The 266,272-nt window shown below is 53.8% G+C and overlaps 21 protein-coding genes, 3 long non-coding RNA genes, 3 other non-coding genes and 1 pseudogene across 96 annotated transcripts in view; 19 read left to right on the plus strand and 9 right to left on the minus strand.

Moving 5' to 3' along the window:
* Nucleotides 1-2,205, plus strand: part of Fgf22 (fibroblast growth factor 22) — a 2,745-nt gene extending 540 nt beyond the window's left edge. Inside the window, exons 2-3 of one of the 3 annotated variants that reach the window (NM_023304.2) lie at nucleotides 990-1,093; nucleotides 1,174-1,932. In NM_023304.2, coding sequence (NP_075793.1) covers nucleotides 990-1,093; nucleotides 1,174-1,371 — 302 coding nt within the window. In that variant the 3' untranslated portion in view covers nucleotides 1,372-1,932. Of the gene's footprint in view, nucleotides 1-989 lie in introns of all 3 variants that reach the window. The other 2 variants (NM_001368662.1, XM_030245228.1) reach the window with 2 other exon arrangements.
* Nucleotides 2,206-2,924: 719 nt separating this feature from the next.
* Nucleotides 2,925-15,858, minus strand: Rnf126 (ring finger protein 126). Of its 6 annotated transcripts, none has more exons than NM_144528.3 (9): nucleotides 11,163-11,362; nucleotides 7,057-7,115; nucleotides 6,892-6,955; nucleotides 6,495-6,739; nucleotides 5,975-6,043; nucleotides 5,840-5,909; nucleotides 5,399-5,492; nucleotides 5,201-5,316; nucleotides 2,925-3,646 (listed from the first exon to the last, which is right to left on the minus strand). In NM_144528.3, the coding sequence occupies exons 1-9, from the start codon at nucleotides 11,235-11,237 to the stop codon at nucleotides 3,497-3,499; spliced, it is 942 nt and encodes a 313-aa protein (NP_653111.1). In that variant the 5' UTR covers nucleotides 11,238-11,362; the 3' UTR covers nucleotides 2,925-3,496. The 6 variants fall into 6 exon arrangements, 3 of the variants coding, with proteins under 3 accessions (NP_653111.1, XP_017169570.1, XP_006514138.1); XM_017314081.2 differs by having other exon boundaries at nucleotides 2,949-3,646; nucleotides 5,403-5,492; nucleotides 11,163-15,858; NR_027505.2 differs by lacking the exon at nucleotides 5,840-5,909 and having other exon boundaries at nucleotides 11,286-11,362.
* Nucleotides 15,859-21,683: 5,825 nt separating this feature from the next.
* On the plus strand, nucleotides 21,684-27,040 carry Fstl3 (follistatin-like 3). The gene is made up of 5 exons (NM_031380.2): nucleotides 21,684-21,807; nucleotides 22,973-23,158; nucleotides 24,375-24,590; nucleotides 25,534-25,761; nucleotides 25,842-27,040. Exons 1-5 carry the CDS (start codon nucleotides 21,711-21,713, stop codon nucleotides 25,883-25,885), a joined length of 771 nt encoding a protein of 256 aa, NP_113557.1. The 5' UTR covers nucleotides 21,684-21,710; the 3' UTR covers nucleotides 25,886-27,040.
* On the minus strand, nucleotides 25,884-39,094 carry Prss57 (protease, serine 57). Of its 6 annotated transcripts, none has more exons than XM_006514199.4 (6): nucleotides 38,449-39,094; nucleotides 33,253-33,452; nucleotides 31,768-31,921; nucleotides 30,165-30,309; nucleotides 28,756-29,019; nucleotides 26,230-27,870 (listed from the first exon to the last, which is right to left on the minus strand). In XM_006514199.4, the coding sequence occupies exons 2-6, from the start codon at nucleotides 33,350-33,352 to the stop codon at nucleotides 27,679-27,681; spliced, it is 855 nt and encodes a 284-aa protein (XP_006514262.1). In that variant the 5' UTR covers nucleotides 33,353-33,452; nucleotides 38,449-39,094; the 3' UTR covers nucleotides 26,230-27,678. The 6 variants fall into 6 exon arrangements, with proteins under 6 accessions (NP_001036175.1, XP_006514262.1, XP_011241886.1 ...); XM_011243584.3 differs by lacking the exon at nucleotides 38,449-39,094 and adding an exon at nucleotides 34,640-34,685; XM_006514200.4 differs by having other exon boundaries at nucleotides 26,607-27,870; nucleotides 28,864-29,019.
* Palm (paralemmin) lies at nucleotides 37,982-65,325 on the plus strand. Of its 4 annotated transcripts, none has more exons than NM_023128.4 (9): nucleotides 37,982-38,150; nucleotides 51,050-51,101; nucleotides 51,444-51,524; nucleotides 51,988-52,118; nucleotides 53,880-54,030; nucleotides 56,753-56,774; nucleotides 59,595-59,651; nucleotides 61,202-61,333; nucleotides 63,451-65,306. In NM_023128.4, exons 1-9 carry the CDS (start codon nucleotides 38,146-38,148, stop codon nucleotides 63,969-63,971), a joined length of 1,152 nt encoding a protein of 383 aa, NP_075617.3. In that variant the 5' UTR covers nucleotides 37,982-38,145; the 3' UTR covers nucleotides 63,972-65,306. The 4 variants fall into 4 exon arrangements, with proteins under 4 accessions (NP_075617.3, NP_001155219.1, XP_017169319.1 ...); XM_017313830.2 differs by lacking the exon at nucleotides 37,982-38,150 and adding an exon at nucleotides 50,404-50,487 and having other exon boundaries at nucleotides 63,451-65,325; NM_001161747.1 differs by lacking the exon at nucleotides 61,202-61,333.
* Gm40713 lies at nucleotides 42,248-51,450 on the minus strand. Of its 4 annotated transcripts, XR_003949015.1 has the most exons (6): nucleotides 51,344-51,450; nucleotides 50,247-50,565; nucleotides 46,781-46,892; nucleotides 46,334-46,526; nucleotides 44,987-45,217; nucleotides 42,248-42,645 (listed from the first exon to the last, which is right to left on the minus strand). It is a non-coding gene; the product is annotated as a predicted gene, 40713 (long non-coding RNA). The 4 variants fall into 4 exon arrangements; XR_003949016.1 differs by lacking the exon at nucleotides 46,334-46,526; XR_003949014.1 differs by having other exon boundaries at nucleotides 46,334-46,892.
* A 103-nt stretch (nucleotides 65,326-65,428) lies between the features above and the next one.
* Misp (mitotic spindle positioning) lies at nucleotides 65,429-74,862 on the plus strand. Of its 7 annotated transcripts, none has more exons than XM_006514328.1 (6): nucleotides 65,429-65,503; nucleotides 66,945-67,150; nucleotides 70,106-71,844; nucleotides 72,288-72,421; nucleotides 73,803-73,841; nucleotides 74,421-74,862. In XM_006514328.1, exons 3-6 carry the CDS (start codon nucleotides 70,161-70,163, stop codon nucleotides 74,508-74,510), a joined length of 1,947 nt encoding a protein of 648 aa, XP_006514391.1. In that variant the 5' UTR covers nucleotides 65,429-65,503; nucleotides 66,945-67,150; nucleotides 70,106-70,160; the 3' UTR covers nucleotides 74,511-74,862. The 7 variants fall into 7 exon arrangements, with proteins under 7 accessions (XP_006514391.1, XP_006514393.1, XP_006514392.1 ...); XM_006514330.1 differs by having other exon boundaries at nucleotides 66,945-67,145; XM_006514329.1 differs by having other exon boundaries at nucleotides 66,945-67,096.
* A 20,924-nt stretch (nucleotides 74,863-95,786) lies between these two features.
* Nucleotides 95,787-99,381, minus strand: E130317F20Rik (RIKEN cDNA E130317F20 gene). The gene has a single exon (NR_029447.1). It is a non-coding gene; the product is annotated as an RIKEN cDNA E130317F20 gene (long non-coding RNA).
* On the plus strand, nucleotides 98,842-108,845 carry Ptbp1 (polypyrimidine tract binding protein 1). Of its 5 annotated transcripts, NM_001077363.2 has the most exons (14): nucleotides 98,842-99,131; nucleotides 100,914-100,944; nucleotides 103,162-103,234; nucleotides 103,362-103,681; nucleotides 103,762-103,932; nucleotides 104,012-104,122; nucleotides 104,191-104,365; nucleotides 104,527-104,604; nucleotides 105,234-105,379; nucleotides 106,424-106,457; nucleotides 106,859-106,951; nucleotides 107,063-107,279; nucleotides 107,388-107,465; nucleotides 107,555-108,845. In NM_001077363.2, exons 1-14 carry the CDS (start codon nucleotides 99,124-99,126, stop codon nucleotides 107,685-107,687), a joined length of 1,668 nt encoding a protein of 555 aa, NP_001070831.1. In that variant the 5' UTR covers nucleotides 98,842-99,123; the 3' UTR covers nucleotides 107,688-108,845. The 5 variants fall into 5 exon arrangements, 3 of the variants coding, with proteins under 3 accessions (NP_001070831.1, NP_032982.2, NP_001269942.1); NM_008956.3 differs by lacking the exon at nucleotides 104,527-104,604; NM_001283013.1 differs by lacking the exon at nucleotides 104,527-104,604 and having other exon boundaries at nucleotides 103,482-103,681.
* Plppr3 (phospholipid phosphatase related 3) lies at nucleotides 104,885-119,368 on the minus strand. Of its 5 annotated transcripts, NM_001170935.1 has the most exons (9): nucleotides 118,430-119,044; nucleotides 111,798-111,983; nucleotides 111,582-111,717; nucleotides 111,245-111,440; nucleotides 111,078-111,135; nucleotides 110,822-110,995; nucleotides 110,198-110,591; nucleotides 106,845-106,890; nucleotides 104,885-106,206 (listed from the first exon to the last, which is right to left on the minus strand). In NM_001170935.1, exons 1-9 carry the CDS (start codon nucleotides 118,502-118,504, stop codon nucleotides 106,107-106,109), a joined length of 1,365 nt encoding a protein of 454 aa, NP_001164406.1. In that variant the 5' UTR covers nucleotides 118,505-119,044; the 3' UTR covers nucleotides 104,885-106,106. The 5 variants fall into 5 exon arrangements, 4 of the variants coding, with proteins under 4 accessions (NP_001164406.1, XP_030100879.1, XP_006513549.1 ...); XM_030245019.1 differs by lacking the exons at nucleotides 104,885-106,206; nucleotides 106,845-106,890 and adding an exon at nucleotides 119,266-119,368 and having other exon boundaries at nucleotides 109,191-110,591; nucleotides 118,430-119,148; XM_006513486.4 differs by lacking the exons at nucleotides 104,885-106,206; nucleotides 106,845-106,890 and having other exon boundaries at nucleotides 109,191-110,591; nucleotides 118,430-118,517; nucleotides 118,699-119,123.
* Mir6910 (microRNA 6910) lies at nucleotides 106,997-107,062 on the plus strand. The gene has a single exon (NR_105875.1). It is a non-coding gene; the product is annotated as a microRNA 6910 (primary transcript).
* Nucleotides 119,369-124,076: 4,708 nt separating the features above from the next.
* Prtn3 (proteinase 3) lies at nucleotides 124,077-127,584 on the plus strand. Its single transcript, NM_011178.2, has 5 exons — nucleotides 124,077-124,152; nucleotides 124,838-125,003; nucleotides 125,446-125,587; nucleotides 126,345-126,575; nucleotides 127,228-127,584. The coding sequence occupies exons 1-5, from the start codon at nucleotides 124,086-124,088 to the stop codon at nucleotides 127,384-127,386; spliced, it is 765 nt and encodes a 254-aa protein (NP_035308.2). The 5' UTR covers nucleotides 124,077-124,085; the 3' UTR covers nucleotides 127,387-127,584.
* Nucleotides 127,585-130,721: 3,137 nt separating this feature from the next.
* Nucleotides 130,722-132,626, plus strand: Elane (elastase, neutrophil expressed). The gene is made up of 5 exons (NM_015779.2): nucleotides 130,722-130,808; nucleotides 131,124-131,280; nucleotides 131,393-131,534; nucleotides 131,976-132,209; nucleotides 132,327-132,626. The coding sequence occupies exons 1-5, from the start codon at nucleotides 130,745-130,747 to the stop codon at nucleotides 132,525-132,527; spliced, it is 798 nt and encodes a 265-aa protein (NP_056594.2). The 5' UTR covers nucleotides 130,722-130,744; the 3' UTR covers nucleotides 132,528-132,626.
* A 450-nt stretch (nucleotides 132,627-133,076) lies between these two features.
* Gm19810 lies at nucleotides 133,077-133,424 on the plus strand (annotated as a pseudogene).
* A 1,838-nt stretch (nucleotides 133,425-135,262) lies between these two features.
* Cfd (complement factor D (adipsin)) lies at nucleotides 135,263-137,065 on the plus strand. 3 transcript variants are annotated; one of them, NM_013459.4, is made up of 5 exons: nucleotides 135,263-135,390; nucleotides 135,866-136,022; nucleotides 136,113-136,260; nucleotides 136,402-136,659; nucleotides 136,835-137,065. In NM_013459.4, the coding sequence occupies exons 1-5, from the start codon at nucleotides 135,336-135,338 to the stop codon at nucleotides 136,994-136,996; spliced, it is 780 nt and encodes a 259-aa protein (NP_038487.1). In that variant the 5' UTR covers nucleotides 135,263-135,335; the 3' UTR covers nucleotides 136,997-137,065. The 3 variants fall into 3 exon arrangements, with proteins under 3 accessions (NP_038487.1, NP_001278844.1, NP_001316470.1); NM_001291915.2 differs by having other exon boundaries at nucleotides 135,869-136,022; NM_001329541.1 differs by lacking the exon at nucleotides 135,866-136,022.
* Nucleotides 137,066-139,115: 2,050 nt separating this feature from the next.
* Nucleotides 139,116-153,348, minus strand: Med16 (mediator complex subunit 16). Of its 5 annotated transcripts, none has more exons than NM_001359629.1 (15): nucleotides 153,228-153,348; nucleotides 151,901-152,066; nucleotides 151,449-151,556; nucleotides 151,175-151,344; nucleotides 147,407-147,838; nucleotides 146,833-146,938; nucleotides 144,507-144,662; nucleotides 143,611-143,819; nucleotides 143,307-143,513; nucleotides 142,646-142,856; nucleotides 141,975-142,108; nucleotides 141,164-141,361; nucleotides 140,758-140,974; nucleotides 140,037-140,120; nucleotides 139,116-139,820 (listed from the first exon to the last, which is right to left on the minus strand). In NM_001359629.1, exons 1-15 carry the CDS (start codon nucleotides 153,303-153,305, stop codon nucleotides 139,798-139,800), a joined length of 2,499 nt encoding a protein of 832 aa, NP_001346558.1. In that variant the 5' UTR covers nucleotides 153,306-153,348; the 3' UTR covers nucleotides 139,116-139,797. The 5 variants fall into 5 exon arrangements, with proteins under 5 accessions (NP_001346558.1, NP_001156748.1, NP_932775.2 ...); NM_001163276.1 differs by having other exon boundaries at nucleotides 139,117-139,820; nucleotides 141,169-141,361; nucleotides 151,901-152,063; NM_198107.2 differs by having other exon boundaries at nucleotides 139,117-139,820; nucleotides 141,169-141,361.
* A 256-nt stretch (nucleotides 153,349-153,604) lies between these two features.
* Nucleotides 153,605-153,711, plus strand: Gm24019. Its single transcript, XR_003949141.1, has one exon. It is a non-coding gene; the product is annotated as a U6 spliceosomal RNA (small nuclear RNA).
* A 750-nt stretch (nucleotides 153,712-154,461) lies between these two features.
* On the minus strand, nucleotides 154,462-161,340 carry R3hdm4 (R3H domain containing 4). 2 transcript variants are annotated; one of them, NM_177994.5, is made up of 8 exons: nucleotides 161,233-161,340; nucleotides 157,967-158,121; nucleotides 157,635-157,756; nucleotides 157,059-157,179; nucleotides 156,806-156,891; nucleotides 156,485-156,570; nucleotides 156,352-156,407; nucleotides 154,462-155,549 (listed from the first exon to the last, which is right to left on the minus strand). In NM_177994.5, exons 1-8 carry the CDS (start codon nucleotides 161,292-161,294, stop codon nucleotides 155,449-155,451), a joined length of 789 nt encoding a protein of 262 aa, NP_818775.2. In that variant the 5' UTR covers nucleotides 161,295-161,340; the 3' UTR covers nucleotides 154,462-155,448. The 2 variants fall into 2 exon arrangements, with proteins under 2 accessions (NP_818775.2, NP_001365926.1); NM_001378997.1 differs by having other exon boundaries at nucleotides 156,485-156,588.
* A 21-nt stretch (nucleotides 161,341-161,361) lies between these two features.
* Nucleotides 161,362-168,498, plus strand: Kiss1r (KISS1 receptor). 7 transcript variants are annotated; one of them, XM_006513076.4, is made up of 6 exons: nucleotides 161,362-163,327; nucleotides 163,837-163,961; nucleotides 165,105-165,240; nucleotides 165,425-165,657; nucleotides 165,962-166,459; nucleotides 166,623-168,498. In XM_006513076.4, exons 1-5 carry the CDS (start codon nucleotides 163,084-163,086, stop codon nucleotides 166,412-166,414), a joined length of 1,191 nt encoding a protein of 396 aa, XP_006513139.1. In that variant the 5' UTR covers nucleotides 161,362-163,083; the 3' UTR covers nucleotides 166,415-166,459; nucleotides 166,623-168,498. The 7 variants fall into 7 exon arrangements, 6 of the variants coding, with proteins under 6 accessions (XP_006513139.1, NP_001345939.1, NP_444474.1 ...); NM_001359010.1 differs by having other exon boundaries at nucleotides 161,381-163,327; nucleotides 165,105-165,236; nucleotides 166,623-166,683; XM_006513077.4 differs by having other exon boundaries at nucleotides 162,795-163,327; nucleotides 165,962-166,432.
* Nucleotides 168,499-169,102: 604 nt separating this feature from the next.
* Gm40715 lies at nucleotides 169,103-171,401 on the minus strand. The gene is made up of 2 exons (XR_001779822.2): nucleotides 170,872-171,401; nucleotides 169,103-169,999 (listed from the first exon to the last, which is right to left on the minus strand). It is a non-coding gene; the product is annotated as a predicted gene, 40715 (long non-coding RNA).
* A 51-nt stretch (nucleotides 171,402-171,452) lies between these two features.
* Arid3a (AT rich interactive domain 3A (BRIGHT-like)) lies at nucleotides 171,453-199,428 on the plus strand. 5 transcript variants are annotated; one of them, NM_007880.4, is made up of 9 exons: nucleotides 171,453-171,666; nucleotides 175,045-175,698; nucleotides 176,176-176,488; nucleotides 190,895-190,967; nucleotides 193,270-193,453; nucleotides 193,775-194,022; nucleotides 195,038-195,334; nucleotides 195,658-195,756; nucleotides 196,150-199,428. In NM_007880.4, the coding sequence occupies exons 2-9, from the start codon at nucleotides 175,304-175,306 to the stop codon at nucleotides 196,344-196,346; spliced, it is 1,806 nt and encodes a 601-aa protein (NP_031906.1). In that variant the 5' UTR covers nucleotides 171,453-171,666; nucleotides 175,045-175,303; the 3' UTR covers nucleotides 196,347-199,428. The 5 variants fall into 5 exon arrangements, with proteins under 5 accessions (NP_031906.1, NP_001275555.1, NP_001275554.1 ...); NM_001288626.1 differs by having other exon boundaries at nucleotides 195,044-195,334; NM_001288625.1 differs by lacking the exon at nucleotides 171,453-171,666 and adding an exon at nucleotides 171,751-171,810.
* A 5,133-nt stretch (nucleotides 199,429-204,561) lies between these two features.
* Wdr18 (WD repeat domain 18) lies at nucleotides 204,562-213,657 on the plus strand. 2 transcript variants are annotated; one of them, XM_030245020.1, is made up of 10 exons: nucleotides 204,562-204,782; nucleotides 205,412-205,522; nucleotides 209,336-209,469; nucleotides 209,620-209,761; nucleotides 210,367-210,533; nucleotides 210,616-210,680; nucleotides 210,755-210,879; nucleotides 210,970-211,136; nucleotides 211,730-211,798; nucleotides 211,881-213,657. In XM_030245020.1, the coding sequence occupies exons 5-10, from the start codon at nucleotides 210,438-210,440 to the stop codon at nucleotides 212,007-212,009; spliced, it is 651 nt and encodes a 216-aa protein (XP_030100880.1). In that variant the 5' UTR covers nucleotides 204,562-204,782; nucleotides 205,412-205,522; nucleotides 209,336-209,469; nucleotides 209,620-209,761; nucleotides 210,367-210,437; the 3' UTR covers nucleotides 212,010-213,657. The 2 variants fall into 2 exon arrangements, with proteins under 2 accessions (XP_030100880.1, NP_780659.2); NM_175450.4 differs by having other exon boundaries at nucleotides 210,390-210,533; nucleotides 211,881-213,656.
* Nucleotides 213,658-214,806: 1,149 nt separating this feature from the next.
* Nucleotides 214,807-221,600, plus strand: Grin3b (glutamate receptor, ionotropic, NMDA3B). 4 transcript variants are annotated; one of them, NM_130455.2, is made up of 9 exons: nucleotides 215,134-215,735; nucleotides 217,254-217,846; nucleotides 218,091-219,123; nucleotides 220,044-220,189; nucleotides 220,271-220,386; nucleotides 220,464-220,615; nucleotides 220,804-220,968; nucleotides 221,045-221,112; nucleotides 221,202-221,600. In NM_130455.2, the coding sequence occupies exons 1-9, from the start codon at nucleotides 215,310-215,312 to the stop codon at nucleotides 221,512-221,514; spliced, it is 3,012 nt and encodes a 1,003-aa protein (NP_569722.1). In that variant the 5' UTR covers nucleotides 215,134-215,309; the 3' UTR covers nucleotides 221,515-221,600. The 4 variants fall into 4 exon arrangements, with proteins under 4 accessions (XP_030100784.1, XP_006513350.1, XP_006513352.1 ...); XM_030244924.1 differs by having other exon boundaries at nucleotides 214,807-215,735; nucleotides 220,464-220,527; nucleotides 221,045-221,269; XM_006513287.4 differs by having other exon boundaries at nucleotides 214,807-215,735; nucleotides 220,804-221,600.
* Nucleotides 221,530-228,735, minus strand: Tmem259 (transmembrane protein 259). Of its 3 annotated transcripts, none has more exons than XM_006513491.1 (11): nucleotides 228,320-228,735; nucleotides 223,906-224,163; nucleotides 223,701-223,800; nucleotides 223,508-223,618; nucleotides 223,278-223,400; nucleotides 223,103-223,203; nucleotides 222,958-223,015; nucleotides 222,802-222,834; nucleotides 222,598-222,730; nucleotides 222,373-222,472; nucleotides 221,530-222,263 (listed from the first exon to the last, which is right to left on the minus strand). In XM_006513491.1, the coding sequence occupies exons 1-11, from the start codon at nucleotides 228,539-228,541 to the stop codon at nucleotides 221,829-221,831; spliced, it is 1,674 nt and encodes a 557-aa protein (XP_006513554.1). In that variant the 5' UTR covers nucleotides 228,542-228,735; the 3' UTR covers nucleotides 221,530-221,828. The 3 variants fall into 3 exon arrangements, with proteins under 3 accessions (XP_006513554.1, NP_001003949.2, NP_001346561.1); NM_001003949.4 differs by having other exon boundaries at nucleotides 222,802-222,885; nucleotides 228,320-228,670; NM_001359632.1 differs by having other exon boundaries at nucleotides 222,802-223,015; nucleotides 228,320-228,670.
* A 1,180-nt stretch (nucleotides 228,736-229,915) lies between these two features.
* On the plus strand, nucleotides 229,916-230,022 carry Gm26243. The gene has a single exon (XR_003949142.1). It is a non-coding gene; the product is annotated as a U6 spliceosomal RNA (small nuclear RNA).
* Nucleotides 230,023-233,009: 2,987 nt separating this feature from the next.
* Cnn2 (calponin 2) lies at nucleotides 233,010-239,810 on the plus strand. Its single transcript, NM_007725.2, has 7 exons — nucleotides 233,010-233,150; nucleotides 235,770-235,891; nucleotides 236,683-236,749; nucleotides 236,853-236,990; nucleotides 237,624-237,740; nucleotides 237,838-237,984; nucleotides 238,761-239,810. The coding sequence occupies exons 1-7, from the start codon at nucleotides 233,088-233,090 to the stop codon at nucleotides 239,022-239,024; spliced, it is 918 nt and encodes a 305-aa protein (NP_031751.1). The 5' UTR covers nucleotides 233,010-233,087; the 3' UTR covers nucleotides 239,025-239,810.
* Nucleotides 239,811-240,862: 1,052 nt separating this feature from the next.
* Abca7 (ATP-binding cassette, sub-family A (ABC1), member 7) lies at nucleotides 240,863-259,982 on the plus strand. Of its 9 annotated transcripts, none has more exons than XR_001779531.2 (47): nucleotides 240,863-240,998; nucleotides 242,018-242,090; nucleotides 242,179-242,272; nucleotides 242,424-242,565; nucleotides 242,654-242,766; nucleotides 242,861-242,934; nucleotides 243,167-243,247; nucleotides 243,791-244,001; nucleotides 244,091-244,230; nucleotides 245,122-245,238; nucleotides 245,333-245,500; nucleotides 245,900-246,129; nucleotides 246,445-246,621; nucleotides 246,917-247,139; nucleotides 247,241-247,462; nucleotides 247,542-247,743; nucleotides 248,207-248,317; nucleotides 248,791-248,962; nucleotides 249,129-249,260; nucleotides 249,364-249,503; nucleotides 250,053-250,190; nucleotides 250,398-250,585; nucleotides 250,662-250,719; nucleotides 250,843-251,120; nucleotides 251,296-251,332; nucleotides 251,546-251,638; nucleotides 251,710-251,861; nucleotides 252,064-252,188; nucleotides 252,273-252,371; nucleotides 252,555-252,842; nucleotides 252,949-252,981; nucleotides 253,073-253,250; nucleotides 253,338-253,507; nucleotides 254,268-254,445; nucleotides 254,561-254,676; nucleotides 255,446-255,590; nucleotides 255,685-255,808; nucleotides 256,123-256,252; nucleotides 256,325-256,445; nucleotides 256,534-256,596; nucleotides 257,722-257,828; nucleotides 258,029-258,170; nucleotides 258,256-258,390; nucleotides 258,639-258,742; nucleotides 258,878-258,966; nucleotides 259,357-259,597; nucleotides 259,716-259,982. XR_001779531.2 is itself a non-coding variant. In NM_001347081.2 (47 exons), the coding sequence occupies exons 2-47, from the start codon at nucleotides 242,025-242,027 to the stop codon at nucleotides 259,866-259,868; spliced, it is 6,504 nt and encodes a 2,167-aa protein (NP_001334010.1). In that variant the 5' UTR covers nucleotides 240,904-240,998; nucleotides 242,018-242,024; the 3' UTR covers nucleotides 259,869-259,982. The 9 variants fall into 9 exon arrangements, 6 of the variants coding, with proteins under 6 accessions (XP_006513774.1, XP_006513775.1, XP_006513777.1 ...); NM_001347081.2 differs by having other exon boundaries at nucleotides 240,904-240,998; nucleotides 258,878-258,970; NM_013850.2 differs by having other exon boundaries at nucleotides 240,904-240,998; nucleotides 251,734-251,861; nucleotides 258,878-258,970.
* Nucleotides 259,983-261,081: 1,099 nt separating this feature from the next.
* Nucleotides 261,082-266,272, plus strand: part of Arhgap45 (Rho GTPase activating protein 45) — a 14,800-nt gene continuing 9,609 nt past the window's right edge. The window contains exons 1-8 of one of the 7 annotated variants that reach the window (NM_001142701.1): nucleotides 261,082-261,328; nucleotides 262,190-262,514; nucleotides 265,100-265,243; nucleotides 265,361-265,445; nucleotides 265,532-265,604; nucleotides 265,799-265,865; nucleotides 265,956-266,093; nucleotides 266,205-266,269. In NM_001142701.1, the coding sequence (NP_001136173.1) occupies nucleotides 261,236-261,328; nucleotides 262,190-262,514; nucleotides 265,100-265,243; nucleotides 265,361-265,445; nucleotides 265,532-265,604; nucleotides 265,799-265,865; nucleotides 265,956-266,093; nucleotides 266,205-266,269 (990 nt within the window). In that variant the 5' untranslated portion in view covers nucleotides 261,082-261,235. Of the gene's footprint in view, nucleotides 261,514-262,018; nucleotides 262,063-262,189; nucleotides 262,515-264,084; nucleotides 264,209-265,099; nucleotides 265,244-265,360; nucleotides 265,446-265,531; nucleotides 265,637-265,798; nucleotides 265,866-265,955; nucleotides 266,270-266,272 lie in introns of those variants that run through there. The other 6 variants (XR_001779599.2, NM_001347074.1, XM_006514109.1 and 3 more) reach the window with 6 other exon arrangements.

Genomic DNA, 266,272 nt, shown 5'->3' on the forward strand with positions numbered 1-266,272 from the left:
CATGTATGTGGCAAAAAGAGAGGCCATTGTGAGGAGGAAGCTGGGGGTGATGGGGAGGCCACAGCCAGCTTCTCTGGTGCTAAACTCTGGCAGAGTTACTGGGAGGGTTTGAGCTCAGCCCTGAGCAGGTGACAGGGCACTGCCCATCCCAGTGGCTTTCATCTGGGTTCCAAGGCCCTCATTAGGCCACAGAGGACAAGGGCTATGACAGGGGACTGGCTGGGCAGGTCCATCCATGGTAGCACAGCCAGGCGGGGTGGCCCCAGGCTGAGGAAGAGGCCCAGCTGAGTGACCTGGCCCTTCGGTATGTCTGAAATTTAGATCCCACCTGGATAGGGACGGGGGTGACAGATGAAAGGCTCTGTGGGGATGGGGCTCTTCCCTCCTTAACTTGGTAGTTCCTGTGTGGTACTGGCCAAGAGCATGCATTGTGAACCAAGATGGCAGGTGCAGACGGTCCCCCCTGGGGTGAAGCAAATGTACTTCTTTCAGAGCAGGAAGGGATGGTGGAAGAATGGTGTGGCTGATGTCCCCAGCATGAGGCCTCAAGTTTCCAAAGACAGTCTGGGCCCAGAGGCCTGTGGTGGGATTCAAGCCTTCCCTGAACCCCCTTCCTAGAGGAAAGCTCAGACTCCCAGCCAGCTAGGGCTTGCCAGAGATGGTCACAGGGGGTTGAGCAGACAGATGAAGTCCAAAGCTGGCTCTTCCAATCCCAGGCCTCAGTTTCCCTTCTGGAAGTAGGTACAGTTGGCACCCCGTCCCCTGGGTTGTGTAGGCTCCATGAAACAGAGGGCATACAGCCGGTGCTTAAGCTCCATGAAACAGAGGGCATACAGCCGGTGCTTAAGCATGGCCTGGTCTTTTCTGGCCAGCCTGTGCTCCTTAGTCTCCAGGCTCCATGCCAGCTGGGCTTGGAGACCCAGTGGTGATGGGAACTGAAGAGCCCACATGTGGCTGCTGCCTGACCATCTACTCCTGTCTCCACTCAGGTATAGTGGAGATCCGTTCTGTCCGTGTGGGCACTGTGGTGATCAAAGCTGTGTACTCAGGCTTCTATGTGGCCATGAATCGCAGGGGCCGCCTCTATGGGTCGGTGAGTGACTGGCGGTGGGCAGCTACTGGGTGGCAATGGTCAGTGGTGCAGACAGCCAGTCTCACGCACCCGCCCTGCAGCGGGTCTACTCTGTGGACTGTAGGTTCCGGGAGCGCATCGAGGAGAACGGCTACAACACATACGCCTCGCGACGTTGGAGGCACCGCGGCCGACCCATGTTCCTGGCACTTGACAGCCAAGGCATTCCCAGGCAAGGCAGACGGACACGACGGCACCAACTGTCCACACACTTCCTGCCAGTCTTGGTCTCGTCTTGAAGGGCCTGCCAATGGTTCAGGAGGCATGGGCGGCACACAGGGCCTGGAAGATCCGGAGCTGAACAACCAAGGGCCAGGCCAGAGACCCTGGGCCAACACGAGTCTTTATGTCACAAGCCGGGCGCCCGCTGGCTGCCGGGCATGGAGACATGGCAGGGTCCCTGCAAGTGAAGCCAGCGCTCAGGGGGATACACAGAACTGGCAGTTTGCATCCATCTAGTTTGGAGATGAGAACACTCTGGGCACAGCACGGAGAGGTTTGGAGGTGGGAACACACACCAGGTGGATGAGGAAAGCAGGCAGGGAGGACCGGGGAGGGTGGACATGTCACGGAGGGCAGGGCCCGCGTCAGTGGGGACAGAGACATGTTCGCCCATGTGGCCGAAGCTTGGGGCTGGAGTTAAGAGCACTTCTTGCTCTTCCAAGGGGCCTGAGTTTAGTTCTCCCACATCAGGCTGCTCTTAATTATCCATATCTCCCACCCCAGAGGATCTGACTCCCTTTTCTGTTCTCTGCAGGCACTTGCACTCGTGTGCACATACCCTGCACCTATACACATTTAAAAAAAAAAAAAAAAAAGTTTTTTCTTGAGACAAGGTCTCTACATAACCCTGCTGTCCTGGAATTCACTAAGTAGACTATGCTGGCCTGGAACTTAGAGATCTGCCTGTCTCTGCTCCCTAAGTATCAGGACTAAAGATGTGCACCACCAGGCTGATGTGGGGCCTCTGAACACTATGTGTTCAATGCCTGAGTTCCCTGGAGTCACTGGAAGGGACAGCCTGAGGAGGCTAGTGTCAGGTGGCCATCAACAATAAATGTTTTGAGCCTGGGTGTGCATGGTTGCTTGTTGGAGGCAGGACACACACCCTGTGCTAAGAGCTTTCAGAATGGATGCTCTGGTCCTTGCCAGGGAAGGCCAAGGCTATCACTCCAGCATCTCCAGGGAACGGCAGTCTGCACAGCACCTGTGGGTAGCATCCTTTCTGCTACAGACTTTCAGGGTGGGATGTGGCTGGCAGCCTTTGTCATTTAAGCACCACTGACCTGCGGAAGCCAAGACTTACACCCCAGACTATGACAGGGTAGGAGGCAGCGATCCCAGCACAGGGCTGAAGTAAGATGATCCTCTAGGCTCTTCATGTCCTAAACTTGAGGACAGGATGGGCAGGTCATAGCATTGCTGAAAGCAGTGACCACTTTAGGCCGTAGGGGTGTTCTGGGTCTTCTCCATGAAGCTTGGGAACAGGAGGGCTAGGGACTTGCTCAGCCATGGTAATACTGGCGTGGCGTATGTAGGCCTGCCGTCATACATGCTGCAAGTCCATCACTTGAACCAAAGACAAGTGTGTGGGATGAGACTACAGGCCCACTGCCTGGTCACCCGCTGCAGGGCTGCACCAGGCAGCTTCCCACCCCAGCAGCTCTGGATGAAGTCTTCCGGTCTTGCCTCCTACCAACCACTGCAGAGGGCTGGGTTCCATCAGGCCTTTGCCAGAAGCTCCAACCCACCCTGTGCACTGCCCCACCATGCAGTCATGGACACCCTGGCTGAAGGAAGACGCCAAGCCATGGGCTCTGCTTTTTTGAGTAGGTGTATTTTAAATAGCTTTCCAGATAACACACATTTCCCTTAAAAAAAAAAAATTGTCTGCTGGAGCAGTTTGTTCCTGGGTCTGCTGGTCACCCTTGTGGTCCCGAGGCCGGCGCTGGTTGGGTGCTGGGCCCGGCCTCCCAGGGCGTGTGGCGGGCTGGGCCTGGCGACAGTTCTGCTGACTCTCCACAGACCATGCATGGCCGCACGTGGCTCAAACGTCCATTTATTTCAAAGCAGTAATAATTTAAAATCATAAAAACCCTTCTGCCGTTGAACATTTGGAGGGTGAGGTTAAGACGGACTGAAGGTGCCTGCCTGCTGGGGACATGGGACCCACGTGCACACCTCCAAACAGGAGCGGCCATGGCCAAGTCCAAGCCTGCCCGCAGCCTGGGGCCCGCCAGGTACTGCCGGCCGCCACGGGCAGCACCTCTAGTCCACAGCCATGGCGGGCGGGCAGGCGGGCGGTGCTGGGGCACCTGGGGTGGGTGGGATGACCAAACCCCGGGGGGGATGGCCAGGTGGGACTCAGGAGTTGCTTGTGGCGTTCTCATTGCTGGGCGAGCTGGAGGAGGATGAGGACGAGGACGAGGAGAAACCTACACCGGTCAAGCCTGGGGGATTGGTGGCTGTGTTCTGTCCAGTGAGGCTCTTACGGCAGACCGGGCAGCTGTCATGCTGGAGAGGAGAGAGGAGGAGTTAGGGGGAGGCAGAGAGCAGGGCCAAGGATACAATTAGGTTTGGAGTCGGGGTAATGGTTCAAGCAAGGGTCAGGGTCTAGACTAAAATCAAGGTCACAGGCAGTCTGGCTCAGCCATGATTATGGTTTCTTAGAGTTGGGGCAGTCTGGGTCCAGGTTGAGGATCCAAGTAAGATGGCTGTATGGCTGCGGCTCAAGGTGCAGACAGGCACATCAGCAAGGGCAAGGTCAGAGAAAAGCCAGGGAGGGCCACAGTGAAGGAGGTTCAGGTGTACGTCAGAGGCCATAGCTGGAGACAGGCATGGTAAAGGTAGGCTCAGAGCTAAGGGGAAGAACGTCCAGTTAAAAGAGCTGTGGCTAGTGTTAGGTTTTCAGTTAAGAGTTTCTGATTGCAGGCAATGGTGGCGTACGCCTTTAGTCCCAGCACTTGGGAGGCAGAGGCAGGCAGATTTCTGAATTCGAGGCCAGCCTAGTCTACAGATTGAGTTCCAGGACAGCCAGGGCTACAGAGAGAAACCCTGTCCCCCCCAAAAAAAAAAAAAAAAAAAAAAAAAAAAAAAAAAAAAAAAAAAAAACCAAAAAAGAAAAAAGAAAAAAAGGAAAGAAAAGAAAGAGTTTCTGATTGTTTTAGATGGGAGAACAAGCAGAGGTCCTAAATTCAATTCCCAACAACCACATATAAGCTCACCACCATCTGTACAGCTACAGTGTACCCATATACATAAAATAAACAAATCTTAAAAAAAGGAGGGAGGGACACAAAATACCCATGGAAGGAGCTACAGAGACAAAGTTTGGAGCAAAGACTGAAGGAATGACCATCCAGAGACTGCCCCACCTGGGGATCCACCCCATAAACCACCAACCCCAGACACTATTGCAGATGCCAACAAGAGCTTGCTGACAGGAGCCTGATATAGCTGTCTCCTGAGAGGCTCTGCCAGTGCCTGGCAAACACAGAAGCGGATGCCCACAGTTATCCACTGGACAGAGCACAGGGTCCCCAATGAAGGAGCTAGAGAAAGGACCCAAGGGGCTGAAGGGGTTTGCAGCCCATAGGAGGACAATATGCACTCACTAACCAGTATCCCCAGAGCTCCCTGAGACTAAGCCATCAAAGAAAACATATGGTGGGACTCATGGATCTAGCTGCATATGTAGCAGAGGATGGCCTAGTTGGTCATCAGTGGGAGGAGAAACCCTTAGTCCTATGAAGGTTCTATGCCCATAGTATAGAGGAATGCCAGGGCCAGGAAGCAGGAGTGGGTGGGTTGGGGACCAGGGGGAGAGGGGAGGAGATAGGGGATTTTTGGAGGGGAAACTGGGAAAGGGGTAACATTTGAAATGTAAATAAAGAAAATATCTAATTAAAAAAAAGTTTCTGACTGGTAGTCAGGCTGGCTAGGTTAAGGTGGGAGTTGTGTCTGTCAGGCTTAGGGTCAGAGGGAGCTTGGCATGCAAGCAGGACGGATGTCTGGGCCTGCGCTGGACAGGCCCATGTGTGCAGGCTGCCTCAGCTGTAGGGCAGTCACCTGCTCCAGCCAGGGCACGATGCAGCTGTCGTGGAACAGGTGGTTGCAGGGCAACTGCCGCACACTCTCACCCAGTGCATAGTCTTCTTTACACACTGGGCACTCAAGCCCTGAGCCTGCAGAGGAAGCAAGTTCGTGAGAGGCATGCCAACACGGGGAGGTCCCCGGGGACTCTGTCCACCAACCCAGTGAGCATACCCACGTGTTCCTCTGTGACTGGGACCGTGGGGAGAGCCTGAATCTTCTCCTTGTCTGCAGGTGGGGGGCCGGTGTTCTCAAACTGATTGAGGAGCTGAAAGACAAGAAGGAAGAAGGACCTGAGGTGGGGAGGGCATGGTTCCCAATGGGGTGGTAGGGTGGGGAGTCTCCACCTGCCCAGCTCTGCAGAGTTGCAAATCAGCAAGACCAGGCCCATTAAACCTCAGGGGTATCAGGGGTGTGCAGCTCTGGTACAGGCCACTGTGCACCCTAGGACAGCAGGCATTCTTCAGGAGGTGAGGGGAAGAAGGGCTTGGCCAGAGCTGTGTGACACCAGAGAACGAGATAGCTGCAGAGGCCTCTGGTGCTACAGAGCAGCACCCCATCTGCTTTACTAGGCCAGCCTCTCGGCCCCCCACAGATGTTGAGCGGCCGCTGTACCTGCGTGATGATGGTGTCCAGGCCGTTGGCCCCCCAGGCGTAGTCCATTGGGTTCGAGTGCAGGACGCCCCTGGGGGGAGAGGCCGGGTCAGGGGGCGCAGGGTAGGAGGGGCCGGGCACCCGCCCCCCACTCACCAGGGACCAAGGCCCAGGCTGGGCACAGCAGCCGGAGAGATGATGCCATTCACGAGCTGCTGGATGATCCTGTGGAAGAGACAGTGTCACGGGCCTGCAGACCACCTCACAAGATAGGCTTGCTCTGCAGCCCACACTGGCCTCCAATGCAGTAACCAGACCAAGCTGACCTTCCACTGGCAGTGATTGTTCTGTTTCCACCACCCACGTGCTCTTCTACCAATGGTGAGGAAGCCATTGGGTACAACTATTTCACAGGGATTCCTGGTAGGCAGAGGCCATGGAGCATGCATGACCCAAGGGTGTGGAGCCTAAACTATCCAACTTCCATTCGGAATTGGGAGTGCTACACTCAGTTCTGTGGGTGACCCGGGCTCCCTGGGAGAGAGGTGGCTGGATGGCTCCCATGTGAGGCTCTTAAGGGAGCACGGAGATTCAGGATGAGTGGAGTGTGCTTGCCTCCCATGTCTGTGTGTCCCAGTGGTAGCGAAGCCCTCACCAGCTACCGCAGAGCACTCACCCTTCCAGCGTAGGGACACCTTCATGCCGGCCAGTGGCCCGGCGGGCAGTGAGGCGGGCACGGGGCTGCCGGGCCCCGTACCGATGCCGAGACTGGTGCTCTCTCTCCCGTCGGCTCTCAGGGTCCCTGCCATCATCGGCCTGGGCTCCAGGAGGGAACGTGGGAATCTCAAAGCTATCGTCGAAGATGCCAAAGGCAAACTGGCTGTATCCCTGTGGCAGCGTGAACAGGTGCTGGTCCACATTCTGTGGAGAGAATGCAGTGAGCCTGCCGCTCCCACAGACAGCAGAGGCAGAGTCCTTGACCACCCCACAGACAGGAGACAACAGTGGGACCAGTAAGAAGCCACCAACCTGCAGGCTGGGAAGGTGGGCCTGGGCCAGAGACCCTGACTCACCTCAAATGGCTGCCGGTTCTGGTCGGTGGGGGCTGTGGAGGGGGCTGAGCCATTCTCTGTGTTCCTGCAGAGGAAGAAAGAGCCTGTCAGCTGCTGCTGAAGCCCCTACTGGGTCCTCAGGACAGGAAATGCCCAGGTCCCTCAGCCCCCAGCCCCAGGCACTACCTGGTCTCTTCTGGAAGCTCCTCAATGAAGCCAGACTCGCACCTTGGGCAGATGTAATCCTGTGGGAACAGCAGGGTCAGTCTGGCCACCCATTCCAAGTCACAGTGGCAGTTCTGTGTAGTCAGGGTCTAAAGCACTCAGGGCAGCAAGGGGAGTAATGGCCTCCTCCCATAGCCTAGGTTATTCCAGTGGCTTCCCAATACTGGCTTAGACAAGACCTAGTGTGCACCCCACAATGACAGGACCTGCAGTCCCTTCTTCAGACACACAATGGTAGGACGTGGACAGCTAGGGACCCATGTAGGGACAGCAAGAGGAAAAGCCTGAAAACCAGGCACTGCCTTCCTGAGACCAATCACCTGCCACATTTGTGCTTCTGGGCTGAGTCACATCTGGGGACACCACCACACACAGGAAGTCCCAACAAGAGCAGAGCATGCTTCCCACAAGGACACAGCTGTCAAGTGTCAAGGCACTGGTACAGGCAAGCAGCCATGACCATAGGTCTCATATTGACACAATGGATCCTAGACCAAGAGTGGCCACGGGCCTGACCACTGAGCCTCACACAGCACAGGCCACGCTGTCCTGCTTCCACCAAAGGCAGCTTGTAAGTGTTGGACAAGAGTAGAGCAGGCAGGGAGGGTAGCCCACTCGGCACTCTGACACGTGAAGCCTGCTCAGCACCCCTGCAGACACACCCCCACAGCTGACCTGCCATGAACATGTGAAGGGGCACGCCATTAGTCACCAGGGCAACTCCAGAGTGACTGAGATGACCTGAGACAGCAAGCAGGCCCAGGGCAGGCATCATGACAACTGGGTGGTCCCACTATAGGTGGGGCTGATGTCAGACCAGTGTCACCCTCCCTGGCACAGTAAAACATCAGCATACACATGATTAGGCATCTCTGTTCATATCCAGCCACCCTTCACTGGCTGCAGCCCAGGGACATGTTTGGGGTCAGCTTGTATCCATTGCCAAATGTCTCTATCAGGTTGCTACCTGTTCTCACCCCTTACAGCAGCTAATGCCAAGGGTCACCATGCCCTGCCTGACTCTGGTTACTCTGTTCCTGAGAGCAGCTGTCTCCATGGTCCCAGTGACATCCTGCCCAGACAAGACCCCCAATCCCAGCCCCTACAGTCTCAGACCTGACTGTAGGATATCACAGGACATAGGGTCCCCTACACTCAGATGACCTTTGTAACACATACTGAAGGACTATTCTGAGTGCTTACAGGACGGGTGGGGGGCTGAGTGGGCTGGAGAGGGCCTCTGGCCACAGCGTTACTGTCTGCAGACCTCTGCTCTGCCCTACTCTACTCTGTACAGGATCAGTAGCTTCTGGAACTGATGGGTTGTGAGACACAGGGAGCCAAAGACCCAGCTCCCTGCCCAAGGCTCCTAGTGTAAAATCGTCATCCTTGGTCATGTTTGTGTGACATATCTCCAGAAGCCAGCCACTACCCGTCTCGCCAGCCTATGTATCACTTTGCTCGGCACATGGCCTTGCCCTCTGAACACCTCCACTATGCCGGGGACCCTGTCTGTGGAGTGTCTCTGCCCAGGACCCAGGCCAGGACCTCTCATGCTTGATCCCATGCCAGGCACTGTGCTCACACAAGCAGCAGGCATCGGCTTCCCTTATCTGCTTCCCTGGACCCATGAGCAGGTAAAACAAGGAGGCAGGCTGCAGGTGCCTGCCCATGGACACCCCGAGTCCACACCTGTACATCACATGGCCTCCACCAACACACCCAGCAGACGATCAAGTCTAGGCTCGCATTGCCCACACCTCTCGCCAACTCATCTGTTTCCTGCTGACACGTTCCCAGACAAGCCATCTTCCCAACACCCTGAAGCTCTGAAGCTCTGCCACTGCTGCAGCCATAGCCGCACAGGCACAAGCTACCTATTAGAACAGCTGTTCTCAACCTGTGGACCACAACCTCTCTGGGGTTGAAGGATTTTTTCACAGGGGTTCCGTATCAGATAATCTGCTAGTAAGATATATTTACATTACAATTTATAACAGTATCGTAATTATAGATACGACGTAGCAACAAAATAATTGTATAGTTGGGGTCACCACATGAGGAACTGTATTAAAGTGTCCCAGCACTAGGAAAGTTGTGAGCCACTGCATTAGAACCCTGCTCACTTGTCTGGGGAGAGCAGCACAATGGGCAGCTGATACACCAAGGTTGTGCTCGGGCTACAGCTGACAATCGACCCTGTGCTGAGACCCATCTGACCTTAGAGCAAAGCAGCAAGAGGTAGCACAGGGCCTGCGAAGATGCCACCACTGGAACTGGGTGTCTCTGGCGGTTAACTCAGGTGTCTGAGAGGCAGCTGAAACTAACACCGCATAGGACGGCCTATTCTGGAGTGTGGGCCATGGCAAGTCTCACTGAACCCACAGACCTGCCCCTGCTCCCTGTCCCACACTAGCTGCTCATACAAAAACCACCCATGCCGGTCAGGTGGTGGCGGAACACGCCTTTAATCTCAGTACTTGAGAGGCAGAGGCAAGCAGATCTCTGTGAATTCAAGGCCAGCCTGGTCTACAGAGTGAGTCCCAGGACAGCCAGAGCTGTTACACAGAGAAACCCTGTCTGGAGAAACAAAACAAAACATCCCCCATGCTCTGTTTAAACACTTGTCACTCCCTGACTGGCTGGCCTATACAAACCCTGTAAGAACAAAGACCATGCTGGGTCACTGGGGCTTACAGGTAGGCTCGTGCCAGGCACAGTGGCAGTTGAGAGGTCAGGGTCCTCCTTATTCAAGGGCACTGAGCCAGAACCTGGTGCTGCTCTGGTCCCAGTAAGGAAACCTGACAGCTAGGTGTACACCTGGGTCTGGCCATCTCCTTACAGAAAACAGTTCCCAGAGCTCACAATGGTGCCAAGGGGCAGCATAGTCCCCAGTCCAGGGGCGTCAAGGCAGATCTGGGGAGGCAAGGCTGAGGCACAGGAAACACAAGTAGAAATAACAATCAATTCCTATGTTCCAGGTTCACCTGGCACCCCACATACCACTCTCTCCAAGCTGCCCCCCTTCCTAGACAGGGTTCCTGTCTGTCCTGGAACTAACAGTTGGCCTCAAACTCAGACATCGGCCTGCCTCTGCCTCCCAAGTGCTGAAATAAAAGGTGTATGCCACCACCTGAATTCTTGGAGTTAATCGCCCTGAAGAATGTCATGGTGTCACCATCCAGAGGGAGAGTGCAGAGACCAGAAGGAACTACAGCACCTCTTACCACCCACCCCGTCGTCACCCTGACAGACTCTGGCTAATTACTCCACCACCTTCTCCGCAATGGTAGATTGGCTTACACCAAACTAGCTACTACTTCTTCAAGGACCCACCCAGGCTTCCACCTCGAAGGGCAGGAGCAGGCTCCACGCTTGGCCTGGAAAGGCCACGGTAGGTTGCAAGTACTGAGCGATCACCTTTCCAGGAGCGAGCCTCAAACCTGGGTATGAAACAAGGGATGCCTGGAAGGTGGGAGGTTCTGTCCTGGGAGAGGAGGCCTGGGGATACCAGCCTAGTCAAAGTCACTCTCAAGAAACTTGCAGGATCCCTGGCATGCACCTGGACAAAACCACCTTGAACCGGAAAAGATGCAGGACACCCAAGCAGGGTCCTCAGGATAGATATGTCCAAAGCTACGAGGAAGAAGCAGGAGGCCAGGGGACAACCAGGTGGGGACCGGGGGATGCAACTGGTCAAAGCCACACTGAAGCCTTAGCACAAGGCCTGTAACAGGCAAGGAGGTGCAGGTACGACCTTCCCAGACCCTCCAGCTCCGCCGTCGGATTCGCAGCTCCTCTGGGCGCAGCAGCGAGGCCCGGGGCGGCGCTCGAGGCCGCGCCGCGCGCCCCCGCGTCCTGGCCACGCGCTCGGCGGCCGTCCCCAGCGCGGAGCTCAGCTTCCGAGCCCCACCGGGTCCGACCAAGCCTGCGTCCCTCGGGCGACCCCGCCGCCGCCCTAGGTTCTTGGACCTGCCCGCCACGCTGCTCGCACCCCGCCGGGTCTCAATTTCCCCTCTAGCCAGCTTCGCGCGCACAGCTCCACGGCCCTCCCGCCCAGGTCTCACCGGCAGGCGCGGCACGATCTCTACCGAGCAGCAGTGGCAGAAGTACCGTCCGGGCTGCGGCGACGCCTCGGCCATGGCCACCGCCGCCTCCGCGCCGCCCGCCCCCCGCGCGGCGCCTGCCGCCGGCCGTTTGCTGCTCCCTCGCCGGCCGACGCGCCCGCGCACGCTCACGCATGGCACGCACGGCACGCACGGCAGGCGTGGGGCTCGCGGAGAAACGCGGGCAACGCGCTGCGGGGGGCTGACTCGTGGAGAACGGTGGCCGCACTAGGACAAAATAAGTATTTCCGGAAGCCAGAGACCTGGGTCCAGTGTGTGGGGCGGAGCCTGGGGGCGAAGCGGCGGAGCCTAGTCTCCTTAGTAACCGGGACGGAGGTGAGGGTCAAGACTGCAGAGCATCTTGGGGGCGTGGCCTATCTGGTGTGGGCGGAGTCTAGAGGGCTTGGCACTTGGGGGTGGAAGGGCGGAGTCACGCTTGAAGAGTGCGGAAGTCCAGGGACAGCGCGAAGGCGGGTCGCCTTGGCGATGACTTTAGGAGGTGAAGTCAGACATGGAAGCAGAAGAAGTCAGAGATGGGGGGCCAGCGAGCGGCGGGGCTACGTGGGGGAGAAGACTTTTTGGCAACCTGCGTGGGACAGGGCCTCGGGGAAGCCTCCGCGACCAAAGGGCGGGGCCTTCGTGGGGGCCCGGGATGTCTCTTTGGCAACCTGGGGTAGGTTATAACCTGTAGGCAACTGGAAAGCTTTAGGGTCCGCAGGCTGAGCCTGCGCAGGGCGGGGCCGGGTTTCCATGGTGACGAGACAGCGACGGGACCAATCCTGGAATCCGCCTAGGAATTTGGCGTGAGCCTGGAGGCGGAGCTCCAAGCTTGCGGGGGCCGTCTCCTTGGCAACGAGGATGGGCAAGCCTGAAGGCGGGTGACTATCTCCAGAGCGGGGATGTAGTCGACAGGGCTGAGTTTCTCCGGCATACGGGATTGGATGTAGAGGCCTCGGAAAGCCAAGTACAGTCGCGAAGTTGGAGTCCTTGAGGGGCGGGACTTGGTTGCCTTGCCAATGGCTTAAGTTGTTAGGGCTATCCCTAAAAAAAAAAAAAAAAAAAAAGTGAGGGACGGGGCCTAAGAGACTCCTCCTCTTCTTCGAACCATCAAGCCCTCATTTCCCAGCTTCCTTCCCCTCATTTAGCCTTCCAGACAAGCTTGCCTGTGGATATTTGCTTGCACTGCACTGCCTGTGCCTCCAAGTGCTTGGTCCCCCAAACTCCGGAGTCTCGGCTGCAATGTTGCCTTTTCACGCGGTCTCTACAGCCCTCCTACATACACTTATGTACACCTGATAATCTGTAAAAACAGTGCCGGGCAGAAGGGAGTATCATGTCTGGACGATACACATCAGGTGTTCCACAAACACCCGAGATAAGGATGAAGAAGGGATGCATTCTCTGGTAGAAGGAGGATCCTCTAGCCCGCAGGCACCCCGTGTGACTCTTCAGGAGTGAATGAAGCCTGCGTCGTCTTCTAGGCTAGGCCCAGAATGTTTCTGAGGTTAGTTCCTGTATTTATTTACTTATTCGTTCAACATTCATCTAGCGTCTATGAAATGCACACAAACACTCCAGCACCATAAGGCAGGGGGGAGGCTTGGACTCTAAACTGACCTTGGATATCTCTGATGACACAAGAATGACTTCCTGGGGGTGAGGAGGGTACATTGCAAGCAGAGTTTTGAAGAAAGAATAGGAGTTACTCAGAGTTAGGATTCCTGCAAGAAGGGGAGGGACAGTCAACCTTCACACCTGGCCTGCTTTCTGTCCCCATTCCCACCCATTCCGGCATTGACCACCAGAGGGCACATGGCCCCCATCAATCGGAACTAGTTATCCCACTAGAGCCAAGTCTACTGTGGTGAGGCAGCCCCTCAGTCGTTTAAACACGCCAATATTCAATGGAGAGACCTTCCTCTGAGCAGCTCAGGGTAGTTGAAAAGTTATGGGGCAGTGGGCGTGGGTTGACTTCCCAATCAAGCCATTGCTGTGTCATTGGGCAAATAGCTTAACCTCTCTCTCTGAACCATGGCAGAGCTTGCATCCTGGGAGCCTTCTCATACACACACACACACACACACACACACACACACACACACACACACAGTCGGGGTCTAGCCTCAACACAGGATCGGAGTTTTCAACTGGAAGCAGTGATATCTGGAAGACCCATAATAAACTCACACAGTCAACTTTTCGGGTACAAACTGACAGGCTTAAAGTTGAGCTCTCCCCCCCCCCCCCACTTTCTCTCTTTCAGCTTGACGCAGTATGTACTCTTGAGGCTGCGGTTGTGCTCTTTCGTTTGCTCCCTTTCTCACACACTCTCCTCTCACTCTCTCCTCTCACTCTCTCCTCATACTCTCTTTCCCACACACACCCCTCATATTCTCTCTCCTTTCACCCTACACTCGCCTCACACCTTGCACGCCTCATGAGTACCTCATTCTCACCTTTCTCTTGCCCCAGTCTTTTATTGGTATTCCAAAAGCAGGTAGAAAAAGACATTGTATAATCATTACCAAATCAAATTCAAAAGAATAATCATGTCCCACAAAGAACCAGGAATTACACTTTTTCCCCAAAGTTTCAAGCTTCCCCTATTCCCAGGCCTGTGGCTAAAATAATAATAACTGCAAACTTACCATCATTTAAACTTTAACTTTTGACTTATTGTACTTCAGAGGTCAGAGCTCCGAGATCAGCTACACGTGCTTTCCCGTGACGCTCTAATGACAAATGACATGGGCAGAGCTGCCAGGCAGTGGCCAGAAAGAGTCAGGTTAACCCTTAACTCAGTAATTCTGCTAGCTTTCTGCTTCTGCACATTGCACACAATGACTCTCCTAAGAGTCCCAATGTCTTGACTTAGTTTTACTAGTATATAACTTTATGTATCCTATACTTGCTTATCCATACATATCCAAAGGAGACCAGGAACCTCTCTCAAATGTGCAAAACTCATTTCATAACTTAAATAGTTTTTTCCTTTCTGATTTAAAGTATCCCGTGTTTGTGTTCCCTTATTCCATGACTTTGTCTCTCATATGAATGCCTTTTCATAATCCTAGTCAATTCCTTCACTTTCTGATAATGGACTCTGTATGGCTCTGTTTCATTTTCTAATATTTCTATTCTTTCCTAATAATTCTATTCTTTTTTTTTTTTTTTTTGGTTTTTCGAGACGGGTTTCTCTGTATAGCCCTGGCTGTCCTGGAACTCACTTTGTAGACCAGACTGGCCTCGAACTCAGAAATCCGCCTGCCTCTGCCTCCTGAGTGCTGAGATTAAAGGTGTGTGTGACCACACCCAGCTACTAATATTTCTAAACATGATTTCTTCAAACTTTTTTTGCAAGTCAAGCATTATTCTAGAATTAGTCTAGCATTGTGCAGTTATTACATTGTTTCCAAGATGAGAGCTCGCAGCTTGCACCTGGGCCATTAGGACTGTGCTGTGCTGTGCTGTGCTGTGCTGTGCCCTATGCCTCAATTTTTAATTGTTTAAAAATCATTACATCAAGGAACATCTAGTTTCACAGAATTCACCAAAGCAGGAGAAAGAAATAGGAAAGTCAGATATAATAGAATAATTGTGCACACCAAGGCCAACTGAAAAGCAGTCACTCACAAATGAAATCTATACAGCCGTTGTCCAGGGATAAGGTTAGGAGAAATGGGAACAACTGTTTTTACAAGGAGCTGCCACAGGCCACTAAGATGTCTCCATCCTGGCCTGCTGTGGGCAGTCCCCAGCACACACACACACACACACACACACACACACACACACACACCACTCTCTGTACCTTGCTGCTTGCCAGTGGCCACCCAGGTTCACATCCACTATTGCTCTGCAGGGTGGGGTTAAGTGACCAGGCACAGGGGACCCAGCAGCCTGCAGGGGTCCACTTCCTGTTAATCTGGTGGCTTTGTGAATTCTGTCGTGGGTAAAACAGACCATGGGGTAGGGGATAATGCATACCCAGGCCTCACAAGGCTTTCAAAGCCGGTGCTCAACAAGAGATCCGGGTGCCTGCCTTGGTCTTTGACGCCTACTGGGGAAGACTTCAAGAGTTCTATGGTGGGGAACAGAGGCTGGACCTGTGAACCTCAGTGCAAGGCTCTCTTCCTTCTTCAGACCAAGGGCTTGCCAGCCTCCTACCTCACAAGAGGCAAGCTCTACCTTCCTCAGCCCTCATTTGCAGAGGGACACGTTCTCACTAGGCTTCTCTTACCTGTGTGATGAGCATCCTGTTCCCAGAAGGACTAAGTGTTCTCTGAGAGAAGCTCTATCTGGTGCAGTGGCTCTGACTCCTCACCCTGCTCTCCCTAACCTCTGGCCTCAGTCTCTGCACAGTGAACTGGGCTGCTCCACACACCACCCTACAGTTTCTGCATTAAGCAGGCAACCAGCTTCACATGACATCTGGAGTTCCTGTCTAGTTACTTCACTAGGGAAACAAGCCATCCTGGCCATAGGAGTCACTGGGACAGAAGCATCACAAGTTCAGGGCAGTCTGTGCGACTTAGTGAAACTGTCTTAAAAAGCAGAGTCGAGGCCATAGCCCCTGCTTAGAAACCCCAGTGAGAAGCCGGGCTGTGGTAGCACACACCTTTAATCCCAGCACTTGGGAGGCAGAGGCAGGTGGATTTCTGAGTTCTAGGCCAGCCTGGTCTACAAAGTGAGTTCCAGGACAGCCAGAGCTACACAGAGAAACCCTGTCTGGAAAAACCAAAAAAAAAAAAGAAGAAGAAGAAGAAGAAAAGGAGGAGGAGGAGGGGGGGGAGGGGGAGGGGGAGGGGGAGGAGGAGGAGGAGGAGGAGGAGGAGGAGGAGGAGGAGGAGGAGAAGGAGAAGGAGAAGGAGAAGGAGAAGGAGAAGGAGAAGAAGAAGAAGAAGAAGAAGAAGAAGAAGAAGAAGAAGAAGAAGAAGAAGAAGAAGAAGAAGAAGAAGAAGAAGAAAAGAAGAGAAGAAGAAGAAGAAAGCTCAGGCTGAGGGAAGCACTGTTTAGGGGTGGAGCACTGGCCTAGGACCCCTAAGTGAGGGGGTGTGGTCAGGGTAGAGCATACATCACATGGGTTCAAGTCTGAGTGCTAGGAAACAGAAACTGACAAAATTGGAGCCTGTAAAAGGACTCCGTGAATGAAGTGCTGCAGAAATCCCCGATGGCTGAGAACCCTCGGTGAAAAGAAAGATGTCCACAGGTACACTCTGACCGACCTACCTGTATACATACAGACCCAAGGAAATGCAGTAAAAGTTACTCTCAGAACCCGAACAAACTGGGTTTCAGTGCAGCAAGACTGCGATCTGTCCCCAGGACTGTCAAGGAATAAAATGGAAAATAAAGTTTGCAAGTTTGTTGCTTCAACAAACAGAATCCATGCTTGTGGCTTTACTCAACCCTTTGCAGACACTCCGTCTCCAGGGAGCCACCCACTGTGTCACTGGCCAGAGCCCAGCCACATGGCCATGCTGTCTAGTGACTAGCAAGAGAGATGACTGCTGGGACGGTGGTCCGAGGGAATAAGGACTCACCTCTGTCCCTGCTGCAGGGACGGACTCTAACAGATGGCTGCCCGATTCCCTCAGGCTGGAGAGGTGGCTCACTGTTAACAACACAAGCACTTTTACAGAGGACCTGAATTTTATTGGCTCTCACTTCAAGTGGCTCACAGCTGCCTACAAGCCCAGCTCCAGCTCCAGGAGCTCTGGCACCCTCTTCTGGCCTCTGTGGGCATCTGCACCCACATGTACATATCCACACACAGACATACACTTTGGGGGTGGGATACTTTTTACAGATGATTTTAAATAGACCTGTTTCTCTTGTAAGATTGGGTTCCCTATGGGCACAGGAGAGTTGCTGTGGGAAGAGGCTGTTATGAGGATGCACACAGGAAGGGCCTGGAACTTCGGTAGGGAAACCTAGACTTTGCGCTATGTCTGTAGGGAGCTGTGGGTGGTGTAGAGCCATGGTGTTGCCAACAAGGAGAGGCACTGTAGACTCTTTAGGCTGTGCCTTGGTTTTGAATACCACTTCTTCCTTGAAGGGGGAAGGCCTCAAGTTCTCGTTTCCATGGTGTGGGGCCTGACACGTCCTGCAGAGACCCACAGCCCACAGCCTGGAGAGTGCACCCTAGGCACTGCTCTCTAGAATCTAAGAACCTTCTGCTCTGTGCCCTTAAGACTCCATTAGAGAGCTGGAGAGATGGCTCAGTGGTTAAGAGCACTGATGGCTCTTCCAAAGGTCCTGAGCTCAATTCCCAGCACAACCATCTCTTCTGGTGTGTCTGAAGATAGCTGCAGTGTACTCACATATATAAAATAAATAAATCTTTAAAAAAAGAGAGACTCCATTTGAATAAAACGCAGAGCAATTCTTTGGAAATGCTACAGAAACTTGCCATGTACTAACACCAGCTTACTGGGAGGAGCTCAGGACTTGAGATGCCACAGCGGGTGACTCTGTGTCTTGCCTGGCTGGCTTCTGGCCATCGGCAGGAGCAACCTGCAGCTGTGCACTCAGCCTTTCAACCCAGAAAGCTAGAGAGAGATAGGCCAGCCTCAATCTGAAACAGAAACTGAGAGGCCAGGTCTTGTAGGCTAGCCTGGCCTTGAACTCAAACCCAGCCAAGGCTGACCTTGGGCTGCTGTGCTCCCTGCTTCTGTTTTCTGAATGTTGTGTGCATGGCAGGTGTGCAGGGGTGGAGCCCAGGGCTTCCTGCCAGTCCACCCTGAGCTGTAGCCACAGCTCTGTTTGTTTGTTTTGAGGCAGGATCTCACTATGTAATTCTGGCTGACCTAGAACTCTCTCAGTAGACCAGGTTGGCCTTGAACTCACAGCAATTAAAGGTGTGAGCCACCACACCCGACTGGCCCTATTTGTTTTTTGAGTTACAGTCTTCCGAGGCAGCCCAGGCTAGCCAAAACTTGTCATTCTCCTGCCTCAGCCTAGTATGGTTACGTGCATGCCATCAAACCCAAGACTTTGAAGGTCCAACTTGCAGGTTCTTAGCCTGATAGTTTCTTGTAACTAGAGAAAGGGACAGATCCTCCAGGCTCTGGACCAGGGACCTGGATAACCAGAGGTCACTGTCCTGTTTGCCCCACTTAAACTGTCATATGTCCACCCCAAGGCACAAACATTCAGACTTTCAAACTGCATCATTTCAAACTGCGCCTCATTGTAGCAGAATGATCTTGAGTCCCAGACCCACTTGAGCTACAAGACGTTTACATCATAAAGAGATGAAGGCTGGGGATGTGGATAAAGACCAGCACCCTTGTTACCCATGGCAAAAGCTGGCTGTGTAGCTATAACCCAGTGCTGGGGATTCCTGGCCAACAGTATAGCTAAGTTAATGACTTGCAGCGCCAGTGAGAAACCCCATTTCAAAACATAAGATAGAAAGCAGTTGGGTGTGGGCCTGGCCCCGGCCTCCACGAAAACAAACACATCAAGTTGTCAACAGGTCTCCAGTCAGTCAGAGATGACCTCTTCCGTTGGTCCTAAGGGTGGCTTCATGGTCTAGGAGCCTCTGGCTGTCAGGGGTCATGGCCTATCACTTCCTCTGTGCTCTTGAGTCTGGGTGAGAGGGACTCTTAGGAAGCTGAGAAGACGTCCTGAGGCGTGGCCAGAACACCTGACTCTGAGAGCTTTGCCTTAGGAAGTGGGCAGCAGGGGAGAGGAGAGAGAAGGCTGAGCTGGGACAGTTGTGCCAAGGGTGTCCCTGGGGAACTCATGGGTTCCTAGTACGTGGGAGCAGGACAAAGAGGGGACTTGAACCCATGCCAACCACACAATGGTTCTTTGATTCACCCAGCCCAGGCCACGGCAGTCCAGTGTGAGGGGTCAGGCCTTGGCCAAGGTCAGCGCTGTCCACCCCCTCCACCCTCTCCTGCAAGCTCCTGGTGAGAACATAGGGTTCTGTGCCCTGCCCCAACCTAGGAGCATCCTTGGGGGACTGCCAGGGACCAGGGCCAGGTCAGTATCCTCCCTCACTGGCACTGGATAGTGAGGGGAAAAAATGGTTTCTGCAGACTGTAGATCTGCTGGGTCTCCACTGTGTGGTGCCAAGACAGGGAAGATGTCACCTGAAGGGGTCTGGAGTGGATAGAAGGATGGGGGGAGGGTGATCTCAGAAAACCCAGTGCACCATCACTCATATTTTCCAGTTATAAATTAATTTATCTGTGTGTTTTTAAAATAGACTTATTTTATATGTGTGGGTGCATATCTGCGCACCATGTGTATGCAGTACCTGAGGAGGCCAGAAGAGGGCGGCAGATTCCCTGCAACTGGAGTTATAGACAGTTCCATGGGTGCTAGGAACTGAACCCCAGCTATCTGGAAGAGCAGAAACTACTCTTAACTCCTGAGCCACCTCTCCAGGCCTTTATATATTGTTGTCTAAATCATGAGCTGTGTGAGGACAGGAATAGGTCAGCCTTGGTCACTGGGATTTCCCAACCCTGTGATTTGTCAACTAAATATCTCAAATCCATGAGAGAACCCATAGACCTAAGGGTGATGAAGGCATGGTGACCTAGCTACTTTGGAGACCTGCATAGGAGGTTCTGGGTCTAAGAGACAAGTCCCCAGCCAGACGCGTGCCAGTGTTACCCTCATGGGCTGTGGGATATGCTGCCTCAGACATGGAAGTCCCATGGTACCTAAGGTCTATCTATGATGTCAGAAGGTGGGTCTCCTAGCAGAAAGGAAGAAAAGAAAAAGTCTTTCAAGTCTGCATGTGTCACAGCTAGCTGTGGGGTTAGAGGGGACAACCTGCAGGAGTCAGGTCTCCTACCTACCACATGAGTATCAAACTCAAGTTGTTAGGCTTGGCTGCAAATGCCTTTACCCTCCAAGACATCTTTTTGTTTTGATGGTTATTTTGAGGCAGGGCCTCACCGTATAACTCTGGATGGCCTTGAACCCACAGAGCTTGCCTCTGCCTCCCAAGATCTGGGAGTAGAGGTGTAGTCCACCAAGCCAGACCACTGAGCTATCCTATCCTGTTTCTTCAAAGTATTTTTTTTTTTTGAGACAGGGTTTCTCTGTATAGCCCTGGCTGTCCTGGAACTCACTCTGTAGACCAGGCTGGACTTGAACTCAGAAATTCGCCTGCCTCTGCCTCCCGAGTGCTGGAATTAGTATTTCTTCTTCTTTTTTTTTTTAAAGATTATTTATTTTATGTATGTGAGTACAATGCTGCTGTTTTCAGACACACCAGAAGAGGACATTACAGATGGTTGTGAGCCACCATGTGTGAATTGAACTCAGGACCTCTAGAACACCAGTCAGTGCTCTTTAAGTGAGCCATCTCTCCAGCTCCCATCCTGTTTCTTAGATAGAGTCTTTCTGGCCTGTGCTCTCTTTGTAAACCAGATTGAACTTGAATTTGTGGCCCCCATAAGTGCTGGGATTCTGGGGTACAACTCCTGCCGGATGATTTTTTTTTCCTATGTGCACATATCCATTCACAGAGGCCAGAAGACATCAGGTGTCCCCTCTCTCACATCTGGCCTTATTCCTTTGAGACAAGAGTCTCTCACTGAAGTTGCAGGTATGGTGACCAGCAAGCCCCAGCAATCCTCCTGTCTCCACCCCCACATACCTGGGATTACAGGCGTCCTTGCCCCACATTGGCTTTTTACATGGATGCTGGAGATTTGAACTCAGGTCTTCCTGTCTCTGAAGCAATCAGTCTTAACCCCTGAGCCATCCTCTAAACTCTGGGTTTGGCTTCGTTTTCCCTTTTTGAGTCAGGGTCTCAGGTAGCCCAGGCTAGCCTTGAATTCCCTGTGTAGCTGAGAATGTCCTTGAACTCTTGATCCACCAGCCGTTACCTCCTGAGAGCTGGAATGGCAGGTGTGCACCATCCCTTTTGTGCCGGTGGACTCCAGGGCCTGTGTGAGCTGGGGGAGCACTCTAGCTCCCACGGAGCTAGCTACAGACAACCTCAACTTTAGTTTGATGCACTCTGAAGCCCTAGCTGGCCTCAAACTCACAGCAATCCTCCTGCTTCAGCCTCCAAAGGCTAGAATGGTAGGTATGAGTCTTTAAATAGTTTGGAACAGCATGGGGACACCCTTTGCAACCGTGGGTACTGTCATGGTGAAGGTTAGGCAAGAGGCTAAAGAGACCAGATGGTAACCTCAATACCCGCTTAGCCCAGGTGGGGCTTCTCACCTGCACCCCAGAGATCCCCAAAGGAACACTGGACACCTGGAGGTGTCCACCTCCCAGGACATGCCCTCCGGGCCACACTTTGTGACCTGACCCCATTGTGGACTGTTCTTCCTAGACAACTGTCTGGTTCCCAGATGGGACACGGCCTGCCCCCGGTGGCCACCCCCGCGCAGGCCCGGGCCCTGCGCCTCGGGGACACGTCCGTCCCGCTGCGCCCCGCCCCGCCCGCCGCCGGCCCCGCCCGCCCTGGGCTTTTATAGGCCGAGGCGTCTGCACTCGCTGAGTCCCCGCTGCTGCCCAACACTCGCCATGCGTTCTGGGGCACTGTGGCCGCTGCTTTGGGGAGCCCTGGTCTGGACAGTGGGATCCGTGGGCGCCGTGATGGGCTCCGAGGATTCTGTGCCCGGTGAGTGGGGCTGGGCGGAAGGGGCGGGCGAGCGGGCCACCCACGTGGCCTGAGGAATGCGGCAGGGGGATGTCTGGGGTGTGCTCTGGCTGGGTGGGCGAATGCGGGACTCCACGCCTCCAGCCTCAAAAGAGGACTGACATTTATTTATTGAGCTCTTACTGTTTACATGCTTTCCCATGAGTCCACAGAACAGCCGAAACTTGTGGGTACTTTTTCCTCCCCGTTTTCAGGATAGGTAAACTGAGGCCCAGGGTCATGAACCTTTTAAGTGACGTGGTAGGTGGCTCTGTAGGCCCTAGAGAGACATCTCTGGGTGGCTGGCCCTGCTAATGCCACTTAGGCAGAGGGTTTCAGGAGTCTCTGGATGAGATGCCTCAGGTAGAATGGTATACCTGCATCTGGCCAGGAGAGCTCCAGCCTCAGTCTCCCTTTTTGTAAAGCCTTTGCAGAGGTGCTGGGGCCCAGTTCATGGAAGGCGTTCGGCAGTGTCTCTTGAGCAAGAATGAGTTCTGATGGGGGCGGGGGGGGGGGGGGAGGTGTGCGGCTGTCTTCACTTAAGGGTGAAGAAAGCCAAAGGTTCTGTGTTCTAGCCCCTACCAGCCCTGCAAGGCTGCTGCCCTCCAAGGGAGCCAAGCCCCCTCCCCTAGGGCCGCGTCCCCCGTCCCTGTCCCAGGGGAGTGAGCTCACGCAGAGGGAATGTTCCCCAGTTGGAGTGAGTAAGAGGCGGGTCAGGCGAGGGGGGGCTGCAAGCCGGGGGCTCGGCTGTCCTGGGCACTGTCTAGACAGAGGGCAGAGGCGGGAAGCCAGTGCAGGCCCACAGACCCTCACATGCCGAGCGCCTGGCATTTGAAGGGGCTGGGCAGGGTGCCAGTTCTCAGGCCTGGAGGCCAGGCGGGAGTTGGTGGTGGAGCACTCGGGTGCGGCTCAGAGGAGAAGGGTTCCCTCCACAGAAGAGCTCGAGCCACAGCTGTGGCTTTCTGCCCTTTCTTCCTGTACAGGGCATTTAGGATAGCTATGGACATCTCTGAATTGGCTGGGGGAATTAGATCTGAGGTGTTGGGGGTTAGTTGGGAGTTTGTTCCACAAAGATCATGTATAGGGATAATTCTTAGGTAGAGATGGGGTCTGGAGCTTCCCCATTCCTCCTCCTCCTTCCAAATAGGTGGCGTGTGCTGGCTCCAGCAGGGCAGAGAGGCCACCTGCAGTCTGGTGCTGAAGACTCGTGTCAGCCGGGAGGAGTGCTGTGCTTCCGGCAACATCAACACCGCCTGGTCCAACTTCACCCACCCAGGCAATAAAATCAGCCTGCTAGGGTTCCTGGGCCTCGTCCACTGCCTCCCCTGCAAAGGTGAAGCCGTGGGGGGCTCCTGATGGCAGACAAGACCCAGAGTGAATGGGGAACTGGGGAGGGGACCCTGGGGCCCACGACTTGCGGAGGCTTTGAGAAGCCCCCTGGTTTCATCATGTAAAGCCCCTAACCTGCATCCTACCTCACCTGGTGGGGAGGAACTTAGCCTTAAATCCTGACCAGGCATTCAGGCTATGTCCGTCCGTACTGCTACCCTCATGGGACCCTGAGCACCACACATTTTACATAGCTAATATGCCTGGAGTATCTGCCTGTGCTTTATTCTGAGCACGCCCGCCACCCGCGTCCCTGCTGAGGTGAATGAATAACAGTCCAGGTGACAGAGGGCACCCCTGGCCTCTCTGTGCTTGGGGCTGAACCAGTAGAAAGTGATGGGAAGGATTTGGAGGAAGCAGGCATAAGATCTAGGGTCGGGGTGATGATTAGGAGTTTGTTGAGTGAAGCCCATATGGAAGAGTGCACTGGGTCTAGGGTTAGTCTCTAGAGGTAGGAGCAACATCAGGCAGCTCATCCAGGAGGAAGCTGGGCAGGGCTGCAGACCCTCAGGGATAGGAGGATAGGGAAGGAGCCTGCATTGGCCTCAGGGGTAGGATTAATCTCCCATCAGCCTGGCTGTGTGGTCCAGAGCCCATTGCCACACTCCCCTCCTCCTCTAGCTTCTGAGAAGAGGAGGGATTTCAAGAAAAGCCTTTCCGGGGCTTGAGGGCCTGACTGTCCTCCCAGCCTCCTCTGGTCCTCGGGACTGGGGATGGAAATTTGCCCCCTCCCTTTTCTTTCTTTGATTTCCTAAAGCTGGCTAGAGGGTCAGTTCCAGATGTATGGTGGGTGGGCCCTCTGGGGGGGGGTACCCAGGTGTAACCCTGAAATGTAGGTCTCTCCAGATCCTGGATAATCAAGAGTTCAAGGCCAGCCCTGGCTACAAAGCAAGTTTGAGTAGCCTAGGCTACTTGAGGCCAACTCAAAAAAACAGAGTATGTGGCTAGGTGTAAATGCCAACACAAGAATGTCTAGGCGAACCTCAGTTTCCCCACCTGAGACATAAAGATGTGCAGAGTGAACGAACCTCTCCCCCATGCCTCTTTGGGGAGGTCCTAGTAGAAACCAGTAATGGATGCATCCAGTAATTGTGCATCACGGTGCACCTGGACTCCAGTGACATGTGGGAACCGCACTCGTGTGTGCTCTGTGTCCTCAGATTCCTGCGACGGAGTGGAGTGCGGCCCCGGCAAGGCGTGCCGCATGCTGGGGGGCCGTCCACACTGCGAGTGCGTGCCCAACTGCGAGGGGCTTCCCGCGGGCTTCCAGGTCTGCGGCTCTGATGGCGCCACCTACCGGGACGAATGCGAACTGCGCACCGCGCGCTGTCGCGGACACCCAGACTTGCGCGTCATGTACCGCGGCCGCTGTCAAAGTAAGAGCTGTGACCGTGGAGGGGCGGGGACGCGGGGCGGGGCCAAGGAATCAGGCAGGACCTGGGGGTGGGGCTAGGGAGGGGAGGACAGGGAGGCACCTCAGGCCTGGGAAAGGCGAAGCCTGGGAAAAGATAGGGCTGGCTGAGGGGCGGAGTCTAGAGAGGGCGGGGCCTGGCAAACGGCAAGACCAAGGTAAGGCCGGCTGAGGGGCGGGGCCTAGGGGAAGGTGTGATTATGCAGGGGCGGAGCCTATCCGGTTGTTGCCCAAGTCCACACCTAGCGAGAAGAAGGGGCAGAGCCTCGCTGATTGCACTTTACGGAAATCACTGGTTGCTGATGCTAGGGGGGCGGGGCCTGAGGGAGGGGCAGAGCTATGCAAAACTGTGGGTCGGGTCAAGTGCGAACCAAAGAAGGCAGGCTGCAAAGATCGAGCTCCAGCCCCTGTGTAGCGCCAACTCTCGGGCGTGTCCAGGAGCAGGGCTGTGAGCTGCAGGGTGTGCCCTGCGGGCCAGCGTGCCCTTACAAGTGCTGACGCGCGGGGAAGGTGAGCAGCCACGGGAAGAGGCTTGTGATGGACTGGGGAGGGAGAAAATGTGGGTGTGGCCATGAAGGCAAGCTGATGGGTAGAGCTTGGTAGACTGGGGCAGGGATTGACAACTGGGTGAGGCTGTCATTCTGGGGGCGGGATTTCTCTGAGGGGCGGGGCTTAACAGTTGAAGGGGCTTGTGTTCTGGGGCGGGGCTTAACAGAGGAGTGGCGCTTGCAATCTAGTAGATCTTGACAGCAGGGTGGGGCTAGTGTCCCAGGGCAGGGCTCGAAGAGTGGCGGTGCGTTTTTGTCCTAGGAGTGGGATTTTCGGGTGGAGTCCTTGTCTGAGGGTAGGTGGACTCACAGGGAGGAGACACCATCCTGCACCTGACCCACCCTTTCTCGGGCTTTCAGAGTCTTGCGCTCAGGTAGTGTGCCCGCGTCCCCAGTCGTGCCTTGTGGATCAGACCGGCAGCGCACACTGCGTGGTGTGTCGCGCTGCGCCCTGCCCAGTACCTTCCAACCCCGGCCAAGAACTCTGTGGCAACAACAACGTTACCTACATCTCGTCGTGTCACCTGCGCCAGGCCACTTGCTTCCTGGGCCGCTCCATTGGGGTTCGGCACCCAGGCATCTGCACAGGTGAGAGATGTGAGTGGGTCTGGGCATCTGGTCCACCAAGGGGCAGTGCGCCATGCTTACTGTCGCCTCCATACTTGTAGGTGGCCCCAAAGTACCAGCAGAGGAGGAAGAGAACTTCGTGTGAGCTGCAGCCACTGGGCCTGGCATTTGACGCCATCCCGATTTTATTTATTGTTATAGAAAATATTCTAATTTATGTCACATGGACATTTCCCAAACCTGGCCTGGAACCACTTGGGGATCCCCCTGGGATCCTGAGCACGTATCACAAGGACTGAAGGGAGATTTTTATAATAGTTGGTATGTGCCATCACCCAGGTACTGGGATCAAAGTTAGAACCCAAGACCCCTGCTGCCCAGGGATGGCAGCTGCATGGAGATCCCCCTGCTATGATCTCCCCACCTGCTTTCTAGGCTGGAGCTGTCGCAGGGCACAGCCGATGAGTTGGTGTTTGCATATGGCTGGCCTCAGACCAGAGCGGGCAACATCAGGTCAGAGAAACACTGGGCTCATTCCTGTTTGGTCCACTCAGGGTGAAACCTGGTAGAAACATTGGACCCTGGCTGACTCACAGGCCCAGGACAGCCAGTGGACACTAGGATTCACTGTGCCCAGAGCACCCAGAGTCACTCTAGCACCCACTGCCCTGTACCCTGCACACCCACATTAGTTTTTACGCAGTTCCCCACCAGCCCCACTCGTCCCCAAGCCCAGCTGCAGGTGGTGACACCAGCCAGATGCTGTTTGGGGCCAGACTGAATTACTGCCTTCACTCTGACAGCTGCTGCTGCAACTTGCCCACACCCACAAGTGCCTTCAAGGAAGCCAAAAGGGGGAGCTGCAATGCATTTAGGTAGAGAGTGCTTTTCTAGTGTTCACCGAGCCCGGGCTCCATCCCCAGCACCGCATAAACAGACATGTTGGCTCAGGCCCCTCATCCCAGTACTTAGAAAGTAGAGGCAAGGGCATCAGGAGTTTAAGTTCATCCTTGGCCACATTATGAGTTCAAGGCCAGCCTGGGCTATATAAGATCTTATCTTTGAAAAAAGAAAAAAAAAAAACTTAAAAGGTGTCAGACCACAACAGAAGACTATGGGAAGGTGCCCAACCCTCCAGTTTGGGGGCAAGGAGTTCCCAGGGTCTTTCTCACCACCCTCCAGTTCTCAGCTGTGCCTTTCTTGTAATATCCCCAAAAGTGTCCTTAGCAGGGGAGCTATGGTAGCCTCCCCTACCCTGGAGTTCTGCCTCACCAAGGAAATAAAAGACAATAGAAACCACCGTGTATTTTCTGCCTCCTTCCTTTGAACCTGGGACTAGAATGGAGCGTGGAATGATCCACGAAAGCTTTCAGAGACACGTGGCACGTGTTCAAGAATCCCTGGGAAGCTTGGAGCTGAGTGGGTGGGAGGGAAAGGAAGTGCACCCTCTGGGGTCCCAGAGGTACAGGGGCGAGAGGGCCTTAAATGGCACCTTGTCTGGGGCTCCCGAGTGAAGGGTTCAACTCAAACCAGGAGGAATGATAGACGATAAGACAACTGTTATACTGAGGCTAGGATGGCAAGAGTGGAGTTATAACTGTTTGGATTTTTGTCCTCACTACATATATCAGTCCCTGTCTGTGTTAATGGAGTTTGTCACGATCCATAGGGGATGGAGCAGGTGCCACCCCGAAGCGACGAGTTCAGGAGGGGGCAGCATAGTGGGTCTTGGTTACAAGGGTGACTGTGGATTAAGGGCGGCGGCTGGAGTTGACCATATATCAAACCATAAACCATGTATCTAGGTAGTCAACCCTCAGTACAATTGTTCATTTAGGATGAATGCCTGTAGCCCAAGTCTCAAGCCATGGAATATTCCAGATGTGAGCCAGTGGGCACAGGTTGCTATTCATGTCTGCCCCAGTAGAGGGCTGAAATTCAAACAGCCCTCACAGAGCGTCCAGTAGAACCAGGGGATGAACTTGCCCGAACCACATCCCAGATCCAGGTCACAAACGCTGACACTTGAGTGTAGACATCCGGAGTCTTGGGGTCACCACACCAGAGGCCTGAGAAAGATACAAGACCATGGGCCCGTCTTCCACAGACCAAGGGTCCCCCAGAATCTGCCTGGAGTGAAAAAAAGTTTGAGGTTAAGAGTTATTCCTGGGGTCTTGTGTCCTTGTCCCCCTAAAGGAGTCTCTTATAAGCAGACAGGTAAGTGGTCTTTGAGCAATGCAAAGCCTACATAGCTGTGTGCAATAGCCTTCTGATGCATCTCCCCAAGAAGCTGAAGTTTTCCTTAATTCTCTAGGTGGTACTTTTAGTGTTCCTCGGTATTTAGCCTAAAAAACCCCAACTCACTGACTGGCATCACTGTCATAATTGCTATGTAGAAATTGCTATGTTGGGGGCTTGCAAGATGGCTTTGACTGCTCTTCCTAAGGTCCTGAGTTCAAATCCCAGCAACCACATGGTGGCTTACAGCCCTCTTCTGGCGCGTCTGAAGACAGCTACAGTGTACTTATGTATAATAATAAATAAATAAGAAAGAAGGAAAGAAAGGAAGGAAGGAAGGAAGAAAGAAAGAAAGAAAGAGGAAGGGAGAGAGAGAGAGAGAGAGAGAGAGAGAGAGAGAGAAAGAAAGAAAGAAAGAAAGAAAGAAAGAAAGAAAGAAAGAAAGAAAGAAAGAAAGAAAGAAAGAAAGAAAGAAATTGCTGTCATCTTTTAGGACCCCAGGCCTGGGGAGATATCTGTTGCGCCCCCTACTGGACGTGCCTCGTATGTTTAGACATACATCTCCTGGGCATTTTTGTGCAGGATACATAGAGGCTGCGGAAATGACAGTAACTCTGTATGATTCTCAATCACCCGTCACTTCCCTGGGCCTCAATTTCTCCATCCAATCAAACATTAATGGGACTCAGTTCTCAAAGGTAGCCTGCTTCCAACTCTGACCCCTTTTGGGTGCCTCGGTTTTCCCATATGGCAAGCAAGCGGGATGTAGAATCATACCGAGCAGAAACCACGCCGCCGGCGGTCCCCACTGTGAGTGCAGAGCATGGCAGGATTCAGCTGGCCCTGCCAGGAGCTGTTGCAGACACTCAGATCCAGTATGCGCACCTCGACTTCCATCAGTCCAGGCGGAGGCTCCTCAAAGTCAGACACGAAGCCCCAGCCGGATACATGGCAACGCGTGCCCGCAGCAGGTGGCTTAGCATTTCTCCGAGGCAATCGTAATAGCCTCACAGCGGGGCCCAGGACAGCAGAGCCGTTCAACTGCAGGAAGAATGCTAGATTCAGTGCCACCCACTCTCACACCCGACTCAGTGTCCCTATGGTGTCTAGAATCAGTAACAGATGTGGTCCACCCTCCATCAGACACTGCCTCCAACTATACCAGGCAGCTCCATCATGGACCAAGGATATTACCTTCCACCTCATCTCGCAGAGTCCTCCTCGCTTCTCAGCCCTCCATAACTCCCCTTGTCCTTGGGGTGAAGGCTCCTGGCCCCACCGGTGATTCCAACCCCCTTGCGAGTTTCCCAGCTGGAGTACCTTCCCATTGAGCCTCAGTTTAGACATCACTTCCTTCAGGAGGCCTCTGAAACTCTGCAGTGCAAACAGGCACCTCGGGACCCCTGTGCACCCAGTTAGCTGTGTAGCTTTGCCAGGTGGCTGCCTGGGGCCTCGGCCGGGTCTCCTGCCACACAGCTGAAGGGTGTGGAAAAAATGACCAGACCCAGGCACATCTCGATACACTTCTACCTAAGTTTCCCCATTTTCCAGCCTCAGTTTCTTCACTTGTACTGGGGGTCAGGTGACTCTAAGGGGTCCTAACCCCAGCCTCTGGCTGTGGAAACCCTCATTCACTCCTGTTTTGTCCTAAAATACAAAAACAAAACCAAAAAAACCTCACCACCACACCCTGAAGCCCACAGTCCATGGAGGGCTTGCAAAGGTACCTCCTGTAGGCCAGCTCTGAGACAGACACACCCTCGAGAAACAGAACCCAAGGGGTTCTTGGCTTTGGTTCTTTTGTTCTGACAGATGGAAGCATGGAGGGCTTAAGGCAGTTCAGATGGATGACAGGATTCAGAGACCCAGGCCTGAGCTCATAGCAGAGCCTTTTCCTAGCGTGAAAGAAAAGGGTCCAGGCTGGTTGTGGTGGTACTGGGGAGGCAAAGGCAGGCAGATCTCTGTGAGTTTGAGTCCAACCTGGTCTATATAGTGCTTCAGGATAGCCAGAGCTGTATAGCAAGACCCTGTCTCAAAAAGAAAAGAAAAAAAAAAAAAAAAAAAAAAGGAAAGGAAAGGGAAGAAAAGAAAGAGTTCATCCCCAGCCCCACAAGTAAATTAAATGAATAAACTCAGAAATCAGATGAGCCCTGACCTGCCAATCACCCTGCTGCAGCCCAGCTCACCCTTAGCAGGCAGATATCGTTGGCCTGTGTGGCAGGCTGGAAATCAGGATGGCTGACAGCAGCTGCAATGCTAAATGTCTGCTGTGTGGGCTCTGGGGCGAGCAGTGCGTGGGCCCCCAGCACCACCAGCCCCATGGAGGGGTCCCTGCAGGCCAACAAGAGGAACAAAGTCACCAAGACTGCCCTGAAGTCATGAGGTCATACAACCCCACCCTCTCCAGGCAGCCTCCAGTCCTTGCAGTATTAACTTCCAGAGTTATAAAAATAAGCTTAAATGGAATACAATAAACCTTATTTGTTATAATTCTTAATTCCATAATACTATTTTTTTTTTCGAGACAGGGTTTCTCTGTATAGCCCTGGCTGTCCTGGAACTCAGTTTGTAGACCAGGCTGGCCTCGAACTCAGAAATCCGCCTGCCTCTGCCTCCCGAGTGCTGGGATTAAAGGCGTACGCCACTGCGCCCAGCCATAATACTATTTTGTAGCACTGAGTATAAAACTCAAAAACCTCCCAGGCTGGAGAGATGACTCAGCAGTTAAGACCACTGACTGCTCTTCTGGAGGTCCTGAGTTCAATTCCCAGCAACCACACATCTGTAATGGGATCCAGGGCCCTCTTCTAGTGTGTCTGAAGAGAGCAGCGGTGTACTCATGTACATAAAAATAAATAAACAGCCAGGCAGTGGTGGCACAACCCTTTAATCCCAGCACTTGGGAGGCAGAGGCAGGCGGATTTCTGAGTTCAAGGCCAGCCTGGTCTACAGAGTGAGTTCCAGGACAGCCAGGGCTACACAGAGAAACCCTGTCTCGAAAACCCAAAATAAATAAATAAATAAATAAATAAAATACATCTTTTAAAAAAAAAGAATTTAAGGGGCTAGAGAGATGGCTCAGTGGTTAAAAGCACTGACTGCTCTTCCAGAGGTCCTGAGTTCAATTCCCAGCAACCACATGGTGGCTCACAGCCATCTGTAATGGGATCTGATGCCCTCTTCTGGTGTGTCTGAAGACAGCTCCAGTGTACTCACGTGCATAAGATAAATAATAAATCTTTAAAAAAGAAAAGTGAATTTAAAATAAATAAATCTTAAAAAAAACCAAACAACCCTAAAAACCTCATGCTTCTCACTGAGCAAGCACTCTACCTGACCCCATCCCCACCCCTCACTGAGGGTTCTAGGCAAGGGCTCCACAAATGGGCAACACCCCCAGACTCTCACTTGGGGATTCTATGCGGGGCTCCATCCCTGAGCCACACTCCAGTTAAGACCTCTACTATTTAACTACTATCCTATAACTGTCTGTCTGTCTGCCTATGGAGACATGGTTCCAGACTGTAGCTAACACTGAGCTTCATTTTTCCATCCCCCTGAGCCAGCCTCTGGGTAGCTGGAGTCCCCGGACTGTGCTGCTCTCCCCACAGTTAATGTGAGTCCAAACAGTAGCACATGTCGCTTGTGTCGAAGATGATCATAGTTATTATGTTTGATTGTTATCACCAGAAGTGCCCGGGCGTGGGGGTAGAGAGTTGGTCCTGTCTGTGTCACATCCTGGCTTCCTGATGGCCTTAAGTTTATCCCTCAGTGGCCCCAGCATGTCACCTGTCACTGAAGCAATGGGCAGCTGACACCACCCAATGGGTATGAATCAGGAAGCCTCCACAGTAGTGATGGCCCTCGAAGCTCACAGAGGCCATATAGGGCCGGGAATGTGGCGTTACCTCATGGCCTCCAACAATGTAGGACCCACAGCAACCTGGAAGAGGTGGGGCAATGTGAGAGACAAGGACAGGACAGGTAAATCAAGGGCAATGGAGCACAGCCCTGGCAGGGAGTAGGGGTGGAGGCTGGGCTGAGAGGAAGGGGCAAACCTAGAGGGAGGCATCCAGGAAGCAAAGGCAGGAGGATCTCTGTGGGTTCAGAGTCAGCCTGGTCTACATGGAGAGTTACAGGCCAGCCAGGGCTACATGATGAGACCTCGCCTAAGAGTGAGTGTGTGTGTGTGTGTGAGAGAGAGAGAGACAGACAGACAGACAGACAGAGACAGAGACAGAGACAGAGACAGAGACAGAGACAGAGACAGAGACAGAGACAGAGATGAGACAGACAGACAAAGCCAGTCCCAGGCACCCTCAGCACCACATAAGCATGGTGTAGCAGTGCAGGCCTGCTGTTTCAGAACTCTGGAAGTGGAGGCAGGAGGATCAGGAATTCAAGGTGATTCCCTTTTCAGCTGCCCAGCTATTTCAAGGTGCCTGGACCACGAGAAACCCACTTTACTTAAGAGAAATAGAGGGGACCAAGTGGTGGGGCACACCTTTAATCCCAGTGCTTGGGAGGCAAAGGCAGGCAGATTTCTGAGTTCGAGACCAGCCTGGTCTACAAAGTGAGTTCCAGTACAGCCAGGGCTACACAGAGAAACCCTGTCTTGAAAGCAAACAGATAGACAGACATGGATGGATGGATGGATGGATGGATGGATAGATAGATAGATAGATAGATAATTAAAGACTGAGGCTAGGAGACCTTTTGGGCCTGTGATAGGTTCAGCAGGCAAAGGCACATGCTACCAAGCTTGACAATCTGAGTTTAATCCCAGGAACCCCTATGGTAGAAGGACAGAATCGACCCCTGCAAGTTTTCCACTGGTTGTGACAAGCACTATCTACATGTACTCTCTCAAAATAAATAAATGTAATTTTTAAAAAATAGGAGGCTTGGAGAAATGGCTCGTTATTTAAAACCCCTGGCTGGTCTTACTGAGGACTTAGATTCTAATGCCAGCATCTACATGATTGTTGGAACCGACTGTAAATTCCAGGGGATCTGATGCCACCTTCTGGTTCCTCCAGGTACTGCAGGCATGCAAACATACAGGCAAAACACTAATACACACAAAAATAAAAACAAAACAAAACAAAAGCTAGGAAGCCCAGTCTCCACGATCTTGTACCTGAGGTGGCTGAAGTCCCTACTGGCTGCCCCACCCCCACCCCATAGCCTCCTGCCTGAGCAAGAGTACACGTGCATCCTGTGTGGGAGCCTGGTCACCTTGGGTAGGGTCTAATGGCCATTTGGAGTTCTCACCAGGGAGCCACATGAGCTGGGTCAGGGCAGCTGCTGTAGTCAGCACCAGACAGTGCCAGCCTCCTCTTGTCCCAGGCACCATAGCTGTAGAGGATGGCATCTTTCTGGTGAGGTCTGCAGGTGCAGGAGGCACCCAACGGTTCAGTCCAGAAAGTTGTTCCGGGTCTGTGGTCTGTGGTCAGAAGGTGGAGCAGGCACTTCTGGAAATCAGGGGAGGCCACGTTACTGTTTCTTGTCTCCAACTGTGCTGCTCATGAAAACCCAGAAGTTTAGAAACAAGATTGGTTTGTGAGCTCAAACTCCCCTTGTACCTTCCTACTAGATTATCTGGCCACTGAACGCATTCAGACCTTCTCAGGGGACAGTCATCCTGGAAGCACCAACTCTGCTTATCTGTCTGTCCCCAGCCAGGTAGCCCAGGAGCAAGCACCTTGACCCTTGACCTCAGTTTCCCCATCATGAACCTGAGGTCAGTGAGGACCATAAAGCTAGTTCTTTGGGGAGGGCTCTGAGTTGGGCTGACTTTATTGCTTTTACTGAGGTCCTACTGTATACCATACTTCCTTGGAAGAACTGGGGACATAGCAGAGAGTGACCCTAAGGTCTGGAGTCCAGAGACCACCCATCAGGATATGTGCTGGGCTTGGGTTTCCTCGTGGTGGGGACCTTTGGGAGAGAAAGTTCAGTTATCTGGCCTCTAATTCAATACGCTCTTGAACTAGCTATCCAGCTGAGAATAGCCCTGAACGCCTGCCTGCCTCTCCCTCCTCTATCCTCCAAGTGCTAAGGCCACAGGTGTTGTCTACCATGGACCCACGTAAGGTGGGAACATAAGCTTCCCCTAGGTTGTGAGATGGAGCCCAGAGCACACACTGGCTGGGCTTGTACTGGTCCATGCTTGTTAGCAGATGCTGCAGCTTTAATTAAGTCTGCTACAGGCTATGCCCTAGTTGGCCTGTAGGACCCACCCCAGGGCTGATGCAAATGGTAGGTACCTAAGAGCAGAGAGGGGCTTGGGTGAACTCAGGGTGCACAGTGGTCCCAGACAGCTCAGGAAGGGGAGAGGGCTCAGGGTCAGCAAGGGCATCCTGCAGGAGAAGGCACTGTTGTCTTAGCAACAACCTCCCAAAAGGGTCACTCCATCCCCCACTGAGGATGCAGGGGGAAGCTCTGCACCATTGGCCTTTGAGGGAGCCAGGGCTCAGGAAGGTAGTAGTGACCAGACACAGAGCAGGAGGGGAAGGAGGGAGAGACCCCAGAGAGCCAGGGCCAGAGGAACATAAGAGAGTAACAGAAACAGGTGAAGGTGGAATGAGACAGAGAGGGAGGGGAAGACAAAGACAGAGATAAGGACAGAAAGAAAGCCAAGCCTGAAGAGGATGCATACCTTTAACTCCAGCTCTCTGGAGACACTGGCAGATGGGTCTCTGAGATTAAAGCCAGCCTGTTTTACAGAGTGAGTCCTTGCCAAACAAAAAGCAAGCAAGCAAGCAAACAAACAAACAGAAAGCAGGTCTGGGGAGAAGGCTTAGCAGTTTAGAGCACTGGCTACTCTTCCAAAGGACCTGGGTTTGGTTGATAGCACTCACATAGTGGCAGTGGATCTGTCCCCACTTCTGGCTCCTGTGGGTACTGCATGCATGTGGTATATACACACAGAAAAACACTCAGAAAATAACAAATAAAATAAATGAGAGGGAGACAGAAACAGAGATGAAGACAGCGATATAAAGAGAAATCAGCGGGGATGACGACAGAGAGTGGGAAGGTGTGTGATGCAGGGTGGGCGCGTGCCTTTAGTCCTAGCTCTAAGGCAGAGGCAGGCAGATCTCTGTGAGTTCAAGGCCAATCAGGTCTATAGAGTGAGTTCCAGGACAGCCAGGGCTACACAGAGAAACTGTGTCTCAGGGGGGAAAAAAATCGCACAGCAAGTGCAGGAAAAGTTCAGGCTGCAGACGCAGGAGCCCTGTTGCTTCTCTGTTTCCTTCTGCTTTGATGAATGGTTGTGAAACCATCTTGCACTCACCTCAACTGCCAACTGCCAAGCTCCCAGCAGCCATCTGGACCCTGGCCTGGCCTGAGAAACCCAGGAAGGGCTCCCATCTCCGTTCTGGGGCATCTGGGAACCCTTTGAGATATTAATTAATTTATTTATTTATTTATTCACTGCCTGATTTTTGTGTTTTTGAGACACTATGTGTATATAGAGACCCAGTGAAGATCTGTCAGTGGCTTTGACAATGAGAGACGAATGGTGTGCAAGGCTCAGACATGCCCCCAGCTCACCAACCAGGACGTTGGCTCTCCATTTCCTCCGACTCTCCTGGAAGTGGCTCTCTTTTTCTTAGACAAGGACTCAGGTAGCCAGGTTGCCCCCAAACTCACTATGTAGCCAAGGATAACCTGGGACTTTTATCCTCTACTTCCCAGGTGCTGAGGTGACAGATTTGTATAGCCACATCAGCTCACTTCGGGCTTTTTTCTTTTTAAGATTTATTTATTTATTTATTTAATATATGTGGTGAGTACACTATTGCTCTCTTCAGACACACCAGAAGAGGGCATCATATCCCATTACAGATGGTTGTGAGCCACCATGTGGTTGCTGGGATTTGAACTCAGGACCTCTGGAAGAGCAGCCAGTGCTCTTAACCATTGAGCTATCTCTCCAGCCCATAACTTTAAAAATACATATCAATACATACACACATACACATTGGTCTCCCTAGGTAGCCCAGGTGGGCCTGGCACTTGTGGTCAGGGAGACTCGGCATGTGTCACCATGCCCAACTCCAGCATCCCTTACTTTTTAATACTTGATTTTGCTTGTATGCATGTTCTGTGTGCAGTGTAAGCACATGCGAGTGGGGCATGGAGAGCAGCCCCAGCTCTCCTTCCTTACCATCTATCTGATTTTCTAGGGCAGGATCTCTCCCTGGCCTCAAACTTGCCTTGTGCTATGACGGATGGCCAGGGAACCCCAGAATGCTTGTGTCTCCCCTTCCCCAGTGTTGAGCTTACCACCATGTTGAGCATGCCACCATGTGGGTAGGGATTAAACACAGACCACTGCTTGCACAGAAAACGCTTCAAATCTTCTTTTTAAAATAAATAATTCTTTAAATATTTTTTTAAAGATTTATTTATTTTACCTATGTGAGTACATTGTCACTGTCTTCAGACACACCAGAAGAGGGCGTCAGATCCCATTACAGATAGTTGTGAGCCACCATGTGGTTGCTGGGAATTGAACTCAAGACCTCTGGAAGAGCAGTTTTAACTACTGAGCCATTGCTCCAGCCCAGCACTTCAAATCTTTTTTTTTTTTTAAAGATTTATTTATTTATTATATGTAAGTACACTGTAGCTGTCCTCAGACACTCCAGAAGAGGGAGTCAGATCTTGTTTCGGATGGTTGTAAGCCACCATGTGGTTGCTGGGATTTGAACTCCTGACCTTCAGAAGAGCAGTCGGGTGCTCTTACCCACTGAGCCATCTCACCAGCCCTAAATCTTAACTCACTTGCTTAGGAGACAAAGATAGTGTCCTGAATCCCCAGAGCATACAGTAAGAACTCAGTCATTCTCTTTTGACTGAAAAGACAGTGGTCCAGGAACATGGAAGATACCAGCTGTCAGTCTGAGCATCTAATAATGCAGGCTCAGCAAAATATAGCATTCAGCCTGTCTTTGTCAGTAAAGTTTTATTGACACACAGCATAGAGCCCATCAATGTTGATAAAGTTTTATTGACACAGAACCACTTCACAGATCTCCTCCAGCTCCTCTGGTGTTCATGATAAGTGTACTGTCCTTGCAACACAAACCACCTGGCCAACAATGCTGGCAGTGTTTACTATCTGGCCTTTTATCTGAAAAGTTCGCCTGACCCTCAGTGTGTCCAGGTGAGACGACACCGTTAGCCCTCTAGCATCTGAGGAGGTGGGATGGGCAGAGAGGTGAAAAGGCTGAGAAACAGACACAGAATCACACACCACTATACCGGTGAGCCCAGATCCAAACCCAGGGAAGATAGGTGTGGTGGTGCAGGCCTGGCTAAGGCAGTGGGTACTTTCAGGACAGCCTAGTCTACATATTAGTCTACATAATTTCAAAAGAAGTCCAAGGGAAAGTGGGTGGCTTGGCAGGAAGGCAGTGGAAGATGTCCTGGGACCTCCACGTGCACACAAAGTGAGCATACAGTCTCCAAAACCAAACCAAAGGACAACGACTCTATCAGAGAAGCGAATTTTGTGACTCACTCTCCCTGCGCTGCCCCAAGGCCCAGTGAGTGTCTAAGGCCAAGGAGCTGCAGTCCAGGCAGAAAGTCACATGGTGCACTCTCTGAGGGAGACAGGCCCTATGTCTTTCTTACTGTGGCTCTCCAGTGCCCTGGGAACAAAGTCTAAGTTCACCCAATACCCCTTTGCTCAGTCTGGCAGCATCACAGGGCTGACTAAACTCCTGAGTTCAGTAAACCATATCCAGCCATTGGCCCAGGCTGGGCCTCGTGCAGGAACTGAACCCCCTCAAGAGCTGCTGCTGTGGCTCTCTCGCGGGTCGGGGGTCCGACTTGGGGCCCTAAACTATATCAGGACTCCTTTCATTCCATGGAGAACTCAGGGTGACTGGGTCCGGGATCTCTGCGACGTTTTGGGGTGCAGCTGCGCGGTGCGGAGCGTCTGCGGCCAGCAGGAGGCGCGCGCGGGCGCGAGGGATACAGGGAACGCGCAGAGGCGGCGCGCACACGAGCCCACCCGGCCGCGCCCGGACAATACCCGGCGCGCTGGGGACGATGCCCGCCCCGGTGCCGCCCCCGCGCCGCACAGCCCCGGCCGCCAGGCCCTAGAGTCGGCCCTGCCCCGCGCTGCACCGCCCACGGACCTCGCGGGAGATGGAGTGAGTACCCGGCCGCGCGCGCTCTGACGCCCCAGGCCCCCAACGGGGAACCTAGAGGCGACGCGGGGAGACCGTGCCCAGCTGCAAAAGGGAAGGATCGAGCTGGGCCGCGCACTCCAGGCCTGGTCCCCAATCAAGCTGGAGGGGGGGGCACCTGGGTTGCACCACACATCTCTTGCAGGATGCAAAGGAGAGAGGCCCACGCGCGCGCAAGACCCTTTATCCAAGCTGGGCCACCTGTGGGTGGGCGCCCCCCCCCCAAGAGGCTGCGGGACTTCGGAAGTAATGGGACCCTTACTCAAGAGGCTGGGTGCTCCCCGCTTCCCCTCCCCCAGCTTCGGCTTGCTGCTCCTGGCGCTTCTGTCGGTCCTTCCTGCGCTCTGCCCTCCTCGTGGCCTCTTCTGGGTCCGCAGCCTCTTGGCCAAACCAATTCCGACCCCTTAGATGTCCTGAGTTGCCACTGGCTGGAGAGGTAGATTTCTGTGGAGAGCTAGGCGGGCGGTTCCCTGACAGAAGCTTTAATCAGATTTCCCCCTTTCCCTCTAAGAGTATCCCCTCCCCCTTCCCAGAAAAAGCGGGGACCAGATGGTGTGACTCAAAGGAGTGGCTGACTGAGGTTGAAAATGATGGTGGAACCCAGTCCCCAAACCTAGTCTGAGTGAGCTGGGGTCTGTTTGTGTGGGTTTGCGAAGCGATGGGCAGTGGAAGATTTCATACGCACCGGGGCCCGTTCAGGCATGCAGCCCGCTCTGGGCAACGTGAGGGTGTCCCCCAAGCCCCTTACTCCCACAGGTGGGAAAGATAGGTGGTCTAGGGGTGCTTGACAAGCCTGGTGGTAGGAAAACATCTTCTAGGTCACAAATCTGCCTGCTTGGTGTCTTGGGGCATCCCACACAGGGAGCCTGTCCTTACCGAAGCCAGGGCTGGGACAGAGCAGTCTGGCCAGCCCGACTTGGCTGGTGACCGCTCCCCCTGCCCTTCCCTCTCTGGGTGTGTTTTGTGCAAGACAACTTTCCTCTTGGGATTAACCCGTGACCCGCCACACCCTCCGATGGGTGGGAGCTGTCACATCCTTCCCTGGCCAAGAAGGCTGACACCCAGCCCTGGCGTCCTTTACTTCAGAAAGCCCAGACAAAGGCCTGGCTGCTCCTCCGCCCTGCCCCGGGAGCCCAGCCAGGGGCTCAGGGGAGCCAGGGCCTGCACTTGCCTGCCCCACATCCCCTGGCTTGTTTATCTGTTCTGCTGGCCTGGCCCAAGAGAGCCTCTGACAGTGGGGGGCCAGGCCCGGGTGTGGGGTGTGGCTGTGGTCAGTGGGCAGGTGACAGAACCTCCCACCCAGAACAGCAGATGAAAGGGTTGTTTCTGGTTAGGCCCCCTATTGTTTCCTGTTCTTCTAGCCTTTTTTCCCACTGGGGATCCTAAGGCTCAGAGGGGACTAGATGATAGCCCAGAGCCACACAGCATACCCAGAGGCCCTTAGCACCTGCTGAAAGGCTCTCCCTGGGTGGCAGTCTATCTCTTACAGTAGCTGAGAATGAGAGAAAACCTCTCTTAGGTTTCCAGTTGACACCAGGTGGGGTGAATGCCATCTGGACCGACCAGGCCAGTCTTGGACACCTGACTTCCACCACAATCCTTTTCCACAAGGGCTAAACTCACTGCAACTCATTCCTTTGATGAACTTCATGGCCCAGAACATGAGATGGTTGCAAAGGCTAGCAGAAAGAGGATGCTCGTGCTGCATTTTAAAGGTCGTCTGTGTGTGTGTGTGTGTGTGTGTGGTCTCTGTGCGTTCCAGGTCAGCCAGGGTTACATAGAAAAACCCTAGCTAAACAACAGCAAAAAGCATTTTAAATTTTAAGAAAGTAATGCTGGGCGTGGTGGCGCACGCCTTTAATCCTAGCAGAGGCCAGCGGATTTCTGAGTTCGAGGCCAGCCTGGTCTACAAAGTGAGTTCCAGGACAGCCAGGGCTATACAGAGAAACCTTGTCTCGAAAAACCAAAAAAAAAAAAAAAAAAGAGAGAGAGAGAGAAAGAAAAAAAAAGAAAGTAAATATATGCATTAAAGAATTAAAGGAGGTAGCTGGAGAGATGGCTCAGTGTGTAAGAAAGCTTACTGCTACAGACATGGTAGCACACACCTTTAGTCCCAGGAGGCAGACGCAGGCAGATCTCTGAGTTCAAGGCCAGCCTGGTCTGTAGAGTGAGTTTCAGAACAGCCAGGGATACATAGAGAAACCCTGTGTGTCAGGTGAGAGGTGGGGACAGGGAGAGGACCCCAGTTTGATTCTTGGCACCCCCAAGGTGGCTCACAACTTCCTGTAACTCTAGATATAAAGGATCTGATGCCCTCTTCTGACCTCCACAGGCATTGCGCGCATATACACAAACCCACACACAGGCTCTAAAAATGAAATAAAGCTTTGAAAAATTTAAAGACCTAATAAAAAAATACTTTTGAAGAGAGGTGGCGGATATGGTGACCAGGAAACTGTGGCAATCCTCCTGCCTCAGCCCCCTGGAGTCCTGGGGCAACAAGTTTGAACTAACAGAATGGAGGAATGGGGATGATCAGAAGTGAAACCTTCACCAGGTTCTCTCTGGATCCTAACCCCACCCACCTACCCCGCCCCCACCTCCCCCTCCCCCTCCCTCTGCCCGTCAGTCTCTTGGTGCCAGGTCTGCACTGATAGTTCAATTTCAGAGCAAGCTTTGGTTCTATTTGTATCTATTTGGTCCCTGCACCTTCATACTCTAGCTGAGCATGTCCGCCTGGGCAACTCTGTAATGTTTTTCTACAGTATAAGGGAATTTAGTTTGAAATGTGAGGTGGTTTTTTTTGTTTTTGTTTTTTGTTTTTTAATTATTTGTGTGTAGTGTGGGAGAGTGTGTGGGCAAGTAAGCAAGTTGGAGGGAGTCTGACTTTCAGAAGTCAGTTCTCTCCTTCCACCACGTGGGTTCTGGGGATTGAACGCAGGTGGGCAGGCTTGACAGCAAGCCCTTCTACAGCCATCTCGCTGGCCCCCTAAATGTGGGTTTTTAAGGAAGGAGTTAGCAGACTGGCCGACCAGCCTCAGAACAGGGAAGGTGGCTGGAGAAATGTTGAGTATAGTTTCTTTATTTAGAGATTTTTGTTGTTGTGTTTTTAGTTTGTTATTATTGTGAGGACATGACACATGTGGGGGGGGGTGGTCAAAGGACTTGCAGGTCAACCTGTCTGTCCAACCCATGGGTTCTAGGAATTGAACCCAGGTCCTGCAGCTTCGTGGGAAACACCTTCTTCGCTTGATCCATCTTGCCAGCCTTGTCCTTGCTGTTTTATGGTCTTTGTTTTATGTTTTATGCTCTTTGGTTTTTTTTTGAGACATGAAGCCCAGAGTGGCATCAATCTCAATTTCTTAATCCTCCTGCCTCAGCTTTCTGACTTTTTTTTTTAAGATGCTCCCCTCCCCAAGGCAGGCTTTTACTGTGTAGCACAGGCTAACTTCAAATTCTCCACCCTCCTGCCTCAGTCTCCTAGTCTAAGAAATGTTTTTGTTTTGTTTCCGTCTATCCCATCTGAGCCTTTTCTGTAAAGGATTCTCCAGGACCTGCCACTCAGACAGACTGGCGCACCTGCTGGCTAGACTGGCGTGTGCGCTTAGGTCCCAACGCCTGCAGGCTGTGTAGCCACCGTTGGTGTCTGAGCAGCAAAGGCGCGGTGGGGCGAGGGGGGGCAGGCTGGGCCCCGGGAGCCAGAACGTGCGAGCGTGCCTGACCCTGGGTCAGACTGGTGATAGTGGAGCCCAAGCCCCAGCTTGGATTTCTGGGAGGAAGCAGCCCGGTGGAACCAGATGTGAGAAACAGCTGTGGAGGGTGTGGCCAGGCCTTTGGCACCCAGCAAGGAGGCAGAGGCTAGATGGAGATGTGGGGAATCGGGGAGCACAGAGGCTGGAGTCTGACACCTACCACGGGAAGATGAGACCACATCCTTTGTCTTTTTTCTTTTTCTCATTTGTTTGTGGGTTTGTTTGTAATCACTGTTGTTTGGTTGGTGGTTTTGTTTTGAGACAAGTTCCCTCTATGCTCTGGCTGTCCTAGTACTTGATAAACAGACCAGGCTGGCCTCAAACTTACAGAGATCAGCATGTCTCTGCTTCTCAAGTGCTGGGATCAAGGCGTGAGCCACCACCTTACATTTTGAAACAGCGTCTCTCGTTGGGCTGGAACTTATTAGTTAAGGTGTGTTGACTGGCCAATGGGCTCCAGGGATTCTTCTGTTTCTGCCTTTTCAGGGCTGGGATGACAAGCCCATACCACCATACTTTGTCTTTTTTATGTGGGTGCTGGGGGTTTGAACTCGGGTCCTCATGCTGTGCAGCAAGCCCTTTTCACACCACTTTGTCCATTTGTGTTCAAATCCTCCATTTGTAGAAGTCTCAGGGCAGTACTAGGAGATGGATGGGGACCCACGCCTGTTCTTGCTCGGGCCTTGGAGGAAGGGATGACTTTGTACCTGTAAATATGAGTTGATAAGCCATTGTTACATTAGTGTCCTGTCTCACGTCTGGGAAAAGCAGCTTAAGGGAGGGTTAGCTCTGACCACAGTTCCTACTGTCCATCATGTGGGAAAGGGCGTGGCGGCAGGCGTGGCGGGGGCGGAGTCCACAGTCAGGAAGCAGAGAGAGGTGATCTCTGATCATCCAGGCTCAGCTCCTGGTCTCCTTCCTCCTTGGTTGAGGAACCTAACCTGTGATGGCACCACCACAGTCAGGGTGGGCCTTCCCACTCTGTTAACCAAGTGTAGAGACTTTTGCTTAGTCAGCCGGAAGCCTGTCTCCTTGTTGATTCTAGATACTGTTGGGCTGACAGTATTAACCGTCACAGTCACCGTCAGCCCCTTCTCCACAACCGCTTATTCAAAGGAGTTGTTCAAATTTTGTTTGTGTGGGTTTTGGCTTTTGTTTTTTTGAGGGAAAGTCTTACTGTGTATCTATCCTTGGCTGAGCTGGAACTCCCAGAGATCTGCCTGCTACTGCCTCCCAAGTGCTGGGATTAAAGAAGTGCACCACTATGCAGACTTTAAAAAAATGATTTATTTGAGCTGGGTGTGGTGGCGCACGCCTTTAATCCCAGCACTCAGGAGGCAGAGGTAGGCAGAGTTCGAGGCCAGCCTGGTCTACAGAGTGAGTTCCAGGACAGCCAAGGCTGCACAGAGAAACCCTGTCTCAAAAAAACAAAAAAACAACAACAAAATGATTTGTTTGTTTTTATTTTATGTGCATTGGTGTTTTGCCTGCATGTATGTCTGGTCTGCCTGGAACTGGAGTTACAGGCAGGTGTGGCCATGTGGTTGCTGGGAATTGAACTTGGATCCTCTGGAAGAACAGCCAGTGCTCTTAACTGCAGAACTGAATATCCCGCCCACGTGGATTTATTTACTTATTTATGGGTCTGGAGAGGCGGCTCAGCGGTTAGAGCACTGGCTGCTCCTGCAGAGGACCCAGCTCCCACATGGTTGGCTCACAGCTGTCTGCAACTCCAGTTCCAGGGGACTTGACACCCTCTCTGACCTCTGAGGGTGCTGTATGGACATGGTGCACAAACAGAGTCGCAAGCAAAACACTCATATGAATAAAACAATAAATGTATGTGTGTGTGTGTCTGTGTGTCTGTGTCTGTGTGTGTGTCTGTGTGTATGTCTCTGTGTGTGTCTGTATGTGTGTCTGTATGTGTGTCTGTGTCTCTGTATATATGTGTGTGTGTGTGTGTGTATGTCTATGTGTGTCTATATGTATGTGTGTGTCTCTGTATGTACGTGTGTCTGTATGTATGTCTGTATGTCTCTGTATGTACGTGTGACTGAATGTATGTCTCTGTGTCTGTCTGTGTGTGTGTCTCTGTGTGTCTGTGTGTGTGTCTCTCTGTGTGTGTGTATGTGTCTGTATGTGTGTGTGTGTCTTTATGTGTGTCTTTGTGTGTCTCTCTCTCTCTGTGCATGTACATGAGTGCTGTGCACATGACACCACTGCCAGAAGCCAGAAGATGGCATTGGCTCTTCTAGGGCTGGAGTTACCCATGCTGTGAGCTGCCATGTGGGTGCTGAGAACTGAGCCTGGGTCCTCTGGAAAAGCAGCTGGTGCTCTAATCACAGAACCTTCTCCTGGCTTCCTAAAAGTATTTTTTAGTTACATTTTATTTGTGTGTATGGAATGGGCATGCATGACACAGAAGACATGAGCAGAAGAAGTTAGAGGACAATTTTCACAAGTCTGTTTTCTGTGGGTCCTGGGGCTCGAACTTATGTTGCCAGGCTTGACAGCAAACTCCTTTATCCACTGAGCCCTTCTCCTTGGTCCCAAAAGTGGTTTTTAGTCTGAAATGAACTTCTGGACTGGAAGTCTAAAAATCTCTAAATCTGAATCTCTTTTTCTCCCCACCCTCCTTGAGATGGGCTAGCCTGGGGCACACACATACACCGCCTCCTGCTGCCTCAGCCTCCTGAGTGCTAGGGAACCAGGGTGTGCATCAAAGCTGGATTAAAATCCGAAACCTGGGTCCTGCAGGGATGGCTCAGGGGTTAAGAGCAAGTACTCTTCTCCCAGAGGACTTGGGTTTTGTTCCCAGCCTCTACCTTAGGCAGCTCACAGGTCCCTGCAACCTTGGTCCCACAGGCAACTCACAGGTCCCTGCAACCTTGGTCCCACAGGCAGCTCACAGGTCCCTGCAACCTTGGTCCCACAAGATCTAGTGCCTCAGCCAGCCAGCAGCTGCACACACGTGGTGCACATACGCTCATACAAGCACACACAGAAACGTAAGAAACCGCGCTGCATTTTAAATGGAACATTTTGCACCTGGCCCTGCGGTGGTCCCTCCTGAAGCAGGTCGAGTATGCAGCATGCAGTGCTTCTGGGGCTGAGGTCCCTTGGAGAGGCCACTCTCCTGGCATCGCATGAACCCTGGGCTCCATTCCCAGCATCACAGAAAGCAGGCATGGATGGGACACAGGCAGGAGGGTCAGGAATTCCCGGTCATCCTTGGCTTCGTACAAAGTCCAGCTGTGCCCTGGGTTACCCGAGACCCTGCTGCAGAGAAAAGATGGCGTTCTGTGTATACCTGAATCAACTGCATTTTGTGTTAAGTTGGTCCCTTTCCATTTCCTGTAAAGGGACATTAACCTACATATTGATGCAACGTATTTGACCATAACGTATCTGCTCTCCAGCGGTGGTTCTCCACCCACGGGTCACAGCCCCACAAGCCTCTCACAGGAGTCACCTAAGACCATGGGAAAACGCAGATGCCCACATTCCTAACAGTACTGAAATTACAGTTATGAAGTAACTATGAAATAAGTTTATGATTGGGGTCACCCAACCCCCACCCAACATGCGGGACCGTATGAAAGTGTTGCAGTAGCAGGAAGGTTGAGACCCACCGCGCCACAACACCCCACTACCCCAAAATGAAGCTCCCACCGGCAGCAGTCACTCCACCCTAGGTCTTCAGCTTCCAGTCTCCGGATGGAGCCCCACACTGTGCAGGGGTGCGGCCGCTCCTGTCGTTCCGTCACTCCGTGCCGTGACATATGCTGAAGCTTTGCGCTTTTTGTTCTTTTTTTTTTTTTAAGATTTATTTATTTTATGTATGTGAGTACACTGTAGCTGAACAGATGGTTGTGAACCTTCATGTGGTTGTTGGGAATTGAATTTTTAGGACCCCTGCTCACTCCTCACTCCAGTCAACTCCGTTCGCTCCAGCCCAAAGATTTATTTATTATTATACATTGTAGCTGTCTTCAGACACGTCAGAAAAGGGCGTCAGATCTCATTACGGTTGGTTGTGAGCCACCATGTAGTTGCTGGGATTTGAACTCAGGACCTTCAGAAGAGCAGTCAGTGCTCTTACCCGCTGAGCCATTTTGCCAGCCTGCTCTTTTTGTTCTTATGGGACACAAAAAATGATGAAGTGTCATGAGTCATGGAGGTTAGGGCTAAGGAGTGTTTGAGCTGAGAATTAAGATGGTCAGGGGTGGCCTGGGTGAGATCTGGGGGAGGCAGAATGGCAAGCACCAAGGTTCAGGGGACACAGCAGGCTCCAGATGTTTGAGGATCGCTCCTGGAAGTGTTGGGGGGGGGGGGGAACGACGTGTCTGTGGAAACTGATCTCTGCATTAGAATATGCCTGAGTTTTCATTTCACCTGTGAGGATCCAGGGCAGGGTCCAGCTTCTCATCCAACCACAGGTTAGTGGCCAAAGTCTCCATTCCCCTGGCATGGGCCTGCCCTGCTGGGAGATGACTGAGTCTCCCCTCCAGCCTGAGGAGACTCCCTGCAGAGCTCCCTGGGGGAAGAGGCTGTGCCCAGCTTATCTTGGGGGATGGAAAGGCTGGAGCTGATGAAAAGAAGGGAAAGCCAGCCTAAGGGATAGGGTTAGGTTAGGGTTTAGAGCCTGGGGTGGTGGTGGTGGTGGTTTGCGTGTTTCTAAATGTGTCAAATAGTAAGAGCCCAGGAGACACGGGGTGCTCCGAGGGGAGGGGGTGCCAGACAGGTGGATTGGGCAACCCCACACTGGAGGCTTCAGTGGGGGAAGGGCTGCCCTGTCAGTCCCCACTCATCACCGCCCCCTCCCCTCCCGGCCAAGGTTACCATCAGCGCTTTCCTTTCATTTAGCTTCAGGAATGTTCTGGGCACTGGGCTCCATGCCTGACCAGCTTGATCCCTCTCATTGCTGCCCTGCCGGACACTGGAGCTGCCCAGGCTGTGGAAGGAGAAGCATGGTCAACACCCCCTGTGCCCCTCCCCCACCCCATCCCTGCCTGAGCCGCCCTGGCCGCTGGGTGACCTTGGGCCTGTTGCATAACCTCTCTGGGCCTTGCAAAAACAAAACTGGAAGCCAAGGCTTGGGCTGGGCTGTCACTGGCTTCCCATTATCTCATCTGGAGCTGAATTATCTCAGGAGCTGGGAGATGAGGCCCTCCCTGGTCCTCAACCGCCCACACAAAGCAGCAAAGGAGCCCAGATCCCCCACTGGGTGCCCGAAAATAATCCCCAGAAGGTGCGACTCCTTGAGTGGCAGGCTGAATGGGCATGGGGTGCTCCGAGCTGGTGCCCACTGTCTCCATCTCCAGAGGCACCAGGACAGGCTCAGCAGAGACCACAAGTCACCTGGCTGGGGACACACAGCTGGCAGCACGCCATCTGTCTCACTAAAACTAAATGTCAGCTTCTCCATGCTTATACAAGACCTTTGTAGATATGGCCTCTATTTGGTGTTTCCCAGCCCCTACCCCAATCCAAAGGTCATCCCACGGGGGTTTCTCGCAGGGTGTGTGTAGCCCAGGCTGGCCTCAAGCTTACTGAAAGTTCCCTTGCTTAGCCTCCCAAGCACAGGGATGGTAGACATCCGCCACTGTGCCCCGCTCTATTTGCACACACACACACATATAAAATAAAACCTTTTTTGTTTTGGTTTGGTTTGTTTTTTGAGACATTGTTTCTCTTTCCCAGAACTTGCTCTGTAGACCAAGCTGGTCTCGAACTCAGAGATTTGCCTGCCTCTGGGGTGCTGGGATTAAAGGCTTTTGCCACTATGTCCCTGCTTATTTTTATTTTTATTTTTGGAGATAAGAGTCCCACATAGCCCAGGCTGCTTCCCAGCTCTCTGTGTAACTAGGGATGACCTTGAACTGACTCCCGGAACCCCATCCTCCTGAATGCGGGGATGACCTGGGCCTCTTACATGTTTGGAGCAACTCCCACCATCTCTACCTCAGCCCCAAAGTCTCTTTTCACTCTGTATTTTGATACCGGGTCACACCAAGTTTTTCAGGCTGGCTTTGAACTCACTATCCTCCTGCCTCAGTGTGTCTATTGCTGAAATCACAGGCTGCGCCTGTAGATATGATTTGGGCTTAATGATTTGCATATTTCTTCCCTCTTAACCTTCATTGCCTTGTCCGGACCCTTTCTAGGGAGATGTGTGGGCACGCCAAAACCAAAATAGGAGTAAAACGCCCTCTCCCCGCACCCCTTAAAGCTACTGGATGTCTCGCAGCCCCCTAGCACTGGGCCGGGGGTGGATGCTCAGCGCAGGCTCCACCTCCACACTCGGGGCCTCGCGTTGCCATGGGGACAGCGAGGTTGCCAGGGCGACCGCCTCCCGCGGGCCCGCCATCCACCGTGGCAGTGGCGCCTGGGGGTGGGGAGGGGTGCGCAGGGAGGGCTCAGCTGCGCGCACTGTACTTGTGACCAAGCAGCGACAATATGGAAAAGGAAGGGACTGAGGGATGGAAGTTGTCTTCTTGGGACATTGCCTCTATGTCGGCTGGCTGTGTCCGCTTGACTTTCATCAGGCCCTGGACTGGGGACAGGCCGTCCAGCTGAGGACACTGACGGCTTTGTTGTCTCACCCGCCCACAGCTGTCCCTATGTCCCGCCTGTGGCCACCTGATTCTTTGATGGGGGGAGTTAGACACTGGGTGGGTAGTTCAGCGTGGCCCTTCTTCCCGAGGGTCTTTAATCTTTTCAATTTTATATTATATGTAAGTACACTGTAGCTGTCTTCAGACACTCCAGAAGAGGCCGTTAGATCTCACTACAGATGCTTAGGAACCACCATGTGGTTGCTGAGAATTGAACTCCGGACCTCTGGAAGAGCAGTCAGTGCTCTTAACTGCTGAGCCATCTCTTTAGCCCCTGGATTTTATTTTTAAACAGTCTCACTATGTAGCTCTAGGAACTCACTATGTAGCCGCCTGCTGCCTCCCAGGTCCTGGGGTTAAGAGATGGCCTTGGGGCCGGGCGTGGTGGCGCACGCCTTTAATCCCAGCACTCGGGAGGCAGAGGCAGGCGAATTTCTGAGTTCGAGGCCAGCCTGGTCTACAGAGTGAGTTCCAGGACAGCCAGGGCTATAAAGAGAAACCCTGTCTCGAAAAAAAAAAAAGAGATGGCCTTGGAGAAGGCCTTCTCACCTCTGCGCTCTTCCTAGAAGGACAAAGGAGGGAGTGCTGAGTGACCTCTGCCTGCACAGCAGCCCCTCTGTGTCTAGCCCCTCTGCACACAGCATTCCACCTTGAGAGAACTCAGCAGGCGGCTCCCAGGAGATGCAAAGGCCTGGGTGTAGGGAGGTAGGGAGACCCGGGACCCAGGCAAGTTGGCCACACCAGACCCAGACTTCTCACTGGATGATGTGAGTGAAGGAGAGAGGCAGGGTTGGGTTGTTGTTATGAGAAGGTAGTTTGGGTTGTTGGGTATAGAGCGGTTGCAGGGAGGCAGAGAAGTGGGAGGGGACAGTAAAAGTCTGGCTTGGTCAGGGACATTTGGGGCTGTAAGGAAATAAGAAGTGGGCCTCATAGGAAGAAAGTAGCCAAGAAAGACTGCTCCCATGGACCCTGTAAGGTCCCCAAAGCCAAGCTGAGACCAGCCTCTCCCGAAACCCACTGTGGAAGCCAGCCTCGCTGAGGCTGAGGCAGGAGGATTGCATGTTTCAGACTAGCATGGGCAGCTCCCTGAGACCCTATCTCACTATACCAGTGAGAGGCAGTGGAGGTTCTTCAGTTGGTAGTGTTGCCTATGCACTAGGACCTGAGGTCAATCTTGGCTCCCATGTTAAAGCCAGGTATGGCCGTGTGGTGGCCTGTGCTTGGAACCCCAGTAATTGGGGTGTGGGTGACAGTTGGCTAGCCAACCTAACCTCACCAGGGAGCTCCTCGCCAGTGACAAACTGTCTTATAAACCAAGCTGGGTAGTGACGGAGGAATAACACCAGAGATCGGCCTCTGATTTCCACACCCATGTGTCTATGTGTGTACAAATGTGCATGCACACAAAGTGGTCAGAGATTGGGTCCCCGCCTAGAATCCCTCAGTGAGGGGGCTGGAGGTGTGGTCAGAGATGGACACCCCCCACCCCACGCCTAGAATCCCCCAATGATGAGCTGGGGGGCGGGGTCAGGTGTAGAGACCCTGCTTATCAGGTAAAAAAAGTTCCTGGATTCCATTCCCAGGCCTGTAAAAATAGATAAATCAGTGTGGGCTCGCTCTACCAGGCCCCCAGGGAGGCACTGAGGGGAAGGTGCTTCCTGCCAGGAAGGGAGCAGGCTGTCCAGGGTCACCTGTCAGGGCGTGGGAGCCGGTCACTTCACAGGCCTTAGTGAGGTCAGGAAACTAAACCCGAGGGTTGGGGGTGGGGAGATGTCGCTGGCTCCAGGTTGTCTGGGTGGACTTGGGTGGAGGCAGCTCTCCGGTGGGGGTTGCAGGACCGACCGCCTCCCTGCTGTGGTCCTAGGCCAGCTCAGAGTTACATGCGTCTCCTGCTCCTGAGTCGCACAGATGGGGAAACTGAGGCCCCGAGAGGTACAGAGAAGCCTTAAGCGGGCGTTCTGGGAAGCTTCACCCCAGGCCAAGGGTGTTGTGCATCGCTGTAATTTCAGTCTGTGGAGATAAGGAAGGCATCAGGAAAGTCGGGGAGCTGGGGCGGTGTCTGAGCCTAACCCTTTTGGCCAGCTGTCTCAAGAACAAGGTGGAGATGATCTTGGCTTTGCGGGGGCTTTGCTGCGTGTCCAATCTTCGGCTGCTTTGAGATTCTACCATTCTGTCATCTACTTTGCAGGGTCAAGTGGCCGATGGGGGTCCCTGATCCTTCCTAAGCTTGACCTGGTTGAGGGAGGGTCCCTGAGGGTCATTTCGACATGAACTCTAGTCTGTCCTCGGAGGTGACACCCCTCTTTAATTTTGCTGCCTGGTGATGTATTCTTCATGGCCCAAACCTAATGCCCCCTTTTCCTATATCCATCCCAGGTCTCTAGACAGAGCCTCTGAGAGAGCCCGGGAGAGGCCCACTTGATAGGGAATCTAGGGTTAAGGGTGGCCCTTCATCGGCTACAGTAAAGGACCTGACTCTGTCTCCTATATGCAGGGTCCTGGCAACAGACACGGCGTCCCAGCAGGAGCGGCTTCAAGCCATCGCTGTGAGTTCTTCCCATTTGGGTCCTGGGGTCACAAGCAGGGTGGGCAGGATCCTAGATGCACAGTCTAGGCTTCAGAACTTGGATGCAGCTACTAGCGTTATCTAGGGTTCCCAGAAATGAAAATAGGGGTCCTTTGTTTTCATGTGACCTTTGGCCCCCTTGGGGGACAGGTGGGGAAACTGAGACTGGCATTTGTCACAACCCAGGCTTACAATCTGCAAATGTTCCCATGTCTGGGTCACCTGGCAGTGCTGGTTCGCAGGGGTGCTGAGTCTTCTGGGTAACACCGGGGTGGTTGTGGTCCCGGGACCGGGGTTGTCCTGACCTGGTCTGCACCCACAGGAGAAGCGTAGGAAGCAGGCAGAGATTGAGAGCAAGCGGAGACAACTGGAGGATGACCGAAGACAGCTGCAGTACCTGAAGGTAGTAGGGTTGTAGTGGAGGGGGTGAAGCAGGTGGGGCCTTGGGTGGGGTCTGTGTGCAGGGCCTTGGGTGGAGCATGTGGGCGGGGTCTTGGGCAGACCTATGGGCGTGGCCTTGTGTGGAGCCTGTGGGCGGGGCCTGTGGGTGAGGCGTGGGCCAGGGCCTGGAGGAACACTTTGGCCTCCAGATCTATTTGAGCACTGATCTTTGGGATGGACTCAGACCTATGGGGGCTGTTTGTCTAAGGTGGGTCTGTGAAGTTCTATGTGGAGCCTGCATGGGACTACTGGCATATGTGACCTGGGGATGGGGCTAAAGTCACTGTAATCTCAGTTATGTCCTCCAGTCTAACCCGGACAGTGAGTGACCCACGTTCATAATTCTGACCTGAGTCCCGATTCTAACTTTGCCCTACCCAACCATAACTCTACCTCAATTCTGAGCCGCTTCCCTGCCACCTTAGTCCAAGGCACTGAGGGAACGCTGGCTGCTGGAGGGGACACCATCCTCAGCCTCAGAGGGCGACGAGGACATGAGGAAACAGATGCAGGAGGATGAGCAGAAAGCCCGGGGCCTGGAGGAATCCATCACCAGGTGAGCATTAGGGAAGGGGGCCTGTCCAGGTGACATGATGGGGGAGTCCAGATGGATGGGTCAGAAATGGGCAGGTGTCACAGTGTGGAGCTTTCCATGTGTCTCAGAAAGAATCACACGGTGCACAGCCTCCAGCTACAACCTAGCGTTCCTCCCCTGTGACATCCCTACACAGGAGCAGGTGTGAGGAGGCCTGGGCAAGCAGAAGTCTCGAAGGAAGGGAAGGACCGTCACCAGCCTCCCTGAGGGCTTCCTGGCGCCAGCCCAGCTGGCCTTTACAGCTCTAATAGAGACCACAGAGGCAGATGGTCTCACAGGAAGCCGTAGAGGGGACAGGACGGGGAGAATAGCCTTTCCCTGCAGCCTGGAACAAAACGCAAGTGTTTCCGCAGGCTGGTAGGGGTCTGGCTTGGAGAAGAGGGGTCAGCCTAGCAGGAAATGACTCACTCACGTCTACAGTACCTGCAAGCAAGGAAAGGACTCCCATGTGAGAGTCCTTTCAGCCTGGCCGTGAGAGGCCCCGAGGCCCTGCCTATGGGGTTAGCCAGGATTTCCTTGTCCAGGAGGAGCAGTCAAAGATAGCATTTGGGGTTCTCTTGAATGTGAAAGCTAAGTGCAGCCTGCCCGCAGGCTCGGGGCTTCAGTTTCCCTCCCTATGGAGCTCAGGGGTCCCACTGAGTGTTTTCTGAGGTTTTGGTTTGGGTTTTGCCCTGCTGATAGAACTAAGGACTAAAACCAGCCTAGGCCTAGGCTCACCGCTGGCCAGGTCCCCAGTCCCTCATTGGAGGATTCTAGAGAGGGGCTCCACCCTCACCACACCCACAGTCTATCAGGGGCTCCATCCTGACCACACTCATAGCCCCCTCACTGCCTCCATCTTTTAAAATTCATATATTTTACTTTATGTGAGTACACTGTAGCTGTCTTCAGACACACCAGAAGAGGGCATCAGATTCCATTAAAGATGGTTGTGAGCCACTATGTGGCTGCTGGGATTTGAACTCAGGACCTCTGGCAGGGCAGTCAGTGCTCTTAACCAATGAGCCATCTCTCCAGCCCTATATTTTTTTGGCTTGCTTTTTTGAACCAGGATCTCAGACTGCCTTAAGACTGTCTGCTTCCCCTCCTGCAGCGTCCTGCCGCGCACGGGACACACGCTACCATTGCCCGGCTCTGTCCTAGTTATTTGTTTGTACTGAAGTCTTCTGATGCTTGTGACAGTGACACATATTTTTCCATTGTCCCTACAACGCTAACACTTCCTGTCAGGTTTGAATGGGAAAACAGAGAGGGGAGTTTATTTGAAGCAGACTCAGCCCTGGGTGGATCCCAGCCCCGCTGTTTGACCAGGGCTGCACGTGCGGTAAAACACCCAAATGGAGGCTGGGCAGGATGGTTCAGTGGCCAGAGTGCTTGCGGCCTAGCTTGACAACCTGAGTTTGGTCCCCAGAACTCACACGGCACCCTGCACACTGGTGACACCGTGGCATGTGTACACACACAGACACTATGTGGTAATAAGTAAATGTAAGAAGAAAGATGAAGTTAGGTTTGAGCTGGGCATCGTGGGGCCCACCTGTCACCCCAGCACTCGGGAGGCAGAGGCAGGCAAATATCTCAGGTCAAGGCCAGCCTGGTCTACATAGTGAGTTCCAGGACAGCCAGGGCTACACAGAGAAACCCTGTCCTCGGGAGAGAAAAGAACAAAAACAAACACAGACTGAGTTTGTGGGGCTCTGTGTGTGTTCTCTCACCCTCCAGGCTCGAGAAAGAGATCGATGTTCTGGAGTTTGGAGAGTCAGCCCCAGCTGCCTCAAAGGAGAATTCAGCAGCCCCCAGCCCAGGCCGGCCCCAGTCTGCAAGCCCAGCCAAGGAGGAGCAAAAGTCAGAAACCTTGGTGAACGCTCAGCAGGTGAGAGACTCCTGAGGAGGCGGGGTCCTGAGCAAAACCAACCCCTTCCTCAGTGCATGGGTGTGGAGGCTGTGCAACCTGAGAGGAACTGCTTGACCTCTCTGAGCTTCAGTTTCCTGTATGTGGAGGCAACTTCTTTTTTTGTTTTGTTTTGTTTTTTTTTAGATTTGTTTGTTTGTTTGTTTGTTTTTGAGACAGGGTTTCTCTGTGTAGCCCTGGCTGTCCTGGAACTCACTCTGGAGACCAGGCTGGCCTCGAACTCAGAAATTCGCCTGCCTCTGCCTCCCAAGTGCTGGGATTAAAGGCGTGTGCCACTATGCCCGGCTGTGGAGGCAACTTCTATGCCTGTCTGTTGGCCATTACAGTCAGGCCTTGGCCCCAGATGAACCCCACCCTCAGACTTTCCTGCGCTTTTTTTAATTTAATTAATTTATTTTTTAATTAATTAATTTATTTATTATATGTGTATACACTATAGCTGTCTTCAGACACTCCAGAAGAGGCATCAGATTTTTGTTACGGATGGTTGTGAGCCACCACCATGTGGTTGCTGGGATTTGAACTCAGGGCCTTTGGAAGAGCAGTCAGTGCTCTTAACCACTGAGCCATCTCACCAGCCCAATTTTATTATTTTTTTTATTCTCAGTTCTTTTCTTGTTTTCTTTTTTTTGGGGGGAAGTATTGTTCATTGAACCTAGGGCCTGAGACATGTTAGTCAACCCCCTAATTACTGATCTGCATCTTAGCCTAATAAAAAAATTAGCCTAATATTCTTTTTTTTTTTTCTTTTTCTGTCTTTTGAGACAGGTTTTCTCTGTGTCTAGCCCTGGATGCCTAGCACTTGCTCTGTAGACCAGGCTGATCTCGAAGTATCCTTACTTTTAATCACGTGGGGTACATACACATGTCACATGGGCCAGAGAACCCCTCTGGTGGTCAGTTCTACCTTCTCAACCTTGACGTGAGTCCCAGGGATTGAACTCCGGTCTTCAGGATTGGTGGCAGGTGCCTTTTCCCCATGAGCCACCATCTTGCTGACCGAAGTTTTGGCTCTTTTGAGATGGGATCTCACTGTATACATGCCAGCTTGGGCTGGCATAGAACTCAGGCTCTCCCTTTACCAACCTCAGCAAGCCTGCGCTGCCATATCCAGTTGTGCATGCTGCTTTTTATGTGTAGCCCTGGCTGTCCTAGAACTCTCTCTGTAGAGCAGGGTGGCCTTGAACTCAACAGATCTCTGCCTGCCTCTCCCTCTTGATTAAAGGCATGTACTACCATACCTGACTTTAAAAGATTTATTTTAAATTATGTGTTTATACATGTGTCTTTGTGTGTGCACATGAGTGCAGTGACCACGGAGGCCGGAAGGGGGCGTCAGACCCCCTGGAACTGGAGTTTCAGGTGATTGAGAGCTGCCCAGTGTGGGTGCTGGGAACCGGAATTGAGTCTTCTGTGGAAGCAGCCAGTGCTCTTAGGCTGTGAGCCATCTCTCCAGCCTCACCCAACTTCTTTCATTTATTATTTATCTATTATTTTATTTTTGAGACAAGTTCTCCCATTAAGCCTGTTCACCGGTTCAGCGGGGAGCTCTGAGGCTCCTCCTGTCTCTGCCTTCCTTTGTGCGTTTTGCAGGCAGGGTGCAGGGACCAGAACTCAGACCCTGCTGCTTGTCTAGCATGGTTTTGTTTTGTTTGTTTGTTTGTTTAGGGTTTTTTTTGAGACAGGGTTTCTCTGTATAGTCCTGGCTGTCCTGGTACTCTCTTTGTAGACCAGGCTGGCCTCGAACTCAGAAATCCGCCTGCCTCTGCCTCTCAAGTGCTGGGATTAAAGGCGTGTGCCACCACTGCATGGCTGGCATGGTTTTATGAACTGGGTTATCTCCTGGCCCTGTTGATGCTGTGTTTTATTGAACATGTACTGTGTGTATGCCCATGAACTAAATAACCATAATGTTCATACCTTTCTGGTAGGAATAACTTCCCCATCTGTAGCCAGGACACCGCTTCTCCAATCATAATTATAATAAGCAATCTGGTTTGTATTTAGTTTTGTTTTTTGAGACAGCATCTCACTACTTAGACGAGGCTGGCCTCAAACCCGAAGAGATCCTGCTGCCTCTGCCTCCTGAGCATTGGGATTAAAGGTTTAAGACACCACACCTGCCCATAAAAGTTTTAAACACCTCTGTGTGATGGAGAAAGGACCAAGCCCAAGGCCAGAGAGGTTAAAGGTTTCTCTCCAGGCCACACAGCTGACAGGAGATCTGTAGGGGCGGGACTGGGGATGAACTCAAGGCGCTGTGCATACTGGGAAACTGCTCTGCTACTGTTAAGGAGAGCTAGCCCAGCCCTTGCCTGTTGTCCTACCCTGGGTTGGGGAGACCAAAATGTCCTTCTGAGTGCTGACCCCAGCCGCTTGGCACATGAGCACTGTCAGCTGGGAAAAGGACCAGACCTAGTCTCAGGGAATCCCTGGGCACTGGGCGGCCCACCCTTCCCCCAAAGCATCTAGGGCCATGAGGAGGGTGGGCGGGCTTCCCAGAGGGTGTGAGTTTTGAAGATTGAACAGGAGTTCTCCAAGCACAAATTGACAGCTTTTGCTGGAGACCCCATTAGAGGTTAAGGCTGTCAGACCGACGGCCTCATTCTCCAGCCGAGAATGAAGCTTAGGGCTGTGGAGGAGGCTGAGTGGACAGTTCTAATCCTTTCCCTCTTTCTTGCAGACTCCGTTGGGTACCCCAAAAGGTAAGCTTCCAGCCAGGACATGCGGCCTCTGGTGCCCTCTGGTGGTGAGATGTGGGATGGTGGGTGAGGGTGAAGAACTCTCAATCAGCACACTTTATGGATCAGGCTGCGGTGGAGGAGACCAGAGGAGTGCCCTGGCCACATCCACTCTCTGTGTCATAGTCCCCAGCCGGCTGGCCTCTGGCCTAACATCTGTAAACTGTCACCGCTGTCATCCCGGTGCTGAGTGGGCCACGGTGGGAGGAACCTGGGCTTCACTGACAGACCAGCTCAGCCTAATCAGTAAACTTCAGGCTCCACGAGAAACAGGCAGGATTGGGAGGTTGCTCAATGGTCAAGCTGCGCCTCCAGGGACCTGAGTACAGTTCCCAGCACCCATGTCAGGCAGCTCCAGGGGACCCGATTCCATGAGCATCTGCATACTCATGTACACACCTACGCACCTAAGATATAATACACTTAGGAAATACCCTGCCTGAGAGGTAGAAAGCAATTGACAAAGACACAGACTGTCAACTTTGGGCTTCTGTGTGCACACGCACATTTGTATACACGTCCTCATGAATAAGTACACATACCACACACACATTTTTTTTTTAAAGATTTATTTATTATATGTAAGTACACTGTAGCTATCCTCAGATACTCCAGAAGAGAGCATCAGATTTCATTACGGATGGTTGTGAGCCACCATGTGGTTGCTGGGATTTGAACTTAGGACCTTTGGAAGAGCAGTCGGAGCTCTTAACAACTGAGCCATCTCGCCAGCCCCACACACACATTTTTAAAAAAGAGAGATGGCCAGGCGGTGGTGGCACACACCTAATCCCAGCACTTGGAGGTAGAGGCAGGTGGATCTCTGATTTCAAGACCAGCCTGGTCTACATAACGAGTTCTAGGACAGCCAGGGCTACACAGAGGGAAAAAAAAAAAAAGAGTATCCAGGGAGCTGAAGGGGTTTGCAGCCCTATAGGAGGAACAACAATATGAACTAACCAGTACTCCCAGAGCTCCCTGGGACTAAACCACCAACCAAAGAAAACACATGATGGGACTCATGGCTCTAGCTGCATATGTAGCAGAGGATGGCCTTGTTGGTCATCAATGGGAGGAGAGGCCCTTGGTCCTGTGAAGGTTCTGTGTTCCAGTATAGGGAATGCCTGGGCCAGGAAGCAGAAGTGGGTGGGTTGGGGAGCGGGGGAAGTGGGGAGGGGATAGGGGATTTTCAGAGGGGAAACTAGGAAAGGGAATAATATTTGAAATGTAAATAAAGAAAATACTAATTAAAAAAATATATATGTATATGTAAGACATGTCTATGTCTTGTGTTTAAATACACTTTAGAAATATCTTCCCTAGGTTTATCTTTATTATTTTTATGTGTATGACTGTTTTGCCTTCATGTGTGTCCGTACCATGTGTGCTGGTGGAACCTCTGTGCGGGTGCTGGAAACCAAACCCAGGTCCTGGGCAACAAGTGCTCTTACCCACGAGCCCCATAAATACAGTTTTTAAAATCAGAGTCTCAGCCATGCAGTGTGGCATACACCTTTAATCCCAGGATTTCGGAGAGAGATGGATCTCTAAGTCTAAGTCTAGCCTGATCTATATAGGGCTATACAGAGAAACCCCGTCTTGAAAAAAACAAAAACAAACAAACAAAAAAGTCCCAGGCTAGCCTCAAATTCACTGTGGCTGATAAGGACCCTGAAGTCCTGATCCTCCTGCCCCGCCTCCCAATTACTGGGGCTGGCAGTGCCAGTGTGCGGGTCTGTGTGGTGCTGGGGATGGGACCAGGGATTCCTACATGCCAAGCAAGCTCTGTCCACTGAGCCCAAGCCCAACCCTCTTTCTCTCTCTCTCTCTCTCTCTCTCTCTCTCTCTCTCTCTCTCTATCTATCTATCTATCTATTTTTGAGGCAAGGTTTTTACATAGTCCTGGTTGTCAGGAAGTCCCTCTGAGGACCAGGCGGCCTTGAACTCAGAGCCACCTGCCTGTCTCCTGAGTGCTGGGATCAAAGGTGTGTGCCACCACACCCGTCTCAGCTCTCTGATTTTTGAGCATGTGTTTCTGCCCAGGGCAGCAGACATGGCTGTCAGTGCAGCCCTAGGACTCTCTGACCTGATTTGCTGTTAATTATTCATAGGGAGTGTCCCCTAGTCTTGCTGTAGAATTAAAAATTAATAATTAAAAGAAAATCTACACAGGCCTCTCAGGGATTCTGTGAAAGCCAATTTTGGGCTGAATAATGAGGAGTCTGAGGCTGAGCTGGGCTGGCTGTGGGGTGAGGGGCCCTGGGCATGCACAGTGCTGGAGGATGTAGCTGTGGTCTCTGGAGGACAGTCGTGTGTTGGGGTCTGGGACCCAGGCAATGTCAGAAGTCTGAAGGGTTTGAGGTGCAGATGGCGTGTTGGGGGTCTGAAGGTGTGGGTGCACGTATTGAAGGTCTGAGGGTACAGTTCTGTGTACTGAGGCCCTGCGGGTATAGGAGAAAGTGTTGGGGGGGTCTAAAGGTGCGGTGCAGTTGCATGTGTTGGGATCTGGGGTACAGATGAATGTGTTGGAAATCTAGGGGTGTAGATGCATTTTTGGGGTTTGAGGTGCATTGTATTGGGGTCCTGGGGGTACAGGTATAAATGTTGAGGGCCTGGGATCCAGGTGCATGTGTTGGAGGTCTGGGGTCCCAGTACATGTTCTGGTTGTTTAGGCCATATGCAGATCTGGCCATGTCTGGATTCATGTTCTTGTAGAGATGTTTGTGAGAATCCTGTAATCTTGTCTCTGACTCCATCTCTTTCTCCACCCTGTGTCCCATGCAGAGAATCGCACGTCCACACCGGTGCGGAGTCCAGGGGGATCCACAATGATGAAAGCAGGTGTGTCACCCCCATCCCTACCTGGTGTCTAGCTTACCACCTGAGGCTCTGTCTGGATCCTGCAGAGTGGGGTTCACCTGGACGTGCCCTTGGCAGGGTGTCCAGTGACCTCAGAGCCCATTTGCTTTGCTGTGACTGGCCCAGGCTTCTCTGAGAAGACGGGCCCAGCATGGGGGCTCTAACCCAGTGCCCTAACCTCATCCCTAACCTCAGCCTGGGGACCTGGGGGGTGGGTGGCGCACAGGCTGAACATGCTCCCACATGCCTGACCATGCTTGCATCACATCCTGCCTGCTCCAGGGGTCCCAGCATCACATTGACCTCACGTAGGAGGACCTGACATGTTCTGTACCCAAAACCCAGAAAAACAAGGGATTAGTGAGTACTCTATTATAGCATCCCAGGGAGAGGAAGACAGCAGGAGGCCTAGAATTTCTTGCATAGTTCAGGAGGACTAGGGGATGTTCCATAATTCAGAAGGTGCCTTCAGAATCTCTGTTGTAATAACACCAGGTGTGGCTCCCATCCCCCATCTCTTCAAGCCGGTGACTTTGTAGAGAGTGCACACATCCTGCCCAATGGAGCAGGCAGCCTTGTAAGTAGGTATGTAGTTACAGAGTCAAATGATTAACTTACAATCAGTTATTCATTCAACAAATGCTTATGAAGACAGACACAAAAGAGGAGGAGTTGGTATTCTGGCGGGTGTGAGTGGCTGATCAATTAACTGTGCCAGAAAAGGAGAGAGGGCATCGGGAAGGAGTGAGCGGTTCTCAGGGCCCCAGAGCTGCCAGGAGGACAGCCTTGGGAAGAGCGGGGATACTCACTCAGCCGCGTGCTTACAAGTTACCCCTCATAGCTGCACAGAGAACACACCAGGACTGAAGAGACCACTGGGCCAGGGAGCCATGCTGGGTCCCAGCCTTGGTGGTGGGGTAATGTGTGGGTCAGCAGCAGAAAGTTCTAGACGTTTCTGGAGGTGACCGCGAGAGGGCCCAGCCTATGGGGATGGACAGCAGGCTGAGATGGAGTGCTGGGAGCTCAGTTGGCTCAGTGTGAGGTCTGATGTGGCCCCTAGGGTTTGGCATCTCTCAGAGTACCATGAAGAGGTTTCTGGGCAGGAACATGGGCAGCTGCTGTTAAAATTCATCTCACTGAGCATGGTGGCCACGCCTTTAATTCCAGCATGCAGGAGGCAGAGACTGGTAGACCTCTGTGAGTTCAAGACCAGGAAGAGTCTAGTGGCTCAGCGGGACACAGTGGGCATAGATGGAAGGACATGGGGTCCTGGGGTGGGACATTAGCATGGGCTCTAGGTTCTGAGCAGAATGCATACTTGAACCCTTGTCATCCAGAGCTATGGAAGGATCTGGAGTGGGAAGGGCTGCATCTGGGGTGTGCTCAGCATCCCAGTGTGCTCAGCATCCCTGGCGTGACTGCCATCGCTGCTTGGCTCTGCCGCTATCTTTCTTCCCTGGCTTGGCCGTAGCCCGGCGGGGGGCACCTGAGGGCAGATGGGTCGTGGGGTAACCCCGTGCCTCTCGTATCAGCCATGTACTCGGTGGAGATCACGGTCGAGAAGGACAAGGTGACCGGGGAGACCAGGGTGCTGTCCAGCACCACAGTGCTCCCCCGGGACCCACTCCCTCAGGGCGTGAAAGTCTACGAGGACGAAACAAAAGGTATGAGAAGCCTGTGCCTGCTGCAGAGCCTAGGTTGCCCTGCCCAGCCCTTTCTCCTGGCCTGGTTAGTCACTCAGAACCTGGGCTGTATGCTGAGCACTGAGGTGAAATCTAGAGGCAGGTTCAGCCATTCATTGTAAAGCTCTTAACTGCCACTCAAAGTTGAAGCAAGGAGGGAGCTTCCCAGAGGCCCCCAGTTGCATAGCCAAGGGAAGGAAACAGCACCTGGCAGGAGCCACAGATTGTGCAAAGGCCCTGAGGTGAGCAGACGGTGAATACTGAAAGAAGGGCTGTGGGGACTGCAGAGATGGTTGGTTCAGAGGTTAAGAGCACTGGCTGCTTTTCCAAAGATCCTGAGTTCAATTCCTAGCAACCACATGGTGGCTGTATGATGAGATCTAGTGCCCTCTTCTGGCCTGCAGGCATACATGCAAGCAGAATGCTGTATACATAATAAATAAATTTTAAAAACAAAACAAAACAAGAAGAAGAAGGGCTTTGAGCTACAAGGGAGAAGGGACTGTGGCCTGAAATCGATGGGTGGCCTGGGTGGAGGGATATTGGTATAGAAGTGATCTAATTTTATGTGTCTGGATGCTAAGGATAAAAGTCAGAGCCTCCAGAGTGCTAGGCAAAGGCTAACAACTAATGCCCCAGCCCCTCACTGGGGGATTCTAGGCAGGGCTCCACCCTTAACCACACCCCAGCCCCTCACCGGGGGATTCTAGGCAAGGCTCCACCCCTGATCATGCCCCCAGCCCCTCACTGGGGGATTCTAGGTGGGGGCTCCACCCCTAAGCCTTCACCTCCATCCTACCCCCTGTGGAATTCTAAGTTGGTCTTTCTGGCTTTCCTGACTGGCATTATAGGTGTTTAATGGACGGATCTGTGGGGAAGTGATGTTGAGGAAACTAGATACATCTAATCCGGGACATTTTTTAGCAGGAACCATAAAGTCAAATTGGTCCCCACCCCATCCCTTTTTTAAAGAAATAAATACATACCATATAATTCTCCTTTTTACAGTTTGTGATTTAGGAGGTTTGGCCCCTGGTGTACAGTAATTTTATATACTTTCAGAACATTGCATTACCCCAAAGGAAGTCCCCACCCCAACAAGCTATCGCCCGTTCCATTACACCCATGAACACACACACACACACACACACACACACACACACAGAGTCTCAGGATTGCACTTTCACACAGTTCCTATCACGGAGATCCCCACTATGTGGCCTTTTGTGTCTGGGTTTCTCACTGAGCAAACGCGGTGTCCTTAAGGTCCCTCCATGCTATGTGTGTGTCAGAGAGTGTGGAAGGACTGTGCTGTGTATGTTTAGTACTGGGCATGTTTCTGTGTGCACACATGCTTTATCTCGGGTGTAACTGACGTGGGACTTGCTGGCCCCAGTGGATGTGACTGTTTATGAAGGACAGCAAGGCTGATGATATCCATTGCCACTCCCAGAGTGACTCCACAGGGCTCCACCCTGGGCCATTCCACCCACCTCTGCACAGTCTCTCTGGGGACCCAGAACCAGCTAGACTGGACCCTGGTTGCTTGGTAACAGCAGGAGATCTGTTTCCGTGGAGACTGATGGCTTGAATTCTCATCTTAGAGGCCCAGGCCCATGGGAGAGATTCGACCCCACCTTCTGCACCTCCAGTGTCACCAAGAGACCAGGCACAGGGACTCTTCTCCAGGGGTTGGGAAGCTAACATCTGAGGGTGGTAGCCCTGACCCTTCATTAGATTCCTGGAACCACCCTATCTGCGCCTCCTGAAGTCTAGGATCCCAGAGGAGTTTGCAGAGCTGAGGTTCAGGTGTGCTCTGGGGCTGTAGACAGCTGTTCCCGTCGGTGAGGAGACATTGTCCTTATTTAGATCCTCATAACTCAGAAAGTGACAGCCAGGCCTGATAGTGCATACCTGTTGTCCCAGCACCCAGGAAGCTGGGGCAGGAGAGCGTGGTAATCCTCCTACCTCAGTCTCCTTGAGCGCTGGAATGACAGATGTTTACCACCAGAGCTGGCTGTCAAGGCTGGTATTTGCCTCAGCCTCCGGGCTCTGCCCCAGCGCCGGCCTGCTAACACTCTCTCTGTGTCCCCACGCAGTGGTCCATGCCGTGGACGGCATCGCTGAGAACGGGATCCAGCCTCTAAGTTCCTCCGAGGTGGACGAACTCATTCACAAGGCCGATGAGGTCACACTGAGCGAGGCAGGGTCCACAGCTGGGCCAGCGGAGCCTCGGGGACTCGCAGAGGATGTCACCAGGACCACGCCGTCCAGAAGGGAGATCACAGGAGTTGAGGCTCAACCAGGAGAGGCCACATCAGGCCCACCAGGCATCCAGCCCGGTCAGGAGCCCCCGGTCACCATGGTCTTCATGGGTTATCAGAACGTGGAAGATGAAGCAGAAACCAAGAAGGTACTGGGCCTGCAGGACACCATCAAGGCTGAACTGGTGGTGATTGAAGACGCGGCCACGCCCAGGGAGCCCGCACCTCTCAATGGCAGCGCTGCTGAGCTCCCGGCCACCAAGGAGGAGAACCAGACGGGGCCCACGACCACGCCCAGCGACACCCAGGATCTTGACATGAAGAAGCCTCGCTGTAGATGTTGTTCTGTCATGTGAGCCGTCGGGGCACCCTAGTCCCCGGTCCCCGTCCTATGCTCCACACTCAAACCCAGCAGCCCGGCCCTCCCCGGCGCCTGCCCACCCTCACCCTCCGCCTCACAGGCCCCAGACACGTGTGTGATCCCTATGCACCTCGAGTCTCGGGTGGGGGGTGCTCTGCCCGTCACCACACTCCACACTCACCCCGAACCTCTGAGCCGTGGGTCACCCCTTGGTGAGAGACAGGCCAGCCCATATCAGCCCCTCTAAGAATGGGGACCCCTCAGTCCAGGTCACAGCAGGTTTACACAGGCGGCTTATGCCCACCGTGGTCCCAGCCTGGTGTCCCCTTGCCGCCCCAGGCCAGCCTGTCTGTGCCTTATCGTTACTTTTGGGGAGTCTTCGAGGGGACCAGAAAGGGTCTCCCTGGCCAAGGCGCCAGCGACCTAATGTGGGCAGGTGGAGTGAGGCCACAGTTCTTTGGGGACTCAAAGTCTTGAAGTTCTAGGGAGGAGGATGGGCACCTGTGGATCCCCTCCCATAGGTAGCAGAGCTCAAAGCAGGGGAAACTCTTCACCGGGGATAGAACAATCACCCGCAGGATGGAGTCATTGTTGGCCAGCCAAGCCACTCCCTGTCCTGAGTCCCACCCCCACCCCCACCATGCACACACTGGGCCCTTCTTCCTGGTGCTAATTTTGGGAGCTTTGGGGTCACCTCTGCCCTCTTCTCTAGTTGGTTTGGACCAGGGTCCTGGGTTTCCCACATACCCCCATACCCTAGAAGTCAGTGGGTATGTCTGCCAGCGCCACAAAACCTAGCATATCCAGGCAGGTTTAGGCTGCTCCACACACACTTTGGGTGGGAGTAAGGGACCCCCCCCCATCTGCCACCTGGCCTGACGGGAGCCTGGCAGAGGGTCACCAACCTTCGGGCAGGCAGCAGTAGCCACTTTGGTCCCCAGAGGCACAACCCTGCACACAGGAGCTGACTCAACTTCAAAGGACCACGCCTGGTCTAGGTCCCTTTCCTTGGGACCCCAGCCTGGTGTGCAGCAGGGTGCAGGGCCTCCTGCGGGCCCCGTCACTACCCGCAGCTACAGTAGGGGCTCAAGCAGAGGCCACGGGGTCTGTGTCCTGTCCTTCCCGTGGCCTGGAGGAGAGGCGCACTTTCCTGAGGGTGAGCTATGGCCGTGGTCATGGCACCCCCGTCTTCCTCCTCCTTTGAGTCTGCCTGAGTTCCTCAAGCCCTGAGCCTCGGCTGAAGTGCCCTTGCTGCCCCCTTCTGCTTTTGACGTGTGGCAAGGCCCCGCCCTTCACCCCCATGTTCTTGACTTTCCCAGAGAAACAAATTAAAAAAAAAAAAAAAAAAAGTGTGTAGAGCCAGGTTGCTGAAGTTCTTGGGTTTCACCTGGGCGGGAAGGGGTGCGGCCTCCTAGTGGTGGAGCCATAAAAAGGCTGGGTCCTGTAGAGCACAGGAGAAACTTCTCCCCTGCGGCTGCTGCAGCCCTCACTGGGCATTTTCGCCAGGACTCTGCGGCACCTGGTCAGGTAAGCGACAGCTGTGGCCAGCCACCCCCACGGGCCTCGGTCTCCACATCTTCCACACCCATGTCCTTGGGCTGTGATGTTGAGAGTAGAGAGGTCCTCACAGATAGCCCACAAGTTCTGAGCCAGGTTCTGCATAGTAGAGGAGTACCCCCCTTTTTTTTCATGTTTTTTTTTTTTGGAGAATTTTTTTTCCTTTGGCCTCAGTTGCCCTATCTGTATAAAATAGATGTCTAGGAGTCCTGTGTTCCCAACACACTGGGTATTCCAGACTTGAGTAAAAGGCCTATAACCAAGCTGACCTCAAACTCTTTAAGTAATCCTCCTGCATTAGTTTCCTGAGTACTGAGATGTCAGGTGTGTGGGCTCAATCAGAGGCCCTTTCAGGACTCAGTTTCCCCATGAAAGGTGGTTGGTATGGTGGAGTACCTACGATGTACGGAGGGAGGTGCTAATTCAAATCCATCCGACCTGTGGGACTGGATATGCACTGCACTTCAATGCCCACTTCTGCTAAATAGGGATGAAGGGGCCCAAGGGGGCTTTGGGAAAACTGCTGTCTCAACCCTGGCTTTGACTGTCTCCTCGATGGTAGGTGATGGGCACCACATCTGTCAAGGGCCCCTGGAGTCCAGCTGGGGGACCACGGACTGGAGGGAAGAAGGGAAGACAAGAGATTCAGAGGGACCTCACAAGCCCGCCCACGGGAGGCCAGGAACCCCAGCACTATGCCCAGGCCCCACACACAGGCCGTGGGCTGCCAGAGGGGTATGGTGGGGTCTGACCTGTTCGGTCCGTGTTCCTGGGCGTTTTACATGATTACCTTTGAGTTTTTGAGAGAGGTCTCACTCTGTAGCCAAAGTTGACCTCAAACGAATAGCAATCCCACTGCCTCAGCCTCCTGAGTACTGGGGTGTAGGCCTCTTTCTCTGTACCTGGCTTCGCGCTGGGTGTTTCTGAAGGCGTCATCGTTTCATATGAAATTTTCTGTGAATGTGACAGGGAGAATTCCCATTTCCTGGATGAGTAAGGGAGGGTCAGAGGGTTGGGGAGGAACCAGCCGGAAGCCCCACAGACCCCCTTCTAGAGAGCAGCAATTCGAGACCCAGGCCCTGAGTTTCCTAATCCTGCCGTGGTATCTGCTAGTCTGGAAACATCGTGCACATCTGTCCTTCAGCCTGCCTGGATCAAATAGGGCATTGATCGAAAGAAGAGACAGAGATTCAAAGGGGTCCCACAAGCTAGCCCAGGCTTGGGATTCAGTCTCCTCGTTCCGCAGGGATGCACCCCGCCTCAGTCAGCAGGACTTGGGAAGGTGGGAAGCCGGGAAACCAGGCAGAGGCTCAGTTCCGGCTTTGTAGGGCCAAGGCCTGCAGCGGGCACGGTGCCCGCCCTCGTCAGCCTGAGTATCGTTTTTCTGTCTTCTCTGGACTTTGTTTCCCAGGTCCGGGTGGGGACTGAGAGGAGGGGCCCACCTGCTCCTGGGTGGGGCCTCTGTCCCCTTAGCAACATGTGGCCGGGGCGGAGCCCGGGGGCCTTTCCTGCAGAGGACAGAGCCTGAGGCTGGGAGGTGGCCTGGGCACCTGGAGCTGGCAGGTGAGGCGGGGGACGCTGGGAGTCCCGGAAGCTGGGAGTCTGGAGCCGGGTAAGGTGAGGCACGTGCAGAAGGAGAAGGGGTCTGTTTGTGGTGTGCCTACTGGCAGGGTTGGTAGGCCTCCAGGGGGCCACAGGAATCCCTTTCCTCGTCTGTATTTCGCCACTCTTGGCCCCGGCTGGGCCCCCCCCCCCCCGTTGTCCCCCTGGATATCAGAGCCTGCTCTGTCATCCACTAACCCAAAAGAAAACCTGAGCCTGCTGTGGATAAGGCTTCCATTCGTACCTAAATGCCAGAACACCAAAACCTAGTTCACTGAGAAAGAGGCTGGAACCAAAGACCCTGGGCTGGTCTGTGAGGCCCCATGGATTCAGGGCCTGATTTGAAGAAACCAGCGGTGCCATGCCTGGCTGTTCAGGCTTGGGCTTGTCCAGGGTCCAGGGTCAGAGATAAGCCTTGACAGGTTTCTCCAGGGCCAGCTATGTAGGCAACAAAGAGGCCCTAAGGGACAGGAGAGAGGACACCTAAGGGCGCCATCCTACTAGGTGGTGGCCCTCACCAAGGAGCCTTTGCCCCGCGGGTAGGAGGAAGCAGGTGCACCCACGGGGACCATAAACCCAGTTTCAATAGGGAGTCACAGTTCCAGGGTGCGGCTGGGTGGGGCAGGCTGCCTGGAGCCTTCCCTAGTGGTAACTGGGAAGAAATGGGCTTTGGAAACCACCACCCCCATCATCTCTGTGAACTAGCTTCAATTGTCTGTGCCCAAGTTCCTTCAGGGCAGAGACAAAATTGGCCTCTTGTCCCTGGTTCTCACGAACCCTGAAAAGGACATTAATGTTTGAGGTGATTGATCGACCCAGGACTAACAAACGACCCTTGTCGGGAGATGGAGGCCTTGAAGGGACCCTTTGTAGCCCACAGGGCTTCTTCGGACTGGCTGGTAGGAGACCTTGAGACCCCTGCTGGATTTGGAGTGTCAGATCTACAGCCAGTGGGAAGCATCTATAGAATGCTTGCTGTATGACCAGGCTCCTAGAGCTGAGTTAGGTTTTATCGTTGTTTTCGTTATTATTGTTTTTGGTTTTTGGAGTCAGGGTCTCCCTATGTAGCCATGGCTGGCCTAGAACTCACAGATATCCTCCTGCCTCTGCATCCCACTGGGGCAAAAAGAGTGGGCCATTATATCCAGCAGAAGTCAGTTTTATAGATCCTTGGCAAGGTTGTCTTGCCAGCGGAGCCCATATCAGAGAGGGGCCCAGTGGCCTTGAATTCCGACCCAGAACTCCACCCTCTGACCTGAATCACAGGAGAAGAATGGGAACCCCACCTATGGAGGGGAGACACCCTTTCTCCAGAGGTCATGTCTGACTGTTGGACAACAAGGGCCATAAAATACTGCATATGTATCAGTCAGCCAGGAAACATGGGTGCATAGCAGCTCTGGGCCGGCGGATGGGAGTCAGCTGGAAGGCCAGTGACTGAGCACCCAGGAACAGCAGGGTTCAATGAGCCAGTCTTGACTAATACTTGCTGTATATCTTAGGACTGCCTATCCACACAGAATGAAATCCTCCCAATTTCAGAAGAGCTGTGGAAGGGAAAAGGGATTACCCTCCACAACACTGCTAGGAGTGCTGGGAAAGCCCAGCCACTTAACATACTCTGCTTCAAAATACAAAGAGGAATGGATAGGGGACAGGGCTCAAGGGTGGAGACCCGCCTAGAATCCCTTGGTGGGGAGCTGGGGTTGCATGCTTGCTGAGATTGGTGACTCTCTGGACTGCAGAATCGGTTGTTTCCTTGAGCACTATCTGAGTGGGGCTCCAGAACTGCCCTTCAGAGTCAGGAGACTGAAGAAACAAAAGTGAAAGGAAATGCGAGTGTCTGGGAAGGAGCTGCGGGAAATGTTGAGTTCCAGATAACAAGTCAGTGTGTCATCTATGGCTCTGAGCCCCGCCTAGGACCAGGGACAAGGTCCAAGGCACTCCCAGCTCTTGGCTTTATGGAGCTGAGGCAGGTGCTGTTGAGATGGGGCCAGGTGCTGTCTGAAGCAGAGAACCAAGGTGTGAGAACTGGGAGACAAGCTTTGCTACACGTTCTGAGCCTCAGTTTCCCCACTCGGCATCATCCATTGCCAAGAACCAGAGCCCAATGACTGTCTGTGAAGGTCAGGTGCAAAGACCTGGGAGTTAGTGTGAGGAACAGGGCTGTGCCCTGGAGAGGGGGAAGGGCCCTGGTGGGACCCCTACAGTCTCAGGTGTAAGGCTGACCTTGATTGGCATTGCTGAAGAGAGGGTAAGGGCTGCCAGGATGAAGCAGGGACAGGCGCTCAGCCTGCAGGAGATGAGTTGGGGGCTGTGTCTGCAAGTCAGAGGGTAGGTAGCTGGGTGTGATGGCGATTGCCTGTTACCCCAGCAGTGGGGTGGCTGAGGGAGGAGGATTGGTACAGCCTGGGCTACAGAGTGAGAGCATGTCTCAGAAGGAAGGAAAGAAAGACAGGAGGGATAGATAGAAAGAAAGGAGGGAAGGAAGGAAGGAAGGAAGGAAGGAAGGAAGGAAGGAAGGAAGGAAGGAAGGAAGGAAGGAAGGAAGGGAGAAAATAATAAAGAAATTAAATAAGAAAATAGAGCCGGGTGTGGTGGTGCACGCCTTTAATCCCAGCACTTGGGAGGCAGAGGCAGGCAGATCTCTGAGTTCGAGGCCAGCCTGGTCTACAGAATGAGTTCCAGGACAGCCAGGGCTACACAGAGAAACCCTGTCTCGAAAAACCAAAAAAAAAAAAAAAAAAAAAAAAAAAAAAAAACCAAAAAAAAAAACAGAAGTTTGTTGTGTGATCTGCAGTCAGGTATAGTTGGATCCAGGAGCTTTGATGTTTTTGGAAGATTCCATGTTGGGTTTGGGATTGATGTCAAGAAGCCTTGCTTGTCCCCAGGGCTCCTGCAGCTCCTGCAGCCCCCTGACAATGTCCCTGTCCCCAGGTGGCCTGACACGGTCTCTTTCTCCTCCTTAAGTGAGCCTGGAGGCCTCCAACCCACAGAAGGAAGGTCACACACAAGACCCTTTGAGATGGATCGAGTGACCAGATACCCCATCTTCAGCAACCCCCGCTCAGCACGTGTCACCAGCTTGGTACTGGATGAAGATACCAGCTACACCGTTGAGCTAGTGGGCGTGGGGCCTGAGGCTGGTTGGAGCCAGGGTGATCTGCAGGCCTGGTCCACTGAGTACCAGACCAGACCAGATGTAAAGAGAACAAACGTGTCTTCCAACAGACGCGTCTTCCTTGGCCAGCAGTCCCCGAGGTCACTGTACTTGGAAGATGAGGATGAGGAGATAAAGTCTTATCACCTGGACGACAGCAGTGACACCCTCTGCAGGCAGCGGAGGGAGCTGGAGGCTGAGCGCTGGGCAGTCATCCAGAGCCAGGCAGTCAGGAAAGGTGGCACAGTGGCCACACTCCAGGCTGCATCAGACCATGGGGACCTCAGGATTGCCAGACAACCTCAGTCCACAGTCACAGAGGAGATCTTGGTGGACACGGAGCAAATTGATTTCCTGGCTGCTCGACAGCAATTCCTGAGCTTAGAAAAGGCAAACACAAACCCGGTCCCCTGCGGCCTCACAGCCAGGGAGACCTTCCCACGAACCCCACCAGGCATCAACCAAGCCCCCAAGGCTTCCACTGGGCCCCACCTAGCCAATGGCTATACCACTGCCGTCACGTCACCAATGAAGGAAGTGACCCTGGAGAAGTCTTTCCATGTTTCCCCAGCTAGATCCATCCATATAGTCAATGATCCTGGCAGTCAGACCCAGGCAGAATCCCCTGAGACCCCCAAAGAGACGCCCATCGAGAGAGAGATCAGGCTGGCCCAGGAGCGAGAGGCAGAGCTGAGGGAGCAGAGAGGGCTTGGGCGAGCTGCCGGGCATCAAGAGCTGGTACAGATCCCCAGCAGGCCACTGCTCAGCAAGATGAGCTTGACAGAGACACCTCCACGAAGAGACAGGGGCCGCCCATCCCTCTATGTGCAAAGGGACATGGTGCAAGAGACACAGCGGGAAGAAGATCATCGACGAGAGGGGCTGCAGGTGGGCAGGGCATCCACACCTGACTGGCCTTCCCAGGACCCTCAGCCTGGGCTCCAGAGAAGCCTGAGCTCCGATTGCATCCTCAGCCCAGATGCCCGAGCCACAGACCCGGCTCCAGAGGCAAGGAAAGTCAACCGGATCCCACTGGATGCCTACCAGCCATATCTAGGCCCTGGGACCCCTAAACTAGAATTCTCAGCCTTTGGAGTATACAGCAAGCCAAGTGGTGTCTCCACCGAAGACACCAAAGCCACAGTCTTCCAGAAGGCCACGGAGTCTCCAAGGCATGTCTCAGAATCCTCCGGCAGATCGCTGAGCTCAAAGCAAGAGTGGTCCAAGCCTCCTGGAAAAGCTACCAACGTGGGTGTGGTGAGATTAGGGAATTTCCACCTGCGTCCACTGCGATTCAAGGTCCCAGATGTCCCCCAGGGGACTGAGACCCCCCATACCTGGGGCTGGGAAGTGGCTGGAGGCCCCATATTGAGGCTACAAAAGTCACAGTCATCTGACCTGCTGGAGAGGGAAATGGAGAGTGTCCTGCGGAGGGAGCGGGAGGTGGCTGAAGAGCGGAGGAATGCTTTCTTCCCAGAGGTGTTCTCCCCAGTGCCAGCCGAGGATGAGAGCCATGAGCAAGACTCCCGGAGTTCCTCCCGGGCATCTGGTGAGCGAGGATTCGGAGGGAGGGTGGCTATGCTGTCCCGAGGGCCCCAGGGTTGGAGAAGGAGAAGGGGAAGGGGCAAACACCCATTTCTCCCAGAGAGTAGATTTTGGAAAGAAAAACACCAACTTTGCCTTAGAGTTTTTGAATGTCCTGTTATTGGGCGCATAGGATTTTGCTCTATAGCTCTGAATGTTCTGTTATTGGATTAGAAATCTGCAAGTCTTTGTCCTCGGGAACGATTGCCCCTCTTTCTAATGGCATATTCTCCATCACTTGGTGATATTTTTTGGCCCATAGTCTACAGTCTTTCCTGAGTGGCTGTTTTAGTCAGTCTGTCAAGAGTTGCCTGTCAGCCTGTCTGTTCCCCTGTCTCCATAAGCCCTCCAGACTCTTGCCCAGAGACCTCAAGTTTCCAATGCCACCTCCTTTTGCCCCCACCGCAGGCATCACTGGCAGCTATTCAGTGTCAGAATCACCACTCTTCACCCCCGTCCACCTGAATTCGGGGCTGGTGTGGAAGGTGGAGGCCCCTGAGGACAGTGCTCCCCCAGGGCAGAAGACTAGGAAGGAGATGTGGGTGAGTTGGGTCGACTGAGGTATAATTGGTTGCTACCCATGGGGTCAGGCAAGGCCATTACACTGACTGGGTGTCTTATCATCTCTGCTGAGAGAGAGAGAGGACACACCAGCAGGAGACATTGTCCTTATTTGTGGGGTCACCCTCAGGGTCAAAAGAGGAAGACTGATGAAGAAAGAAAGAAACAGATACTGACTGGTCATTATCATTTTGGGTTTTTTTTTGTTTTTTTTTTTTTGAGATAAAATTTCACTATGTAGCCCTGGCTGTCCTGGTACTCATTCTGTAAACCAGGCTAGTCTTGAACTTACAAAGATCCACCTACCTCTGCCTCCCGAGTGCTAGGGTTAATGATGTACACCACTAACCCAGGTCTACCAGATTTTTTTAAGTGTGCGTGTAAGAGAGAGAGAGGCGGGGGGGAGAGAGAGAGAGAGAGAGAGAATGAATGAGAATGTGCCATTATGCATGTATGAAGATCATATAACCACCTTGGGCCTTGGTTCTCAGCTTCCTTCTTTGAGATAGTCCTTCTGCTCGCCAGTGTCTGCAGCAGGCTCATTGGCCCACCACTTGTGGGCACTCTCTTGTCTCAGTCTTCCACCCCTACAGAACAATGGACTCACAGACACAGACACACTCTGTCACTCTCCTTCTCACACTGATTCCAAAGGTTTGAACTCAGGTCCCCACACTCGCAAGGCAAGCATCTTAGGTCCTGAATCATCTCCTGGGGCCCCATAGTCATGGTACGAGCCCCACCCCAGCACTGGGCTGTACAGAAGTCACACCTTCCGCATCTTTGGGTTCACACATCCCCAGGGCCCCTGAACTCACAAACTAGCCTGATTTCAAGTGTAGTGACCCAGACCATGCTGGGAGAGTCCAGGGACCCCTCAGAAAATAACACACATCCCAGCCTAGCCTCCCAATCACAGCCTGACACCGTGATGACTCTGAATGACCCAGATCCAAGTGCAGGCGAGCGAGAGCTCCATACCCTTTGTCTCCTCCTCTGATAACCATGAGTGTTCTGCGGATGGAGCCATCTCTGTGTGCTAGGGCCAGTGTTGGCCACAAGAGATGCTTGGTACACATCTTGGTACAGATGCCTGCAGTCCTCACTGCGTTACACTAAGACTGTGACGGGCACTGTCAGCCAGAGGTTCCAACAAGTGGAATGCCAGCTCAGTGTGGCAAATAGCCTTGAGTTTGGTGAACATGAGACTCTGGGAAGGTGCCGCCAGCGGGGGTGGGGGGTGGGGGGTTGGTCTCGTCTCATCTGTCACTGCAGTGTGATTCAGCTATGTAAGGACTTTCAGGTGGGTTCTGGGGCTGGGCAGGAAGGATAAGCACTGATTTTCTTTTTTTTTCCACTCAGTATGCAGGTATCAACCCCTCAGACAGTGTCAACTCAGAGGTAAGTGAGCCCCAGAGGGAAAGGACTTGAGTCTGTCCCTTCTTGGCCATACCCCGACCATAGCACTGGTCACTGAAGGCCTTTCACTGGGATGTAGGACTGCACTAGCTATTTGCTCTGTTGGTAGAGTCATCCTGGGGTAGATTGTGCTATCATCTGCTTATGATGCCTACCATGGGCACAGATTATGGCAAAAATGTCTGTATGAGGCTTTTTTACTGGAAGACAAAGCTTTCAATAGATTGAGCCACAGTAAGAGCCCTATTATTATTGTTGTTGTTGTTGTTGTTATTGTTATTATTCCTGGCTGGCCACGTGGAACTTGCTAAGTAAACTAAGCTGGCCTCCAACTCGCAGTCTTCCTGCCTCAGCCTCCCGAGTGCTGAGATTATAGCTGTAACCTTTTCTGGGCTGAAGCTGGGCACAATTTTTTTTGCTGTGGAGCTTAGCAGAAGTTAGCAGTTTCATACTGTTAAGAGGAGAAGGGAGGTTCCCACCTCAGCTCTGCACATTGGTGATGGGGAGCCAGCTGGGGGTGGTCCATCTCTTCATGGGGACCCCATGCCTCCTTGTATACAGGTCCTGGGAGCCACAAGGGTAAAGCGGCACAAGAATCTCTTGGCGGAACGCTGGGAAGCACACATCTATGCCAGCGAGGATGAAAACTGAGACTGGAAGCAGGGGGCCATTCTCCTGCCTCACTGCAGTCCTGTGGAGGCCGCTAGACCTGCCCCCAGTCTCTGCTGTCCCTATTTAAACATACAGCCCAGGCTGATGTTTGTGGCCTGCAGTTGATTTGGTTTTCCCTGGGGTGGGCGAGTGATTCGTGCTTAGGGGTGGTTCTCAGCTAAGGCTGAAATGATAATCCACCGATCCCCCTCACATCCCTCAGCCCTCCGCACAGCCCAGAGCTTGGATCTGTCACTGCAGAAAGAAGGCTCTGTTTGGGGACCTGCCATTCCACTCTTGCCAACCCCAAACGTATGCCTGTTGCTATGAAATAAACCTGTCCTGAACTGCCTGCCTGGAGCAGAGGATGTGTCGCAGGCAGCCCCCGCCCTCTGTCTGGCCCATTCATCTTGATGACTTCGGCCCTTAGGTCCTGGGACCTCGTATGTGGAGAGCTAGGCACACAGGGTTGGGAGGCTACTGTAGTGCAGGTGGCAGGGATGTGTTGTTGGACAGAGAAGGGGGGCTTGGGCAAGATGACAGGGTGGATACCAACAGCTGCTAAAGACACCGAGCCTTGGCCAAGTCCCCTCTGCAGTGGGCAACCTGTGTACCTGTCCCAGGTGGCAACGGGTGAATAATGAGGGTGGGCCTCCTTCCCCAAGGCCTGCTAGGAGCAGCTGGAGACAGTTAACTCTGTCAGTCCCTCTGGGTCACTGAGCCTTGCTACAGGTAGCTGTCTATGGCAGATATTTGGAGATATATATATTTAAGGTTCCCACATGAACGCCTTTAACCCCGGCACTCAGGAGGCAGAGGCAGGTGGATCTCTGTGAGTTTGTTTGAGGCTAGCCTGGTCTACAGATAGGACAGCACTTTACCCACTGCCTGAGATGGTCTCAGTGGGTAAGGGTAGGCTGGGAGTGGTGAGAGGGTGGGACACCTTACAGCCTGGGCAAGGAGGTCTTTGTCCTGGAAATTCTGACCTGGAGAAGGAAAAGCCTTCCCACAGGAACAGTGTCTAGAGGCTGTGGCCTCTTCCGCCCTCTCCTGATTCAGCGGCCTCTCCTAGTCTCTTTGCCTCTCTGACTCTCCTGCCTCCTTCTGGCCACCCTTTGGAGACCTTGAACCAAGAATGCCCCAGGATGGTCCCCAAGTCAGGATCTTCAGTTTGAGCCCATCTGCAGGGTTCCTTCTACCGCAGAAGGTCATATGGCCCCAGCAGCCAAGGCTTCTGTGGTGGGAACTCTGGAGCCTTCTGCCTGACTTTGCTAGGGTGTCAATCAACAACTGCTTTCTCTTAAGACTGTCTGAGAGGGGCACAGTGGGTAAAGTGCTTGATACACAAGTGTGGGGACCTATATGTGGATACCCAGAACCTGGGTAAATACCAGATGGGCATGTCAACTCACGGAGGGTAAGCTGGCAGGGTACACGACTCAGGACTGGGAGCCTTGGGACCTTGCCTCAGTATACAAGGTGGCCTGCCATCATCGAGGAAGACGTCTGGCTTCCACATGTACCTGCACACACATGTCACCCACACACATGAGAAGCATGCATGCACACACACACACACACACACACACACACAGGTGCACACACTGGTGCACAGAAAACAGCTCTCCCTAGATCATGTGCCCCTGCACAGGGCACTTGGCCAAGCCTGTGGTGTTGGCTCCACATATGGCTGGTGTTTCCTTAAAAGCCTCTCATTGGGGCTGGAGAGAGATGGCTCAGCAGTTAAGAGCACTGACTGCTCTTCCAGAGGGCCTGAGTTCAATTCCTAGTACCTGCATAGTGGCTCACAACCATCTGCAATAGCATCTCTCTTCCAGAGAAAGAGAAGGGGAAAAAAAGCGTCATACTGGCACATGCACTCAGGAAGCAAAGGTAAGCAGATGTTTCGGAGTTTGAGGCCAGCCTGATCTACAGCTAGTCCCAGGACAGCCAGGGCTACAGAGAAACCCTGACTCACAAAAACAAAACAAACAAACAATCTTTTACAAACATTCTCCCTCTACCCTGGTGCCACTTTCTGTCTGGAGGAGTCGCAAGCCTGGTTCAGGCCACAGCTTCTTCACCCTCAGAGACTACAGAGCTGGCTCCCTGCCATGCTGTAGCCCAGGGGAGGCTGTGCCCCCAGCCCACATCCTCTCTCTCTGCCACTGGTCTCTCACTTCTGTCTCCCAGTCTCTTTCTACATCTCTACCTCAATTTCCACCCTGGCCCTGGGACATCATCTCTCTTCTCTTGTGCCTGTGGCTTGGACCTGAACCTGCCTCCACCTATCCAGGGTCTTTGGGCCAGGATCAACATCTGTAGGCATACATTTTTTGCAGCCTATTTTAATAAACATGTAACCTCTCCTCTAGCCCACCACCCAGCAGGGGTAGTGGAAGAGAAGCGTTATTAGGCTATGGGGGAAGTGAACCTGTTTAGCTGTAGTTCTTTGGGGCGAGCTCGACCTTCTTTGGCAGCAGTCCAGGCCTTTCGGCAGGCCGACACCACCTATGAACCAGCAGCTGAAGAAACCTCAAGGCTCACCAACTAGCCTGAGGCCACTGAAGGGGCAAGATGTCACAGGAACCTCATGAGCAGTTCTTTGACAAGTTTCTCTCAATGGCAGCGTTACCACAAGCAGAGACCCCCAAAACACTATGTAAGGTGAACCAATACATGCATGTTTTTATCAAAGAGGTAGAGCAAACCAAACCAAAGCTCGGTGCTTGTCTCTCAGTGTCTGTGGGGTCAGATTTATACTCCTCCATCAAGAGTCCTCTCATAGATTCAAATCGACCGCTCTGGGGTGTGGGGAGGCAAGTGGCCTGTCAGTCTGAGGTGAACCACCCTCAGATCTCGGTAGCCAGGGCTGAGGGAAGTACAGCTGCCTGGGAAACTGGCACTCTCTGCCACAGTCTATAGGCGGATAAAGCGCAAGGCACTTCCTCAAGCATACCTTCAAGCAGAAGAAGCCATGTCCCCTAGACCAGACGTGCTGTGACCTTTGACCTGTGATGTTTGAATTGCCAATGCTTTGTACATCGATTGGCAGAAGAGTCCGGGACAAATGCTTGAGAAAGTCAATCTGGAGCTATCAAAAAGGATCGTGTGCTGGGCGGTGGCGGTGCACGCCTTTAATCCCAGCACTCGGGAGGCAGAGGCAGGCAGATTTCTGAGTTCGAGGCCTGCCTGGTCTTCAGAGTGAGTTCCAGGACAGCCAGGGCTACACAGAGAAACCCTGTCTCAAAAAAAAAAAAAAAAAAAGGATCATGTATGCACTGTCATGTACTGGCTGCACAAAGGCAGTTCTGATTCTGAGGAGGAGCAAAGGCCAGGTCTCAACAAGTGCTTAAGCATTATATGATGTGTTAGCTTAGGGCGGGCGTAACAGATCATAAAAACACTTTGTATGTATCAGTTTATGTTGTGGTCCTTTCACATGTCTGCTCCAGAAAGCATCCTTTCCCCTGTGTCTTCTTCAGGAAAACTTTCTTCCACGTGTCTGCTTTAGCAGACTTTCACCGTGTGCCCCAGCAAACCATCATTTGACATAACTGATTTTCCAAAGAAACTAGAAGTCTCCACTTCAAACATCAGCATGGCAGGTGTCTGACCCCACCCTGTTGCCATTTATAACTGAGGCTTCTCCCAGGCTTAAGGCTCTACAAGACGACCACAACCCAGCCTCTCTGGGAAGACTGAGCACAACAGGAAACAGGCCTTGGGTTCCCTCTGCGACAAGCTTAGGTCTTGGGGCTGAGACTGGAGTATTTTCTCATCTCCAGTTATGTGTAGACTGCGTGTGACATATCATATCTACTAACAGCAGGAAAGTCCACTGACACCAAGGAAACTCCTCCCATGGTTGTCACAGACTAGCCTCAGGAGAAGCCTTCACTGTGGGAAGTGTGTCCCAACCGAGGTGGGCTTGGGGATCAGAGAGGTTGTGTACTTTTGTTAGTGTCACAGAACCAATCGGTGGCTGGACCCCTGAGAACCAAAGTTGGGTGTGGGAACAGCCAAAGGTCTTTTTAAAAGAAGATAACTCAACCAAAACAACTCAAACTGGCTTTGGTGACACTAGAATGTATTGGTTCTTGTTTGTCTGTTTGCTTGCTTGCTTGCTTGCTTGCTTGCTTGCTTGGCTTTGGTCTTTCAAGGCAGGGTCTGCTTTAGTTAGGGTTTCCACTGCTGTGAAGAGACACCATGACCAAGGCAACTCTTATAAAGGCAAACATTTAATTCGGGCTGACTCACAATTGTAGTGGTTAGGCCCATTACCATCATCTGCCTGCAGCAGACATGATGCAGGAGAAGAAGCGGAGGGTTCTACATCTTGATCCGAAGGCAGCAGACTGCTTCTGAAGGTTGCCAAGAAGAGGGTCTCTTCTGCACTGGGCGGAGCTTGATCTCAAAGCCCAACCCTACATTGACACACCTACCCTAACAAGGCCACAGGTCCTACTAGTGCCACTCCCCATGGGCCATGAATTCACAGAGAGCCATCTGTCTCTACCTCCCCAAGCGCTGGAATTAAAGGTGAGCACCACCACCTCTTAGAGGTAACCAAAAAGTTAACTGCAGCTTCAGGCTAAGCTGGAAAGAGCCTTCCCACCTCTTCCTCCCTATCTGAAAGCTCAGGCTGAGCCCAGGACACAATCCCAGTTCTGCCTCTCTTTCACCTAGTCTCAGTTTCTTCTTCTGAACGAAAGAGTGACTCTGTTAGCAACACTCCACCCACCCCACCCTACCCCAGCATGTATCGCCGAGGCTACCCTGCACAGGGGAACACAGCAGAGCAGAATTAATGACATGTCTCTGGAGCAGGGTTAAGTCAAAACCTCCCAGTTAGAAGCAGCATTTGAACTGCGCCACCAGAGGGAGCCAAAACACCAGCCCCAGACGATGCTGCTGGGCAGCGGAAGAGCTGACTGTTGGGGTGGGGATGGGAGTAGGGTCCCCACTGTAGCTACTAAAAGGTTTTCCCTCCAAACCCCAAGGATGAGGAACAGTTGTGGCAGGTTCCTGGAACAGCCCTGGGCTGAGAGGGCAGCAGGAATGTTGGCCACTCAGCACAAAGCTGGTGTGAATTCCAGGGATGTCTCCTGCACAGCGTTTAACGTTCTGACCTAGGAGGGATTCATGCAGGGTAGATGTGTTTGGATCTATTAAATTTTATTCACTTTTGTTATGGGATGGTGTGAGGTCAAATGGTATGGGATGTGGAGGTCAGAGGATACCTTTGTGGACTCGGCTCTCTGCCTCCACCTTGACATAGGTTCTGTTTCTGTTTTTGAAGACAGGGTTTCTCTGTGTAGCCCTGGCTGTCCTGGAACTTACTCTGTAGACCAGGCTGGCCTCGAACTCAGAAATCTGCCTGCCTCTGCCTCCCAAGTGCTGGGATTAAAGGCGTGCGCCATTAACATATGCCTGATAACTTCTAAGGGTAGGACTCAGGTCCGGCTTGCTCAGCTAGCTTGCCAGCCTGGACTTTGCTTGTCTGGACTTCTTTTTCTCATGTTGGGAATTAAAGCCACAGCCTCCTGCACACTATCCAAGAACTCTGACACAGCTATAAACATAGATTTTAATTTGTATTTTATTTATTTTAAGATTTTAAGATATTTTTATGTCTATGGGTGTTTTGTTTGCATGTATACCTGTTCATCACATGTGTGACTGGTGCCAGGGGTGAGAAGAGGGTATTGGCTTTGAGCTGCCATGTGGCTCTTAGGAATAGAACCCATTTTCTATTTTTTGTTTTGTTTGGAGGGGAGATCGAGACAGGGTTTCTCTGCATAACCCTGGCTATCCTGGAACTCGCTCTGTAGACCAGGCTGGCCTTGAACTCAGAAATCCTCCTGCTTCTGCCTGCCAACTGCAGGCAAGAAAGCCATGGGCCACCACAACCCCAGCAACTATAAAAATTTTAAGTCAGACACAATGACACACATCTCTAAAGTCAAACCTCAAGAGGTTGGAAGATTGAAGCGAATTCATGACCAGCCTTGGCTGCACAGGGAGATATATAGAGAGACGATGCATATAAAGGGTGGAGCTCAGTGAGCTGAGCTCTCATCTAATGTGGAGGAGGCCTTAGACTCCACACCCAGCACCATAAGCTATGTCAGCTAGTCACACAGGAGCTGAGAGTTCTACATCTTAATCCAAAGGCAGCAGAAGGGACCGTCTTCCAAAGGCAGCCAGGAGGAAGGTCTCTTCTGCACTAGGCAGGGTTTGAGCATTAAGAGACCCCAAAACCCACCCCTGCCGGGCGTGGTGGCACATGCCTTTAATCCCAGCACTCGGGAGGCAGAGGCAGGTGGATCTCAGAGTTCGAGGCCAGCCTGGTCTACAGAGTGAGTTCCAGGACAGCCAGGGCTACACAGAGAAACCCTGTCTAGAAAAAAAAATGTGGGGCTGGGGGCTGGCAAGATGGCTCAGCAGTTAAGGGCACTGACTGCTCTTCTAGAGGTCATGAGTTTAAATCCCAGCAACCACATGATGGCTCCATGCCCTCTTCTGGTGTGTCTGAAGACAGCCACAGTGTACTTATATTTAATAAATAAATAAATAAATAAATAAATAAATAAATAAATAAATAAATAAATCGATCTTCTTTTAAAATGTGGGGCTGGAGGAGGGACATTACATAATCCTCCACCCCCTAACCATCCCCCACCATCTCCACCATCCCCCCCTACCCCCCCACCCCCCACCCCCCCACCATCCTCCATCTTTTCCACTAACCTCCCATCTCTCTTTCTTCTCTCGTGGTCCCCAGGTCTGTTCTGGTTTCCACCTATGTGTTCCAAGCAGTAGAAAGAGCATCCTACAGCAACATGTGACAATCTCTCCTCTCTCATCCCACCTTATGAATGTCAAAAGTTAAATCCTCTCCATAAAGGCTCAGATGTTAAGAGAACGTATTGCTCTTAAATGGGACCCAAGATCGATTCCCACTCAGCAGTGCACATCCATTTATAACTCCAGTTCCTGGGGTCTGGTGCCCTCTTCTGGCCTCTGTGGTAACTACACACACACACACACATACACACTGTACACTCATACATGCAGGCTAACACTCATGCATATAAGATACAAAGAAATAAAAATTTTAAAGATTGAAATAATAAATTCTCGCAGTAGCCCAGAGCCCCATCCTGTTGTTCTTCTCTCCCTCTCTTCTGCTGCCTGGGTTTTCTTCCCACATGCCTGGCATGATGGTACCATTTGAATCTGGAGTGGCTGTGCTTCCTGCCTGGATCCTACACAGGGACAGAGGCTTTCAGGTTCCCACAGTATTGTAGATTTGGGGACCACCCCTTGTGAGGATGGAAACCATGGCTATGTCAGCCCTTTGCTCTTGGTCATCCACAGTTTTTTCTCTTGAGACAGGGTCTCACAGACACTAGGCTAAGCTGGCTTTGAACTAACTCCATAGCCCAGGATGGTCCCACTCTCCTATCCCTTGCTCCTTAGAGCTGAGGCTGCCGTGTGATGGGCAGGGGCCACTTTGTCCTTTCTCTGAGAACAGTTATACCATTGATTTTGTGGAAGGTTTTGTATATTTTGCACATGAGTTCTCTGTTGACCACACTCTGCCAAGTGTCTTCTCCCCAAGTGTCATTTGCAACTTGTTTAAAATAAAACAGTCACTTTTTTAAAAGATTTTCTTATTTATTATATGTAAGTACACAGTTGCTCTCTTCAGACACACCAGAAGAGGGCATCAGATCTCATTACGTAGGGATGGTGATGAGCCACCATGTGGCTGCTGGGATTTGAACTCAGGACCTCTGGAAGCGCAGTCAGTGCTCTTAACCACTGAGCCATCTCTCCAGCCCCCAGTAAGTGTTTTAACTGGAAATAAAATGCAGATGCAAAGGCTGAGTGAGTCATGGGTGGGAATTGACCACCAACTGCGGAATCAACTTCACACAGACAACAAAAGAAATTCTGCTCTGTCCACTGAGGAAGAGGCTGATACTCAGATGCCCTCTGGCACAGCAGCACTGGAGCCGAAGTTAGACGCCTGCTCTCTGTACAATGGTCCTTGGTTTAGTGACCACACAGTCAGGATGATTCTGGAAGGTTCAGCCCTTGAGCCATATTTGGACCTTTCTGAGGAAGTCTGCTTGTCTGGCATGAAACCCATAATTGCAAGTCCCCAAGTCCCCTTTCCTGCCAGGAAGTGGCCCTCTCTGTGCTGTCCATTCTGGTCGGCAGCCTCAACAGGCCAGTGGCTTGCATGGAATAAGGCTGCTATCCCTACTCTTGCAGTGTGACAGCTTTGGGCCAGGGACCCTGGGTGATCTGAGGTCATTTCTAAGCAGTTTGTAGTAAATGCAGTGGGCAGTCCACAAGCCAGAACCGGTTTCAGTGTTGTGTACTTTGTGGTGGGTGTGGTGAATAACCCTCATCCCAGTATTCAGGAGACTGAGGTAGGAGAATTGTCCTGAGTTCAAGACCAGTCTGGGGTACATTACTTCCAGTCTCAAGAAAGAAAATCATTCCTAGCTCATTCAGGAGGCAGAGGCAAGCAGATCTCTGTGAGTTTAAGGTCAGCCTGGCTTACAAACCAAGGGCCAGGCCAGCCAGAGCTACACAGAGAGAAGATAGATAGATAGATAGATAGATAGATAGATAAATAGATAGATAGATAGATAGATAGATAGATAGATAGATAGATAGATAGATAGATAGAGAGAAAGGAAGAAAGAAAGAAAGAAAGAAAGGAAGGAAGAAAGAAAAAAATAGATAGGTTGGGCAGTGGTGGCATGTGACTTTAACCCCAGCAGAGGGGTGGATTTCTGTGAGTTTGAGGGTAAGCTACTCTACAGAGCAAGTTCCAAGACAGCCAGGGCTACACAGAGAAACCTTGTCTAGAAAATAAGTAAATAAATAAACAAACAAACGGAATAGAGAAACGTCCCATGGGTTAAGGACTCTGGCTGCTTCTCCAGAGGACTCCATTTGATGTCTAGCACCCATGTAGTAGCTTACCACTGTATTTAACTCCAGTTCTAGGGAATCCAACACCTTCTGACCTCTACACACACCAAGCATGAGCACGGTACACAAACATATGTGCAGGCAAAACACCCAAACAAATAAAAAAGAAGAAATAAGGGGCTGGCGAGATGGCTCAGTGGTTAAGAGCGCCAACTGCTCATCTGAAGGTCCTGAGTTCAAATCCCAGCAACCATATGGTGGCTCACAACCATCCGTAACAAAATCTGATGCCCTCTTCTGGAGTATCTGAGGACAGCTGTACTTACATATAATAAATAAATAAATCTAAAAAGAAGAATAAGAGGAGGAAGAGGAAGAGGAGGAGGAGGAGGAGGAGGAGGAGAAATAAAATTTTAAATAAGTAAATAAATAGGATTTAAAAAAAAGATTTATTAGCTGGGCGTGGTGGCACACGCCTTTAATCCCAGCATTTGGGAGGCAGAGGCAGGTGGATTTCTGAGTTTGAGGCCATCCTGGTCTACAGAATGAGTTCCAGGACAGCCAGGGCTATACAGAGAAACTCTGTCTCGAAAGAAAAAAAAAGATTTATTTGTTTATTATATGTAAATACACTGTAGCTGTCTTCAGACACACCAGAAGAGGGCATCAGATCTCATTACAGATGGTTGTGAGCCACCATGTGGTTGCTAGGATTTGAACTCAGGACCTATGGAAGAGCAGTCAGTGCTCTTAACTGCTGAGCCATCTCTCCAGCCCATAAATAGGATTGAAAAAAGAAAAAAGAAAAAAAGAAATAAACCATGGAATGAAGTTAGGTTCCCTTTTAGTCTCTCTATCTTTTGTTTTTGGCTTTTTTTGTTTTTGTTTTTGTTTTTCGAGACAGGGTTTTTCTGTATAGCCCTGGCTGTCCTGGAACTCACTCTGTAGACCAGGCTGGCCTCGAACTCAGAAATCTGCCTGCCTCTGCCTCCCAAATGCTAGGACTAAAGGCGTGGGCCACCACCACCCGGCACATCTCTCTATCTTTTGAGTCAAGCTTCCACTGTGTCGCCCAGTAGGGCCTCAAATTCCTGATGCTCCCGCCTGGCTATGGCTTGGCTACCAGGAGTGACCCACTGGGTTCCATCTCCTGCACCACACAAACAGAACTTGGTGGCACGTGACCATCATCTCAGCAATCAGGAAATAGAGGCAGAAGGACCAGGTCATCTTCAGCTACATGTCCAGTTTGAGCTAGCCTTGGCTACATGAGACCATGTTCAAAAAGGCAAAAATCAATGCAGGCAGCAGGCACCCTGCATAGCCCTTCCTTGCCCTGTAGTCCTTCAAGCTTGGCAATGTCTAAGGAGCCACTAGGGCATCACCAGAGACAGATGGGAGATCACATCTAAACCTCCAAACTCAGAAAATTGGGCCAAAGACATCCCTAGCAGGTTTTTCCAGCCCTCAGAGGCAGTAACGTGCACCTGAATTGCTTGAACTTGCTGGAATTTCTTCCATGGTACAGCAAGCAGACTCATGGCTGTGTGGGACGTAGACAGGAGGAGTGTAAAGGGGGACAGGGATGTTGAGGGATATGCTAGTGTTTGGATACTGGGTTCCAGCCCAGCCTGTAGGTGGCAGGAACCCCTTCTTCCTACCTTGATGCTCTCTGGTGGTATAGCCCCTGCCTAGAACCCACACAGCGAAGGGCTGGAGGTGTGACCACAAGGATCCTAAGGACCCTCCCTGCCTAGAATCCTCCAGTTAGAGCCCTGTGTGTGCTCAGGGGTGGAGCCCTGCCTAGAACCCCGCAGTGAGAGGCTGGGAGCAGACTCAGTCCTTAGCTCGACTCTAGCCAAGTACGCAGCTCGGGGTTTATGATAATATATGGAAGAGTGGAAGAAAATCACCCGCTGTGGAAGTCTGAGGAAGTGGGAGGGACTTTGCCGCGGAATGTCTGTGCCCACGCCTGGGCTGTAGTGGTAGTCTAACTCCTCACACCCCATCCCCCAGGCTCCTTCCAAGTCCAGACAGAGAAAGGAATTCCTGGCTGAGTCTAATTTAAAACAAACAAATAAACAATGTTTGCAGGGAGGAGAATGAGAGGAATGCGGGCGGGGCTCTTCCCTGCGGGAGAACCGGAGAACTGGGGCCTCGGACTGCAAGAACAGAGGTCACCACGACCCCAGCAAACTCCCACCCCATCTCTGCAAAGAGCTGGAAAGCACTGTTAAGCCCACCCCGACCGGCCTTCCAGGGTTATTCTGTTGTTTTATGGCCTTTTTGCTCCGCTGGCTGCAAATTGGGGGAGGGGAGAAAAAAAAAAAAAAAAAAAAAACACGGGAGGCGGGGTAACGACAGATTCCGGATCCCTGGTCCCGGAAACCTTTGTTTCTTAAGGCTGGGCAGCTGCTCCTCAGAGACAGTTAGGGCTCTGGACTTGGAGCACCGGTCAGTGTTTTTACTTCAAGGAAAGCTCTAACCTAGAGCAAGAGCCCAAAATTTCTCAGGTAGTTTGAAAAACAGTGAGGTGGTTTTGTGTGTGTGTGTGTGTGTGTGTGTGTGTGTGTGTGTGTGTGTTTCTTTCTGAGGTGGTTGTGTGTGTGTGTGTGTGTGTGTGTGTGTGTGTGTGTGTGTGTGTGTGTGTGTTTCTTTCTTAGTACTTGGTAAGCTGAAGCAGGAGGATTGCGGCAATTTTAATGACAACTGGGCTACATGAGACCTTGATTGTCTCCAAACATTGTTGGTGCCCACCTGTCATGCCAGCATTCAGGAGGTGGAGGCAGGCGGATCAAATGCAAAAGACTATCCTGGGCTATGTGAGACCCTGTCTCAAACCCTCTTTCTCAGATTAAAAAAAAATATATATATATATATATATATATATATATATATATATATATATATATATATATATATATATATATTCATATTCCAAGGTTGAGAGCACGCCTTGGTGGTGAGGCCCTAATATCAAATTCCCAGTGCTGAACAATAAAATGAAGTGTTACTCAGCCCTTTCCTGATGCATCTCTGAATTCCACACACTATCTGAAATCCACAAAAAATACCATCTTAGAGGCCCAGGTTTGCAGGTAACAGGAAAGCTACCCCATGCTTGTTTTTCTAGCAGGGAATTATTTTATCTGGATTTAGAAAGCAGCCTGCTCAGAGTATAGAGCAGTGAGGGAAGCCCTGTGGGCCTGTCTGATTCTAGAATTCTCCAGGATAAAGTCTGGGAACTTTAACCCTGTTGGAACCACAGGGAAGTTGGGGAAGCAGGCAGAATGAGTCTCGGCAAGGATCTCTCTTTAATATTTCTATTTTATGTGTGTGAGTGTCTTCCCTGCATGCATGCCTGTGCACCTCCTGCATACTGGTAACCACAGAGTCCAGGATCCCTTGAGACTTACAGACTGCTGTGAGCCACTACATTAGTGCAGAACATCACCCTGGGTCTGTCAGAGGAGCAGTCAGTGCTCACTGCCCATGAGTCACCTCATCAGCCTCAGCATCTGTTCAAAACCAAGGAAGCGACAGCAATAGGTTATGCTGTTTGGGAGTCACTTGGACTACCAAGACTGACCCCTGGGAAGGCCATGTCGGTGCCTGGGGTTTGTTAGCCTATGGCTCTCATTGGGAGCATTGCCAACCTAAGGGGTTTACTTAATATAGGATAAATATATATGTATTGTGTATAATTTTAGGTACATATAAAGTAATGTGATTCATTGAGGCTTTATCCAACACCCTTGGGGTTATCTGTTCCTCCTCCCTCCGCCTTGACCTCCCTTCGTCCTCCCTAGGTGGAGCCCTCTCCTCATTTTGTTTCCCACGTTATGTCATCCGAATCATACTATTCCCACCACAAGCCCCTCCCCCTCCCTTTTACACGTTCCCGGCTTCTGTACTACAGTCTACATACAACGGAAGATTGGAATATTTGAGCCTCCAGTAAGAGAGTACATTGGATGTTTGTCTTTCTGGGTCTGCGCTCCCGTGCTCAATGCCATCTTTTGGAGTTCTAGTCACTGAACCTACAAGTGTCATGATTGTTTTTCCCGACAGATGAATAATATCCCACAGTATATATAGACAACATTTTTCAGTATCTATTTATTGGTTGAAGAGCATTTGGGTTGTTTCTGATGGGTTCTTTTTCCACTGCCAGTGAAGTGAGCCAATTTACACCAGATTAGATTATATTAAAGGCAGGCTTATTGGAGCTGTCCCCAGGTGAGTTCCCTGGCCTCACTGAGGTCAGTGCAGTTGCCATGGGGAAAGGGGGAGGGAGAGAAAAAGAAGAAAAAGAAGAGAGCAAGAGACCAAAATGTCTGGATTCTGTAGAGAGGAGCCTCTGGGGTAAGGGCAGCCCCGGGGTTGGGGCAGGGCATGCCAGGCAGGCACTGAGGGATGTTGGGAGAACCTGGAGGGCAGGTCTGCTTTGGTGTGTAAAATGGGCATCTCAGCCCCCTGTCCAGGGGTCTGAAATCAGTTTCCATTTCTTAGCCCTTATGCATAGAGCAGTAAAGACAGACAGGGCTGAGCAGTCTCTGTGCAGCTGGATACTGCGGCCTTTGGACACATGCCAAGAAGTGGTTTCGCGGGATCATACCGGAGCCTCCATCTTAGGTTTTGGGAATTCTCCATGCTGGTTTCTGTAGTAGCTCCGGCCATTTGCAACCTCCCATTGCTTCCAGCAAATTTTGGTGACCTTTGTCTTTCTGACTTGGGTCAGATGTTGAATGTAAATCCGTCTTGCTGAAGTCACATTTAGGACAAGGGACTTGACCTTCCCTGAAGGCTTCATCCCTGCCATCCAGGTTCCGAGGTGCAAGGAAATACCATGTCAGCTAACAAGCAAGTGAGGGAGGCAGTTAAACAGCTCCTGCTGGCTGAGACACGGATGACCGGATGACCACCATGGTACACTGTCCTTGAAGCTGTAGAGAGCGGCACTCTTCCTATCTGTAGCAACCTACTGTTAGGGTTCAGACCTGGGACAAGAAGCTGAAGTGCCTGTTGTACACACCACAGCAGACCTGGCCTCCAGGTCCTCCCAGCATCCCTCAGTCCTTACCTGGGGTTCCCTATCCTTAACCATGAACTTTCCAGCCCAGGGGCTGGGCTGCCTGTCCCTCAACGGCTCCTCCCTGCATAATCCAGATAGTTTTGTCTCTCTGCCCCTTCCTTCTCTCTTGCTCTCTGCCTGACCCAGAGCGATTTCCCAATAAACCTGCATTCATATACATTTTAATCTGGCTTGAACTGGCACATTAATCCAGCAGAGAGACAACTTACCGTCAACAGCTGTCTAATTGGATGTAAGGCCCACTCAACAGGGGAAAAACCAGGCCTGATACTGGGTCCTGCATTTTTGCATTTTAGAAGGGTCTGCCACCCTTGGTGCAGACCAATGCAATTCTCCTGGAACTCACTATGTAGACCAGGCTGGCCTCAAACTCAGAAATCCACCAGCCTCTGCCTCCCAAGTGCTGGGATTAAAGGCGTGTGCCACCACTGCTGACCAATGCAATTCTTGACTACATTCTAGATCTTATCCTTACACCCTTAGATAAGAGCAGCCACCACCCTCATTCATCAAAGAAGACCTCCTTACACAGAGGGAAATTCCAGCTCCAAGAGGGACTTTACAGCTCCTGCGTCTACCTCTCAGTAGACTTAGTCAAAGGTGGGACAGAGAGACTGTAAGAGGCAGACTACCAGGAAATGGACTGTGAAACCATTCTAGAAACGACTGCATGAACGAGACTGGGACATTGGAAATACCAATCGACAGGTTAACTCGGTCAGAGGGAATGCCATGTGGTCCCATCCCTGACAAAGAACTACAGGAGGCATATAGGAGGTAGCTAATGGTTGCTGGGAGAGGGAACTAACCCCTGCCAGGGGTCAGCCCCCTTATCAAGTGTCCAGTGCAGAGTAGTCAGCTCCCAAACTACAGGTACAGAAACTACAAAAACAGACAGACAGACAGACAGACAGACACACACACACACACACACACAAACAATAAAAGGAAAGAGACTGTCAATGTGAGAGTGAGGACAGCAGGGGAGAGGGGATGAGGGAGGAAAGGGAGGTGGGAAGTGATGGAATTCCAAGTTAAAACTGTGTTAGCCCGCTGGGTGGTGGGGGTGCACATCTTTAACCCAAGCTCTCCAGAGGCAGAGGCTAGTGGATTTCCAGGCCACCTGGTCTACAGAGTGAGTTCCCGGACAGCCAGGGCTACACAGAGAAACTCTGTCTCTGAAAGAAAGGGAAAAGAAAGAAAGGAAGAAAGAGGAAAGAAAAGACTTGGAACCCACAAGCCAGACAGGGCTCTACCATGGAGAGGGAGACGTGGAAACGGCCCACACCTAACCAAGACGGATGGCAATTGATACCTGTCGGCAAGAGGAGGAAATCAGGTTTGTTCCAGTGAAACCTCACTGGGTATATAAACCACACTCAAGAGTAGGTATCACATTCAGTGGATGGCACACACAGTGTTTGCATGTCTCTGTGTGTGTGTGTGTGTGTGTGTGTGTGTGTGTGTGTGTGTGTTTTGGTTGGTTGGTTGGTTGGTTGGTTTTTGTTTTTTTAACACAGGGTTTCTGTCTTTTCCAAGTGCTGGGATTATTGCCTGGCTTTTAGTATTTTTGACATACTGGGTTTTTGTTTGATTTTATTTTGTTTTGTTTGCTTAAGAGAAAGAGAAAAAAGATAAAGTTGGTTGTGTAGGGAGGTGGAAAGGATCTGGGAGGGGTTGGGAGATGGGAAAAACACAATCAAAATATATTGTATGAAAAAATATTAATAAAAAAATAAGAATGCAAATCCAGCCTTAGCTACAGGGTAAGACACAGCCCCTTCCCCCCCCCCCCAAAAAAAACAAAACAAAACAAAAACAAAAAACAAACCCCAGGCCAGGCCGAATGGGTCAGTGGCTGAGCGTGTCGCTCCTGAGGCAGATGACCCAAGGTAGCTCAGGTCCCAGAACTGACAGTGTGGAAAGGGAGAAGCAACTGCCATTAAGTTGTCCTCTGACTTCTTTTTTTTTTTTAAAGACTTATTTATTTATTATTATATGTAAGTACACTGTAGCTGTCTTTAGATGCACCAGAAGAGGGTATCAGATCTCATCATGGGTGGTTGTGTGCCACCATATGGTTGCTGGGAATTGAACTCAGGACCTTCAGAAGAGCAGTCAGTGCTCTTACCCGCTGAGCCACCTCTCCAGCCCTGTCCTCTGACATCTATGAATGCACGTGTGCCCAGGAGCACACACACATACACACACACACCAAAAAAGTCAACAAGCAAATGTAAATCTAAAGTAATAAGCCTGGCCTATTACTATCCGTTGCCCCTGCACTGGAGAGGGAGATGAAAGAGTGTTAACATTTCAAAGTCTTTGTTTGCCACATAGTGAGTTTGAGTCCAGCTTGGGCTACATGAGACACAGTCTTAAAAAAGAATAAAAAGAAAAGAAAAGAGGAATATTGGGCTGACTTTTCATGGTGCTGTGCTGTTTCTTCTCCATACGAAGCCCTGTGAGGCTGACCATGCAGTCCAGGCTACAGGAGGGTCATTCACTGGGCCAGCTGTAATCCTGTCTGTCACCAGGCAAAGTGCGGTAAGGCCACCTGAGCCACAGCTGGGACCTAGATCAAGTGTTGGTTGTCCACCGTGAATTATTGATGCTTCAGAGATCACCCCACACTGTGGGCTCCTCATCTCCTGTTTCCTGCATTACCCTCGATAAAGCCCTGGGGGAGGGCTGTCGCCTGTGTTAGGACAGGAGAAGAGGGTCCTGCACTCTCAGGGTAATGGCATTCCAAGGCCATGACACATGAGAACCAGACTCCATGGTTCAATATCAGAGAACAGCTTGGCTTTACCTTTCTGAGTTTTTCAGAGATAGGGTCTCTCCCTATGTAGGCCAGGCTGACCTGGAACTTGTAACCAGCCCTTCTTCCCTCACCAGAGCTGGGATGACAGACATGCCCTAGCCCGGGCACTGTGGCTTACATTGTACCACCATGCAGGGTCTCCCACTGGTGCTTTGGATATAGGATCAGATCATTTTCTGAGGAGAAAAAAAACAAGAAGAAGAAAGAAAAGAAGAAGAAGAAGAAGAAGAAGAAGAAGAAGAAGAAGAAGAAGAAGAAGAAGAAGAAGAAAGAAGAAAGAAGAAAGAAGAAAGAAGAAGAAGAAGAAGAAAAGGAAGAAGAAGAAGAAGAAGAAGAAGAAGAAGAAGAAGAAGAAGAAGAAGAAGAAGAAGAAGAAGAAGAAGAAGAAGAAAGAAAAGAAGAGAAAGAAAAAAGAAAAGAAAAAAATTATTTTGAGACCAAGTCTCTGTCTGTAAGCCTGCTCCTCCTGGCCAAGCACCACAACGTCAGCCTCTGGCTTTTACTTTAGATAGTGTCTTAGGCTAGGCAGGGCACAGACCTTTAAGCCCAGTGCTTGGGAGGCAGAAGCTGGCAGATCTCTGAGTTTGAGGCTAACCTGGTCTACAATGCCAGGGACAGAACAACCAGGGCTACACACGGAGAAACCCTGACTTGAAAACAAACAAAAAATGTCTCAGGGCTGAGACCCCTCAGCGTTTGTGAAGCCCCGAGGTTCATTCCCCGGCACCATATAAACCTGCTTGGTGGTGCATGCCTGTGGCGCCAGGATCAGTGATGTAGAAAAGGGAGGGCTGGGAGTTCAAGGTCATCCTAGGCTCCACTGAGTCTGAGGCCAGTCTGGGCTACTGGGCTCCCTATCTCAAATCAGAAACCAACACCACACCTGTTTATACCTGCTGATTATAAAAACTAAAGTCTCCTTGCCACAGTTACCCACAAAGGGAGCGAACCCCAAGAATTCACCCTGGAACTATTGGCTGGAGGGCTCTCCAGGTCCCCTGATGTTCCGTACCCATGACCTGGCAGCCGGGCAGGCAGCGAGGAAGAGGCAGCTGACCATTCTCAGCCTGGCTCAGGTTTTCCATCTTATCTAGACATCTCCCTTTTAATGAATTTTGCAAGGCCTAAGAGGCAAGCCTGGAGATGGGGTTGTTGCTATGGCGAGCCTTGGCCTCCTCCACCTGCTGTCTTAGAGCCCAACAGCCTGTACTGCGGTGATATGAACAGCCTGGCAGCTCAGAAAAAAGTCTTACTTGTTGAGGGTTGGTCTGTTGCTATGAATTTTAATGCTAAATCCTGCATCCCAAGGTCTAGTGGCCTCAAGAGTGAATTCTCATGGATGACAGCTTTTGTTGTGCAAACCTTGCTCCTTAATTTAAAACTATAGGTTGAATACAGATGCCTCTAGCTTGTCGTGCACAGAAGAGAGCTAGGTAGGGCTGTGGTTCCTGGGCACGGGGTCTGAGGACGAGCCACAGAGAAGGTGAATCCTGAGTGCATGGGCCATGAACGGAGTAAGAGCCGTCCAGGCGGACCATGGCAAGTTATATCTTGGGTTTATTGACAGAGAAATCGAGAAAATATCATAGAGGGTTGGTATCTGCCCAGCTCCAGTGCTTTTAAGCATTATAAATTTTAATCATTATAAATACAAAGGTTTTGTGTCTTTTATTGGGAACGACATGATCTAAGGTGGGATAGAAACCTCCAAATAATGTGTACCACAGCACTTACTGTGGTTCAATGTTGGAGGCTACAAGGATGAGCCCAGCAAGTGCAGGGCTGCCTTCTGCCCAGAGTCCAAGGAGAGTTGCTTTTAGCCATTTCTACCCCAGGACCTCCAGAAGGATCTCCAAAGGGGCCTACCAAGCAGTCAGTACAGGGCAGTATGCATGTGCGCCTGTGCCTGAATATCTTCTCTCTCTGGAACCAAGAGCTTTGTGTTGTGTAGCCCAGGCTGGCCTTACATACACTTTGTAGCCAAAGATGACTTTGAACTTCTGCATCCACCTCCCCAGTTTGGGAGTGACAGGTTGTAGCACCAAGCTGGGCCCTGTGGTGCTGGGAATAGAACCCTGGTGAGCACTGTCCACACTGAGCCCTAGTTCTAAATGTCCCTCTTCTATGAGCCCTGTTGCTGTTTTAGTCCCTACATTCATTCATGGGTTCAGTTTACATTTGTTGAGACCCTGTTTCCCACAGAACAGCCCATTCCCTGGTCTCTGGTTGTCAGGGATGTGGACAGACAAAACTGAACTCGCACAGGCAAAACAAGGTATCCCAGTAGGTAAAGGGGCTTGCTGTCAAGCCTGATGTCCTAAGTTCAAATCCCACGATGCACACTATGGAAGGAGAGCATGAATCCTCTGAGTTGTCCTGTTACTTCCACGCATGCATCTAGCACACGCCATCATCAAAATCACAAAAGTAATTCAAACAAAAAATAGCTGGGCAGTGGTGGCGCACGCCTTTAATCCCAGCACTTGGGAGGCAGAGGCAGGCGGATTTCTGAATTCAAGGCCAGCCTGATCTACAGAGTGAGTTCCAGGATGGCCAGGTCTTTACAGAAAAACCCTGTCTCAAAAACAACAATGACAAAAAGATTTATTTATGTATTTTATGTATATGAATGCATGCTAGAGAGGAAATCAGATCCCATTACAGCTAGTGTTCTCAACCACTGGGCCATCTCTTCAGCCCAGTTACTTTTTCTTTGAGTGGGACTGGAGAGGAGTTTGTTAATTATGTATGTGTACTGGGTGAGTGTGGGTCACATGTCACAGGGCTCCCATGGTGTTCAGAGGATAAATACAGGAGTGGGTGCTCTCTTCTCCCTTCACCTCACACCTTGGGTCAGCAGGCTTGTGCTGCAAGCAATTTTGCCTGTTCATTCATCTAGGTGGTTGTAAAGAATTAAAAAAAAAAAAAAAAGCAATGTTAGGTAGAATTCACCTCCTATACAAGTACCTGTGAGAGACGTTAAGCCAGTCCTCTCTTCAGAAATAGAGGTGTGCTGGGGAGAGGGAAAGAGGAGGAGAAAGAGAAAGGGAGACCGAGCATAGCATTGGGACAGCCATCACGTACACATTTCTTTCTGCACAGGAAGCCATGTTCCTGTGCCCAGCTCCCACCCCCACCATCTGTGAATCTACTTCCTCTCTCTGAACCCCTTGCATACATTGCCTATCACAGAGTCCTACGTGGTCTGGTCTTTTGTGATGAGGTTTCCCACTAAGGATGGTGTCCTCAAGGTCCCTCCATGCTGGAGTGTCAGAGTCTCACTCCTGCCTGTGACTGTGGAGGAACGGCTGAATTGTGTGTCCACCCTCTATCCAGAGTCACAGCCAGGCTGACTCTTTGAACACACATACCAGATACCTAGAGAACCACACTGCGGAGCCTGCCTGCCCCGTCCCCCCATGGCAACCACCACAGCTGCTTCAGATGCTGAATGCCAGGGATGGCCAAGATGCCAGGACATTTCTGGGTATCCCTGGTTAAGCCGACCAATTTCTCCTGCTTGGATAATGGCTGTGGCTCCAAAGCCTCCTCTGGGAGTGGCATCTTGGATCTTTCAGGGAGTGGCAGGGTTGGGTGGCCTTTCCTGCTGGCCTGGGGTTGGAGTGACAAATGGGCAGATCTGAATCAGGAGGTGGGGTGGGGTGGGGTGGGGGTGACACAAGGGTGGAGAGGTCTAAACATGGACAGATAGGAAAAGGACTTAGCTGTCAGTTGTTTCTATCTTGGTGGTCAACAGAGGTTTGCTGGGGGTGCAGAGTTGAAAGTTCTGAGTTCCCCTGAATCTTCAAGAACAATTTTTTTGTTCCCAGCATCTAGTTATTCCGTGTGTCTGTGGGCTCATGCACTGTGGCACACAGCAGTCATGTTCTACTGTGCGGGGCTCAGGGACGAAACTCACCTCACGGGACCTTCCTTGAACCCTGGGGTTAGAAGGGTAAAAGTGTGAAACTTCCCTTCAGTGGATCTCCTCAGCCCAGACTCCCTGACCCTGGACTAAACTGTCCAGTAGAGATTTGGGAAACGAGGAAGGGATCCTTATACAACACCATGCATATACAACTTTAAAAAAAGAGTTTTGTTGTTGTTGTTTTGAGTCTCTGTAGCCCTGGCTGGTCTGGATCTTCCCAGGTAGACCAGCCTGGTCTCAAACTCTCAGAAATCTGCCTACCTCTGCCTCCCAAGTCTGGGATTAAAGGTGTGCGCCATCACGCCTGGTGCATGCCTATAATCTCAGCACTTGGGAGGCAGAGGCAGGCAGATTTCTGAGTTCGAGGCCAGCCTGGTCTACAGAGTTCTAGGACAGCCAGGACTACACAGAGAAACCCTGTCTTGAAAACAAAGAAACAAACAAAAATTTATAATTCACACACAAGCAGGAGGGTGTGGTGGCCCAGGCTAGTCAGGTCATGTTTCTGAGAGGTTAAGACAGGAGGGTCTCAGCCTTTAAGGTTCCTTCCTAGATCCCCAGTAACCATGACAACAGGGGCTCAGCAGTTCTGAAGTCCTGGGCTCCATCCCCAGCAAGGCAAACAAACAAGAAATAACAACCTGTAGACGATTTCCTTTGGTGGAGACACTGGCCTTGTTTCCCTTTTATAGAGGAATAAACTGAGGCTTGTGTCTATCTTCCTTGTATTGTTCTGAGAGTTTCACTTGGCCCTGGCTCTGAGGGCCCCTCTTCCCTGCCTCCATCTCCTCCTACAGGGGAGTATCACTTTCCCTGGTAACAAGCAGGCTAGTGTGCCTCTCAGACAAAGGCCAGGTGAGCTGTCCCTCCTCACCTCAATCATTCATGAGCAGCAGCTGGCAAGGCTGAGGTGGGCGCTGGGCAGGCTGGAGACAAAGTCAGGCCAACCATGTGGAAGAGCTAAACAATGCAGTGTCTTCCCCAACAGGTGTTCTGCAGAGACAGGGAGGCAGTAAAAATGACTGCTCACTAAACCATGGTTCTCTCCCAAAAGCCAGCCCACTTGAGGACATTTGGGGTGCAGGCTTCCTAAGCCATTCGCAACCTTGAGATGGGTTACTGTGACCAGCGATGGTTGGGGCCCTGGGCGTGATCAGTGAGCAGCAAACACGGGTCTAGTTGGGCGGGGTGGGAGTGAGCTCCAGCCCTAGCACCACAAAGGTTCTTTGTAGATGCAGTTCAGGGTCCCGAAACTGAAATTATCCAGGCCGGATTTAGTAGGAGACAGTCTGAAGACAGAAGCACACACAGGGACTCTGTCACAAGTCCCGGACACTTGGAGCTCCAGAATCTGGGAGACAGAAAAGGCACTTCCTGTGCAAAGCCCGGCCTCAGACTTCTGGGCTCCAGATGCAAGGCTCACATCTGTGACGTTAGAGGCAGTCCATTGTGGGCGCTGCATCACAGCAGCAACACAGAACATTAATCGTTTTTAAAATATGCTCTGGCAGCTTTGAAAAAGGAAGCCAGGATCTCCTGTGTGCTGGGCCAGTGTCCTAATGCTGAGCCATACTCCCAGCCCCTAACTGAGGCATTCTAGGCTGGGGCTCCACCCCTGAGCTACACTCAACTCATTGGGGAATTCTAGGCTGGGGTTCCACCCCGGAGACACACCCCTAGGCCCTCTTTGGGGGGTTCAAAGCAGAGGTTCCCCCTCCCCCTGCCCTCTTTACTATGTTGACCAACCTGGTCTTGAACTCACTCTGGCTAGGCATAGAGGCACAGACCTGTCATTTCACCACAGGATTCGGAAACAGGACAATCACTGCTGGCCAGTCTGAGATATGAATTCCAGGACAATCTGGGTCACAAAGTTGAGAATTTGTCTCAAAAACAATTCTAGCTGGGCATGGTGGCACACACCTTTGATTCCAGCACTCAGGAAGCAGGGGCAGTGGATCTATGTGAGGCCAGCCTCAGGCTGGGTCTCTGCAGCGCAGGGGTTGGGATTCGGAATTAAATGTTCCCCACTGGGTAATGGAGGTCTGATTCGGATCAGGAAGCAGATAAGGAATTGAAGGTGAACAAGACCATTCAGTGGTTCCGGGAAGCAAGGCGTGGTGGGGCTGGCCATTAACTCAGGAGGCAGATCTCTGGGCCTTAGAGGCCAGCAGGAGTTCGGTATAGCCAGGGCTACACACAAACCGTTTTCATAAGAAAGGTTCTGGGAGGTCTCTGAAATGGCTTTCAACAAACTCTGCTAGTGTAGACCTGTGCTTCTTGGACATGAGCAGCCTCCAACTTCACTGGCAGCCACCCGTGCAGGTTAGCTTCTGAGGGTGGGGCTCCTGCTTGGCACCAGCCACCCAGAGAACAAAAACTGGCAGCCAACCTTATCCCTGATGGTCCAGCCAGGACCTGATGGGAGTCCCAGAGGGCTCAAATCCTATGCCTTGTTGTGTGTGTGTATGTGTTTTCTAAATCCGCGAGACGGTCCTGATTAGTGATTCTGGGCCTTCAAGCTAGCTGCTGTGCCGGCTGGCTGGGGCCTGAAAGACCTCACTCCCAGCGCGGCCTCCATGGAAATCGGCAGCCGCCCCTAATCCAGGCTGGAATCCTCTGGCACCAAGCCCGCGTTGGGGCTCCAAGGCTGTTGGGCCCCTGGCCAGATCTGCAAGGAAACCAGTATAGCCGCCAGCCCCTTTGCCCCGCCTCCCACGAGCCCTGTATTACAGAAAAGGGAGGCCAGTGCTCTGGGCTCACCTCCCGTGCAGGGCGGAGGAGAAACTTTTCCCCCTTGCCTGGCTTTTTTTTTTTTTTTAGCAGATAACCAGGCAGACAAGAATCCGGATAGTTTGTGCCTTTGGGAGTCCTACCAAAGGATCTGTTTTATAGCCTGCACTAGGCCTTGGAGAACCCGTCTTGCTTTGTGATACCCCAGGACTGGAAGGCAGAATCCTGGCTGCTGGGGTGAAGGTACAAGAGGGCGGAGTTTCGTCCCTCCAGTGGATTCTGCGGCTGCTGAGTTTGTAGCCTCGTTTCCCCAGCTTTAGGCAGAACCAGCCACACTGCGGCTCCTTTCCTCGGTTTCCCCATCCCTGCGACACAGATGGAGCTTGGCTGCTGTGGGTAGACAAAAGACGGAAAGAGATGATTCACAATCTAGTCGCGACTGCGTCTATGAAGCACGTGGCCTCCACCTCGTTGCGATCTAGTCCAGGAGAAACTCGGTTGAAAGGCCAAATTCTGGCCACGTGACCACAAGCAAGCTAGGGCAATACGGGGTTTTCTGCCCGCTTCTAAGATGGCGAAGCAGCTTGCTTTACTCTCACGTTGGAGGCTAACGGCTTCCAGTGCCTGCTTGCAATATGGAGGCAACCTCCAGAATGCACGCTTCTCTGCGTCTGACCCGCCACGTACCCACTCTCAAGATGGCGTCCCACGGGTCGAACAAAGGCTCGCTCATTGGCTCAGATGGTATCACGTGCGTCTACTCATTCACTCCCTCCCCCTCCCCCACCGGCCGTTTCCGTCTTCCGTCTTGACTGACGGCCGTCCCGCCCAACAGCTGTCTGCTGTCTGGATGCGTTTCGCCCTTGGAGTAACCTTTTGACCAATAGAAGGCCCTGGCGGGGGCAGGCGGGGTTGACCACGCCCACAGACCGCAGCGGGAACCAATGAGGATCGCGCGCGGGGGACGTGTGCGGGCGTCTCCGCCATCTTGTGAGTCTATAACTCGGAGCCGTTGGGTCGGTTTCTGCTATTCCTGCGCCTCCGCTCCGTTCCCCGCGGGTCTCTTCCGTGTGCCATGGACGGGTAAGTCCTGCCGCGCCCCTCGCACGCCGCTCCGCTCACCACTCCGTCCCAGCCATCGCTGCCGCGCGCGTGGACTTTTGGCCCCCGCCGATCCCTCTAACCGCTGCAATGGGCGCGTGCGTGTGGCCTCGTTCCGCGTGGCGCGCTCGGAATCCCGGGCGTCTGAGGCCCTTAAGGAAGCCGGTTGGCTTAGGGCGACCGCACCCAGCTTTCGGCTCCCCTTAAGCCCCTCGCCCAGCGCACTTCCGGTGCCCGCGCGGTTCATCCGGAGGAACCCAGCGCCCCCCTCCCGCCCTCCGCGTGCACGCGCGCTCCCTCCGGTGAGACGCGCTCACTCGGAGCGGCTCGGCCGCTGCGATCCTTCCCGCCTGCCGTGCTCCAATCCGGCCGGCTCGCCCTGTGCCCCGAGCAATGTCGCTTCGCACGCCGCATGCGACCCCGGGTGCGCGCGCGTAGTAGGGCGCGCGCCCTGGTGCGGGCACGCGCGCGGACCTGTGCCGAACGCGCCCGCCCTTCCCGCCTGGGGGGAGGTGTCCGGAGGAGGCCTCCAGGGCCCCCCATTGGAGGGGCGGGTGGGCCAGAGTGAGGTTCAGTTCGGTCTCCGGTGTGGGCGCCGGCCTGGCATCCGTATCTCCCACATGCTTCCCGGATGCCCCCTCCACTGGCAACTTTTTGTAGTTTTCGGTTTGTTTTGGAGACCGGATCTCATTGTAGGCTGGTCTGAAAGATCTGCTTGCGCTTGCCTCTGCTTGCGTAGTGATGGGACTAAAGGCCTGCGTCACCAGGCCCCGACTTTTTTGTTGAAACTTTTTGTTTGGCTTTTGGATAAGGACTGGCCTTGAATTCCTGATTTTCCCCACCTTAACCTCCCTAGTGCTTTGAGTCACCAGGCTTAGTAAGCGGCTTTCCTTTTAACACGATTCTGAAAAGTAGTTTGGCCTAGCTTCAAGCTGAGTACCTATGGCAGTCCTCCTGCCTCAGCCTTCTAAGTGCTGAGATGACAGACAGGAGTCTCCAGTTGCCTCCTTTGAGCAACTTACCGAGGATCTTTGAGCGGGGTGTGGTGGTGCACACCTTTAATCCTGCCAGAGATAGGCAGATCGAAGTGAGTTCTAGAAGGGAGTGCAGAGAAATGTCGCAAAAGATTCTTTGAAAACAGTAAACCAAGCAGAGGGTTACACATACCCCAGCCACCACTTCTGGTGGAATCCCTTCACGAGGCAGACCCCTGAGAGCCATTTGGTAACCTGCCAGCTGTGGTAGGCTTGCTGCTGCCTGTAAGCAGGCTAGGTGTGAGGCGGCAGGGTGCAGTCACGAGGGGCTGGGGTTGATCAGTAACCTAGGGTGTATCCCGGCAGCTCTGTTGGTTTGTAAATGGTAACAAGGCCACTTTGCCTGCCATCAGCAGTGTGGCCCTGGAGGAGCTCCCAGCCCCCATCAGGAAGCACTGTCTTGGGCTGCTCCTTACCTATATTTCAGGCTCCCTGGCGTTGTAGGATGCTCAGGAGTTGAGTTTTGACCCAGGTCACTGGTATGCTTTATAAAAACTGGGCTTTTTTTCTTTCCTTTTCTTTTTTTTTTTTTCCTGTACTAAAACTGGATTTAATGTGTTGAAAGGCAGGGTCTGGGTCCTGTGTGGAAGAAGGGAGGGTCTTCAAGGACAATGATGGCCCTCTTTCAAGTTGAGACTCAATGGATGGCTCACTTCCCTGCCTTTCTAAGCCGGACTGGCAGAGGGCCCTACAGGCCACACAGTGCTGATGTCTACTTTTCTCTCCACAGCATCGTCCCAGACATAGCAGTCGGTACAAAGGTAGGTGTCTCTAGCTTGGCATTGTACCCCATTGTAGTCAGAGTAAAGGCTTGCTTATTGCAGAGGAGCCTGCCTTAGTCCAGGGTCTACAAAGACTCGGAGGCGGAAGATAGCATGGATGCATGTAGACCTGCCGTCCAAGAGTTTTGAGGGCTTAGGACCCTTTTGTGGGTCTGGTGATTCTGTCTTTGTGCTGGCCTCTTTCTGGCTGGCTTTGCCTTGTCCTGCCCTGCTGCCTTCATCTAAGCAGTGAGTTCAGGCCTGTGGACACTCCATTTGGTGTTTCCTCTGTGGGTTTGGTTTGAAAGGCTGTGGCATGTTCTAAGGTGAGACTGAGTTACCACCCATTTGGTGTTGTTTTCCTGTGCTGTCCAGGCAGTTCTCAGGCCTGCTCTCCAGCGGGTGACTCCTGCCTCAGCTTCTTGAGTGTCTGGGGAGACAGACAGTAAGTGTATTTCAGTCTCAACGGTACTTTGGGCTGAAGCCTGGAGCTAGAAGGGTTGCAGGTATGCTGTCTTGAAATGGTGTGGCAGATGTGTTTGTGTCAGGATTGGTCTTACTGTGTTAGGTGGGCTATTTAGATTTGCCTGTAGTTTGGGGTTTCTCCGTCAAAGGCCATCTCAGCTGCTGCCATCTGATTTGCTACCAGGCTGCTGTCTGGACTAGTTTGACTTTTCTGTGAGTGGACGCTGTCTCCATCTGCCTGGTGATCTTCCCTCAGATAAGTGTGTGTTCAACAGTGGGGGAGGGAGCCCCACTTAGTTTAGGTCCAGACCTGCAGGTGACAGAGTACTGTCTGGGCAAAGCTGCTGCTGACCTGGATTGCCCCATGGCCACTTGTCTACACGGGACTCAATTCTAGCTAGCCGCAGATGGCATACTGGGCAAGTTAGCAGGGAGCTCCAGGTGAATACGTGGGCCAGGCTTCTTGCTCTGGGACTGCGAGTGGATTGGGACTATCTATCTCTATGGCAAGCATTTGGGAAGGCTGGGCTGACCAGGGGCTCTCCTGTGCTGTGGCATCATATGCTTTTGTCTGCCTAGATGCGTGGGGCTGTTGGCCTACGTGGCTGGAGTTTCCTCTGACTGTAGTGGGCTCCCTGGCGTCTATGGGGAGACTGTTAGGGCTCTGGCAGCCTGCCAGGAACAGAGCTGCAGGAAGTAAGTACTGCTTCTGTTGCCCTGCCCAGAGGGAAGCCACCCCCACTAAGGTCAGCATAAGGGACTTCATGGGTAAATAAATGGTGGCCTGAAGGAAGTGGATTTTGCAGCTCAAGTGATATGGACATGAGATTCTGAGTTTGCATGTCATGGTCTTGTCTACAGGCGGGGCAAGTCCAAGACCCCATCAGCAGTCCTTGCTCCTGAGACCTTAGTATGGCCAGGACTGGGTAGGATGCTTCAGAATGGTGCAGGTTGTGAGATGCTTGGGTTTAGTTTACCCTTTCCACCTAGGGTGAGTAGTGGGCATGGCAGGTGCTGGCTGTGAGGTCTCTAGACCTGTCAGTTCACCATGGGTGTCCTGCTTCTTTCATAGGCTGGCATTGTTGGAGGATCCAGACCAGTGCCCTAGACAGTGTTGGGTGGGCAGTGATGGGGCGGTGGGGTAAGGGGGGTGGTCCTTGGATGAATATGGTCCTGAGTCCCTGAGTGTTTACCTTCAGGGTTTGGCTGCCTGGGAGTGGACAGCCAGAGAGCTCTGTCTCATGAAACCTCTGTCTGAGGCGCCATGTCCTGCCTCATTTGCTGTCCTGGTTGAAATCTCTTCTGTGATATCCAGGGTTGGTTCGGCTAAAATAATGAATAAATTGCTTCTAAGAAGGGGGTGTCTCCTTACCATGGGGTCAGTTTAGGAGGTCCCGAGTGAGCTGCTTATACCCCTGGATGGTACTCACGGGTATAAGCATAGTCCATTTTCCTTCTGGAAGATGACAGGACACCAGGGCTGGGGCAGCAGCAGGGCCCCACTTTGTTTCTGGGGAAACTGCCAAGCAGCTCTGCCGGGAGGGTACCGTGAGGCCTACAGCTGTGCACTCTAGACAGACAACCCGCCAGGAAGGGGCCTCCCACATGGCTGCTGGCACAGGGCCCTAGAAGTGACAGCAGTAGCTGGTAGTGAGCACTAAAGCCAAAGGCTGGGGGGGGGGCGCCCACCGTGCAAATGGGAATGCAGGAAAGGAATCAGCCTGGAACTAAGATTCCATGCTCTCTTCTCAGCGGGGATCCGACGAGCTCTTCTCCACGTGTGTCAGCAACGGCCCCTTCATCATGAGCAGCTCTGCCTCAGCAGGTAAGAGTGCCTGGGTGCCCTAGGGAGTCCTGCCTTGACAGGTACAGGGCGAGCTGGGAGAAAGGACCTGGCAGAGGCAGGAAGGAGGCCCGCATGCAGCCTCCCAAGTGCACCTATCCCTTTTCAGCCAATGGAAACGATAGCAAGAAGTTCAAAGGTGACAACAGGAGCGCAGGAGTCCCTTCCAGAGTCATCCATGTCAGAAAGCTGCCCAGCGATGTCACTGAGGGCGAGGTCATCTCCCTAGGGCTGCCCTTTGGAAAGGTTACCAACCTTCTCATGCTGAAGGGGAAGAACCAGGCCTTCATTGAGATGAACACAGAGGAGGCTGCCAACACTATGGTTAACTACTATACATCGGTGGCGCCAGTGCTTCGTGGACAGCCCATCTACATCCAGTTCTCCAACCACAAAGAGCTCAAGACCGACAGCTCGCCCAACCAGGCAGTATGTCTGCTGGGCAGGTGGGTGGGTGGCCAAGCTCCTCCCTCAGGCCTGGGTCACAGCTCATGGTGGTTCCTCCACAGCGTGCCCAGGCAGCCCTGCAGGCTGTAAACTCCGTCCAGTCTGGAAACCTGGCCTTGGCAGCGTCCGCTGCTGCCGTGGATGCAGGAATGGCAATGGCAGGGCAGAGCCCAGTGCTCAGGATCATTGTGGAAAACCTTTTCTACCCAGTGACCCTGGACGTGCTGCACCAGGTGAGTGCGTGCCCTGCACCTGGTGCCTGGATTCCCACTTGGTCGGCCCCAGCTAGAGTTCACACATCCTCTCTTGCAGATCTTCTCTAAGTTTGGCACCGTCCTGAAGATCATCACGTTCACCAAGAACAACCAGTTCCAGGCGCTGCTGCAGTATGCTGACCCTGTGAGCGCCCAGCATGCCAAGCTGGTGAGTAGGACTTGCTTGGGTGGGCAATCCTATGACTGGCCCACGCACTCACCTATGGCTCCCCACAGTCCCTGGATGGCCAGAACATCTACAACGCCTGCTGCACGCTGCGCATCGACTTCTCCAAGCTCACCAGTCTCAATGTCAAGTACAACAATGATAAGAGCAGAGACTACACTCGACCTGACCTGCCCTCTGGAGACAGCCAGCCTTCACTAGACCAGACCATGGCAGCAGCCTTTGGTAAGATGCTGTACTGAGACACACCAAATGAACAGGGGTGGGACAGGCCACCTAGCTGTCAGGGCACCCTGGCACTGCACAGCCCAGCCACTCAGCAGTCCTGCCCGTGCCTGGCCCAGCCGTGAGGTGAGGTGCAGTGATTAGTGTCTGTTTGTTTCTAGGTGCGCCCGGCATAATGTCAGCCTCTCCGTATGCAGGAGCCGGGTTCCCTCCCACCTTTGCCATCCCTCAGGCCGCAGGTATTCACGCTCATCCTGACCCCAGCGCCTGCATGCCCACACAGCCCCATAACTGTCCATAGACCGGGATGCCACTGGCCCCAAGTGTTAGGCCCCAGGCCCCCTTCCTTCTGGGGAGAGGGGAAGGGGCCTCCAGAAGCATCCACAGGCAGCTAGGGCAGGGTAGTCTCAGGCAGGGCTGGGCCAGGTGCCCTGTGCTGGCATTACCAACAAGCCTCTAATCACTCAGTCTTTGGTCTGGTTCCCTTCAAGCACCTCTGGCGAGGACGAGGACGCAGTGTCCCTAGTAGATTGAATTTAATGGCCTGGTAAGCAAGTGGCCTCCAGAGCTGAGGAGCATGGGCCTCTGGCCTCCGCGTGCCGCCGGAGCATGCATGGAGGAATGGGCGCCGCATGCGTGCACAGCCGGGCAGATCTGTGGCAGGCCCTGCTTGCAGAGGGCCAGTGTCAACCAGAGCTTTTGTGCTATTGGGCGCATGCAGTCTGATCACACCAGGACTGGCCGTGGAGTCAGGCAGTGTGGCCTCTTGTGCAGGCCATAGCCAGGCGACACCTCGTGGCTGTGTTTGAGACCTGTCCCATCTTGGTGTAGACACCCAGGCTCACATCTATACTATCTTCCTTTGCAGGCCTCTCTGTCCCTAATGTCCATGGAGCCTTGGCCCCCCTGGCCATCCCGTCTGCTGCTGCTGCTGCTGCGGCCAGCCGCATTGCCATCCCAGGGTTGGCAGGTGCTGGGAATTCTGTCCTTTTGGTCAGCAATCTGAACCCTGAGGTATGTGGGTATTGCTGTGCTCTGCTTATACATGGAGTAGTGGTGGGGTGCTGACTGACCACAAGTCAGGGTGGGGGAGCATACTGGATGGCAAGCAGGGTTTCTGGGTGTCCCAGGCGCCGTGTGGGTATAGGCGTGCTGCCCCTCTATCTGCCACTGCTGGCCTCCGCTCCTTCCCAGCTGCTCTGAGGTTTTCTGTTTTCCTCTCAGCTCCATTCGCACCCTGGCCCTCAGTGCTCAGAGCCGCGGTGTTTTTCTTGCTGTACAGACAGTCTGTTAATTTGGGGCATGGCAAGGAGGCCTGGGAGTGCCGGTCGGAAGGGAGGTGGTGGCTCAGGCTTGTGCTGACCAGGCAGTCTCTGGCTGGTGCTCTGTAGAGCCCAGGTAGCCCTTGAGGCTCAGCATTGCCTTTCCAGGAACAGGTCTGTGCACGCAGTGCCTCAGGCTGCTCTTTGGCTCTGGTGGAGCTCCATGCCGGCCCTGTTCCAGCCAGTTCTCTCTGGCTCAGCCTGAGTCCCGAGCTCAGCCTGCCACCTGGGAACTAACAGGCACCACTCCTTGCCTCAGTCCTTAGTCTCAGCCGCAGTGCTGACCCACGGTCCTCCGGCCTGCGTGCAGTGCTTCTCCTTGCATGTGTGAATGTGTGTGTGTGAGAGTGTGTGGGTACGTGCGTGCGTGCGTGCAGAACACTGCCTCGTTTCCTACGTATTTACTGACCTGTGTTTTGCTACTTTTTTCTTTCCTCCCCTCCCCTCCCATTTTTTTTCTTGCCTGATCCGGAATTTCTTTGCCAACTGACTGCACGGTTCTTCTGCTTCCTGTTGTTGCTTGAAACAAACAAAACATAAATCAATAAAAACAAAACTCCCCTCTCAAACCCGCTCTCCGGAAACCAACCTGCCCTTGAATATTAACATCCTGACAACTTCATCATCATGAACCTGCTCGCCTGCGGGGACTGTCTTCCTCGTGGACGATTGGCACTCGCCCCCTTGACCTCTCCCTCTCCCTGTCCCCTGCTGCCTTCCTCTGCTGTCTCTAAAGAGAGTCACACCCCAAAGCCTCTTTATTCTCTTCGGTATGTTATTCTCCCTTTTATTACCTTGGTTTCGTTTTAATTGGTTATTTTACACCCTGCTATGTACTATTGAGTTTGTGTTTGGCCTTCTGCCTCGGTCCGTGGTTTGCTTCCGGTTTGCGGATTGTACTGAGTAGACACGCATGGTTACCACCCTGCATGCTTCCAGAGCTAAGCGTGTCAGTAGCATGTGATCGTGGCTGTTCTGACAGCTGTCTGGAGTCTGAGACTGCCGGAGCGCAGCGTGTGTTAGCAGGCCTTGGGCTGTGAGACACAGGCTCCCAGTGCCCACTAAACAGACCTGGCCCACTGGGAGCTGGGGACTCGACGGGTGGGTAATGAGTGGGTGGGAGAGGTTAGGAGACCAGACAGCTTAAAGACTCTTACCCTGGGTTTCCAAGGCGTCTACGGTGATGTGCAGCGGGTGAAGATCCTGTTCAATAAGAAGGAGAACGCACTTGTGCAGATGGCAGACGGCAGCCAGGCCCAGCTGGGTAAGGACCACCACAGGGCACAGGCTTGTGCTTGAAGCTTTGGTTGCACCTGGGGGTAGGGCACCAGTGGGCAGAGTGTCCTGCTGCTCATGGTTTCCACCCTTTGTCCAGCCATGAGCCACCTGAACGGGCACAAGCTGCACGGGAAGTCAGTGCGCATTACACTGTCCAAGCATCAGAGTGTGCAGCTGCCTCGGGAGGGTCAGGAGGACCAGGGCCTGACCAAGGACTATGGCAGCTCCCCGCTGCACCGCTTCAAGAAACCAGGCTCCAAGAACTTCCAGAACATCTTTCCACCCTCAGCTACCCTGCACCTCTCCAACATCCCGTAAGTCAGCCAGAGGTCTTGTTTGTGGGTGGGCCACGAAGGGCTCCTGATCTCCCCCACCCCATCCCCGTGTGAGCCCAGGCCGATGGCTCCCGTCTGTCTCTGCAGGCCCTCTGTGTCAGAGGACGACCTCAAGAGCCTCTTCTCCAGCAACGGTGGTGTGGTCAAAGGCTTCAAGTTCTTCCAGTGAGTAAAGCCCTGCCTTTCGTCCTCCACCCTTAACCCTACCCCAAACCTGCAGGTTTAGCTGACTACCCCCCACTCCACCCCTGCAGGAAGGACCGCAAGATGGCACTGATCCAGATGGGCTCTGTGGAGGAGGCTGTGCAGGCGCTGATTGAACTGCACAACCATGACCTGGGCGAGAACCACCACCTGCGAGTGTCCTTTTCCAAGTCCACCATCTAGGTGCCTGTGGGCCTGCATCAGCTTCCACCATTCCAGAAAAGCCACTTTAAAAAGCAGCTGAAGTGACCTTACAGACCAGAGATTTTATTTTTTTAAAGAGAGATCAGTTTACCTGTTTTTAAAAAAATTAAATCTAGCCCACTCTGCAGTGGCAGGAAATGGCTTGGACCACAGAGGCCCAGTCAATCCCAGCACCATGCCTTGAGGGGCTCAGGCGTGAGGCCACAGCGGTGCCCCAAACATAGCCGCTTTCTGTGCCTTACAAACCAGCGTGCCTCATGGCCGTACACCCACCCTCTAAGGCCACCAGTTGTCTCTAGACCTGCAGGTGAGCCAGGTGGCCTATACATAGGCTCCCCAATGCTGTGCAAGAGCTGGGGCCACTCCCCTACACCCTTATAATCAAGTGACATGATTCTCCCATGTCCCTGGCCAGCCCGGAGGGTCCAGGCCATCCTCAGCTGCCGAGCCTCATTGTGACCTTTGTATTCTATTCCGTGTGGTCACAGACACCTGTGCCTAGCAATATTTCCACTTGACCAAATACCCGAATCTTTTCCATTTATATGCAAGAGATATAGTTTTAAGTAACTTTTTATAGCAATGATACAATTGTATGTGTGTATTCTGAGCTTCTATGTCCCCTGAGCTCCTTCCAGTGACCAACTTGCAGGTGGGCCCAGGCCAGGGCTGGAGAAAAAGCTCTGAGACTTGTGGGTTTCTACCTTCAAAATTTTGGACCAAAGTTTAGCTTTCTGCCCGCCTCTGACTGTGCCCAGTTGAGGGGCTGACCTCTAGGCCTTAATGTCCTCCTGCACAGCCACCTCTATCCTAGCCTGTTCCTGTGGGAGGGGTTCCCTGCACCCTGGTTCTGTGGAAGGCGTGGAAGAGTGTAAATATTTATGATTTTATACCTGTGGGGCTGAGGCGGTGCAGCAGTTTTTTATGGTGACAGATGTATATTTTGGTAACGACTACAGGCTCAGTATTGTCCTGGGGCCAGCCCTGGCCACATCTACCCCATCCCAGATGGTGTATTGGGGAAGGGGGGGGGGGCTTTCCATTAAAGCAGTTTTATAACCTCTGTCTTCCCTGAGCCCTTCATTCTGAGCTGTAGGCCAGGCTGGGCCTGGATTCAATAAACACCTGTGTCTTACACTCCTGCCTGTCATTGGGCGGTGGGGGGGGGGGGGGGGTGGTACCACGGAGCACAAAGGATGACAAGGGTGAGATGGCTCAGAGGGTAGTACCGACTGCTCTTCCAAAGGTCTTGAGTTCAAGTCCAAACCACATGGTGGCTCACAGCCAACCATAATAAGATCTGATGCCCTCTTCTGATGTGTCTGAGGTCAGCTACAGTGTACTTATGTATAGTAAGTCTTTGTGCCTGAGTGAGCAGAGGTCCTAAATTCCATTCCCAACAACCACAGGCAGGCTCACAACCATCTATCAGTACAGCTATGGTGTACTCACATTAAATCTTAAAAAAAATTCCAGACCACGTAATAGCATAAGTTTTTATTGGTGGGGCTGTAGACACCCCCAGCTCCCCTAATCCCCATCACAGTTTTGCCAGGCTTAGTCCTGGTACCTCCTGGCCTGCATCCTCCTATAATAACTTTCTGCCTCAGCCTCCACTTCTCTCTCTGCCAGCCCGCCCACCTGGCGCCTTAGGGTGGATTCTCTGCTGCCTGCACCTAGGGCCCCTTCACTTGCACCTGGTGGGGGCAGACCCTCCCCAGTGGCCAGGTTGACAGTGGCCACTGCCCCAAACCGGGGTTCTTCCTGGTCCACATCACTGACTGGAGACCCCGGGCCCATTCCAGGCTGTTTACAGCTGCTTCTGAAGCCGCGTGCCAGGTCCCCCAGCTCATAGCTACCCTCACCCTCCACTACTTTAGCCTTCCACTCCCAGGGTGTGCTGCCAGCAGACAGGTGCACCACTGGATGGTGAGGTGCATGGGCATCGATTGTAACAATGCTGGCAGAGTCACGGTCTGACGGGGACCTGTACTGGGAAGAGTCGGAGCTGGCACTGGAGGACGAAGCTGTCTCAGCCTTGGGGCCCCCTGCCGCCTTGGACATAGCGATGACCTGTAGTAGCCTGGGTGGGTTGGCCACCCGGGGCTGGGATGGAGCCACAGCCACTGGGCCCCCACCCTTCTCAGCCATTGACAGCCACTTGGCCCTCACTGATGAGCTGCTGCTCTTGGGTGACAGGCCAGCTCCAGCCTGAACGCCTTCCTCAGGGATGTGTACGAGGGGCTGGGGCCCTGGCCTTGGAGGCAGGATGACTCGGGGCCCAAGGCCTGGCCGAGCCTGGACAGTAGGGTAGAGTGAGGGTGGAACAGGCCCTTCCTCTTCCTCCTCTTCCTCCTCTTCTTCCTCCTCCTCCTCCTCTTCCTCTTCCTCCTCTGCTACCTGCTCTGCTGGGGCCCTCAGATGCACAGGGCTGGCTTCATCAGGCAGACCCAGGCCACGTCCCTCCAGGGATTTTTGCTTCCACTCACCGATAAGCTGCCTGGAACGGGAGGCATCAAGGGGCACGTGGATAGTCATGTGGCGCCGTGCAGGGTCATCCAGCGAGGGCGTGCTGACCCGGGGCAGTGTGTTGCTGAAGGTGACCATGCCTTCTTTGCCCATGGGGCTACGTGGGGCCAGCAGGTCCACATCCACGCTGGCTCGCTTCAGGCTGCCAAGAGATGTCTTCTCTCGAGCCACAGGCCGAGGCACGCCCTCTAGCCTCCCTGGAGGGCCCAGCTCATCGGTACTGACAGACTTATTCTGCTGATACATGGACTCATGGCCCCGCTGTGTCAGCGCTCGCAGGGCGTCCTTGGCAGGAGCTGGGGTAGGAACCTTTTCTGCAGGTGGTGCCTGGAAGTTGCCCACAGCGTGGCAGGCCTAGGGATGATAAGGGCTGGCATGAGGCTGTTATCCAGCAGGGGACAGCACCTGCAGGCCACAGGGAGGCACCAGCATTCTATGGCTAATGGGACTATGCAGAAACAGTGACAGGATGGTCCTTCCCTCAGGCCCCAGGCCACCAACCAGACTCCTTGGATGTTCTTGCCACTCAGCCTCCCTGCTCCCTGTCACCTCCCTCAGGCCTCCTCCTTAGCCGAGACCCTCACCAGGTAGGCAGCGATGCCAGCACCGATAAGAAAGCCAGCGTAGACGTCCACAGGGTGGCTTCGATACTGGGTGATCTGTGTGAGGCCGCAGACGCCCGCAGCAATGGCGAAGGCAAACACAAGGATGGGCTTCAGCAGCTTCGTGGTGTCCGAGATAACCGCGTTGAAGTACATCTAGCCAACGGGTGGGCGGGGTCAGGTCTTAGCTGCTGCCCACAGGTGGACACAGGGTGCAGCATCGGGGTCCATCACTCACCGACACGTAGACAGCAGCAAAGGCTGACAGAGTGGCGTGCTGGGACGGGAAGGTCTTCCTACAACAGGCACCATGTCAGTCCTGCTGGTCTGGGGGCAGCCACTCCAGGCCTGAGTTCCCCACCCACCCACTGCAGGGTGTTGGGGAGAGGGGGGCATCCAACGCACCTTGCTGACAGGATGGCATGGGTATCGTGGCCAGAGCAGATGTCCTGTGTGATGTAAGGGTTCGACTCACAGGAAGTGCCCAGCAGGGTGTAATTGGGTTTGCAGACCGTTAAGAAGAAAGGTGTGTGGTAGCCGGTGGCCAGCTGGATGACATCTGTCACCAGAGCCGTGGCACACAGGCCAAACACGTGTACACCTGAGGACGAGAGGGCCAGGCCAGGGGAAGGGAGCAGGGGGGAGGGGTGTTCCCCCAAGCCTGTCTACACCATAACCCCACCCCACCCCCGCCCCAAGAATGGGCTTCAAGGCAGGATCAGGGAGTTCCGCAGCCACTCACCCACAAAGCGCACTGTGCGCCGGAGGAAGGAGTTGAAGTTGCAGCCACCAGCGTTGATGCTGCCCTCCACGCCCCCTGGACCACGGCCCCAGAGCCTGGACTGCAGACAGTAGACCATGCCCTCGCCGACCATGATCTGCACCCCCAGAGACAGATAAGTCAGGTAAGGTCACAGTGAGGGCCTCAAGCCCCTGGGGCCCCGGCAGAAGTACTCACTGAGGCCGCAGGTGCAGCGAAGGCCAGGCTCAGCAGCATGAGCAATGGGATCAGCTCTTCATTTGTCTCCACATAGGGCATGGACAGGGCGCGGTCGTAGCACTGAAAGCCCACCTTGGCCGGCTTGAACAGGTCAGTCAGCTCCAGGAAGTACAGAGACACAATGGAGGAAGCCACGATGGGTAGCTGGGGGGTCATACAGTGGCCTGGGTCACTGGCCAGCCCACCATAGGCTTGGCATGGCCCACAGATCCACACCCTAATCCCTGCAGCTGCACTATACATAGGAGGAAAGAGCCATTCTGTACCCAAGCAGGGGTTTCATCAGCACCTAGACCTATCTGCCACCATCAAACGGAAACTGAAGGGGTTTTGGAAAAGCAGCTGTGTCAGATGGTGCTCTGCTGAGCAAACATGTAAAGGAATGTTTTCTTGAAATGGACACTGGTAAAAAAACTGTTTTACTAAAAGACAGACTTGTAAAGAAGTGCTTCACTAAATCAGTTACGGGTAAAAGGATGTTTTACTAAAGCAAACACATTAAAAGACACATGATAAAAGACTCTAAAAATACAATAAAAACTTCTAGTAATATATTGATGTAATTACTAGTAATATATAATTCTAGTAATATATTGATGGCTTCTTGTTTCTTCGAACTCGGGCAAAATGACAAAGTAATGTTGCCAGGCAGTGGTGGCGCACACCTTTAATCCCAGCACTTGGGAGGCAGAGGAAAGTGGATTTCTAGTTTGTTTTTCTTTGTTTGTTTTTGTTTTTGTTTTGTTTTGTTTTTTCGAGACAGGGTTTCTCTGTGTAGCCCTGGCTGTCCTAGAACTCACTCTGTAGACCAGGCTGGCCTCGAACTCAGAAATTCGCCTGCCTCTGCCTCCCGAGTGTTGGGATCAAAGGCATGCGCCACCACTGCCCGACCCAGGTGGATTTCTGAGTTCGAGGCAAGTCTGAGTGAGTTGCAGGACAACCAAGGCTACACAGAGAAACCCTGTCTTGAAAAACCAAAAACCAAAACAAAACAAAAAGACAAAGTAATGTCAGCTGATAGACATTCATGTAGAGCTTTGCTAAGACAAGCTCACGTACTAAGATAAGACATGTAATGTTTGAAGAGTGTAAATAAGACTCAATAGACTTTGGGGATTACTGATAGAGCCAGCTCTACAATGCCTCTTAGTCTCACGTCTTCACTCATCTCTGTCTTCACTCATCTCCACTTTGTTAAAAGACACAAGGAAGGACTCTTCCTGGTGTCCCTCCTACTAACTTACGCCAGTTTGACTAAGGCCTGACTGCTTCCATTAGGTTGTGTCACCACTACTATTATCTCGACACTACTAAACTAGACTACTAATATATCGATCTATAATGTATTTACAAGATTTACAATTGGATTGAGCTGCTGCTACTGACCTATAAGCTAAACTACTAATTTCCTGACAATACAGATAAGATTTACTCCAACAAACAAACAAACCCATTTCCAAACAAGTCTACTTTCCCAATAGCACAATACTCTTTCTGTTCCACTACCTCTGGTAGGTGATAGACAAAAAAAAAAGGGTAAAGTGTTTTAAAAAATTAAAAGTGAGATTAAAAGATTTAAAACTACACACCCATCCATCCACCCACCCTTCTACCATCCACCTATCTGTCCATCCATCCTTTCACCCATCCACCCATCCTTCTACCTACTCACCCACCCACCCATCCATCCACCTATCATTCACTTACCCATGCATTCATCGATTCATTGTCCACTGCTCACCTATCTTCCATCCGTCCTTCTATTCATCCACTCATCATACATGCACACATACAATCCATTCCTACTTCTCTGCCAGCCTCCCTAGGTTTCTGCTCATAGCCCCACCCCTTACCAGGATGTGCCCTTAGTCAGTCCTGCTGACCAGCCCTTCTTAGAGCGCCTTCCCTAGTGGCATTTCCATGTCCCTTCCTCGGCATTCATCACCTAGTGTGTGGCTGGTGCTGAAGTTCCTTACTCACACCTGCGTCCTCTCTACCCTGCAGGTGTGTGTCCCCACCACTCCAGGGGACGATGCCAGCATCACTGCTCCCTTCCAAAGAATAGGGAGCCATGGCTCCTGAAAGCAGAGCTCTTGGGGTCAAGCAGAGCAATGACTGTCACCGAAGGTACTGAGAAAAGTGGCCTGAGGGAGCTGTGTAAATGGCAAAGGAACATCCAATTTATTGATTCATTTCTGTAGCACCTCCAGCTGGTCTCAAACTCACTCAGCTGCTGAGGTTAACCCTGAACTCCCGATTCTCCTTCATCCTCCTTCTGAGTGCTGGAGATGCAGCTGTGGACAGTCACCGGCAGCTTAGGAAGCACTCATTGACCTCCTACTGTGCGCAAGGTCCAAGCTGGATGAATGAAATGGTGACAACAGCTGCCTGGGGTCTGTTGTGTGCCCCACTTTCCCCAGCTATAAAACAGGAAGGAATAACAGTCGTTTTGGGGTGTGTCTTGCACAAAGCTGTCATCTCAACGCTTAGGAGGCAGAAGCAGGAGGATTTTTGTGAATTAGAGGCCTTCACAGGTTTCAGGCCAGGCAGGGATACAGGATGAGACCCTGTGTCCAAATATTTAAATAAAAAAAAACCTTTTTTTTTTTTTAAGTTTTCTTGGCTCAAAGGTGAGAGTTATTCAAGTAAACAGGTAAGAGTCCAGACAGCCAGGCGGCAATAGACAGCAAGATGCACTCAGGTGGGCAGCCAGTGTGAGCCACTGGAAAGGGTTGGCAACAGAGGCCTGGACATAGCCTTAAATCAAAGCCATGGGGAAGTGGTGGTACATGCTTTGAATCCCAGCACTCCAGAGGCAGAGGCAGGAGAATCTCTGAGTTCAAGGCCAGCATGTTCTGCAGAGCAAATTCCAGGACAGCCAGGGCTACACAGAGAAACCCTGTATTGGGGGGAAAAAAAAATCAAGGCCAAGGCTGCTTAGAGAGATGGCACAGCAGTTAAGAGTCATTTTCTCTCTCTCTCTCTCTCTCTCTCTCTCTCTCTCTCAGATCTAAATAATTTATTTTCATTGTATGTGCATTTGTGTTTTGTCTGCATGTCTGTCTGTGTGAGGGAACTGGATCCACAGAGTTGCAGTTGTGAGCTGCCACATGAATACTGGGAATTGAACCTGGATCCTTCATAAGAGCAGTCAGTGCACTGTTGAGCCATCTCTCCAGCCCCACTGCTTGCTTTGCCAGAGGAACTGGGTTTGTTTGATTCCCAGTATCCTCAGGGCAACTCACAACCTTCTGTAACTCTAGTTCCAGGGACTTTCATGCCCTCTTCTGGGCTTCACAGGTTCCCACATGCATGTGGTGTTCATGACAAACAGCCATAAACATGAATAAAAATTAAGTGGCCAGGACTGGGCAATGGTAGTGTATATGCCTTTGATCCCAGCATTTGGCCAGGGCTACGTGCTGAGCCCCTGTTTCTTTTTTTTTTTTTTTTTTTTAAAGATTTATTTATTTATTATATGTAAGTACATTGTAGCTGTCTTCAGACACTCCAGAAGAGGGAATCAGATCTCGTTACAGATGGTTGTGAGCCACCATGTGGTTGCTGGGGTTTGAACTCTGGACCTTCGGAAGAGCAGTCGGGTGCTCTTACCCACTGAGCCATCTCACCAGCCCTGAGCCCCTGTTTCAATGACTAAATGTCAGTCTGGACTTGGAGCTGGGGCTCAGTGCATGCAGAAACGTCAGCCCTAAGGAGGGAGAGGCAGGAGGATCAGGAGTTCAGGATGAGCTTCAGCTACATAAAGAATTTGAAGCTGGGGCTGAAAAGATGGCTCAGCGGTTCAAAGCACAGCCTGCTCTTCCAGAGGTCCTGAGTTCAGTTCCCAGCAACCACATGGTGGCTCACAACCATCTGAAATAGGATCTGACGCCCTCTTCTGGTGGGTCTGAAGACAGCTACAGTGTAATCACATACATGAAATAAATCTTGGGAAAAAAAAAAAAGAATTTGAGGCCAATCTAGGTCCCTGAGACCGTGATGACGCTTTATAACGCTGCTGACCACATGTGTAGGAATGCTCTGTTTGACACTGTCTTCTGTGTTCAGCAAGCCACTCCCTGAGTTTTCCATGTAGTTTAAAAAGTCTCATGCAGAATACAGTAGGAGGCTGTGACCTGTGAGAACATTATCTCCTCCTTCTCCCTCTCTCTCCTCCTCTCTCCAGGGTCTCACTATGTAGCTGATCTAGAACTCACTTTGTAGACCAGGCTGGCCTTGAATTCAGAGATCTGTGTGTCTCTGGCTCCTGAGTGCTGGGATTAAAAGCGTGCGCCTCCACCGCCCTGCTCAGTTACTACTTGTCTTTATTTGTGCACGTGTGTATGTGAATGGGCATGGAGAAAAGAGGACAGTGGTGGGAATCTATTCTATCTTTCCATTATGCGGGCAGGTCCGAGGGACCCAAGGTTTGTCTGCAGAGGCCTTTACCAGAGCTGTCTTGTCAGCTCCTACATGCTCTTCTCCATGTAAGAGTTTCCGTGTTTGTTGGAGCCTCGGTTCCCAACAGAAGGGAACCAGCATCTGGACTGAAGATAAAGAAACAGTGTGTGAAGACAGCCGTAGGTCCGCACTCTGGTTAAGATCTGCTGCTCGCACGGTGCCAGGTGCCAGTGTGGGCAAACACAGCAGGGCGTGTGAACTGCTTCATTTCCCTCTGCCTGGAGTGGTGGCAGCACATGCCTGTCATCCTAGTACTTGAGAGGCTGAGGCAGGAGAATGGCTCTGACTTCTGGATCAGCCTGAGCTCCTTAAGGAGAATCAGTCTCAACAGAAACAGAACAGGGCCGGAGAGATGGCTCAGTGCTTAAGAGCTCTGGCTAAGCCGGGCGTGGTGGCGCACGCTTTTAATCCCAGCACTTGAGAGGCAGAGGCAGGCGGATTTCTGAGTTCGAGGCCAGCCTGGTCTACAAAGTGAGTTCCAGGACAGCCAGGGCTATACAGAGAAACCCATGGCAAGTATGCGTGCATGCACAAACACACAAGCACACACACACACACACACACACACACACACACACACACACACACGAGAACACGCACCTACACGCTCACGCATGCGCACACACTAAATAAGTATTTTAAAACCTTAAAAAATATATTAGAGGAAAACTTCCTTGGGGGGTGTGAACGGTTGGTTTGCACGTGCCTCAAGACCCCCGCACCACAAAGCAAGGTGGCCATAGTTGGGTGTGCAGGGTGAGGACACACAGACACTAGCAAGCTTTTAGCCCCATAAGAAAGCAATTGAGGAAAACACCCATCATTCCTCCTACATTCTGGCTCAACATACGCATCAGTGGGGGGGGGGGGGACGCGCTCCTAAGCACCTACACACAAATTCAAAAGGGATTTCAGATCTCAGCTCTGCATGGTGGTGTGTGCATGTCCAACACCTGGGAGGCGGAGACGGGAAAGCTGCTGAGATCCTGACCTGGATACATCTCAAACTCCAATCCAGCCCAGGCTGCAGAGTGAAATCTCAGATTGGGGTTGAGGACCTGGCTCAGCAGTAGAGCCCCTGCCTAGAATCCCCCAGGGAGGAGCTGGGGGCGTGGTCAGGGTAGAAACCCCTGCCTAGAATCCCCCAGTGAGGAACTGGGGGCACAGAATCCACCAGTAAAGGATGGAGGTGTGGTCAGGGTGGAGGCCCGCCTAGGATTCCCCAGTGAGTGGGGTGGGGGCGTGGTCAGGTGTAGACCTCAGGTCTAAGCTCCAGGTCCTGGATTCTGTAGCCAGCACTAAAGACATACATGAAAATCATTTTAAATTGAGTGAGGAAAAAAATAGCTGTAAAGCAAATTCTGGAAAGATTTCAAAGGATTCTGGTGAGAGTGGGTCTGAGGGGCTGGGCAGAGCCTTGGAGTGGGCTATAGTCACCCTTAAATGTCATGTTGGGACATAAGCATTCCCCCTAATGCTCTGTGGCTCACACAGGTCACCTGCTGAGGACAGAAGGCTGGGCTCCAGCCTGATCAGGGGCTTCTGAGACTCTGCCTGGCTCACAGCTTCTGCCATTCAAAGGAAACCGCAACCCTCCACACTTAGTATGCACCAAGTGAATGCATTTATTGTTTTCTATTTTTAGATGCTTTCAGCTCTCCACCACAGCTGTCTGGATTCACCGAGGGGTTGACGAGCTCTGGTGGAGATTGGGCGTGGGGCACACAGTCATGCCATTAGAAGAGTGCTTGAATTTAGACGCACCTCGGGTACTGCAGAGCCAAGTACCCAGCACCCACCCACCCTCACTAGTTGGGGCTTGTTCACCTCCAATGCCCCAATTTCCAGCACACACCCCCCCGCCCCCAATTGAGCTTCTCAACCCTGTCCTTAAAGGAACGCCCAGCATCCTAGCATTCCCCCATCTGTTCCCACATTCTAAAGGACCTTTCTGAGGCTTTGCAACTCCTACTCGACCTGTAAAACCCTGTGCCTTTGGAACCAGCCTCATCCCCATCTCAACTCCAGGTGGCCTGGTTCCGCGGTGCGGGTTCCTGTTCCTGCAGCATGAAGTGGACGGTCTCAGAAGCTCCCTGCCACGAAGATCTCTCACCGCGACCCCCACTCACCTCCACGAAATAAAAGCAAGGCAGGAGTGTCATGCTGTCCTTCGGCGTTTTATTCTTCTCCTTCATAGCAAGCATGGTGACGTTGGCGCTGTAGGCCGAGATTGCAGGGGGACAAAGGCAGGCTGGAGACTAGGAGCTGCGCAGATGGAGTCTCCAGGTGGGGAGATAAGGGTTAGCCAAGAGGGCTCGGGGAAACTGAGGCTGGAGCAGAGGGGGAACTTGGGGAAGGGAGAGGCCGGAGCCCCCGCGCGCGCACGCGGCTCGTTCACCTGGAGGGAGCAAGGAGGGCGGAGTCCCTTGCAAAGCGCGGACACAAAGCCAGGGTCCCCGCGTGGGAGGGACGCGAGGCCCGGGCGCGGTGTGCGGCGCGTGAGCTCTTTGTCTGCGCGCTCTGCAGCCCGCTCGGCCCCGCCCCAACCCCGCCCCCGGCTTGGGCGCCTCCGCCTCCCACTCTGCGGGTCTCAGGGTCTCTGGCCCTGCGCGGGGACCGCAATCTGGGTCTCGTCCCTGCCCCTTGCGCGTGCCTTCTGTGCGCCTTGCGCGAGCACGGTTGATCTCCGGGACCTAGGAGCGCGCGGCGCAGTGTGGGGAAGGCGAGATCCCGCGCCCCGCGCCTCCAGTTGCCTCCCTGCGTCTCACGGTCGCCGATTCCTCGGCCCCCACGCCTTCCGTGCCCGCGGCTCGCTGGAGTCCGTTTCCATGGTGAGGTCCCTGGGCGCCTGAGCAAAAGGAGACAAAGACACAGGGGTGGAGGGGCTGTCCTCTACCTTCTCTCCCCCTCGTCCCCGTCCCACCTCTCCTCTGTCCAACCACCAGGGCCACCTCACCCTCCTGACCCTGGGCAGTTGATGCCTTGAGGATAAAGGACTGTAATGTGCACTTATGCAGTGCTTGCTGTTTTCAAGGGTTTCCTCTCCACAGAGGCAGTCCTGTAAATGTACCCACTGGTTGACCCCACCCCATCCTGGATGGGACAAACTGAGGCCCTAAGATGTTAGATCGGAATAGTCACTATCTGCTGAGCACCTACTGTATACCAGGCCCTTAACAAACTCTTGTGACCCACTGGGAAGTGGGACTTAGGCTGACAGACCCTGCAACTCTCTGTTGAAAGCTGAGTGTAGTGGTACACGGCTGACGTCCCAGTATTCAAGAGGCTGAGTCTGGAGGATTGTTGTAAGTCCCAGCCCAGCCTGGCCTACACAGTGAGACTCTGTCTTAAAATCATTAAAAAGGGAGTGGTGTGGAGGCCAGAGCGATGTCTCAATCTGTAAAGCACTTGTGCTGCAGGCGTGAGGACCTGAGTTCGAATCCCTCTGCCCTGGGTACAGGAGGAAGGCAGGATCACCAGGACTCTCCAGCCACCATCTCACCTAAGCAGCAAGCAGCAAGCCAAGGAGAGACCCTGTCCCCAAAGGTCAGGTCAAGCTAGGGTTGGTCTCAGGGACCAAGAAGCCTGCTTGTGTTCCTCTCTCTTTCTGTGAGACTGGCGGGGGGATTCCATGGGGTCAGCCTGCATAGTGACACCCTCTTTCAAAAAAACCAAAAAGGGCCTTTGAAAGGACCCATGAGCACACAGAGGCTGTAGGGCTCACGTATAAACATGAGCACGCAGGACTGCAGGGCTCAAATATAAACACGAGCACGCAGGCACCGCAGGGCTCACGTATAAATATTATGGGTTTATTCTCACTGTCTCAATGCTTTCCCCAAACTGACTGCTGTGTTCCCAGACTCTACCTCAGCCTCATGTTTTCTGAGTTTCCTCATGGGAACAGCAAGCTCCCCAGGCCTGATGGCCATACAGAGACACCCAGCACAAAAGGAGCAGCAAAGAGGAGCTGGTGGTGTGTGTGCAGTTTTCAGTCACGTAAGGCAGGAGAATTGCTGTGAGTTTTGATATAACCTGCTCTATAGACTGAGATTGTGACTCAAAACAAAAAAAGAAATAAAAACAAAAACAGTGGGCCGAAGGTGGTGGCGCACGCCTTTAATCCCAGCACTCAGGAGGCAGAGGCAGGCGGATTTCTGAGTTCGAGGCCAGCCTGGTCTACAGAGTGAGAACCAGGACAGCCAGGGCTACACAGAGAAACCCTGTCTCGAAAAACCAACAAAACAAAACAAAACCCAACAAAACAAAACAAAAACAAAAAGAGTGTGGTGGTCCCAGCCTGTCTTTCCAGCACTCTGGGAGATGAGGCAGGATTACTGTAAGTTCCAGGCAAGCCTGGGCTACATAGTGAGTTCTAGGACAGCCAAAGACCAGCAATGCTACATAGTAAGACTCTGTCTCAAAAATAAATAAATATATAAATAAGGAATAAAGAATGTCCTGGGTGACTAGAGAGATGGTTTAGTGGATAGAGCTGTGGCCACTCTTACAGAGGACTCAGGTTCAACTGCCATTACCCACATGGGGCTCACTGTAACTCCAGCCCCAGGGAATCAGGTGCCCTCTTTTGTTCACAGTGTGCACCAGGCACACATGTAGTACGAGACACAGTGGCAGGCAAAAGACTTACACATATAAAATAAAATAAGTAAATCTAAAAATCAGACTAGGTATTGTAGCACAAACCTGTTGTGCCAGCTTAGGAAGCTGAGGCAGAAGGATTGTCATGAATTGCAAGCCAGCCTGGACTGCAGGTGAGTAAGACACTGTCTCAGAAGAACAGCAATGGCAGATAGAGCAGGTCACGTCACCCCTGTCGTCCTATCACTCGGGAAGTAGAGGCTGGAGGATTAAAAGTTCAGGGTAATCTTTGTCTATATAGGGTTCCAGGCCAGTCTAGATTACAGGTGACTGTTTATAAAAACATGCACAAGAGTTGGACGGTGGTGGCAACGCCCTTAGCCCCAGCACTCAGGAGGCAGAGGCAGTTAGATCTCTGAGTTTGAAGCCAGCCTGGGCTACACAGAGAGACCCCATGTTCCTGTCTCAAAAAAAAAAAAAATAAACAAATGACAGAGAAGAAGGTCAGAGTGGCTCATACAGGCCCAAGGTGTCACCATCCACCCGTGTCCAGGGGAAGGGGTGGATCAATCCTCAGGGAGCAGCTCTTGGCCACAGTTCCTGGGTAGCAGAGCCCAGGTAAGTCCCACACAGTCATGACACTTCAGGGGTCTGAGGGTACAGAAGCCCAAAAGGGGGGCAGAGAAACTTGGACAAGCCCTGAGCCTCAGTTTCCCTGTCAATAGTGGAGGAGCTTGCATGAACCCCTGGGAATTCTAGTGTTGAAAGAAGGCCTCTAACTGATGGTCCTGGGGAGAAAGAGGAAGCAGTGGCTTGCAGGGGACAGGTGGGGGAGGGGCACTCAGAGTCTTCCAGGGCGGGATCTCCATGTGCAGTTGGGGAAAGTGGACTCTTGCAGACACATGGCCTAGCTGAGGAGTTTGGCTGTCAGTCAGGCACTGAAGGATCATGGGTAGGTTCAGAGCAAGGGCAGGAGGCTGAGTTCATACTCTTCCTTGTAATTCCAACAGCCAAGAGGCTGAAAGAGGAGGTTCAAGGTCCTAATCCCAGCACTTGGGAGGCAGAAACAGGCAGATTTCTGAGTTTGAGGCCAACCTGGTCTACAGAGTGAGTTCCAGGTCATCCTCAGTTCCGTAGGGAATCTGGAGCCAACCTGGGCTACATGAGACCTTGTCTTAAAATGATGGGACGAATAAATAGACAGTTCTCAGAGGTGCACTTAGCCCTGACCAGGACATAGCCCACATCATGGTTCCTGAGTAGCATGAGACAGAACCAGGTGTAGAAGCTCAGTGCATTCTCTCTGAAGAGCGGGGACGCTGGGGACTCTACCACCCAGGGAACCCTGAAGTGCACAAAAGATGCTGAGGACTCGGGGTCATGGCCTCAAGCAGGAAGGGGCGGGGGAAGGATTGGCGATGGTCCGATGGTCCAGAGTCATGCAGCCGTTGTGTTGTGTAAGAAGTCCGGGAACAGAGAGGCAAGTCCCGGAAGCCTGCGGACCTCTGCCAGCGGCAAGGCTTCATTTCAAAATGAAACCACACAACCTTTTCTTTCTCTCTTTTCCTTTTTTCCAGCCCCCCAGGTCTGTGGTTTCTTTCTCTTCGTGTGGTTTATTCTTTTAACTTAATGAATTTCCTTCCTTATTTATGAGCCACTGAGATGGCTCAGTGGGGAAAGGCGCTTGCTGCCAAACCTCAGGGTCTCTGTTCAGTTCTGGGGACTCACACAGTGGACGGAGAGAACTTACTCTTGACTGTTATCCTCCGACCCGCTGTGCAGACACGACACACATGCACACATGGAGAAGTTCGTTCATATAGGAATGAATGCATTAACTTTGTACTCCTGGGATGGAACTCAGGGCCTTATGCAGCCTAAGCAAGTGCTCAATACTTGGCTGTATCCCAGTGTTCTATGGGTTTAGACTATTTCATTTATTGATTTTTTTTTTTTTAGGTTTGAGACAGGGTTTCTGTGTAGCCCTGGCTGTCCAGGAACTCGCTCTGTAGACCAGGCTGGCCTCGAACTCACAAGAGCTCCTCTTGCCTCTGCCTCCTGAGTGCTGGGATTAAATGCGTGTGCCACCATTGCTGTGCTAGACTATTTTATAATAAATGAATATATTTGCTCTGTGATCCCAGCACAGAGGCAGGAGGATTGATGTTGGTTTGGGATTTAATAAACAGGGGTGGATGGGGAGGGAAAGGGCCAGATAGCTCAGTGGGTAAAGCACTATGGCAGAAGGGAGGGCTGCAGTTCCAGTCCCCAGAACCCGTGTCCACAGCGGAGACAGCCTCCTGTATTTCCGAGCATTTGTGTAAGGAGGCCCAGAAGAAGACAGGGACACCTCTCCCCCAACAAGCTAGAGAGCTGATTGACTGAAACCTTAGAGAGAGCCCCTGCCTCAATATAAGGTGGAGAGTCACTGAGGAAGATACCTTGTGTCAACCTCAGGCCACTCTATGCATGTGCATCCACACATGCCTATGCAGAAAGAAAGAAAGAAAGAAAGAAAGAAAGAAAGAAAGAAAGAAAGAAAGAAAGAAAGAGAGAGAGAGAGAGAGAAAGAAAGATTAAAAAATTTAAGATATATAAATTAAAAAGAAATAAAACACACACACAATATATATATTTATATGAAAAAAAACCAGTAAAGAGAAAAGAATAGGAAATTATCCCAGTGCAGAAGTGCATACTTGTCATCCGAGCGTGCAGGAGGCTGAGGCAGAAGGAACCTTGGATACGTGGTGAGTTCATGGCTAGCCAGGGTTACATGCAACCCTGTTTAAAATGAACACACATACACACACACACACACACACACACACACACACACACTACAACATTAGAGGAGAAATAATGAACTCCCAAAGTAAAATCTAGGCAGGTTATTAATGGGGAGGGTCATCGATGGGGGGTGTATCACAGGATCTGTGGATCATAGCTGAGTGGGTACTAAAGTGGCTTGTCCCAGGACCCTCAGCACGCTCTGGGTGGCAGAGGGCTTCCTGTGCCTCCAGAGAGACCCCCTGCGTCCTGCCCTACTGCAAACATTCCTGGGCCCCCAAACTGGAAGGAGGAAGTGGGACCCACAGCCCAGCCTTTAGCCACTGTTCAACGGCTCCCGGCAGAGCTGGGCTATAAGAGGGCCCCAGCAAGCAGGATGCCAGGAGCCTGGCCATGGCTGGAAGCTACCCATCCCCCAAGGGGATCCATCCCTTCCTGCTGCTTGCCCTGGTGGTTGGTGGTGAGTGTGTGTGTGGGTGGGGGGGTGGGGAGCTGTTCATTAACCAGCACCTTCCTAGAATAGCTGGGAAGGTCAGGGCATCCCCTGGTTAAATGCTTGGGAAGGAAAGAATGAGAGGGGGCATTGACTGCTTTCCTTCTGTTTTAGGGTTCTTTTTTAGACAGAGTCTTAAGTAGCCCAGGCTGGCCTTTGCTACATTATAGCAAATCAGCTTTGACCTCCTGGCCCTCATGCCTCATCTCAGTACTGGGGTAGCAAGCTCCCATGCTGTGTTTCTGTGGCACTGGATGTGGGACCTAGGGCTTTGTGCGTGTAAGCCACGACTCTACCCACTGAACCCAACACCAGCTTCAGCCCTTGATGGGTTCTTACTGTATGTGTGCCGCCCACGGACTCTCACTGCAGGGAGGAATTTCCAGGGAATCAGGAATTACCAGCCAAGCTGAATGGCGCACATCTTTAATCCCAGCAGTTGGGAGGCAGAGGCATGCAGATCTCGCTGAGTTCAAGGCCACCCTGGACCACAGTGTGAGACACTATCTCAAAACAAAATAATACGTGTAGACTCAAGTCAGCCCCCGACTCCTCCCCAGGCACAGGTCACTTTAAAACCATAGGTAGAACAGACTGTGGCTCTCATGGCTGGAACCCTTCAGGCTGCATTCCTGACACCTACTTCCCCTAGGCGCAGTCCAGGCCTCCAAGATTGTAGGTGGGCACGAGGCTCGGCCCCACTCTCGGCCTTATGTGGCATCCCTGCAGCTGAGCAGGTTCCCTGGGAGCCACTTCTGTGGTGGCACCCTGATCCACCCGAGATTCGTGCTGACAGCCGCCCACTGCCTGCAGGACATGTGAGTTCAGGAGACAGCGAGGGAGTGGCAGGTCTGAACTGACAGCAAAGCCCTGGATGGGTACCTCATAGTCTCTTCCCCTTCCAAAGGCTCCCTCTAGACCTGCCTCAGCTCTTCCCCATGCGTTCTCCAGGAGATTATTTCAACAGAGACTTTCTCTCACCTAGAATCCCCCAGTGAAGGGGATAGGGGAGTGGTTAGGGTAAATATCCCTTCTAGAATTCCCCAGGGAAGGGTCTGTGGGCACGGTCAGGGTAGAGTTCCTCCTACCTGCCTAGAATCCCCCAGTGAGCGACTAGGGGGCGTGGTTATGGTAGAGCCCCACCTGGATTCCTCCCAGAGGGCGTGGTCAGGGGTGGAGCACTTGGTAACGTGTTGAAGGATCGATCCGGGTTCCATCCCTTTCCCTACAACAAACAACATCCCACAACCTTCACTGCAGCTCCTGGCAGCTTGTGACAGTGGTGCTGGGTGCCCACGACCTGCTGAGCTCGGAGCCTGAGCAGCAGAAGTTCACCATCAGTCAGGTCTTCCAGAACAATTACAACCCCGAGGAGAACCTCAATGACGTGCTTCTCCTCCAGGTAGGTCGGGTTCTGGGGATCCATTGCTGCAGAAGACACGTAGGGAAAACCTACTGTGTGCCATGCTAGGACCATGGAGCCGTCATAGTGTGGGACCCGGGTCTGTCCCTTAGCTTCTGACCTGGCTGGCTGTGTTTCCTGTCTGGTGCGCTTGGTTAGTGGTCCTGTTAGACCTGGGCCTGGGGTTAAGCCTGTGGCTAGCTTGAGGTTTGGGGTTAAGGTTACTAGAGCCAAGATCAGATATAGGATAAGGATGGTTAAATTAGGGTTCGATCTAAGTCCTGGTGGAGGGGTATGGCCTATGGTCCACATGATGCTAACTTTAGGATTGCTGCTTGGACTCGGCCCAGGCTGAGAGCTAAGGGTAAGGCTAAGTTTTGGTTACCGTTATGGCTAATGACTAGGCCATGGGTAGGGCTCAGTTAGGCTTAGGGCTATGGTCAGTGTTTAGTTAAAGGGGAAACTGAGCCTGAGTAAGGGTCTGGGTCAGAATTAAAGTTAAGGCATTGAATTGAGTTTGGGCACTGCACAGCATTCAATGTGACCTCTTGTTATCTTTACTCTGCACCATGCCGGACATATCAACAGCTCTCTACAGAGCTTCCTCCAAAGGGCTAAGACTGTTCACCAAAGACGTTTTGAAGCTCTGCACAGATCAGGGTATTCAGCTGCTGCACTCCAAGCGCCGGGGATATGGGGTTTCTAGAAAGGGCAAAAGAGTGGAAGAGACGAGTCCTCACGTCCTTTTTTCCTATAGCTAAACCGGACAGCCTCCCTGGGCAAGGAGGTGGCGGTGGCTTCTCTGCCCCAGCAGGACCAGACTCTGTCCCAGGGCACCCAGTGCCTGGCCATGGGCTGGGGTCGCCTGGGCACCCAAGCACCCACGCCCCGTGTGCTGCAGGAACTGAACGTCACGGTGGTCACCTTCCTATGCCGGGAACACAACGTGTGCACGCTGGTGCCACGGAGGGCAGCAGGCATATGCTTCGTGAGTACTCAGCTCGGTCGCAGGAGGCGTGGCCTGTGATGGATCCCCATGAAGGGCGGGTCCAAGGGCGAGGCGATTCTTTGGGACGGGGCCTGCGGTGGGGCTGGCTTATGATTCGGTTCCGTGGCCTGTGGGGGAGGGCGAGCCTTATGGAAGGTGGGGGTCATCGGAGGGGCAGATCCCAGCTGACTGTGGGTCCCTAGAAATCTGGATGTCTGGGGTGGAGAGATGGGGATGCCTGGGCTAGAAGGAGGGCTAGTGGGTGACCTGGAGGGTGGGCTCCATGGGCTGGGAGGCGGGCTCTTGGAGGGCAGGGTTTTGCGGAGCCCGGGTTTCGAGGATAAGTGACATCTGAGAAAGTTGGGCATCTGAATATGGCTGCACTGCCTGTCTGTCCCATTCTCACGCATGGTCTGTACCCATCTCCAAGCACCAGTTGTGGCGATCAGCCATCTGTCGACCAGTCCCGGGCCTGTGCAACATATCAGGCATTCCTGTGTACTTGGCACCTTTGTGTGCCTCCCTTTTGGGCCCACTTAGACTGTATCCAACAGGAAGCTAATGAACGCCTCCTGGTCATCCCGTGGGACTCAAATACCCTCATCCTGGCTGACTTCTGTCAGCTTGGGGACTGATCCCTCTTCTACCTCAGGGAGACTCGGGCGGCCCCTTGATCTGCAATGGCATTCTTCATGGAGTGGACTCCTTCGTGATCCGCGAATGCGCCTCCCTCCAGTTCCCTGATTTCTTCGCCCGGGTGTCCATGTATGTGGACTGGATTCAAAACGTGCTGCGGGGCGCAGAGCCCTGAGGTGCCCTTCTGCGCTCCAGGCAGCCTAAAGCTGGGGCGACCAGCAGGCTCTAGTGGGAAAAAAATGGAGTGGGGTGGACTAGACCTTTCCAGGCTTTTCTTTCACCCACGCACCCACCCACGCAGCACCCCCTGGAGTGGAGTCAGCTCTGTTCCCTATTCCATATGACCTCAATAAAAACTGAGACATATTTAAAAGCTGTTTCCTGTCTGTTTTACCCCGCATAGACTTGGGATCTATGGCCAGAACCTCAGTGCCAGAGGCCCCGGATACACTATGTAGAAAAGAAAAGGGTGGAGGGGACCCAGGCTCACACCTCAGCCACAGATGTTGGAACCACAGGGGCTGCGTTCAGTCCTCCTGTATGACCCTGAGCTTCTCACCTCTGTGCCCCAGTTTCCTCAAACAGAACCCGGATACATCCCAGAACCAGATGAGGAACTGTGGCTGGTGGGGTATGGCGAAGTGTTCCCTAGCTCTAGGCTTCTCGAGGGCCTGGCTCTTTCCACGTCGTTGGGGGGCGGGGCACTGGGCATCTCGAGGCCTGAACATTGTGATCCAGTTAAAGCAGACAGGAAGGCTTCCTGGTGGGGGAGGCAGGATGGACAGCAGTGGGAAAGCCAGGAGCTGGGTGAAGGGAAACGAGGTGAGCACAGAGAGGCCAGAAAAATGAACAGCTTTGCTCCTGGAGAGGCCGACGTGGGAAAACTCCCGCTTTCCCCAGAGGTAGAGAAAGGAGTTGGAGCTATCCAGGGAGAAGGGAAGGAGGTCACAAGCCAGCCCTGGAGGAGTAAGAGAGGGACGGACTCAAGGCAGAACCTTCAGAAGTGGGAGGCGGACGATCTCTGACTTTTTTTGGTGCAGTCACCAGGTGGCGCTGTGCTTATTCCGACAGGCTGGAGTCCACAGGCGTATTCCTTCTCTAACCTTGTTTTGGTTTTGGGAGACAGGCTCATGTAAGCCCAGGCTAGCCTCTAACCTCCTGCGCAGCTGAAGAAGACCATGAGCCCCGGATCCTCCTGTCTCCGCCTCCCGAGTGCTGGGATGGCTTGTGTGCCATTGCTCCTGGTTTATGTAGTGCTGAGGCTGAGCCCAAAGCTTGGTACACACATGGCAAGCAGGCTGCTACTGAACCCCAGACCCCATGAGGGGTGGGTTCCCACGTCTCATCTATCGCTGTGTCGGGATTTTTTTTGTAGAGCCTCTGAGGGTCTGGGGACACTAAGCAGAGGTCAAGGAAGAACTTCACTTATAGAGGGGTTCTGGGCCTAAAGTTCCACAGCAGGGGACTGGAAATATAAGCCTAAAGGCACACTAACCGTACACAGACAGGATGGGTGAGCATAGTATACAGCTGGTGCTCAGTAAGTGCAGCTGTGGTTAAGTCTAATCTGACATGTAGCTTTGTTTGCCCTGTACCTCTCTCTCTCCATGTGACATGGGTGGTGTATAAAGTAGGTGCTCACTGTGTGGGAGGAAGGGAAACCAGTTAGTATGTGTCCGAGGGAGACAGGGAGACAGGGCAGATACTGAGTGCCCAGTTTGCTGGGTAAGGAGGGCACTGCTCCTCTTGGGATCCTAAGGATAGAGGAGTCCAGCATGGCTGGTGTTGGGCCCTGGCATCCTGCCCACCTGCTCAAGTCAGTTGGATTTCACCCAGCCCCGTGCCCCATGCCCCGTCCTGGAGATGGGACGTTGGTTTTGCAACAGCCTTGGCTGTGGCTCCTGGGAGAGACAGGAGGGGGAGCTTACCACAGAGTGGGGGCTGGGCCCCAGGTCCTGTTTCTATTATGGGAGAAGAGTACACCCCTTGTGTGGTTCCAGATTGTGCTGGTGGATCAACAAGCCAATTCCAGTATTTTAAAAGATTCATCCTTGTTCTTCTGTTACTCTAGAACCACTCCTGGTACCAACTTCTGTATTAGTCAGGGTTCTCTAGAGTCACAGAACTTATGGATAGTCTCTAGATAGTAAAGGAATTTATTGATGACTTACAGTCGGCAGCCCAATTCCCAACAATGGTTCAGTCGCAGCTGTGAATGGAAGTCCAAGGATCTAGCAGTTACTCAGTCTCACACAGCAACCACACTCAGGCAACTGCTGAGGACAGCACTTCCTTCTCATGGGTGCCAGGCTTGGATAAGGTCAGGCAGGACCGTGTGTCATGAGGAGCAAGCCATAAATTAGGGGCTGAGCTGGCTGCCATGTGCTGTCTAGTCCTGAACCCCAGGTTAAAAAGACCCACTGTCCTGGGAATAGATGTTCACACCCTTAGTCCCAGCACTGAGGAGGCAGAGGCAGGTGGATCTCTGTGAGTTCCAGGCAAGTCTGGCTACACACACACTCATGCACACATATATTCACACACACATGCACACACACAGAAACTCTTTTATAGGTATGTGTTGCTGTTATTACTATACCTGAGGTAAACTGAGGCAGAGAGATTGGCCTTCAGATATAAGTTGTAGATTAGGGCACCAAGTGGGCACGGAGGTGCTCACCATCATCCCAGCACTCACGAGGTGGAAGCAGGGGGATTAAGGGTTTGAGACTAGCCTGGGCTACGTGAGATTTTGTTTGTTTGTTTATATATTTATTTACTTATTTAATTTTGAGATAGGGTTTCTTTGTCTAGCCCTGGTTATCCTGGAACTAGATCTGTAGACCAGGCTGGCCTCAAACTCACAGAGCTCCACCTGCCTCTGCCTCTGCCTCGCTGGTACTGATTTTAAAGGTACATGCCACCACTACCTGGCCCTAAGTTTTTTTTGTTTTTTGTTTTTTTTTTGTTTTTTTGTTTTTGTTTTTCAAGACAGGGTTTCTCTGTATAGCCTTGGCCTGGAACTCACTTTGTAGACCAGGCTGGCCTCGAACTCAGAAATCTGCCTGCCTCTGCCTCCCGAGTGCTGGGATTAAAGGTGTGCGCTACCAAGCCCGGCTCTTTTTTTTTTTTTTTTTTTTTTTTTTTGAGATCCCATTTTTAAAAAAAAGAAAAGAAGGAGGCAGAGGCAGGTGGATTTCTGAGTTCGAGGCCAGCCTGATCTACAAAGTGAGTTTCAGGGCAGCCAGGGCTATACAGAGAAACCCTGTCTCGAAAAACCAAAAAGAAAAAAACCAAAAAAAAAAAAAAAAAGAAGATGGATGTCTGCTGAGTTTTCATTGGTATTCAGCAGCATGGATGATGCTGACATGGAGACCCTGAGGGGCACACATCTCTCCATGACACCCCCACTGTCGTGTCCCAGGGAGGAAGTAGGGCTGTGGCCAGGATGGGGCAATACAACGGCCTCTGGTTCCAGCTATAAGTATGGCTGTTAGGTAGGGATGTGGGGAGCCGCGAGAACACAGCCCACCATGGCCCTTGGCAGACTATCCAGCCGGACTCTGGCTGCCATGCTACTGGCATTGTTCCTGGGTGGTGAGTGCAAACAGACACATGTCCACCCTTCTGACCTCTGGTCCATCTCTTTCATCTACTTGCACATCTGCCAGGACCCCAGGAAAAGATGTGAAGGTTTATAATGGCAAAGCCACGATCAGGAAACTGGGTTTCTAAGGAAACTGGGGTTCTAAGCCTGAGGGTGGTTACTGTGAAGGCACTGGGTCTCAAGTCTAAGGGCAACCTGGGCTAGGTCCCTTGTCTTTTCTCTGCCTCAGTTTCCCTAGCCAGCCTTGTGAGTTCTCACTGAGGGCCCCAGCAGCTCAGGGCTCACTCTTCTTTGTGTGTTCTCAGGCCCAGCACTGGCCTCAGAGATTGTTGGTGGCCGGCCGGCCCGGCCCCATGCTTGGCCCTTCATGGCATCCCTGCAGAGGCGTGGAGGTCATTTCTGTGGTGCCACCCTCATTGCCAGGAACTTCGTCATGTCAGCAGCCCACTGTGTGAACGGCCTGTGAGTCCCCTTCCTTCCCCTCTTAGCCCTCAATGTCCATGCGGGTCAGACTGGGGTCAAGAGGTCAGGTGGGCATTCCCAATAATTCTCCTTCCCTCTCCATTGCCCTTAGAAATTTCCGGTCAGTGCAGGTAGTGCTGGGAGCCCATGACCTGCGGCGACAGGAGCGCACTCGACAGACCTTCTCTGTGCAGCGGATCTTCGAGAATGGCTTTGACCCATCACAACTGCTGAACGACATTGTGATTATCCAGGTGGGCCTGCCAGTTCAGGAACCTGAGCCTCGTGCAAAGGTCCCGAGGTCAGCTTAGGGAGAGTGCACTGCAGAACAGGCTGCAGGACAGGTACACACTGGGTCAACTGCAGTCATCACCCTCTGAGCCTGTTTCCAGCTCAGCACAGTGGAGAATTAACTATTCTGTGGGCTGAATGTTGAAGGCTTAAATGAGATAATATACAGAAAGCTCTGAGCAGTATTCAACCAACAAACTCTTATTTGTGCCTTTCCACACACTGACCCTGAAGCTTGGGGAACTCTTGGAAAATACTCACGTCTTCCTCTAGTTCTTAAATTTTTTCACCACTTGATGGTCAGGTACTAAGGAAAGTGGGGAGGGTTCTTATAAACTGTGCTCTGTGACTTCTTGGTGTTCTATGCCTCCCCCCCCCCCCCCCCCCCGTGTCTTCCACTGTAGCTCAATGGCTCCGCTACCATTAACGCCAACGTGCAGGTGGCCCAGCTGCCTGCCCAGGGCCAGGGCGTGGGTGACAGAACTCCATGTCTGGCCATGGGCTGGGGCAGGTTGGGCACAAACAGACCATCACCCAGTGTGCTACAAGAGCTCAATGTGACAGTGGTGACTAACATGTGCCGCCGTCGTGTGAACGTATGCACTCTGGTGCCACGTCGGCAGGCAGGCATCTGCTTCGTAAGTACCCTCTGCAGCAGCAGGGATAGTAGTCGGACCCCAGGGAGGACTTCCCAGTGCTGGAGCATGGGTAGGGGATGACTAGAGATCCAGCCTCTGACATGGACGCCTCCACAGGGGGACTCTGGCGGACCCTTGGTCTGTAACAACCTTGTCCAAGGCATTGACTCCTTCATCCGAGGAGGCTGTGGATCTGGATTGTACCCAGATGCCTTCGCCCCTGTGGCTGAGTTTGCAGATTGGATCAATTCCATTATCCGAAGCCATAATGACCACCTTCTTACCCATCCCAAAGACCGAGAGGGCAGGACCAACTAGGACCTGTCTGCACTCCCACCCCGCTCCCCTTGCTCCCTTGCTCCCCCCTCTACCAGAGACCTCTCCATTTTACTACAATAAAAGCAGCCTTTGTTTTGTACACTGGGTCTGATGTCTGCTGCTTCAGGATGTAGAACACAGCCAATGCCTCGTATACGGTTCACCTCCTGGAGACGCTGCAGCCAAGCTGGGGCAAAGGTGTGGCAGGAGTCACGTCCCCCACTTTGTACAAAAGAATGTCCGTCAGACAGGTCTTTTGGTTTCTGTTCCTAAATCCCATGTTCAGCTAGGTCTCAGCATTTAGGAGGTTGAAAAAGGAGGATTACCAAGAGTCTGAGGACAGCTTGGCCTACAGAGTGAGAAAAATAGAGGGTTGGAGAGATGCTTAGCAGTTAGGAGTGTCTGCTGCTCTCATAGGGGACCTGGACTCCCATATGGTGGCTCACTATTGCCTATAGGCCCAGTTCCAGGGGACTGGATGCCCTCCTTTGGACTCTGTGGGCACCAGGCACATATATACACCTTCTACACATAATTAAGAAAAGTGAGCTTTTCTGCGCTCTCGCTGGACCAGTGAGCAGGGACGGCCTCAGGATGCAGAACGACGCCGGCGAGTTTGTGGACCTGTCCGTGCCTCGGAAATGCTCCGCATGCAACCTCATCATTGCTGCCAAGGACCACGCGTCCATCCAGATGAACGTGGCCGAGGTTGATAGGACCACAGGCCGGTTTAATGGCCAGTTTAAAACTTACGGCATCTGCGGGGGGTCATTTGCAGGATGGGCGAGTCAGATGATTCTATTCTCTGATTGGCTAAGGCTGATAGAATTGTCTCAAAGAACTTTTGAGCAGAAGAAATCGGGAATTTGTTACAAATAAAAGTTTTAAGTACCTGTGGGGGGGGGGGAAGAAAAGTGAAGATAACCTGATAAATAAGCTAGGACTGGTGAAGTGGCTTACCAGGTGAGCATGCTAGCCATGAAGGTGAAGGAGACAATGGATTTCAGCGAGCCCTCTGCACACTTACCCACACAGTACATAAATAAAATAAATACAGCATATAGATAAATAATAAAAATAATAAATAATAAAATAGCCAAGCAGTGGTGATGCACACCTTTAATCCCAGCACTTGGGAGGCAGAGGCAGGCAGATCTCTGAGTTCGAGGCCAGCCTGGCCTACAAAGTGAGTTCCATGACAGCCAGGGCTACACAGAGAAACCCTGTCTCAAACAAACGTGATGATGATGATGGTGATGATATCCACTTTCCTGTTACATTGGAGTGGTAGACACCATAGCTCTGTCCCAGGTGCTCCCTAAATGGCTTCTTTTACCCACCCTACCTTTCCCCACCCTCTCCCACCCCTCCCAGGACAGGGCTCCAAGTCTGTGGAAGTTCGGAGTTGTTTACTGAAGTGTCCCAAGCTGCATGACCCTGGGTGGCTGCCAAATTTTGTTATAATTTATTAGGTTCCTGTTTTCACAATCTGGTTCTGCGCTAAAGGGCTTCTGATTCTGTTTTGTTTTGTTTGAGTCAACAGCCATGGTTTTCTTGGAACTCACTATGTGACCCAGGCTCTGCTCTTCTCAAACTTACAGAGCTGCTGCTGCTTCTTCTTCTTCTTCTTCTTCTTCTTCTTCTTCTTCTTCTTCTTCTTCTTCTTCTTCTTCTTCTTCTTCTTCTTCTTCTTCTTCCTCCTCCTCCTCCTCCTCCTCCTCCTCCTCCTCCTCCTCCTCCTCCTCCTCCTCCTTCTTGATGTTTTTTTGAGACAAGGTTTCTCTGTGTAGCCCTGGCTGTCCTGGAGTTCACTATGTAGACCAGGCTGGCCTAGAGAACTCAGAGATCCGCCTGCCTCTGCCTCCCAAGTGCTAGGATTAAAGGCGTGTGCCACCATTGCCCGGCCACAGAGATTCTTCTGTCTTCACCTCCTGAGTGCTGGGGTTGAAAGTGTGCCACCCAGGTGGCTTCTGATTATAATGACAGTCCTGGGGCTCAAGATGTCCTGTGGACAACACATCTACAACATCATGTCACCTCTAAAGACAGGGAATGGCTGAGCTGAGCCCCCAAGCTCCCATCCTTCTTGCCCCAATCTCTCCCCTCTAGAACCCACCCTCAGGATTATTTTTTGTGAAGAGCTTGCGACCTGGGCTCAGCCAAACAAGACTTTGATTGGCATGAGGGTCTGATTTTATAGTCAAGGTCCCCATAACCACAATAGGGAAGAGCCTGGTGAGGACAGAGGCTGCGCCTGGATCAAGCCAAACCTGAAGGCAGAATTCACAGGAAATGAAACCTCATGGCAACACTCTGCTTGCTGAGGTGTGAGACCCCACAGACACAGGAATGAGGACAAAGGAGTTAAGTGCCCTTCCCCCACTGTCAAGCAACCTTCTCTCCAAATTGAAGGCAGAAAGAGGAGGGAGAGATGATGGGGTGGAGGGTGTTACTAACCGACCTCCTGCTGCTCTGGTTTTAACAGACACCATGACAGACACATGGCTGGAAGGATACTCACTGGGCCAGGACAACAGGTGGTCCATCCTCTGCTCTCGTTGTGCCTTGTGTATGCCTACCTTGAGAGTGGGCACTGGTCAGGGTGCCATGCAGGAGGGAGAGGAGGGTTTGCCCTGCCCCCTGCACCTCACAGGTTCACATCATCTGTCCCAGAAGGGCTGACACACCGAAAGTGCAGACTCCCCTTCCCTAGTTGGTTTTCTGCCCACCAGGCAAGGGGCAGGAGGTAAGAGGCAGGAGTCCATAAAACAGCCCTGAGAGCCTGCTGGGTCAGTGCCTGCTGTCAGAATGCACAGCTCCGTGTACTTCGTGGCTCTGGTGATCCTGGGAGCGGCTGTATGTGGTGAGTGGACCAGGGAGGGACCAGTTTGACACAGCAGCCCCCTTGGTGGGCCAGCACAGCAGGAGTCCCCTGCAGTGAAACACTCTCCAAATTACTAATCTGTAATCTGAGCCTTCTGGTTTCAGAGCTTTTATCAACAGCAAGAATCTGGATTTGAAATCTGTATACTTTACAGAATTAAAGAACTAAAATTCACCTTAGGGCTAGCGAGAAGGGTCAGCTGGTTAAAGGGCCTGAACACCCATTTGATGAAGAAAGTGATCGCTACAAGTTGTCTTCAGCCTACTGCAGGTTCACTGTGGTCTTGAGGGGTGTAAACCACCCACAGGCCCCTGAATTTGCAGCCCCTCGGAAATGCACTTTACTGAGATCGCTTTTGGGTCTGGGGCAACTGGGTTGGAGGTGTCTGTGGTCAGAGTGGGTTCTCTTTAGGTGCAACCCACCCCAACCCTTACAATACACCTACCCTCCTCAGCAGCACAGCCCCGAGGCCGGATTCTGGGTGGCCAGGAGGCCGCAGCCCATGCTCGGCCCTACATGGCTTCCGTGCAAGTGAACGGCACACACGTGTGCGGTGGCACCCTGCTGGACGAGCAGTGGGTGCTCAGTGCTGCACACTGCATGGATGGAGTGTGAGTGGCAGGGGTGGGATGGGGGTGGGAGGAGCGGGGCCTCGGGAGGCTGGGACGTGGATCTGAGATGCGCCCTTGTCCTGTCCCCAGGACGGATGACGACTCTGTGCAGGTGCTCCTGGGTGCCCACTCCCTGTCCGCCCCTGAACCCTACAAGCGATGGTATGATGTGCAGAGTGTAGTGCCTCACCCGGGCAGCCGACCTGACAGCCTTGAGGACGACCTCATTCTTTTTAAGGTGAGAGAGCTGGATCCTTTGTACTCAAGAGTCTAGCCTCGACCCTACCTTCTGCACCAGAATCCCTGTCCGCCACCCCAGCTTCAGATCTCTTTTCTTGACTCTGCCCCTACTCAGACATTCTGCCCCTCCCACCCTTAGCTATCCCAGAATGCCTCGTTGGGTCCCCACGTGAGACCCCTACCCTTGCAATACGAGGACAAAGAAGTGGAACCCGGCACGCTCTGCGACGTGGCTGGTTGGGGTGTGGTCACCCATGCAGGACGCAGGCCTGATGTCCTGCATCAACTCAGAGTGTCAATCATGAACCGGACAACCTGCAATCTGCGCACGTACCATGACGGGGTAGTCACCATTAACATGATGTGTGCAGAGAGCAACCGCAGGGACACTTGCAGGGTGAGGGACACAGTCTGGGTGATGTGGTGTGGGTGGGTGGAGTTGAGGGGCTGTGGAGGCTAGCTAGGGGGCCTGGCTTGTGGGAAGGGTGGGGTTCAGGAATCTCAGGAGCTTCTGGGAGTCAGTTTCTTGCTGGCTATTGGGTGGGCATGTCACTAGTGGCCCTGCCCTACAGGGAGACTCCGGCAGCCCTCTAGTGTGCGGGGATGCAGTCGAAGGTGTGGTTACGTGGGGCTCTCGCGTCTGTGGCAATGGCAAAAAGCCGGGCGTCTATACCCGAGTGTCATCCTACCGGATGTGGATCGAAAACATCACAAATGGTAACATGACATCCTGAGGGGACACCAGAGACACGTGGCTCAGGGAAACAAGAGACACGTGGCTCACAATAAATGCATGCATCTGAGCCCTGTGCATCTTTCTTTTTTTTTTTTTTAAGATTTATTTATTGTTATATGTATCTACACTATAGCTGTCTTCAGACACACCAGAAGAGGGAGTCAGATCTTATTACAGATGGTTGTGAGCCACCATGTGGTTGCTGGGATTTGAACTCAGGGCCTTCGGAAGAGCAGTCAGTGCTCTTAACCACTGAGCCATCTCACCAGCCCGCCCTGTGCATCTTTATTGAGTGCCTGTTGCATACACACCTGAAGGCGGGTGTTTTCACGCTTGGCCACACGGGGGCGCGCGTGCTGTTTTAGAATTGTGAGGCGGGGCTCATTCCTATCCTACTGAGGTCCTGCTGTACCCAGGACTGTTGTCTGGGCTCAGACAGCTCTTACTTTGAGCCTTACCACATAAATACTAAAAGGGAAAACTGAGGCACAGAGCGGCCATGAACAAGACTGGATTCCAACCCAGAGCCCTTCCTGGTTTACTGAAGAGGGAGTTGGTAATGTCTTTGTCACAGGCTGGAACCCTGTGGGTGACAATGGGCAGAACCTGGACCCAAACCCTGTGTCTTTCTACCAGGAGAACAGGACACTGAGGCAAAGGGAGTCTTCTGGCTTCCTGTAGGTATTGGAGACTAAGGATCTTAGAGGTGAAACCACTGAGGACCCTGCTGTGAAAGAGGATAGAACTGGATCCTGGGTCTAAACTTTGTCTCTGCTAGGCAGGTTCAGCTTGGAGTCATCTTTATGAACAAGCTGCCACCAGGCTCATGGAGAGGGATAGCCACAGACACAGGCCAGGCCCAGCTCTACTCCCTCGGGAGGCTAGTGCTTAGCACCACTTGTCCCACAATCCCAGAGTGCTCCGCACCTAAACAGAGGAGCCTGGGACGCCACTCAGCTGCGTCTAGCACGTCCCCTAGATGGCTTGATATGCATGTCTATGCACGGCCAGCACTCTGCAGAGAGTGGACCGGAGCAGTCTTCCAGGACTGCCACCCTGGTGGCCATGTTTCCGGCTATGGGAGGTCAGGAAGTCGAGCTTGTGCATGGCCAGGATGCTGCACCACCATGCTGCTGGCTTCTGTTGGCAGAGGAGGTGCTCTAGGGGCAGCAGTGGGCAGGGCAAAGGGAAGTCACAAAACTCTGAAGGGGTATACCAGTTCCCAGGCACAACATGCCTGCCTCTTCCAGCACTGAGGAGAAGGTAGTTCAAAGCTGGGATGCTCACCTGGGACTGTTACCCTGTCTGACTGTAGCTCCCTCACACTGCGGTGGAGTACATCGATAATTCTGGGTTTTGGTTTTTGCTTTAATCTCGGGTGTGAGATGTGGGGCTACTTTAGACTGTCCACAGCAGCTGACTATGATTTGCCTCGTGATCTAGGAGAGGCGTGGTTTTGCCAGCTGCAGCTAGTTTCTCCAACTGTGTGACATTTGCAATTCTGGGGATTTTTAAGAGGATATATATATGCTAGGGTTGTTGTTGTTGATAGTGGATTGGTGGTTGGTTGCTGTTTGTTAAGCAGTCCTGTGCAAAGAAGTTAGATATCCTGCTGGTGACATCAAACTTGCCCCAAGGACCGCAATGCTCCTCATCAGTGGGAGGCAGTCTGAACGTGATGTCACCCCTTATCCCCATTAGTGTCAGGGGGCTGAAGGGGTAGAAGAAAGAAGAACCCACAAAGTAGCCAAGCAGAGTGGAGCATCCTCCGGGGCACCGGCTCAGGCAGGCCCTCCCCAGAGCTGGGTCATCGTGGCCATTGCCCTGTACTCAGCTCCACAGGGCTCCAGGGAGAAAACACCAGTTACCAAGAGCAAAGAGGCTGCGGCCTGGCCACCCGAGGCTGCAGGGGGCAGGTGTGGTATGGATGCTAGAAAGCAGAACCTCTGGGGACTACAGCAAAGGCCACAAAAACCAGGAGATGAGGCAGCTGGGGAGGGGAAAGTCTGTTGTGACACAAGTGGGGCCAGCAGTCACTCAGTTTCCAAATGTGTGGGTACCTCAGCACGGAGCCTCACCTAGTGGGCAGAGTGGTGGGGACCACGGTGACAGCCAAAGCCTAGTGCATCAGAGAACTTTATTGGGCCAGTCTTCCCCTCCCACCGGCACCCAAAGAAAACTGAGGCAGACGACCCCAAGCAGGACAAGAAAACTGAGGCAGACGACCCCAAGCAGGACAAGAAAACTGAGGCAGACGACCCCAAGCAGGACAAGAAAACTGAGGCAGACGACCCCAAGCAGGACAAGGGGCTTTATGTACTGTGAATCTTTTTTTTTTTTTGTTTTGTTTTTTCGAGACAGGGTTTCTCTGTGTAGCCCTGGCTGTCCTGGAACTCACTTTGTAGACCAGGCTGGCCTCGAACTCAGAAATCCACCTGCCTCTGCCTCCCGAGTGCTGGGATTAAAGGCGTGCGCCACCACGCCCGGCCACTGTGGATCTTTTAAAGGATGAATACACAGCCCAGCTCCTTCACACTGGCTTGGATATGACCATGGGACTTCAGGCCCTAGAGATGCCGCATGTCCCTAGAAGGGGCAGACCCAGGGGCCATTGGTGGGTACTTGTGCCTCAGTGAGCACAGCAATGTCAATGTTCAGAGACTGGTTGTACATACGCAGGCTGGTGGGCTGTGGCTCAGGAACAGCTGAGAGGCACTCGCCGCCACAGCCCACCACACAGGCAATTCTTGATCCACCGCTGTTCCCACTGTGTCACAGCGGTTGTCTTGTTGGGAGACTTCAGCATGGTGACACAGCCACACCTGAGGAAGCAGGGACTGTTAACACTCACCTTACTCTCCCAAGTACTGCACTGCTGAGCAAGGTGGTATGCCCCAAACCCTAGCCTGCCCAAGTCAGGTCTGACACAAGGCCACAGCCCAGGCCCTCCCCAAGCTGCCTACCCCACAGATCCCAGGCTCTGCCGGTGTGGCCCAGGAGGGACGCCCAGAACTCTGGGCCTGGCTGCAGCTCCTCACCTGGTGCAGGCTTTGCACTCCTCGGTGGGGTAGGCGCCCAGGTGTAGCCTCCGGAGGTGGTCGATCTTGGGCTGGCCAGGGGCCCTGGGGATGAGAGGGGAGCGAGGGGGATGTGGGACCTATGTCCACAGTGCCCTGTCAGGCAGGAGGCAGAGGGTAGCTTCTGGTGTGTCACCCTGGGGCTCAACCATAACAAACAGCCAATGGCCTTTTCCTGGTGAGATAGGGCCAGTGTTTCTTCTAGAACCTTCCAAATGTGACTGATGGGACAGTATACACACAGGAGGGGGTAATGGTTTCGCTGTTGGAGGGGCACGGCAGTCCCTTATCAGCAAACGATGGCTTGGGACAGGCAAGGGCTCCATTACAGCTTCAGCAAATCCAAATGGGTGAAGAAAATGAATTCTCCACGCAGTGTTGTGGGCTCAGAGGTGGAGGCTGGTGGGAAGCCAGCCTGGGCTACAGAGTTAGTGCCAGGACTGCCAGAGGTACCCTTGGTCGGAAAACCACAAACCCCATCTCTACGCACACAGCAAAGGCTAGAATGGCAAGTTCTCATCTCACTGCAAGGACCTGACCATTGGAGACACGATGTTCTAGAAGGCGCTGGAGCCTCTGTGGGAGAGAACCCTGAAGCAAAGCTGTGGTGTGGAGGCCTTCAGAGGCGGGGGGTGGGGGAGGGAGAGGGGGTGGATGGGCAGTGGGGAGGGGCAGTGCATACCTGGTGAGGCCGTCCAGCTGCAGGGTGGAGGTGCTGCTGGGCAGAGTGGGCGCTCTGCCGAAGCGCAGGCGCAGGGGCTGTTTGGGCTGCAGGCGACTGACCAGGCCATCACTGGCGGGAAGCCAGTCCAAGTTGGGGACCAGCAGCTGGCTAGGCAGCAGGCAGCATTCATCCACCAAACCCTCATCTGGTTCACTGGCTGCGCCCTCATCACGGCCTACGGGGAGGGGTCGGGAGTCACCGCACTGAAGGATGTGGCACCCGCTACGTCTCCCTAGGGCTCTGCCCTCAGACATCACAACTGTGAATTAGGGACGGGCTCCTGCCAAGTGCTGGGGAAGTGGCGGGAAGCTTAAATTCTGGAGGTGGGCTGATAGGGAAGCTGTGAGAATGTGTATGATAGTGCCTCACAGCAGATCCACAGTTTGGTGAGCAGTCGGAAGAGCAGGGACATGCTGTCCTGGGTGTCCGAGGTGGCTGTGTAGACGGGCAGACAGCTGGGCTTCAGCAGGCCCCAGATTCGGATGACAACCATCAACTCTCGCAGCATGCCCAGGGAGGTACCATCTCGGAGGAAGCTGTGGCCCGGCCTTAGCGGGGAGCCCTGTGGGTGGGGACACTGGGAGTGAGAGGGCGTGATGTGAACAGTCCCCAGCTGCTGTGCACGCAATGGGCCAGTCACCAGCTAACCCTCGAACCCTGGGTGAGGTCAGATGACTCGTGTGGCCTCCACCACAGGACCACAGCTGGCTGAGTTGGGGAGGCCAGAACTGTGCTCAGAGTACTACATACTGAGGGTGGCACAGAAAATGACCAGTCCAGTGTCTGCGGTGCTACTAGGCACCTGGTGGAGGCCGGGCCCTGGCAAGGGCGGCTATCTGAGCCTCTCACAGAACAGAAGCCATAAGGGCTGGACTTATGATCCTGTAGCCTGGAGGCTTTTGAAGGCTAGAAGCCTCAAATGACCCAGGGACAGACAGGAAGGTGGAGTCACTCCCCCCTCCCCCCAGGCAGAGAGGAGCAGAGGAGTGTATTGCTGCCTCAGTGAGAAGCATGGACACAGTAGCTCACTGAAATAAAGGTTAGGACAGGGAGACTGGAGGGGAAGCTCCTAAGGTCAGCGTGGCAAGGGGGTGGGGCTGAGGCAAGGGGTTCTACCGGGTTGGGCAGGCTGACCAGGGGCGGGGCTGAGGCAGGGGCTGGGGGCGGGGCCCCACCTGGTTGGGCAGGCTGACCAGGAGGTAGAGCACGAAGTCTCCCACCCACTGTAGCAACTGCTGCAGCGCCTGCAAAGTGTTCATGTCAAGGACGAACTCTTCAGTCTTCAGGTTGATCATGACTTTGTCGATGTCTGTGGGGAAAGGGAGGGGTTGCTAAGGGAACACAGGGGTGTGGGGGAAACCCCGGCTCTGAAACCCCCACAGCTCCCGGGGCAGGTTCCCGCCCACGCAGAACAAGAGCTAGCGGACCTCAAGCATCTGCACTCAGGACAGCCAGAAGCCACCAGCACAGCTCTACAGAAAGCAGTGTGTCAGCTGTGGGAGAGGCAAGTGCTAGACCACAAGGCAGCTCTAACATCTGTCCACGCACCCAGGTCACTCAGAAAGACACTGATTTGTTGTTGTTGAGGCAGGATCTTATGTACCCCAGGCTGGCTGCTAACTTGTAGACTTTGACCCTCTGATCTTTGTTTGCAATACCACATCTGGTTTATGCTAGATAGGTGCTCTACCACCAGGCCACACCTCATACCCCAGGACATAGCTGCACAGGGCTTAGGCTCAGATACGGAGCTGGACACCTCTCCAGCACCCATCTCAAGGGCTAGTTCTGGATTAAACGGCGACTACGACCCTTGCCTTTTACATACGGGAAGGTGCACACCCACCAACATCGGTGATCTTGGCGCAGATCTCGGCCAGGCGGTCCCCAGGGCTCTTGTCAGGGGTGTTGAGGAAGTGTGGGCGCAGCAGCGACTTTAGGGTGGACGTGATGGCCATGAGGAACAGCTTGGTGTGGTAGTCACACACACGAGCCACTGTGCAGGGTGACAGCTTGCACAGTGAAGCCTTCATGGCCAGGATCCGAGTGGAGAGGACCTGGGGAGGGGGTGGCACAGAGTTGAGTGGAAGGCCTGGCCAGCTAGGGGCTTGCACCCAGAGCCTAGGGAACAAGGGGTTATGGGAAAGGGCCACTTGGCTGGGACCCTCCCCAGGTGGGTCACCTCTCTGGGCTCCCCTCAATGCATACAAATCCAACATCCCCAGGACACTCATTAGCAAGGGTGACAGGGGCCAGTTATGAGTCCCCACATGCTTTGATGTGCTATCCACTGAGCAGCAGTCCTGAATGCTTAGCTCTGAGACAAGGTCTCGCTTGCTCTGCAGTCCAGACTGACCGCCAAATCATGATCCTCCTGCCCCAGCCTCTGGCCTGCAGGCTCCATCTCCCCACTCACTCTGAGGTCAGCAATAGGGCGTCACCCACAACCCCACATAGAGAAGGGGCAGTCACTCTGGGGACACGACCCGCCCACCTGTCAGCCCTACCTGTTGCAGGGCGGGCTTCTGGCGAGTGTACTCCTCATGCAGCCGCTCCACCAGGCTCTGCACCATGCCGGGCTGCACGTGTAGCAGGATGTCCCACCAGTCATAGCCGGTCACCATGCAGTATTCCAGCAGGAAAAGCAGGTGCTGCAGGGCCAGCTTGGGCTCCAGTGGGTGGCCCAGGGATGGAGAGATTCGCAGCATGCTGAGCTGCGGGGAGGCTATGCTGAGGGCACTGCTCACCCACACCTCCTCTCCTCCAACTCCCTTCCTCCTCCCCACCGCCCCTCCCCGCCCGCATGCTCACCTTCCCATGGTTATCGATGCCCACGAGGGCCAGCGAAGTCCAGGACAGCTGCATGGCTTTAAAGTGTACGGCAGGGCATGTGGTGCGTGGGCGCTTTAGGGCCGGCTCATCCAGCGAGCGCGGGGCTGAGCTGTAGAACACCGCCATGGTCTGCAGGGACAGTCGGTGCACCATGTGCACGCTGCCATCCTGGAAGGCCAGCGCTAAGCCTGCGGGTAAGGGCGTGGTCAGGATGGGGTGGGCAGCGGCCACCCTCCCTGTCTCCCTTAGTGACCTCAAGAACCACAGAGCCCCGGGTTCCCTCGCAGAATATTCCTCAGGCTTGACCACCAACCCCACCTTTAATCCATTCTCCCCATCATATCGGAGAGAGCCAGGAAAATAAGGACCTAGGCACACAGAAGCAACCCTACCTCATAGCTGAGCAGCTGGCTGGAGAAGGCACTTGACTGACAAGCAGAGACTTGAGGGATCTGAACCCAGGACCATATATTATACAATACCATACCATACAATACCATACAATACATACAATATACTTTAGTGATTATGTATTTGTCTCAGCAAGAGGATCTCACCCCATGTTCCTAAACCACTGTTAATTAGCCATAGCTCTTTACATTATCAAGAAGCATGGTATTCTATTAATTGGCTAAAGCTGTGTACATCTTAAGGAATATAACTTGCTAATCAGCTACAACTCTACATATCAAGGAATGTAGCTTTTTATCAACTGGCCACAGCTCTTTACATATTAAGGAACACAGCTATTCAGCAGCTTTCTGGACCTTTATCACAACATGAGACCAGGAACCCTTAACACTCAGAATCCATCCCCCCCCCCGCCCCCCCCACAGGTCCAGGTGCTGTGCTGGCTGCTCCTGTGCCTAACTTACCAAGGCCTGGATAGAACTGGGTGTCACTGGCCACCTTGAGGTCAGTGTTGGTGAGTGAGATGGGCAGTTTCGGCAGTGCCACCGCGGATACACGGTCCAGGTCATTGGTGGCCGACAGGATTCGCCACTTGAGGATCATGGGCTGTTTGTCACCAACTGAACAAACAGTTGGGGACAGGGAAAGAGAGGGGTGTGGGAAGGTGTAACAGAGAGACGAGCTCTGCCTCAGGGACCAGGGCTACCCCTGCCCCGATTCAGGAAGAGGACTGTGGCCGGCCGCGCATCCTCCCACAGCCACTTGGTCTGAGGATGTAAGAAGACCGGGAACTGGCAGGACCCGGGCCTGGCATTTTTCTCTCCCTATTTGAAACAGGATCTCAGAGACCTTATGCTGGTCTTGGACCCTCTATGTAGCCCAGGCTAGCCTTGAACTATTACCTTCCTGCCCAGCATGAATGAGGTCCTGGGCTCTATCCCCAGAAGGGAATGAGATGGGTAATGTGGGCCAGTGCCTGTCACACCAGGCTCTCTGGGTTGCATGGGTTATCTATGTCAGTTCCCATCCTTGAAACCGACTCTGACCCCACAGGGAGCCCCAGCAACTGAAATTCAAGAGGAAACAGGCTAGAGTGTTTGGAGCAGTCAGGCCTTCCTTGCACTGAGGTTGCTCTCTCACAAGGGATGCAGAAAGCAGGTGCATGCCTGTCACCCCAGCTCATCAGAGGCAGAGGCAGGAGGATGGTTCAGAGTCTGATGCCAGAGAGGGTGCACTAGAGTCTAAGACTTCAAAATTCAAATGAATGAACGAATGAAGGGAACACCAGACGTCAGTGGCCAATGGCAGCCAGAAGCTAGTGAGTGCCCAGGGCACCAGCCACATCCCTGCCTTAACCATAGCCAGTTTCTGTCACCATGGTCACCACATCTCAGCTTGCTATCCAAGGCTGCCAAGCACCACCTACTGGGCATCTGTGGGAGGGAGGCGCAGGTGCAAGTGTGGAAGGGCTGCCCACCAGCGCCAGGAGCCCAGATTACCAGTGACTCACAGCCATCCACAGCAAACACAGCACAGCAGGGATGCTATTCACATTTAATTACTTGCTGGCCACAAAGGGCAGCTTACTGCAACTACAGCAGAGGCCTCTTGACACAACTTCATTAGGCAGACAATTAGGTCCTCTAGTGACCTGCACAGCCACAGGGTCAGCCCTCCCACTTGCCCCCCTACAGCTAACCTCACTTCCTTTTGTGTGTAGGGGAAGGGCACTGGGGGCAGCCTCAGCAGCTATCCCCTGGGGAGTCCACATTTGTAGCAAGTGTGCTGTGGAGAGGTATGCTGGGTGGCCTTGGTAAAGATGCTCAACTCCAGCCTCCTCTCTGACTGGGATTTCTAGATGATTCCATGGCTTTTAAAGTAAAATGCCTTCCTTAGTTGTGGGCACCCTTTCATAGCTCAGTCCTTGGTTGCTGGCCCCTGCACAGGGCGTTTCTACATCCTGTGTGCGAGTGTGGGTGTCCCAGGCTGTCCTCACCAGAGCTCTGGAGCCTTAGCACCCGACTCTAGACAAGCAGCCAAGCCTCCCAGGACTGTGAGGGACAATGAGATCAATCTGAGAAAATTAACGGCCACACCAGAGGCATGTAGCCGCCCTTTGCTGCTTTGTGGGATCTTCTTTTCCCATCATGAGATAGGAGAGAAGGAAGGACAGTGGGGAGAGAGATCCTTGAATCTAATTTCTTTGCTGTTTTGTTTCTTCTTTGAGCACAACTTCTAACAAACCACAACCAACCCCACCTCTCAGAGCCCCATCCTGTATGTACCCTCTGAAAAGTTCCCAAAATTCCAAATGTCACACAATCTCTGAAACTATCTGAGGCGGGCAAGACCATGCTCCTGCTAGAGCAGGAGGCAAATCACAGTCAGCTGCTGTGGACAGTCCGAAGCAGCCCTGCACCCCATATCTGAGGCTAAAATGAAAACATAATATTTCTGTGTTTTGTTTTTGTTGTTGTTGTTTTGGGGGTGTTTCGAGACAGGGTTTCTCTGTGTAGCCCTGGCTGTCCTGGAACTCACTCTGTAGACCAGGCTGGCCTTGAACTCAGAAATTTGCCTGCCTCTGCCTCCCAAGTGTTGGGATTAAAGGTGTGCGCCACCACTGCCCAGCTATTGTTGTTGTTTTAAAGAACCCAAAATTCCAGAATTCTCACCAGAGGCAGGTGGAGTTCCATGCATTCAAGGCCAGCCAGGGACACAGAATGAGACCCTGTCTGAAACCGAAAAGCCTAGCAGCCACCACGGAGGAGGAGGAAAGCCTAAACTACTCACCCACAGGCGAGATCTGCTGGAAGATATTGTTCACAGGAAGGCCCTCTTTCCGAAGGGACCAGCATTCCACCAGGCTGCTGGTCTGGCTGGACGCACACAGGAGCACCTGAGGGTGGGGCTCGGTGAGGGGGGGTGTCTCCTGCAGCACCCACCTCCCATGCCTCATTTGCATCCTCCAGTGACAGAACTAACAATACAAATATGCCAGGGCTTTCAAAAGGTTTGTGGCTGCGAGGTTTCAAAAGTGCAATGGGAAGCCAGGTAACCCATGACTAGTGGAACGAGAGCCCCAAAGACAGGTCAAAACAGGACATATCAGCAGACAGGCCACCTTCTGTGGTAGCTGGGACTCAAGAGAGGGGCTTTCCCACATCCTCCAGACCTGGTTTCCCCATGGAAGGTGAGGCAGGAAGGTGAGAGGCGGGGAGAACGGGAGACACTGCCAGCTCTTAGAGGAAGGAGCCACCAGCCAAGGGATGCAGATACTCCCTGAGCCACCAGCAGGGACCTTCTCTGCTGCCACCAGGTCCATCAGACTCTGACCCCGTGACAGATCATGGCTAGCTGAGCTCACCTGCTCAGACATGTCTCGCGCCAGGAACTTGAGGTGTGTGATGGCGGGGAACCTGTCTTTGCGGTTGGGGTCGGTGGTGCAGCGCATAAACAGTGAGGGCAGGATCTCCGTGTCGATGCGGCACTTCTCGCTGACCACGCTGACGCACACCTTATAGAACTTCACGGGTGACGCGCTGCTGCCATCTGCAGCAGCCACCACAATGTTCCCACCGCCCGTGAAGGCGATGTCAGCCAGCGCCACTCTACCACGCAGCCGGCACAGGCTCTCCGTGGACGTCAGCACCTGCCCGCTGGGCTTCAGAAGGGACACAGTGACCAGGCCACTGACTGTCACTGCAATCCAACCCTCCATTGGCTTGCCACCGAACAGCGTGAGGGACGGGGAGAACTTCACACGTGAGAACTTCTCTCCGAAGCTAGAGGCACCAGACTGTGGGAGGGGGGAAAAGGGAAGAAGGGCTTGCTCAGCTCCTTGGAGGCATCCTTCTGTGACCTCACTTCACAGGCACAGAGCAACAAGGTGGCAATAGCACTGCATACCCCCCCTCCCGTCTCCTCTTCTACAGTACACAAGCATTGGCGTTTCCTCTGGGGATCAAACTGTACTTTTTTTTTTAAAGATTTATTATTGTATCTAAGTACACTGTAGCTGTCTTCAGACACACCAGAGGAGGGTATCAGATCTCATTACGGGTGATTGTGAGCCGCCATGTGGTTGCTGGAATTTGAACTCAGGACCTCCGGAAGGGCAGTCAGAGATCTTTGTTTTTTTGTTTTGTTTTTTGTTTTTAGAGACAGGGTTTCTCTGTGTAGACCTGGCTTTCCTGGAACTCACTTTGTAGACCAGGCTGGCCTCGAACTCAGAAATTCACCTGCCTCTGCCTCCCAAGTGCTGGGATTAAAGGCGTGCGCCACCAGGCCCGGCCAGTCAGTGATCTTAACCGCTGAGCCATCTCTCCAGTCCCCCAAACTGTCCTTTCAGTTTCTCTGTTGTGACCTCATGGCTCGGCCTTTGCCTCTGCTGCAGAGGGAAATGGCAAAGGCTGTGGTGTGTCCAAAACTCCACTTATGAGCAGTGTGTGTTTTCTGTAGAGCACTGCCTCAGTATCAGCTACTCATCTTTATAATCTATATATCCGAATTGTTGTAATTTACACACAAAATATACCTTGCTTGTTTGCAGCAGGGTATGTAGCCCAGGCTAGACTCAAGTTATGATCCTCTTGCCTCAGCCTTCCAAATTCTGGGATGACAGGCATGCACTATCATAACCAGATCAATAATGTTGTTTTCTCTGTGTAGCCCTGGCTATACTAGAACTTGATCTGTAGACTGGGCTGGCCTTTCGAGACAGGGTTTCTCTGTGTAGCTCTGGCTGGGGTGGGCCACCACTGTCCAGCTAATAAAACTTTTTTCCACATTAATTTTCTTAAGATTTATAGCTGGGTGGTGGTGGCACACACCTTTCATCCTAGCACTCAAGAGGCAGAGGCAGGCAGATCTCTAAGTCTGAAGAAAGCCCAGTCTACAGAGGAAGTTCTAGGACAGCCTGGGCTACACAGAGAAACCCTGTTTCAAAACAAAACAAAACAAAACAAAACAACCAAACAACAACAACAACAAAAACAAACAAACAAACAAACAAACAAACAAAAAAAACAGAACAAGACCAGGCGTGGTGGCGCACACTTTTAATCCCAGCACTTGGGAGGCAGAGGCAGGTGAATTTCTGAGTTCGAGGCCAGCCTGGTCTACAGAATGAGTTCTAGGACAGCCAGAGTTACACAGAGAAACCCTGTCTCAAAAAAAAAAAAAGCCAGAACGATGACAACAAAAGAGATTATCTTGTGCTTGAGTTGTGTTTGCCCTGCATTTGTGTGTGTATATGGGTAAGGTGCTCTCCCTGCATGTGCATGCACGTGTGCGTGCAAATACGTGTGCATGCATGTGTGGGTGAGTGCGTGTGGGTGTATGCACATGGGTGAGGCGCTCTCCCTGCATGGGTGATGTGTGTGTGTCAGAGGAAGGTGTAGAGTCCTCAAGTGGGAACTTCTAGTTCTTTGCAAAGTCAGTTATGTCAAATAATGCTTTGCTGGGGCACACAGGGGGAAGGATGCCTTGCTAAAGCAAACAGAAGAAAGACTGTGTTCCCAAGGCGGACACAGGAGAAGGATGTTTGATAGAGCAACCACACGGAAAGACCTGTGATGACGGAGTATAAATATGATCCCACAGACAGTGGGAAAGGAGCACTGAGCCATGGTGTGGCTTGCTTTGCTCTGCCTCACTATTCTTCACTAAAGACAAACACGTATTGGTTCACCTTACATAGAGTTGTTCAGCTCAACTTGTGCTAACACTGTAATGAGAGAAACTTGCCCAGGAACTGCGTGTGAGGTTCCTGAGGCAGCTTGCTGCTTCAGCAGCAGGCCGGTCGATGAGCCTGGCAGTTTCTTCAGGATTGAACTACAGTTGCTGGTTCGTGCTGGATGACTGCCTGCTGAAAGCACTGGACTGTAGTTGCTGGTTCGTGTCTGGTGTCTGCCTGCCCAGAGGACTGCTCTGCAGTGGCTGAGTCGTATTTGGTGTTTGCTATGGGGCTGAACTGCTGCCAAGAAGATCAAGCTCGCCCACAAAGAACTGTTGCTAAACAGGTCCACTTCCCCCAACCTAATAACCTTTCTCTTCCACTACCTCTGCTGGGTGGTGGGATAGAGCAGAGGCTGAACCCTTATTAAAAAAGTAGGTTGTGGAGCTGGAGAAAAGGCTCAGAGGTTAAGAACACTGACCGCTCTTCCAAAGGTCCTGAGTTCAAATCCCAGCAACTACATGGTGGCTCACAACCATCCATAATGAGGCCTAACAGCCTCCTCTGGTGTGTCTGAAGACAGTTACAGTGTATAATAATAATAATAATAATAATAATAATAATAATAAAATAAATACATCTTTAAAAAACACAGTATAAAAAGTAGGTTGCATAATTTTATGCCTACAGGGTCCCTTGGAGCTGGAGTTACAGATGGCTGAGTCACATGCGGGTGCTAGGAATGTAACCCAGGTCCTCTGCAGGAGCAGCCAGTACTCTAACCACTGAGCAACCTTCTTCTCTAGCCCTTATATTAAATTTGGCAGACCAAGTATCACTGTGTAGCCCTGGCTGCCCTGGAACTGGATATGTCGACCAGGCTAGCCTTGAGCTCAGAGAGAGCTGTCTGCCTCGTGAGTACTGGGGTTGGGCTGTGACACCAGGCCCAGCCTTTTGTACTGGGTGAGAGGCGGGCAATGTGGAAGCTGCTGGCCCCACAGACCTGCAGCAACCACAGAACGGAGGCTGTGCTGTGCCTCCTTCCTCACAGGCTGCCCCTTTCCCTCCATTACTGAGTAAAAAGGACTCCCAGAGGCCCCGAGTCTAACTCTGCTCCCACTTCTAACTGGCTGAACTCTGGATGCAGACGGCCAGGGGGATTCTGGGTTGTCATTAAATCAAAGTGGACTGGAATCTGAGAACAGCAGTCACTGGCTGGTTACAAAGGCAACTTGTTGGAGATAGCAGCCATTTTAAGACTCCACTGCAGACACGAGATATCTGTTAAACAGATTCACTGTACAGGGAGGGAACATAGCTAAAGGGGAGCTTCAGGGTCAGGGGCGCTCAGGGATGGCAGGTACTGACAGGTATCCCACAGCAATTGGCAGTGAGCACGGGAGCTGCACACTTGTGGTTCCATCCACCTACCCCTAGGTCCCCCAGTGGTACGCTCACCTTCTCCACATGCAGGGCCAGCTTTACACCGTTGTGCAGCCAGGACAGGGCCACGATGGGGTCCCCCTCCACCTGGCTGCCCACCGAGCTCTCCCAGCTGTTGGCCAGGTGGTCAGCCATGCTCCAGCATTTGATCTGTCCATCAGCATCAGCAGACAGTAGCCGGGACCCTGCGACCAGAGAGCTGTGTCAGGGGCCTTCCCCCCACTCTGGACTCCCAGCGGGTGGTGGCTGTCGCCAGGCTCTGGACTGAGAGCACACCCCCTGGCCTCACCTGACTGGTCCCACTCCAGGCAGGTGATGGCCTCGCTGTGGCCAGAGCTGACAGAGTGCACTTCCCAGGGGTGTTCCGTGTCTAGGATATGGATCATGTGTGTCAGATCTGCAGTGGAAAAAGAACACTGAGGTCAGTGTAGCTCGAAGTGCCTGTGTCCCCACCCACAGTGCACCTCTCCTATAAGCTCCGCCATGCTGCTAGTCCCTGGACAGGGCATCCTGTGCAGCCACATGTCTTAACATTGTTGGAAGATGGTGAGCAGTGTATGTATGTCTCTTCTCCCACCTTGCTTTCCCTGGCCTCTCAAAACCCTCTAACTGGCATCAGAGTGTCTGGCTCTGCCACCACGAGCCTTCCAGATCTGAGGCACAGTGGAGCCACACCTGGCAAGCCCACCCACATGGTCTTGATCCCCAGGTCCTAGCCAGGTAAGGAGAGCCAGCACTCACCCTGGTCATCATTGCGTAGGTCTGTGGTGAAGGCAATGAGGTTCCTGCAGGACCAGGCACAAGCCAGGGGCAGCGACGGGCAGTACGTGCTCTTGGCCCACTTCTCCCATTCGCACACATAGGCCAGGTCCATCATACCCACCGCACCCAGCACGGTCCCTGGCTCCTGGGGAAAAGGGAGGCAGTGCTCTATAGCAGCTCCCAGCTAAAGGGTGTCTAGAATGTTCTCCAGCGAGAGCCCTGCTATAAAATCCATGATGCCCCGCCTGGGGTCACTCCTCCCTAGGCAACCCAGATCAGCCTGAGCTCAGCCTACAAACGCTAAGCACCCTCCACACACACAACCGGGCCCACCCCTACCACTTCAGTCTGGGCCTCAGTCTACACTCTAGTTCAGTCTCCAAGCCTTGCCTGGGACCTAGTAGCTTAGACCCCGCAGCAGCCCATGCCACACAATACTCTCAACAAGTTAACATCCAAGGCTCAAATTCTGAGCCTTTTTTTGTTTTTTTTTTTTTGAGACAGGGTTTCTCTGTGTAGCCCTGGCTCTCCTGGAACTCACTCTGTAGACCAGGCTGGCCTCGAACTCTGAAATCCGCCTGCCTCTGCCTCCCAAGTGCTGGGATTAAAGGCGTGCGCCTGGCAAAAAGCCTGAGTCTTTTTTTTTTTCTTTTTGGTTTTTCGAGACAGGGTTTCTCTGTATAGCTCTGGCTGTCCTGGAACTCACGTTGTAGACCAGGCTGGCCTCGAACTCAGAAATCCGCAGCCTCTGCCTCCCAAATGCTGGGATTAAAGGCGTGAACCACCACACCCGGCTAAATCCTGAGTCTTAACACACACACCTCCACCACCTCCCGCCCAAGCTCGTTAAGCTCCACCCACATTGTCTAATCACCCTAGGCTCCGCCTCCAAACCAAACTGGTAAATTCAGCCTCAGTTTCTGCTCAGCTTGTGACTACTAGGTCACCTCTCTGCATCGATCTCAGATCTTTAGCACCCCCAACCCCGGCCCACCTTAGACTCCGCTCCCTAGGCCACATCCCTCTCTATCAGTCTTATTTCTTCAGACTCTGCCCCTCCATCCAACTTCTGAACTCAGGCCACGCCCCTCCCAGGGAGGCTCAGCCCCTCGGACCACGCCCCCTCCTCAACCCCGTCGCCTTAGGCTCCCCCTATTCACATCCCTCCCACAACGGCCTCTACCCAGCAAGCTTTGTTCCCAGGCCCGCCCTCTGACCCCGCAAGCCCCGCCCCTCGGCCTTCCGCTCGCGGTTTTAGCCTGAAACGCACCAGCCACGAGTCCCGTACCCCGCACGCCGTACTAACCTGTCCGCCCCGGGCGCCCAGTCGGCCCGGCGGCCGCGGTCCACACTCGCCCCAACGCCCGGGATCCGACGCCGCCATCTCTAGGCCCGCGCCGGCCCCCTCGCACAGACTTGTGGGAGAAGCTCGGCTACTCCCCTGCCCCGGTTAATTTGCATATAATATTTCCTAGTAACTATAGAGGCTTAATGTGCGATAAAAGACAGATAATCTGTTCTTTTTAATACTAGCTACATTTTACATGATAGGCTTGGATTTCTATAAGAGATACAAATACTAAATTATTATTTTAAAAAACAGCACAAAAGGAAACTCACCCTAACTGTAAAGTAATTGTGTGTTTTGAGACTATAAATATCCCTTGGAGAAAAGCCTTGTTTGTGCTCGCTTCGGCAGCACATATACTAAAATTGGAACGATACAGAGAAGATTAGCATGGCCCCTGCGCAAGGATGACACGCAAATTCGTGAAGCGTTCCATATTTTGTTCCTCAGAGGAACTGACAAGCACCCTAACATCCTATTGGAGGCTCACTCACGTTTTTTCTATTTTGTTTCTTGACAGCAGAGCTCGTTGCTCACTGTATAGCTCAGGTTGGCCTGACACTGATGAGGTTCTCCAGTGACTGCCTCTACCTACCTACTGGGATGACAGAGGTGTACCACCAAGCCACGGGCTCCTGTGTGAGTGTGTGTGTGTGTGTATAAGTGTGCCTTCCACAGTGCACGTAAGAGGACAAGGAGTTGGTTCTTGCTCTCAGATCATCAAGCTTGGCGGCAAGCACCTTAACGTGCTTAACCATTTTGCTGGCCCTCAAGTGACTGTTGTTTGAGGCAGGGTCTCACTGTATGGCCCTGGCTATGTAGACTAGCTGGCCTTGAACTCACAGAGATCCATCAGCCTCTGGCTCCTGAGTGCTAGGATTCAGAGGTGTCCAACAATGAGACCTGTCTACCACATGGCCCAGGCTGGCCTCAAAATCACTTGTCACTGGTCACCATGTGGTTTAAATGGTGCTGGGGATGGAACCCAGGGCTTTGAGCATGCTAACCAATTGCTTTCCCCATCGAACCCCAACCTGGCACCTCATCTTTAAGCATTTTACATGTTGTAAAATGAACTAATGTTATAGAGACTTTGAGGTTCCCCCGTGTCCAGCTTGCTAGCTCGTGCCCTCAGTGATCTCCCAGTCTCACCCACCCCCACCAAACCTAAAGACAAACACGGGGACAGGACTCGAGCACCAAGGCTTTATTAAAATCGTCCCTTTCCCCCAAGCTCAAAGAATCACACAGAAGGGGAAGGGAAGGAGGGCCAGGCCTGCTGAACATATAAGACCTCTGCAGTGACCACAGCTATGCTGAGCAGCAGAGGGGACAGGGGAGGGGACAGGGAACACAAGGTCAGAGGCTTCTGGCTGGAAGTCCTGGACCCCTGGCATAAGGAGAGGGGAGAAGGAGGAGGAGAGGACAGTCTGAAAGGCAGGCAGGGCCTAGGGAGCTGGGGACAAGATACACACATCACCAAAAAAAAAAAAAAAAAAAAGCATAAAATGAGCCCTTGAGACAATGCTTGTCCAGGTTCATGGCACATGGCGTGCATACATGTGCGCCACACACACACACACAGACAGACAGACAGACAGACAGACAGACACACACACACACACACACACACACACAAGAAAGTGTCCTGGGGAGGTCTGCAGAGTCCTAGAGAGAGGACCAGCCACCCTCATCAGAGCTGAAACATGGAGGGTCAGGCAGGGGTCACAACAGAGCCCACTACCGGCTGGCGCTAGGTGTTTTGGTTGTGCCTCCCCACTTCAAAAGAGAAATTAAAAGAAATCTACCCCAAAACATGCCAAGTTCATTAAAACTGATTAGGAGAGGAAAAAAGGTAACAGTCTGCTACTCCTTGCCTGAGCTTCTGTCTCAAAGAAAGCTAAACAGACAAAACACAGGGAAACGCCCCGGGCAGGTCTCCCCACCCAAATACAAGTACCAGGGTGGACAGCTATAGGGCCCCATTAGGTCTCCCTACCCAAATACAAGTACCAGGGTGGGGAGCTACAAGGCCTCCCTGTGTGATCTGGGACATGAAGGGGCAAGGGCAAGGGGATTCCTGAAGGGAAGGGGTGGCATTCAAATTCTGAAAGCGTGGAAGATCTTATTAGCAGACAGAGGTCTGGGCCGGGCGAGGCAGCTGGCAGGGGTTCTGCCATCATTGCTGGTCCAGGTAGGCAGACAACAGAAGCTCTGGAGGCAGGAAATCCAGGTGGCGGTTGCTGACTTTCATCTGCCTCCGGCCCTCCAGGTCAGCACCTGCGGACAAACCATCGCGGACTGGAGGAGCTGGGCCAGAGGTCCAGTGTGTGGAGGGCTCCCTAGCATGCAAGAGCCCTGGAGGTTGGAGGGATCAGGAATTCAAGACCGACCTTGACTATACATATAATGCAATGGAGGCCAGCCTGGACTACACCAGTGACCCTGCCTAAACAATTAAAGAAACCAGATGAGGGTGGTCTGGCTAGCCATGAGCTGTGAGTCTGTCTAGAGGCTTCCCACTCGATTCAGACCAGAGCTGAATTCAGAGAGAAACCTCCCCCACACATCCTCTCCCAATTCTCAGGTGTGTGAGAATACAGTGGAGGCTGCATCCTCCCACAGAGGGAACAGAAGAATCAAGTCCAAGGGTTGCCATAGAAACCATCAATGCAGCAACTCTAAGCAGGAAGCAGAGACAGGTACTAGGAAAAGAAGAAGGGGGGGGGCACCTGGAACCACGGAGGGCTCACAACCATCATTAGAAGTGGGCAAAACTGTAACTAGGAAACCAGAGGGCAAAGGCCTGGGTCCTGGGAACCTCTGTCTCCTTTTTCTGTCCAGGTCTGCGGCAGACGCTCAACTTCAGACTTTAACAACCTCACCTAGGTCCCCTTCCCTGGAGCTGAGGATGGAGGGAGTCTGCCTCCTGGAAACCCAGAGTTAACTAAATACCAGGACTTCATGGTAGCTGCTCTGCTATCAACCCATCACACCACACCCCCAGTCTCCCGCTAGGTGATACAGCCTCTGCTTCATTGGGAAGAATGGGGTGAAGGGGCGGTAGGGAGTGGGTACTCACTGGCTGAGATGAGATCCATGTATTGGCACACAGCATGAAGCAGGAGCCTCTCATAGCTGGGGAGGAAGGGTCAAGAGAGACTGAGCCAGAGTGGGGGCAGGTGGCCATGCCATCCCCTCCTCAGCCCCTGTACCTGTTGTCCAGCATAGCGGTGTACACAGCTTGGGGGGACACCGAGAAGAACGCCAGCAGCCGTTCCTCCCAACTCTCCAGGGTTTCCTGAAGGGGTTGGAAGAGCTAAGGGGTCACATCAAGGTCTCAGGAACCTGAACACCACCTGTCCAGCCCTGTCTGTCAAATTCCTAGGCACTCTGCAACATTCATTTCCACTGCCCAGTCCTCTCCTTCCTAACCACTGCCCCTCCCTCCCTCCCTCAGGGACTCCCATCACCTCTTCACCAAGATAGAACGGAGACATGGAAAGGCCAGGTTGAGAGGAAGATGGGGCACTCACCATTGGGATGCGGCTGCGCTTGAGCACGGACCGCAGGCGACGGCTGATGCGCCTGAAGCACTCGTGGGGTGTGAAGACAGGGTCCTCTGTGAAGACAGCACGTGGAGGAGGGTCTGGGCGAGCTCACGTCCCACCCACAGCCTAGCCACACCCACCAGGGAACCCCATCCTGAGCCCAAGGTGACCAAAAAATTTCACAGCCACAAGGCTCTGCACCTCTGTACTTTGGCCCCGCCCTCCAGCCAAGCCCCACCTCTCCGTCGGTCCTCCCCACGGCCAGGCCCACGTCTCCGCTTGCCCTGGCTCTCATCCTCCAAGTAACGGAGCACTCGCTCTTGCTCCTCTCCCGAGCGGTTCATAAAATCATTCCAGACCTGAAAGACAGGGATGCAGGCCTGGCACACAGGAGCCCATCTGTAAACCACTCGCTCACATGTGTGCAGCACGAGCTGGATGCTGGAGCTGGGGTTTCAAAGGGTGCATAGGAGCTCAGCAGGCACGACCCACTCCCACGCCATGGAAGCCCCAGTGATATGCTATCATGTGTATAAAGTAGTCTCCAAATGGGTCCTTTTTTTTTTGGTTTTTCGAGACAGGGTTTCTCTGTATAGCCCTGGCTGTCCTAGAACTCACTCTGTAGACCAGGCTGGCCTCGAACTCAGAAATCCGCCTGCCTCTGCCTCCCAAGTGCTGGGATTAAAGGCGTGTGTCACCACACCTGGCTCAAATGGGTCCTTTAACACGAAGTGCAGATGAGCCCAGGATCTGGCAGCATATAGGGGAGGGGTGGGGCACCTCTCAGGGGTTGCAGCAGGCCTTAGGGTCTCACCTCCACATAGGTGGCATTGCTGCAGGCCTCTGCGAAGATGCCAGGTGCAGCAGGAGTCAGGTCCCCATCTTCCACCCCTGGAGGGCCCCCAGCGGTCTCCAGCAGTGTTAGCAGGTACTGGGCTGGAAGGAAAGATTGGGGTCATGCAGCCCTGGGTTCCTACTGTCCCCAATTTTTTTTCTTTTTTTTTTTTTCACCCACCCAGTCTCTAGAGCCCCATCTATCTCTCCCTGCATTGCTGAACTCCTATGCACCCTCTGAAGCCCTATTCTAACGCCTGGCCAGTACGGGGTGTTTCACAGCAAGGGAAACACACCCTACTCCCTGCTTACTATTCTCCAAACGCTGCAGACTCTTCCGTCCCTTAGCTCTGGGCACCAGGTCCGAATTCCTCACAGCCTGGTTGATAAAATGCTGCTTGCGTCTGGACGCTGAGACCCTCTTCACCTGTGAGCCGCTGAGTGGGGGGAGACAGCCAGGGAGGGACCTGTGTACCAGGTGAGGAGGCCATCAGAGGTGAGGGGTCTGCTTGGTTTCCCTGGCAACAAGGGGCTTCATCCCCCCCACCCAGCCCCACCCCAGGATACAAGTTTTGATGCAAGAAGGGTAAACTGAGGCTCGGAGAAAGGAAGGCACGGGAACCAGTCACACAGAAGAATGGTAACTTCTCTGGTCACCCTCAATCTTCCAGATTTAAGCCCTAAGACACCAAGGTCCGACCTCTATGCACTCCAGGGATTGGACGCCAAACCCGGGAAGCAGACCCTCTGCCCCACGCGTGTGTTAAACCTGAAGAACCATTGGGCCTCAGGATGACAGCCCAGTGCACCTGCCTGGCACCACAGGCAGCTAACGTGGGTGGGGGGAGGGCAGCTAATTGCCCCAGGAACTCCTCGGCCACCCTCAGAGCTAAATGCCCACCTCCTGAAAATGCTGTTAATCCTGCCAAGAGATTAGCTGGAGCCCAGGAGCTCAGGCCAGTGCTTGGCAAGAACTGCAGGGAGAGTAGGGGGGGGGGGGAAGCCCCGTGCCTGCGAAAGGGAGAGCAGCAGGCTCAGAAAGGCTGGCACCTGGGTCCCCAGCAGCACCATGTCTGTCTCCTTTCAAGTGGGGTCAGGGCCTGGAGCTTCAGCTCTGGCAGGGTATGTCCCTTTATCCCCTCAGCCACCGAGTGGCTGCACTGAGGCCTGCCTGGCTCCCTCCCAAGAAGGGGTCTGTCCCTCACCTCTACACCATCTCTGAGCAGGGTGCGGCCTGAGGTTAGCCCAGCTGTAAACTTTCTACTGGGTCCTAGGCCCACACTCAGGATTCTATCAACTCTGAGGTCTGAGGCTGGGCCACTTCTGTCCCAGCTCCATCCCTGCAGCTGGCACAGCCTGATAACAAACCACAGCTGCCCCTACAGGAAGGACAGACAGACATAGTAGGGAAAGGGGGCTTGGAGCAGTCTTCTGGACAGATGTGCACCTGGGTCCCGGCTTGGACATATGAGCCCGCTCACACCAAAGCCCACCAGGCTGGTGAGGCGCCTGTGTCAGCGCCCACATGGCTCCCAGGTTCCCGTAGGCAAGCCCTTGATAACCCTTGGCCTGGTGCTGCAGCACCCGATCTGTGCTCACTTCTAAAGGCTTTGGGGAGTCTCCACCTCCTTGGGGGCCCCCAAGAGCTCCAGGAAACGGAATTGCTCCCTGAATTAAAACTTGTCAGAGACCTCCATACAAACGCCTCTCTCAGTTCTGCCTGATTCGGGGTTTCCCTGTGAATGTCACCTCCCAGAAGCTGGCATTGCCCATCCAATCAGCACTTGCACCAACAGGAGCCAGCTGGCCTGAGCTGTTTACCCTTCTCCTCCTCCTCACTGAACTTCCCGTGCCTAGCTGGCAGCTCCAGCAAGGGGACCCAAGAGGTTTGCTGAATGAATAACCTAAACTTCTGGAGTTTGTTGAATGAATCCTGCTTCCCCCATAACCGGGCCACTTTACAGAAAGTGAAGTTGAGGACCCAGAGGAGGTGTCCGACACCTCAGAGTGTGACCAGCACCTGGGGGGGGGGGCAACACAAAGCAGACGTGGGGCTGGGGAACTCCTCCAGCTGGTTGAGTAATAGGCCCACCAAGACACACCTTAGCTACAAACACACCCTTCTTTGGCAAACACTCCCGGAAAGGCAGAGAACCCACTTCCCCATCAGGAAGCAGGACAGAGGTGACTCAGGCCCTGGACACCCAGCAGGTAGGTGGACACCTGGGTGAGGCCCTGTGGGAAGTAAGTCACCAAAACGTAAACTTAGTTACACTAGAGACACAACAAGGACACTCTAGGCATGGTCCCAGGAGGCTGAGGCAGGAGGATCAGCTCATGGTCACCCTCAGATATACAGAGACAGAGGCCAGCCTAGGCTACCTGAGACTCTGAGTCAAATAAATAAAACAAAACACAGGTTAGGGAGAAAGGCTCAGTAGTTACAGCAATGGCCGCTCTTGCAGAAGGACTGGGGTTTCGTTCCCAGCACGAACATGGTGGATCAGGACCATCTGTAACTCCAGGATCCATCTGATCTCAGCAGGTACCAGGCACACACGTGGTGCACATACATACATACAAACATACATACACACACCTACATATGTACAGACAAAATGCCCATAAACATAAAATAAAATATTAAAAAAAAATAATAAAGTACAACCAACAAAGGTAGAACCAAATAGAACCCTAGAATACTGGACACCATGGAAGGAAGGGCTTTGCCACCCCACCCCGAGTCTGACAAAGAGTCAACTGTCCACATCCAGATGGGGGAAACCAAGGCACAAAGAAACTCAGCATGCTGGCCAGGGGCCAAGGCAGCGCTTGGCCCGCAAAGGTAACTGTCAGGGCCACAGGTCACAAGACCTGAATTCCTGAGTAGCCACAAACAACCAGCAGCACATCACAGCTTTGGGCTACACCACATCCCACCACTCTGGGAACTGACCCCCCAGAGACACAGAGTCACCATTGCCAGCGGGGATCACAGAGAGTGGGAGTACCCCTGGCTGCTGCTCTCCCGTCCAGCGGGGTAGAAGGGGAATGAACAGGGTAACTGCCTGCGGCCAGGTCAGAGAGCCCTCTCAACAGAAGTCCAGAGCAGGAGGCTCCTGCATCTGCGGGTGAGCAGCCAGAGAAAGGGGTGTAGGCGGAGGAGCGACAGAGCATCCATGGGGAAGGTTGGGGAGGAGAACATGGAGGAGGGAGCAGAGGAGAGAAAAAGGAGGAGAGGAAAGTGGGGGAGAAAGAGACCCCAGCTGGGAGGAAGAGGAGGTGGAGGAGACCCCAACCTGGGGAGGAGGAGGAGACCCCAGCCTAGGGAGGAGGAGATCCTAGCTGCCCTAGCTGGAGGAGGAGGAGGAGGAGGAGGAGGAGGAGGAAGAGGAGGAAGAGGAGGAAGAAAAGACCCTAGCCCTGACGAGGAGGAGGAGGAGACCCCAACAGACTGGGGAGGAGGAATAGGAGGAGGAGGAGAGACCCCAACAGCCTGGGGAGGAGGAATAGGAGACCCCAGCCCGGGGAGGAGGAAGGGGCCCCGGAAAGAGGTCCAGCCCCGCGGCCCTGCTCACAGCCTGGTCTCCCCGCTCGGGGTAGCCTCCGGGCCGCCTTCTGAGTTGTCCAGAGCCACCATGGCCTGCAGCCGCTGTTGCAGCCCGGCCGGAGGCCGCGAAGGAAGTGACGCGCGGGGCGGAGTCTGCAGCGGCCCGGGGCGGGGACAGTCTAGGAACAGCCGCGGTTGCTGGGCTAGAAGCTCTGCCTCGGTTTCCCTCTCCGTAGACATGGGGCGGTGTCACCCACCAGGACGTGCTGGCTGAGGACAAAGTCTGAGCCACCCGGGAGGAGACGGTGGGGCACACCAGCCCCGGGGCGACTGCGGAGATGCGAAAGGCTCCTTGGGGCGCAGATGCGGGAGGGGTATGCGAGCCCCGCGAACAGTCCCAGGGTGACAGAACAGTGCAGGGGACTGAGGCCGAAAAGGAGGACCCGCCCGCAGACCCAACACCTCCAGACCACTGTCTGTGAGAGCTAGTCTGGTGAAAACAAGCGAAGGGGAAACTGGCCGTGGTGCACAGCTGAGCTAGAGGCTGAGGCAGCAAGATCAGTGGAGTTCCAGCCCAGCCTCAGCCACAAAACCTAATTGGGGTGGAGTGGCAGGTGTGGTGCACTCCTGGCCTAGCATAGGTTAGACGGAAGCAGTAGGATCAGGCTTTCAAGTCATCATTAACCAACAGCAAGTTCAAGGCCAGCCTGGGCTCCAGGAAAGCCACGTGCTTTTAGAAAAACTATTACACTTGGTTGATTAATCAACTAATTAATTAAAACAAAAGACCCAAAAGAAAGCATCCACTCTGAGGGTTTGTATAGACAGGTGAAGCGATGGCCGAGCTCATGAGTCTGGTGCAGAGGGGACTCAGGGGAAGGGGACCTGGGGACTTGGACTCCTGACATCACACCAGAGTTGTTCTGTGGCTGAAAGAGAGGGAAGGGGTTCATTGCAGAGCCCTCAGTCTGCATCTTGCTCCCCACAGCCCCAGGACACAGTCGCTGACACCCTCAGAGTCCCCAGGCTGTAAACTTCCTGGTCCCTCAGCCAGGACTGCTTCTTAGTTACTCAGCCCTCTCCCCAGCTTCCAGCCCGCCCTCTAGGATGAGCCTGTGGATGACATAAATACACTCCCTCTGAGTCTCACCTAGAAAATGGCAGCCTCTTTTTCTCTGCTGCATAGTATTCTGGTGGCTTGACAAGGCTAACCTCTTTGGGAGCAAGGGAGCCTCTGAGATACATTTAGCAGGGATGCGAGGGTGTGGCTGAGGTCAGTTCCTTGTAGTTCCTGCTGATAGTTTCCAAAGAGCCTACTCTCCGGACAGGAACTCACTGCTGGATAGAACCTTGTAACTATCAGTCAGAGTCAGCCAAATGTATCTGAAGGTGCTGTCCTGTCCTGACGTGCATCATGGCTCCCAGTGTCCTGGAGAGGCAAACTCTGCCAGGGCTTCTTCAGAAGGCGGGCCTGGGCCAATCTGCCTGCAGCCCATGGTTGAAGCTAACCCCCATAGAAGGCCAAGACCCTCCCTTGCTTGGTGCCCAGAGCCCTCCCTCCTTTAGCCCATCCCCTCCTTCTGTCATCCGGGCATAGCTCTGGAAAGAGGGAGCGCAAGGCTCTGAAGCGGCTACTACGCAGGGAGACGCGAAGGCGGGGACAAGGGAGGGGGCGGGGGGTATAAAAGTGGCCGCTGCGAAGCTAGCAGAGGAGCCTCTTTCCAGCCCCTGCCGCCAGCAACAGAGGCCAGGACGCAGGTATCCCTGGAGAGCGGCCCTGGCCCCGAGGAGGAGTGGGGTCCTCCCTCTGGTCCCCACAGTCCCAGGACACAATCCTTGAAGGTTGCCTGGAGGAAGAGAGCGACAGAGGTGGGGAAGCATGGCCACCGAGGCGACATTGGCTCCCAATGTGACCTGGTGGGCTCCGTCCAACGCTTCAGGATGCCCAGGCTGCGGTGTCAACGCCTCGGATGACCCAGGCTCTGCGCCAAGGCCCCTGGATGCCTGGCTGGTTCCCCTGTTTTTCGCTACACTCATGTTGCTTGGGCTGGTCGGAAACTCATTGGTCATCTACGTTATCTGCCGCCACAAGCACATGCAGACAGTTACCAACTTCTACATCGGTGAGTGCGTGCCTTCCTGGGGTTCCCGGGTGTGCACAGGTCTGGGGTCCAAGTCAGGAACGAAGCGAGGCTCCTCAGATTCCAGTGTTCACCTGCTGTGCGCCCCACCTTTCCCTGTCCTTTGAAGGCCGCAGTTACAAACTTCAAGGTGGCAGTCCCTCATCTGGCAGGGTACTAAAGGGGAGGTTGGCAACTGAGCAAGGAGACCGGGCCAGTCATTTCAGCAAGATGTCTGTCTTATGGACGTGATAGCCTCTGGGGTGTGTGATAAGTCCTAACTGGCACCGGTAGCTTGGGATTATCCGGCTGTCTCCGATTTAAAGATGAGGAAACTGAATCACAGAGGGACACGAGGCTGCTGGGAATGAGTGCAAGGAGGGTGGGGGAGCCTAAGTTTCTCTGGTGGAGGATGTGGGGTGTGGTAGGGGTCACTCGGACCCGGATGTACAGGTCAGGGCCCCGAGTCTGGGTGCCCCATCTTCCAGCATCCGCGTGCTCCCCACCTGTAGCTAACCTGGCTGCCACAGACGTCACTTTCCTACTGTGCTGCGTGCCCTTCACCGCACTCCTCTACCCGCTGCCCGCCTGGGTGCTGGGAGACTTCATGTGCAAATTCGTCAACTACATCCAGCAGGTACGCGGGCTGGACCCGGGGCGAGCTGTGGAGCCATAAAGGCTGGGGAGCAGGGAGCGGGGGCGGGGGGGTGGGAGGGGGTGAGCTGAGCTGGGTGTGTGCTCTGGGAGAGGGTATGGGCAGGACCAGACCTGGGTGGGCGTGGCTATGAAGGTGTGTTCCGGTTGGCGGCAGTGTTATGAAGGGTGGGGACCTGTTGTGGTCAGGGTCTGTGTGTGTGTGTGTGTGGGGGGGGGGGATGTTCAGGACCTGAAATGAGGCCTGGTCTCTTACTCACTTTAGATTTCTGAAACAGATACCATAGAAGACCAGGCCAGCCTGGGACTCACAAAGATCTGCTGGCCTCTGCCAGCAGAACCAGTTTCTTTTAAGATTTTTAAATTTTCTTGTGTATGGATGTTTGCCTGGGTGTATATCTGCACTATGTGTGTGCCGTGCCTGTGGAGGTCAGAAGGGATTGTGCCCCCCCCCCAACTGGAGTTACAGGATGGTGCTGTGCTGCCATGTGGATGCGAGGAGCTGAACCCAGGTCCTCTGAAAGAGCAGCTGGTGTTCTAACCCCTGAGCATCTCCCTAAGCCGGTCTTGCAGGGCAGGGGTCAGAGCCTGGTGTGGGCAGGGAGGGGCTAGGGCCTGTTACAGGGTGTAGTCAGGCGTGGACACAGCCAGAATACAGATGCACCATGTGCTGTCTGTGACAAAGGCTGGAATCAGGACGCTGGAGAGTCTGGGGGAGGGCGGGGAGGCACAATGGGCATGTTCTGGGATGTGTGGGGTAGGGCTTAAGGGAGAGTCGAAGCCAGGGCTTTGCAAAGGCAGAGACAGTCTGGTGGGCATGGTCTGGTGTGGGCGTGGTCAGGTCATGTGTATAGGCGCGACCCTAAGCAGGGCTGGGGCCAATGGTCTCTAGTGTCTTCACACCAGGAAGGCTTACCATGTCATGCTTCAGCTTCGGAGTACCTAACAAACCTCCGTGTCTATCCCACTTCCCACGTCCTCGCTCTCCTGGTCTTCAGGTCCCACTCGGGTGTCCCCTCAACCGGTGGCCACTGGTTACACCTCACAGGACATGTTCGTGCACACCTGAGTGGTTAGATGTGTAGTATGACTGGCAGGGCCCACACTTAGTTCTTAGCTTTTCCAGGTCTCGGTGCAAGCCACATGTGCCACTCTGACGGCCATGAGTGTGGACCGCTGGTATGTGACTGTGTTCCCGCTGCGTGCACTTCACCGCCGCACTCCGCGCCTGGCCCTGGCTGTCAGCCTCAGCATCTGGGTGGGTGAGTGTGGTTGGGGTCGGAATAAGGGTAGGGGAGGACAAGGGCACATACTCAGTCTCAGAGGATGTCTGCGGGGAGGGGGTGCAGACGCGGGGGAGGTGCGGCATTGATTATGGGGGGGCTTGGCTCCTGGGTGAGACCTGTTCCCCACTCCCCGAGGAACTCACCTGGGTGGGTGGCGCAGGGTCAGCAGCTGTGTCCGCCCCGGTGCTGGCCCTGCACCGCCTGTCGCCAGGGCCTCGCACCTACTGCAGCGAGGCGTTTCCCAGCCGCGCCCTGGAGCGCGCCTTCGCGCTCTACAACCTGCTGGCTCTATATCTGCTGCCGCTGCTCGCCACCTGCGCCTGCTACGGCGCCATGCTGCGCCACCTGGGCCGTGCGGCTGTACGCCCCGCACCCACTGACGGCGCCCTGCAGGTGCGGGGACTCGAGCCGGGATCGAGGGTCATCTCGGGTGGCGGAGGGAGTCGGAATTACACACACACACACACACACACACACACACACACACACACACACACACAACGTTCGTGCTCATGCGCGCAGTATGGGAATCTGGTCTGTGTTCATGTGGGGGAAACCCAGGGGTGCGGATGGAATGGCAGTTGGGGATAAGGATAGAAGATAGGAACCTGGGCTATTATTGTGCTTGTGTGGAGGTACACAGGAGGGATTTCGGAGGGTGATCTGTTCCTTCCCGCTAACACTCCTGGGTCCCCAGGGACAGCTGCTAGCACAGCGCGCCGGAGCAGTGCGCACCAAGGTCTCCCGGCTGGTGGCCGCTGTCGTCCTGCTCTTCGCCGCCTGCTGGGGCCCGATCCAGCTGTTCCTGGTGCTTCAAGCCCTGGGCCCCTCGGGGGCCTGGCACCCTCGAAGCTATGCCGCCTACGCGGTCAAGATCTGGGCTCACTGCATGTCCTACAGCAACTCGGCGCTCAATCCGCTGCTCTATGCCTTCCTGGGTTCACACTTCAGACAGGCCTTCTGCCGCGTGTGCCCCTGCTGCCGGCAACGCCAGCGCCGGCCCCACACGTCAGCGCACTCGGACCGAGCTGCAACTCACACTGTGCCGCACAGCCGTGCTGCGCACCCTGTGCGGATCAGGAGCCCGGAGCCTGGGAACCCTGTGGTGCGCTCGCCCTGCGCTCAGAGTGAACGCACTGCCTCACTCTGAGCCGGTCCTGCCTGTGGGGTAAAGCATCCCAGGCTGCTTGCGCTGGTGGGTGGTTAATGGTTTAGTTAATCTTTGTAAATGGCCTTTTCTTCCATTTGGCACCCGTATGCCCTGGTTTTTGCTGTGGATGTTGTGATAATTCTCTGTAATCTTTGAAGATTAATGTCCTCACTTTCTGCATCTTTTTTTATTTATTTTTTCTTCTCAGGTGCTGAGAACCGAACCAGGAGTTTGTGTTTATGGGGCAAGCAATGAACTACTAAACTAAATGCCCACTCTCTCTTTTTCCTCCTTTCCCACTTATGTGTTTCTGAAACAGGGTTTCATGTAACCTAGGCTGGTCTGTCTCCAACTCTATGTACCATGGCTGACTCTGATCCTACTGCCATGACTTTGGGACCTAAGCCACCAAGTCTAGCTTTGCTTTTTCTATTTTGAGACAAGGTCCCAACATGGGGCAGGTCACAAATGTCACCACAAGACTGGAGTCCAAGGTCATCCTCGGCTACATAAAATGTTCCAGGCCAGCCTGGCTGACTGCTGATCTGGTATCAAAAGCAAACAAGCAAGACTCTTTGAGATGGCCACGCCTTTAATCCCAGCTTTTGAGAGGCAGAGGCAGGAGGATCTCTGTTAGTTTGAGGCCTACAGAATGAGTTCCAGGACAGCCAGGGCTACAGAGAGAGATAACATGTCTCCCAAAACAGCAACATGTCTGAAGAGACAGCTGAGTGGCTAAGAACACTGCCTGCTCTTCCAGAGGACCCAAGTGCAGGTCTCAGCATCCACTGACCATCTGTAAGTGTAGTTCAAGGGCATCTGATGCTCCATGCACACAGTGTACGATCACACATGTAGACAAGATACCCATACACATACATTTTTTTTTGTTTTGTTTTTTCAAGACAGGGTTTCTCTGTGTTGCCCTGGCTGTCCTAGAATTCACTTTGCAGGCCAGTCTGGCCTTGGCCTCGACTTTGGAGATCCACCTGCCTCTGCCTCCTGTGTGCTAGGATTAAAGGGGTGTGCTGCCACGCCCAGCTCATATTAAGTTTTCTTAATTCAAACAGAGAGTGAGTTTGTCAACAGTTAAGTGTTCATCCTGTTTTTCCGGAGGACCTGAGAGTTCAATTCCCAGCACCCACATCAGGTGGCTCATAAAGGCCAGAAGAGAGATCCCCTGGGACTGGAGTTAATGTGGTTGTGAGGTTCCGTGTAGGTACTGGGAATGGAACTAAGGCTCTGTGGCAGAGGATCCAGTTCTCTTAACCCCTGAGCCATCCCTCAGCCCCACCTTATGGGTATTAGTTTTGAGATAGGGTCCCAGTAGGTGTAGTTCTGAGTGACAGGGAGGTGACCATGTAGAGCAGGCTAGCCCAGACCTCACAGTAATCTTTCTGCTTCTGAGTGCTGAGACTGAAGGCAGAGGGAGCACGCCATGCCTGGCTCCATCTCGCTATGGAAGGGGCTCTTTCTGAATCTGGAGCTAGGAATTCCTCTAGGCTGGCTGGCCTGGAACACCAGAAATCCTCCTGTCTCCCAGTGCTGGAGTGAAGGTGCACACCACCAGGCCTGGGTTTCTTCAGGGGCCCTGGGGACTGAACTCTTCCCACAATGAAACCCTCACCCTTCAAGGCAAGCGCTTCATGGACTGAATCATTTCCTGAGGGGGGCGAAGTTTGAAGAAGAAAACAAAGAAAACGGTTATATTGCCTCTAAGGGGGCATTGGTGGGCTCAGAATCATGGAAGAGGAATGAACTGATCATAGCTGCTCAGCCAGGGTGACTAGGAAGCAGAAGGAAGTAGCAGACAGGACGTGTCTCAACCCCCCTCCCCCTTCCCCATGCCCTCCTCCTCCTCCAACCAATGTAGGCAAAATGTCTGTTTGTTTTGTTTTTGTTTTTTTTTACACTGTGTAAAGTTCACCCTTGTGTTATTTAAATGCTGATCTCTGTGCCCTCAAATCTTGTTTCAATCCAGACAGGGCATTGTAATGCTTATACTAAGAGCTTCCCTTAATGAGTTTGTGTAAACAATTCTTACCATTTATTCTCTGCCTTGTCAATAAATGCTGATCACCCAATGGCTGGGCAGAAAAGAGAATAGGGAGGGGCACTTCTGCCATCAGGGGTGGGGGTGGAGAGAAAGATTTAGAGAGAGAGAGAGAGAGAGAGAGTTAGAGAGAGAGAGAGAAAGAGAGAGAGAGGTTTAGAAAGAATGAGGAGATGAGCCGCCAAAGGAGAGGTCCGAGAAGATACCATGGGAAAAGCTGGGAAGCAGAGAGAGCTAGGATACATTACCGTGGTTCAGGCACTACAGAGCTGGGGCAGGGAGAACCTAGAGGAGGAACTAGTATAAACCAGTCCTGCCCATCCTCTGAGGTGCAGCTGGAAATAAATCTTGGTTTCTCTATGGCTATCGGGGACTAGCAAAGGTAGAGAAGTAAAGATGCCATATTAATTTACAAATTACACTTATAGTAAAATAATGCATTTTGGGGCTGGTGAGATGGCTCAGCAGGTAAGAGCACCTGACTGCTCTTCCAAAGGTCCAGAGTTCAAATCCCAGCAACCACATGGTGGCTCACAACCATCCATAACAAGACCTGACTCCCTCTTCTGGTGTGTCTGAAGATAGCTACAGTGTACTTATATATAATAATAAATAAATCTTAAAAAAAATAATAATACATTTTAAAAAATCAGGCCCCAGCTCCCCGTTTTAATCACTTCCAGACAGCCACCGCTCAATTACAAATCCAGCCTGAAATGAATCTACCCTTAAGGGGTTCATACATCCTTAGGGTTAGAAAGGAGGCCTACAGGAATGGCAAATCTGATATCTAAGATCAGGAAAAATCCCGACTCCATCCCAAAAGCCTCAGAAGTAAAATTCTATAAAGGAACCACAGCATGAGAGACAAACACTGCGGTAGGCGGATGTCTCTGAGTTCTAGGCCAGCCAAGGCTACACAATGGGACCCCATATTTGTCCGTCTTCCTAAGCAGGGTGTCTCTTAGCAAGGTGTAGCCCTGGCTGTCCTGGAACTCACTCTGTAGATCACGCTGGCCTCAAACTCAGAAATCCCCCCGCCTCTGCCTCAGGCGCCGGAGTATAAAGGCGGGAGCCACTGTTGACATCTGCCTCACCTCCTGTCTACAATGCCCCCAGTGAGGGTCTGGGCGGGTCCCGGACAGAGCACTCATCTCCAGGATCCAAAAGTGTCAATACAATCTGAAAATGATGTGGTCATGCGTGTCCGTTCCTTGTACTTTAACTTCGTGATACACTTCGTGATTCATGACTTCACACCCTGTCTTCAACAGAAAAAAAGCTATGTAGGAGAACTTCAGGCCTCAGTTTCTCCCAATCTAACGTGGGAAACCGTCTTTTCAGGTGCGATAGCACCACCTGGCGGCCTCCACTGCTGGGTTGAAGCCCCGCCTCCATGATGAAAAATCTTACCCTGGGCGCAGTTCCGCTGGCGCCCGGCAGGCGGCGCGCACACCCTGCGGCGCGAGTCGGATGCCTTTCAAGTTGCCAGAATTGTATCTTGTGAATTAGGAGACCTGTCATAAGGAGACCTGTCATTATGTCATTATGCTTGCCACCTGGACCCTTGGCTAAATATATCCCTGCCATAAAAAAGGGACCAGCAGATTTAGGCTTTTGTCTTTGAAGATTCTATCAAAAAATACTAAGAACAGTATTTTAGGGGTCAGCAACAAGGTTCAGAAGGTAAAGGCACTTGCTGACAAGCTTGGCGTCCTGAGAATCTTGGCATCCCAGAATACACATAAAGGTGGAAGGAGAAAGCCGACTCCACTAAGTTTTCCTAGGACCTCTATGCGTGAGCTGCTGAAGCCCTTCTGGTCTCGGTCTCTTTCTCTCTCTCTCTCTCTCTCTCTCTCTCTCTCTCTCTCTCACACACACACAGACACGAGAGAGAGAGAGAGAGAGAGAGAGAGAGAATGGGAATGTATGTTGCTTTCATTATCTTGGCAGAATGTTTTGGGGGGTTGCCCAAGTTTACAGGGGACACACAAGATGATTAGAGGGAGAAAGATCTGCTAGTAGCCCGTTTGATGCTGGAGAAGAATGCTGGTGTGCAGGCCCAGCTCCACCCCGGGGCCACACCCCAACACATCAAGGTGTCTAAAGTTTGAAGGCGCAGTTCGCTGCCACCTGCAACTTTCTTAGCCTTGCAGGCTAAGGTTCCAAGCAACTGCTGCAGTCTCAGATTCTAGGGAGGATTCCGGGAACTTGGATTGGCCGGAGCCACCCCATCTCTCCAGACACTCACACAAGTGGCTTTCAAGGGGCAGACTGCTCAAGATCCCCACAACAGTCTAACAAGGGACCTGAGCACCACCTATGGGGAACTAGTCGAGGTCGGGGGTTGCCCTGAGCACTGGCGTTACCCACTAGAATCGTCTCAACTTCTAGCTGAGCTCACATCATGCCTCGGTTTCCCAGCCTGCAAAATGGGACCTCAGAATCCAGTACTCTCCCGAGACGAACTGGGTAGACCGAGGCAGGGGCTTCACTGAGTTGGTTAAAGGATGGCCCTCCTTTCCCTCGCTCCTAGGTACGGTCGTCACGGTTCCTCGCATTTCCTCGAACGCGCGCGCAGCCCAACCCGGTGCTTTTGCGCACGCAGCGCCCTCACACCCCAGCGTCCCAGCCCCCGCAGATCTAGCCTAGCCGGGGGTTTTTAAGCCCATTTCAGAGACGTGGAGCCTCAGGCCCGGAAGGTTAGGGTAGCATAGTGGGCGGAGGTTCCAGCTCCAAGCTTGGCTTATCCATCTTGCGTTCCGGGTGAAACCAGGAAACGGCCGGGGGCCCAGGTGACTTTCCGCTCAGAGGTGGGGCGAGGAACCCTTTTTAACTCTTCGGGATTCCCGCGATGGGGCTCTCGCAGCCCCGCCCTCCCGCTCGCGGCCTCTGCGCCGTGGGCTGCGGCGTGCACTTTGCGCACGGTCCCTAAGATGGGGGCGGAGCGTCCCTCAGTCCGGTTCCCCCTTCCTTTTATTATTTATTATCATTTAAAGGGGCCGCGACCTGAAGTTTTCCGTCCACTCTGTGGCGGCTCTCCGGCTCCCCTCCACCTCCTCCCACCGTGGACGTCCTCAGATTGAGTTGGAGAAGGGGGACCCCGGTGTGGTGTCCTGGGAAAGCTTGGAAAGGGGGACCCTGGAGAGACACCCACCACCTCCTCCTGCGTCCCCGGGGCTGCTGAATCACCGGCGAGGTATTTGCATCTGAGAGCAATTTGTCACACGGCGATTCGTCTGCTGGGTGGGGGAGGGGCGGGGCGGGGGGCCCGGTCGCGCGCGGAGACCTCGTCCCTATCCGATCCAGACGGATGGAGATGTAGACGCGGCCTGGAGACTCGGTGAGGCGGGTGACCCCGAAGCCAGGAGCGTGCACTGGGCACCAGGGGGAGGCCAAGGGGGAGAGAGGCCACCGGAGGCCACCAGCAGGCTGGACTCTGGGCTGGGCTCCGGGCACCGGGGCATGCGCCCCCCGGGCCACCCCGGGCGGTAAGGCCTTTTGCAGCGCGGCTCTAGCGATCTCTCCTAAAGGTGGCAGCGTAGGGCACCCTGGAAACCGACAATTGCGGGGTCTCCAAAGTTAGGCAAAGACGCGCGCGTAGAGGGGTGCAGGGCTGAGTATGCGACTTGACGGATCAGAGTTGGGGTGGCTGTTGCGGTTGTAGATCTTGGAGACCTTCATCCGGTACACGAGTGCGCGGGGGTCGCGAGTGCGCGCTGTCCCCTGGCGGAAGGAAACGGACCCGGGGTGTGTGTGTCTGTGTATGTGCGCGCGCGCAGAGGACTGGGGGCTGCGCTCTGGGAACATGGTTTTGCTTTTTCTTATTAATTAAAAAAGATGTTTGGAGATAGGATCTTACTGTGTAGTACGGGCTGACTTAGAACTCGAGTTAAAGCTCAGACTAGCCTGAAACTCGAGGCCATCCCCCTGCCGCAGCTTTCCTTCCCAAGTGCTTGGGAAAATCCCAGGCCGGGCGCGCCACCACGCCCCGGTACCTACAGTTCTTTTTCTCTTCCAAACCTGTGTCCAGCGGGGTCCGCCCATCTCCCCCCCCCCATTTCGTTCCCTAGCTCCAGTGTACTACTGGGACTGGGGTCTCCACTTGCCCCGCGGGGTGCGCCCATCCAGATCCCTCCGGTAGGGTCCCCTGCCCCCCCCCCCCCGACACAAAAGAGGGAGCAGGAAGCGCGGAGTGCGCGCGTGTGTGTCAACTCGCAGCGGGTTTGTCAAATATCTTCCGTTTTTTACGACTTGGGCAGCAGGGTCACCCCCCCTCCCCAGCTCGCTCTTTCCAAGAAGCCTTTGAAATACCGACTCCACTGGGGGGGTTGTTTGTTTGTTTTTTTGTTGTTGTTTTACATTTGTCCTCTGACTGGGGTGTGTTTTTGCACACGTCTCCTGGGGGGGCACAGTGCCTTCTTTCCCAGCCCCCTCCCCAGCTCCTGCCCTTCCCCCTCCACCTCCCTTGGAGGAGAGAGGGGCCCCTTTCGCCACCCTCGGGCCCTGGCCTTGCACAACTCCAAATAACCGTGTTTTGCAAGGCCTGGCCGAGCTAGTGACCTCTCTCTCTCTCTCTCTCTCTCTCTCTCTCTCTCTCTCTCTCTCTCTCTCTCTCTCTCTTCCCTCTCTCCCTCTCCCCCTCCCTCTCTCCCTCCCTCCCTCCCTCCTTCCCTCCCTCTCTCTCTCTCTCTCTCTCTCTCTCTCTCTCTCTCTCTCTCTCTCTCTCTCTCTCTCTGACCTGAGGCTTGGAGGTGGTGGGGGGACTAGGGTGTGGCTCTGGGTCTCTTCCCCACTGCAGCCAGATCCCCCTTCCACAAACACCAGCTACCAGTTCCTAGTAGATCTTTCTGAGAATGCCATAAATTGAGGGTGGGGGCCAAGGACAAAGGGCTGGGGGAGGGGTCTATAAGGATGGGCAACGTTGGCTCAGGGTACCGGTACCTCTAGAGGGTGGGGGATGTCCAGGCCTGACCTAGGGGCAGCTTTGGGGTTTCCATCTGTGTCCCTCCAGGGCTACCAGCCCCACCAGTGGAGGCCTACCCTGTTCCCCTCCCCCACCCTCCACCAGGAAGGGTCATTAAACCAAACAGACCTGGGTGGGGGGACGGGAGGCTGGGAGAGGGGCTTCCTCTAGCTTTTTCCTCATGCCTTCCCCCACCCCACCCTCAAAGAGGGGGCGTCGCTTTCAGCATTTCCGTGGGGGGGGGGTTTGTGCTCAGCGGGGTGGGGGAAGGGCGATGGATCAAGCCAGATAGTGTCCAGAAATGTCCCCTCCAGCAGTTCTTGAGTCTGGTGGACCAGGGTGACCAGCAGCCACAGGGTGTGGAGGGACTGAGTGTTGAGGCCACTCATGTGTCCAGGCCTCCAAGGTTTCTCTTTCTTGGGAAGCCTAGGCTGAAAGGGGTGACCCTTGGCATTCTTTTCCTTTGGGGCCACCCACCTGCCAGAATTCTGCTGAAAGTGTGGGGTTTGGGGTGACCCCAAAGGAAAAGGAAGGGGTCTAGGGAAGGGGACATTAGACGTCCTCATTCTCCTTGAAGATCTAGAGAGTCCTGAACTGCAGAGGTCTCCTTAGGCAGGGGAGCAGATGACCAGGATGTCTGTTGAAAACAACAGCCAGGAGTTGTCTGCCTTCTTCACACACTGGGTTGTTGGGGTCACTCCCAGGGGTTCTGTACGCAAAGACTTTTGAGGTTCAGGCTAGACAGAGGATGGCCTGTCAGATTTTCTGTCTGCAAGGTGGACTAAACTCTCCCCTTGAGCCATGGTCCCTTGATTTCAGGCCATTTGAGTGTTGCTGGGCACTGTCCACTCTCTTATTGGTGGCTTATGGGGGGGGGGAGTGTCGAGTTATGGCCTGGAGCCAGGTGGGACCTGGATCCTGGTGCTGGCTGAAAGGACACCAGGGCTTCTGGCAGGGACACATGCTGTATTCTGGGACATTTCCCTCCTTGGAGCTTTATAACCTAGTGACGGCAGACTGTGCCCTCTGCAAAGCCTTGAGCAGCACTGGACACTCGGGTGATGCCTGCATGGTGCGCTGCTGTTCCCGAGTGTGACACACGGTGGGCACTTGTACCACACTAGTGGCACACCAAGGCCCTAAGGCCAGCTGAGGGACATCTGAGAAGGCAACATGTGAATGGGCACACATGTCTAGGGCTCCTAGACGGCGACTGTGTAATCTTGGCCAGGGGTCCCAGGGCCTCTCGGGGCCAAGCAACATCTAGAACTTAGAACCAGAATCCAGAACCCAGAGGGACTGTGGAGTCTAGAAGAGGGGGGTACGACCAATAAGAAAGCAAGAACACCAGGCCCCTCCCCCACAGCTCTTCTTATGGGACAATCACCCAAGGTGTCCCTGGTGGACCTGACCAGAGGGGACCCAGAGATTCCCTTAGTGTCCACTGCAGTGATCCTGGTCCCGAGGAACCTGCAGACCGGCAGATGGGGGTGCCAGCCCTGAGCAGGTGTGACCAATTCTCCCATCAGCTTTTGCTGTAGCCTTCTGGGGAAGGATGTGTCACTGGGGCGCAGGTGGAGTCTGACCTCATCTCTTGCTGTGTTCCCCCAGGAGTCTGCAGGTGCTTGAATGAGCCCAACACCAGTCTCTGCCCCTGGGTGCCTGACGTAACAAGGATCCCACTGGTGGCTCCTGGCATGCCCCACTAGCCTTCAGCCTGAGTTGGCAGCCCCTGTCTCTGCCAGCCGCCACCCTGCACTGTTCCGGCTCCCCCGAGGTCCCCACGCTGCAGTGCGGCCAAGACCCTTCCCCGCAGGGGCCACCCCCACCAACTGCCCCTGGTGCCCGGGGTGGCCCGGCCCGCAGGGCCATGAAGCTGCAGGCTGTGATGGAGACTCTCATTCAGAGGCAGCAGCGTGCCCGGCAGGAACTGGAGGCTCGGCAGGCTCCACCACCCCCACCACCTGAGCCCACTGGAGTCCGGGCACGGACCACCATGACAGATGAGGACAGGGAGCCTGAGAATGCCCGGATGCATAGGACTCAGATGGCCGCACTGGCTGCCATGCGAGCTGCTGCTGCCGGCTTGGGACATCCGTCCTCTCCCGGGGGCTCTGAGGATGGGCCTCCCATCTCTGGGGATGAAGACACAGCCCGGGAAGGGACTCTGAGTTCACCTGCCCTGCATGGAAGTGTCCTGGAGGGAGCAGGACACGCTGAGGGAGATAGGCATTTGATGGACGTGGGCTCTGATGATGATGACACGTGAGTGTTAGGGTCGGGTGAGCAGCATCTGAAAACTGAAAGCCAGTGAGGGTCACTGAGGGGACGCTGCATGTCTGAGCAATTCCTTAGGTCTATCATACTGGTATCCTGAGATTCAGTGAGCCCTGGGGTTATGCCAAATGCTGCCAGGACATTAGGCTAAGGTGTTGTGGGGGAGGAGGGACAAGTTTGGATAGAACGTGACTGAGGAGTGGGCTGGAAACTTGACAGTGAGCCTAGCACTGGGAGCTGGGAGCCTCATGTGCAAAGATCCTGGGGCATGAACCTTTGAGAAGATGTTTTGGGGCCCCTTATAGGAGCTTGTTCAGAGGTGAAGTAAGATGTGGACAGGGACCTACTTGGTGCCCTGAGAGGCCTTGTGGCTGCTCATCTCATTTGCAGAGGGAGAAACTGATGTGGGGCAAGCTGGTGCCTGGCTCTCTTCCTGACTAGCGGGTGCTCTTGTGTCCATTCCAGGAAGTCCAAGTGGGAAGAGCAAGAGCTGGAAGAACTGGGGGAGGAGGAAGAGGAGGAGGAAGAGGAAGATGACTTTGAAGAAGAGGAGGAGGAAGAAGAAGGCCTGGGCCCCCCAGAGTCTGCCAGCCTGGGCACTGCAGGCCTGTTCACCCGCAAGGCCCCGCCCGCCCAGGCTTTCCGTGGAGACGGTGGTCCCAGGATGCTGAGTGGCCCTGAGCGTCTGGGACCTGGCCCAGCCCACCCCAGTCATATGGCATCCCAGATGCCACCACCGGACCATGGGGACTGGACCTTTGAGGAGCAGTTCAAACAGGTAGGCCATGTACTTGGGTCTGGTCCCTTGGGGGCCTTTGATCACCCGTACAGACCCCAGGCGTTCTGACTTGGGCACTGGGGACCCTGGAAAGGCTCTGCTTAGACCCTGTGTGAGTTTTAACTCGGAATAATGTGGAACTCTGCCGGGTCCTCTCCGGGAGAGAACCAGTTTGTGCGTGTCGGGGGGATGGCTCAGTGGGTAAAGTTCTCGATGTGCAAATGAGGACTAAGCTCGATCCTCAGCTGTGCTGTGTGCTTTTGCAATGCTGGTGTTGGGAGATGGAGGCAGGAGGATCCCTGGGGTTCACTGGCCGTGTAGCCTAGTGGTCAGTGAGAGATCCTGCCTCAGAACCTAAGTAAGGTAGAGAGGAAGGCGCCCGGCTCTGGCTCACCGCGCTCTTATGCATACAAGTGCAGGTGGCTTGGTGCCCTGAGACCAGGGTGTGGAGTCAGCCCTGGAGAACCTGTATGGTTTGAGTAGCATGTGCTGTGGGCTGCAGTGTCCAGAGGGCTAGGGTCCCATGGCAGTGCTGGTCCGGTGTGGTGCCCAAGAGCACTTGGTTTCCACAGAATTGTGAATGTGCAGGAGCCAGCAGGAGCCAGAGCCTGGAGGCTTGCAGCGGACAGTTCCAGGGGTGCTGGATTGGTTCCAAGGGTGCTGGTGTTGGTGGACCAAACGGGGGGCAGGGGGGGGAGACTGTGGGACCTCCACACAGGCTTCCTGGGCCTGGGAGGGGCATGGAGGAAGCTCAGAGTGCCCTAGCTCTTCCCTGCAGGCGGCCAAGCTGGAGGAAGTGGCCAGCAGGGAGCCTTTGAAGTCAGCAGGCCGATGGAAACCAGATGGTTGGCCTGCAGGCTGGGGCCTGCATTCCAGCTTGGCCAGCTGGCCCAGCCGACCCCTGGGTGTGTGGCCGGGGAGGAAACTGGCTCCCGGGCTGGCTCCAGGGCCAAGTCTTGTGTGGGCTACGAGGTGGCCCTAGAGGTGACTGAGGACTCACGAAGCTCTCTCAGTGACAGAGCTGGTCAGAATAGCTTCAGGGGGCACCTGAGCTCTGCTTTTGGGTGGGGTCTGAGGAACAGGCCTGAGGGGTCCCCTTCAGAGACCCCTTCCAGCTGAAGCAGAAGACTGGAGATGGGCATTCCTGGGAAGCCATTGAGCTGAGGCACCGAGAGGGCTCAGGTTGGGTTAAGATTATGGTACTTGTGGGGCAGGGCTCAGTCAATACCCTATTCTGGCGGCACAGTCACGCAAAGGCCCTGGGGCACAAAGAATAGTTTCGAGGAACGGAGAAGAGGCTAACCCTCTGTGCCCTTGTGGGACCTGCTGAGACAGGGCCTGGGCTGGGTGGGGCGGCCTCACCTCCTGTCTCTGCTTCTCGCCCTGGCTTGCTTAGATGTGTGTTGGGCAGCCTGCCAGCTGACCTGTCAAATGGACGTCACTGCTCCTGGGTGTGACCCAGTCCCACCCTAGGCCCAGAGGTGGCTGTGGGCTTCAGGACTGGTCCCCCAACTCCCCCAGGAGATTCTCAGTAAACACACTGCACACAAACGTCTCTGTGCTTGGCTGGGCTGTGTTGGCTCCACCTGCTGTGTGCCTCAGTCTCCCTGGCCTAGAGGCAGCCTGGGCTAGCCCAGAGGCAGCCTGGGCCATTATGAAATGCATTTTACTTAAGGAGTTGATGGGCCTGTTGCCCAGTCAGGGTCTTGAGCTGTGAGTTCCCAAGGTCTGTGTGTTCATTGGCGTAGCCGCGTCGAGGGCAGGTTACACACTTTTTCCTGATTTGCTTACTGCCTGGCATTTAGCTCCCTGCAAACCCTAGTGCCAAGCAAGTTAGACATCTCTGTCCCACTATGTCACAGCTGGCCCAGGGACTAAGACTAGCCTGAGACTGCCATTTACGGTCAGAGATCCGTGGGTGTCCCCTGTGCATGCTGACAGACCCCAATGTTCCACGCTGGCTAGGCATTTAAGGGCGGCAGGCCCCTAGTGCAGTGAAACAAAGGAGGGCAGAGAGAGCCATTGTCAGGACTGTCCTGGGGATATCCTGGGCAGGGTCAGAGGTCATGTAGAGACACAGGCCTGCGAGGGAGTTTTTATGTGCAGCTGGAGACAGGGAAACTGAGGAAGTAGCATGCTCCCTGTGTTACAGGCCAACTGGTCCCATTAGAAACAAGACGGGGTGGATTTGGGGATGGTGTTAGCAGAAGCTGGCCTGGGACTCTTTTACCACGTCTTTGTGGACGGTTCCACGTGCCACCCTGCTGGCCTGGCACCTGTGCTGTCTGTGTCAATAGTGGTCCAGCCAGCCCCACAGATGTCAGCCCCAGGCCCGGCCTGTGTTGACTCTGGCGTCTGCCCCACTCCTTTCCTGGCACGTGGCGGTGCTGGCTGGCCGGCCACTTGGCACTGTCTCTGTTTCTTCCTTCCCAGTCTTGGCCACGGCTGGCTTCCACCAGCTGAGCCTAGACAGCTGGGATCCACCCTGGGCTGTGGGTCTAGGGAGGGGACACGGGGGTGAGGTCAGTGGCTGTGATTAGGATCTGGGTCTCCTGGCATTGGACGCACATCCTGTAGCTTTCCTGTCCCCATGTGACCACACCCGGGCTCACAGCGGCTGGGCTGTGATTTCTCAAGCTGGCAGTCTTTCGTGGAGTTTTTGTTGATTCTCTGAGACAGGCTTTCTCTATTGTAGCCCTGGCTGTCCTAAACTCTGTAGACTAGGCTGGCCTTGAATTCACAGAGATCTGCCTGCCTGCCTCCCTCCCACCCCCCACCCCCCACCCCCCAGTGCTGGGATTAAAGGTGAGAGTCATCATGTCCAGGTGGTGGTGGTGGTGGTGGTGGTGGTTGTTGTTGTTGTTGTTGTTGTTGTTGTTGTTGTTGGAGACTGGCTCTTGCTGTGAAGTGAAGGGTGCTCTCCTGCCTCAGCCTCTTGAGTCCTGGTATGATGGGCACACACCAGTGTACCTGGCTTTTAGCTCACTCACAGATCCAAATTTATGGCCAAATGAAATAAGTGTGAAGTTCAAAATGTCCCAGTTCATCTGTCTCCACCCGCACAGCCCGGTCACTTGTCAACTACATAGTTCCCAGCATTTATGCCCCTGTTCTGGGCACTTCCTGTGGCAGAGACCCACTGCACAGGGTCTCTCACTGAGCACAGAGTCCTTGAGGCTCTGCTGTGTGCCCTGTCAGAGTCCCTGTGGTTCAGTGGTGTGTGGGCGGACTACTGCACATCTGCTGCATGCGCGCTGGACGCTGGGCTGTTCCCACATTTTGGCTCTCCTGCTTCTTTCTGTCTTTGGCTTCCATGGGTTCGTTCTGTTCCTCTTGGGCGTGTGCCTGCAGTGAAATTGCTAGGTAGACCGGTAATCTGGTAAGTACCTATTAGGAGTTCTGTGGACAGCAGCGGGCTGTCTGCGTTCCCCACGTGCGGGGTGTGGGGAGGGCCCTGTTCCTCCACATTCGTCACCTGCCCTCCGTTCCCGTGGAACCCAAGCCTGACCTCCGGCATCCTAGTGTGTGCCTGTCACCCTCAGCACCAGAGAAGTTGAGGCAGGAGCATTAATAAATTCAGGGCCAACTTTGAGACTCTTGGTTCCCGCCCAGGCAGACCCGTATTCACCTTTCATCAGCGCCTGAGAGTTAGAAGCAGGGGATCATGAGTCCACACCTGAGCTCTGTACCGAGTCCCGTCCCAAAGCACCTATTGGGAAAACAAGTTAATGGGCTCCGTACGCCATCTATAAGGAAGGGATTGTGGAGGGAAACTGAGGCACAGGATGGCCATAGCCCCATGCAGGAAAGACTCGTTGCCTCCAGCCCTCTTCAGATTCTGGCCCAGGGTGGATAGAAAGAACCTGGTGACAGGGTTTTAGAGAAAGCCTGCGGCAGCCTCGTCAACCTCCCCTTTCCTCACAGAAGCAATGAGCCCCTGGCAGATCAGGGGTACGCATCCCACATCCTTCTCACAGGTACAGCTCAGGACCTGGTGCTGTAGCCCAGGCTGCCTCAGAACTCTTCCATTTCCTCTGAAAGCTAGGGTCCCAAGCACACCCCCCCCCGCCTTTTTCCTGGCCCTTTAAAAATGTTTGTTTTTTACGTTTACTTATTTGTTTGCTGTGGACAGGGGCACGTGTGTCACAGGCTCCGTGGAGGTCAGAGAACAACTGAGGTAGTCGTTCTCTTCTTCCTTCCTTCTGGGTCTGGGAATGGGGATTGAACTCAGGTCTCAGGACTTGGCTGCAAGCTCCTTTACCCTCTGAACCATCTTGGCCCCTCTCCCTAAAGTCTACTTTTAAGTCCAGGACACTGGGCAGCATTCCAGGAGAGAGGGAAACGGAGTGTCCAGGGAGGCCTCTGGCCTGAGGGCAGCCTCTGTGATTTTTTTTCCTCCCCCCTCCTCCCTCATACAAGGAAATGGACAGGGAGCCAGGTGTTAGAGGTGGGAGCTTTGGGAGGGGCTGACAGGTCCGTTTGCAGTCCTCACGTGTCCTTGTGCCTGTCGCATGCCTTGTCTGCCCCAGGCAAAACTTTCATGGCTGCTGATAGTGATAGTTTCTACCACTGGTCCCTCAAACATGCTCTGTTTCTCCTGCTGTAAATGACACTGTGAGCCTCTGGGGCCACGTCGTCGGGTGAGGACTGGGGAGGAGTGGGCAGATTGTTCCCTGTCCTGCCTAGGGGACACAGCAGTAGGGGCGTTGTAGAGCATGTAAGAGTCCACTGACAGGCAAGAACGGCAGGGTCTACTTCTTAGACATTCTAGAACATTCTAGGAAACCAGCGTTTAGCCTTGGTGTGACAGTGGATTTGGAGCCAAGGACTGGAGAGGCCAGAAAGTGAAGGGCAGGCTAACGTTTTCCAACGCGAAGGGTGTGCCTGGCAGACCCAGGCTGTCTGGGTGATGGCGGGGAGGTCAGACTCCAGGTTCTGCTGGTGACAGCGTCACTGTCTGGGGCATGTTTGTCTCTGGGCTGCCAGCCAGTTTTGGCGGCCAGCTCCAACCCCAGAGTCTTCCTGGGGCTCAGGAGTCCCCGTGCCGGAGAGTCGGGGACTGGAGGTGTTGGGAAGCCCCTGGGCAACCTCATCAAAGTCGCTGTGGCTCCTGGCACCGAGCCAGCGAGCTGTGGCAGGCACAGGAGGGTGCCTGCCCGCCAGCCCTGGCACCGCGCCCCGACCCGTGCCAACCCCCAGGAACTACGCTGAGTCAGCCGGAAGAACCTTATCTGGTCCCTGTGCCGCCAACTCGGCCACCAGGTCACTGCCGCCAGCCGGGCTCCCCACCCTGTGACCCGCTGCCAAGCTCTGCCCCGCCCCACGCTTTCTAATAACACACGCCATGGCAGAGGGAGCAGTGTCCCAAGAGCTGCCGGCCCTGAGGGTGTGGTGGCCGCATCCACAATGGACAAGGGACTCGACAGTGATGAGCCTGGTGGGCGGCTGCCACGGCTTCTGTGACTGTGGCTGCAGGGACCCAGGGCCACACAGCAGATCTCCCAGCGTCCTTGTGCCTGTTGGGGATGTGTGTTTGTGTGTACCTTCTGCATGTTGTGTGTCTATATGTCCATGTGTATGTCTGTACGAGCATGTGTGTGTGTTGTGTATGGGTGGTATGTCTGCATGTTGTGTGTCTTTGTGTCTGTCTATGTGTCTGTGTGTGTGTGTCATGTGTCTGTATGTCTGTGTATGATGTGTCTATGTGTCTATGTGTGGTGTATGTGTGTCTCTGTGTGGTGTGTCTATGTGCCTGTGTGTGTGCATGTGTGTCTGATTGTCTATGAGTGTATCTGTATGTGTGTGTACATTTCATAGGTGAGGTACATGTCTACCCTGCTCTGAGAACAGTGAAGTGGTGAGGTTCACTGTCACCTTACAGGTCACAGGTCATGTGGTCCTGGACACACGGGTCAGCTGCTGCCCACGTGGCCTGTATTGGCTGGGCTAAGGCAGTGTCTGTGGTAACCAAGGTACAAATAGAACCAGTGCTGGGTCTTGTAACCCAGGCTAGCCCCAGGCAGGGCTCTGCCTGACACCCGCCTCAGTTTCCCTACTTGCCACAAAGGCCTGTTTTCAGGGGACTTGTCAACTCATGTAAACAGTCATTCTCAGCCAGTGGGGGGTTGTTGGCCGTAGCAGACATGTCACTTGGAAAGCCAGCTCAGTGTGGCCCCTGCTGGCTGTCAAGCATGACCAAGCTTATCCAGCCTTAAACCTGCTCAGGAAGAGCCTGGTGCTGCCTGGTGGGTGGCACCAATGGGGTGGCCACGGCCCGCCCCTTCCTGGCTCGCCTGGCTGCGCACAGCCAGGGGACAATTGGGGGTCACAGGGTTAAACGGTAACTAATGTGTCCATTGAAGGGCCTGGTCTGGGGACACAGCCTTGCCCCGTGGTCAGGGCCAAGCCAGGGTCTGTGGGTCCTTGCGGGGGTGGGTGGTGGGCTGGTGGGGTCAGCCACCCAGATACTCCTGGAGACTGCTTCCCATCACAGACTCAAATGTGTTGGAGACCAGGCTCTGTTGGACCTGCATGGTGCCTGCCACTCAGAGTAGGAGCTGTGGCAGGCCCCACGCCAGAGCCCTGTGGGACCACAGGCTCAGGAGGCGGAGGCAGGAGGATTGCCATTTTGAGCTGGGCTACACAGTGCTTCTCATAAAACCACAGACAAGGGAGCTGGGGCTGGGGCTGGGGCTGGGGCTGGGGCTGAGTGGATGGCGCACTCACTGGGCATGCTCACACCTCTCATCCCAGCCCGGAGGTGGAGGTGGAGGTCAGGGAGTTGGAGTTGAGTCTGGATCTCAGATTTTTGCTGCTGCTCCCGAGATGACTAAATGTCAGGAGCAGACTCTCTGGGCCCTTCATAAGCTCCATCCATCTCATGTGTGTTTTGAATCCTGGTCAGGCCTTCCTTCCATGAGCGTTAGTGGAACACCTACTGTATACTGTAGAGTCACATTCAAGAACCCTGAAGTAAGGTGGCCCATGCCTTTAATCCCAGCACATGGGAGGCAAAAGCAGGTCTTTCTCTTGAGTTTGAGGCCAGCCTGGTCTCCATAGCCAGCTCCTGGACAGTCAGGGCTATGAAGAGAGACCCTGTCTACAAACGCAAGAGACCCCTGCTATAGGAGACCCTGTGGGGTGCACTGGGGCAGGCAGGTGGGGTAAGCCAGTCTGCATCACTGTCTCCATGGGGTGAGGTCCTGTCTGGGGGAGATGGGTGTGTCTTCATGGCTGGCTGGAGGGTACCAGCTCTGTTCCCAGCCATGTCCATCCAGTCTGGGTGCATCTGTGGCTTTGTGTGTAGCAGGAGGAGGGGGCCAATCTAGAGCTGAAGGCTGGGCCCAGGATGTTGCCATATGGGGGCCAAGTTATAGAAGACTGATATTTTCCAGTCACCCAGGGGGCGTATTGGGGGGAGGGGTGTTCCTCACCCGCCATCTTGTCTGCCTATCCACCCATCCCTTCTGTCTCCAAGGCCACGTCCTCCCCAACCTACCGCTCACCCACTTCTTCCTCCCAGCCTCAGTTTCCCCCTCCGTGAAACTGGGCCGCTGTCACTTGGTCAGGATCTTGTTGATGAGTGTTTGTCTGCCTCCATCCCGCTCCATAGCATGTAGGATGGCAGCTGTATTTATCTGGGTTCACCTGCTCTGTTGCTAATGCATGACAGGAACTCCCTGCTGCAGGAGGTGGACATTTGGAGCCACCACATTAGGCTCGATTCCACCTGCCCTTAGCTCACAGTATGGGTACCCTCCAGCTGGACCTCTAGATGAAGGGTGGGACCCCATTTCTGTCTTAGGACACAAGCTTCAGTCTGTCTAGATCCTTTGTTGCAGCTAACGTAAGGGATACCAGACCCCAGGTCATGTCCTGATAATCCAGTGTGACAGCCAGGTTCACACTGGTCAACAGGGAAGTCCCTTCTGGAATTTCAGAGGCTAGACAGGAATACAGCTGGAGAAGCCCATGATGGCAGGATTCTAAGCAGGGGCTCCACTCTGACCACGCCCCCAGCCCCTCATTGGGGGATTCTAGGTAGGGCTCCACCTCAAACCAAGCCCCCAACACACACATGAGCGTAGATGCTATTCTGGACTTTTGGGATCCTTCTGCCTTTACCTCCTCTGTACCTGGGATCAGCAAGTTGCACCACTGAGCTTGGCTTCTGACCCTTGGACCGTCGGCCCACAGTGCCAGGCCCTTCACTGGTCTCTGTGAGGTTCCACGGAGTCTCTGGAGGGCTCCATGGTGGATCTTGCTCAGTCTCCTTTGCTTTTGACATATTGGGCTTCTGTGGGGCTTAGGGAGTCACCTTGGCTTTTCCACGCAAACTTCTTTGCACTTTCTGACAGGTGTCTCTGTCTTAGCCGTTGCCTGTATGTTCATTCCAGGGCTGCCCAACCCTTGTGCCTCAGTTTCCCAGTTGTAAAGCAAGCTTGCACCGAGCAGTTTTGTTCCCCCACCTGGCCATCTCTCTTGGGCTTGACCTTTGCTGGGCACAAGTGTCTTGTCATTCTCCTGGAAGCTATGAGGACAACCTCCTTCCTTCGCAGGAAATGAGACTGAGGTTCCAAGGTGGCTCCTGATCAAACCTCTGACCAAACCTATCATCTACTCAGGAGAAAAAGTTAGGTTGGAGGTCTGCAGTTCCCCTGCAGCCGGGAACCCAGAGGCCAGCTTCTTCAGCAGCCACTCCTGTGGTCCCAAATGGTCATTTCGGAAGGGCTATTAATATCTTCCTCGTGGGTGAGGCAGCCAGCGTGCTGAGGGGAGAGGGGCCAACCTCTGCAGGAGGCAGCTGAACAGACAGATGTTTGACCCAGCCCAGAATCACTTCCCCAATTTCCTAAGCGCCAGAGTTGGCCCCCCCAGTGCCCACAGAGCTGACAGGAAATGAAAGAGCCGGGTGGCCAGCTTGGAGGGGAAGCCCCTAGCCCTCAGGTGCACCCTGAGGCCACCATGTGCCCAGAAGAGCCCAAAGAGAGCCGGGGCAGCACATTCATGATGCCCTTGCTGTATGCAGAGTGCCAGGGATGGCTCTTCTCCCTCACTGAACGTGGTGCTCCATCTCTCCGAGATTAATTTCTGGGAAGAGACCAAATGTCTTGGACCCATTTTAGGTTGCTCCTCAACCCTGACCACGCCCCCAGCCCCTCACTGGGAGATTCCGGGGATGAGGGCTATACCCCTGTTTTACATCCCAGGTCCTGTCTTTTCATTTTGAGAGGGAGTCCCTCCAAGTTACCCAGGGTTGCCTTGAACTTGTGTCCCCCTGCCTTGGTCTTCTGCATAGCTGGGAGAGTTCTTCCCAGCTGCTGGCCTGGTCCTTGTGTCTGGTTGTAGTGTACCTGTGATGTATCATCCGCCTCAAGGGCTCAATAATGTCTGCAACACTCCCTGGATTTCCAAATATGAAAGTAACAACCCCAGACCTGCGCCTTGACACCCCTGTGCCCCGGCCGCTGTGACCCTATGCTGGTGGAGGGAGCACGAGCCGGTGCCCACCCATCCAGTTGCCATCTCTGTGGCCCTGACTCTCCTGGCCTCTTGATGCTGGGATGGAACTCAAATTTGTTTTGAGACAGGGTCTCCCTGTGTAGCCTGGGCTGGGCTGGTCGGGAAGTCATAGCCATCCCCCTGCCTTTCCCTCCCCGAGTGTAGGTTGATAGATGTGCACTGCCACACCCTGGGTTCCCATGGAAAATGATCAGTCAAGTGCCCAGCTGGTCCTTGATGCTCTGTTACTCACAGGTCACCTCTGCCTTAATTTCCCCAAGTGAAGAATGGGTCCAGGTGAATCTCGACCACTTGCCAGAGGCAGGATGAAATGGGCGTGTCTGCCCAGGAGAGTTCAGACTTCCCCCACAGAGCTGAGTCACTTGGTGCCCAAGGCCTCGCTGCAGTGGGAAAAGGGCTTATATGAAGGACCAGGGAGTGCAAAGGCCCTGGGGCCCGGAGCTGTAAAGACACCCAGAAGGCCGGGATGGACAGGCATGGTCTCTTCAGGAGAAGAGACTCCAGTGACGGAGGATAGCAGGACCTGTCTGGCAGGAGAGGGGAGACATCTGGCCCAGTTCTGAAGCTTACAGAGCTCCGAGGCCCTCGTCTCTGGGCAGCCAGGAGAAGGAAGCGTCCTAATGGTATTGGGAGGAGAATCACAGCCATTGTATGTAGGTGTTTTTATAAAGATTGTTGGGGTCATGTCTCAGCCAAAGCCCAAAAGGCACAAAATCGTCAAGATCTTCAAAGAATATGGTGAGGATAAAGGCTCTAGCAGCCCAGAGACAGGTAGAGAATAAGACACTGGAATATTACTAAGCCATGAACAGGATTGATGCTCCAGTACACTCTACAGTGTGGAGGGAGCTGAGGACATGGGGCTCAGGAGAGACCCAGACACAGAAGGCCACACGGTGTGGGAAAAGGCCCCAAACAGCCCAGCACAGAGCTCAGAAGTGGATATAGGAGTGTCAGAGGCTGCAGAAAGGATGGCGTGACTGATTGTGACTGGTTGTGCAGATTGGGTTTCTTGTTGCGTGGTGGAATGTTCTGGAAGTACATAGAGGAATTTGGTTGTAGGTGATCTGAGATTTATATGCATGACTTCAAAAAAAAAAAAAAAAAAGTCTGGGCAATGGTGGTGCACGCCAGTAATTCCAGCACTCGAGAGGCAGAGGCCAGCCTGGGCTATACAGAGAAACCCTGTCTCAAAAACAACAAAAAACAAAAACAGGAAGAAAAGAGTAGTAGTCAGTGCTCTGAACCCCTGAGCTGTGGCTGCAGCCCGTTTGTTTTCTTGACCAAGGGTTTCTCTGTAGCCCTGGCTGTCCTGAAACTCACTCTGTAGACCAGGCTGGCCTCCAGCTCACAGAGTGTCTCCAGAGTGCTGGAACTGAAGATGTGTGCCTCAATCTGGTCAAAGAAAGCCCTTTTAGGAACTCCTTACAGAGCGTGGACATGCACTGGGAGACTCTGTTTATTCAGTTATTCCTACCAAGCAAGCAGCAACTCTCCAGGGCCTTCAAGGTCCCTGTGTCTCCAGATGGCTTTTCTGGGTTCCCCTGATCATGGAGTGGGGTGGGAGTGGGGCTGCTGACTCAAATCTGATCACTAAGGAGGAAAACAGCCTGAGTTCCCACAGCAGGTGCCACTGTGCCTTTAAAAAGTATCCCCAGCCAGGTGGATGGGGTGGCTGTCACCACTGGGGAGAGGAATGGGACAGAAGGCCAACCTGGGCTACATGAATCTCTACCTCAAAATAAATAAACAAATAAGTAAAACCAAAAATGGTCCCATCTGCCAGGCATACACTGCCTTTCAGAGGGTTCTGGAGCCTGGGGGGTAAGCTGGGCGTCGAACTTAGACCAGAGTCAGTCTCTGTATGCCTGCTGTTCCCCAAACTGAGGGAGTATAGGGAGTGTCCATGCTCCCTACTCAAATGTCTTCGATCCTGGGGTCCACCCTGCCTGGCACCTGTCCCAGGTGGGGCCCTGTGGACTTTGGAGTCCTGGGGAGCCGGTAGGGGACCTGGACTGCCACAACCTGGGGGACAAAGGTTTTCTCAGGGGCCCCACACATGCATGCATGTGCGCGCACACACACACACACACACACACACACACACACACACACACCACAGAGCAGTCTTTTTTTTTTTAAACGGCTGGGAACAGCCAGGGCCCCTCAGCTCTGAGGACACCGCCCTGGGCCCCTGTGGGAACGGCCCTGGTCGCCCAGGTGTGGTCAGAACAGAAACCTACAGATGGGATGTGACCGTAGGCAGCTGGGCCCCAGGGCCAGCCAGGTCTGGAAGGGTGGGTGCTGGCTCAGGCCTGTCATCTCAGCTCTCAGGAGACAGATGCAAGAGGGTTGCCATGATATCCAGGTTAGACCCTGTGTCAGGACACACACACACACACACACACACACACACACACACACACACCAGTCAAAAATTCTTGTACAGGAAAAGACAAAACTCTGCCAACAAAGGCTTCCCTCTTAGGAGCGGAGGGAGACAGCCCCAAGTGAGCCAGACTGTACAGCAGGCGACATTTTCTTACTCCCAAGGAACTGTTTTTAGATGGCTGTGAAGAAGTGGTAAAGAGAGGGAGGCAGTGTGCATCTAGTAAGTGCCTGCTGGATGCCTCTGTCCCAGCCCATGCTTCCACGACTTAAAGCCAGTTGGCAGCTGAGGTGAAGTGGTTGGGGTGTGGGGGGGATAGGACCACAGCATGGGAATGAACGCCGACCGCAAAGGCCTGAGAAGCTGTGCATATTTAATAAACGTTTATTAGACACATGCTGTGTGCTCTGTCCGGTTCCAGACAAGAAAAACAGGTCAAAACCTGTCACGGTGCCGGGCTTACAACTAGACGGGGAATCTGGACACTGTCCCCAGAGCCAGGTCTCCAGGGTGGGACACGTCCTCCCAGAGGGCAGCCAGAAGGAGGGCCAGGTCCCCATAAAGCCAGGGCTTTTACAGCCTGTCTTTGTTGCTGACCCGACCCTCCCCCAACAGGCAGCTAGGGGATCCCTGTGGGTCCCCATTTATGGCTTTGAATTGATGTCCTGTCCCTGTAGGCATAGGTCCTTTGGCATCTCTTATTGAAAAGACATTGATGGTGCCTTCCAGGTGAGGCAGCTGCTCACTGTGGCTGAGTCTCAGTTTCCCATCCCCAAAGGCCACCACTCAGGACAGAACTATGGTGGCTGTTATTTTGAGACAGGGTCTCATGTGGCCCGGGCTAGCCTTTACCTCTTGAGTCCTGGAATGACAGGGGCTCCTCACCCAGATGCCTGGTTTATGAGGTGCTGGGAGTGGAACCCACAGCCTGGGAGCCGGGAGCTCCGCCCATGGAGCCACACCCTCAGGCAGCCGCCCTCCTGTCTTCTGCTTTGCTTTTTCCTTCTTTTCTTTGATTGGTTTTTCAAGACAGGGTCTCTCTGTGAACTTGCTCTGTAGACCAGGCTGGCCTCAAACCCCCAAATCCACCTGCCTCTGGCTCCCTGAGTGCTGGAATTAAAGGCCTGTGCCACCACAACCTGGCTTGCTTTTAAATGGAGATAGGGACACTGGGGAAGAAAGCTCTAGTCGCTGGCTTGTGGAGGGGCCAAGCCCATGAGGGTGAACCCTGAAGAGGTGCCAGGACCAGGAAAGCGTCCTAGGGTTCTGGCCATTGCTGTTGGGCTGAGGGCCTCAAGCCCTCCCGTGGTAGGTTCCTTACTGCCTCTCCAGTGTCGGAGGCTCTAGCAAAACAATCCCCTGGTCACAAGTCCCCATCCTCTGTCTGCCCATCTGTGCCACACTGCACACACCCAGGTGGCCTGGAAAATCAAGTTGCAGTATGAGGCACTTATTAGGCACTTGCTGTATACCAGACACACGCACCCATGGGTCCATGCTCTCTTGTGCTGTGTGCTCCTCACAAGAGAAGGCAGAACCCCCTTGGGCCGATGTGGAGGGCCCCAGCTGGCCCTGGGTGCTTGTGTGTGGCACCCAGCGGGCCCTGCAAGGCCCCACACCCTTCAGGCAGTCTGGCGAGGGAGAGCAGGCCTCCCTGGACTTAGGAATGCGGGCCGGCCAGTCTGGCGCTGGCTGGCCCAGGGTGGGGTGCAGACAGAGCTGGGCAGCTGGGCAGCTAGCTGACAGCTGGGCCACCCGGGGCAGAGGCCTGGGCTCCTAACGCCCTTCTAGGAGGGCAGTCTATCCCATCCACGGTCTCCATCAGACAGACAGAGAAAATGGCTGTGTTGGGGGTGTACGTTCATGGTGCCTGTTGGAAGGATGATCTGGCCCCAGCTGCCCGCACAGAGGCTTCCACCAAGCTTTTGGAGACCAAATGATGGCTTCTGCAGACCCAGGTGTAATTGGTAGTTTCTAGGCCCCCCACTGTCCAGCCAGCTGCATTCCCGGAGGTTAATTTGAAGCCTGGTATTCAGCGGAGCATTCTAATTATCTCCGCCCCACTTCCCTCTGCTCTGCTCAGCCAGTGAGTCCCAATGCCCACAGGCACGGGGACATGGTCCTGTGACAGCCGCCCTGCATCACCCCCACCATCAACCACCACAGCCTGGGTGGGCAGAAGGTCACTCAGTCACTCCACACAGGAGACAAGAGGAAGGAGTGCCTCCCCCCCCCCCCCCCCCCCCCGACCCATGAGTTGGCAAACAGTAGATGACTTAATGGGCGTGTGGGATAATGCCCAGAGCTCCCAACCCTGGGAGAGGTAGGGAGGACCCTTCCTGGAGGCATTGGTTAGTGACCTCTAGATGTGGTAGAGGGGTCCCCACATTGTCTGCAGCTTGGGGTGTGTGTGGTTGGCTGAGCTCCTGTTGCTGTCCCCCTGAGGTGGGGACGTGTCTCTCCCACCCGCCGACCCATCCCTCCTTTGCCCACAGCTCTATGAACTGGATGCGGACCCCAAGAGGAAAGAGTTCCTGGATGACCTTTTCAGCTTCATGCAGAAGCGGGGTGAGTACCTCCCGGGGCAGAAGGGGGAAGCAAGTCAGTTTCCCGTGAGTGAGTGCTCCCCAAACTCTGTGACTGTCCCCAGCTCCACCTCTAGGGCCTCAGGTGGACCAGGGACAAACCCCCCTACCCCGGCCCAAACTCTCTCCCTGGAGGGTAGGACAGGCTGGGTCTGGGTCATTACAATCCCCTTGTTTTAGGGGAGGAAACTGAGGCCCAAGGAGGGTCTGGGCCTCAGCCATGCAGCAGGAAGGGGTGGAGGGGGCCTGAGGCCAGCCCTGGGCCATCGCTGGGGCCCAGCTTCTGTAAACACAGGCTTGCAGGCCTGCCCACCGGAAGGCAAAGAAGAAGGGGTACTGTGGCCTCCTGATCCTGTGGCCCAGCCCAGTGGCCTCTCAGTTAACCCTTCCATGTCGGGGTGTGGTCTGAAGATCCCTGTGGGTGTGAGGAAGCTCCTGAGCTATCCACAGGGCCCAGCCTCTCTGGGTCCAGCCCTGCTGACCTTCATGTGGCCGGAGAGATCTCCCCTCCCCGCCTTATCGTGCATCCCCACCTGCCCCAGCCCTGCACCCAGCAGGAGGCCTCCAGCTGCCTCTCTGCCACAGAACTGACCATCCCAGTCACCACCCCACCATAATGGGGTCAGCAAAGCCAGGGACCTCAATGCTTTAATGTAGCCACTGACCACAAAGAGCCGTGAAAACCCAAATCTAACCCTGCCTCCCTCACCCAGCCAAACCAACCAACTCCTCTCTATCCCTCAGAGCCCCACAACACGGCCGCCTTGGAGACTTTGTTCTGAGGTCTTTGGTAATTAGGAGCTGGGATTCAAACCACCATTCCTCACCCTGTCAGCACAGCCTATTGCCCACGGGCTCCCCCTTGGGAGAGAAAAATGGCCTCGCCCCCTTGTATCAGAAAGCAGAGACCTTGAGACAGATTTCTCTCAGAATTCTCTGGAGATGGGAAATGGGGGGGGTTGTCCTGCCTGTGCCCCTCCACTGTCCCCCACCCTTCCTTATCCCGGCCCCAGCCCTCTATCGGGTCCTGACTATATAAACTTCCTCCCCCACCAGCAGAGGCTGGCCTGCCCACCTCCTGGTCTCCCTCTAGGACTGAGCTGTGATTGACTGGGGGGGTGGGTTGGAAACCCACCTCCCAATGGCCACCCTGGGCTCTCCCTGACTCACACCGGGAGGTTCTGCTACTTGTGAGAGGCAAGAGGTGGCTAAGATAGGGAAGGGTCTCCCAGTGCTGCCTCGCTGGGGTGGTGGAGTCTGGCCGCAGGTAAGGCAGGCCCCAGAGCATCCAGTTCAGTACAGAAGGCTATCGATCACCAGTTGTCAGTGTTCTTCATTGAGCACCTGCTGTATGCATGGCTGGGCTATGAGGGCCCTTCCTAAGCAGGCAGGCAGGGAAGACCTCTTGGGCCTACAATTTCACAGATGAGAGTTAGAGTCCAGGAAAGGCTGGGCTCTGAGTAGACCTGGAGCATAAAACGCAAAACCTCTTAGAGTCTAGATGGGCACAAAGGTGTAAGGGTCCTGTCTGCAGCAGGCTTGGGAAATGGAGGTGAAGTTTTGAGAGATGAAGAGGCCAGGGAGTCACCAGGTACAGAATGGATGCTCCTGTTTTTTTTTTTTTGTTTTTTTTTTTTGTTTTTTGTTTTTTCCCAGAGACAGGGTTTCTCTGTGTAGCCCTGGCTGTCCTGGAACTCACTCTTTAGACCAGGCTGGCCTCGAACTCAGAAATCCGCCTGCCTCTGCCACCAGAGTGCTGGGATTAAAGGTGTGCACCACCACGCCCGGCGCTCCTGCTTTTAAAACTGAAAAAAATCCTCTTAGCAGAGCCTTCCCCGCCCCCCACCAAAGCCTGCCACACTCTGGGGATGGCTGAGGAGGGACAGAGGCTGAGGCAGGAAGGGCTCTGGGGATGTTCTGTGGTTGTTTGGCAACGACTGTGGTTGGAAACCTGGAGTGGGAATATCCAGGTCCCCAGAGTCTCCTGTGTGTCCCCGGAATGGCTGCTGGCCTCTCTCTCCTAACCCCCTCCCGGGCCCAATGAGCAGGGGCTTCTCTTGGGGTAACTGAGGTGAGCAGGGGTGTTGCCCGAGGATGCTGCTGCTCTAGAAAGGTTGGGGAGCACATGCGTGTGGCCGCACAGGGTGGGGTGACACATGGAGCCCTGCAGAGCCCCGGATAAAGTGACCCAGGATGGCTACAGTGCCAGCACCCCTCCTTCCTGATTCTGGCTGGCTTCAGCTATGCCTGCCCTCAACAGCCCCACCCTACCCCATGTCCCACAGGCACTCCAGTGAACCGGATCCCCATCATGGCGAAGCAGGTCCTCGACCTGTTCATGTTGTATGTGCTGGTGACCGAGAAGGGCGGCCTGGTAGAGGTTATCAACAAGAAACTGTGGAGGGAGATCACCAAGGGGCTCAACCTGCCTACCTCCATCACCAGTGCTGCCTTCACACTTCGGACACAGTGAGTGCCAAGGCTGCACCGCCTCGTCCTGGGATAGACTACCACCTCCTCCCTCAGATAGCCCACTGCCTACCACCTCCTCCTGAGATAGTACAGCCCCTACCACCTCCTCCTGAGATAGCCTATCACCACCTCCTTCCTCAGATAGCACAACACCTCCTGAGATAGCACACCACCTCCTTCTGAGATAGCCCACCACCTACCTACTCCTGCGGTAGCCCACCTCATTCTTAGATAACCCACCACCTCTTCCTCCCTGAGCTTGGGGCGGGATGACACTCCCTTAGTTGTCTCAGTGCCATCTTGTCTCCCTGTCCACAGGTACATGAAGTATCTTTACCCCTATGAGTGTGAGAGGCGAGGCCTGAGCAGCCCCAACGAGCTCCAGGCCGCCATAGACAGCAATCGCAGGGAGGGCAGGCGCCAGAGCTTCGGTGGCTCACTCTTTGCCTACTCACCCAGTGGAGCCCACAGCATGCTGCCCTCACCCAAGCTACCGGTGACTCCCCTGGGCCTCGCTGCCAGCACCAATGGCAGTTCCATCACCCCAGCGCCCAAGATCAAGAAAGGTGACTCATGTGAGGGGAGGGGGTGACCCTTTTATTTCTCTGGGCAACGGTGATAAACCCACGTTAGTATGAAAGAGTTCTCTTTATCCCTGACTGTTCCTGAGGCATCCAAGAGCAGGCAATTCCTGGTCTTCCATCCCCTGTCTACAGCAGAAAGACGTCAGTAAGCAGGCAGTCTTCATTCCCCAGTTCTTTGCTAAGGCAGACATGCCTCATGTGTGACCCATCAGCTTCTGCTTGCAGAGTATATTATAATTGAGTTCTGGTTTTCACGTCTACACCAGGACAGACATTACTAACTGAGCATCGTACCCCTTTCTAAACCCAGCACTGCTAATCAGTCATAGCGTCGGTCTCTGATGCATGGCAAATATTACTAACTTGTCACTTCTGTGTCCTTCTAAGCTGTGGAGACCTTTGACACATACCAGACCCTCCAGACATGTCATGACACTCTGACCCTTGAACCACCCTGAGTCTAATGCTGAGCCACTCATTAATCCTTTCTGAGTTTGGCTTATGTATCAGGTGGGAAGGTGCCTGAGCTTTGTGAAGTTGTTGGGAAGTATCCTATCCTGTGTAGGAAGCCCCCAGCAAGCATAAAGCCCAGGTCCACATGTTCTCAATAAGAATGTTCCCACTTGGGTAAGACAGTCTTGTCTACAGAGGCTTTGAATTCTTCCGAACACATACTTAATGCTGAGGCGGGGTAGCTCAGTGGGTAGAGTACTTGCCTAGTGTGCCCTGGTACCATGCCAACACCATATAAGTGAGGTGTGGTGATGCACATCGGTTTATCTGTCATCCCAGCAATTGGGAGGCGTTACCAGTAGTTCAAAGACATCCTTAGCTACAAAAGTGAGTTTGAAGCCAGCCTGGGCTACATGAGAATCTCAAAAAAACAAAACACCTAAGCAAAATCCCCCGGGGAGTGTCTGTTTCTAGTCACTTTGTTGGTAATAAAGCCAGCTCTCCCCCAGGTCCCTCCTTACCACCTGCTCTTCTGTCTGTCTAGAGGAAGACTCGGCCATCCCCATCACAGTCCCAGGCCGCCTACCTGTATCTTTGGCAGGCCACCCTGTTGTCGCAGCCCAGGCTGCGGCGGTGCAAGCTGCGGCAGCCCAAGCAGCCGTTGCGGCCCAGGCAGCCGCCCTGGAGCAACTCCGGGAGAAGCTGGAATCCACAGAGCCTCCAGAAAAGAAGATGGCCCTAGTGGCCGATGAGCAACAGCGACTCATGCAGCGAGCTGTGCAGCAGAGCTTCCTGGCCATGACAGCCCAGCTGCCCATGAACATCCGCATCAACAGCCAAGGTACGAGGAGCTCAGAGCCCTCCTTTCCCTGTGTGTGCCAGGCACATCAGTCAGACGACGGTGGGGGGGAGGCAGGGGGGGTGTCGCACATGGTGGTCTATACCTGCTGTCCGCTATAGGTTGAAGTTGAAGAAGGAAGAGGGTGAGTAAATCCAGGGCTAACTTGAGCTACATAAAGATGCCTGTTCATAAAAACAAGTAACAAATAAATGAAGTAACCCCTCCAAAAACTTGGAAAAGGCCTTCTAGAGGAGGTAGACAGGAAGCAAGCCACTCCCCCAGGTGGACCTCTAACCGGTATGGTGGATCTCTTGCTCCTATAGCCTCTGAGAGCCGCCAGGACTCAGCCGTGAGTCTCACCAGTGCCAACGGGAGCAACAGTATTAGCATGTCCGTGGAGATGAATGGTATTGTATACACAGGTAAGGCCCAGGGGTCCCTCCCACCTCTGCCCACTTGCCCACCCCGGGAGAAGGAGTCACTCTCAGCTTTATCTCGGAGCTGGGGAAAGGGGCCGTGCAGAGGTCAGAGGACCACTTGTGGGAGTCCATTTTCTTCTTTTACCCTAGGTCCTGGTGATGCAACTCAGGGCACCCGACTTGACAGCAAGCAGCTTTGCCCACTGAGCTGTCTGGCCAGTTCGCTTATTTGGCTCCATTGGCAGACAGGGTCTTGCCAGTGCACTCTGGCTGGTCTTGCATTGGCATCACACTAGTGATCCTCCTGCCTCAGCCCCCCGAATTGCTAGGATCACAGGCTTGTGCCCTTGAAAAGCCCAGCCCTGTGACACGACCCTCCCTTTGCCTTTGTCCCAGGTGTGTTGTTCGCTCAGCCACCACCTCCTACAGCACCTTCCGCCCCCGGCAAAGGGGGCGTCAGCAGCATCGGTACCAACACCACCACGGGCAGCCGGACAGGAGCCAGTGGCAGCACTGTCAGCGGCGGCCAGGTGGGGCTGCCGGGGGTGTCTACACCCACCATGTCTTCTACCTCAAACAACTCCTTGCCTTAAAGGAAACCAAGTTGCATGGCTGCCCACCTGCCACAGGGACCACACGGCCACACAGGGGAACCTGGGACGTCAGAAGAATCCCAGTGGGCCGGTAGATTCCCAAGGAGCCACACTGACGCCAAAAAAGAGAGAGAGAGAGAGAAAGAGAGAGAGAGAGAGAGAAAGAAAGAAAGAATATATATATATATATATATATATATACATATATAGAAAGATAGATAGATGGAGAAACAGATTTAATAAATCAGGGCAAAGCAAAGAACACTTGAATCTCTCAGGTTTCGGAGACTCCAAGAAATGGATTTGATGAGGGCCACCAAGGCAACCTCGAAGCCGAAGGAGGTCCCCTTTCCAGAGGCTTCCACGGGGTTTTGCTTGAGCAGCCCATTCAAGCACGTCTGTTTACCTCATGAATCCCGGCACTGCGTGTTCACAATTTTTTGTTTTGTTTTTGTTTTTTTTTTCTTTTTTTGTTCCTTGGTCTTTAGCCATAGTTCCTTTTGGAAAAACCAACCTTGGAAGCTATGAATTTTTCTTTTCTTTTTAAAACAAGATCTCCGCATTCAGAACGCAATTTTAAAAAAGGGTTTGGGGTTTCTGATTTTGTAAATATTCTATTTTATTCTTGAGGGCAGGGATTGGATCTTAGGAAGAATCTATCTGTATATCTATATATTTGTGTTCATTCAGGGAAACAGACTTTTTTTAAAAAAAGAGAAAAGCAAAATACCAGCCATGGTCGGTCCCCACCCTTGTCACCCCAGAGCCCTTGCGTGTCCTGCAGTGCCCCTGGCTCAGCTAGGAGATGCTGGCTTTCAGCAGTTTCCACAGTTCGGTCAGGCTGGCCCTGCCCACTGGCTCCATCATTCAGGAACCTGGATTGCTTACCCAGGACACAGAATGTTCTAGAAACGGGTAGGGGAGCCATGGAGTGCAGTGGCCTCCTGTGCCTCAGGGATGACAGTGCTGGATTCTCTTTGCCTGGATAGGTTGCTTTCAAGAGACAGATGCAACAACGGGCCTAGCTCAGGGCAAGGACTAGACTTGAGTCACAGCCTCCTGTGTTCCATCTCTCTTCCTCTTTGTCACTCCCCTTGCTGGGACAACACCTGAATGTGACAGTAGTCAACCGGGAAGGATCCTGCTGTCTCTTCCATAGGAGCCAAACTAGGCATGGCGGCACACCCTGTCATCCCAGCTCTTAGGAGGATGAGGCAGGGGGATGGAGAGAGTTCAAGGTCATCCTTGGCTACATATAGAGGCTGAGGCCAGCCTGAGCTACTTGAAACCCTATCTCAAAGAAGCAAAATAAGACCAGGCTGGGTAGTGGCACATACTTTTAATCCCAGCACTCTGCGAGTAGACCAGCCTGGTCTTACAGTTAATTTCAGGCTGCCCAGGGCTACACAGTGAAATCCTGTCAAACAACAACAACAAAACCAAAAAACGTTGATTCCTTTTGGCTGGAGCTGCATACATACTCTCTGCTGGACGGAGGAACCTGTCCTGGACTCAGCCTGGTCTCCATTCCCAAGTGGGCAGTGCTGGGTTCTCCTGGAAGAGGAGTGGGGCATATGCAGACCTGGGAGCTGGGACCTGCTTGTTCCTCAGCCCCAGGAGCCATGAACCCCCAAGTGTATGCTATGGGGATCGGGCCCTCTTTTGTCCTGTCTCAGGTTGTCAACACACCCCTTCCATCCTTCCAGGAGGGGGTGCCGCCTATTTGGAGGGGAGGGAGATCTCAACTTTTCCTTCTGGAAGCTTCTGCCTGCCCCGTTTTGGGGCCACTGTCTTAGCCGCACAATCATTCCTGGTCAAGGGTGTTGAGGGGTCCTTGTCCCTTCTGACAACCCTGTCCAAAGTCCACCTCCATGGGTAACTGGCTCAGGGATATAGCAGCCAGCCTCCTGTGTCCCTAGTGGGGTCTATCTGAGGGGGTCACCTTGGTGGGCACATGCAAGGCAAGTTTCTTTCTACCTCAGGTCTTTTGATGCCAAAAAGAAAAAGAAATGCGCCCAGGTCACCCACTTGTCTGGTCACCTTCTCAATGCCCATGGTGGGAACTTGGTGTCCACTTGTATCTCAGGCTCTGTGAGTGACCAGAAGCGCCAGATCCTAACTCAGGGGACCTTGCCCCCCATGGCTCTGTGACTGTAGTGGGGTGCCCCCTGCTGGGCATACTCAGCAGCCCTTCTTGGTCCTGTCTGTGCCTCAGTTGCCCCATTAGGCCTTCGCATGGGGTTCAGTTGGCACCCATGCAGACTGGAGTGGGGTCAGAGCTGGGGTCGTTACTGTCCACCTGGTACCTCAGGGCTTGGCGTGGGGCAGGTGAGACACCCAAACTCAGGGCAAAGGGTGGAGGGGCAGGCACAGGCTGCTTCTAGAACCTTCCTGGTCACCCTTACGCAGGCCACCAGGCTGTGTGTCTGTCTGTCTGTCCAGCTGCAGTGGGTGGGTAGGGATGGGGTTTGGGGACAGCTGGGTTAATGATTTCTGAGGGTTATGCATCTGTACAGTCTATTTTTTTTTCTTTCATTTTAATCATTTTTACACACTTTGGGTTTTTTTTTCCCCCACCTCCACATAATTTTGGCTTTTGTGGATTTTATTTTTCCTTCTGGGTAAATGTGAGCTGGGCTGTTTTGTTAGGAACAGGGGAATTTTTGTTTCTTGGGGGTGGGAAGGGCTTGTCCGACAGCCTGGGGGTTGCACACAAACTCAGGTAAAAGTGAAAAAATAAATAAGTGGATTTTAAAAAAATTAAATTAAAAAAAAGAAAAAAAAAAGAAAAAACTGTTTTCTACCTCTGGTCAGGCCCCTGTGGTCAGTTCCCGCCCAGGCTGTGGCCTGAGGCCCACAATGGTCACAGCTGTGCGGAATATTCAGGAAAATTCAGCTATTAACAGGAAAACTCAGACAACAATGGGGTAAGGTGTGATTTTTGAAATTTTTAAAAAGAAACACTGAAAGTTTACATTTTATGACCTTATTGTGGATTGTATTTAAACCTCAGAAATATTTAACGGGCTTGTAACCCTGTAAATCAGTGATATTAAAGAGTTGAGACACTTCTGTGAAAGAAGAGTGGCTTTTTTGATTTTGTTTTGTTTTGTTGGTGTGTGGAGGGGACCCCACAGAACATACTAGGAATGGATGTCTGGGGACAGGAATAGTTGGTGAGACTTAGGAAGCACCTGGTTTGTGTGGAGGAGGCCCTGCCTGCTGCATGCTTTCTCCTTTCACTTCATGTCTGTATGGGTGGTGGGTGCAAGGTTGCCCCGTGGATGGTGGGTGGGCGCTGTGTGCAAGGTTTTCCCCTTCCACCCCATCGGTCTCAGGGACTGAACTCAGATCATGGAGAGGGTGGGGTTCCTGTCTAGCTACTGTTTCCTTTCTTGCTTAAAAGAAAAACAGAACAAAAACCAAACAAACAACTTTACTATCTGAGAATTTCATACAGTCTATGCTGACTGTATTCTCTTGGGACAGGGTCTCATTACAAAGCCTTGCTGGCCCAAAACTCAAAGCACAGAGATGGGCAATGCCTCTGCCTCCCGGGAACTGGAACTAAAGCCGGGAGCCACACGCATGGCCTGTCTCAGAACCTTTGCATAGGCTGTTCCCCTGCATGCCTTCCCTGTCGGCCTCCTGTCTGTGAGCCATTCCTTTCTAGCCCTACCCTCAGCTCACACTGAGACAACATCAGCCCATCTCTGTCCTCTGGGCTAGTTACATGTGACGCTCACACCTCCACCTCCTCCCCGCCCCCCCCAAAACCAGGTGGAGCCCTCTTAAGCCAACTAACTCCCCAGGGCTCGCCACCAACCCCCACGGCCACCACGTCCCATCATCCAGGGACCAAAGCTCCTGGTAACCTCCAGGAGACCAGGCCACCTACTTGCCTCCTGGCTTCCGGCTCACGAGTCCCTCAGCCTCCAGAGAACTAGAATCAAAGGTGTGTGCTGCCACACCTGGCTTGGCCACTTCCAGCTGTGATGTGCCTCAGTGGGCACCAGGGAGAGGGTCCCTGGGCACACCTTGACGGGCAGTGACCTTACACAGGGGACTTGGGAGACTGCATGACTCAAGGCAGATGCGGCCTAGTGGACAGGCCCAGACCTGGCCCACCCGATGCTCATCCTGCCTGCTCTGACTGAGGCTGGCCCAGGCTAGTCCATCCTCAGGTTGCTGACAGAATTGAGGAAAACAGCTGCTGGCTGGCTCCTACTAGCCCCTCAAACCAGCATTTTATACCCTGTTCCTGAGGAAGGATGTCATCCACCTGCCCCTGACACCCAACTTGGGGGTGAAGGATAAGGGCCAGCTGTTTTTGTATTTGTTTATTTATTTTTAAAGTCTTTCAGGAAAATTGGCTTAGTTGGTCCTGCTGTTTTCTCTCCTTGGCCAAAGAGCATCAGAAAGGGAACTTGAGTGGCCCTGAGGCTGCACAGCTCTGAGATGCCTCAGAGCCCTGTAGCACATCCCACCCAGGGATCCGAAACTACTCAGACCGGCAGAACAAAATTCCAGGGAGGTCAATTGGACCTCCCTCCTCCTGGGGGTGGGGGGGAGGTTCCAGTATCATCCTTTCCCTCCCTCCTCCTGAGGGGGGATCCACTATCATCCTTTCTCCCCGAGGAGTCCCCAGATGATGGGCCATCCATGGGGGGATGGTTAGGCAGTGACAGAATGGAAACATTGGGGCTACTGTATGGGGAATTATGTTTGTGCCTCAGTTTCCCCTGATGCAGCTCCCTCAATCATTGGTGGTTCCTTCCATTTTTTCAGAGGTCTGGCAACTGGGTGGTCTCAAACGCCCAAGTGTGGCTTTTGTTCTTAAAGCCTACACAACTGGACTATCCTCATTCCAGGGGCTGGGCTGGAGGCGGGCTGACCTCTAACCTCAGAGTCTGCCTGGCCACCCACCCCCAGGGAAGGAACGTGACCAAGCCTCAAGGGCTGGCCTGCTGCAGGAGAGCCTGCCCCAGCTGCTGTCCCTGCCCAGCACCCTAGAATGGAGGCTGAGAAAGCTTCAGGTCAGATAGGGATGTACCTGGGGCCTGAAGCACATGAACCCATCAGCCACAGGTTGTTGGGGCGTGGGGGGAGGCAAGGAACCAGTGGACTAGATTCCTACAAGGAGCTCACCCACCATTCAGACCTGACAAGTGGAACTTTGCACCCAAGTTCAAGCTCCCAAGTTGGCCTTTGACACACATACCTGACCCCCGTGCTGAGGACCCAAAGAAGATAGATTGTCTTCTATCTTTCTTTTATTTCTTATTATCTATTTAAATTCTGACATGGGGTCTCATGTACCCAGACTAGCTTCAAAGGCACCAAGTAGCCCAAAATGACCTCAGATTCCTGGTCCCAAGTGTTTGCAATGACACCTGTGCACCCATGCTTGTTTTCTGTGACACTGGGGATGAAACCCATCCAGGGCTTCATGCTGCTAATCCAACCCCCTCTACCAACTCTTCTACCCCCACTACTGAGCCCTTTCTTTCTTTCTTTCTTTCTTTCTTTCTTTCTTTCTTTCCTTCCTTCCTTCCTTCCTTCCTTCTCCTTCTACCCCCACTACTGAGCCCTTTCTTTCTTTCTTTCTTTCTTTTCTTTTCTTTTCCTTCCTTCCTTCCTTCTTTCCTTCCTTCCTTCCTCTCCTTCTCTTTCTTTTTGTTTTTTTCAAGACAGGGTTTCTCTGTGTAGCCCTGGCTGTCCTGGAACTTACTCTGTAGACCAAGCTGGCCTCGAACTCAGAAATCCGCCTGCCTCTGCCTCCCAAGTGCTGGGATTAAAGGCGTGCGCTACCACTGCTGCCTGGCTGAGCCATCTGTTTCTTGTTTCATTGTTTTTTAAATTAAATATGTATGTATCTGTGGGGGGGGGGTACATTCACTGGCATGCAGGTCCCTCTGAGTGCCAAAGGTGTTGGATCCCTGGAGCTGGAGTTACAGGTGACTGTGAACCACCCTGGAGAAGGTGCTGGGAACTGAACCCAGGTATCCTGCAAGAATAGCAAGTGCTCTTACCCACTGAGGCAGCTTGAGATAACCTCTCATTTCTCTTCTTAGTCACACTTTAGCATTAAAAGTAGCTTCATCCTAGCTCATAGGCAGCTGAGGTAGGAGTGTCTGGTGTTTAAGAACAACCTGAGCTTAAACCTTGGGGAATAAATTTCCTCTCTCCCATAATGAAGTAGCACATGACTGTCCCCTCTAACGTTCTCAAATGCAGCTCTACATGCTCCATCCTCTGCCAGACCTGTGTCTGTGCCACTGGACAGCACCTTGTTCCTGAGTTTCTTGCTCAAAGTGGTGCCTTCTCTTGAGAACCACCTACCGTGTCCTCCCTGTTCCCCCGCAGCTCGAGCCTGCCATCTTGGGGCCACATTGGGTGACACGCCTCACTCGGACTCGTTTCCTCTCTTTCTGGCCTGAGGTCGCAGGGTCGCTGAGTCCAATGCTTGCACCCAGCATGCAACCTTGCTCCCTTCACAGGCCCAATAGCTGCTCTTAGACCCAGCTCACCATCCCACCGTGCGTCCAGCTCTGCTGCCACGGCAGGCGCAGCGCTCTGGCAGCCACATTCCCAGCTGCGATTCCACAATTGCTTGCAATCTCCTTTACTAACAGCACATGGAGGGAGGGAGGGAGGGAGGGAGGGAGGGAGGGAGGGAGGGGACACTTGGTTTTAGACCTGGCCTATGACCAGCAGCTGTGACCCGAGGCTAAAGGTTGCTTGGCTAGAGATTGACCTTTTGGGTCTACACGGAGTGAACCGAATACAAATTTGAAATTTATGGCTCAAAAGAGGAAAGGGCAAAGAAGCGGCAAATCCATAAAGGGCGTGGGTCGATTGGTAAGAGTTTAATCACCAATTCACCTCAGCCAGACATATTATCCTTGATGAGTATGTAGCCTGATTTTACATGCAGTAAGTCACTAACTTCATTTGGTCTAAATAAAGTATAAAGATCAGTGGTTTATATTTTTGCTATAAAACAAGGTTTAAAAAGTAAACCGGGGGCTGGTGAGATGGCTCAGTGGGTAAGAGCACCCGACGGCTCTTCCAAAGGTCTGGAGTTCAAATCCCAGCAACCATATAGTGGCTCACAACCATCTGTAACAAAATCTGACTCCCTCTTCTGGAGTGTCTGAAAACAGCTACAGTGTACTTACATATAATAAATAAATAAATCTTTAAAAAAAAAAAAGTAAACCGGTTTCAGAGGGAAAGCCAGGAAAGGGGACAATATTTGAAATGTAAATAAAGTAAATATCTGAAGAAGAAGAAGAAGAAGAAGGAGGAGGAGGAGGAGGAGGAGGAGGAGGAGGAGGAGGAGGAGGAGGAGAAGAAGAAGAAGAAGAAAAGAAGAAGAAGAAGAAGAAGAAGAAGAAGAAGAAGAAGAAGAAGAAGAAGAAGAAAGAAGAAGAAAAGAAGAAGAAGAAGAAGAAGAAAAGAAGAAGAAGAAAAGAAAGTAAATAAACCGGTCACCGGTGGTGGAGGCTCAAGGCCACCCAGCACATAAAGAGACACTGTCTCGAAAAGAAAGAAGGAAAGAAAGAAAAAAAGAAGGAAAGAAAGAAAAAGAAAACAAAAGAAAGAAAAAAAAAAGACAAACCCAGCAAACAGGTAGCAAAAATACCTTCCACTACACAGAGGTAATACAGTGCTGACCGGCCAGGGACTCCCCAGTCTTCTACGCATGTGCAGGAATCCAGTTTTGTTTTGTTTTGTTTTGTTTTGTTTTGTTTTGTTTTGTTTTGTTTTGTTTTGTTTTGTTTTGTTTTGTTTTGTTTTGTTTTGTTTTGTTTTGTTTTGTTTTGTTTTGTTTTGTTTTGTTTTGCCCCGCCCCGCCCCGCCCCGCCCCGCCCCGCCCCCGAAGAAGCTCCTGGTGTTCTTTAACCTGCTTGGCTGGGTCTAGCATTACGCCTTTCGCGCACTGGCTTGTACGCATGTGCAGGTCGTCTGGCTACGCCCTCTCACCTGCTGCTAGCTCCGCCCCAGAGCCGCGAACTTTTTACGCATGCGCACGTTAGGGCTCCTGGAACCCGTAAAGCACCAGGCAATCAACAGCCTCCTCGGCTTGGTGAAGCTACCGCGCATGCGTAGACTTTCCAGTTTGGCCTCTAGGAGGCGCTATGGCCGTTCTAGTCGGCCAGGAGCCATCTTAACAGTCTCTCTAAGGATGATGGGATTCAGGGGCGGGACTGGCAGAGCAAGATGGCGGCGCCCATGGAAGTGGTGGTGTGTACTGACGCCGCGGCACAGCTCTGGAGCTGCGTGGTGTGGGAGCTTCATTCGGGCGCCAACCTGCTCACCTACCGAGGCGGCCAAGCGGGGCCGCGAGGCCTGGCGCTACTCAATGGCGAGTACCTGCTGGCGGCGCAGCAGGGCAAGAACTACATCTGCGCCTGGGAGCTGCAGCGTAAGGTGTGGGGCCTCAGCGTCCGCGGGGCAGCCGAGAGTCCTGGGGCGCCGCCAGGGTTGGGGTCCCGGCGACCCTGGGGTGGCTGCGTGACAGGGCGTACTCGGAGGCCGAGGGGTTTTCTCCTAGGGAGATGGCGCCAACGCACGCGTGCTCAGATGAAGATCGATGGCGAATCCGCTTTTGCACGCTTGTAGTGTTAGGGACGCCAATTTTGATGCAGAAGGGAAAATGGGGTCCGTTAGAGGTCATGCTTTTGGACAGCATGGCAGATCAGAGATCTTGAGGAGCCGCAGGAAGACAGAGACCGACGGCCCGTCCTTTTGTTACCCTCGTAAAGAGTCGCAGATCTTCATAGTCAGGACTGACTGAGGCCTGGGGTTACTGGTTCTGATGTTTCTGGAACACAGAGCTTCCTTCTTGTCCGCTGGGATCCCTACTGCTGAGCCCTGACCCTGCCCTTCACTGGGAGGTTCTAGGCAGTGGTTCTAACCCTGAGCCGCACCGACAACCCCTCACTTGAGCAGTCTGTCTCCCCAACCCCCTTACTCTTGCTCTCTGTACTAAAAACTTTAACCTTCCATTGCCTCCGTTCTGATACTCACATAGTTTGTCTTGTATCCTGTGTCCCTAGGATCAGCTCCAACAGAAAATCATGTGTCCTGGGCCTGTCACCTGTCTGACCACAGCACCTAATGGCTTGTATGTCCTGGCAGGAATTGCAGAGAGCATCTACCTGTGGGAGGTGAGAACAGCTTGTCACACGTATGTGTCACTTGGGAATGCTAGAGAGTAAAACTGGTTGGTGTCCAGTTTTACCTGAGGTAGGCAGGTGGTCTTGGAGATCTTACCCATGACTTCTGAAAACAAAAATGTGGCCATGTCTATAGGGTCCTCATTTGTGACTGAGATACAGGACAGTGTTCAACCTGCTGGTGGCTCTAGTGCTGTCGTGAGCAACCAGGAAAGAAACTTAGAAAAGGGCAGTGACCAGAATTAGTACAGAGGAGGAGGAGGCAGGAACCAGAAGCAGTGCAGAGGAGGAGGAAAGCATTTATTTACACTTGTGGTTTATATGAGGGAAGTCAGCGCAGGAAGCAGAAAGTCAGTTAACATCCATAGTCAGCAGCAAAGAGAAATGCTCCCGTGATTGACTACACTTGTTGCTCTTGCAGAGGACCTGGGTTCAATTCCCAGCACCCACAGAATGGCTCACAGCCATCCATAACTTCAGTTCTAGAGAACTTGACACCTCTTTTGATCTCAGTAGGCACCAGACTGCCCACTGCATGCACATACAGGCACGCAGGCAAAATACTCATAAAGGAAATAAACCTGAAAAAAGAAAGAAAAACTGTCTACTGAATGAGAGAGCTGGCTCAGCAGTTAAGAACATTGGCTGCTCTTTCAGGGGATCCAGGTTTAGTTCACAGCACTCACATGGCAGCTCACAACTGTCTGTAGCTCCAGGGAACTAAGCACCTTCAAATCTGGCCTCTGAGAGTACCCCTAGACCTACAAAGAAATTTAAAGCCTGGCAGTGGTGGCACACGCCTTTAATCCCAGTCCTTGAGAGGCAGAGGCAGGTGAATTTCTTAGTTCAAGGCCAGCCTGGTCTACAAAGGGAGTTCCAGGACAGCCGGGTCTACACAAAGAAACCCTGTCTCTAAAACCAAAAAAAAAAAATTTTTTTTGCCGGGCGTGCCTGGTCTGCAAAGTGAGTTCCAAGCTATACAGAGAAACCCTGTCTTGAAAAAACCAAAAAAAGAAAAAAGAAAAGAAAAGAAAAAAAAGAAATTTAAAATAAAACTATCCGGGGTCCTGAGAAATGATTCAGCAGTTAAGAGCACCGACTGCTCTTCAAGAGGTCCCAAGTTCAATTCCCAGCAACCACATGGTGGCTCACAACCATCTGTAATCCAATGCTGTCTTCTAGTATCTGGAGACAGCCACAGTGTACTCAAATATATAAAATGAGTAAGTAAACTTAAGAAAAAAAATAAAGTAAAACTTACCATAAGCCCAGTGATAGCCAGCCCCCCTTGTCTCACAGTCAGGCACAAAGGTACCAGCACCCTGCTTCCCACAGAGCCAGAGGTCCTTCTGCTGGCCCCAGCTGCCTGCCTCTGGGTCAGGACTAGTTAATAACCCTGGAGAACTGAAGGGTCCAGGCTGTCCTGACCTGGCCTTATGTGGAGGGAAGGTGCCGGCAGCACAGAGCTGAGCTCAGCCATGTTTCTGCTCCTCCTGGCTTCATCTTCCTCCAAACCATGCCAGGACCTCCATGGCATTCTCAGCCCATGATGCTGAAGCTGGCTTGGGCAGAGAGGAAAACCAAAGCCAAGGTCTTACAGCCCCACAGCGTGGCTTGTGCTGCTGTGTACTGAGGGCCCCGTGTCTGAGACATCCCCTTTATTCTGTGCATATGTACATGCTTTGTACGGGAGTGTTTGCATGTAGGCAACAGGAAACACCTTCAGTGGTTGGTCCTTGCCCTCCATCTTGTATGGGACAGGATCCCACTGTTTCAAGTTTCCAAGAATTCTCAGAATGCCGTAGACAATCACTGTAGACTGGAGATCGGAAGGTGGATCTTCACATTTAAGTGGCAACTACATGTCCTTTGATTTTCGTTGTCAGTCTTATGTGGCCAGGCTGGTGTTGACCTCATTATGTAACCCTTGACTTCCAGACCCACCTGGTACCACCTCCCCAGTGCTGGGGTGGAGCCCAGCACCGAGCCTGTTGGGCAGGGACTCAACACTTGCCGTCTCAACCTTTTAAAGCACTCTTTAAACCCTTTGGTTTTTGGTCTTTTTGAGACAGGGTTTCTCTGTTTAACCCTGGCTGTCCCGGAACTTGATCAGTAGACCAGGCTGGCCTTGAACTAAGGGATCCACCTGCCTCTGCCTCCACCTCTGCTTCTGCCTCTGCCTCTGCCTCTGCCTCTGCCTCTGCCTCTGCCTCCACCTCTGCCTCCACCTCTGCTTCTGCCTCTGCCTCCACCTCTGCCTCTGCCTCCACCTCCGGAGTCTGCGGCTAAAGATGTGTGCTACTGCTGCCCCGCCTCTCTCAGCCTTTTAAAGCAGACTTTTTTTTTTTTTTTTGTATATGAGTATTTGCTTGCGTGTGTGTCTGGTGCCCTTTGGAAGCCAGAGGTGTAGGCTTCTCTGGTGGATGTGACCCTCCTTGTGGGTGCTGGGAATCAAACCCAGGTTCTCTGGAAGCACAGCCAGTGCTCTAACCACTGAACTATCTCTCCAGCCCCAGCTTACTTTTTTTTGTTGTTGTTGTTTTGAGACTGGAACTCACTCTGTAGACCAGGCTGGCCTCGAACTCAGAAATTCGCCTGCCTCTGCCTCACAAGTGCTAGGATTAAAGGCGTGCGCCACCACCGCCTGGCTCCCAGCTTACTTTCTTATGCGACCCAGGACAACCTTCCCAGGCTGGTACCATCCATAGGTGGAGGGCCCAGGTCAAACATTTAATTAAGATACTGGCCCACAGGGCAGCCTGGTGGAAGCAGTTTCTCAGTTGAGGTTCCTTCTTCCCAGGTGACTCTTGTTTGCCTCTCCAAGCCTAGCTTGGTGCCTCCTCTTGATGAAGGGCTGGCTGGCTTTTGCCCCACCATGGTGTCTTTAAAGATTTCTGATGGCCCCCAGGGGTACTGCCCAGCTCATAGGTTCTTGGGCTAAAGCTGATATGGGAATTGTCCCTTTCTCTGGGGTGAGGACCTGTAAGTCTCAGCATCTTTGTGACACCCAGGGGCCTCTGGGGCCTAAGGTTCTGCTGACAATTGTGGCCCACACTCTCTTGGAGATGTGAGCGTGTAGGTAGCCATGTTGTCTTTCTCCACCCTTAGTCAGCCCAGACACCCGACAGAAACTCAGCCCCCCTGGGCCTGGAACCCAACCTTTCCCCAGTGCAGGCCTGGGCTCACACACTGTCCCTTCTGCAGCCCCTAGGCCTCCCCCTGTTGCCCGTTGAGATGTCTAGACGCCAGCCTTAACTAACTCTTCCGCAGCATCGAGCGGCGTCTGTGCTGCCCAAGAGTGAGAACCTGCAGTCCTCGGCCCCTGTGCAGGCTGAGGGACCCTGAGCCAATTCCAGAAGTTCCGAACCCCCAGAATGGGGTCCTGCAGCTTCTCACAGCCCAGTGCCCCGCCCCTTGATGGCATGGGGTGCACACAGTCAAACTTTCTGTATCCTGCCTCTACAAGTGGCCCTGACCCTGTGGCAAACTGGACATGGGACACCATTTTAACCCACATGGCCTTAGCCTCCCAAGTAGTGGAAGGACACCGCCCCCATTGCCCCTCTGTGTGCTGAGCTGGAGGCTCACACATTTTGAGCCAGCAGGGGCCTCTTCTGGGGACAGGGTAGAATCCCATTATTGTCAGACACTGAGGACACAGCCAGAGCTGGCCAAGTGCACAGTGATGAGGGCCTGCAGCCTTCCTGGTTCCATATGCCAATGGCCCTGGAGCAGGTGGACGGGGTTCTTATGGGTTGGCATATTCTGTGTTGCCCCTGACCTTCAGTGCCCGGCCTCTCACAGGTCTGCACCGGGAACCTCCTGGTCATCCTCAGCCGGCACTACCAGGACGTGTCCTGCCTGAAGTTTACAGGGGATGGCAGTCATTTTGTCTCAGCGGGCAAGGACTGCTTGGCGCTGGCCTGGAGCCTCTGCAGGTAGGGCATGTGCCAGAGATCTACCCAGAAAGGCTATGGAGGTCTCAGGGCAGGCAATAGGCTGGTGACTACTGAGGTATCCCATTCTTGGGGGCTTGGGGAGGCAGGCCAGGGGCTTTCCACGTGGCCTCACTGCTGTTGTGTGCCCAGTGTGCTACAGGCAGACCCATCCAGGATCCTTGCCCCAAGACATGTCTGGTCCCAGCACACGCTCCCAATCACAGACCTGCACTGCGGCTTCGGAGGCCCCATGGCCCGGGTGGCCACCGCTTCATTGGACCAGACTGTGAAGGTAGCATCCCCAGCCTCGACCCATGAATTCCTGGCAGCCACTGGATCTCAGCTAGGAGGGAGGGAGACTGGCATCTCCCTTGCCTTGGCTGTTTGGGCTCCAGACAGCCCATAATCCCTATGCCCGACCAAGGACACCCAGAGATGGACTGTCCAGCCTGTCTGCTGGAAATTCCCACTCGTCCACGCCTCAGTGGCCAGATGCCCTTGAGTGTGTAGGGTTGTTTGTTTGTTATTGGCACAGTGTTAGAGATGGAACCCAGGCCCTGCATCTGCTAGACCAGTGCTCTACCTGAGCCTCACCTCAGCCCTCTTTTATCTTCTAGTTTTAAACAGTTTTTTGCTTGTTTTTTGAGACTGTCTCATTGTGTGGCCACAGCTTGCCTGGAACTTGGTTTGTACACCAGATTGGCTAGGGATTCACAGACCCCCTTGCCTCTCTCTGCCTAGGAGCACAGGGATTGAGGGCAGGATTGGAGACATATTCCCTGGCTGGGGTGCCTGTGATTCTGTGGGGGTTCAGAGGCTGGTAGCATGGGCATGATGGTGCGATGGCCCCCATGCCTCCTGGCCCCCCGACTTGGCTGTGTGCCTGGATGTCCACAGCTCCAGGCTTCCCATTCCTGCAGCTCTGGGCCATCTCCTCGGGGGACCTGCTGCTGTCTGTCTTGTTTGACATGGGCATCACATCTGTGACCATGGACCTGGCCGAGCACCACATATTCTGTGGAGGCAGCGATGGCTCCATCTTCCAGGTGGACCTGTGCAGCTGGGTGAGTGGCCCTCTGGGACTGAGGGAGCCCACAGTCCTTTGCCCTACATCCCAGGCACTTAACGACCTGTCTCTACCCCCAGCCCGGACTGAGGGAGCACAGCTTCCAGCCTGAGCAGAACACAGGGAAGGTCTTCAAAGGACACAGGTAGTCACCTCAGGAGGTGGGGTTAGCACAGTGCCCACACCGTGAAGCACCTAACCCCCATCCTCCTCTCCCAGGAACCAAGTGACATGCCTGTCAGTGTCAACAGACGGCAGTGTTCTGCTCTCTGGCTCCCACGATGAATCAGTGAGGCTGTGGGACGTGAAGAGCAAGCAGTGCTTGCGCACAGTCACCCTCAAAGGTGTGCCCGAGGCAGCGTGGCCACACAGGGACAAGGCAGGGCCCTGTCCTGCCAGCCAGGCCCCTGATGTTGTGTTATTGTGTCCTTCAGGCCCAGTGACCAATGCAGCCATCATTCTGGCCCCACCCAGCATGCTGAACCCTGAATTCAGGCCCAGCCTGCCCCTGCCCCACTTCAACAAGCACCTGCTGGGGGCTGAGCATGGAGATGAAGCCCAGGGTGGGGGCCTGCGCCTGCAGCTAGGGCTCCACCTGCAGGTAGGACCCACAGCCACTCTTCTAGAACATTCTATACTCCAGAGTTCCTTCTGCTGCTGCTGGTGTGCCTGTCTGGCATCAACAGCTTCTGAACCCTTGCTACCCAGGTCACTGGCATCCACTGCTGCTCTTGCCATCCGTCCCCACAACATACGCCTGTCTGAAGGCATACTGTGTCAGCCTAACGGGCTCAGCTGACTTGTCACATTGCTCTCAGTGAGTGGCCAGAGAGAGAGTCAGAGCAGCCTGAGGTCAGGAGACACCTCACCAGGAAGGGGCTTCTACCCAGTGTCCTCAGTGCTGCCCCTGGGGCTTTGACCTAGGTCTGTGCCACTCTACAGTGGCAGGCCCTTTCACAGAAGGTGACAGACAGGGTGAGGGCCTAGGGTCCAAGAAGCTCAGCAGTCATGCCCCACCCCTGCAGTCCTATTGCTGGATCTGGGCATTGGCCCAACCTGCCTTATGCTCTGCAGTCTTCTTGGCCTGGATCTTACAGGTTCCCACGTGGCCCTCAGCCCTGGACTCTGGTCCTGTGGTGGAGGCTGGGTCCTCTGAGGGCAGGGAACAGCGGGGGTGATCATGCTACTTTACAGGGCAAAGAGCCTAGCTACCTGGAGCGTCTGGAGCAGCTGCAGGCAGTGTTGTCCAGCTACCTGGAGAAGGTAAGCAGGGCGAGTCCTGGTTTTGGGCAGGTCCAGGGTGGGCGGACAGGAACAGCCCTACCCACAGCCCCTCTCTCCACAGAACATGCTAGGCAGCCAGATGCTGCCAGCACGTGTGTTTGATCTGGAGGATGAGGTGCGTAGCCTGCGCAAGATCAACAGGGACCTGTTCGACTTCTCCACGCGCATCATCACACGGCCCTCCAAGTGAGACGTGCTGGGCCACTGCCACACAAACACTTGCCACGGGGCTGTGATCTAGTGTTTTAACAAAGGATGGACTAAAGGATGGACAATTCTTAAATTGTGCGCCTTGGTTGTTCTGTCCCTATCTGGGCTGGGGCTTGGTTGGAAGGCCTCGGGCCTGGGGGATGGGGTGCGGTGAGTGGGGGGCCGACTGCAGAGTCCCCATTCATGAGGGCCAATCAGGCAGCAATCAGTCCTTCACAGCTGTCCAAAGCTCAGTGTTCACATCGTGTCCTGGGGCTACCTCAAATACCCAAATACCAACAGAACCTTCCAGAAAGCTGCCTGCAACTGACAGCCCTGCTTAACAATCCAGAAGATCTGTGATTTATCAGAGCTGTTGCCACTGCAGCTCAGAAGAGCTGTGCCCTCAGGTGGCAAGATGTGACCATACCCTGGGGGACCACAGCCTCCTATGACATGGACCTCTGGGTCCTCTTCCCTGTACTTTCCTTCCTTTCCACCCTGGCCCCTCCCCTAGTCCCCTGGCTCCTTGTAGCTGTTGCTCCCTCAGGGAAGGTCTGGAGAGAGACAAGAAGGTATGCACTCTACCAGCCATGGGTCCCCAGGACCCAACCAAAGGCCTCTGGAGGTCTCTTGAGACTGGGTGTTCATTATACTCCTAATTATGTCTCAGATTCTGGCTAGGGACAGTGGCAGATGTTGGGTGGAGCCATAACTTGCCACCCAAATATTGGGTCCCCACCTGCTGTGGCTGGACTGAGAGACCATCTGCCTGTACTTCCCCCATCCAAGCCAGAACCTCACTAGCCCAGGCTGGCTTGGAAGGCAGGGTCCCCCTGCAGATCTGCTTCATCTGTCCCAGCCTCCTTACTAAGCCTTGCTGTATTCCCTCATTTGTCTGCCTCAGCTTCCCCGCACTGACTGGAGAATTCAGCCTTTGTAAATACTAGGCTGGGTGAATGCCAAGCAAGATCTAAGTCCCCAGTCTCCTGAGCAGTGGGGCAGCCTGCACCAAGCCCCCATAAACTTCCTCGGGCAACAGGAGTGGGGCAGTGTAGACCAGTACAGCCCCATTCCCCATGGGAGGGAAGTGGACGCTGTGTGGTCCAGCCATCAAGTACGGAGGAACCTTGAGGACAAAGGCCACTGAAGGGTTCCATGGCAGGAAATGTCTGGAACAGTATTCGGGGGGATAATTCACATTTGTGAGATGTGCTTTCCCACTCCCCAAAAAGGCCTTGCATGAATTTCCTGTCATTCAGCTGGAGTGGAAGGTCCCACTTGGCCCTTCTGTTAGGAGTGATAGTGAATCCTGACAGGCCTGCAGTCCAGCTGTCTCATGTTCAGTGAGTGGAATAGAGCCGGCACCCAGGACTGTGTGGTGACCTACTGAAAGAGTGCCAGGTGACAGTATAGACAAAAAGGAGATGTCAGAGGAAGGGGAGCTAAGGCTGGCAACATCTCAGCTTCAGGAAGAGCACCCTGAGGATCTCTGAAGTGGTTGGTGACAATGGCAACTAGGACAGACTAGCCCCAGACTGGAACCCTAAAGGACCCCAAGCCTGATGTCCTTTGGATCCCTGGCCAGGTGCCTAGACAGCCTGCCATCTTGAGCCAAGCCATCTCATTAAAAACCAGCTCAAAGTGCAGTCATCTTGCTGGCTTTTTTATTTGCTTGATGGATGTTTTTTTGGTTTGGTTTTTTGCTTTGCAGGGAGAGTGAGGTTTTGGGGGGGGAGGGGGAGCTGACCAAGTGTAGATTCATTCATCAGGGCTGAGTGTTCCCTGCAGGCAGCTGCAGTGCAGGATTTTGGGGGAATGCCACATCTTCCAGAGCGTCTGTGAGGACAGACCTCAGAATTCCCAGCAGGAGCCTCCTGGCTGGGGCAGCCTCTGTTCCCTGATCCTACAGGCCACGTTTGGGATAACAAGTGAACCGGGTTCTGAGTCAGTTGAGTTGGGGGACCTGGACAACTGGGAGCTGTAGAAGGTTCCAGAACAATTATAGAGTGCCTATTGTAATGCAAGTCCTGAGACCCAGGAGGGCAGCGTCTGCCCTTGTGCTCCCTGAACTGACAGGGGCAGTGGTCACTAAATGAGTCCATAGGAAGTCGAGCACATGAGAGGGATGTGATGCACGGTCTGGGTGGCCGTGGTTTTCAGCAGGACATTTGATCCTGGGTTTTGAAGGGTGAAGAAGAGTTCTGGAAAGCAGAAAGATTTCTCCATGGTTGGTTCAGACTGCTTTTGTAAAGAACTCGATTTGGTTCCTAGCACCAACACTGAGTGGCTCATATCCAGCACTAGGGAATTCTGTGATCTCGAGAGCAGTGGTTTCACAGGCATGGAGGCGCGCACCCACGTGCACGCACAACCCCAGCCCTCCAGATGCAGAGACCGATGGCTCTCTCTAAAGAGTTAAGGGTCAGCCTGGTCTAAATAAGGAGTTCAGACTAGTCAGGGCTATATAATAAAACCCTGTCTCAGAAGAATGCTGTTGTGGGTGGGTAGGGGATTGGGGGGGTGGGTATGGGGGACCTTTGGGATAGCATTGAAAATGTAAACGAGGAAAATACCTAATTAAAAATAAATAAACAAACAAAAAGAAGAATGCTGCTGCTACTTTTGTTGGTGTTGGCAGTGGTAAATATTTTAAAAGAGAAGCCGGACAGTGGTGGCACACTTCTTTGATCCCAGCACTTGTGAGGCAGAGGCAGGTGGATTTCTGAGTTCGAGGCCAGTCTGGTCTATAGAGTGAGTTCCAGGACAGCCAGGGCTGCACAGAGAAACCCTGTCTCGAGAAAAAAAAGAGAGAACGAAAACCAAACACGATTCAGTGGGTAAAGATGTTTGCTGCCAAGTCTGATGGCCGGATCTGATCAGCAAGACCCACAGGAGAGAAGAAATCTCCAAAAACTGTCCGAGTGTGGGGAGTGTACTTTTCCCCCAACAAACACAAGATATAAATACATGTGCTTTTTCTTCCTTCTTTTTAAGTTTGTGATTCAATAATGTTGACCGGGCTGGAGAACAGGAGATCTATCCTACAGATTTCTACCAGATGTGCCTGCCTCACTTACCCCCAGGCTGCACACAGTGTTGTACTGGCCACAGACTGCTCTGGGAGCTTCAGTCTGAGCAGTGGAAGGCATCACCCAACTCTGCCCTGCGTGGCACAGCAAACCTAGGCAGCGGCCCAGCTCCTCCTCCTGTGGACACCCGGACCGGCAGGAGGAACGAGAGCGGGGCTGGCTGGGATGTCTCCTTACCCTCGCACAGCACAGTGGTAACTTCCATCGGGATGGAGTGTGTGCAGACGCTGTGGCTCAGCCTGGCCCTGGCGCTGGCGCGAGGGTCCTGGGTGGTGCGCGGTCACCCTCAGCCCTGCGGGGTTCCCACGCGCGCCGGGGCCTCCGTGCGCCTGGCTGCGCTCCTACCCCGGGCGCCCGCCGCCCGCGCCCGCGTCCTAGCCGCCCTGGCCACCCCTTCCCCGCGGCTGCCGCACAACCTGAGTCTGGAGCTAGTGGCCGTCGCGTCCCCAACCCGGGACCCCGCGTCGCTGGCCCGAGGTCTGTGCCAGGTTCTGGCACCGCCCGGCGTGGTGGCCTCTATAACCTTTCCCGAGGCGCGGCCTGAGCTACGGCTATTGCAGTTCCTGGCAGCTGCCACAGAGACCCCGGTGCTGAGCGTCCTACGGAGGGAGGTGCGCGCGCCCCTCGGAGCTCCGGTACGCTGAGAGCGCGGGAAACCCTGGGGGCGGGGGACGGGAAGCTAAGGAACCCCACACTTCTCCAATCAGGAGATGGAGAGGACCCCTGTCCCAGCCCTTCCCTCCCAAGATGCCTTAACATGCTTTGGCTAGAACAGTATTCCGCTCTCCTCTTCCTGGGCTTGGACAGTGTGGGAAATCCTCCCAGAAACCCCACCTTTCCCTCCTTAAAGGCCAGACAACTCCTTACCCAGAGCTCTGTGATGGCCTTGAGTTTCAGGTGGCCTTGAGTTTCAGGGCAGCACAAGTCATCCCTGTACTTGATATGTCTCTGTCTCTGTCTCTGTCTCTGTCTGTCTGTCTCATCTCTCTGTCTCATCTGTCTCTGTCTCTCTCTGTCTCTCTCTGATGTTTTAAGACAGTCTCTCACTGTGTAGACCAGACTTGCCTAAACTCAGGGATCCACCTGCCTCTGTCTTCCTAGCACTGGGATTAAAGGTGTGTGACATTACACCCAACTGGGTTGTTACCAAGGCAGGCCAGCAAAAGGTTCCACCCAGAGACAGCGCCCTGGAGCATGACTCCTAGATGCCTGGGACACAGGAGACCTCAGGTCTTCCTCCATAACCTGTCATGAGGTTGCATCCAGGGAGACCCTAGCCCCAGAGGAGCATTAATGACCTATATCTTGGTATCCCTAAGGCTTCCTGGGTCTGGTGGGAGACTCCAGACCCAAGCTGACAATGACCCCTGCTTCCTGACCTGTGAACGGCACCTGTGTGTGCTGCCAGCTTTTGAGCCAGTCTTGTCTCCTCCGGGATTGGCCTGGCCTCACTACACAGAGCTGTGGCATCCTCGGTACCTGTGCTGCCAGGCAGCACCCTGTGGTTTTTAGTTGTCTTGGACTGTCTTGTATTCCAAATATGCAATACAACCCCAGCCCCAGAACTTGTCTATCAAGGGGACTCCTGGGGAGGTAGGCGGGACTAGGTCAGAACTGAAGAGGAGTAAGCTCCGGAGATGTGCAAGGCTCTCCCTGAAAAATGGTAGCAAGGACTCCATAGAGAAGAGCCAACAGAGCTGGATTTTGAAGGATGCATAGGAGGTGGTTGGCATAGAGAAGACTGCTATATTCAAATAAAGTAAAATAAGGGAGGGCTGGGCTCACCGTTCTTTTGGTAAAGTGCATGTCTAGCATGTGGAAGGCCTGCATCCCAATCCCAGCATGGCATAAACTGGAAGTAGTTGAACACACTTGTCATCCTGACATTCTGAAGGTAGAGGCAAAAGGACCAGCAGGTCAAGGTTACATAGTTACTTAGTTACATAGCAAGTTCAAGACCAACCTGAGCAACATAATACTTAAAAAAAAAAAAAAAAAAGAGGGTACTGGGGAGCCACTGAACAACAGTGAGCTAAAGGTGAGGCAAGATAATGCCCAGTTCTCAAGAACAACGTAGATTCCTTATCAGGGTCGGGTGGGTGGAGCTGTAGATACAGAGGTGGACAGCCCTGACCAGGACCACCTCTTCCCAGACCCCGTTCCACCTGCAGCTGGACTGGGCTAGTCCCCTGGAGACCATCCTGGATGTGCTGGTGTCCCTGGTACGGGCACACGCCTGGGAGGACATTGCTCTAGTGCTCTGTCGTGTCCGGGACCCCAGTGGCCTGGTGACACTCTGGACCAGCCGTGCTAGCCAGGCTCCAAAGTTTGTGCTGGACCTGAGCCAGTTGGACAGCGGGAATGACAGCCTTCGGGCTACACTGGCCCTGCTGGGGACGCTGGAAGGAGGGGGAACCCCCGTGTCTGCAGCCGTCCTCCTGGGCTGCAGCACTGCCCATGCACATGAGGTCCTAGAGGCAGCACCACCGGGTCCCCAGTGGCTGCTGGGCACACCACTGCCCGCCGAGGCACTGCCCAAAACCGGTCTGCCCCCTGGGGTGTTGGTGCTGGGGGAAACCGGGCAGCCTTCCCTGGAAGCTGCCGTCCACGACATGGTGGAGCTTGTGGCTCGGGCACTCAGCAGCATGGCCCTCATGCACCCAGAGCGGGCCCTGCTTCCAGCGGCAGTAAATTGTGAGGACCTGAAAACGGGCGGCTCTGAGTCAACAGCACGCACCTTGGCTAGGTGAGTAGGGACAAGCCTAGGGGAAGGCGTCCAGACCCAGAGCCTGACACCATCCCGTGTGTCAGGCCATGACAGTGATGGAGTGATCGGGAGTGGGTGTCCCAGTAGGAACAGAACTTAGAAGGTCGGATGGCTGTCCCTCCATCCTCAAGACTAGATCTCCCATGGGTTCCAGGCAGGTACTTATCAATGGAGGGGCAGTTCTCTCACAATTGAGACAATTCTTATATTCTATATTCCACAGGTTTCTGAGCAACACCTCATTTCAGGGCCGCACAGGGGCTGTGTGGGTGGCAGGCTCCTCTCAGGTGCATGTGTCTCGGCATTTCAAGGTATGGAGCTTACGCAGGGACCCGCTGGGTGCCCCAGCCTGGGCAACAGTAGGCAGCTGGCAGGATGGACAGCTGGACTTCCAGCCAGGGGCGGCTGCTCTCCGAGTTCCATCTCCATCTGGCACCCAGGCCCGGCCAAAGCTGCGAGTGGTAACTCTGGTGGAACACCCATTTGTGTTCACCAGGGAATCTGATGAAGATGGGCAGTGCCCGGCTGGGCAGCTGTGTCTAGACCCAGGCACCAATGACTCGGCCAGGCTGGATGCGCTCTTCACTGCATTGGAGAATGGCTCCGTGCCTCGCACCCTGAGAAGATGCTGTTATGGCTACTGCATTGACCTGCTGGAGCGGCTGGCCGAGGACCTGGCCTTTGACTTTGAGCTCTATATTGTGGGGGATGGCAAGTACGGGGCCCTGCGTGATGGACGCTGGACAGGCCTGGTGGGTGACCTGCTGGCCGGTCGGGCACACATGGCCGTGACCAGCTTCAGTATCAACTCGGCTCGCTCCCAGGTGGTGGATTTCACCAGCCCTTTCTTCTCCACCAGCCTGGGCATCATGGTGCGCACGCGAGATACAGCCTCACCCATTGGGGCTTTCATGTGGCCCCTGCACTGGTCCATGTGGGTGGGTGTGTTTGCTGCCCTGCACCTCACAGCGCTCTTCCTTACTCTGTACGAATGGCGGAGTCCCTACGGGCTCACGCCACGCGGCCGCAACCGTGGTACCGTCTTCTCCTACTCCTCCGCTCTCAACCTCTGCTACGCCATTCTCTTCGGACGCACTGTCTCCAGTAAGACACCCAAGTGTCCTACCGGACGCTTCCTCATGAATCTCTGGGCAATCTTCTGCCTGCTGGTGCTATCCAGTTACACAGCCAACCTGGCAGCTGTCATGGTCGGGGACAAGACATTTGAGGAGCTGTCTGGAATCCATGATCCCAAGGTGAGGTCTGGGAAACCTAAGGGCTTAGAGCTATGGTCAGGACGGGATGGGCACTCGGCTCAGTGGGGACAGTACCATCTCCCACCCATTCCCTTCTCATCAAGAGACTCATTAACTTAAGCGCTGACGTGAAACCATAGCCCTGCCCCTGCCCCATCCCAAGAACTTCTCTATTTTTGCCACACCTCCAGCTCCAATCATGACCACACCCCCATTCTTTTCTTTTCTTTTTTTGGTTTTTCAAGACAGGATTTCTCTGTATAACCCTGGCTGTCCTAGAACTCACTTTGTAGACCAAGCTGGCCTCGAACTCAGAAATCCGCCTGCCTCTGCCTCCGGAGTGCTAGGATTAAAGGCATGTGCCACCATGCTACCGCGCCCGGCCACACCCCCATTCTTAAGCATCAGATGTCTTAGCTCAGTTTGTAGACCAGGTTGGCCTCAGACTCACAAAGACCCGACTGCCTCTGCCTCCTGAGTGCTGGAATTCACCACGACTGGCCTAAGCAATCGGTCTTCAGCCTGGAAACCACCAGCTCCCACTGCAGGGGTGGCAGGCTGAAGCACATCCGGATTTATTTCCCCCTTTTATGTTTTCTGGAGTTCATGGTATTTACACAGCAACTTCCCTCCTAGGGATCTAGCTGCTCATGTTCTGTTGACCGTCCCCTCCCCACCTTGTGTCCTTTGTGTCCCTTGCAACTGGGTGCTGCCTAATGCTCTAGATACCATAAGTGGTTGATGGCTGGGGGCAGGAGGGGGCCAGGGGGATGAGAGCAGAAGAAACTGGTATCTCTGGGGTTCTCAAGTAGAATATTTGCGGGTTACTGAATCTGAGCTCAGTGCAAGGTCCCTGCAGGTGGTCACACGTAGGCCCTGGTGGGGATGTGTGCTGCAGGCTGAGCATGCCTCCCCTGCAGCTGCACCACCCTTCCCAAGGCTTCCGCTTTGGCACCGTGTGGGAGAGCAGCGCGGAGGCCTACATCAAGGCGAGCTTCCCCGAGATGCACGCACACATGCGTCGCCACAGCGCACCTACCACTCCACACGGAGTGGCCATGCTCACGTGAGTCTGTGGGTACCGTGCAGCTTCGGAGGGCCACCTGCTTCTCAGACCCTATTGACCTTGCCTTGTCCTGCCCCACAGGAGCGACCCGCCCAAGCTCAACGCCTTCATCATGGATAAATCACTACTGGATTATGAGGTGTCCATAGATGCGGACTGCAAGCTGCTCACCGTGGGCAAACCCTTTGCGATCGAGGGTGAGTGCGTGGTGGGGCTCTGGGGATCGCAGCTGTAGGTGCCCGCAGCTTTAGTGGAGCCCTCTCAATCTCCGCAGGCTACGGCATAGGGCTGCCCCAAAATTCGCCGCTCACCTCCAACCTGTCAGAGTTCATCAGTAGGTACAAGTCCTCAGGCTTCATTGATCTGCTCCATGACAAGTGGTACAAGATGGTGCCTTGCGGGAAGCGGGTGTTCGCCGTGACGGAGGTGGGCAGGCGCCAGAGACACAGGGTGGGGAGCCCAGGCTATGCTTGCATGCATTCCTGCTCGCTCTAAACAACCCCAGCTCCAGCGTCCCTTCCTTTAAGAGATCTCCCTAGCTGCCCTGCCCGGGGCGGAATGGGATGGGGTGTCCTCATCCCGACGCTGTGTGGGAATTTTCTTGCCATTCACAGACGCTGCAGATGGGGGTCTACCACTTGTCAGGGTTGTTTGTCCTGCTGTGCCTCGGGCTGGGCAGTGCACTTCTCACCTCGCTGGGTGAGCACGTCTTCTACCGCCTGGTGCTGCCGCGCATCCGCAGGGGCAATAAGCTGCAGTATTGGCTTCACACGAGCCAGGTGAGGAGGCAAGACAAGGTAGGGCGGGGTGGAGGGCACCTCAGGAGCCTACCCAAACACCTGTCTGTGCCCCTAGAAGATCCACCGAGCCCTCAACACAGGGCCACCAGAGGGGCAACAGGAGAGGGCAGAGCAGGAGTGCAGGTAACCACGGGGCGGGGCGGGGCGGGGCAGAGCGGGGTCCCAGGCTTAGCGAGCAGACAGGCAGTACTGCCTCCTCCTCTCCGTCCTAGCGGCCCCAAGGAGGAGCAACCTGCAGCCGACGGTGCGGGGCGCTGGAGGCGGGTGCGCCGGGCCGTGGTGGAACGGGAACGGCGCGTGCGTTTCCTGCTGGAACCTGGGGAGGCTGGCGGGGACCATCCGTGGCTCTGCTCCAATGGGCCCGGGGTGCAAGCAGAACTGCGGGAGCTGGAGCTGCGCATTGAGGCTGCACGGGAGCGGCTGCGTAGTGCGCTGCTGCGGCGAGGGGAACTGCGGGCCCAGCTTGGGGATGGCACCCGGCTCAGGCCACTGCGCCTGCTGCATGCGGCGCCCGCCGAGAGCTGAGGAACTACACGGCCACACTGTCCACGACAGTTTATTCTATATACAAACACGACTCTGTACACTGCAATTAAATAGCGTGGAACGTGTGCCCCGCATCGTGAGCCACCACCTGCTAGTCCGGGCCCGGGCGCTCGGCCCCGTGCGGGCGCCGTGTGGAAGGCACTGGGGAGCACCAGGCGGCCGATGGCCTCGTGCCCATCGCCGCCCTGTCCCGGCCGCTTCCAGAACCTTCGCCACCAGCCCCTCTCCCTGCAGACCACAGCTCTCTTGGGCTCGGGCCGCGGCTCCACTGGGAGCCGGGCACGACACCGGTCTCAGGACCCGGCAGGGGCGGGTGCGTCCTCCAGAGGGACCCCAGGGTCAGGTCGTGAGCTGTCCGGGGTACTAGGGGCTGTTGGCCGCCGCTCCAGGAGAGAGGCGCTCAGCCCCGACAGGAAGGATGCGTCAGAGATGATGGCGGCGGTCTCGGCCACCCAACCTAGGTCACTGCCGGATACTGAGGCCCCAGCGCCCAGTGAGCCAGGCCCAGATGCCCCGCCAGTGGGCGCGGGGCTGGAGCTGGGGCCCAGCGCGAGGGGAGGGCTGGGATCCGGAGTGGCAGGGGAGCCAGAGTTGTTGTTGAGGTCGTCAGGCAGCGCCGTGGGGGTCCCGGGGCCCAGCGGTGGCGTCTGAAGCAGCATCTCCTGGATTCGGATCTGCTGCAGGATGGCGGGCAACTCATAGTGGTGGAAGAAGTAGATCATGGAATGCTGTGGAGGTCAGGTGTCAGGATGAGCACCCGCCCACCAGCAGAAAGGCTGACCAGACACCGGGGGACAGCACGGTAGGGGCTGTCCTCTAAAGGGGCACGGGCCTCACCTGGATGAAGAGCCAGGAGGTGACCAGGGCCAGGCTGCTGTACTGCCCGTTAAAGCGGTAGTGGTAGGCATAGAAGGCGAAGTGGTAGAGGTAGAAGAACCTGTGGGGGCGGGAGAAGCTACCCTGCCAGACAGGCCCCTCCCTATCCCACCCGGGGGCCCAGCTTGCCCCTCATCTGACTCCACCTTCACCTAACCCATGCTCCCCACCTCATCCCGTCCCCACCTCAGCCAGTGCCGCTTGCTGGTGTTGGTGTGGCAGCAGATGGCATCATACTGGTCGGCCAGCCACACAGTGAGGATGATGTAGAAGGCCGTGGTGGTATCATTGAAGAACTCAGACATGATGGCTTCCATCCCTGCGGGGACACGCGGCGGGGTTGGCGTGGGTGGGGCGGGGCGGGGGCAGGGGCGCAGCGGGGGTCCTCACCGACGAGAGCCAGGATGACGGTCAGCAAGGGCGCTGCGGGGAAGGCGATGGCCATGTTCATCTCCAGCATCTGCAGCAGGTCCACTGCGGGCACAGGGCGGCCGCCCATGAGGGCCTGGGGAGAGCCCACCCCACCCCCGGCCGGCTGGGACTCACCGATGAAGACGAAGATCTGGTGGTGCGAGTATCGCAACAGCATGGACACGCTGAGGGTCTGTGGGAGGGTGGAGCAGGGTCAGGGGTGGGAGGCCAGGGTGACCTCAGCCCATACGGCCCCGCCTCCGGAGCACCAGCCACTCACAAAGATGACCATGATGACAAAGGCCGCCAGGTAGGATGTGCGCGCCATCCACATGCTGACAAAGCGGTAGTGCTCCCCAGAGACCACATTCCTCAAGAAGCCTAGGGGAGGGGGACTGTGAGCAGCCGGGGGCCCTTCCCACCCCCCTCCTCACCCCCCTTCTCCCCAGGCCCACCTTTGTTCTCCTCGTTCTCTGCCAGACCCTTTACACTGGACATGAGGATGTCATCATAGCCCAGGAACTCATCCAGCAATAGGCGGCTGAAGCGGTCCCCAAAGCACTGGTCCCGCGTGGGGTCTGCGAGTGAATGGGGGTCAGTATTGGTCAGAGAGGCCAGGAAGCCCTCGGCAGCTGAGCCATCCTTGGCCCAGCCCCAGCCTGCCAGAGCGCCCAGCCTGCCTTACCTAGGGTGACCACCATGACAGGAATGCTCAGACGCTGGCGTGTGGCTTGGGATAGCCGCAGGAAGCCATATTCCAGTGAGTACTCCACAATGTACTCATCCTGTGGCCACACTGCAGACAGGGACAGAGTGGTCAGCTGGGCTGGTCCCATGCTCAGCATGGCCTCAGAACCCTCCCTGCCTGGGCTGCACACCTTTTGCTGGCGTCTCAGGAAAAGGGAAGTCCTGGCTGTCGTTCAGGGCATCTGCACCGCTCTGTGGCTTGAACACCTTGGGCTCAATGTCCAGCTCAAACTGCAGGCACAGGGGAGCACGGTGTCAGTGGAGCCTGCAGGAGGCAGCCTGATGATGTTCCACTGGGTGGATGACCTCAAGCCCACATGCCCAGAACGCGCTCACCTTGATGGAGCTGTTGGTGAACATCTCCACTGTGAGCTCCTCCTCCTCCAGCTCCAGGCCCCCGGGTTCCAGCTCCAGGCCACCGAGGCCCCCATCACAGAACTGCAGGATCACCGGTGCCCGGCTCGAGTTGTGGCGCACCTCCACCCGCAGGACACCCTCCCGCGGCCATCGATCTCGAACATGCTCTAAGCAGTTGATGGGGGACCGGGAGAAGACGATGTGTATGTAGGCGAGGACGAAAAGCACAAACAGGGCCTAGGGGTGAGGGGGGTGGGGTGAGCAGTCAGCAGGGCGGGGGACACACCCCTCCCAGGCAGGAGAAGCAATGGCTGCCTGTGCCTCCTTGGGAACTAGCTGGCTGAGGGTCCCCACTGCAAGGGTTCCCTGTACCACCACCCTCCAGCTGTCTCATGACCTTCAGGCCCAGCAGGTGCTCCAACGCAAAGCTGCCTTTAGGGGACCCTTGATCTCACTGGCTAAGAATAGCCACTGTCCCTAGGGAAGCACCCTCTGCCCTGCTCCTGGGGCTGGCAGAAGCCACAAGGACACAGCTGATCGGCCCTGGTAGGGCCCAGGCACCTCAGCAGGACCAGGCTACCCTGCCTGGGAAATGTGGCTTCATCTAGAAAAGGCGCATCCAGGAGAGCCAGGGCATGTTAAGAACATGAGTGGCTCACCACTGGGTGGCTCCTGGCGTGAACTCTGCTCAGCACCCTGGAGGTTTTAGGATGCCCTGCTGATGCTGACCCAGCCACACATATTCAAGTACATTTAAAAGGGGTGGGGGAGGGAATGTGGGCCATCAGATGGCTCATTTGATAAAGGAGCTTGCCAGGAAGCCTGAGAAGCTGAGGTCAATCCTCAGGCCATACATGTAAGGTGCAGGAGCAATCTGACAGCTGCAAACTGTTCTGACTTCTACACACATGTGGGATACATGCCCCACACATATATGAATACACACATAACAAAATAAGTATGTTTGTTTGTTTTCAAGACAGTGTCTGTGTAGACAAGTCTGGCCTTGAACTTGTTCTGTAGACCAGGCTGGCTTTGAACTCAGAGATTCCCCCTCCCTCTGACTCTGGAATTGAAGGCATGCATCAACTATTAATATTACTTATTAATCTCAAACGCCCCTATGCTGGAGCAGAGTTACTCAAGGGGTCCCAGCCTCTGGGAACACCCTTCTCTTTTCCTGCTCAGTGTGTGGGTGGCTATGTGTCTGTGTGTAGGGGGGTCGCCTAATTCAGTGGTACCTGTGGGTCGCAACCCCTTCAGGGGTTGCCTAAGACCACTGGAAAACACAGATGTTTACATTACAATTAATAATAGCAAAATTAGTTATGAAGTAGGAATAGAAACTATGGTTGGGGGTCACCATGACATGAAGAACTGTATTAATGGGTTGCAGTATCAGGAAGGGTGAGAACCGCTCGCTGCCCTAACCCATGCTGAGTGGAAGCAGGGATGTCGTGCAACACTTGCAGACAGCACATGCGCACCATGAGCACTGGGCTGAAAGAGACCCAGTACTCCATGTAGCTGTCTAGGGTCACCCTCCTCTGTGGCCCCAACTGACACCCTAGCTTCCCACCATGTCTCTGCTGGCCAGCATAGGACCCTGGCCCAATAAGGTGCCCAACATAGAGTAGGGTGATGGGACTCATGAGGTCCTTACATCCCGGCACACCCACTGTGTGCACTCACATCCCTGCACCCTTCAGGGACGAGACTGGATTCCCAGACCACAGTCCTAAGGGACTCAGCCACAGCAAGCACAGTAGGGCCCTCCCCACCTGCTGTTAGGCAGCAGTGTAAGGGACAGAAGCAGGCAAAAAGGCCCTGCTCCATATCCTGATGTGCCTGTAGCCAGGCCTCTCCTCTGCAATCTAGTGACAGAGCTGGACCCACAAAGCACTCAGCCCATCTAGCAGTGACCTGAGGGAATACAGAGCATGTGTGGAAGGCCCAGGGACTGAGACCAAGGCTACAGTCTCCAGCGAGCCACACCTGAAGCTGCACCCACCCTGTCAACTGTGAGGTTCACCCTGGGCAAGAAATCATTTCTGTATCAGGTGAACTGAAGGCCAAGCAGCCCAGGCTGAGACCGCAGCAGTCACTCCTCCCAGTCCAATCCAAGAGCCAGGAACTGTATCCCAGGTCCTGTTCCACCTACTGGGCATCTAGAGTCAACATAAGATAGCCACTGGACAGGGGTTATAGCCTGGGTCCTCTCTTCCCACCATGGCCACTGTGGCCAGCCCACGAGTCCTCACTGGTCACTGACTCGTGCCAGTCACCCCACTCAGGCCCTTGGGCACTCCTCCCTCATGTGCCCACTTGATGCCACATACACAGGCACTGAACTTGGTTATACCGGCCTGGTGGGGCTGCACACCATCACCTCCTACAGACACCTCAATGCCAAGACCTAGGGTTCTTGGGAAACCTCCTACCCTGTAAGCGGGGGTGGGATGGAGTATTGCATTGTCACCCCAGTCTTGTGTCTGGGCTGTCAGTTCATCTGACCAATGGGAAGCCTGCACTGGGGTCAGAATACCAGCCTCACTCATATGCTTGCTTCTCTCTTGTCCTCTTGGGCTCTTCCTTTCCCCCTCTCTCCCCATGCTCACGGCTGTGGCCGGCCTCGACTTCTCTACTCTCTATCTCTACTACACTCTTTTTTTTTTTTTTTTTTTTTTTTTTTTTGAGACAGGGTTTCTCTGTGTAGCCCTGGCTGTCCTGGAACTCACTTTGTAGACCAGGCTGTCCTCGAACTCAGAAATCCGCCTGCCTCTGCCTCCCGAGTGCTGGGATTAAAGGCGTGCGCCACCACCGCCTGGCTCTCTATTACACTCTTAACTCCCTTCCCTGAGCCATGAATAAACTCTATTCTACACTATAAAGACAAAACCAAATACCAGCCTCAGCCAGGATCTCCACGAGATCATGACCCACCCAAGGGTGCCACTTAGCACCTTTCAGGGCTCAAATCCACTTGGTGCAGGGACTTGAGCTGGTGCCACATACCTCCTTGCCCTCTGACCCCTGCCACATCCTAAGGTCTAAGGCACCATGCTGTGCCCCCCTATCCCATGGCTGCCCAGTTTCGGTCCTTGAGGCTCTGAAGCCAGCAGAGGAGATACCAAGCCCAACAGTTCTTCTCTGGGCCTCTGTAGGAGCTGACACCTAGGCTGGGGTGGGAACAGGGCGCAGGGTGGTACAAGCCTAGCAGGCCTTGGCTGTGAGGCGTCCCTTCTAGGAAGGTTGGGTGGAAGCTGGGCAGGCAGGACGGGCAGGAAACACAGCAAATGGGCTCCCAGAAACGTCAGCAGCTCCAGAAACCAGCTGCTGTGTGGCTTGTTTATCCCAGTTAAGAAAGAGGATAAGGTCTACTGTCATCCAGCCGACCCTGTCTCTGACTAGACATTGGGCACCCACCCGGAGCCCTGAGGGTGTGGAGGGCAGGAAGGAAGATGGAGCATGGGCTCATCTGCAGCCAATGAACTGGGGCCTGAGGGGATGCCCACAGCTGTCTTGAGCTCAAGCTAGATCTACCTATGAAACCCCCGAACGCTCAGTTCTGAGAAGCACCAGGAGTGAGTCCCAAACTCACCAATGCCCTCCAATATCAGCATGCCAGCCACCAAGCCATGACCCCAACACCAGAAGGCCCAGGCAGCTCCTCAGAGAGAGCCTGGTGCCATCCCTCGAGTAGCCTTTGTGACCGAGAACCGGGATCTCCCGGGAGCACATGAAGAAGACACAGCCAGGGCAGGTGCTGGCTGTAGAGGTCCCTGGCCAATCTGGCTGTGACTCTGTGGCTGACCCTAGTGAGATGACCTCACCCAAAGCCACAGAAAACCTGGCAAGAGTCTGAAAACAGTGAAGTAACAGAAAATTTGAGCAGTGACACTGGGGGGTAGGGGGCTGTCCCCAGGGGGTTGGTTCAGGGTGTGCTGGAATGGGACTGACTAGTAGAGACTGGACTGAGAGAATCAGGGTAGAATAGAAATGACAGGCGGGACAGGGCCTCCAGCACAGGAGGTGGTCTACAGTGGAAAGTCAGGAATGGAATGGAAATGACCATATTGTTCTCAGTGGAGGTGCAGGACAGGATGGGAGTGACAGGTGGGAAGGTGGACCTCGAGTCCAAAATCCTACTCCAAGAGGACACTGGGCTCTGGTCTTGAGTGGAAAAATTTGGGGCCTAGGCTCCCAAGTGGCAGACTGAGGCCAAAGGGCAGGAGGCGGGGCCTGAGAGCTGAGGAAGTGAGGACCAGAGATAGCATCTGTAAGAGTGGTATCAGGGTATCCAGGCGTCAGGAGCCAAGTGGTAAAGTTGCCGGGGGTGGGCGAGCGGATGACAGCTGGGGTCAGGGGTCAGAGGTCAGGGGTCAGAGGTCACCTTGAGCAGAACGAAGAATTCAAAGAGGCGGCGGAAAGCAGGTGGGAAGAGGCGTGAGTAGGTGACGGCCATCTTGAAGAAGAGAGCGTGGAAGAGCCGGTCGCGCACGTTGATGAGCGGGTTGGGGTTGAGATTGGGGCCGCGAGGGCCGCGCACGGGCGCCGCGCCACCACCCCCGCCGCCGTTGGGCCCGGGCCCTGGGGCTGCCGCGTGCTCCGACATCACCGCCCCGCGTCACCCCGGCGGCCGCCGGCTGACCCCCGCCGCGTCCCGGCCGCCGGATCCCCCCCGCCGCCCCCGGCCGCCGCCGCCGCCTGCCCCTTTGCTCGCGTCCGTCCGGCCCGCGACGCCGGCGAGAGCGCCGGGCCAGAGCGCCGCCCGTGCGCGGGGCACGCTGGGATCGCCGCGGCCGCCCGAGGAGGCCGGGCTTCAGGGCCGAAAGGCGGGCACCACGAGTAGTGGGCGGAGCCTGACTTTACACATTTCATGCGGGTCGCCTCAGCGCTAAAGGGCAGAGTACCATGGAGTTCAGTTTATTTTCCTAGTGCTCCTTCAAGCTTTGTCCGGTCTCGTTTGCAGTGAGCTTGCAATTTGCAGGGGCTACACGGAGTGCATTAAAGAGCAGCCCCGTTTGTTTGCATATATTCACTCCCACATACTGTGGCACGGCCTGGGGTGGAGTCGTGTGTCACGATTCATTTGCATTGAGCTTTATCTTTATATATGTGAGTACACTGTCGCTGTCTTCAGTCTCACCAGAAGAGGGCATCAGATACACCAGAAAGGAGTTGTGAGCCACCATAACGGAGGCTGGAACTTCAACTCAAGATCTCTGGAAGAGGCGTCAGTGCTCTTAGCCATGTCTTTAGCCCAGAGCTCTATCTTAAGCATTGAGCGGCAGTGTCGGGTGTAATTCGTTTGGTTTGTGGAGGGATCCAGGTTAGCGGTGGGCGATCTGTGGGGCGTGGTCTCAGAAACAAGCTAAAACATTTGCATCCACCTGCGGGCGGGGCGACGTTGCCCGTCGTATTTGTATATGGTTTCCTATTGGCGGAGAATTAGAGGGGGCGGAGACGCACTTAGTAAGGCCTATTTACATAGGGCTTCACTCTGGCCACAGCCTCACTTAGGGGCGGGGTCTGCTGAGGACTCATTACCCACCCTGCCCTGGGAGGCAGGGCTTCCTAACTGCTCATTAGCATAATGTTTTCATTGGCGGCCGCAGCGCTGAAGGGCGAAATTCCATGGATAGTTTACTAGCAGACAGTTTCACCATCGCACCAGTATCACGGATTCCGCGCTGATCCGGCTACCACTGAGGGGCGGAGCCTCGTAGTGCCTGTCTAATTTGCATATGACTTCCCAGAAGGCTTCGCTGGCACAAGCTTCTCCCAGACAGCTATATTAATTAGTTAAATGTGAGCTTTCACGCGGATAGATAATTATTCTGAGCGGTGTTATGAGTGGTAGCCTTTCTTTTTGACATGTGAAAACGTTACTTTATCCAAACAAAAACAAAAAAAAATCATAATTACTGTATGTGAAAAGTAATTTGCTTCTCTGCCTTTAAATACCTGAGGCAAAAAACCGTCGCTTGTGCTCGCTTCGGCAGCACATATACTAAAATTGGAACGATACAGAGAAGATTAGCATGGCCCCTGCGCAAGGATGACACGCAAATTCGTGAAGCGTTCCATATTTTGTTTCATCTCAAAATAACGCAATTGACCCTTTGAAGTCTCCTTTTCTACTATAGCTGCCACATTCCCGTACAATTTGCCTGAACAAGGGCATTTATTGACCGGTTACTGCGCACTCGAAGGAAGCTGTCTGTTTTTAGGACGCAGCAGAGCTGTCTCTGTATGCACCGTGCCCTAACGTTGTGCGCCTTCTATATACCTCCAGCTTGAAGGAAGGACTAGGAGCATCTGTATGATGGAACAAGATGAGAATTTCTGCATCCGGACTGGGCGGCCAGGAAAAGGGCGGGGCGCTTTACCGGCTGAGCGAAGGGAACCCCTCCCTCCTAGCTTTCAGATACCCCAGAGTCACCGTCTGCTGTTACCCAGAGCACCTTGCAACACAGTAGGCACCTAATAAATGTACCAGTCTTGAAACTATTATGGAATACACTTGTCACTTGTTTGAAAATAGGAAACGTCCCTGGGTGACCCGAGCTTTAGAAAAACCTAGCCTGACCTTCGTGGAGAAGCAATGGGGTTCCCTCCAGCACAGGCCAACACGTCAGTCAGTCATATCGCTCACGACCAGAGCAAGCAAGGCTTGACTGAGAGATGGGATTTTACTTTATTTACTTTTTGAGTTTGTGGTCTTTCCTTGGCTGTTCTGGAACTTGCTCTGTAGAGCAGCCTGGCCTTATATTCACAGTGATCCTCTTGCCTCTCTCTGCCTCCGGAGTGGTGATCTCAAGGGCATGGTCACCACACCCACAGCAGAAGCACTACCACCCAGATCCCAGGCACTGCAGAGATGGTCTGTCCCCCGGAAGGTGTGACCCTGGCAGGGAGAGTCATCCTGGGGCCCAGCCAGCTTCCAGCAGCTAGGGCCAGAATTCTTAAGATTTTTGACATCTATATCAGCCGCCCCAAGAGGAGTTTGCAAATATTAACTCATCTGATTTTCAGACAAGGAGCCTGGAGTTCAGAGAGAGCTGATAATTAGTGTCACACAGTGAAATGGGGAAGGAGGATTTTTGTTTGTTTTTCAATACAGGGTTTCTCTGTGTAGCCCTGGCTGTCCTGGAACTCACTCTGTAGAGCAGACTGGAGTCGAACTCACAGAGAACCTCAAGAGTGCTGGGTGGGACTAAAGACGTGCCACCACCACCCAGCTACATGGAATGTTAAATTCCATTCATTTTCGATCTCAGGACAGAGTTCTAATACACTAAGCTGCTAGAAATCCAGAATCTTGGGATCTGGGGTGTTTGGGGTTTTGTTTCTGGGATTGTAAGTCACAAAGCAGCAGGGCCAGGGTTTGAATGTGGCACACAGTCCTCTCGGCATGGAATAGTTTTCCTTATTTGTTCTTATTTCTCAACCACTTCAAAGCTCAGAAAGCTCTTCTGAGCTCAGGGGCGGGACAGAAGGAGGGAGTGGCTGGCCTTGCTGCTGGGCGGGAGCAGAGATGTGGCTATACTTCACAGCATACACAGTGTTTTGTTCAAATTTCAGCCCCTGTTAAGAAAATGAGGGAAGTTGGACTCATCTACTCATTTTTTTTTTTTTTGAGTGCCTGTCTGCGCACGACGCGCATGCAGTGCCTACAGCGGCCAGATGGGGGCGTCGGGTCCCCTGAAGCTGGAGTCACAGAAGGCTGTGAACACTGGGGGTGTGTGTGAGGGCTGTGTATGTGGATACAGGTGCGCTGCAGATGGAGAAGAAAGGAGGCGAGGAGGGTGGGCTGGGGAGATGGCTCAGGTCTGGGGAAATAGCTGCTCTTGCAGAGAACCTGGTTGTGGCACCTGCAGTTGCTGTCTCAGTGCTCAGCACAGTGGCCTGGATGCCCTGATACCCTGCTAAGCCTGTGTGCACCCCACACAGCATGGCCGCTCTTGACAAGTGCTTTCTTTAACTATTCCAAAAAGGTCTTCAGTGTCCCGACACCTGGGGCTTCCTGCCTGGTCACAGGAACCTGTGTTGTCCACAGTTTGGGACCATCTGGAGTCCGGTGCTCCACTGTACAAATTCAAAAACTCCAGCAGAGCCCAGAGAGGAAGGATTTGTCTAAATCACAGAAACCCAGAGAGGTGGGAAGAAAGCCACCCTTTAGAAGTATCCAACCACTGGGCGTGGTGGCGCACGCCTTTAATCCCAGCACTTGGGAGGCAGAGGCAGGTGAATTTCTGAGTTCGAGGCCAGCCTGATCTACAGAGTGAGTTCCAGAGAAATCCTGTCTCGAAAAAACTATGCTTCCGTCCTATGGCCAAGGCCTCTCTGTCAAGCCCTGAGACTCCCAGCATCTGTCTGCCTGTGTTCCGTGGGGCAGGACCAGCCCCTCAGGAATCAACTTGATCCATCTACAGACTCAGGTTGAGCTCAGGCACTTACTGAAAGGATATCATCCTCAGCCACTCCACCCTCACACAGTCAGCCAGCAACCCTCAGCCCTTCTGGGAGCCCCACCCCGACCTCCAACCGATCGCCTTCTCCCACCCTCCATATTTTGCACTTGGTGTTCTAGCAGAAAGCCTTTTCCCTTTGGACTGAAAAACTCATCCATCAGTGCTCCAGCTCCCGAGGCCTCCTTCTCTGAGAAGCTCCCCTCGAGAATCCTGTCTATGCCGCCCCTGCCCCTTCCCACTGAGATGTTTGGAGAGGGAGCAAGATTCTGGTAAGTGCCGGTAGTGGCAGAGAAGGTTTCTAGCCAGATTTTAGGATTTAGGGTCCCACCGAACAGTTTTCTGTCTCTCACTATGATACAGGAGGAGTAAACTGACTTCTGGCCCAGGTCGGAAGCCCACGCCCTTCGCTGCCTCAGTTTCCCGCAACTACAAACGGGACGGCGGGCCCCTCCTGATCGGCCGGGATGCTAGGGTGGCTCCGGCGGGCGGGGGTCCCGGCGGCCGAGGGGGGCTCAGGAAGTCGCGGCCACAGGAATTCGGCGCTTCCACGCCTTATAAGGACATTTGCTCTGCCAGCCAATCGGCGGCGGGGGCGGCGCTCAGCCCCGTCCCGGGCCGTCCGCCCGCAGCCCGACCCTCTGCCGGTCCCGCTGGTCCTCCTGTCCCGCTCCGGGGTCCCGCGCCATGAGCTCCACGCAGTTCAACAAGGGCCCGTCCTACGGGCTCTCGGCCGAGGTCAAGAACCGGGTGAGTGGGTTGCGGGGCTTGCCAGCCTCGAACGCACGACCAATGGGAGCGGGGCTCGCCAGCCTCGAACGCGCGACCGATGCATGAGCCGGGACAGCTGGGCTTTGCTTTACCCTGATATCCGGAGGGTCTGGGGTGCTGTGGGAAGCTGTGGCGTCTGGGAGGCTGGGGACCCATTTTATCCGCATCCTGAATGTCACCTCCAGCCCCGCCCCTGGACCTCTCAGTCCCCGGCGCCCCGGGCTTCCTGCACTCTGTGCCCCTTGCAGGATGTAAGAAAGTTAAGGTCCGGGAGAGAGAAAGCGAGCACACGAGCGATCCGGGCGTCTGAGAGTGCCCCCTGAGGCCCCATCTTCATTACCTGTCGAAACTTCCGTTTCATCTAAGCCACTTAAGTTGGGGACAGGGAAGGGGGCGGGGCCGGTGGCCTTCTTAACAGGGTGTGGTCCGTTCCAGGACTCCCACACACACCTGGGAAAGGGCTCACTGAGAGGAACCGCAAATGCAGGAGAACACTGAAGTCACCAGTTTCGGAGGGACATCTGGGGAGCCATACAGCAAGGTGTCCTGAGCTGATGAGGGAGACACTGATCCCAGACTTAGGGGGCTCAGGCCTGACATCCTGAAACCTTCTAGATAGATCCGCCAACCACACGCACACACCTGGCACCTGGGAATGCAAGTTTCACAGTCAGCTAAAGCCAAGCAACCTGCCTAGGCACGCTGAAGCTACCAGTCGGACCCACCTCCGACTGGCACCTGCCAGGTCCCTACAAGTGACACGAGAGGCATACCTACCTCATGCCACCCATGTGCTATCCTCAGCCTGCTAGAGACAAGTTGCTATTTCACTTCCCACCCTGGGCTCAGAGAGGTTGCTCTAGCTCCCCAGAGACACACAGCATTCTGACGACCCTGCCCAATTCTTCCTGGACAGACTGGACATCTCCCTGGAACAGAGAAAGTGAAAGAAAGAGTCAGGACAGCCCTAAGGATAGAGTTTTAGGAGCTGGGTGGGGCCAGGGACAGGTCAGCACTTGCTCAGGGGATGAGCTCTCAGATCCCCTCCAACTGTGGAGCTGGGAAGTGGACCCCCCCCCCCCAGTAGCCTGCAGGGGTCACAGAAGGGTTGCATCGTCCACTGGGAGGGGGGATCCGGAGACTTTTCTGCCTGACCTATGTGCCTCAGTTTACCCCCCTAGCTGGCCCATATCCCGTGGGACTTTGTTCGGTCCAGTTGAGGAGCCTGGCCACTGGGGAACAGCTGGTCTTGATTTAGACCCGGGAGGCCACCGCATTCCTGGTAGTTTGTGGCCTGCGGGCAGGAATGCGCTGAAGGGCAGTGGGGAGGGAGGTGGCCGCAGCGGGCGGGACTGAGCCCCTGCCCTCCTCCTTGGTCCTCAGAGTGGCTAGGGACGTGGCACAGCTGGACCAGGCATGCTTGGCGTCCCTGGCCGACCCCTGTTCCCCTCTGGGCTGTCCTTGCTTTTTCCTGTGGGAACAGCTGCCCCGACTGCCCCTGCACCCAGCTAATCCCACTTCGAAGGATTTTAAAAGACAGGAAGGGGAGAGGGAGCGCCTGACAGCGAACTCTTACACAAACCAGTCCATATAGGAAACTGCCGGGCATGGTGGCGCACGCCTTTAATCCCAGCACTCGGGAGGCAGAGGCAGGCAGTTTTCTGAGTCGTAGGCTAGTGGTCTACAAAGTGAGCTCCAGGACAGCCAGGGCTACACAGAGAAACCCTGTCTCGAAAAACCGGGGGGGGGGGGGCCGGGGGACTGGCGGATGGAGAGATGGATGGGAGCACTGATTGCCCTTTTGAAGGACCCAGCAGCACTGTGACTCCAAAATCTCACACCCTCACACAGACACATAAAGTAAAGATTAAAAAAAAAAAAAAAAGAATACTGCACTCCTTTAATCCTGTGTGAATCTCTGACCTGGTCTATATAGAGAGTGAGAGCAGAGAACCCCCCCCCAAAAAAAAAGAAAGAAAGAAAGAAAGAAAGAAAGAAAGAAAAAATGAAAGGAAGGAAAGAAAGAGATGGGGAAACTGAGGCCAGGAGAGTTGAGTTTTTTTTTCACTGCCCACACAGGGCAGCTCTCCTGCTGCCTTGAGAACATGAGAGAAATCTGTAGAGGGAGCGCCCGCCGGGGGGCTCCCAGCGTGGTGCGGCTCCCAGCGCGGCGCATCGGTGGGAAGTTGAGTATGTAGGTCGGGCCTCCTCGGAGGTCGGCCAGCTGGAATACTGCTCAGCCACGAAAAAGAACAGGCCTCTACAAGTGTCAGTAGTGAACCTTCTGGATGCAAAGCCCTCTGCCTATAGGAAGTGCTCAGACACTGTGAGGATGGACTGGCGCTGGACCACCAGCTGAGCTGGTGCTGAGTGCTGGTGCTGGTGCTGACTTAACACAGCCTGTTGCTTTCATCCCCAGCACACCAAGGTGACACGTGTCATCCTGCTCTAGGGAGGTGGCGGCAGGAGGTGGCGGCAGGAGGTGGCCTGGGCTTTCAGACACCCTTCTTGCCCCGCTGTCTCTGGCCTCATCTACGAGGCCACTCCCACGGGGGCGTGTCTGCTTCTCACCTCAGTCCTAGCTCTTTGCTCTTCCAGCTCCTGTCCAAATATGACCCCCAAAAGGAAGCAGAACTCCGAAGCTGGATAGAGGGACTCACGGGCCTCTCCATTGGCCCTGACTTCCAGAAGGGTCTGAAAGATGGGGTTATCCTATGCACGTGAGTGTTTATCAGCGCACAAGGGCATCGCCCCTGAGCGCTCCTCAATGCATGGCTGCTGTATGTTGTATGTTTCTGGTTTTTTTTTTTTTTCTTGTCTTATTGCATGATCTCTCTTTTATTGTTCATTCTCTTTGCTCACTGTGTTGTCTTTTTAAATTGTATTATTTAGGGTCTACTTCATTTTTATTTGTGTCTGTTTTTCCTGCCCAACCCCACCCCATCTGTGTGCACATGATTGCACTTTCCTCAGAGGCCATAAGAGGGCGCTCCAGTCCTCTGGAGCTGGCCGTTCTGACATGGGTGCTGGGAACTGATCCCAGGTCCTTGAGCAGCAAACAGCTAGCACCCTTAAGCCCTGAGCCCTCTGACCGGCCCCTCCGTGCCTTTTCTTGCTGTTTTGCTTGGTTTCCAGTCACATCTCTGTTCGGTCTGACGTTTCTTTGCTTTTTTTGCTTTCTCTGAACACCCTAGCTCTTAGCATTCCTACTGTACGTTTCTTTTTCCTGCTTCAGTAGATAATGCTTCTGGAAATTTCTCCATCTTGCAAATATGCACATATTTGGATATTCCACAATTGTGCATGTGAAAAAAATTATATTCAAAGTTCTCAGATTTCCTCAAAACTCCACGGCTTAAGATTACATTCCTAGCATCTAGCAGCAGCAGTGTTGTTTGCGTGGTGGGTGAAGGGAAACTGAGGCTGGGTGGAGGCATTGAGGTTTCCTGGAAAGGCATAAGCTTGCTGAGGTCAGGAAACCAATAGAAGGTCCTGGGTCATCTCTTCCCAGACTCATGAACAAGCTGCAGCCAGGCTCCGTCCCTAAAATCAACCGCTCTATGCAGAACTGGCACCAGGTGAGGGGGCTGACGAGCAGCTGGGAGAGCAGGGGACACGGCCTGCCCAGCCCGTGTGTAGTTGTGATCCCAGCTTCACCACCTTTCCCTTGCCTTCTCCCAGCTAGAAAATCTCTCCAACTTCATCAAGGCCATGGTCAGCTACGGCATGAACCCTGTGGACCTGTTTGAGGCCAATGACCTGTTCGAGAGCGGGAACATGACACAGGTGCAAGTGTCTCTGCTTGCACTGGCTGGAAAGGTGAGGTCCGGGTGGGCAGCCTAGTGCCACACAGTGAGAAGGCTGGTGTCAGTGAGTAAGGAACCAGGCCCACACAGGTCACTCTGGCCTGGCAAGGTGGCCCACACCTTTAGTCCCAGCACTGGGGAGGCAGAGGAGGTGAATCTCTCAGTTCGAGGCCAGCCTGGTCTACAGAGCAAGTTCCAGGACAGCCAGGGCTCCATAGTGAGACCCTGTGTCAAAACAAACAAACAAACAAACAAACAAACAAACGAACGAACGAACAGACTGGAGAGATGGCTCAGCGGTTCAAGTCTGCTCTTCCAGGGGTCCTGAGTTCAATTCCCAGCAACCACATGGTAGCTCACAACCATCTGTAATGGGATCTGATGCCCTCTTCTGGTGGGTCTGAGGACAGCTATAGTATACTCATATACATAGAATAAATAAACAAACAAAAAGTCACTTCACCTGATGCCAGAAGTGGGGAGTAAGGAAAATTTGCTGTCTAGAGTCTACCACGTTTCAACAAGGAGTTTGGGAGGTGGTGAGAAGTCCCTATAGTGGACTTGGAGGTTTGAGGGCAGGGCCAGACACCTGAGGGGCAGGGTTGTATCCACTGACAGCTCCCTTCACCACCCCCCTCCCATCCAGGCCAAGACCAAGGGGCTGCAGAGTGGTGTGGACATTGGAGTTAAGTATTCGGAGAAACAGGAGAGGAACTTTGACGACGCCACCATGAAGGCCGGCCAGTGCGTCATCGGGCTGCAGGTCAGTCCCAGAGCCTGGACAGGGCCCTGACCCCTTGAGCTCCAAGGAAGGTTTGGAGCCTGCCGACAGCACCCTAATCCCCTACTGCCCCCTGCAGATGGGCACCAACAAGTGTGCCAGCCAGTCTGGCATGACAGCCTATGGTACCAGGAGACATCTCTATGACCCCAAGAACCATATCCTGCCTCCCATGGACCACTGCACCATCAGCCTCCAGATGGGCACCAACAAGTGTGCCAGCCAGGTGGGTCCTGCCCCGGCGCCCCTGTGCCCCTGCACCCTGGCACCCCGGCTGTGACCCCCCACCTCAGCCTCAACTCTGGTTCTTCCTCACTGTGCATGCTTACAGAAGTGACAGCCGTACTCTGTGCATAACCCCACCTGATACTCTAACCTTTTTGTTAAGTTGAATGGGTGTGTCACTGAGGTTTTGGGGACCTCAGAAGGAGATAGTGGGAGGTTGGTGCTTTGGGACAAAAAGTTGTATTTCCTTTTGTTTTTGTGCAGAGGCTGGGTTTGAGCCAGGGCCTGACTATGTAGCCAAGGGTAGCCTGGAGCTCTTGGCAGCTCTCCTGACTCAGCACGGCATAAACTGGGCATGAGCTTGTCATCCTCAGAAAGTAGCAGAGGAGCAGGAGTCCAGAGCCATCCTCAACTGCAGAATGAGTTTGAGGCTAGCCTGTGCTACATGAGACTAAGTCTTTTTTTTTTTAAGATTTATTTATTTTTATTTATATACGTACACTGCAGCTGTCTTTAGGCACACCAGAAGAGGGCATCAGATCCCATTACAGATGGTTGTCAGCCACCATGTGGTTGCTGGGAATTGAACTCAGGACCTCTGGAAGAGCAGTCAGTGCTCTTAACCACGGAGCCATCTCTCTAGTCCAAGATCAAGCCTTAAAGAAACAAAAGGGTTTAGTCTAAGCTTTGGAAGCCCTGTAGAGAGTTACAGGGAGTACACTGAGGGGATTAGCTGCTCTTCTTCTGAGCCCCACTTACCTTCTCCCCTGTCTCCAGGTGGGCATGACAGCTCCAGGGACCCGGAGGCACATCTATGACACCAAGCTGGGCACCGACAAGTGCGACAACTCTTCCATGTCCCTGCAGATGGGCTACACGCAGGGCGCCAACCAGAGCGGTCAGGTCTTCGGACTGGGGCGGCAGATCTACGATCCCAAGTATTGCCCACAGGGCTCTGCAGCTGACGGGGCTCCTGCGGGTGACGGCCAAGGCGAGGCCCCAGAGTACCTGGCCTACTGCCAGGAGGAAGCTGGCTACTGAGCACCCAGCATGCCAGCTCCCCCACTGCATCAGCAGCCCTGTGTGGGCTTTGGGGTTTTCATTGTGTTTTGTGTTTGGAAACTGGTCATCTCTTTGTATCTCTCTCTGGCCTGGAACTCACTGCAATCCTCCTGCCTCAGCTTCCTAAGGGCTGGGATGACAGATCTGTGCTATCTATGCTCCTTCCTCACCCACCATGCCTCGCTTCCTTCCCAGGATTGACCCACCAGACAGGGGACATGGGTGTCCTTGGTGGGACAGTGAGGCTGTGCGTTTCCCAGTGGGCTGTGGGAGAGGCTGGCCCCAATGGGCTTCCTGTTTCTTCATCTCTTTCACATCAGTTTGTGGTTTGTGAACCCGGGGAAATTACAGGCAGTTTCAATGAAAGAAAACAAGGGGTTTTGTGGGGGTTTTGCCTCAAAAGTATTGGAGTACACTAGGCTTTAAAATACTGCAGGCATTCTGAGGGACTAAGTTTGCTTTCCCACGACTCTCAGACTTCACCCTCCTGTGCCCCGTGGGGAAACTGAGGCAAGCCAGATGTGACCCCAACGCCTGCAGCCCTCCCTCACTCCTCTGGTGTTTGAAGGCTTCCCTGCCCCTGTGCAGGCCCTGATTAGGTGTGCTAGAGTCTGGGCCTCGGAAGGGGCCACACATGACCCACACGGGCCCCTGCACTGCCAGAAAATGTGAAATTCCCTGTGTGGACCAAAAAAACAAAAAAAAAAACAAAAACAAAACAAAAACAAAAACAATAAAAACCTCTGTTTCTAAGAGTAAAGTACATTCCTGAGTTTGGCCGTGATGGAGGGGGCGCTGTCTAGAAGCAAGGTGCAAGCCCTGCACAAAAGTTAGGGAGAAGGCGAGAAACAGACACAGTTGAATGAATGATGTGAGATAGATCGGGGCTAGGGTGGAGAAAGAGGCTGAGTCTCCCTCACCAGCTTCCTTCGAACTCCTATGCATCTGCAAAACCCCAACTTCTAAGGCCCCCTAACTCACGCTTGCCAGGGTGATCTACACCCATCTCCCTCTATGCTTTGTGAAATAAACCAGTTTTTTTTTTCCAGAGTAGGAGACATCTGAGAATCTTGCCTACAATCCAGGCAACTATTGATTCTAATCTTAGGATATTGGGCTGCCACCTGATTCTGAAATTGTCTAGACCAGAGGATGTTGCTAAAATGAATGTGCAGGTCCTTGAAGCTCTACTTTGGAGATGAGCTCACAGAGGCTGTGGTACAATTCTGGCTGGTGGCAGGAGATGGCACAGGATACAAAGACCTTGTGCAAACCTTCCGACCTAAACTTGGTCTTTGCCTGAGGTCCCACATCATGGTAGGCAAGAATAGACTCCAGGAAATGGTCCTCTGACCTCCACAGATATGCCATGCATGCATGTGTCCTACCCTAATAAGCAAATTAATTAAATTTAAAAACAAAGGTTACTTGTGGTGGCACACGCCTTTAATCCCAGCACTCAGGAGGCAGAGGCAGGCGGATCTCTGTGAGACCAGCCTGGTCTAAGCAGTGATTTCCAGGCCTACCACAGCAGTGTGAGCCACTCTCAAAATTAAAAAGTATTTTTAAAAAGGAGTCCTTGGGGAGAGGAGACAGGAATGTCTTGCTGTGGGGAGCTGCCATTTCAAGATGTGAACTCACAGGTGACCCGTTGTCCCCCTCTTTGTCGTGTCCCAGTGAAGCCAAACTGATGCAGCAGGAATCCTGTTGTCCCTTTAAGAAACCCGGCTCGGAGAGGCGGGCTGTGGTCCCGCCTCCTCCAATGGCAAAGTCGCCTGAGTAGCAGGTGCAATATCCAATAGTAGCGTTAGGGGGCGGGGCTGGGTGCTCCTTAGGGCACCGGGTTGCGAAGGGCGTCGTCCGCAATTGAGCGGGGCTCCACTTAAAGGGGCCGCGCTCCCCCGCCGAGGCCGAGAGGAGCGAAAGTGGATGGAGTTTGGGGGCCTCAGAACGGTGAGAAAATCCCCGAGAGGGTGGAAGGTGGAGCCTGGAGATCTGGGGATGCTGTGGGGTGAGGGTGGGCTGAGCCACGTTCCCTGATAATTTGGGGTTCCAGGTGCCTACTCTCCCTTGCCCTTCCTTATCCTTCCGGGGAGTGTGGGAAAAATGGACCACCGATCCTCACAGCGGTCATCTGGTCACCTCGAGGGACCTCTGCCAACCTACACCTCCAGTGTCCCACTTTCCAAATGAGGCCTGTCACCCCCCACCCCCCAGATCTCAAATTTCACTTTATGAAAGAAAAAAGTCCCCGAGTGGAAGCCGCCAATTTCCATGTAGATGGTTAAACTTTGGCAATTTCCCTCTCTGTCAGCCTCAGTTTCCCTATCGGTATCATGAAGCAGGCCACAGGCATACAGTTCCGGGGGGAAATAAAATAACGAAATCAGGAATGGCGTGCTCAAGGAGCCTGTCCCTGACTCCTCCTAGCCGGCGGTCTTCTGTACCCTCCTTTTGACTCCGGAGGGCGGGCCCTCCTTCTTCTCTGGTTTCCTTGGGAGCGTGACTTTGCCCCTTTTTGAGCCTCAGTTCCCATCTCTTAAAAAATAGAAGGCCAGCTGCAAATGACACAGACTCCGGGTCTCACCGGGGGCCACCTGGGGCGAACGGAACCGAGACCCCGGTCTGGTATGAGGCTGACCGTGGAGCCCCGAGCCCCAAGCCCCAAGCTTTAAACCCAAGCTCCGCCCCCTAAGAATGCAAACAGGGTCTTCCAGACCCCAGCCTTCATCGATAGCCCTTCCAGCCAATCAGCTACGAGGACGGCTGCGCGCCGGGTTCCCATTGGTCACTTCCCTAGTGAATTTCTTTCTATGGTGCCTTGTTTGCCGGGCTCTTTGCGGGAGATTTATTGAGGCTCAGCCCGATGTTCGGAAGGATGAGGATCAGAGACCCGCAGACATTTGTCTGGAGCCACACAGCTCACTCTCAGCCTTTTCTTTGTCCTGTCCTCTCCGCTGTTTCCGGTCCAGAGTCATCATGGCCTTAGGCACACAGCTGATGCTTCTGCTGTGGAAAAATTACACCTATCGACGGAGACAACCGGTAACGCCCGGGGTTTGCAGGTCGGGGGGGGGGCGATGGCAGGTGTCCATCACGGCCCCCCAAAGTCTCCTACCCATTCTCTCCCCAGATCCAACTACTAGTGGAGTTGCTTTGGCCCCTCTTCCTCTTCTTCATCCTAGTGGCTGTCCGTCACTCCCACCCCCCTCTGGAGCATCACGAATGTGAGCCGCTGTGTGTGTGGTGGGACAGTGACAAGCCTCTCCCGCCCTGCTTGGCGCTGGGGTCTGAGCTGGGTGTGGCGGGTGGCCATATCATTTAATGAGCTGATAATAGAAGTGAGGGCGACTATGAGCAGATGTCTCCCCGCTCCAGGCCACTTTCCAAACAAGCCATTACCATCGGCGGGCACGGTGCCCTGGCTGCAGGGCCTTGTCTGCAACGTAAACAACTCCTGCTTCCAGCACCCAACGCCTGGCGAGAAGCCTGGGGTCCTGAGTAACTTTAAGGATTCCTTGTGAGTGAACTTGGCAGGTGGGGGCTGGCTGGTGAATGGGGTCCTGGACTCTTGAGGCCCCGCCTCCCACTCCCTCTCTGCTCCCCAGGATCTCGAGGCTCCTCGCTGATACCCGCACAGTGCTCGGGGGCCACAGCATCCAGGACATGCTGGATGCCCTGGGGAAACTGATCCCCGTGCTCAGGGCAGTTGGAGGTGGAGGTAGAGACCTGGGGCTGTAAATCGGGCAGGGGGTTGGGGAGGAGGCTGAGCTGCAGGCTGAGCTTGGCTGCCTGTTGGCATCCCCTCCCCTCAGCACGACCACAGGAGAGTGACCAGCCGACCAGTCAAGGGTCAGTGACTAAGCTTCTGGAGAAGATCCTGCAAAGGGTGAGGGGGGGCTGGCGCGAGGAACTCCCGTGGCCGCCTGGGATGAGCCCTTGCCCCTTTCAACTCCTCCATTCCTCATTTGTAAAGCGGGGTGATAGGAGCTCGGTGGGGATCAGTGGGGGGAGTGCTCACCTCCATTCTGGCTCTGTGGGAGGATCATGGGTCCAAGGTCATTTATGGCCAGGGGACTACTGAGCAGTCCACCCAGGTCTCACCCATCGTTGCTTCACAGGCATCCCTGGATCCTGTGCTGGGTCAAGCCCAGGATTCTATGAGAAAGTTCTCAGATGCTATCAGGGATCTTGCCCAGGAGGTGAGCAGCCCCAGCCAGCCTCTATCCTGGCCAGGAAGCAACATGCAGACGGGGAAGGGAAGGGGACAGAACAGGTGCTCCTGCCCAGGTACCTGCCCAGGTTCAGGCTCCAAGTTAGAAAAAGCTATGTGTGCTGGTGCATCCCTCCCACCGAGCGGTGTGCTCCAGACTCGAGGTGGGAGAATTGCAAATTTGAGGCTAGCCTGGGCTATAGATGGAGATACTATCTCGAGCAACTAAATGGACTGAGGGTGTAAGCCAGCCCAGCATGCATGAAACCCTGGATCCCACCCCTAATTCTTCATAAACCAGGAGAGGTGACACTGCTGTCACACCAGCATTCGGGAGGTAGAAGCAGGTCCTCCTCCGCTACATAGCAAGGAAGGCCAGGCAGCCACATGAAACCCTATTTCAAAAACAAGACAAAACAAAACAAAACAAAACAAAAACCCAAACACAAAACAAAACAAAAGCCAAAAACCAAAAAAGGTTGTCAGATGGTCTGCAGGAGGTGTCCAGCTGCCCTGGGTGACTTCTCTACAGCTCCTGACACTGCCCAGCCTGATGGAGCTCCGAGCTTTGCTGCGGAGGCCCCGAGGGTCAGCTGGTTCTCTGGAGCTGGTTTCGGAGGCCCTCTGCAGTACCAAGGGACCCAGCAGTCCAGGGGGCCTGTCCCTCAATTGGTACGAAGCCAACCAGCTTAATGAGTTCATGGGGCCAGAGGTGGCCCCTGCCCTGCCTGACAACAGTCTCAGTAAGTCTTTAGGGCTGTGTTGGGTCCCCGTGGGGCCGGTGGAGAGCAGAGCATGTTCTCCTGGGGCTCACCGTATCCTCCCCTATCAGGCCCTGCCTGCTCTGAGTTTGTGGGGACACTGGATGACCACCCTGTGTCTCGGCTGCTCTGGAGGCGCCTGAAGCCATTGATCCTCGGGAAAATTCTCTTTGCACCTGACACAAACTTCACTCGGAAGCTCATGGCTCAGGTGAGACGCAGGAGCCAAAGAAGGGACAGCGATATACACAGTACCCTTAGTCAGGTGGCCAAGAGCAGTGAGTAAGACTCAGGTGAGACTGAGGCTTGTTCAGGAGTAGAATCCCTGCCTAGACTCTCAGTGAGGGACTGTGGGGGTGTGGTCAGCATGGACACCCTGCCTGGAATTCCCAGATAGGGGCAGGGGTTGTAGAACATCTGCCCCACCCTCCCAAGCCTCTGACCCTCACATCTTCCCAGCCCATGTAGGAGCTGGAAAGATAGGAGCTTGGGGCTGGGGAGGCAGGGTTCAATGGTTAGGGGGTCGCCTGAAATGCACAAAATGCACAGAGCTCTGGGCTCTACACACACACACACACACACACACACACACACACACACACATTTAGTTTTTCGTTTTTTTGCACTGGACTTAATTTGTAGATCAGGCTGGCCTTGAACTCAGAGAGCTCTGCCTGCCACTGTCTCCTGAGTATTGGAACTAAAGGCCTGGGTCACCACTCCTGGCACCCTAATTTTTTTTTAAGGGAAAACAACTTAAAGTGATGGCTCTTTCTTAGAGCCTAACCACACAGGCTTAGAGTTCCAGCACTCAGAAGGAAGTTGAGGCCGAATGTGTGGAATTCCAGCCTAAGTTATAGGGTCAGATGTTGTCTCAGAATAATGGAATGGCTCCGTGTGCTGGCACATGCCTTCAGTACCAGCATTGGGGGCAGAGGCAAGCAGATCTCTGAGTTCCAGGTCAGCCAGAGTGACACATTGAGCCAGAGGCTCAATAATGATGAAGAGACAAAGGTCCAGAGGTGCAGAGACTGGGGCATGACCAGAGGCAGGACAGAGATGTGGACAGGCAGCCTGGCTTATCTCAGCTGCCCACTTGCAGGTGAACCAGACCTTCGAGGAGCTGGCTCTGTTGAGGGACCTACACGAACTCTGGGGGGTGCTGGGACCCCAGATCTTCAACTTCATGAATGACAGTACCAACGTGGCCATGCTTCAGGTGGGCCAGGATGGAAACGGGCCTCTTGCGGACTGTGGTATGCAGGTCAGGAAGGGACGATGTGGATCTCTCGACACTTGTCTTCCTTCCCCAGAGGCTTCTGGATGTGGGGGGCACAGGGCAGAGGCAGCAGACACCCAGAGCCCAGAAGAAGTTGGAGGCTATCAAAGACTTTCTGGATCCTAGTAGGGGTGGCTACAGCTGGCGGGAGGCCCACGCAGATATGGGACGCCTGGCTGGAATCCTAGGACAAATGATGGAGGTAAGAGGTTGTCATAGAAGGCGGAATGAAGCCGGGAATGGTGGCGCACGCATACCTTTAATCCTAGCACTCGGGAGGCAGAGGCAGGCAGATTTCTGAGTTTGAGGCCAGCTTGGTCTACAAAGTGAGTTCCAGGACAGCCAGGGCTACACAGAGAAACCCTGTCTCGAACAAATCAAAACAAAACAAAACAAAACAAGAAGGCAGAATGAGCCTTTCTCCCGAATGATCCTGTCTTGGAGGATGGAGCAAAGAGACATCTGGGATTATTTAAGTCTCAAGAGGGAACCTCCTGGCCATGTATATGGTCACCTAGGGGTATGAGGAACCCAAGGGGAAGGGATCAGGGGCTGGGGTTTTAGTCACACCCCAGATCCTGGGATTCATGTTCTGCTACAGTGTGTGTCCCTGGACAAGCTGGAGGCTGTGCCCTCAGAGGAAGCTCTTGTGTCCCGTGCCCTGGAGCTGCTGGGTGAGCGCCGCCTCTGGGCAGGCATCGTGTTCCTGAGCCCAGAGCATCCTCTGGACCCATCCGAACTGTCATCTCCAGCCCTGAGTCCTGGCCACCTACGATTCAAGATTCGAATGGATATCGATGATGTCACAAGGACCAATAAGATCAGGGACAAGTGAGGGGAATGCTTCAGTGGGGTGTACCTAGGGTGTGGTGGGCGGGTTCAAGACCGTGGCTATTGGAGGTGATAGATAGAACTACATGGGGTTGTGGCCAAGGGTATGGGATAAGGTGAGAGGGGGCCTAGCCAAGAGTAGTGAAAGACCAACCTAGTACAAAGAGAGGGACTTTCCAAGTGCAGGGGTTGGGGAGCTAGCTAAGTCCATTCTTGAATCTGGAAAAGAGATTGTTAGGGGAAAGATGTGATGGACAGGGTCCCTCAATCTCTTCACCGCCATGTAGCTTAGCTGATGAATCTGGCATCTCCCAGGTTTTGGGACCCAGGTCCGTCAGCAGATCCTTTCATGGACCTTCGGTATGTGTGGGGAGGCTTCGTGTACCTGCAGGACCTGCTGGAGCAGGCAGCTGTGCGAGTGCTCGGTGGCGGGAACTCCCGCACAGGTCTCTACCTGCAGCAGATGCCACACCCCTGCTACGTGGATGATGTGTGAGAGTACCTTGCAACCTGTCTGGGCTCTGTGGTTTGGAGGGGCCCTGCATGGAACCCCATAGGGGACTTAGGGTCTCCCCCTAAAGAAACAAAGTGGCCTGTGCTGGGATCTGGGACCCTTAGACTGGATCAGCGCTCCAAGGCTGCTGCAGAGCCTGGGGACTCCCAATGGACATTTGTGCCACATGCGTGTGTGCGTGTGTGTGTGTGTGTGTGTGTGTGTGTGTGTGTGTGTGTGTGTGTGCACCCTGTGTGCACCCTCCTGCTGCACTACATAACCCCACCACCCTAGGTTCCTGCGGGTGCTGAGCCGGTCTCTGCCTCTGTTTCTGACTCTGGCCTGGATTTATTCGGTGGCGCTCACTGTGAAGGCCGTGGTGCGTGAGAAAGAGACACGGCTGCGAGAAACCATGCGTGCGATGGGGCTGAGCCGCGCGGTGCTCTGGCTTGGTTGGTTCCTCAGCTGCCTGGGACCCTTCCTGGTCAGCGCTGCGTTGCTGGTATTAGTGCTTAAGGTGAGGGATCCTCGAGGTCCCTCTGGTGAAGTGAAGCTTGGGGCACGAATCCCTAACCCCCATCTTGGAACGGGATCCTGAAACTCTTGTGTTTTTCCCAGCTAGGGAACATCCTTCCTTACAGCCACCCGGTTGTAATCTTCCTTTTCTTGGCGGCCTTCGCGGTGGCCACCGTCGCTCAGAGTTTTCTGCTCAGCGCCTTCTTCTCCAGGGCCAACCTGGCAGCAGCCTGCGGGGGGCTCGCCTATTTTGCGCTCTATCTGCCCTACGTACTGTGTGTGGCCTGGCGCGAGCGCCTGCACCTGGGCGGACTCTTAGCTGCGGTAAGGGGCATTCCGATCTGTGTAAGGGGATAGACACCCCCAACGTGTTGCCAACTCCCTGATCCATCTTTCTCTGCAGAGCCTGCTGTCCCCTGTAGCCTTTGGCTTTGGATGCGAAAGCCTGGCGCTACTAGAGGAGCAGGGAGACGGGGCTCAGTGGCACAATTTGGGCACAGGCCCCGCGGAGGACGTCTTCAGCCTGGCCCAGGTGTCTGCCTTCCTGTTGCTTGATGCCGTCATCTACGGCCTTGCCCTCTGGTACCTAGAGGCTGTGTGCCCAGGTGGGCCATAGTGGAAGGGGCTTGGGTGGAGAACACTGGCACACAGGGTAGAGTATGTCTGGGCACAAGGAGAGATGATTTAGGTTGCGTCTCTGGGATATTGTGCTCCTAGATGCTTGATGAGAAGGCTTGTGGCTAAAGTGCATAGACTTGGCCTCCTGCTGCTTGGTGTCTGGGAACAGCCTGCTTTAGATTACTGCCCCCAGGATAGGCGGAGCTTCCTGCTGGAGTGCACTGTCGCTGGCCTGACACAAAAGATCCTATTTTAGGGTGTGTCTTTGAGATATTGGGTTCCCGGAAGTCACTTCCTAGCTATGCCTTCTCTGAAGAGCAGAGACTGGACCAAGGGAGAAGGCTGGGCTTCTTGGCCACTTTTTCTGAATGCCCTGATGCCAAGCGTTTAGCCGGAAGTTCTCACATCTCATGGATATTACAAGTGTAACTGTGTGCCACTTTCCACCAGGCCAGTATGGAATCCCTGAACCATGGAATTTCCCTTTTCGGAGGAGCTACTGGTGTGGACCTGGGCCTCCCAAGAGTTCTGTCTTGGCCCCTGCCCCACAAGATCCCAAGGGTGAGGTCCCATGACTCTTAGTAACCCTTCATGGTGTCCCTTGTCTCCCTAGAGAAACAGGTCCAGCAAGGCAACTCAATCCCCTGGGAACTCCAGATGCCTAGGCTCTGGCCTCATCCTCTAGGGATCCCTCCCAAAGCCTCCTGCACCACTTAAGCAAGCAATCTACCATTGAGTGCCTTCTCAGCCCCTCTGCAGGTTCTAGGCAGGAGCTCTCTCCCTGAGCCACGCCCCCAATGCCTCCGTGGAGAGATTGTAGACAGAAACTACCACTGAGCCACACCCCCACCCTATACTTTTTTTTTTTTTTGAGACAGAGACTCATGAAAGTTGCCCAGGCTGAGCCTCCCTCAGCCTCCAGAGTAACTGAGCTAACAGATCTAACCGCCGTGCCTATCTCCCTTAACTCTTAATTCCACTGATGGCTCTGAGGGACTCCCAGGCCCACAGCCAACCCTGCTCCCCCTCCACAGTTCTGGTGGAAGAGCCACCCCTTGGCCTGGTTCCTGGTGTCTCCATTCGAGGCCTGAAGAAACATTTTCGTGGCTGTCCGCAGCCAGCCCTGCAAGGACTCAACCTTGACTTCTACGAAGGCCACATCACTGCCTTTTTGGGTCACAACGGGGCTGGCAAGACAACCACACTGTGAGCTGCCAGCCACTATGCTGTCTTTCCCAGGCCTCAGCTTTCCCATTGGTTCCCTAGGCAACTGGGGTTGGAGGAGTTCCCGGTACCCTGTGGAAGGTGCCCTGAACTTGTGGGTGGATCTTCCTTCCATGAAGGGCCACTTCTCAGACCCCCAAACCCACAGGTCCATTTTGAGTGGTCTCTTCCCACCCAGTAGTGGCTCGGCCTCCATCCTGGGCCATGATGTACAAACCAACATGGCAGCCATCCGGCCCCACCTGGGCATCTGCCCGCAGTACAATGTGCTGTTTGATATGTGAGTTCTGGTGGGCTTGGATGGAGGCGGTGGGAGGGGGCTGGCATCCTCCGAGACACACACACACAACAAGAGAGTCTCTTTCCATCACTCCTGGCCACAGGCTGACAGTGGAAGAACATGTTTGGTTCTATGGCCGTTTGAAAGGCGTGAGTGCAGCCGCCATGGGCCCCGAGCGGGAACGTCTGATACGGGATGTGGGGCTTACCCTCAAGCGGGACACACAGACACGCCACCTCTCTGGTGAGCTGGCCTATAGAGGTTCCCTCCATGGTGGGGAGGGCATCAGGGACTGACTAGGGCACTGCAGAACACTCAAGTGGGGAAAGGAGACCATCTCTGGCCTGCATAGAGCTAGGTGGGTCACAGTAACAATGTCTCTCCTGCTGCTGTAAATATTATTTGGAGGTTTCTACCCCACCTTAGATCATTTTGTTCCCAAATAAAAGACACAAACCTTTATATTTATAATAAGTGTTAAAAGCATTAGAGCTGGGCAGATATCAACCCTCTGGGCTATTTTGTCTGCTTCCCTGTCGGGAACCCCAGAGATCTCTACCTCTGACCCCACACCCAGGAACAGAAGCCCCACCTCCCTCTCTTCTGCTCAGCTACAGCCTGTGGGCATTTTTATTAACCAATCACAGATAACTTGGGAGGGGGGCGAGTTTATACAACAAAAGCTGGTAGGCACGAGGATCTGCTCTTCTTGAAGCAGCCAGATCCTGGGATAGAGAATTCAGCATTTGAATACAAGCAGTGTCAGACCAACCTGCTACTCTCTCCGGCCAGGTGGAATGCAGAGAAAACTTTCTGTGGCCATTGCCTTTGTGGGTGGCTCTCGTGTGGTCATCATGGACGAGCCCACTGCTGGTGTGGACCCCGCTTCCCGCCGTGGCATTTGGGAATTGCTACTTAAGTACAGAGAAGGTAAGAGTTGGGAGATGGAATGGAATGGCCTGGGGGGTTCCCTTGGTTTCTGTTTGAGGGACCAAAAAAACGTTTCTAGCTATGAAAAGCTTTCTAACTATGCTGGGGTGGGGTTTTGAGGATTGTACTGGAGTTTGTTGCATAGGGTTGCCTGGGTCTTTAACCGATGAGTCCAATGACTCACATGGGTTGCATCCCTATGTCCAGGTCGGACACTGATTCTCTCCACTCACCACCTGGATGAGGCAGAGCTCTTGGGAGATCGCGTGGCCATGGTGGCAGGTGGCTCTTTGTGCTGCTGTGGGTCCCCGCTTTTCTTGCGCCGACACTTGGGCTGCGGTTACTACCTGACCCTGGTGAAGAGTTCTCAGTCCCTCGTCACCCATGATGCTAAGGTGAGAGCTCGAGCTGGTCCCTGAACCCTGTCCCCAGCTCTGTCCTGCTGAGATGGACCATTGTCTTTCTTTGAAGGGAGACAGTGAGGACCCCAGACGGGAAAAGAAGTCAGATGGCAATGGCAGGACGTCAGGTGAGCCTGGGCCAGGAAACCCCTGAGGGAAGGGCAGGGGCAGCAACTCATAGCAACAGAACTCAAGAGCCCCTGCTTCTGCATCCTGGCCCAGAAGGTCTTACCCCTGACCTCTGCCCACAGACACAGCGTTCACACGAGGAACCTCAGACAAGAGCAACCAGGCCCCGGCTCCTGGCGCCGTTCCCATCACCCCAAGCACAGCCCGGATACTAGAGCTAGTGCAGCAGCATGTGCCTGGAGCACAACTCGTGGAGGACCTGCCCCATGAGCTTCTGCTTGTGCTACCCTATGCGGGGGCCCTGGATGGCAGCTTCGCCATGGTCTTCCAGGAGCTGGATCAGCAGCTGGAGCTCCTGGGTCTCACAGGCTACGGGATCTCGGACACCAACCTGGAGGAGGTATGGAACCTAGTGGGGTTTTGAGGAGTCTGTTGATGGACGGCAAGGGGGAACTCTGGAGAGGGAGAATGGCTCTCAGGGAAGGTGGACTGCTTGGAAGTCTCTTGAGGAGGTCTGTGAGGACCAATGGTGTATGAGGGTTCCCTCCTGTGAGTCTCTTGCTCTGTCTCCTCAGATCTTCCTAAAGGTGGTGGAGGATGCGCACAGAGAAGGTGTGTCTTAGCTCTGTGAGCCTTCAAACCAGGCCTGAGCCCCCCCCCCCCCTTGGCTGGGTCTTTCCTAGTTGCTGAACCCTGAGTCCCTCCCTGGCACTGGCAACAAGTCCTCCCTTTGAATTCCGGCCTCCATTTTCCCCAGAGGCTCTGGCTTCCTTTTCCCTGGAAGCAAGACCCTGTCCCCAGCCCTGAAGCCCGTTGGTTCCACAGGTGGGGACTCTAGACCGCAGCTGCACCTTCGCACATGCACTCCACAGCCCCCCACAGGGCCAGAGGCATCAGTTCTGGAGAATGGGGAGCTGGGTGAGTCTCTGCCCTGCTCACACCCCTCGTGGCCCGCAGGGTGCGGGAGCTCACCCTCCCATCCCCCACAGCTAAGCTGGTGCTGGATCCCCAAGCCCCACAGGGCTTGGCACCCAACGCTGCCCAAGTGCAAGGCTGGACACTTACCTGTCAACAGCTCCGGGCTCTGCTCCACAAGCGTTTTCTGCTTGCTCGCCGCAGCCGCCGGGGCCTGTTTGCACAGGTGACCATGCCCAACACTGAGGAGGATGGGTGACTGTCCTGGGGTGTCTGTTGTCCATGCTGGCTGTCATTCAGTGACTACATTCCACAACAACCCATTTCCTGCTGTTTGTGGAGGGGGCTGGAGAGCCTGGGAGGTGGTAGAGCGGGGTGGGGGTGGGGTAGAGTGTGTGGAGGTGGATGCTGACAGAATTGTCCCCCAGGTTGTGTTGCCTGCCCTCTTTGTGGGCCTGGCCCTGTTCTTCAGCCTCATTGTGCCTCCTTTTGGCCAGTACCCACCCCTGCAGCTCAGCCCTGCTATGTATGGCCCTCAGGTCTCGTTCTTCAGGTGGGTACTGGGTACAGTGAGCAGGTAACCTTGGGTGGGTGATAGGATGGCCACAGTCACAGTGCTGTGCCTGTCACCCTGCAGTGAGGATGCCCCTGGGGACCCCAACCGGATGAAGCTGCTGGAGGCTCTGCTAGGGGAGGCTGGGCTGCAGGAACCCAGTATGCAGGACAAAGATGCCAGGTGAGGAGGCCCACCCAGCCGACTCTCCTCGGCTGCTTACTCTCTCGGCATTGCCTCAGTTTCTCTCCATGGCCCTTGCCTCTGTGCCCCTTGGGCTCTGGTGAGCATGGCTCCCTCGTCTCATTGGATTGTGGGGCCTGTGTCTCCTGAGCCTAGCACCCACAGCCCTTCTCCACTCCACAGGGGATCTGAGTGTACACACTCCCTAGCTTGCTACTTCACGGTCCCTGAGGTCCCTCCTGATGTGGCCAGCATCCTGGCCAGTGGCAACTGGACGCCAGAATCTCCATCCCCAGCTTGCCAATGCAGTCAGCCTGGAGCCCGCCGCCTGTTGCCAGATTGCCCGGCTGGAGCTGGGGGTCCACCACCCCCCCAGGCTGTGGCTGGCTTGGGGGAGGTGGTCCAGAACCTCACTGGCCGAAATGTGTCTGACTTTTTGGTGAAGACATACCCCAGCCTGGTGCGCCGAGGGTAAGCACCCAGGCTCCGTGTGCCCCTTACTGGGGAGGCTGGGCGGGTTCCCAGGTCCCCTTTCTCATTGCTGTATTGCTCTGTGCCCTGTGTGTCTCCCCTGCAGCCTAAAGACCAAGAAGTGGGTGGATGAGGTCAGGTGAGGAGAGACCTGGCCCGGGAAACCCCAGCTCACCTGCCCACTCCCCAGCCTCTCACTTTCCCTGTCTCCACCCCAAACCATTTCCCAGATATGGGGGCTTCTCCCTGGGAGGCCGAGATCCAGACCTGCCCACAGGGCATGAGGTGGTCCGCACATTGGCAGAGATTCGGGCACTGCTGAGCCCCCAACCTGGGAATGCGCTAGACCGTATCCTGAACAACCTCACTCAGTGGGCCCTTGGCCTTGATGCTCGGAACAGCCTCAAGGTGGGAGCTGGGGCTGGCAGGCAGAGGTGGTCAAGGAGATCCAAGGTCATGTGCATATCTGGACCTTAAGGCCCTTGCTCTGCCCAGATCTGGTTCAACAACAAGGGCTGGCATGCCATGGTGGCCTTTGTGAACCGAGCCAACAATGGACTCCTACATGCCCTCCTACCATCTGGTCCAGTCCGCCATGCCCACAGCATCACTACACTCAACCATCCTTTGAACTTGACCAAGGAGCAGCTATCTGAAGCTACACTGTGAGTCCATCCATTTACTATCAGTGGTCATGTTGCTCAGGGGTGGTGGAGACTGGATTGGAACCTTTCTTGTGCTCAGGGCTAGTGACAAAATGTCATTCCGACAAACACTGCAAAAGCCAGGCAGCGTGGTAACCCAAACACAAACCTTTAAATATCAGCACACAAAAGGCAGAGCAGGTAGTTGAGTGTTGAGGCCAACCTGGTTTATATACACAGAGAGTTATAGGTTATATATAGACACCCTGTCTCAAGAAAAGAGTAGCCTGGTCTATAGAGCAAGTTCCAGAACAGCCAGGACACACAGAGAAACCCTGTCTAAAAAAACCAAAAACAGGCCGGGCAGTGGTGGTGCACGCCTTTAATCCCCACACTTGGGAGGCAGAGGCAGGTGGATTTCTGAGTTCGAGGCTAGCCTGGTCTACATAGTGAGTTCCAGGACAGCCAGAGCTACACAAAGAAACCCTGTTTTGAAAAACAAACAAAACAAAACACCCTAAAAAAAACCAAAAATAGTAACAAAAACAAAACAAACAAAGAAAAGAAGAGAGACAGACAAACAAACAGAGAGAGAGAGAGACTTTCAGGCTGAGAAATATCCACACACCCTAGAACTTGTCCCACTTTTACCAAAAACCCAGACCTCACGTGCCTATACCCCCAAAATTGCCTTGCCCTCTCTCCTATGGGGGATCAGTCCCAAAGGCCTCAACACCATTACCCATTTTACTCTGAGCCACCCCTGACCTCTCACCCACAGGATAGCCTCCTCTGTGGATGTCCTTGTCTCCATCTGTGTGGTCTTCGCCATGTCATTTGTCCCAGCCAGCTTTACCCTGGTCCTCATAGAGGAACGCATCACCAGAGCCAAGCATCTGCAGCTGGTCAGCGGCCTGCCCCAAACCCTCTATTGGCTTGGCAACTTCCTCTGGGACATGGTATGTGTGGCTAACTGCCTGGTAAGGATGATGGGCACCTGGCAACAAGAGAGGGAAGGGGGGGCACAGCCCCTGACCCTCTGAACTAATGAGGTGACTTCTGTCTTGGATACAGTGTAACTACTTGGTGGCAGTGTGCATAGTGGTGTTCATCTTCCTAGCCTTTCAGCAGAGAGCCTATGTGGCCCCAGAGAACCTGCCTGCTCTCTTACTCTTGCTTCTGCTGTATGGGTGAGAACCCCTGTCCCTTAGGGTCTATTCCTCTGAGGTGTGGGGGAAAAGGGGATCTGTAGCAACTGAAGAAAAAGACACTGAGGTCAATAGGATCCAAAATGATAGAATTCACGGGTTGGAGAGATGGCTCCGTGGCTAAAAACACTATCGGCTCTTTTAGAGGACCCAGGTTCAGTCTATAGCACCCACATGGCAGCTCATAACCTGTAACTCCAGTCTCAGGGGAACTGATGCCCTTTCCTGACCTCTGCAAGCACCAGGCACACACATGATGTGTGTATATAGAAGAAGCAAAACATTTATACACACCAATAAAAATGAATAAACTTGCTGGGCGTGGTGGCACACGCCTTTAATCCCAGCACTCGAGAGGCAGAGGCAGGCAGAATTCTGAGTTCAAAGCCAGCCTGGTCTACAAAGTGAGTTCCAGGATAGCGAGGGCTCTACAGAGAAACCCTGTCTCGAAAAAAAAAAAAAAAAAAAAAGAATAAACTTAAAAAATATTTAAAAGGCTATGGTAGCTCACACCTTTCATTCCAGCACTTGGGTAACAGAGGCAAGTTGATCACTGTGAGTTTAAGGACAAACTGTGCTACATTGTGAGAGTGAGAGAGACAGACAGACAGAGACAGAATTATGAGCTAAGCCAGTGTGGCCTTAAAAGCTCATCACATCCTAGCACATGGCATAAATTTGATGTGTGGCTGCCCTTGGGGACATCCAGCATGTAAAGTCACTGCTAGCACCTGTCACTCTTTCTTCCCAGGTGGTCTATCACACCACTCATGTACCCAGCCTCCTTCTTCTTCTCAGTGCCCAGCACGGCCTATGTGGTGCTCACCTGCATCAACCTCTTCATTGGCATCAATAGCAGCATGGCCACCTTCGTGCTAGAACTGCTTTCAGATCAGGTGATACCTCTGCACAAAACCTGGGGTTGGGGATGGGGCTGAATTATTGGGTACAATTAGGTTTATCCACTGACTTTCTACCTACCCTGAACAGAACCTGCAAGAAGTGAGCCGGATCCTGAAACAAGTGTTTCTTATTTTCCCCCACTTTTGCCTTGGCCGAGGGCTCATTGACATGGTTCGGAACCAGGCCATGGCAGATGCCTTTGAGCGCTTAGGTGAGACTGTCTGTCAGGTGGGGACTGTGAAGAGCATGATTGAGAGTGCCTCCTTCAAATTCAGTTATATGGAATGGGGACACATTGCCTTTAAGTGAACAATTTTAGGTGGCACAAAAATTGTGTCAAATTAAAGGTGAAGAAAATGTAACTAAAACGTTATATCATGAAAGCTCTGACTATACATAAAGGAGCATGTGAAACCTTATAGTCTAAGTCAGTTCTACCCTAGCAGTACAAGTCGTCTTGGTCACTTTTTTGAGTCTAGGGTGATCTGCACAGAGGGCAAGACCCAGTTCTTCCTGTCCCCGTAGGAGACAAGCAATTTCAGTCACCCCTACGCTGGGACATCATTGGCAAGAACCTCCTGGCCATGATGGCCCAGGGACCTCTGTTCCTCCTCATCACACTCCTGCTCCAACACCGCAACCGTCTCCTGCCACAGTCAGTGGGGACCAGGTGAGGGCAGCAGGGGCCAGAGTCCTTCCCAGGGTCCACTAACCTGTCTATCCTCAGATCAAAACCAAGACTGCTGCCGCCCCTGGGGGAGGAGGATGAGGATGTGGCTCAAGAGCGTGAGCGGGTGACCAAGGGGGCTACCCAGGGGGATGTGCTAGTCCTCAGGGACTTGACCAAGGTAGGCACAGGGTAAGGCAAGTAAGTGCCCAGTGAGTGGAGGGTGACATGAGTACTCCATCCTTTCTAAAGGAGCCTGATCCCTGCAGGTTTACCGTGGGCAGAGGAACCCAGCTGTGGATCGCCTGTGCTTAGGGATCCCCCCTGGGGAGGTGAGTCCATTGCAGAGTACCCTGTGCTGAGTCCTGTGAGGTGGCAACTCCCTGATAGGATTGACTACTTCCTCCCTCTCTGCCCACCTCTATCGAGACCCTTGGCATGACCCACTGGGCTTTACTGCGCGGGCTGCGTGTGTGCTTCGTATGTGGTGTGTACGTGCTGTGTGCGTTCTGTGTATGTGCTGTGTACTTGCTGTGTACGTGCTGCATGATTCGTAAGTGCTGCATGCGTGGTGTGCGTCCTGTGTGCGTGCTGTGCACCCATCATCTCTCATTAAGCACCTCCTGTCACCTAGTTTTTGGACTTGTATTTATTTTTGTGGCACTAGAAATAGAACCCAGAATCTCAGAAGTCCCTACCCAAAGCTATACAGCTAGTCCACACTGCCAGCCCCTCACTAGGGCACTCTTGGCTGGCACTCTATCACTGAGCTATGTCCCTGCTCTGAGCTACTTATGGAGCCATCAGCCCTAGCCCTCATTAGGCACCTACTATGTACTCCCATTTTAAAAAGCATAGTGTTATGTACAAACACAGGGTTTGGTTTGGTTTTTTTTTTTCTTAAGTTTTACTTATTTTATGTATGTGAGTACACTTCGCTCTCTCCAGACGCTAGAAGAGGGCATTAGATCCCATTACAGATAGTTGGTGCTCACATTTTTTGAGCACAAACTGTGATCACCGAAGGGGTGTTGAATGTCACTTTGGTGGAGGTCATCTTTTATCATGCCTGTATCAAGTCCTTCTCAGTTAAACTTTCTTAGGCCCCTACACATATGCAAACTCTTGCTATCTCTGGTTCACTGGCTGCTACTGTGGGTCAGAACACATCTGTGAACACGAGTGAGTCTACTGAGGCAGGAGGATCAGGTGTTCGGGGTCATCTTTGGCTACATATGAAGTTCAAAGCCAGCTTGGGCTACATGAGATCCTGTCTCCAAAACCACAAATAACTAAAACAAAGATGGCTCCAAGCCATTCTCTGCTAGATGAGACGGTTCTGCCTCTCCCAGAGTCTAGTGCCCTGCCCCCCACTCCCTCACCTTTTCTGGTAACACTGGGGGCTGTGGATTGCAGCCCAAGACTAGGGCTAGGAAGGGTCTGCATGTTCCTTGCAGTGTTTCGGGCTGCTGGGTGTCAACGGGGCAGGGAAGACATCCACCTTCCGCATGGTGACAGGGGACACACTGCCCAGCAGTGGTGAAGCAGTACTGGCAGGCCACAAGTAAGATGCTCCTTGTACCCTGAACCCTGGTTCCTATCCCATGTGTCCCTTGAGTGAACATGGTCCTTCACCAGGTCCCTGGGACCTGTGCCCCTCTGTGCATGGCCCACATACCCTGAGACTCCTGTGCTCTCTGCAGACACCCATGCAATCCTGCGTGGGTGGCCTGTAAGCTCTTTAGCTTCCTGTCCCCACCCCAGCGTGGCCCAGGAGCGGTCTGCCGCACACCGCAGCATGGGCTACTGTCCCCAGTCTGATGCCATCTTCGACCTGCTGACCGGCCGGGAACATCTGGAACTGTTTGCTCGCCTGCGCGGGGTGCCCGAGGCCCAAGTTGCCCAGGTGAACATGCCCGGTCCCTGTGCTAACCAGGACCTCATCCCTCTCAGTATGGCCCCGCCCACGCTCACCTGGCTCCGTTCTGCAGACTGCGCTCTCTGGCCTGGTGCGCCTGGGCCTTCCTAGCTATGCAGACCGACCCGCGGGTACCTACAGCGGAGGCAACAAACGGAAGCTGGCGACAGCCTTAGCTCTGGTTGGTGACCCAGCTGTGGTCTTTCTGGTGCGTGAAGACCGGATCTGAGTGGTTTGTGAATGGGAGTTACTGGGGCCGAGCCTTGGTGAATTGGGGTCTGAGCTGTTGGAGGCCATGGGGGACGGGGAGGGGAGCTGTGCAAAATCTAGCTTCGTTTGGGCTTTACCTAAGCAGAGTGGGGTCTGATTGAAGTGTGTTCTGGCTTACACAGGACGGAGTCCCAGTGGACAGGCTTTGTCACTGCGGTCCCACCAGAGTCCATATCTCCTTTGCAGGACGAGCCCACCACAGGCATGGACCCAAGTGCGCGGCGATTTCTTTGGAACAGCTTGCTGTCCGTGGTGCGCGAGGGCCGCTCCGTAGTGCTCACGTCGCACAGGTGAGCCCCAGGGTCGCACTCTGGCCACCTCGCAGGATGAGGTGATCCTGAACCCGGTGAGGTCCCTAGGGTGGAACAGAGCATGGTCCCCGTGCAGGCAGGCTGGGCCAGCTGTGCTCACACTCTCACCCACAGCATGGAGGAGTGCGAAGCGCTCTGCACGCGCCTGGCCATCATGGTGAACGGGCGGTTCCGCTGTCTGGGAAGCTCTCAGCATCTCAAAGGCAGGTGAGCAGGGCAGGATGGACTGGCGGGAAGAGAAGAGTGCTGTGGGTGTGGTTAGGGCTAGAAGATAGGGGCGGGCCATATGCACCATAGGGGCAGAGCCCGACTGTATGAGGGAAGCCTGGAAAGGTGGAAGTGCTCAGAGGAGCTTTTTGGATGGAGTCCAGGGGAGGTGAGGAGTGTCTGTCCTTCGATACAGGTGTGCCAGGTCCTCTGAGTGGGCGTAGTCTCTTAGACTCGTGGGCGTGGCTCGCAGCAGGGTAGGGTGAGAAGGAATTGGGTTGGGTCCAGGTGTCCAAGACAGGCCAAGGACAGGTCTAGTAGGGAGTATCGAGATTTCGAGGAGCAATAGGGGCCATGGCCTGCATCCCTGGTCCTGTCCCCTCCAGGTTCGGGGCTGGCCACACACTGACTCTAAGGGTCCCACCGGACCAGCCTGAGCCGGCGATAGCCTTCATCAGGATCACATTCCCTGGGGCTGAACTCCGGGAGGTGCACGGCAGCCGTCTGCGCTTCCAACTGCCACCGGGGGGCAGATGCACCCTGACACGAGTGTTCAGGGAGCTGGCTGCCCAGGGCAGGGCCCACGGTGTGGAGGACTTCTCTGTGAGCCAGACCACTCTGGAGGAGGTGACTTCGGGCACCATCAAAGGGTTTGAAGGGAAGAGCTGAGGTGCCTCAGGACCCTGGGCTGACATCTACCCCCACCCCATGCATTTCTGCCCCCTCCATGTCTCTGCCCTGCCAGGTGTTCCTATATTTCTCCAAAGACCAAGGGGAAGAGGAAGAGAGCAGTCGGCAGGAGGCTGAAGAAGAGGAGGTTTCCAAACCTGGCCGGCAGCATCCCAAACGTGTCAGCCGATTCCTGGAAGACCCCAGCTCTGTGGAGACCATGATCTGAGCATGCCTGCCTTGGGACTGAGTGGCAAAGCTCAGACAGAGGATCTCTGTACCATACGCTGGCTCCCAGAAAGCCTTGGGCTCTGGGGGAAATAAAAAGAAACTAGAATGAGAATGAGGCCACGGCTGAGTTTGTGTTTTAGGAGTCTTAGCTCTGTACAGTCCCATACACTATCACATGTACAGTATGCGCGTGTGTCCTGCTGTGAATTGCCTGCAACACGGACACTTCCCAGGTGTCCAGTCACACGTATCCTGACCTGCATGTACCTATGTGGGTCTGACACCCAAGGGCGGGACTTGTGAGTGTTTCTGACCGTGAAGTAGAGATGAGGTCAGGCTTGTGGAATGTTCCAGACGGTATAGAGGACCCTGGTACTTTCCTGGCCTGACCGGACCAGAAGCCCACCCCAGAGCCAGCCAGTCTTCATCCTGAGACAACCTCCCAAGCCCACCCCCAGCCATCCAACTATGAGTGGGAGGCACGGGACCCTTAAGGGGCTCCTCGGCTGGGTTTGTGGCTGGACCAGAGCTTGGAGAGCGGGCCTAGGTACTGCAGGCTGCGGCCTTTCTGGGCTGTGTCCCCGAGAGCCACCCAGTGTGCCTGAGGTCAGTGGAGTTTGGGATGGTTAAGGGACATGGTGTCTAAATTATTAAATAGTACCTCTGGGGATCCTGAGACCTGAAGCTCAGAGCTGGGATATAGAGGGCAGAGTGGGAGTGGGAGCTAAGTGGAGGCCAGCAGGGCAGTGGAGCTCCTGGGTTGCTGGATGGAAGCCACCCAGGCATGGCACCTTCAGGTCCTATGGTCCCCAGAAGACTGTAAGGCTGGTGATTATAGGGAATGGGGGGTCACCTGTGCATGGTGAGGGACTCAGGGGGTGTCTGTTTGATCTGTGTGTGAACCTGTTGCTCAGCCTCCTCTCTGGTCTTTCATATCAGTATACACATGACACTGCCTTTCTTGACTGTATGTTATGTCCCAAGCAAGAGTCAGCTAATGCCTGGATCGGGTGGCCACACAGGACACAGGCTGCAAGTGGAAGGTGGCCTGCTGTGGGGAACCTGTGTCAGAGTCAGTGTGCAGAGTCCTATAAGAGCTGACACTTGGGACAGTCACACTGGGGGCGGATCTGAGGTGTCACCTCCCTCCCTCTGCTGGGGAGCCTTTTCCTGTGTAGGAGACTTATGCGCCAATGAGAGCCAAGCCAGTCACGTGTGGCTCTGACAGCTGGGGAGGGGGTGGCCCTGAGCAATGTGGTCCAGAGACAGCCTGCACCAGGAGTTGCAGGACTGAGACCACCCCCAGACTCCCACCCTGCCGTTGCCCGCCTGTCCTCACCTAGGGCCACTGGGGCTGACTCCACCATGTTCTCTCGGAAGAAGCGAGAACTTATGAAAACTCCCTCTATTTCCAAAAAGAACCGCGCGGGGAGCCCCAACCCGCAGTCCTCCTCAGGGGTGAGTGGGGCACAGAGCGGGTGGGGACCCAGGATGACACCCACAGCCTGTGGTCACTGATGGGCATAGCATGCAACTACAACACCATGCTGGGTCCACGCTGGGGGAACCGGGCCAGCTATAGTCCACACCAGGCAGAATGGCCGGCGACAAGGAGTGGCCTGAACCTAGGAGGCCGCATTACGGTAGGTAGGGATGGCCTTGGGTGGCAACCAAGTCACCCATCTTGATGAGGGATGTCCCCGTCGTGTGCCAATGACGGTTGTGGGTAGTGGGTAGAACTGGTATTGGAGTCTAGTGACTACACTGTAATATGGGGTCTGGGCAATTTTAGGGTTCTGAAAGCCAATGGGGAACTGGTGTTGAACTGGGGTGCAGGTGTACAGAGCAGATTGGGGGGGTCTCCAAGTTTCTCCAGGACCTGCTGCTGCCTGCTGAGCTTTTGAGAATTTGTGAGGTTTAGGGGTACCTCTACTAGGTCTGGGGGTGTCCTGAGACACAGGAGCCTGATGATCTTTTCAGGTCACAGAAGTTATCCATGTTTTTAGAAAGTGGACACCCGTAGAGGTATCTGGGGTGGCTACAGGGTTAGAGACTCACAAGAGTCCTCCCCACCCCCACCAGGAAGTGGGGTGCCCCCTCCCTCCTGTGCCCCACAGGCCCCGCCTCTGGCTGTGGTTTGGGTAGGGACGGTTGTTTGTGAAAGCTATAGACAGGAGGATGTTGGGTAACAGGTGGGGGGGGGGGAGCTTAAAATTCTCTGCCCACTGACCTCTGACCCCTGTGAGGACTTTCTGGGGAAACTGAGGCAGTGTCTGGGATGGGGGATCCCCTTGACTCCTCTTCCCTATGCATACCTAGGAGCTGCCCAGGAAGGATTGGACAGAAGCTCCCGGCCTGGAGCCACCAGCCACATCCCTGTCCACGGTAGCCAAGGGCACAGGGACACTCAAAAGACCCACCAGCCTGAGCCGCCATGCCAGTGCAGCAGGCTTCCCGCTCTCGGGCACTGCCACCTGGACCCTGGGCCGTGGGTACCGAAGCCCCCTTTCTGCGGCCAGTCCGGCAGAGTTACCCACTGAGGGAGCTTTCCCTGATGGCGTAGAAGACATCTCAACCCTGCTGGCGGATGTGGCCCGCTTTGCTGAGGGCTTGGAGAAGCTCAAGGAGTGTGTGCTGCAGGACGGTGAGGATCTTCAGAGCAGCACGGAGGGAGGGCAGGAGGTGGGCAGCCTCTCAGCCCAGCACTCAGGCAGGAGGATCTCTGTGAGTCTACACTTGAGTCTTATGCAGGTCAGCCAGAATTACAGTGAGACCCTGACTCAGAAAGAATGAAAGAAAGAAAGAAAGAAAGAAAGAAAGAAAGAAAGAAAGAAAGGAAGGAAGGAAGGAAGGAAGGAAGGAAGGAAGGAAGAAAGAAAGAAAGAAAGAAAGAAAGAAAGAAAGAAAGAAAGAAAGAAAGAGAAAGAGAGAGAGAGAGAGAAGTGGCGCACGCCTTTAATCCCAGCACTTGGGAGGCAGAGGCAGGTGGATTTCTGAGTTCAAGGCCAGCCTGGTCTACAAAGTGAGTTCCAGGACAGACAGGGCTATACAGAAAAACCCTGTCTCGAAAAGCCAAAAAAAAAAAAAAAAAAAAAAAAAGGTAGAAGAAGAAAAAGGGCGGGGGGGGGATATGAGGAGGTTTCAAATAGGATGAAAAGAAGTGCATGTGTCAACTAAAGTTCTGAAGGATGTGTAGGAGTTTGCTGGCGTGCCTGGTCCTACAGGGGGAATGTCTTAGGCATTTGCTCAGATACATAGAAACTGAGGTTGTATGTAAGGAGCACTGTGTGAGGACAGAGGGCTGCAGAGGCAGAAGGACCCTGGCTGCAGCACTGGGGGACTGCAGAACACGGAAGGTGTTAAAGCAGAGGCCACGGGAGGTACTGGAAGTGAGTGGCCCCGTTCCGTTTTCTCCTGCATGCAGTTGATGATGGCTCCGTCCGTTTCCTCCAGAGTTATTTTCACCTCCTTCCTGTTTGTCTCTGGCAGCTCAGTGAGATGGGTCGGGCACCAGACTCAGCCCCCCCCGCCCCCCCCCCCCGCTGCTCCCCGGAAACCACTTGTCAGAGCTGTGCCCAGCACGCAGCTCCAGTCCTCCCAGTCACTCCCTCCCACAGATCCAGAGAGATCCAGGGAGGTGGAGGCTGGGTCTGCCCTCACCCAGGAGCCTGTGCAGGCCACTCCCTCCTGGAGAGCCCCTGGGCTTATCTGGACTCCCCGGTGGAGGCTGAGTCTGCTTTTCTGGGGAAATCTTAATCTCCGGCCTTTCTTTACCCAGGCATCCTTGGAGACCTGGTCCGCATGCGTGGGGTCATCAGCTAACTGTGACCCACAAGCCTGTATAGGACATGCGCTGGTGCTCTGCGTGTACCAGGCTCTGGGCCTGGGTTTTTTTTAAAACAGGACAAGAACAGAGTCCCCAGAGATTCCGGTGCATTTAAGGCTACAACTGGGGGTGGACACAGGACCCTCAAAGGCTCTTTCTCTGAAGCCTTCCTCTGCCCTGAGCATCCAACTCCCAGCCTCAGTTTACCTGAAAACCCCACCCTCACATCCAGTCAAATTCCTCCTCTGTGGTTAGGGAACAGCCCTTGAGCTAGCCTATGGAGATATGAGGGGTGGGGTTGTTCCCAGAGAGAGGCGGGGCCTGATGACCGGCCTAAGCCGGTTTGGCTGTCGGCTATCCCCCCCTAAGAACTCCTAGGCACTGAGGACCCAGGTCCCTTGACCACGTACTAGCGTTCTGTCCCTCCATACATTACTGAGCAATGTGTGTCTGTGGGACTCTGCATCCAGCGCTGGACCATGACCCCCTGTGCTGCCAGACTCGCGCCCGAGGTGAGAGGACAGTGCAGGATGTGGGTCCCCCCACTTAAGGCTAGGACCCTGCACACGTGGCCTGTTCAGGGCCTTGGCACAACCCCAGGGTGCCCAGGAGCTCTTCACCCCTCTTGGCTGCATCTCAGGTTCCATCCTGCCTTGAGGTGGCCCATGTGAGGGGCCGCAGGGACCCCAGCTGCCCAGAGGGTACGTGCCTGGAATGCCCCAGGAGGGGGCGCGGCTTCCCAACCAGAATTCGGGGATTCCTGGATCGGAGTGCAACTCCCGACATGGGCTCAGATTCTGACCACCAAAAACGTGGAGGGAATGGCCTCCGGGGTGGCATTCCACCGGGGCCTTGGTGTCTGCAGGAGGCCAGGGAACTTTTTCAGATTCGGGTTTGAGGAGCTACGGTCTTCAATGTCCTATCATGTCGCATAAGGTCTTGGGCTTGCCTGCACTGTGCAACGGCGGAAAAAACAGTCAAAAATCTCCGCCTTCCAAATGAGGGCCTTTGAGGATGGAGGGCTGTGGTGTGATCTCATAGCGTTGGGGAGGCAGAGGCTGGCCTGAACTGCACAGGGACAGTGTTAAGGCTTGTTCAGCATCTAGATGGGACGCCCGTCCTCTGGCTCTGATGCTTTCCGTGGCTCCCTGCTGCTCAGAGGTATAATGACACAAAAGCCCGGCAAGGTCCTCCTTCCACAGAAAGCTGGGTGACTACTGACAAGTGGCTTTCCCTCACTGTGCACATCTGCAGGGCCAGCGGGGTGTAAGTCCAGGAAAGAGTAAAGTTAATGAACTTGCTTGGGAAAATCGTCTCTTCTGTCCACCCCTGCCTCAGTTTCCCCATCTGGAAAGACTGGGGCCAGCCTCTTCCTTTTCACCCATGCTAACTCTGCCCGGCAGACCTTCTCGAGGCCCGCCGGCCACTGGCCCATGAGTGCCTGGGTGAAGCTCTGCGAGTCATGCGCCAGGTCATCTCCAGATACCCACTCCTCAACACCGTGGAGACACTCACAGCCGCTGGTACACTCATTGCCAAGGTCAAAGGTCAGTCCGGTGAGGTCCACAGTGGGAGGGTTTCCCAGAAGAGGGGATCTCTGTCGTGGGGTTTTGAAGGGTGCATAGGCATTTGACAAACACACCCCCCCCTCGTCTGCCTCTCAGCCTTTCATTATGAATGCAACAATGAATCAGATAAGAGGGAATTTGAGAAGGCTCTGGAAACCATTGCGGTGTCCTTCAGCTGCACGTGAGCTCGGGGCCTGTGGGGGGCAGAGTGGAGTTCGGGAGTATGGCTGATGTGGACCTCTGGAATGACTCCCCCTGGCCCTGCAGTGTGTCCGAGTTCCTTTTGGGTGAAGTGGACAGCAGTACTCTCCTGGCGGTGCCTCCGGGGGACCCCAGCCAGGTGAGCAGCCAGCAGCTCACATCCAGGTCAAGGTGTTTGTGGGAAGGAGTGGCCATCTCCCACAGGGTGGGCACCTGGCTCAGCTGTGTGACTATCTCCTGGGCTGGGTCTCTCTGAGGAGCTGTCGAGGGTGTTAGAGCTAAAGAGGGGCAGGGCAGAGGCGAGGCCTGAACAGAACGTGGTTCCTCACACAGTCCATGGAGAACCTTTATGGGGCTGGCACGGAGGGGCCCCCACATAACGTGGAGGAATGTGAAGAAGGTGAGTGTCTCCGGGTGTGGGGCTGGGGAGGCAGGAGGTGGCGGGGCCTCGAGAGGTGTGGACTTCCGGACTGAGCACTGGCCCCCAAAGGTTGCCTGCCCCCCGAAGAGGTGGACATGCTTCTGCAGCGATGCGAAGGGGGTGTGGACGCTGCACTGCAGTATGCAAAAGACATGGCCAGGTACATGAAGGACCTCATCAGCTACCTGGAGAAGAGGACCACCCTGGGTGAGCGACTGAGACACCTGGGGTGGGGTGGATGGGAGGGGCAGGGTGGGGTGGGGGGGGTCTAGGGAAGGCTGTTTCCAAAGCCTCACTCTGCACCCCATTCTTTGGTAGAGATGGAATTCGCCAAAGGTCTCCAGAAGGTTGTCCACAACTGCAGACAGAGCGTCACACACGAGGTG

This window comes from Mus musculus, chromosome 10, assembly GCF_000001635.26.
Source record: "Mus musculus strain C57BL/6J chromosome 10, GRCm38.p6 C57BL/6J".
NCBI classification, from domain to species: Eukaryota; Metazoa; Chordata; class Mammalia; order Rodentia; family Muridae; genus Mus; species Mus musculus.

What these genes read in the sequence shown, in the direction of transcription:
- Rnf126 (NM_144528.3), bottom strand. Translation starts at nt 11,237, where the DNA reads ATGGCCGAGGCGTCGCCGCAGCCCGGACGGTACTTCTGCCACTGCTGC. An exon ending in AGAACCGGCAGCCATTTGAG is followed by an intron (nt 6,740 to 6,891) that starts GTGAGTCAGGGT and finishes TTCTCTCCACAG; the next exon opens with AATGTGGACCAGCACCTGTT. An exon ending in GGTGTCCCTACGCTGGAAGG is followed by an intron (nt 6,044 to 6,494) that starts GTGAGTGCTCTG and finishes TCTCTTCCACAG; the next exon opens with GATCATCCAGCAGCTCGTGA.
- Fstl3 (NM_031380.2), top strand. Translation starts at nt 21,711, where the DNA reads ATGCGTTCTGGGGCACTGTGGCCGCTGCTTTGGGGAGCCCTGGTCTGG. An exon ending in CCACTGCCTCCCCTGCAAAG is followed by an intron (nt 23,159 to 24,374) that starts GTGAAGCCGTGG and finishes CTGTGTCCTCAG; the next exon opens with ATTCCTGCGACGGAGTGGAG. An exon ending in GTACCGCGGCCGCTGTCAAA is followed by an intron (nt 24,591 to 25,533) that starts GTAAGAGCTGTG and finishes TCGGGCTTTCAG; the next exon opens with AGTCTTGCGCTCAGGTAGTG.
- Prss57 (NM_001042710.1), bottom strand. Translation starts at nt 33,352, where the DNA reads ATGCCATCCTCTACAGCTATGGTGCCTGGGACAAGAGGAGGCTGGCAC. An exon ending in GCCCATTGCTTCAGTGACAG is followed by an intron (nt 30,310 to 31,767) that starts GTGACATGCTGG and finishes GTTGGCCTGCAG; the next exon opens with GGACCCCTCCATGGGGCTGG. An exon ending in ACGATATCTGCCTGCTAAGG is followed by an intron (nt 29,020 to 30,164) that starts GTGAGCTGGGCT and finishes TTCTTCCTGCAG; the next exon opens with TTGAACGGCTCTGCTGTCCT.
- Palm (NM_023128.4), top strand. An exon ending in AGCGGCTTCAAGCCATCGCT is followed by an intron (nt 51,102 to 51,443) that starts GTGAGTTCTTCC and finishes CTGCACCCACAG; the next exon opens with GAGAAGCGTAGGAAGCAGGC. An exon ending in CTACGAGGACGAAACAAAAG is followed by an intron (nt 61,334 to 63,450) that starts GTATGAGAAGCC and finishes GTCCCCACGCAG; the next exon opens with TGGTCCATGCCGTGGACGGC.
- Misp (XM_006514328.1), top strand. Translation starts at nt 70,161, where the DNA reads ATGGATCGAGTGACCAGATACCCCATCTTCAGCAACCCCCGCTCAGCA. An exon ending in GAGTTCCTCCCGGGCATCTG is followed by an intron (nt 71,845 to 72,287) that starts GTGAGCGAGGAT and finishes CCCCCACCGCAG; the next exon opens with GCATCACTGGCAGCTATTCA. An exon ending in AGACTAGGAAGGAGATGTGG is followed by an intron (nt 72,422 to 73,802) that starts GTGAGTTGGGTC and finishes TTTTCCACTCAG; the next exon opens with TATGCAGGTATCAACCCCTC.
- Ptbp1 (NM_001077363.2), top strand. An exon ending in CGGCAGCCAGGCCCAGCTGG is followed by an intron (nt 106,952 to 107,062) that starts GTAAGGACCACC and finishes CCCTTTGTCCAG; the next exon opens with CCATGAGCCACCTGAACGGG. An exon ending in CTGCACCTCTCCAACATCCC is followed by an intron (nt 107,280 to 107,387) that starts GTAAGTCAGCCA and finishes CTGTCTCTGCAG; the next exon opens with GCCCTCTGTGTCAGAGGACG.
- Plppr3 (XM_030245019.1), bottom strand. Translation starts at nt 118,504, where the DNA reads ATGCTTGCTATGAAGGAGAAGAATAAAACGCCGAAGGACAGCATGACA. An exon ending in TCGCTGCACCTGCGGCCTCA is followed by an intron (nt 111,718 to 111,797) that starts GTGAGTACTTCT and finishes CTGGGGGTGCAG; the next exon opens with ATCATGGTCGGCGAGGGCAT. An exon ending in CTGGCATCGCTGCCTACCTG is followed by an intron (nt 110,592 to 110,821) that starts GTGAGGGTCTCG and finishes TATCATCCCTAG; the next exon opens with GCCTGCCACGCTGTGGGCAA.
- Prtn3 (NM_011178.2), top strand. Translation starts at nt 124,086, where the DNA reads ATGGCTGGAAGCTACCCATCCCCCAAGGGGATCCATCCCTTCCTGCTG. An exon ending in GCTTGCCCTGGTGGTTGGTG is followed by an intron (nt 124,153 to 124,837) that starts GTGAGTGTGTGT and finishes TACTTCCCCTAG; the next exon opens with GCGCAGTCCAGGCCTCCAAG. An exon ending in GGGCAGCAGGCATATGCTTC is followed by an intron (nt 126,576 to 127,227) that starts GTGAGTACTCAG and finishes CTTCTACCTCAG; the next exon opens with GGAGACTCGGGCGGCCCCTT.
- Elane (NM_015779.2), top strand. Translation starts at nt 130,745, where the DNA reads ATGGCCCTTGGCAGACTATCCAGCCGGACTCTGGCTGCCATGCTACTG. An exon ending in ACTGGCATTGTTCCTGGGTG is followed by an intron (nt 130,809 to 131,123) that starts GTGAGTGCAAAC and finishes GTGTGTTCTCAG; the next exon opens with GCCCAGCACTGGCCTCAGAG. An exon ending in GCCCACTGTGTGAACGGCCT is followed by an intron (nt 131,281 to 131,392) that starts GTGAGTCCCCTT and finishes CATTGCCCTTAG; the next exon opens with AAATTTCCGGTCAGTGCAGG.
- Cfd (NM_013459.4), top strand. Translation starts at nt 135,336, where the DNA reads ATGCACAGCTCCGTGTACTTCGTGGCTCTGGTGATCCTGGGAGCGGCT. An exon ending in ACGACCTCATTCTTTTTAAG is followed by an intron (nt 136,261 to 136,401) that starts GTGAGAGAGCTG and finishes TCCCACCCTTAG; the next exon opens with CTATCCCAGAATGCCTCGTT. An exon ending in ACCGCAGGGACACTTGCAGG is followed by an intron (nt 136,660 to 136,834) that starts GTGAGGGACACA and finishes CCTGCCCTACAG; the next exon opens with GGAGACTCCGGCAGCCCTCT.
- Med16 (NM_198107.2), bottom strand. Translation starts at nt 153,305, where the DNA reads ATGGCGGCGTCGGATCCCGGGCGTTGGGGCGAGTGTGGACCGCGGCCG. An exon ending in TGGGCGCCCGGGGCGGACAG is followed by an intron (nt 152,067 to 153,227) that starts GTTAGTACGGCG and finishes CCTTTTCCCCAG; the next exon opens with GAGCCAGGGACCGTGCTGGG. An exon ending in CCAGCAGATCTCGCCTGTGG is followed by an intron (nt 144,663 to 146,832) that starts GTGAGTAGTTTA and finishes CTGTTTGTTCAG; the next exon opens with TTGGTGACAAACAGCCCATG.
- R3hdm4 (NM_001378997.1), bottom strand. Translation starts at nt 161,294, where the DNA reads ATGGTGGCTCTGGACAACTCAGAAGGCGGCCCGGAGGCTACCCCGAGC. An exon ending in GCAATGCCACCTATGTGGAG is followed by an intron (nt 157,180 to 157,634) that starts GTGAGACCCTAA and finishes CCTGTCTTTCAG; the next exon opens with GTCTGGAATGATTTTATGAA. An exon ending in ACCGCTATGCTGGACAACAG is followed by an intron (nt 156,408 to 156,484) that starts GTACAGGGGCTG and finishes CTTCCTCCCCAG; the next exon opens with CTATGAGAGGCTCCTGCTTC.
- Kiss1r (XM_006513076.4), top strand. Translation starts at nt 163,084, where the DNA reads ATGGCCACCGAGGCGACATTGGCTCCCAATGTGACCTGGTGGGCTCCG. An exon ending in TCGTCAACTACATCCAGCAG is followed by an intron (nt 163,962 to 165,104) that starts GTACGCGGGCTG and finishes TAGCTTTTCCAG; the next exon opens with GTCTCGGTGCAAGCCACATG. An exon ending in CCACTGACGGCGCCCTGCAG is followed by an intron (nt 165,658 to 165,961) that starts GTGCGGGGACTC and finishes CTGGGTCCCCAG; the next exon opens with GGACAGCTGCTAGCACAGCG.
- Arid3a (NM_007880.4), top strand. Translation starts at nt 175,304, where the DNA reads ATGAAGCTGCAGGCTGTGATGGAGACTCTCATTCAGAGGCAGCAGCGT. An exon ending in GGCTCTGATGATGATGACAC is followed by an intron (nt 175,699 to 176,175) that starts GTGAGTGTTAGG and finishes TGTCCATTCCAG; the next exon opens with GAAGTCCAAGTGGGAAGAGC. An exon ending in GAATGGTATTGTATACACAG is followed by an intron (nt 195,757 to 196,149) that starts GTAAGGCCCAGG and finishes CCTTTGTCCCAG; the next exon opens with GTGTGTTGTTCGCTCAGCCA.
- Wdr18 (NM_175450.4), top strand. Translation starts at nt 204,573, where the DNA reads ATGGCGGCGCCCATGGAAGTGGTGGTGTGTACTGACGCCGCGGCACAG. An exon ending in CATTGGACCAGACTGTGAAG is followed by an intron (nt 209,762 to 210,389) that starts GTAGCATCCCCA and finishes CCATTCCTGCAG; the next exon opens with CTCTGGGCCATCTCCTCGGG. An exon ending in AAGGTCTTCAAAGGACACAG is followed by an intron (nt 210,681 to 210,754) that starts GTAGTCACCTCA and finishes CTCCTCTCCCAG; the next exon opens with GAACCAAGTGACATGCCTGT.
- Grin3b (XM_006513287.4), top strand. Translation starts at nt 215,070, where the DNA reads ATGTGCCTGCCTCACTTACCCCCAGGCTGCACACAGTGTTGTACTGGC. An exon ending in CAAACCCTTTGCGATCGAGG is followed by an intron (nt 220,387 to 220,463) that starts GTGAGTGCGTGG and finishes CAATCTCCGCAG; the next exon opens with GCTACGGCATAGGGCTGCCC. An exon ending in GGGTGTTCGCCGTGACGGAG is followed by an intron (nt 220,616 to 220,803) that starts GTGGGCAGGCGC and finishes TGCCATTCACAG; the next exon opens with ACGCTGCAGATGGGGGTCTA.
- Tmem259 (NM_001359632.1), bottom strand. Translation starts at nt 228,541, where the DNA reads ATGTCGGAGCACGCGGCAGCCCCAGGGCCCGGGCCCAACGGCGGCGGG. An exon ending in TTGTCATCATGGTCATCTTT is followed by an intron (nt 223,016 to 223,102) that starts GTGAGTGGCTGG and finishes ACCCTCCCACAG; the next exon opens with ACCCTCAGCGTGTCCATGCT. An exon ending in AGCAAGCGGCACTGGCTGAG is followed by an intron (nt 222,473 to 222,597) that starts GTGGGGACGGGA and finishes CCGCCCCCACAG; the next exon opens with GTTCTTCTACCTCTACCACT.
- Cnn2 (NM_007725.2), top strand. Translation starts at nt 233,088, where the DNA reads ATGAGCTCCACGCAGTTCAACAAGGGCCCGTCCTACGGGCTCTCGGCC. An exon ending in CGGCCGAGGTCAAGAACCGG is followed by an intron (nt 233,151 to 235,769) that starts GTGAGTGGGTTG and finishes TTGCTCTTCCAG; the next exon opens with CTCCTGTCCAAATATGACCC. An exon ending in AGTGCGTCATCGGGCTGCAG is followed by an intron (nt 237,741 to 237,837) that starts GTCAGTCCCAGA and finishes TGCCCCCTGCAG; the next exon opens with ATGGGCACCAACAAGTGTGC.
- Abca7 (NM_001347081.2), top strand. Translation starts at nt 242,025, where the DNA reads ATGGCCTTAGGCACACAGCTGATGCTTCTGCTGTGGAAAAATTACACC. An exon ending in TGGGCGGACTCTTAGCTGCG is followed by an intron (nt 247,463 to 247,541) that starts GTAAGGGGCATT and finishes CTTTCTCTGCAG; the next exon opens with AGCCTGCTGTCCCCTGTAGC. An exon ending in GCCAGACCACTCTGGAGGAG is followed by an intron (nt 259,598 to 259,715) that starts GTGACTTCGGGC and finishes CTGCCCTGCCAG; the next exon opens with GTGTTCCTATATTTCTCCAA.